At 41.3% G+C, this 288,358-nt stretch overlaps 3 protein-coding genes and 3 long non-coding RNA genes across 17 annotated transcripts in view; 3 read left to right on the top strand and 3 right to left on the bottom strand.

Moving 5' to 3' along the window:
* The window catches only part of MBNL2 (muscleblind like splicing regulator 2), a 155,802-nt gene extending 122,901 nt beyond the window's left edge, over positions 1 to 32,901 (top strand). For 4 of the 8 annotated variants that reach the window (XM_073894380.1, XM_073894381.1, XM_073894384.1 and 1 more), the window contains 3 exons: positions 5,692 to 5,727; positions 7,024 to 7,118; positions 30,129 to 32,901. In XM_073894380.1, the coding sequence (XP_073750481.1) occupies positions 5,692 to 5,727; positions 7,024 to 7,118; positions 30,129 to 30,143 (146 nt within the window). In that variant the 3' untranslated portion in view covers positions 30,144 to 32,901. The remainder of the gene's footprint in view (positions 1 to 5,691; positions 5,728 to 7,023; positions 7,119 to 30,128) is intronic. The other 4 variants (XM_025874770.1, XM_025874769.2, XM_073894383.1 and 1 more) reach the window with 2 other exon arrangements.
* A 33,088-nt stretch (positions 32,902 to 65,989) lies between these two features.
* On the bottom strand, positions 65,990 to 77,902 carry LOC141373098 (uncharacterized). Its single transcript, XR_012378742.1, has 3 exons — positions 77,633 to 77,902; positions 76,324 to 76,387; positions 65,990 to 67,874 (listed from the first exon to the last, which is right to left on the bottom strand). It is a non-coding gene; the product is annotated as an uncharacterized lncRNA (long non-coding RNA).
* A 1,234-nt stretch (positions 77,903 to 79,136) lies between these two features.
* Positions 79,137 to 113,852, top strand: RAP2A (RAP2A, member of RAS oncogene family). The gene is made up of 2 exons (XM_025874796.2): positions 79,137 to 79,603; positions 109,961 to 113,852. The coding sequence occupies exons 1-2, from the start codon at positions 79,290 to 79,292 to the stop codon at positions 110,196 to 110,198; spliced, it is 552 nt and encodes a 183-aa protein (XP_025730581.1). The 5' UTR covers positions 79,137 to 79,289; the 3' UTR covers positions 110,199 to 113,852.
* A 13,064-nt stretch (positions 113,853 to 126,916) lies between these two features.
* Positions 126,917 to 275,136, bottom strand: LOC141373097 (uncharacterized). Of its 4 annotated transcripts, XR_012378738.1 has the most exons (5): positions 275,051 to 275,136; positions 222,918 to 223,022; positions 214,967 to 215,084; positions 140,352 to 140,444; positions 131,128 to 131,259 (listed from the first exon to the last, which is right to left on the bottom strand). It is a non-coding gene; the product is annotated as an uncharacterized lncRNA (long non-coding RNA). The 4 variants fall into 4 exon arrangements; XR_012378741.1 differs by lacking the exons at positions 131,128 to 131,259; positions 140,352 to 140,444 and adding an exon at positions 126,917 to 127,064; XR_012378740.1 differs by lacking the exons at positions 131,128 to 131,259; positions 140,352 to 140,444 and adding an exon at positions 152,666 to 153,113.
* Positions 138,189 to 140,877, top strand: LOC112826936 (uncharacterized). 2 transcript variants are annotated; one of them, XR_003209081.2, is made up of 3 exons: positions 138,198 to 138,712; positions 139,402 to 139,551; positions 140,426 to 140,877. It is a non-coding gene; the product is annotated as an uncharacterized lncRNA (long non-coding RNA). The 2 variants fall into 2 exon arrangements; XR_012378737.1 differs by lacking the exon at positions 140,426 to 140,877 and having other exon boundaries at positions 138,189 to 138,712; positions 139,402 to 139,563.
* Positions 275,137 to 278,993: 3,857 nt separating the features above from the next.
* On the bottom strand, positions 278,994 to 279,946 carry LOC112826508 (ubiquitin-like protein 4A). Its single transcript, XM_025874650.2, has one exon. It carries the CDS (start codon positions 279,866 to 279,868, stop codon positions 279,389 to 279,391), a length of 480 nt encoding a protein of 159 aa, XP_025730435.1. The 5' UTR covers positions 279,869 to 279,946; the 3' UTR covers positions 278,994 to 279,388.
* Positions 279,947 to 288,358: the final 8,412 nt, after the last annotated feature.

The following is a 288,358-nucleotide window of genomic DNA, read 5'->3' as shown; positions in this document are numbered from 1 at the left end:
GAACATAAAAGGACAAGTCTGTTTCTGGAGACTGGGTAACAATTTCACTACCATTTCCTGGCAATGCCTTTGAAACCTTGGACCTAAGCCGTGTGAAAGTCTGAAGGCCGCTAACTCGTATTTAACACCTCAGTCCAATCATGACAGCTCTGTTAAATCACTGCAAGAATCCTTATTTTAAAATATCTCACCTGGAAACCATTTAAAGACTTCCAAAGCAGGAATGGATAACATCCCTTATGCAATGACCCGATCCAGTTGATGAAATGACTGTATGGAGGACCGGGAGGCTGTACGGGCTGCCGTGGTTGTGCACTTCCGCCCCCTGCTGGATTCTTTAAAAACTGTCCCAGAGTGTCCGGCAACCCTCAGTTGTGAGACTTTGGGAGCCCAAAAGTGGGTCCTAGCCCACTTCATTCTGTGAATTACAAATGTTTCCATCTGTAACATGATATCAATATCATAGTGAACAGCTATGTGGCTCTCATGCTCTGAAATGGTATTTCAGCTTCGAGGAAGTTTTCACATGTTTTTCTTAAATGATGAAAGAGGAAATAATTTAATCAAAAGCAAGTTAGCGTAATCGTTCCCCCACTTAAATCCCTAACAGAAATCTCAGTGTTTGTTTTGGCTCTAGTTCTTATTTCAGGCTTTCTTTCTCATAAACCACATTTTCAACTCAAATTTAAAACAGTAATGATGATAATCATTCATGGTCAATCACCGTTGTCTGAAATCTCTGCAAATTAAGTGACGACGTTCAAAAATCATTTTTGTGACTTGGGAGATGGTGGGCCCCTGATTTTTAAACTGACAGGTTTTGATTTTTCTGTAAGTACTTTCTATCAACAATGATCGTATATATGAAACACAGAGCATCTCATGTGCTCCCGGAGGTTACCCTTTACTGAAAGGCCATTCATAGTGAAATTCTGGGGGTTGTTTTTTTTAAGATCCCTAATTTTTCTTTCTTGTTTTTTCACTGAGGTATAATTGGCATATCACATTGTATTAGTTGTAGGCGTATGACATAACGGGTCAATATTTGCAGACACTGTGACATGAGCATTACAATCAATCCACTTGCCATCTGTTCTCCACAGTGAAGTTTTTGATATCTTACGAAAACTCCCCCATTGACACCATGTGAATTTGGATTTTAGGAATTCTGCCTCCAGGGTGTGGAGATAGGAATATAAAACATTGTGCAAAATATGGGATTCTTCTCCCAAACCATGCTCATAGAAATATCACCTTGGCTGATGCCCTAGCACGTTTGGAGCGGGTGAGACTTTTCCTTTTCTCCTTTTTTGATAGGGATTATTTTAATCTAGGAGTTCATACTTGTTCTTCACTACGTTAGGCCAGTGGCAGAAACCATACACACTCTCAAAAACAGCAGGGTCGTAATTCTCGGCATTTCTCTGACCGGTTTATTGTGTTGCTGTAAGTGTTCTTACAGGCATTGTCTCATTACTCTTCGAGAGAGTTCTGCCAGTGGCCGGCATGATTATTTGCATTTTGCAGATGGGAAAACTGAGGCTGTGTGTCTATGCTGCAGAGTGGAATATATAACTCGTGGAATTATCCAGAGAATCCTGACTCACAGATTCTAGCGTTGAAATATTTGTGGCAAACGCAGCAGAGAACAGCTGAGAAGTCCCTGTTGATAGAATTAGTGTCTTAGTGGAATTCTTCAGCCAGTCAGAACAGAACGACCCACCGAGTCCCTCTCTGATTTAATCTCATTATGTTGGATGTACAGAATAAGTAGAACAAGGAAAAGCTCTGGTGTAAATGTTGCCTATTGATCCGAAACCATAAGGTTAGGTAAGGTTATCTGTCACACACCTTGGTGAAAGATTCGTCAGCGTTTAGTGGAAACTCGACCTGTACAACCACAGCCAAACGTATTTGCCCCCCCCTTAATTGGGCAAACAATTCTTGAACGCAGAGTAAGTTCTGGGTTCCAGATCCAGGAATGAGACTATGAAGGAGTTCGGAACTAGGGAGAAGCCAATACAGTGCCGCGCGCTAAGGGCCCACTGGGGCGCGGGCAAAGCTCTGAGAGTGCAGAAAGCCGTAGGGTGCCAGGGCCGTCAGCATGTGCTGGGGGGGTGGGGGCAAAGGAAACTGAGAAAGAAGCGACTGTCCGAAGGAAAAGAAAATTGCTTAGGACTTCGAAAGGAAGATTTTACCAGTGGCCGCAGAGCATCTCAGGCGGGGGGGGGGGGACGTAGCTGGGGAGAGCATAGTTAGGGAGAGCAGAGGTTGGGGAGAGCATAGTTGAGGGATTACAAGTTGTTCATTTTAGCTGCAATGCCAAGTACTTGAAGGGGTAGGCAGAGGGTACAGAGGCAGAAAAGACGAGCGGAATCTGGCACTGAGGTAGACGGCCACGCACAGCCAAAGCTATGCATTTCCAATAGTCATATCACTTTTCGACCACAAAGAGAGAGAGAGAAGCTCATCAGATGAATTTGGTCGAGCATTTCAGCCACATCCTGAACTGACGCTAAACTGATGTTTAGTCCCCGCTCAGTGTGGCTGCAGGAGGTGGTGGTGGTGGGGGTGGTGGTTTGCAACCCAGGGACATTCTCGCAGCCATGACACAGGAAAGAAACACCCCCCCCAACACACACACACACACACACACATACACACACACACACACACACACACACTGGAATGCAAGAGAATAGCAGAATTTGTTTGGGATAACTTTGAATCCAGCCACGTTCGCTTTAAAATAAAGTCATTGACAAAGTGGGTACTTTAATAAATTTTAGGAACCAGCTGCTCCCAATACACTCACTAATGACTGAAAACCCTCATTCAACCGATGGACCACCTACTCTGTGCCCCAGAGACCTAGACAGACGTGAATCCTGCCCTCCCAGAGTTGACAGGAGAGGAGGAGAGATGGATATTCCAATAAATGCCCACATAGGGCGCCTGGGTGGCTCAGTTGGTTAAGCGACTGCCTTCGGCTCAGGTCATGATCCCGGAGTCCCGGGATCGAGTCCCACGTCGGGCTCCCTGCTCGGCGGGAAGTCTGCTTCTCCCTCTGACCCTCTTCCTTCTCGTGCTCTCTATCTCTCATTCTCTCTCTCTCAAATAAATAAATAAAATCTTTAAAAAAAATAAATAAATGCCCACATAAATATATAACTTAAATGCTTTGTAAGGCCGATGAATGAAAAAGTAGAGTTCAATAAACTTGAAAATAATAAACTGATTTAAATGGCAGATGGAGATAGGTCAAAGAACAACTGAACAGTTTTCTAAAGAAGTGACACATAACCTTGAGACCAGGAAGATGAAAAGAGTGGGGCGAAGATTATTCGAGGCAGAGGGGAGGGCTTGTGGGAAGCCCAAAGGTAGGACAAAAGTGTGCTGTGTTCAGTTCAAAGAAATGAGAGGCTAATCTGCCGAGGTCACGGTGCCCGCCCCCGGAGGAGGGTATGGAATGGAGCTGGGGAGAGAGTCAGAGAGTGGACCAGAGGGGGCCTTTATCCTAAAAGCAATGGAAAGACAGTGAATCATTCCAGCAGAGAAGCGAAGAGACCGGTATTTAGAAAGCCGAAGAGTGGAGCAGATTAGGCAGGGGACAGGAAGGCAAACAGGATGACAAGTTAGGACGTCACGCCATGGCCCAGCCTAGAGATGATGGCGATCGGGACCGGCGGAGTGGCGGCAGAGTGGCAGACAGACCAACACAAGATGCATTTTAGAAACAGGATTGCTTTGGCTTATTGGTGAGTTGCAGCAGGGAATTTCAAGAGGGCAGGTAGATGCATAAATTTGGAAGCCTCGAGCTTACAGATAGTATTTAAATCCTGGATTGAATGATACGCCCAGAAAAAGTACAGCGTAGATGAAGAGGAACCAGAACGGAGTCCTGAAAAAACTCCAGCATATAAGCTATAGAGTATGTGTGTGTCTATGCGTGTGTGTGGGGGGGGGGGGGGCGGGGGGTATTAGAAAATCCAAGGGAAAAGAGTGGTTTATTATGGAGGGAGCAGCCAAGTGTTAAATGTTACCAAGACTCACATTAGATGAAGATGGAAGAGTTCCTAATGACTGCAGAAATAGGGAGTTCTTGAGGACATTAGCAGTGGGAGGAGAGACCTGAATATGGAAGTCAACTTGGAGAAGATCGAAGAGCAAGTGGGGTAAAGGAAGTGAAAATTTATGAGCAGGCAACTGTCCAGAAGTTTGTTTACGAAGATTAGAAAGATAGGGCCAGAGAAAGAGAAGGATTTTGAGGTGTGTGTGTGTGTGTGTGTGTGTGTGTGTGTGTGTATGAAGTCAGATTCATTAACATGCGTTTGCTGAAAAATCCAGTAATCAGTTAAACAGCCTCTGTTCCTGACCGGTTAATGTTAGCCTGACCAAAATGTAGATCAGGCAGAAAGTATCCCTCAGGTGTGGACAGTTCAGCAGAGAGAGAACAAAGGTCTACGCATCTCAGATTCTTCACCTGGTGTCTCAGAACGCAGTTCTAAAACCCTAAGCAGGTACACCCATTTGTTAAAGAGACGTTTCATTCATTCATTAAAAATGCATGCTCTGTCACCTCCATGACACACCATCTTCAGGTATATAATCCTTATATTACCTTGATTTTTAGTCTAAGGAACTGAACCAGAAGTAGATAATTCAATTTTTTCAGTACTCTACCACATACATTTCTCTTCAGGGTCAAAGTTTTCGGATTCAAGCATATTAATACGGCCCCCTGCAGGGAAGGTAGCTATTCCCCTGGAGGGATTGAAACCTTCCCTCCCTTTCCTCCCTCTCCCCCATCCTTCCACTTGGGCACCAACCTGAGCTATCCTAGGAGTTTTGCCAAAGATCTCCCTGAGGGATCACCTAAAAGCAGCCATGACACAGTCGCTAGGCCTGGTCCTAAGTCAGCCCCAATTTGGCACTGTTTCGCCTCTACTCCCTTTAGGCTTTATGGCTAGGCACCGCTCCTTTATCATGATGAATCTCATAGCAGAAAACAGGTCACGTACACATCCAGGTCATTCTGTCACAAGAACTTCAGTCTTCCTGTGCTGTAGGGCTTCTAGGCAATCATCTAAAATTCACCTGACCTGCGAGCCTTTGATTTGGAGGATACGGAATCTTAGTTACCGTTTTGATTTTCCCATTGTTTTTGACACGAAACAAACAAACAAGCAAACAGACGTTTAATGCAATAAGGTCAGTGTAATCCAGCGAATACAAGCCCTGACCTGGATTTAGGAGTAGAATTCTATTTCTAGCCTTACCCTCGATTCCCACTGAGCATGACCTTGGAGTAGTTACTATGCCTCAGATTTTTCATCTGTAAAATACCCACTTCCTACCTTGGAGGATTAACCTCGATGATGTCTGTAAAGGTCTTAGAGGAAGGACACTCTCGACATTGTCACATGTCATTCTTTAGAAGAATCATGTCGATGGAGCCGAGTAAAAAGTGTGAAAAGCATTGAAGGAGTGATCTTTGAGTAATATTGGCTTCCAACAAGTCAGAGATATTTGTGTCAGTCCTAAAAACGTAAATAACTCTAAAAGACTGTGTTAACTAACCCTACTGATTTCTGGTTGTGCTTCAATCTCACTTTGAATGTTAACTCTAAACCGCTAACCTGTTTCTTTCCCTTTATTCACTTTTTCCACCTGCCATTGCATGACATGCAGGGTCAGTTTTGTGCATGACTCCCGCTACCAGTATTGGTAGGTTTCAACCTTTTTTTATTTGTCTTTTTCTATTATGTACAGTACCTTCACTTGCTTGAAATTTATTTCAGAGATGGTAGAAATGCTTTAGGAAATGGTAGATCTGAAGGCTTTATTTGGCTTTAGAGTTAATGGATAGGTTTTTAAAGATGTACTTGTATTATTTAAGAAAATGATCGTTTTAATGTGACCAGAATAACCACTGTGCTAGAACAACCACTGCAAGACATAAAACCACAAGTACTGCTTTTTAATGATCTGTATTTTGTTTCTCTTTATAGTTTATATGGTTTAGCATAAGAGGAAAAAAAAGCTGACTTTATCAGAAAGGCAGGCTAATTTCATCAATGTTTTAAAGTTTCATAGTGGTGTGCCTTTATCTCCTTTTTGCTGTGTGTTAGAGTTATCAGAGTTTCCCAGAAGTATTTATTTTTAAAAACTGTAAATGGATGTATTTTGAAAACAAATGTCTGAACTGCCTTGCTTTAGTATCCTTTTTAATTTTAAGTGTCAATTTCTTTGGGGTGATTATTCGGACCGTAGCACTCCCTTAGATGTTAAATTTTAATACTATATCATTATCTCTACACATCCAGTGCCTTGGTACAAAAGTCTGTCTTTAGGACGTATGGATGAGTTCCGTTTAGAATAAAGAGAAGTAACCGTTGGCCAAATTTGCCTGCTGTTTCGCAGTAACTACGTTAGAATTGACATCAAGGCCACGATTTTTGCTCTGCCATTTATGAACCCAGAATAAACCCCAACCTCCAACAATTTCAGCCCCAAAACAGCAGCTCCAGATCGACAAAAATATTCAATTTAACCATAATTGATTCCAAAAAATATCCTACCCCAAATTAGGCCGACATGTCGAGCCTTGGATGTTCTAGAATGACAAAAATGAGTATCACATCTTCTTACTTCATTGGACGTTCCATTTCGCATTTTTGGAGGAAACCTAACCGTACCTACAACCATAGGCTCCACATTGGGAATGATACATTGCCAGAAGTAAAAATGTTGATAAATACATCAACCAAAGTAATCTGCTTTGGCCTTTCTGGGAATCACTGATTATGTTTTAAAACTTCCTTTAATTGTACTTGTAATAAGCTATTTTCCCTTTTTTATTTCTCTCCCATGCTTCCTTGCTTTGCATTGTGATTGCATGCCATCTGCTGGTTTAACCCATGATGGCTTGCTGCTCTGATATTCACCATGCCAAAATACCACTTCTATTACCATAATGCTACACCCTCCTGTTCATTGCTCCCATGGTTCCCCTCCTGAAAGTACCCATGATGCACAGCGCTACGTCAGCCACTGTCTCTGCAGCAACAACTCCTGCAACAAGTGTCCCCTTCGCAGCAACAGCCGCAGCCAATCAGGTTTGCTCCTTTTAAAGCTTTCTTTCACAAATCCCAAACTCTAAATGAGTGCTGATATTTAAAAAAAAAATTCTCAGTGAGAATTTTTTTTTCATGTTTATCCATCAAATTTTATTTTTTTAATTAGTTTATAGCAAGCATTTATGGACAGGTTGCACTTATTTAGAGTTAACATTTACTGCAAATAATGATGTAGCTATGTTTTGTGTTGCACTGTTTGTTTTCGTACCTAATATTGTGTAATTAACCTGACAGGCTTCAGTTCCTCTTAGTACAGCGTTACCTATCCAGTGGTTTGTGAATTGCCGCAGAAAAATCGTAAAAGCTCGCCCACGGGTGCTTGAAAACTGGCTCTATTTCGATTCAGTTCATTCAGACCCTATCACCTCTGTTGGGGAGGGAAGAAAAAAAAATTCTCCTCTTAGAAAAGTCTCCCCCTTTTGCCTTCGTGTCAAATTTGAGGTCTGAATGATGCTTGTCAACATCTCGCCTTGGTCGCTTGTGCTCCCAAAGTCACTGGTCCCCACTTCACAGTTTGTCTAGATACTGGCCTAAGAGCCAGGGTGTACTGGAAGAAGAATGCTGGGCGCTGAGTTCACAAAGGCTGGATATAACCAAGTAGGGATGTTTAACTCGGTTGGTTTAATGCATGTGCCAGTAAGACCATGGATGTTCTATTCTCAGTGAGAACCAGTTGGCCATTTCCCACTCTGTAATCACGGGCTGACTGTACCCCTAACCCCAGCCAACCAGCTCGCAGATTTGTGCTCCTGGCACAGGAGATGCACATGAGGATGGGTGAGCATCAACCCTCAACCTCGCCTAGGGAAACAGGTTTTTGCGCACGCCCTCCCTTCGTACAAGAGAAGTGGTTTTGGCTTTGTTTTTAGCTTAAAATTTTTTAATCAGCTTTACTGATAAAAGATAAAAAGAGACATAGGAGTGAGCTGGGGGGAAGGTTGGAGCTAATGGGAGAAATTTGGAGAAATCATGTCAGGGCATCAATGGCGGATTCCAGACTGCATTCTGCAGGTGGGAAGGGCTGATTCACACTTTCTACGTTCAAGTGAATAAGTGATTCCAGGGCCGTAGGCTTCATCACTGAAAAGACAAGTGTGAGTGCACTTGAATGAAGGAATACAAGTGAAATCCCGATAGTTTCTGACTGCGTCCTCTGAATTGTGACGAAGGAGGAAAGAAGGTGGAGGGGGGAAGGCGAGCCCACATGTGCTCTCGGAGGCAGATATAAACTGTTGCTAATTCTTTAGCTCTTCATTTATCACCTCAAAGATGCCAGCTTACCTCTAAGGAAAGCCAACTCAGCCTCCAAACAGATGTAACAAAGAATAGCAAATAAGTTTCTTAGCTGGGAAGACTCAAAAGAAATGATGGGATGGAAGAGGGAGAGAAAGTTTGCATCCTTCCATTACTAGGTTCAAAGCACTCCTTTCGTTTGCTCGTTTCGTTATGAGGAAGCTAGATATCTGGATATTTATGTCAAAGTCCTGCCTTCTTCTTGAACCATGTTTTTGTGATTTTTGACAGAATTTTTGTGACAAAGTCCTTTTGCAAGAAGGCAAGTATAGTATAGTAGTATTCATTATGATGGCAAGTTAAGCACTTCTTCTTTTATTTATTTATTTTAGAGAGGAAGAGAGAGAGAGCTGTCGAATGCAGGAGCAAGCACAAAGCAGGGAGGGGCAGAGGGAAAGGGAGAGAGAAATTTTAGCAGACTCCGTGCTGAGCGTGAAGCCCGGCATGGGGCTCGATCTCAGGATCCTGAGATCAGGACCTGAGCTGAAACCAAGAGTCGGATGCTTGACCGACTGCGCCACCCAGGCGCCCAGCCAGTTAAGTACTTCTCATACTGAGAGATCTTTCCTAAGAATAGAAAGGAAGTCAAGATAAAGAAATACTTTGGAGTTTGAGGATAAACTCCATTATTATAATAAACACTTAATCACGTATCATAAATATTTTTTCCAGCCTGGTGATTTTTTGGGCTCCCTTTGGGCTCCCCAAAACTTTGAGAGATTGCATGCATATATATGCACAGGTTTGTGTGTAGGGAGGCAGGGGTAGGAAGCATGAGATATGCAGAGGCTAAAATATATCATTTTACAGCAGACTGCAATTGGTAAAGGAACCAACACGTTTAACTTCAATTACATTTAAAGAAATATTATTAAAGAAGTATCTGACAGTAGCTTCGAGTATCCTAGACCCTGCGTTGTGCAGTTAATCGGATGTAACAGTTGCCGGATTGCACTTCAGTGATGAAGAGGAGAAATCCTTTAGCAGCTCTTGGTGGAAACCACAGAAAAAGAAATAATCATAAAATTAAATTATTCAGGCATGATATTTTTTACATATTTTCAACAAGTTTCAAAGAGCGAAGCAGCTACAAAAGAACTTAGAAATCTTTCCAGTGCCCCCGAAGTCAGAGACTGCTGATGGCTGTGGCATGACAAATTATCCCGTTATTAATTTCACCCTTTAAACTCAGATGGAATCATATCCACGTGAACGAGGTGTCATTTAAACGTAGTAGGTCTCAATTTCCTCCTCTGTGAAAGGAAACCTAGCATTAGATCACCTCTGAAGTCCCTTCCAGCCCCAAGATCCAGCAGACCTGTGGTCGTTCAGCTGCTCTGCTGGACCCAGAATCTGGGATGATAGAAAGCTGGACACCAGCAGATTTGGCAAGTAGAGCTAGGGATTTCAGAGCTCAGGGCGTGCTAAGCATCCTGCCTTCTTTTTCCTTCATGGAGTGATCTGTCTTTAACACAAAATGTGCTGCAGTTTTGACAGTCTTTCAGTTCATTGGATCAATTTAGACTGTCAGTTCAAATAGTTCAGACCTCATAGGTATTTGTAATTAGATCCAAGTCATTCATAGAACACAGAAGATAGACCAGAACATCCCATGACAGAGCCTCTGGTCCAGTTTCCTTTACATGTTGGTCCGTGGTGAGCCGAGATGAACAAGCCACAAATCTCTAAATTCTATCCTCAGGGCTTCATCGAGGTGCCGGCAATGAAAGTTTCAACTGAACTTAGCTTGAAATTCAGTGAAGACAAAATCCATAAAACTTTGGGGAAATATAAAACAACTTTTTCTGATTGCTTGGCTCTGGGCATAGATACGGAAACAAAAATACAATAAATAAACACACTAGTACTACTAGCAATGACTTCCTGTTTGAACTAAGGCCTTTAGACCTTAACATACAAATTATATTTAATAATTTTACTATTACCTAATATTATTTACAAACGGCTTGTTATGTACAAGGTACTATTATAAATGGCTTCTCTCTCATGTAATGTACTACATATTACATTATATATCATACCGTACGTTTTATATTATATGAGAGAGGGTACGTATGTATAGACAGACTCACTTAATCCTCACCACAGTCTTAGGAGGACAACTTTGGTCATCTCTATCTTACAGGTGGTAAAACCGAAACAGAGGTTAACTACCTTGGCCAAAGTTAAATAACAGCCAATAAGTGGTTTTGCTGGAACTGAATCCCGGGCAGTTTGGTTCCAGAAGCCCTGTTCTTAACCACCATGCTATACCACCTTTCTCATCATCATAAATACAGGAAAGTCACTTCTTTCCCCATTTGCAACTATCTTGCACGTGAGACCCAATAGCAACACACAGTGACGGAGTCTCAGCTGAAACCAAGGTCACTCCTAAGCCGGGGAGATGAACTGAATTGGAGCCTGGCTTCAAGCCGGAGATGTAATAACCAGCTCACATCTAGAACCATCTAGCGGATATATATTAATTATAATATATAACCATCTGTGAATAGTCTGTGTAATATCATAACCAGTGAGGAGGTTGAAAATTACGAGCAGTATCTATACACACTAGGTGAGAAGGAAGAAACAGAGAAGTAAAAAGAGAACTCGTCATCGGTCCTAATGAAGCAGGCTCATGGGCCTGTTCCGTGTGACTGACTGTCTTAGTTCTGTCCACCAGCCAACAAATGACTTGGTCACGAGGAAAACTGGAAATGAAAATGAGAATACCATATAAATCAGTCAGTTTCAGCCTCACAGAGAGTCGGAATGTGTACGTCTATAGATGCCTACAGTGGGACCCATTTCATCTCAGAAGACAACATTAAAAAACGTACCGGTGCACAGCTCAGTATATGGGATTACCTAGTTTCTTCATATCGTAAGACATTTTATTTAACAAGCGTACAGATTGAAATTCCTATAACTTGAATTATTATAGTAGTCTGTCCAGTCATTGCTTTATTGTTTTTTATTTCAAAACTACATCTGTTTCAAGAGGGGAGAAAATAATCCCCCAATAAATACATTCTAAGTTTTAGCTTCTTCATTTATATACAGAGTTTCTTCAGTTTACCTAATAACATCCTTGAAGGCCCAGTCTATGTGGCGAGTCTTTCCCTGTACCCCTGTAGCTAGACGTGCTTTCTCTGGCCCCTGAGTCCTACAAGGACTCCACCTGTGTGCTCTTCCGAGCATCTTTGCCCACAAGACAGAAGGGCAAGCTCACGCGCACGGGTGGGCAGGGAAGTGTACAATCGAGGTGGAGAGCCAACAGTCTGGTCATAGCCTCCGTGTGCAGGGCTGGCTGCAACCGGGTCTGATTCTTCAATGCCAAGGCGGAGGGTTTTGCCTGATTGGGCCAATGAAGGTCTTCAGGAAGGATAGTGATAGAACAGAACTCTGGGGAGAATGAGCAGATGGATCTGAGGCAGGAGAGTGTGGAGAGCAGTGAGGGGTTTTAACAAGAGCCCGAACTGAGGCAGTGGCCCCTAGCAACGACCTCCTTTGCCTTGCCTTTGCCCCTTACACGGGGAGAGTTACTTTTAACCCAACAGAAACATAAAAACTATTTCATACTATGGCAAAACCCATCCTAATAAACGTCCCAGGGCAGAAAGAGAAATTTGGGCTGACATGAAGGGTTAGCCACAGGAAGTCGCCCCCGAAGGACCTGAACTCAGTCCCTTTAAGGACAGCAGTTGAATGCACTCATCGGTCACATGTGTCCAGCGTGCTTACCCCTAATGTGTGGCTTCCCACTTCCTACCTAAATGAGATTTCAGAGCCACAAAAGCTCAAAGACCTCCCAAGCCTTTGCTCAAAAGAAAGAGTCCCTCTAGGTGTGGCGTGAATGCACGTTGCCCAGGCTTTTACAGTGAGGGCTATGGGAGCAGTGAGGGCAATTATCCATCTAATTCATTCTGGGAAGTGAGCCTGTGCTAAGCATGGAAGAAAAATTCTTTTTTTATTAAAAGATTTTATTTATTTATTTGACACAGAGAGAGAGATACAGCGAAGAGAGGGAACACAGCAGGGGGAGTGGGAGAGGGAGAAGCAGGCTTCCCGTGGAGCAGGGAGCCCGATGCAGGGCTCGATCCCAGGACCCTGGGATCATGACCGTAGCTGAAGGCAGACGCTTAACAACTGAGCCACCCAGGCGCCCCAGGAAGAAAAATTCTTACCCTTGGATATTAGGAAACTTTTTGCGGAGCACCCACCCCACCAGCACCTTTAAAGCTGGTGAAAACAAATTCTATTTCTGGCAAGATGTTAAAAAAAAAAAATCACATCTACAAAAAGTGATGATTCAGGTTTAGAATTCTGACCTCTAGGTCTTATCATATCTTCTGAACACTCCCCCAAAGATTAAATCCATTCAACAGAAAGTTGAACTGAGGAAGAGTTTATTGAAAATTAGTTAATAATATACACACATAACCTTCTATTTATTAGAATATTTGATAAGTCAGAAAATCTCATTTTCCACACCTGCCTTGTATAAATTTATTGCATATGATAATCAACAGCAGCAATGTTGGATCAAAAAAAAATAATTACATGCAACCGGCTTCACAACATTATGCTTTATCTGGCCTGCTACAGATTACTTGAGAGGGAAGAAAAAAGCTTAAAAGCATCAGATTTTACTTCCTTCTCACAAATAAATGTGAACACAGCTTCAAAACTATTTGTATAAAGATTTTCACATATGTAAGTTAGCCTGTACTAACCGAGAAATCTAGAAAGGTAAGGTCATGTTTTACTTAAACTCTCATCTCAAAGAGTTTTATAAAACATCTATTATGCAAAGCCATCTGTCAGGACTATATTCGGATAAATGTGGGAGGCATTAAACATTCCCCACTATTCACCACTTGACCCATTGGGAGCCTGTTATTTTCATAAGAAAAATCTTGGTTCTGCAAAGCCTTGGTGCAGGGGGGGAGGAGGCTTCTGTGAGAGTCCTCTGCGGAACACAGGGTAGTAACTGGCCTCCACGTACAGATACTCAGACTCCTCCTTCCTCCTAGTTTGCTGGTTCCCGGGAACAGATTATGGAAAACAGCTGGGGGCCAGCTGTACTGTGCTCCAGAAAGGCCCAGAGGGCAAATGTCAAAATCCAGCCCTGGTGACTAGTCCTTGGGTGGAGACATCTATCTCAGCATTAGACTTCAGACCACGGAAGCGGCTTAAGCACCTTAAACTTTTTGCTGATGTTCTAACTATAGAAGGAGGTTCCATTTCAGTGATGGATCGGGTTGCTTCAAATGAGGCAGAATTGTCACATCAAATATTTTGTGGAGAATGGCAGCAGTAAGAGAGGGGCGTGTGTGTGTGTGTGTGTGTGTGTGTGTGTGTGTGTGTGTGTAGGGGGGTGGAGACTGGAGCCTGCCATATCTCTTCAAGTAAAAAAAAAAAACCCACTGATTTTTTGAAATTGCAGTATTTGCATTCAGTTAACGCTGTTGGTTACAGCTACTTGGCAATTTGAGTGTAGTGCCATGTGCAATGTGGCTAGGGCATCGGGAACCAGACTTAGCATCAAGCGTGGTCAAAACATTTTTAGAGAGGTGGGTCTTGGATCTCAGAGAGCCATAGAGGCAGATTATGTTTTCTCTTGAAGAAATCAGAAAAGAAGAAGGCAGTAGACCTTTTAGTTTTCTGCCTCGGAAGCAGCTGCTTTGCAGGACTAACTCCCATGAGGTTTAATTAATAAATGTATCTGCAGATTCTCTGAGGAAAGGCTAAGTTACGTAAGTGTTGTCATCTAGTACATTTTCATTGTTCATGAATAATTTATACCTCATGGTGAGAAAGTTGGGTAGAATTCTTTTGTAGATAGCACCTAAAGACATAATATCAGCTCCGATTTTGTGCAGCTGAAGAGAAAATGTCAAGGGTCCTTATGCGGAGCTTGACTGCCTGGTGGATTGTCCTACTTATTATGCCTCAAATCCCATCCTCTTTTGCATTTTGATGGAATTTGGGGGGCAATCTTTTTAGATGGAGAAGTTCTAGTCCCAGGAGTATTTGGGCTTTTGTGGATGGTAACAAAATCATGCCCAACTTTCCTAATTTGGGGCTTTTCTCTTTTGAGCATAATGAATGTACAGTTCATCCCGTATGTGTGTTTATTTCGGCTCTAGATCTGTAAGGAAAGAGAGCTGAGCTACAAGGCAGGAATTCGGATCCATTCTCAAGGGTTGAAAGATGAATGGGGTCTCAGTCTTTTTCAATTTTTTTTTCAAGATTTTATTTATTCATTTGAGAGACAGAGAGAGACAGAGAGAGCGCAAGCAGGGGGAGAGGCAGTGGGAGAGGGAGAAGCAGACCCCCCGCCCTGCTGAGCTGGGATCCGGACCTGGGGCTCGATCCCAGGACCTGGATGTCATGACCTGAGCCGAAGGCAGACGCTTAACCATCTGAGCCACCCAGGCGCCCCAGGGTCTCAGTCTTAATAAAAATCGTTAGGAGCAGAGCACAGTTCTGATTTATGGGCATTTATCTCCCCAAGTTCTGCCACTGCTGCCCTCCCCCGCGCGCGGCTCCCTGCGTGTTTGGGGACTTGCCAGGCTTTCTGTGAGGGCAGATGGAGAGGAGACATCCTCACGGCTTCCTGATGAGAAGGAGGGATAGCCAGCTACCCTGACTGTTCCTTCACTGACTGGAGATGACACCACCGTGTGTCACAGACGGTTGGCATTAGGTCTGGCCTCTCAGCCTCTGCTAGCATTTTCTCCGGGCCACATTGCTTGAGGCCACGGCTCCAAGGCTAGACCTGGCTGAGCCTGCTGATCATTCTGGAGGCCGCCAGGGTGGAGAGGTGCTAGTAGCTACCTGGAGTTTACCGCCTCGTCTGAGAAACATGCATCGGGGAATGTCACAAAGCGAAATAGCCAAAGACTCCAACAATACTACGTGGGAGGATAAGGCCCTCCATGGCAGGGCCTTATCCCTAAAGGGGCTGAGGAGGTAGGTCTTGAGGGATGCATGGGAATTTGACAGAGAAGAACCAGCGTGAAGTGTAAGGGCTGGAGATGGGCGTGGGATAAGGGGAAAACGGAACCCACAGGCCCGAGTGCACCACCACCCTGCTTCACGTGCATTCTCGTGTTTAACCTTGTCGGGTGCGTCCTCTTCTCCCCCTTTTACTTGTGACAGAATCAAGGCTTAGGCTCTAATCAGTACTAGAGCTGCATTTGACCTCAAGTCTAGCTGACCCTGAAGTCTGTCTATGCCTGCCCCTGACCCCAGCCTCTTCTCCAGTAGCCTGTGTGGTTCTGACGGGAGTTTCAGAATCAGTCCTGGACTTTATCCCTCAGCAGAGGCAGAGAGAACAGCTATGATTTTGTCAGATCTATAGGAGGGGGGTGGACAGTAGCTCAGGGGGGCAAACGACCAGCTGTAGGCCATGCTGTGGCAAGTGGGAGTGAGGGGGGGTGCGTTTGGGCAGGACTGGAAAGCTCAGTTGTACAGGCGAGGAGGGATTAGTTGCCGAGGGCCTGGGAGGGCAGGATGAGAGCTAGACAGTGACATGGTAAATGAGAGACTTGGAAACACTGATCTATGGCAAGTGAGCAGGTAGAAACTCGCTGAGACAGGCCAAGGTCAGGTTCACGGGGGAGGAAGCTACTTCATCGCCGCAGAGATGACATTGGGACAGAGAGAAAACAGCAAATATGAGTAGGGTTAGATAATTAAGAATCAGAGAAATTCAGGGCTCCCTAAGGGTCTTCTCCAGCTTCTGTAATACCTTTACCAACTTCCTTGTCCCTGCCACACCCGCCTTCTACAAGACCTCTCTCCAATGACTAACATAGAAAGAATGGTTCTTGTTGACACATCTTCCATTTTATTTGTACTATGAAGGACCAATTTGTTCACTGGTGTTTTCTGACGTTGGGAAAACTATAGCTGTTCTAGCATTTAGAATCTGTCACGCCTCAGCTTCAGGTATAATATGCTGGCGCTTTTGGTCTGTTTTACTTTCAGTGACCTAATTGTATTATTCTTATCATCATGCCCTTCGCTCAGGAGTTTTCAGAGATCTTCAGAGCTTATGTCAATGAGCTTCCCGTGACCAAATACAGATACTCTTCACTGGTCACCACAATGCCCTTCTGGGAGCGGCATCAGTAAGCTGGTCATTGTAAATGTCACCCATTTTCCCAGAGTCATGGCTACATGAGGCACGGCAGGGCTGACCCAAGACCGCCATCGACTCATCCGAGTCCTGAAAGGCAGTAAGTTGTAGGAGCGAATTTACCGCAATCCTGCCACACCGCCACAGTAATACACAAAAGGAAACTATGATGCAGGTTACATATTGGAAGAAGGGCCCAGGTCAGCAGGGCCGCTTATCCAAGTCACACAAATATCAAGACAGCAGGACTAGAACCCAGTTATCTGCGTCCTTCCTGGAGTACTGCTTTTTCCTTCACCACACTGCCTTCCTGAGAACGTGCTTTAAATTGTCATCCAAGGGGCCACAAAGTGGAGAGCCCATAGACAACACCCAGACAACTCAATAGCTCTCCTTTATGGAGCGCTTTCCAAGAGCCAGGCGTGGTGCTAATAAGCCTTTCACAGGAATTATTAGAACCTAAAATGGCCCTGGGAGGGACTGTTCTTATCCCCAATATGCAGATGAGGAAACTGCAGTTTCGTGAAGCCGAGAAGCTTGTCCAAGATCTTCAATCCAGCGGCAGAACCAGAGTCAGAACATCCCCAAGCTCCTAACCTTCCATTGCACAGTAAGAAGGACGTAGAATGGTTAAGTGACTCACTCAAGGTTACTTAAGGGTTAGAAACTCATCTCCTAACACCACACTTAGTCCTCTGTCAAACCACAGTGCAGCGAGAGTATGTTAACTACACATTTGTTTTTGAGTGATCAATAGCTTTGCTTCCGCCATAGAATTTAGAAAGGTTTTTGAGGAACCAAAAAGATAGCCAGGGATGTTAAACTTGATTCCTTCTTTTTCTCCAAATATTTTTTCCAGTAATAATTTCGTAGTTCTTCCACCAGTCATTCTTTCAATATTTGTCATTGTTACACCAAAATATTTGAAGAGGCCAGAGAACCACCTTAGTTATGAGAATTCGGGAGAAGAGGAATTATTTGAATCGATTCCTATTGTTCACCTTTTCTTTGCTCTTCTCTGACCCCTGCAACATGAAGGATGGCCTTGAATAAGAAGTTAAAAAAGGGAAATCTAAGGAGTGTATCAAGAATGAAAAGAAAACCCCATTATATTTCTTTGCCTTGGAAAAGGGTATTTAAGAGTTGCCTTTTTTTTTTTTTTAACATAAGCTCATAACATAAGTTCCCTGGCTCTGTCTGTGGTGTATGTGAGATCCAGGAGAGGAGAGGTGAAGGTCTTGAAGCTAGAAGTGTAGACATGTGGTGGACGAGACCGGTGTGCACAAGTGTCCATAAATCATGGTTTGCTCTAAGCACAGTGATCTACAAGTATTTAGTAAATGCCACGTACACCTTGACAAAATATTCATGTTTTGTGGCTTAGCCTAGGAAGTTAAAATAGGTGAAATATTACCAAATAAAACAGTGGTCTTATATGCTTCCTACCCCCAGGTACTCACTAAATACCTGATCTAATCCTCTCAGCTCATGAGTTAGGGACAGTGTTTGATTCCCACTGTAGAGGTGAGGACTACTGAGACGAAGCCACAGTAACACACGGAGTGGGCCTAGACACTGGACTTGCACAGGATCTAACTGTAAATTGTGGGAGGTCCGCGGGGCGCCTGGGCGGCTCAGTCGGTTAAGCGACTGCCTTCGGCTCAGGTCGTGATCCGGGAGTCCCGGGATCGAGTCCCGCATCGGGCTCCCTGCTCCGCGGGGAGTCTGCTTCTCCCTCGGACCCTCCCCCCCTCTCATGTGCTCTCTCTCTCTCTCTCTCTCAAATAAATAAATAAAATCTTAAAAAAAATAAAAATTAAAAAAAATAAATTGTGGGAGGTCCCGCCTCTTATACGATGTTAACTTTCTAGGCAGTGGACACTGATCATCAGACGCTGATGGCTACTGATGCTTTTGTAATAAAGGATTTTAGTTTGGAAAATGACAAATATGAGCGACAGTCAAGACTTTCAGGAATAGAGAAATTCGGCCTATCTTTAGTTAGTTGTCAGTGACAGGCCAGGATATGCAAAAATATAGAAAGGAAAGCAAGTGTGTTTGACATTTTTCATATTTTAATCTCATCAAACTCAGGTTAATTACCAACATAGATGGAGTGCCATACAGATCATATCATATTTAAGTGCATGGTATTGCTATTTGAATACCCACTTAAATAGAAGCTGAAGCCAAATTTTATTTATCCCCTTCACTTTTAAGGGAAAGGAACCAACGTTTACCAATAAGCACTGTTACATACCAGACACTTGCTATACATTATTTCATTTACTACTCAACAGAACCCTGTGAAGCGTTTTGTCCGTCTTCCGGAGGAGAGCAAATCTTAAAGAATAATTTAAGATTCAAGCAGGCAGGAAGTGACTGGACAGTCTTAGAATTCAGGTTTGCCTGCCTCTAAATCCCGTTCTCCTGTGTCTCCACCATATTTGAATGAGATTGGAGCTTGTGGTCAATGGAGGATCCGGCTGAACCTCTTTATATGGTTCCCTTAAAAACTTCTCACTGTTGAGTTTCACTATTAGTTTCTAAAGTTTTAACCATTTAAGGAGAAAGTTCTAATAGAAGCAAGCCTTTTTGAAAGCCAAGTTCAATATCATAAATAGTCTGAAAATACCGTTGCTTGATGAAACCACAAGGAAATTCAAATTTCAGTCCGGTAAACAAGAGCTAGAAAGCAGATGGACAAGGGCACCATCTCACCCTTTCCCAGGTTGCTAAAGTGGCAAATAACTTCTGGCTGGAAAGAGTCTACCAAGAGGAGTCCTCTCAACCAGGACTTTTTCAAACAATGCTAATTTAGAAAGAGAGATACTGTTTTTCTCCACGGTCTCCACAGAACCTTACCTTCATGCCAGTCTCAGACTGATTGAACGTCACTACTTGGGAATGGTTGTTTGGGACGGCCTGGAGGAGGCAACCCAGAGGAGCCGCTGCGAGGTTGTTTGGTTGTAAGCAAAGTGAATTACATATAAGACCACTGTTTTATTTGGTAATATTTCACCTATTTTAACTTCCTAGGCTAAGCCACAAAACATGAATATTTTGACAAGGTGTACGTGGCATTTACTAAATACTTGTAGATCACTGTGCTTAGAGCAAACCATGATTTACGGACACTTGTGCACACCGGTCTCGTCCACCACATGTCAGGGAGTGAATTAGAACGCAAACCTCGCAGGTTGCTGATGACCCGGGTGTGACCCAGAGAGCCAGGGATCCCATTTGGAAGCCAAACATGGGAAGGAGAGAGGGAAGAAGGAAATAATCCCTGGGGTAAAGGGGGAATAGGGAGTTACTGTTTACTGGGTACGGAGGTCTGTTTTGGAAGGCTGCAGAGTTCTGGAGATGGCTGGTGGTGGTGGTTGCTCATGGGCGAGTGTATTAACGCCGCTGAACGGTACATTTAGAAATGGTTAAAAGGGCAAATATTAAGCTATGCCTGTTTTACCACAATTTTTTAAATTGGACAAGAGATCTGAGTAGACGTTTCTCCAAAGAAGCAGGGAGTAGGATTGGAAAGAAAATGTCTGATTGTACTTCTCTTAAATCCATAGCACAGAGTTATTCTTTTTACATTAAAAATTCTCTTGCTGCTGTGTTTTCCTCTAAGAGTTTTCATTAGGCAGGTAGCTGAGTGCAAATGCAAATCCTTCCTCAGTGAGCCATCCTTGGTGGACGCTGGGTCTATCCTGAGATGCCAGGCCACAACAAAAACCCACTGTTGACTCAGCAGCAACGCACCTTCATACGTTTTCTCAGCAGACATTTATTAAGTGCCTACCATGTGTAATTCAGAATTCTGGGAATACAGAATCGAACAAAACAGTCCCTGTTCTCCTGAGTCTAACCTAATAAGGGAGACAGGCAGTAAACCCAGATGCAAAGAATTCCTGTCAAAGTGATTATCAACTAATAAGGATCATCCCCAAAAGCAGAAATGCCAAAAGGATGGTCTTAGCTGCTGAGTTTTGACAGAGGACAGCAATAAGGAAATAAAAGAGAATATAGGTGCTTTCTTTATATTTTTTCTTTTTTGGGGGGTCTCCATTTTGCCATCTATTATACCATGATATTTTGGCTCCTCGCAGTTGTTAGGGAAGACAGATGGTAACCGGGTGCAGCTCCCCACCAGAGGTGCCCGTGTGGTACAGGCAAAGTAAGAAACTAAGGCTCAAGAGGGTCACCAAGCTTGTTGGTGGCACAGACAAGCCTCCTGAAATTCCGCTCCGGGACTCTGATTTTTCCTTTGCACCGTGATTTTACACACCATTAAGTAGTTTTCTTAACCAACCTCTCTCTCTCTCTCTCTGACACACATACACAAACATACAGGCCAAGAACTAAAATAGAAAAAGACCGCTGGTTTTGCTGGAAATTTTGTTAGATGGCAGTGTCATCCTACCGGTTCCCAAGATGTACAAGATGATTACGACACACAGAGACATGCTTCATGTGTCATACTAATCTCACTGTTCCTTTTGCTGAATCTTCGCATTTACTTCCTTTCCTGCCTGTAGTGTCCTAAAAGCCAGTTGTCAACAGGCTGAATGACACATTCTGCTCCACAGTTAAAATGAGTACTACAGCCAAAATGTGCTCAGGATGCTAAGTCCAACACAATGGTGGTGGATACAAAAGCAGGGTATTGAGCGCGATTGAGGACTTGATGTTGAATCCAACAGGATCTTGTTTCTGTGATTTTTCTGGGCCCAAATCCTCAATTTATTACTGGGAGTAAAACCCCATATTGAAAAGAGCAGGTAGAAATGACTGCTCTTGAAATTTCATTTCCATTGCTGCATAAACTGTTTTTTAAAGGTATAAAAAAGTTTTCTTAGATTCCACTTTCATGCCCAGAGGTCACCTTCAGTGAAAGAGCCTCTGATATGGGTGGCCTGTTTAATCCCAGATAGCTTCCCATGCCACGCATTTCAGGGAAAATACTCTAAATGTGATATTTTTAGAGAAATGTTGTATAATTTTTCTTATAATGGTTTAGAGTATTTCTTAAATAGTGTGGCCCAAATATTACCTATTGTTTCTTGATACAGTAGAGGAATTTAGCCTCCTTTAATATGTAGACAGTCCCTAATTTTAAAAATGTTTGTTCAGAATTCCCTTTGTCATTTGGTTTAAGACTCAAATAATTTTCCTATAGAGACAGTGATGAACTTGATGGTAAGGTCTCCGGGTTGGCCTATCAGAGTTTACTTCACTAGTGACATCGCTCAAGGATAATACTTTATTAACAGCACGGAACAGGCCACATACCACGTGCACAGATGTTTCCACATCTTTGAGATTCAAGACAGAGGCCAAAAGCACATGCCTCACTCAAAGCCCCAGACAGCTATGTGATGGAAAAGTCCTTCACCTTCTCCACCTGCCGGAGTAGAGGAACCATCACCCCCGTGAATTCCAGGACTCGGATGTTTGCTGGGGAAGGTTGGTGGGGTGGGGATGAGATGTACGGTGTGGAGTCAGGAACGCTGGGCAGGAATAGGAAGAGAAGATCTGGGACTTGTCCCTGCCGGGCAACCAGGGACTTTCATCCACCCTCCTGCCCATTTCCCACGGACGCCATGTTTGATCTGCCTCCTTTTTTCCTGGCTGTTGTGGGGCCCTTCCAGTCTAGGATTTGGTTTCGTTTTCCTGTTGTTCTGACCTCCTCTGGCACTTGCAGAGCAAACACGGTTCCATAGCTCCTCTCTTCCTGAACAAGCACACGACACTCCCAAATGTGTTTTTGTTTTAAACACTTCTAGAGCACTGGGGGAAGCACGAGGAACAAGAAGTCTCCCCTATGCCTTTTCCTGCTTCCTCATTTATTATCCTACAAGAGAAAGAATCACCCTGTGTATCACCTGTGGGTGATACACAGATTTTTAGACAATTTAAGGGCTAGATTTCTGTCTCACTGTAAAAGCAGCAGAAATGCGCCTCAGAATTCCCTCCAGGGAATTGGACTGGTTGAGGCTGGGTGTGGGGTAGAGAAGGGAATCATGATTGAAGTCTCACCCCATTCTCACAAGAGTCTAGATTTTTCCACGTGTGACATGGACTCATGCAAGGAGTGCAGTCTTATTCAAATCAAAAATTTCCCTGCACCTATTTTGTCCAGAATAATATAAATTGTCAGTGTAGACCGTGGTCAGTAATCTTCAGTGAGGCCATCGTTATCGCCTTTTGTGCAGAAACTCAATTATTAATATTTTTAAGTGATAGTTTTTCATACATTGGAAGGTATATCTGAAAAATCTTTTCGTTCACCTAATTGGAAAATATTAGAAGTGAGTCTTCAACAAAATGATGTCATTAAAAACAAGGGAATTAGAACTTTGAATGTAAACTTTCCGTTAATGACAGAGGAAAAACAATAATCCTGACTATACTGCCCTTTTAAGGTCTGCTAAATACTGGGGGGGGTCGGACCAGCCTCAAGTTGCCCTTCTCAAGAGTGAAACCCATTGTCATGTGTGAGAATTTTCTCCCACCACCCAAAATGTGCCCTTACTATATTCATAAAAATCCATTTTGAAAACAAGTCAAATATGGCATATGACGCTGCCTTCTCTCAGAACAATACTCCCCCCAGATAATGAATAGGACTATTTTCCAAAGTGTCTTTTTATATACTGCTCATTACCTTTGAATTGTTTATGCACTTCAAGTTTATGCATAGTCTTAAAATCGGCCAAAGTGCTTAAAAGTGTTCATTTATTAACACGTGTCGTGAGACTTGCTCTGATAATGTTATGTTCACCGAAACCAAAGACATTTGCTTTTGACTTCGGTAATCCATACTGGGATGAAGTCCAGGATTATTTTGTAGCCAAAACTGTACAAATGTCCCTCCGCCTTTGTACCGTTTACGTCAATCAAGATGCTTCACAAGTTTGGCCTCTCAGACAAAATCAGGAAATTTCAGACAGTAACAACTGTCATAGGGAAGCGGTGTGGAGTACTAGGAAAAGATGGAGAGAATATTAAGCAGTGGAGAGATTGGGGGGCGTGGGGGGATGCCAGTAGATAGCAGTGAAGAGAAACATGCATGACAGAATAAAAAGAAAATAAGTGTAAAAAAAACAAAGGGTGTTAGGATGACGAGCAACAGGCAAGCCTCCTTAGCTTGGCCATAGTTTTAGGAAATTCCATTCGGTTTTCAGTTTTAAAATTAATAATTAGTTCTGTTTAAGGAGATAGTGAAACATCCTCTTAAAAATTACCTTCCAAGGAAACAGGGCCTTGTAACTGTGGAAGAAGACTTCTAAGGAATCAACCAAGTCTAGAAGTTTTCTTCAGGTGGCATTTTTTTTATCTGCCATGTTTCCGTATTTGTGAGTGATTCTTCCCCCAGCCTGGAAGATTCTTCCTCTTATTTGTCTATAACAGGGTGTAGGGGAAGGAGAGGCCTGTGTGTTTTCCTTGGATATTTCTGAATCCTTAACTTGCTCTGAAAGACAGCAGAGATAATATATATTGTCCAGAGGGTGCCTCTCCTTGCTGCCATTACTATGTCTCGCTTGTGAGTGGTCTGTTGGCCTTCTGCTGATGCCAGCGTTGTGGTCTTGAGTCCTCAGTAAATACTGACTCAACCCTCCGTGCACCCAGCAGTTAATAAATGCCTCCTACATGCCCAGCCCTATCGCAGACATTAGGGATATAAAGATGAATGAAACAGTGCCTCATTCTTACAAAACTCAGTTTTGCCATGGACCCAGTTAATTCAACAGCCTTGCTTGGAAATGTCCACTTGAGATCCCTTGCGAGTGCTATTCAGATGCCTTCAGATTTTGGCAAAACCACACGAATATTTTATAAGGCATGTTTTATCCACGTCTTCAAACCCCACACTACAAAGACACTATTGGATGGCTCTCCACAGGAGGATTGAAGTAAAATCTTATTCCTCTCTTCTAATTGTTGTGTGGTTTGGATCCATAGGAACAGTTGGGTCTTTTCACTGAAATGATTTTCCTATCAATTAAGCCAAGCAGTAAGTGTTCTGGCATACTTTAATATTGAGCTAACATCGGACGTCCCTGAATCTTTGTAATGAACATATTTATATAAAAAGTGTGAATATTTCTAGAAGTCATCTGGAAGCTCACAATTTCCATAATTATTCATATGCTCAGTTCCTGGATATCCATCACAAGGTAGAAAACTCAGAAAGTGGTAATACTTGGTGCCTCTGAAGCCCAGGAGAAATGCTATGTTGACTTGTCGTCTTTGACCCCGTCTGGCATGAGGGCTAGTCAATTCAGCGGTTGAGTTGATGGGGCCAACGCACCCAAGTTCAGTGTTTCAGCCTCTGCACAGACTATTTGGCTTTCAACCAAGTGCATTTCTCACTCTAGTCAGTTCTTTTTCAAGTGTCCAGCAAGGGTCAGGGCATATAGATGGCTCAGCCAAAATCTATCACCATCTTGGAAGAGACAAGGCAATGTGGGTATTTCATATCTGGGTAAATCAGTAAAGGGAGGGACAGTAGTTTTTTCTTACAGGGAGCCTGTTGGTTCAAGTACCCTGTTCATTTGGGTGAAAGTCAGATGTCTGCAAGTTGCAGAATTAACTCCCCATTAGACCCCCTCCCCCGATCCCGCCCAGCAGCGGTGACTGCTGGCTCCCTCCGTGTTGCCTACAGCCCTGGCCTCTGCCGGGCTCAGGAAGCTAGCGATCCGGGCTTAGTGGATAGCTACCCCCAGTAGGTAAGGCTCAAAGAGGACACAGCCTAAAGAGATATTTGGACCACACAGTTATTTTCTGTAATGAAAACCAGTTGCTGAATTTCCAGCTGCTTTTAGAAAATGGAAAGGTCAAGCAGTGTAGAGCCCGGGTTTCTGCACGTAACAACTGGCTGGAGCTGATTAGCTGCTCCTCCATTCCTTGTAGGCACGGGGCCTTCTCTCTGTCACACTCCCTACCTGCCCCACTCACTTACGTGCACTTTCTGCTGGGGCCCCCCGGTCAGTAGGTTTACCATACAGGGACCCAGTCTTCTTTTTAATAAACTTGACTGCCATTGCACCACGAGTCAGTGGTAGGCACTTCACCAAGGATGCAGAGATTATTAAATGACTGCCCACCCACACATTACATGGGAAAGCAACCCATTTGATGTTCCTTGGGGCCATTCACGCTCTGCAGTAAATAAATATCAGGCTACTTGTGTACTGGGTTCGTATGGGAACAATTTAAGGATGTGGATGAAGCAGAGTCGTCAGAATCTGAAATCCGACCACCTGAAGGACATGCTAATTAGTAAGTAGATTCCACTGCAGCCACCTGATATTTCTGCATCACAGATACTTTTGTTCCAACCAGAGGGTCCACCGAAGATTCACGCATGCACTAGTGCTTTGAGCTCAAGCCTGTCTTTGTTTTAAAAATAGAATTGCCGATTTCGTCGGCATCAGCTAGTCCCATTTTTTGTGTGTTCTCCTTTTAGCGGAAAAAGGAATGAAAAGTAATCCCTTCCAAAGTTCAGAATTTTGATTTACCATACCAGATTGACTAAAATCTTATGTTAGCCATTTATCCCCCCTGTTCATCATGGTTCTCCTTATATGAGAAGATCCTTAAATTTAAGAGGCGAGTCTGTCAGAAAGATGAACAGACGTACATCCTGTTCAATGCATTTGATTTCTGCCCTGTCATATATGGTGCCAGGGTCCTCACAAGCTGAAACAGCGGACCTGTGCCTGGGGCGGGGCTTCTGCTGCCCTGAGCAGATGTGTGTGCAGCATCCGTTTGGGGGAGGCCCCGGGGTAGGATGTGGTTGGCCACGCAGGCAAGGACTTCCTGGGGAGGGGCCCAGCAGCCCCACGGTCCCTCGGCAGTTTCTACCCACCCGCACAGTCGCTGCTCGCTGTTTGCTCTAGACCCCACCCTATGGCCTCCCCTTTCCCTGGTTCCCAGGCTCCCACGGCGGTTCTTCTGAGCACTGATCTCCACTGGCGCCACGAGAGGTAGAGACACGGCCTTTGGAACCACCGTTTCCCCTGGTCAGTGCAGACTGTCACTACACCCTGGAGGGGACTCCCACGCCAGCAGGAAGAGTGAGCGCACATCTCGAACTCATGCTGGCTTGCACAAGCGCTTTTACATCGTGCGAACTTGCGCTGCCTTTTCTATGTCTACAACAGTACGACTGGCAATACTAACCTAGCTCTCAGGGTTCTGGCAAAAACCACTCAGAGCCCCCTGGAAAATCAAGGGGGCATCTATCGAAATTAAAACAAAACCCAAAATGATGCTTCAGAGAAGGGGATTTCTGGGGGACCCAACGTGGTAGCAGTCTCTCGGACTTATACTCGCTCTGGCAGACCCCAGGAGAATTTTCCATTGCCCCTTCCAAGAAAACACAGGCTGCAGGGCCTGGAGGCTGAGGAAGGAACTTTGGTCTCAGTTTTGGTGAGCGCAGGGCAGGAAGGATGCCACAGACGGCCAGTCTGTCGAGGTCACTGTGGTCAACTGTGATTTAATTAACTGTACTTTAAAATGGGCAGGCTCAGGATCAGGACTTGTCAACATCAGATTCATAGCCCATGTTTCAGGGCCACATATAAAGACAGCAGAGGCAGGGAGGGGTGGGGGGAGAGGGAGAGAGAGAGAGAATCTTAAGCAGGCTCCACGCCGGGCGCGGAGCCTGATGAAGGGCTCCATCTCACAGCCCTGAGATCATGACCTGAGCCAAAATCGAGTGGGACTCTGAGCCAACTGAGCCACCCAGGCGCCCCCAGCCTGCTCTTTTAAGAATGCACGTTTCGTACCTATATTGAAGTACTCAAACACCCTCTAAAGGTTTTGATCCTGCTGCCCACTAAAATTACAATGGAGATTGAAGACATTTTTATGTATAGAACATAGTTCATATATCCATGTAAAGTTGGAGAGGCAACAGGGAAGCACACAAATGGACCTAATTCATCTGACTTTAAATTATGTGTCTTTGGTGCAAATTACAAATATAATCTGACTAAAGAAAACCCATATTTAAAACTAGACAGAAGAGCCCTCTTTCCCTCGAAATGGCTTCTTCTACACCCTTCCCCCGTACACCTAACCCCCCGCCCCCCACACGGCTCTTCTCTTCCCTCCAGGGCTATCCCCCAGCTGGAAACTGCCCTCTCCCCCTGGGCCCTCCGGCCTGTAGTGTCGCACGTCGCACGCGTCTCCTGACACCAGAAACAGCAAGCACATGGGCTGCAGGTTGTTTCAGAGACACTCATAGGGTAGCTGCTTCTCATCTGGACTCCTGTCTGTGTTTCCAGACTGTGCCCCCCCGCCCCCCCGCAGAGAACACTTAATTCAGATTGTACCAGTGAGCTCTATTTCTCAGAAAAAAAATTAATAAATTATATTTTCCAGAAAAATGCTACCACCCCAAAAATGAAACACTCACAGCTTTTTTACCTTCTAAAATCAAATCTCTTGGACCTCTTGAAGCTTGCAGCTGCCAGGAGAGTCATTCTTTTTTTTTTTTTTTAATACCACAGAAGATAGTGCATAAGGTAGCCGAGGATAGAGACCAGGGCAGAGCCAGAGTTTCCTGGCCTAGACGCCAGGCCGCTGTGATAGCGGAGAGCTTGATAATGGATCTGCTATTTATATTTAGTCTTTATCCATGTGATGGATCCGATGTAGGCGGGGGCAGAGGGGAAGGATCAGCTGGGTGAGTCCAGGTAATGCTCCCAGTGAACTCCAAGGTTAATTTACAATTCACTTAAACCCAGCTGGTTGTACACGTCTCTCTGTTAGGGACGAGTCCAAAGCACTGCTGTAACTAAGTTCTATAATAGCCCGTTGCTAGGCTTTCTGTAGAATACTTTTCTTTCCGGGTGCTTAAGAATATCATTCTCTATGGCCCTTTAGTGTCACTTAATAAGCACGGATGTGAATATATTCCAAAATAGATATTATTTAAGAATTTGCAAGATTTTGTGCCATAAATATTTTAGAGAGAGGCTTGCTAAAGTAAAAGGCAAGAAAAGGACACGATTCGGTGTCCCGGGGAGTGTTCTTAATTTGGAAACGGTACAGATCGTATTGAAGCTACGGGATGAAATAGGACAATTCCTATTTAATAATCAAATATCTAAACCCAAAGGTGAAGTTGTAATACAACCATCTGAAGAATTTGATATTGGAAATTTGCAGTGACTATTCAAAGATACTATGATAAAATTTACATGTCAAATCATTACATCTCATTTTTATTTGTCTATCATTATACGAGACAATGTGCTTTTTCCCAATTAATTTTAAATTCTCAGGAACTTTGAAGTTTTGAGTTTCCATTTAGTATAATAAATATTTAATATAAATGAGTTCTTCCTCTACTTTTATCACTTCCATATAAATCCGTACATTCCAGTAAATTAAAGGATACTCCTATTTATTTCATGGGAGGAATTATTTGAGTTGGTACCATTTGAGTATATACTAAAGCTGTTCTTTGCAAACTGCGGGAGCACCCACTTAAAAGGAAAAATATCTACATACGTGAATTCTAACATAACAGGATAAGAAATTATACATAGAAATGAGGCATTTATTAGGAATTGGATCCCAGTGTGCAGGAATATTAGCTTGATCATAAAGAATTTTCACTGTTTTTTTTTTCCTAAATGTAGACTCTCGGCAGTTTAACAAGTAAATATTTCATTAATTGCACAAAGTTTGGTTGAAGCATTGAACAAAGAATAAATATTTTTGTTAGAACTTGTTAAAAGGTTGGCTTTTTAAAAGCTTGTCATTTAGAGGACTGGGTCACACAGGGCAACCTCCCTGTCTTTTGCAAAGGTATGGAGTTGGAAATGAACTTGGAAATCAGGCTCCTGGGACCACGATTTGCATTTGATAGTTTAGCTTTGTGCTTTTGGATTTATTTAGAATGTTGTAACTGCTTTATTAGAAGGTTGCCCCTTTTCCCCTTTAATATGGAACATTCAGATGTTCCCTGAATTTGAAACTGGTGGTTATTATACTTTGGGAACAAAATTACTTTTGATGGGAACACATCTCTGAATTTTATATGCAAGTTAACAAATATAAATAACACTTTATTATACATTTAAAAATATTTATATTTAAACTTTTCCCACAACTTTCCATGTACAAACGAATTCTCTGATTAGACTCCCTGATCACCTTAGCAAAGAGTAATTGGATGATAATGGGAACATATCAGAAAGAGACATGAAGCAGAAACTAGAAAAGGAGATCAGGGCCTAAGCACACTGCATGCCCACATAGACGCTGTCAGAGTGTCACAGAAAATACAGTAGCGTGCATTCGAATCACCATTTGTTACAGCAGCTACATGGCAGGAGAACTTATGTGTAAGATTTTTCAGCATGAAGGGTGGGGATTGCTCAAAATTACGATTGCCTCAAAAGATGAAAATATATCAAAATGAGAAATTGAAGAAAATTCCTATTTGCAAAGAGTAAAACTTAAACTCGTTATTTTCCCTCACAGAAGGGTGTCTAAAGCACACTTGTCTTTTTCTTTAACAGATAATTCTGAAATAATCAGCAGACACGGAATGGAATGCCAAGAATCTGCATTGAGAATAACTAAACATTGTTACTGTACATACTATCCTGTTTCCTCCTCAATAGAATTGCCACAAACTGCATGCTAAATAAAGAATTAGTTCTTCCGGACAGACCACAACTGTAAGAAGCTAGTGCTGCTATATCATATATGAGTATTAAATATGGTATGCTTAGTATATTCCAACCTAAGATAGTTAACTACCTGCGACCAGCTGTGACGTTTAAAGACATAAAGGATAAAGTTTACTTTTCAAGGGTTTCTAAACATAGTTTCTGTCCTAGGAATATTGTCTTATCTCCATAACTATAGCTGATGCAGAAAAGCCCAACCAATGTACTCATTTCGATTGTGAATATTTCCAAGTTAGCAATAAACAATTAGCATTAGTTAAGAAATCTATTCCGAGGGCAGGTTCGATTCTAACGCCAATTACTGTCATTTCCTTTACCCACTGGATCAAAGAGTATGTTTCGCTTCTTCACGACATGAATGCTGCAGCAAAGGTGAGAAGTGAAGTAAAACTCACGCCTGTCCTACAGGCCTAAAATTTGAATGGAAATTCAAGCACAAGTACGGGGGACACATCACAGTGTGGTATTTGGTTTGCCCGGAGATGCCGCATTGAATCGTGTGATTCTAGAATAACATTAACTAGATTGAAAAAGAAACTTTGCACGGTATGAGCTTCATACCCCACCAAACAAAGTCTTGAAGGTATTATTTTACAAGTATATTTTTAAAGTTGTTTTATAAGAGAGACTTTGTAGAAGTGCCTAGATTTTGCCAGACTTCATCCAGCTTGACAAGAATGAGGCCCATGCCAACAGTCTAATCTAAGGGATTAGTTGGAAAAACTAATTCACCATCCGGTTGCCTGTTACAGAATAACTTCTAAACTAAAAACCTAGTCAAACAACGAAGCTGTAGGTGAGGAGATCTGTATAATATTCTAATTTAAGTAAGTTTGAGTTTAGTCACTGAAAATTTGACTGTGACTTTAATCTAAATTACTATGTAAACAAAAAGTAGATAGTTTCACTTTTTAAAAAATCCATTACTGTTTTGCATTTCAAAAGTTGGATTAAAGGGTTGTAACTGACTACAGCATGGAAAAAAATAGTTCTTTTAATTCTTTCACCTTAAAGCATATTTTATGTCTCAAAAGTATAAAAAACTTTAATACAAGTACATACATATTATATATACACATACATATATATACTATATATGGATGAAACATATTTTAATGTTGTTTACTTTTTTAAATACTTGGTTGATCTTCAAGGTAATAGCGATACAATTAAATTTTGTTCAGAAAGTTTGTTTTAAAGTTTATTTTAAGCACTATCGTACCAAATATTTCATATTTCACATTTTATATGTTGCACATAGCCTATACAGTACCTACATAGTTTTTAAATTATTGTTTAAAAAACAAAACAGCTGTTATAAATGAATATTATGTGTAATTGTTTAAAACATCCATTTTCTTTGTGAACATACTAGTGATTGAAGTATTTTGACTTTTGAGATTGAATGTAAAATATTTTAAATTTTGGCATCACCGCCTGTTCTGAAAACTAGATGCACCAACCATATCATTTTTGTTGGAGAAAAAAAAGAAATCCACCATTTTAATTCATGTCAGTCGACGTCTAATGACCATCTTATATTGTAGATTTGATAACCCCATCGAAAGAAAATCACATTCTAAGTGTGATCTTACGTAGTGCTTGTATTGTGGCATTTGTTTTAATTTGTGGGAAAGTATTGTATCTAACTTGTATTTCTTTGGTAGTTTCATCTTTATGTATTATTGATATTTGTAATTTTCTCAACTATAACAATGTAGTTATGCTACAACTTAACCTAAAACATTCAAACTTGTTTTCCTCTTTTCTTTTTTCTTTCTTTGTTATTTCACTTAAACTCATTGAAAACATAGTATACATTACTAAGAGGTAAATTACAGGAATCACTGAAATATTTTTGTAGACTAATTGTTGTCACGTTGTCTTTCGTTTCATGATTTTGATTTTTAAAATTATTAGCACACAGCTATTTTCAGCCCTTTAATAATGGAGCATCAAAAACATCACCTGTATCCCCAAATATAGAAGACTGTATTTTTACTATGATATCCATTTTCCAGAATTGTGATTATAATATGCAAAGAGTCATAAATATGCCATTTACAATAAGGAGGAGGCAAGGCAAATGCATAGATGTACAAATATATGTACAACAGATTTTGCTTTTTATTTATTTATAATGTAATTTTATAGAATAATTCTGGGATTTGAGAGGATCTAAAACTATTTTTCTGTATAAATATTATTTGCCAAAAGTTTGTTTATATTCAGAAGTCTGACTATGATGAATAAATCTTAAATGCTTTGTTTAATTACAAAAATAAAATCACCAATATCCAAGACATGAAGATAGCAATTCAACAAATACTGTAGTTAAGAGATGAACTCGCCACTTGTACGGGAACTACATTTCACTCTTGGTTTTCAGGATATAACAGCACTTCACAGAAATATTCTTTCAGCCATACCACTGGTAACATTCTACTAAATCTTTCTGTAACACTTAAAGAATTCCCTCATTCATTACCTTACAGTGTAAACAGGAGTCTAATTTGTATCAACTCTTATGTTTTGGTTGTAATATTCAGTTCACTCACCCAATGTACAACCAATGAAATAAAAGAAGCATTTAAAAGGATTTCTAGTCTTCCTCCTTTTTGTGTGGAGACGGATGGATAATTAGCCGAACGAAACAGTCTTCACATTCGCGTAGAAAACCTTTGGTGACTTCAAAGGAGAGCAAGCTCTGGTCTTCAAATGGGAGACTGATGGGTTTTGCTTTTAGGTTTGGCTTTTTAACAGTAAGAAAAGCAATTTAAAGGGATCATTTTAGAAGTTCTTCTGAAATTAGAAATAAAGATAAATCCCACCACTCGGCCCTCCTCTTCAGGATTCTGCCTGATAATGAAGAGAACATTAGTAACCAAATGGGAACAAAATATCCGTTTCATTAAGACAAGAAAGCGCCAACTAACCCACAGGACTGGCAGGCTTCTGACAAGAGCCTGACCAGATGACACGACACGGCTTACAGCTGTGGCTGCAGAAAGAGGCAGAATGGTGAGTCCTGTTCCCTGCAGACAGTCATGGCCAGGTGGGCTAAGGAGACAACAAGAGCTGAGCATGGCACCTGAGGGCAGGTGTTCGGCAAAGAGACCTCCCCCGCAAGGTGGTGCGCACCTTCTCTTCTTTCTCCTTCCTCAGCCCATTGGGCCCCACAGTATTTCCCAAGGAGGGTGGTATTAGCTGTTGGCTTGGAACGGTCCTTGTCATGCAGAGGTTGGCAGAAATCACCTCCTCTACAGGCCAAGGTAGGAACGGGGCTGGGGGGGGTGGGCGGTGGGGGCAGGAAGGTTTTTTTCAGGGCAGGTTTAAAGCCTCAGCCTTCTGAGTGGTTATGATACCCCATTAACAAGGGACAGTAGGAAACACAAACATCCAACAGATCAGGCAGATGCAAAATAAAGGCGCTTGTATTAAACTGTGCCATCGGGATTCGCATCTTTGTGGATGTTTGAAAAACTGGCTATCTCTCTGGATGAGCAATGTTTTTACTGTAATGCAGAAAAAAAGCTGCTTTCACATCAGATGCTCATGACAAGAAAACATTCTCTGTTAATAGTTAAGTTCAAGGTATCAACTTTGGGGAACAAGTTATCTTAAGGGAAAGATCTAAGACAAACTGTACTTAAAATTTTCACATCTGGTTTTATGAAGTGTCATTTCAATCAGTAGACTGACTTGTCATGGAACCACATCAGAATCGAAAGTGAAACTTAAACCCGAGCGAGTAAAACTAGTTCGCCTCTTCAGCATAGAAAATAGTTAAATATAAAATATCAGTTATTCTACAATTACCTGCCAATAGAGAAGGGCTATGTCAATTTTGGGGGGCTCAAATTAAAAATAATGCTTCAAACCCAGAAATATACTCTTCCGCTATTAATCCGAGTTCTTTTGTAACAGTTTAAAGATTTTAGGGCAGCCAGGCAAACCAAAATATAGTTCAATATTCTAATATTTGTAGGAATAAAATCCTGGCTTGCTAAAGAATGATTTCTTCCCCCCCAAAACACCCTAGTGTATCTAAAATAGTAGGCTTTTATTGCTGTTGGACTGCTCCATCTCCACAGAAATGACTGAGTCATGATGACTAAGTATGATTTATACAAAATGAAACATAATAATGATTTCCGTACATGCTCTTGGTGGGGGAGTTGGATGGCAGGAATGAGGATGGGGTGCAATTGAGAATATTCACCGGGGACCCACTTATGTGCCAAGTCCTAAGCTAAACGGTCTATGGAGGCTTTCAACAAGCCCATCCTGTGTCACTGACGAGAATTACTAACAACTGATAAGTAAATTCTCACTACTACAAAGATTCCTACTCAAGGCGTACAGAGATTCTGCTGTGAGAAGTAGCCTCATTCTGGATCAACACTACCTTTCAGGGTCTGCCCACGGGATGACCAAAAACCTCGGCCTGGCTCGTTCCAACTGCACGTGGCCTCACCATCTCCCTCTCATTCAGCTATTTTGAAAAACAACTGCCCACCCATTGGAGGCATCCCTTTAGCCACCACTCTCTCCCACAGTGTAAATGTCCTATGCGCTACTTGGCCTGTATTGTAATCAAACCCTTAAGATAGCCCCTCCAAATTTGGTGAAAACCCATCTAGATGTTTTCATGATAGGGTATGACCAGACAGTAACTTTGGTTCATATATGCTTGACATAATCCTTAGCATTACGAGGGAGCTATTACACCCATCAAGCAGACAAGAAACCAAGACTCAAAAATTAAGTAACTCTTCCAAGATGACTTAGAGTGGCAGAACTCTGAAACCCTGGCTCGTCTTAATTCAGGTTGACCCGAGTTGTATGTGTAGCATCCTCCGTGTCAAAATTTCAGAAAAGAATTCAGAGTAAAGCCTCCAACCAGGTTTAAGGTAAAGCTATAAGAACCCCTTACAAGGTTATATAAACAAGTTTTCTTCCCTATCACCAAAATATGATTTATGAAATGTTTTGAAGCTATGGCTACAAAGTACTCTTCTAGATTTAGGATGGAGCCCAATTCTTTATATTAGGACCAGAGGGGACTGGAAGGAAACTTACATTCTATCATCTCTCCAGTGTTACCGTTTTTTGTTTTGTGGTTTTTTTTTCATCAAGCTTTCATATGGTTCTCTTGAAATCAAAAATAACGAAAGCCATTGTGATTTTCTCAATAAGGACATGCCATTAAGTCAAGATGAAGCAGCCCCTGGAAAGAAAGGACTTCTGGATAAAGATCACACATGGGTCACATAAGCTCTAAAATCCAACTGTGTCCAGAGAGTCCGCCATGTTAGGTTTTAGTGGTGTTCCTTTCTCTGATAACTTGACTAGGGTTTTCCCAGGACTTTGGTTTATATAAACACAGGAAGAAGTTTACTTATCAGTCTTCATGTGTAAACTAAAATAGTCTAAATTAGGGAAGTTTACTAACTCTCCCTTTGCTAGAGAAGCCCTCCTTCAAATAGAGGTTACCCCACAGAAGCACCCTGGCGAAACAGAAGCTAGGTGCCCTAATTATTAGGGGCTCTCAGCTCCTGAGCTGCAGCTTCCAATAAGCTGTGCAGTGCAGAGCTGGGAAGCCATTCACTTAAAACCTGGGGTTTCTGACAGGGAGAAAAGTATGCTCCAAGTAGCACGACAGCTTAGGAAAGACCTTCTTCTGCTCTACATAGGTCCCAGCAAACTGATAGGATATACACAGAAATAACAAACACACTACAGATTAAATATCTGTTCAGAACTCTCAGACACACACATGGCACACGGTTACAGGGAGAGCAGCCTACCACATTATCATCCATAAACAGAATTGAGGCTCTTTCGCTTCTGCAGAAAGGGAAGATCAGGGTCGGCGCTTCACAACAGTCATTTGGTCAAGAGCAAAGTTTCCAGTCAGACTGGACTCTCCACTCTGCTTTCTGCAGCTTCTAAGTTTCAGTGTTTTTTCATCAGGAAGCTGGGGCTGACAATAGGATCTACCTCACCAGGATGTTATAAGGATTAAATAAAAGAAGATACACCGACCACAGAACAGAGCCTGACACGTGGCACGCTCTCGGTGAATAGGAGTTACCATTCTTAAAATAATATTAAAATAAGCTCTTGTGTTTCCCTGTAAATATTTATTTCTTCTTTCTAACCAAACATCTCTTGGCCACCTAGAGGCACCTCTTCTATTTCCTCGATGACAATTCATGTCAAAAGCTGACAGGCAAATTATAGGGAATTTATAATCACAAATAATGAGCCACATTATTGCTGTGGAAGCCTACAATTACTTCAACAAATGCTCACTGAGCTCTGACTGAGCACTGCTAAGCTGCTCAAGGGATGTGAACATGAGCAAAGTCCAATCCCTACCCTCAAGAAGCTTTCCATGAGGCAGAAAAGGAAGAATAAAGCTCGGGGCAACAGAGAAAGGATGAAGCCCGCTGTATGAGTCTCCGATGACAAAGCCCCATAGAGGGTAGCTTACGACAGAAATGTATTCTCTCACAGTTCTGGAAGCTAGCAGTCTGGAATTGAGGTGCTCACAGCACCCCGCTCCCACTGAGACTCTGGATAGAATCCTTCTGTGTCTCTTCCTAGCCTCTACTGGTGGCCATCAGTCCTTGATGTTCCTTGACCCACAATAGATTGCTCCAATGTCTACCTCTGTCATCACGTGGCCCTCTCCGTGCGCGTCTCTGTCTTAAAGCTATCTTCTTATAAGGTTACCAGTCCTATGGGATTAGGGCCCACCCTCATGACCTCATCTTAACTTGATTATAAATTACAAAGACCTTTTTTCCAAATAAGGTCACATTCACAGGTGTGAGGGGCTGGGAGGTCAGTAAATCATCCCGAGGGACACAATTCCACCTCCAACAACTAATAGGAGGCTGAATTAAGACTGGTTTCTATAGATCTCAAAGTATCAACAAAAGGGTGTGTGTGTTGCCTTTTCAGTAAAGAGATTCCACCTACATGATGTAACGTGATCAGTCAGGACCCCCAGGCCTCTTTTCTTTGTTTGCTTTGTTTTGTTATTGTCTGCAGAATGAAGCCTTTGGACTACAAGATCTCTAACTTCTAGATGCAATATTCTGTGAGGTAGTCAGCAACCTAACAGGTTCTTGACTAACCTCAATATTTATGTTACTTGGTAATGTTGATTTGCAAATCTATGTCATTGTCTGTAAGTTTTTGGTGATTGGATTAGTTTTTCTTAGCCCACACTGTGGGGACAGGCTCTTCCTTTCTTTCCACAGGCATGAGGAATTTCAGGAGCCTGGCACAAGAAGTCGCAGCCAGGCTTAGCTAGGAAGGCCAAGTGTTCTATCTGCAACAAGAACAATGATATCGAATATTTTCTATGTCCTTATATTGTGACAACCTCTTAGTATGACTCATCTCATTTAATATTTACAGGCCTCTATGGTTGATTCTATTGTTAGCATCCCAATTTACAGATGAGAAAACTAAGGACTGGAGAGATTAGATAACTTAACCAAAGTCACAAAGTCTGTAGGAAAATGGGCATTGAAACCAGGCAGTCTGGCTCTGGATCCACAGTGCTTTACTACCCCACTACCCTAAATGTGGGCCTTGAACCTGCCTCGGGAGAACCTGGGCACTTGCTAGAAATGCAGAATCCCAGGCCCCACCCCAGACCTACTGAGGCTGAATCTGCATTTTAGTCACATCTTTGGTGATTCACATGCACATTAAAATCTGAGAAGTGGCACTGTGCTAACCAGGGCCAACCGCCCTCTAGAAGCTCTGTGGACTCTACAAAGCAGCCCAATAGAAAACTAATACCAACACCTGACTGTTCTCATGTCCCTCTTCAATAACTACATTCAAAAGAATTGTGATTAATTGGATGCAAACTGTGGTCTCTCTGATTTTACTCCTGTCTTTTCTTCGTGTAACACCTAGTAACTTCATAAAATAGAAATCAGATCTCAGCATCATCCGAATCAGAAGTGGGTCCATGCCAGGTTTTGTGGGGTCTGAAGGTTATAAAATTGTGGGCAGAGGAGTCTTTAAAAATCCCCCCAAAATATAGAATTAAATATGAAAATAAATATACAGAAAAACATAAACAGCATGCCATTTTTATGAATTAACCATTTGACACACCTCTATAATATTTTACTTAAATTTTTAATGTATCTCTTTTTGATTACATCCTCCTAGGACAACACTTTTGTAATACCATTTTCTATATAGAGAACAGAAAGGTAATTCAATCTTCAAGCATGGTTGGCTACATTTTTTCTTAGTATTAAAGTTTTTGTATTGATAATCTAACATTCAAGTTCATACACACACACAGAGCTTATTGGACACTTACAGATTTGTACCCTACCAACACAAAAATTTTAGTAAGTTCTACTTTTCATATTTCTGATCTAAAAGAAAGAAAAATTATTGGGCATTTATAATTGCTTATATTTTGTTATCCTGACAGATAAGCATCAATAAAGACCAAATCCCCTGCTTAGAACCATATGCATCTGATGTCTAGAAGAGTTGTCCGTGAACTGTATACATATTCAGGATTTCATATACATCACATATACAAGACTTCAAATCATTTTTTCTCTTCCACTACCCATCACTTTGAGACCTGGGTGCTATAGGATACACTCTCACTGCAATGCAAACCTCTGGCCCTGAACCTTAATGTCATTATACCAGGTCAGGTGGTACTTATACCAAGATGGCTAGCAACAACATAACCACGTACAGAAATGCTATGGACCATATAATTATATTTCACAAAACCCAAGCTAGAAGTATCTCTGCTCAAAGTCCTCAGAGCCAGATCCCAAAAATGACTACAGCCACTCCAAACCCACCCCACAAAAGGCAGTGTGACAGAAGGGAAGTTAATTTGGAAAAAGACAGTGGCCCTCAACAACTAGAACTATGACCATATAAACGTAATGCTAGGCCCACTGCTAGGGATCCTCCCAGGTTCTGGAAAGGACTCATGCAAATAAGAGGTCCTAAAGCTTAAGCTTCATTAGTTTCATGGTATATCTGCCTCTATCCTCTACGTAAAAACCAAAACAAGGGGCGCCTGGGTGGCTCAGTAGGTTAAGCGTGTGCCTTCAGCTCAGGTCAGATCTGAGTCCGAGGATTGAGCCTGGTATAGGGCTCCCTCCTCAGTGGGGAGTCTGCTTCTCTCTCTCTCTCTGCCCCTCCATCTGCTTGTTCTCTTGCTCTCTCTCTTTCTCAAATAAATGAATAAAATCTTTAAAAACAAACAAGCTCCAATATTCAATGGTTTTCCACTGCTGTTATGATAAAAGAAAAAAAATCAAAGATGACAGAGTTAATAGAAAGATATTCCATGCTCATGGATTGGAAGAACCAGTATTGCTAAATTATCTAAATATCTAAAATATCTATACTACCCAAAGCAATCTACAGATTTAATGCAGTCCCTATAAAAGTGCCAACAACATTTTTCACAGAACTAGAAAGAATACTACTAAAATTTGTATGGAACCACAAAAGACCCCAGAGAGCCAAAGCAATCTTGAGAAAGAAGAACAAAGCTAGAGGCATCACAGTCCCAGATTTATGAGAAAGATGTAATAATCAAAACAAGATGATACTGGCACAAAAATAGATACATAGACCAATGGAAAAGAACAGAGATCCCAGAAATATGGTCACATTAATGGTCATACTTACATGGTCAATTAATCTACAACAGTGGAGGCAAGAATATACAATGGAGAAAAGACAGTCTAGTTAACAAATGGTGCTAGGAAAACTGGACAGCTACATGCAAAAGAATGAAATTGGACCACTTTCTTATACCATACACAAAAATAAACTCAAAATGGATTAAAGACCTAAATGTGAGACCTGAAACCATAAAAATCCTAGAAAAAAACAAAGGCAGTAATTTCTTGGACATTAGCTGCAGAAATATTTTTCTAGATACGTCTCCTCAGGTAAGAGAAACAAAAACAAAATTAAACTATTGGGACTACACTGAAATAAAAAGCTCTGCACACCAAAGGAAACCATCAACAAAACAAAAAGGCAACCAACTGAATGGGAGAAGATATTTGCAAATGATATGTCCAATAAGGGGTTAATATCCAAAATATATAAAGAACATCTACAACACAACACCAAAGAAATAAATAATCCAATTAAAAATGGGCAGAGGACCTGAATAGACATTTTTCCAAAGATGACATACAGATGGCCAACAGACACATGAAAAGATGCTCAGCGTCACTAACCATCAAGGGAATGCAAATGAAAACCACAATGAGATATCACCTCACAGCTGTCAGAATGGCTAAAATCAAAAACACAAGAAATAAGTGTTAGTGAGGATGTGGAGAAAAAAGAACCCTTATGCACTGTTGGTAGTAATGCAAATTAGTGCCATCACTGTGGAAAACAGTATGGAGGTTCCTCAAAAAATTAAAAATAAAAATAACATGTGATCCAGTAATTCCACCACTGAGCATTTACCCAAAGAAAACAAAAACACAAGTTTGAAAAGACATATGCACCCATATATTTACTGAAGCATTAAGTAACAACAATTAATATATGGAAGCAACCTAAATGTCCATCCATAGATGGCTACAGAAGATGTGGCATATACATTGGAATATTACTCAACCATAAAAAAAAATGAAATCTTGCCATTTACAACAACATGGATGGAGCTAGAGGGTATAATGTCAAGTGAAATAAATCAGCCTGAGAAAGACAAATATCGTATGATTTCACTCATATGTGGAACTTAAGAAACCAAACAAATAAAGAAGAAAGACAAACAAAAAAAAGTGACTCTTAAACACAGAGAACGGTGGTTGCCAGACGGCAAGTGGTAGGGGCTGTGAAATAAAGGGGATTAAGAGCACATTTACCTTGATGAGCAATGGGCATATACAGAATTATTGAATCATTCTATCACATACCCAAAACGAATATAACATTATATGTTAATTATGCTTCAATTTTTAAAAAGTGGGGGAAAAGGAAAAATAGGAACCAAAACAAAACAGGATCCAATATTCAAGGGTTTTCCCCTGCTCTTACGGTAGAATCCAAACCCTTTACCCTGGCCAACAATATCTCCAACCTCATCTGATATCATAGTCCACTGTGCTAACGACTGTCCAATCTCTCAGACCTCTTTTCTGTTTCTCAAATATCCAGAGTCCTTTCTGCTTCATGAATTCCTGTTCCTTTGCATGAAATGTTCGTCTTCTCCCTCTGGGCATGGCAGCATCATCAACCAACTAGAATTTCACTGGCTACAAGAGCTGCTTTGTCCAATGTCACCTCCTTCCCCCAGCATGGCCTTTGTCCAGTTGATTGAGAGAGGTGTGTACAGACCCAACTTTGCCCAACTGGAGGCAACACTGAAGGGTCATCTCTCACTCCCCATAGGGTAGGCTGAGGCCTTTGTTGAGACTCACAGCCCAACTTCTCCCTCTGCCCAATCCTTCTTCCTTCCCCTCCAAACGGCTTGGAATCTCTACCTCAGACTCTGCTACTCAGGGAATCCAAATTTTGATAGAGAGGCAAATCTACCATTGATTAGTTCCATTGTTCAAGCATTTGATTTCCTTTTAAATTGATGCAAGAAATATATTTAAAGCCACAATTTGATTCTTTTTGACAAAGAAAATTGTTTGCTTATAAAAACGTCTTGCCTGAGAGAGCACTAAATTAATCATAGAAGAAAATGGAGAATGATAAGAAAGAAGTCAAAACTGAAGTATTTTTTATTATATATCCCAAAATATGGCAACATCCCACCTACTGTAAGGGGAGATACAGCTTTTATTTTAAAAAGACACTAGTGAAAGTCATGTTTAACTTGGTCCAAATTTTTACTCTCCGTCTTTTATATTCCTGAGCCCTATGTCAATTCTTATTTGAAAAGAAACCAGAAAAATGATGAAATTGGTTCTTATGAAAGCCGAGTATCTTCACATAAGGTTAAAGCGAAGGTTGCACTTGGTAAATACAATCCTGGAGCCAGATTCAGTTACAGAACACAAGGAATATAAAACTCCAGAAGGTAGCCTGCTCGACTTGTCACAGCCATGTCAAAACTATCTGAAGTGATTCTATATCATTCACAGTGTTTGCAAGCTGAAGCAGGTCACACCTGGGAATTAATGCAGTGGGTATATGCACTCTTCATGATAAAAGCCTCCATTAAGACAGCAAGGAATAATTAAGGAAACATATGCACATAATCAATACTGAAATTATCCCAATTCCTCCAAGAGTCATCAATATGTTTCGAATAAAAACCACATATTTGGTGGTTCTGCTCTGGCAAATACCTTTACAGAGATCAAATAACATATTTAGTGCCCCACTGGCTAAAAACGTGGAGACTATAACTCATGTATTCCACCCACAGGAGCCGCTGGGGCAGACGGGAAGCCCTCTGCTGAGCACTGTGCAGGCTGACACCAACCTCGCGGCATTCTGTGACATTACGAGGCAGCAGAGCATTGTGGTTAGGAGCACGGCATTGGTAGCCAAGCTAGCTGTGATCGAATCCCGGCTCCCCACCTTCTGTCAAGTACACCAACCCCTACCCTGTTTTCCTTCTCTGTGAAAAGGAGCTGATGATAAGCGTATCTGCCACAGAAGGGGACTTCGAGAATTAAGTGAGTTAATAGACACAAAACCCTTAGAACTGTGCCTGGTACATGAAAGCATGAGCTGTCTTCAAAAAACACATCGAACTTGAAAAAGTTTGTCCTTTGAAAGGAGTTTCTCTGTCACTTCTGTGGCAGGACAGCCTCTGTGCTACTCCTAGGAGGCAAAGTGAACTGGGAAGGCTTGGTGGTCTCACAGCGGAGTGAAGTAAACCAGTGTGGCCAGTCCTCAGACACTGACTGAGCTCCTCTTTTCCTATCTCACGGTAATGAACCTTCCAGATTTCCATTTCTGGGGGCACAACAGGGTAAATGCAACGAATGAGTCTCTGGTGGAAAACAATGAAGACAGCTGATTCTAATATTAAAAACATCTCTTTGAAGGCACTGAGGAGCTATCAAGAAAGTAAGAAATGCTTAAAGGTCAATTTAAAAACAAGTGGGGGGAACTACTTTCATGTGAGCTAGCACCAAATCTACCTTTTGCCTGGTAGCACGTGTCCACCTGCAATAACCTGGGGTCTCCCCGTGGCCCGGGAGGCCAAAAGCAAGGCTGGACCTGGCCTGGCAGAGAGTGGGCCGACCATCAGCTGGGCTGGGGGAGTGTTCACACCCCCGCCTCAGGCGCCAAAATACCCAGTAACCAAGATAAAAGATATTGTTAATGTAATATCTTTAAAAATCCAAACAACCGGAAAAATCCATGGTGAACAAAATCTCAAACTTGTGAACAAAGCCTGGATGTTGCTGTTTGTTCACCTTGCTACCCGCGTAACTGTGCAGGGGAAACTGTCCCTTCTAATCCAGGCGCACGTCCCCCACCCCCACCCCACCCCCGCCCCACTCCAAAGTGGGTTTGTGAGAGTAGAGGGGGACCTGACGTCAGATGGGGCCACATGGGGCTCTGTTATAGTCATTTTTTTTAATTGTTGAAGTTCCATTCGCTTTTTTCCCTTGGTCCACACTATGAGAGGATATTCTGAAAAGTGTATATATTTTGCATAGGAGAGGATATCTTGGGAAGTGCACACATTTTTCCTTTTGCTTTAGGCTCCAATACGGCTCTCTAGGGCCCTGTAGTCCGGCTATGTTTGAATAATTGACAATAAAACCCATAGACTTAGGAGGCAGTAATAATAAGCCCTATTCTAAGACAGAGAAACAACATTGTCATGAAAACAAGATTCTCCCTAATTATACATTTACTATTCTATTAACTATTCTCTTCTAATAGAAATTTAAGTCCTGATCAATCCCCCATGGGAACTGATTTTACCACCCACAGTCTGAAAGACACTGTTCTAGGGTTACTCTTAGTAGTTACTTTTCCATTTGGAAGTATAACTTCCAAATGGAAAAAAAGTTCAGAAAAATAGAATCAACCAATCCAAAAGAAGGTGAGAAAGGAGAAATAAAAAGAAAGAAACTGAAAAAAGAAAACACATAGAAATCATAAAATAAGATAGTAGAAATAATTATAAATGTCATTAATGACAATAACTATAAGAAGACTGAACTCTCTAATACATTATTGCCAGATTTGGATTATTTTTAAATCTAGGTATGTGATATCTACAGTAAGCACCTCAAAAACAGAAACACACACAGAAAGCTGGAAAATCCAAAAATGAAAGAGAAGCTAAGAAAAACTAACCAAAATAAAGCTGGTATAACTACATTAATGTCAGACAAAATAAATTTTAAGTCCAAAAGCAATGCTAGAGATTTTAAAAGGCCACTTTCTAATGATCAAATGATCAATTCACCAGGAAAATCAATTCTATACTGGTATGCACATAATAACATACATGCAAAATATATAAGCAATAATTGATAAAACTATGAGTGATCATCATAGTAGGAAATTTAATATATCTGCTTAGTAATGAACTGATCAAACAGTATCAAGTACATGAGGAAATATTTTAAATATTTAAAGAACATTATCAACATGTTTGTTCTAATGAACACAAAACTCAAACATAAAGTAATATGCATGATTATCTTGCACATAGGGGCCACTTACAGAAACTCACTCTGTGCCAGGCTATTAATAAATCACAAATATCGCATATCCAATCACATTTTTTTCTGATAAAAAAGGCAACTCTTAGAAATTAATGATAAAATAACTAGAAATTCCCTTTGTTTAGTAATTTAAAGTCTTCTGAGTGAAAGCATAGTGGAAATTAGAAAACACTGAATGGAACAATAATGAGATATATGTACACTTTAAAGATACAAATGAAATGATAATGGAAAATGTATAGCCTCCGATAGTTACATCAGGAAAGAAAGGCCCCAAATTAATAAATCAACATCCAAATTAAGAAGTCATAAAAAAGCAGTGTAAGTCCCAAAAAAAGTATAAAGAAGAGAATAATAAATGTAAAAGAAATTTTTCCTAAAACAGAAAATAAAGGTATAATGTAGAGACTCAAGAAATCAAGTATGTAGTTACCAGAGAAGCATAAATCAACAGACAAACCTTTGAAAAGGTCAGTCAAGCAAACAGAGGGAGAAAGCATCAATAAGGAATATACTGGATTGACATATTTTACAATGACCAATAACTTAAGACATAGCTCAGATTAACAGGATAGGAAATAGAATATATGCACAATTTATGGCAATACCATCCCTGGAGAGCATAAGTTACCAAAACTACTCCAAAAAGAAATAGAAAATAAAAGTAGATTCTACACTCTACTCATCAATCAAACTGAATCAGTGGTTAAAAATTAATCACTCGTACACACACATGCATGCACACACATCAGCAGGCACGGCCAACTTTATGGGTCATTTTTACCAAACAATCAATAAACAGAAAATTGAATTTTATACAAGCTTTTCTAAATGATAGGGAAAAAGAAGCCTGCCCCAACTCATGTTAATACCAAAGTATTGACAAAATCAGTGAAGGACAGTAAAAGAAAGCTAGAATTATGGGTAATTTCACTCATGAAAATAGATCTATCAGCACATTATCTGTTTTTTTTTTTCTTTAAGGTTTTATTTATTTATTTGACAGAGAGAGATACAGCAAGAGAAGGAACACAAGCAGGGGGAGTGGGAGAGGGAGAAGCAGGCTTCCTGCCGAGCAGGGAGCCCGATGCGGGGCTCGATCCCAGGACCCTGGGATCAGGACCTGAGCTGAAGGCAGATGCTTAACGACTGAGCCACCCAGGCGCCCCAGCACATTATCAGTTTAATGGAGAAAAAAGCATGATTCTTCCAAAGTGCAACTATATCATTAAATAAGATAACATCTATTTGTAATGAAAAAATCAGTGGACAAATTAGTAATAAAAAGGGAATTTCAATGTCCTGATAAAGGACATATACAAAATTACACAGGAAATAAGAGTTAATGGTAAAATGTTCAAAGATGCCCTTTACTAGCAGGAGCAAGGTAACTTGCAAATCATTGTTGCTTTTTTTCAACATTGTATAGGAGGTCTTAGCTAGTACTGCAGCGCAAGAAAGACACAAAGCCTGTAGAAACTCGGAAAGAAAACAAAGCTCATTATTTACAGATGGTATAATTTTTTATGCAGAAAACACCAAAGAATCAACAGATAGTTAGATTAATAAATGTGCTTATAGAATTGCTGGGATTAAAATTGATATGCATTAATTAGGATAATCTTATTTGTTGTAATAGATATATCTCAGCAGCTTAACAAAATAAAAATGCATTTCTCATCATGTAAAGCTAATTCAATGGGAGCAGATGAGAAATGGTGTTCTGCTCTGCCCAGTCACTTGCGGATCTAGCTCATAGAGATGCCACCCTAGTCGGTATGTGGCTTCCCAAGCCTTGCTGGCATCAACGTCCAACAACATACAAGAAGAAGTGGGGGCTGAAGAAGTTTTTATGGGTCAGACCTCAACTGGATAGACATCACAGTTGCCCACGTCCCATTTGTCAGCAACCAGTCATATGGCCACACCTAATTGGAAGGACGGCCAGGAAGAAAAATGTGTGTCCAGGAAGAAAGGGAAAACTCTTCAGAGTAAAGCAAGGTTGTCTCTGCCACATAATAAATACAAATTGCATAACTGTACCCGACAACAGTTTAAAAATTAGCTTTTAAATAAGATATCAGGGACAATAGCAAAAAAAAAAAAAAACCTATAAAATACCTAGGAATATAATCTAACCAAAGGTATATAAAACCTTTTTGAGAAAGGTTTTCAAATTTTTGAAAAACCTTAATAAGCAGAGCGATATCCCATGTACTATAAATGAGAAATAAAACAATATTATTAAGATATCACCTCTTCTCATATTAATCTATAGCTTTAATGCAATCAAATCAAAATACTAACGAAGTTGTTTATGGTACCTGACAAACTAATTCTAAAATGGATATGGAAATGCAAACAAACAAAAAACTAAGAATGCCAAAACACCTCACAGGAGAATATGGTAAAGGATTCCCCAGCCCACATCAGAACTAAAGAACTAATTATCAAACTATAGTAACTAAGAATGTGGAACGGATATAGTGTTAGACAGGCGGACTAAAGGAACAAAATAGAAAAGCCAAAAACAGTCCACCCTTATCAGAAAGATTCACTCATGACGGAGAGACAAAGGGACACGGGAGATCAGTGGGAGCAGGGAAACTACATGATAAATGGTAATGGGACATTTGGTTACCTGGCGGGTAAAAAAAAGTATTTTTAATTGGATACCTACCCCACACCATACATGAAAATCATCAGTGCCCATTAGATGAAAGGCTTAAATGTGAAGGGCAAAACCGTAAGTTTTTGAAAAGATAATACATAAGAATTTCTTTACCTTCTTAGGAGTAGGGTAAGATACATTAAATGTTTGGTTTTTTTTTTTTAAGCTCAAAATCATAAAGAGAAAAGATTGATAAATTTAACTCCTTTAAGATTAAGAACTTCTATTTATCAAGAGGATTTAAAGGAAGACAACAAGACCCAAACTACAGGAAGGTATTTGGTACATATGTACGAGATAAAAGATTAGTATCTGGCATATGTAAAAGGCTCTTACAAATCAATAAGAAAAAAGACAAAACAACCCAATATAAAAACGGGCAAGAGGCATGATCAGACATTTCACAGAAGAGGAAAAACATATGGCCTAAAAACCTGTGAGAAATATTCCATTGTATCAATAATCAAGGAAATGCAATTTAAAACCACAGGGAGATACCATTGCACACCTATCAGATCAGCAAACACTTTAAATGCAGAACAAGACGCACTTTCATACAGTGTTACAGTGTTGTTGGGAGTTTCAACGGGTATGATCTTTTTAGAAAACTATTTAGCATTATTACCTAGTAGCATATTGCACAGGTCAGGAGCTGGGGGTAAAGATCTAAGCCCCAACTTACCTGTGATAACGGCCGCCAGGAGTGATAACAGAAACTGTGATAGAATCTACTTAGATCAGTAACTCACACCAGTGCCTTGGTTTAATGTCTTCAAATACAGCAAGAGGTATAGTGGTGGTGAAGTGAGTGTCTTGAAAATCATATTTCCTGAGTTTAAACTTGACTCTGGCCACTTACTAGCTGTGGGCCTTTGCAAGACACTTGGCCTCTCTGTCCCTCAGTTTTACCGTCTCTAAATGGGGACAGTAAGATTGAACATTTAGTAAATGCTATTATGGTTACTAATTCTTTTAAAATTTCACTGGAAATGAGGATAAAAATATCAGGGGGTTGGGATGGCCTAGACTGGGACAGCACCTGCTGAGAACATTGAGAGTTTACTTATCTTCTGGGTTCGCTGCCTTCCCAAGACTTCTCTGAAGTTGCTGTCTCAAGTGAAGGCCAAGTTTGGTATATCTTTGTTTCCCAGCTAGAACATAGCGTGTTCCTAACAATTTAATGCAAGTCAGAAAAAACCCCCACAGATTCCATGTGTGGCTTCCAAGCATAAATGAAGAATATGAAGCCTCTGCTATTTTAAAAGCTAATTACTAGTAAAATACTTTCAGATTCACATTTCCTGTGAAATCAAATTCTGCCTTTGAAATAAAGGTCTCTGGCAGAGCTATTCAGCAATACCTTTGTTCCAGGCAGGGGTTCTCTTTCGGTACAGAACACAGTGTACTCTACTCAGAGGATGACTGATTCCGTTTTAAAGAGGAGACAATTAAAGCATACAATTTTTAACACACATTTATAAATATCTACCCCAAGTCTACTGAAGAGATATGGATGCTGTTGGTGAGTTCTTTCATTTTGGCAAGTTTTATGGCAAATATCTGAAATAAGATATGTAAAGATACCCAGCTTAGTGCATGGAATTGACAACAATAAACAAAAAAATTCAACCACAAACAATCTATCTTTGGATGACAGGTTTTCAGACCTTTGTATCATCAAATTTCAGCTTCTTTGGAAGAATATGTTTTATAAATACCTTCAGTGATTCCATATGTTTAATTTTTTCAATATGTTTAATTTTTATCTTCTTTCTGTATGTATCCTTTCAGTTCTTCTCAAAAAGCTAGGTTAGTTAGAGAAGAAGAAAGAATATAAAGGAAAAAATCATGTAGGGCTTTATGTTTCCTAATAATTCAGTATCATTCCAAGTTGTGTATATCATGATTCAGAGTTTGTACCTGGCACCATCCAAATAATAAAAAGTACTTCACAAAGTTGAATAGGTTGGCTTTGAGCTCATCATTTTGCAGTTTCATGGGTCAGTTTCTCTACCCAACTGTGCAAACTTTCAAATTCCTCCAGATTGTTTCGTGTCAAGAAACAGAACACGTTCTCTTCTCTTCTTCCCTTCCCCGTAAAAAAGAAAAAAAAAAAAAGGTGGAAAGAATAGTCCTCACTTGGCATCTCCATTCCCTCAGCTGTGATTTACTCTTTTCATTTCAGAAAAGCAGAATGCGTTAGTTGAGACCTGGAAAGGTATACAGAATAAAACAACAGATGTCCATTGCCTACCTCCCAGCATAATAAATAACATGTACAGCACAGGGGAGACCCCTGTGAATGCCTCTAGATCACATAGCTCTCCCTCCTGAATTTGAACGACACCATTGCCATGCCTCTCTTCACAATTTTATCATGTATGTATCCTCAGACCACATGAAATCTTGTTTTGAATTTTTAACTTTATATAAATGATGTCATATGATATAGATTCTCCTGCAACCTGGTTTACTCACTCAGCATTATGTGTGAGAATTACCCAGGCACAGGTACATAGTCCATGGTCCTTCTTTTTCACTGCTGTATAGCATTCCACTGTGTGAATATACTGTAACTTATGTCCTGATCAGTAAATATTGTAAATATCCATTTACTATGATGAGTGGACGTTAGTTGTTTCCAGTTTTTTATGCCAAATCCTCCCCAACCTTTGATATTGTCCATTTATATGTTTTGCCAGTTGGCTATCCCATTGTGACTTAATTTGCATTTCTCCCATTACCAGTACCATTACTAGTACTTCTAAGTTCCTGGCCATTTGAGTTTTCTGAAAATTATTCTGCATACGAACCTTTTTTTTTTTTTTGAGGGGGGAGTATTTTTTTTTATTTTTTAACAGTCGAATTTATCAAGACTTCTCGTTACAGTTTAATAAATTCTTCCTTACTCTGAGGTGATAAAGATATCTTCCTAAATTTTCATCTGTAATAATTTGCCTTGCAAATTATTCCACTGAGCATTGATTTTTGTATATAGAGTGAAGCAGGGATCCAATTTCATTTTGTTTTTCCCTTGAGAATAATGGAATGCTACACACCACTTACTCACTCATGTTATCTTTTCCCCACTGGCCTGCAGTGCCCGCTCAGACATCAATTTTCTGTATGTACTGGCTTCCTAATCCTTCCTTCTGGGTTCAGTTTCTTTTTATTTGATGTGAATCCCTTAGCAGTTCCCTCTAGAAGAGTCAGTGAGGAATAACGTTCCTTAGAAATGTATGAAACTATTTGCTTTTTTCTTGCATGACCTATAGGTGGATACACAGCTTAATTATCCCCCAGCATTTTGAAAATATTTCATTGTCTTCTGTTTCTATGAACTGAGAGGTTACACGTGAGAAGTCAACTGCGCGTTTGATTTGTTCCTTTATATATAATCTGTCCTTACCTCTTGTAGCTTTATATTGTTTCCACTTTATCTTTGAAGTTTTGTAATTTTGATATAATGTTTCTAGATGTTGTATTATCTTGTTTGGGATCCTATGTGCCTCTCAAACTTAGCTCTAAAATACTCCCGATAATTCTTTTTACTATTGTTTCTCCACCATGCTCTTTACTTCCTGCTTCTGAACTTCTATTAGCTGTGTACTGAAGCTTCTCATCTTATCCTCCATCTTTCTTCATATTTTCCAGCTCTTTTATTTCTCTGGTCTGCATTCTGTGGGTTTCATCAGGTATATTTTACAATTCACTAATTTTCTTTTCATCTGCATCCACTTTACTGTTTATCTACCAATCCTTATTTTAATGACAACATCTTTCACTGTTTAAAACATTCGCATGCTGGGGCAGTTGGGTGGCACAGTCAGTTAAGCTCCTCACATTTGGTTTCTGCTTAGGTCACGATCTCAGGGTTGTGGAATCGAGCCCCCTGTCAGGCTCCAAGCTCAGAATGGAATCTGCTTGAGACTCTCTCTCCCTCTCCCTTTGCCCCTCCCACTCCTAAAATAAATAAATAAATTGTTAAAAAATATAAACCTAAAAATAAAATAAAATGTTTGCATGCTTCTTTTTTTCAAATCTCCATGCTCTTTTTCCAACAATGTCCAGTTCCTAAAGTAGGGACCCGGTTCTTTGTTTTATCCCCTTGAACATTCTGAACATTTATTTCCAAGTCTGAGAGATTGCATCATGTAGTGTTAAAGTGTGTTCCCATGTTGTTGAGTCTCCTCAGTGCTATAAACCTTTTCTTCTGAGCCTGTCCTCAGGACCACTGTCTTCTGGGGGAAGTCTCTGTGCTGTTCTGCACTCAGTAATTCCAGCTTCCTTATGAGGCCAGTGGGTGGAGTTGTTCAGGACCACGGCAAGACAGTCCCTTCTCTGGGTCCTGGCTCCCCACTAGACAGGGAGATTACAGACACGACCCCCACCCCCAGGGGGCTTTGTAAACCCATTTACCAAGGTATGTTTCCTGCCCTGGAACCTGAATCGATTGTAGCATCCTTGACCTCGTATATTCATAGTCTACATGCTCACCCTTGGGAAATTCACTCACTTCCTTGGGATAAATAGCAAAGCTAATGTGTCAATTTCTGTTCACTACTTTAGCTGAGTTCCCTCCCAGTAAGCAGAGAATATCCCTTAGAGTTTGGCCAACTAGTTGGCAAATTGTGTATTTTAGCCACCATTTCCACGTGTGTAAATGGAGGGTGGGTATTTCCCAATCCAGCTCGTTCAACCATTCCTGAATGGGAACTCTCCTTTCTTCCTTCCTCAGCTCTCCCAGTCTCCAGGTTGTCCTTCCGTCTCATGCTCATGGGCCTTCCCTCTCACATCCTGGTATTCTCCTCTTTTTCTGCTCATACTACACATCATGCTCTTAAAGCTTTTGACCTTGGCCCTCTTATCTGCATAATCTACATGCTCACCCCTGGGAAATACATTCAATTCCTTGGCATAAAGAGTAACATACTAGGGGCGCCTGGGTGATGCAGTTGGTTAAGTGTCTGACTCTTGGTTTTGGTTCAGGTGGTGATCTTGGAGTCGTGAGACAGAGCCCTGCATCAGACTGCACGCTCAGCCAGGAGTTTGCTTGAGAGTCTCTCTCTGCCTCTCCCTGTGCCTCCCCACCCAAAATAAATGAATAACTTGTCAAACAAACAAACAAACAAACAAACAAAAAAGAGTAACATAATAATGACGAGCAAACCTGAACCAGATGTGTCTCCCAAGATCTACTGCATACATTTTCCATCCACTGCTTATATATGCACCTGAAAACTTAACAGGCACTTCAGTCCCAACACATCCAAAACAAACTCATGGTTGGTCTCATGGAAAGCTTTATTTACTCTCACACTTATTCATCCTCTTGATGTGGCATGTTCATCTGTCTGCTCAGGCATTGAAGCCTGAAACCTGGTAATATTGTAAATTTGCCCTTTCTCTCAGCAGCTACATCCAATCAACAATAAACCCTTACATGTTCCACCCATCTGGCAACCCTCCTGTCCATCCTCTCTGCCTCATTTCCACGATGGTGGCCTGGGTTCTGGCCCTGAGTCTTTCCCCTCTGGACTGCTATAACAGCGGCCCAGATGATCCTCCAACCCCCTTGGTCTTCTCTGATTTTTGTAAATAATTACAGACAAGAAATATATCATGATATTTTCTTATTATTTCTATTATTGTGGAACAATGAAATCACCAAAAGGAACTTGAAAATAATGTGCTCATTTCTGGTCTAATATGACTTCTGGAGAGCAGCCCAAGATTCAGCCTTCCTCAACTTTATACTGAAATATAAATGACACTCAGAAAGAAACAAAGAATGAAAACAAAGACTGTCAGGTGTCCTATTGCCAGACTGTGGGAGGAAATTCCATTAGCAAAATCTACAAAACTGAAAGGAACATCAAACTCTATGGACAACGTTGAGTCATGTTGTAAGTCTTAAAAAAGCACAGGCAGACTTGCAAGGCAACAGAGAGAGGCATTGTTACTCTTCTATTGCTTTCCTGGGGCTCAAGGGTCCAGTCATTACCAACCAGGACACTGGGCAGCCAGCCACTTTTGAAGATAACACATATTGAAGCAATCTGAGTATCATTTATCCCCTTCCCAACACAGCCATGTACCTGCCCCAAGCAGAGTAATGCCAAAAACCATAGCGAATAACTACACAGACATAAGATGGCCACTAAAAACTGGGCTAGCCCCCTGCTAATCTCTCACTAACTCATCAGAATAGGATTCCACCTATCTTATTAAACCATACTGCTTTTACATACTCAAATTTACTAAGATTCTGATAATGGTAACCTTTCCTGAACAGATACTATCTATGGAATCAAGTCTCAACTGTCTTGCATAGCATTCAAGGTCTATTCTGTAGATTCAATGTACATTTATAAACTTATCTCTTGTTTTATCTCCAAACATTGGGAACTCTAGCTACACAATATTATTATATATTTCTAAAGCATTTTCTGTGTTCTCCTATCTTCTTGTCTAGGTGTCCCTTATTCCTTCTGCCTAGAAGACCCTCTTCCTTTTTTTTTTTTTAAGATTTATTGATTTATTTGAGAGAGAGAGAGCGAGCAGGGGGAGGGGCAGAGAAAGAGAGAGAAAGAATCCTCAAGCAGACTCTCACTGAGTGCAGAGCCCAACGCTGGGCTCCATCGCTAGCCAACACATACCACAGAGCCTTCTGTACCAAAGACACGCAACAAACATGTGTTGAATTAATAGAAGATGAGGTGAAAAGGAACCACAGAGAGCTTCTTCTTCATCTCAATTTTTACCACTCAATGTTATATTTATCTTGAAAACAATAGCTGGGTTTTGTCACTAAGCCAAGTGGCAAGCTGAAAAGGAACTAAATTATGAATTTCCTTTGCAGTTTTGAAGAGGAAACCCATAGGTGACACCTTCCCTGACAAAGGAAAAAGGAACTAAAGGCCACAATGAGGATAGGGAGGGGAGGTCATGGAACAAAAGGAAGTCTCATACCCTAATCTCCACAAGATGGTCCAATTGCTGATCTCTCTGTTTGCTTGAGAGCAATGAAATATGTCATGGAAGGTCAGCAGATACAACAATGGTGGAAAAAGCAGGAATGATGCAATTATAAATAACCAAGGTGCTCAATGGGTCCATCTCAATTCTCTCCTCTCCTTCTTTCAACCAAATGACAGAAAATTGCTGTCAATTTTAAAGTCAGTTATGTATTCATTGCACAATAATGAATCACCCGTGAAAACACCTTTCACAGTCCTTTCCAAACCAGCCAGACACTCTTCTTGTGAAGTTGCTGTTCATTTACATGGTCATCCCAGAGCTAAAATACCACAGAGAACTGGTCCCCTTGCGTTGGCTACAAGCATACTCCTTCCATCCTGCTTTTGAAAGGCACAAAAGTTGTGTTTTGCATTCCTCTTCTCACCAAATTCAAGAGCAAATTTGCTCTTGCTTTTCAGCCATTTATTTAACAAATATTAGTTGAGTTCTTGTTATGCTCCAAGCACTGTGCTAAGAGCTAGAGGCAAAATGATGAGAAAAATCAAGCATGGCCCCCTGACCTCTTGGAGTTGACTTTCCCTTAGAAAAGACAGATACCAAAAAAATAATTTCCTCGATAAACATAAATGTAACTGCTATGGAAGAAGGTCTTGTGGAAAATATAGACTCTATACGATAAAGGAATTTGGGTTAGTCTGGAGAACTAGAAAGCTCTCCCAGAAAAGACATGCCCCATGACATTTGAAGGTTGAGTCAGAGTTAAATGGGCAGGCTACAGGGAGGATGAGGAAAGGGAATGTTCCAGGCAGAGGGAAGTAGTGCACACAGAGGCTTTCTTGCCTCAGAAGAGATGTTTATCACCACTGAGGAAAAAGCAGCTCTAAAAGCCTATCTTTTGGATCACAGCACCCTCTCCTCTCTCTATCTGCAAGATATTTAGTGGCCAAGTTCCCGGACTTCTTCATACTATTCTATATAATAAAAGTTAATTATTTAGCAGTTTAGAAACCTTACAATTGCAGACTGTTTTAAGAAGTGGGGTGATAGGGGCGCCCGGGTGGCTCAGTAGGTTAAGTGTCTGCCTTCGGCTCAGGTCATGATCCCGGGGTCCTGGGATGGAGCCCCCGCGTCGGGCTCCCTGCTCAGTGGGGAGTCTGCTTCTTCCTCTCCCTCTGTGCTCTTTCTCACTCTCTCTCAAGTAAATAAATAAAATCTTAAAAAATAAGAAGAAGGAGAAGAAGGTGGGTGATAAATGTAAGTCATAATATGAGGAAGGGAGGAAAAAAAAAAAGATGTGAACACATGAGTGCGTCCTGAAATTTTTTTAATTCAGTTTCTGTTTTTGTAACTCCTCCTCCACCCTCCCCCCCGGAACTCAGATGTCTGGTCACAGGGTCAAAATCTTCCCTTCCTTTATTCTGCACTCTTCCCTTCAAATGAAAGGCAGCCATGCAAAAGCCAACTCAGAAAGGATTTCATTTCTGAGTTTTTTTGGGCAGTCTGTCACTGGACCTACTAACTCAGCTAATGAGGCATTCTGATACATTTTGCTTGAGGATCCTGTGGTGGAAAACAGCATTATTAATATATATATATATATATATCAGATAACAGGTAGCTGGTGGGTTTTGCACATTTCTTAACGTTTCCAGTGTGTTTTGCTGACTCAGAATGACTTTTGAAACCATTATTTAATTCAATGTTTTTACCTGCCGGCCAGCATATTCTGATTTCTGCCCTGGCACGGGCGATGCATTAATCTCCCCACACGATCCTGACATGCACGATTGGCATAGCACGTATTAATTCACCTTTCACTTAAATTGCTTTTCTTCTTACCTTCACTGCATCCAACATCTTGGGCTAACCATATCTATGTTTTTAGCATAATGTAAAATGGGGTCAAACCTCTACTTCTTGAGTTGGGTTCAATAAATAAAACAAATAGCTGAGATTGATTACCCATTTAGAGAACAAACTACAAAACCTAAGATGGATTGTGTAATTTGCAGCTCTATGACATGTATTAAATTTCCAGACGTAAGATAAATAATTCACGCAAATAACCAAGAGAAGACACCCAAGAATGAAGTTGTGTGGTTATCCTTTTACAGCAGATGAAATAAATGACAAATTTCATTAACTCTTGACTTAGGATGTCCTATAAACACATTTTAACAAACCATTACCTAACTGAAACTGGTGTACAGACCAAGGAAATTCTGTTATCTGTCCTTATCTAGAGATTTTCTAAATATCTAGACCCTTCAAAAAGTAATCTCTGTGAGTACAGGTTTTTTTACACTAAAGTCTATCTACTACCTTGTGATTTCAGGAATTAAAGTCCTTCAGATAACTAGAGAAGGGGGAAAAAAACAAGCATGAAGGATATAAGCACTAAATTCTTCTCCTCCAGTTCCAGGAGAGCAGAACCCAGTGAATAAAATATGGAGTAGGTGTTGAACTTTGTTTATACCTTCCCAGGCTTAAATTAGTAAGCATAATCACTTAACCCTTCAGCTTCCATAACTTGCAAGGTAGGCATAAAAAGTCCACTCCATAGGGTGGTTTCATGGTTCAATTAGATTTGAGGAAACCAGGATAATCCTGAGATCCTCCCAGGGATATATATACATAAGGGATGATGTGATTGTTTCTCAGGGCCTCTGGTGAAGAACTGTGCCCATTGGCCCTGCCACAGGGACATTTCAGCCCGGAACTAGAGAGTGGTTAGGCCACTAAACCATCAAGAACAGGCTCCGTGACCAGGCAGTGTGGATCTCTAGGCCCCAGGGATGAAAAGATGAGTCCAGCCTGGCCTCAGCAGCTCAGAGCGTGCTTGAGTGGGGGCTGAATGCTCAGCATGGGACTCTTTTGTGGTTGGTGAAGTCCCCTCTGAGTGTCTACAAGGCAGCAGAGTAGGTTTTTCTGGAATATTCTAAAAATGAGGAGAGTCTCTACCTTCCAAGAGTTCACAGGAGTTGTTTATAACGGACTTGTAAGCAACTAACCTGACTTTTTTGAATCTTTAGAAGAATCTTTATTGTTATCATTCCCATTTTACAGATTAGAAAACAAAAGCCCAGAGAAGAGAGTTTAGTGATTTGTCCAATGCAGCAAAGATAGTGAGGGGCAATGAAACTCAACCTCCGGACTTTATCCCACTCTCTATCTTAGTTCTTTTTATTTTCCCCAAAGATCTTATTTATTTATCTGACAGAGAGCACAAGCAGGGAGAGTGGCAGGGAGAGGCAGAGGGAGAAGCCGGCTCCCCGCGGAGCAGGGAGCCCGATGCGGGGCTCGATCCCAGGGCCCCGGGACCGTGACCTGAGCCGAAGGCAGACGCCCAACGATGGAGCCACCCAGGCGCCCCTCTAACCTATTTCTTTATGGAGAAGTATAAAGTTTCCTTGTAGTTGCTAAACTTGTAAACTTTGTTCTTCTCATAGGGTTAAAAGTTAACTGATCTTTACCAGAGATGATGGATTGAATTTTAGGAATTCCTGGGTTCTGGTTTAAAAGTGCCGTGATACTGATGGTTCTGGGTATAAATTCTCCCCAGTAACCATATGTACTTTGGATATAGTGACCTGAGATCTCTGGGTCTCTACAAGCATTGTACTGAGCTACAATAACCAAGTCCCTCACTACATATGGTATCAAACCCGTCTTTGGAAATCTTCTGGAAAGATTGGAAAAGAGTGAAGATTTAGATGAAAGCAAAGGCTTTGCACTGTCTGAGTAAGAGGGGGTCTGAGACTCTTTGAGCAGGTTCTGCAGCCACACCAATCCCAGGGGCTGCTCTCGAGGCCTAGAGACTGAGTTGCCCTGTTGTCAGCCCCAGTCCCACCCCTCCCCAATCAAATTTGGCACCAGCACCATGAAAGCCAAGCCAACTTTTCTTAAGGCTTTAAAAAATTTTTTTGCCTGCAACTGTTGGTGTTTCCAGAAGCCAGTCTGGGGTACATGAGGCAGAAAGAAAACCCAAGGAACTCACCACCAGATCATCCATTGGGTCTCAAGACCCCTGGTAGGTTTGCCTTCTCTCCACCTTCCAGAGTCTTCTTAAGTTTGATATGTCATATCCAGAGTTTTTGCTATACTTGGTGGGAGAAATAGAAAAAGTATTCCACTCCATCTTTCCAGAGGTAACAGCCTCCTTAACTCCCCTGTGTGTGTGTGTGAGTGTGTGTGTGTGTGTTAAAATATAGCCTAACACTTGTCAAGTTAATCACTTCTACATGACAATTCAGGGGCATTAATGATACTCACAGTGTCATACAATCATTGTCAATATCCATCTCCAAAATGTTTTCAGACCCCAAACAGAATCTCTGTACCTATTAAACAATGACTCCCCAGCCCCTCCTACCAGCCCCTGGTAACCTCTGGTCTACTTTCTATGTCTATGAATTTGCCAAGTCTACATATTTCATATAAGTAGAATGACAACATATTTCTGCCCTTCTGTGACTGGCTTATTTCACTGAGCATAGTGTTTTCAAGGTTCATCCACATTGTAGCACATGTCAGAAGTGCATTCCTTTTCATGGCTGAGTAATATTCCATTGTATGGCTAGACCATATTGGTCATCTGTTGAAGGACACTTGGGTTGTCTCCTCACTTGCCTTTTTCACAGGAAGTGCTGAGGGTGGAGGGGCAGGGGGCAGTGGAAGTACGTGAACATTTCACTTTGGTTTAAGTACCTTACTCCCTTCTCTCATTCTAGAACACAGGGAGGCCCGACTCTTGGTCCCGTCATCCTGAAACAATCCTCAGCTAGCTTTTACTCTGGGAAGCCTGTGAATTTATGGGGTTGGCAGAGCAGTGCTCACTCACTTTAATAACCTTCCAATATGGATTTATTTACAATGTAATCTGACACATTTTAAACACCAGGACGGAAAAAAGAAAAAAGAAAAGAATATTATTAGTCTGTGCACATCCCTGCTGCTCCAGGTCTCATCAGTCCCTGTCAGAGCTCAGCCCTACTCAGACCGCCCAGTGCTGTCACCGAGCCCTGGAGAGCCAGCCAACTCAACCTGCAGGGAAAACAGAAACAGGAAAACCCTGTGTGAATGTGAATGTTTGTGTTTAAGGAAACAAGATGCTTAGAAGTTCACATTTTGTCAGAAGACAGTTAAGGTACTAAGTAGTATAATTAAGGGTACAAATAAAAAATATTTAAAAACTATAGAACTTGAGGGGCTCCTGGGTGGCTCAGTCAGTTAAGCGTCGGACTCTTGGTTTCGCATCAGGCCACGATCTCATGGGTCGTGAGACCGAGCCCTGCATCAGGCTCCGCACTCAGCAGGGAGTCTGCTTGAAGATTCTCTCCATCTGCCCCTCCGCCCACTTGCACACACTCTCACTGTCTCTCACTCCCTCTCACTCCCTCAAATAAATAAGTCTTTACAAAAAAAAAAAAAAGACTGTAGAACTTGAGAAATCAAGAACAGTGTGACATACTGGTAAGAACCCTGATACTACAAAGGTAAGCATACATCTCTATCCTAACTACACTCCACGGGCCAAGATCGTTTGATGTTGGCATATCTTCCTGGGATGACCACCACCCCACCCACCACTCCTACTCAAAAGTGAACATTCCACAAATACTACCTGACCTTTTGCACTTATCCTTAGTTAGGCAACTAATCCCTGTTACTCCCCAAAGTTTAAAATTTACAGTCTCACTGCCATCCAAGGTTAAAGTTTATGGCTTTTATTCCAGATATTAAATATTTTAGGATAGAAAGAAAACTGCTTTGTTTTCCCAAATGACCTATCATATTGTGATGGACTCTGTGATTTTAGATATTGGCTCTGGTTTCTTCATGCCAATTCTGTTCATGATGAATATCAGACACAGCAGTCTGGGAGATTTGAAGATCAGGAGAAGTCAAATCCTCACTTATACCAATATCTGAAGACTAAACAGATGGGCCCTTGGTCCCATCCCAAACATATATATGTTGGATAAAATACTTCAAATATAATTACACCAATGCCAACATTGGAAGATGGAATAGGAAATCACTGGATACAGAAACAGAGAAGAAATTCAAGCCTAGAGTGGAAAATAGGAACAGAGGCTTAGGCTGTCCACCAGGCAAACTGATACAAGTTCAGGTCCCGGGGAACAGAGGCAGGTTGGGGTTTTAGCATCCACATGGTTCCCATAGTTTCCACCTCAGCCAAGGACCTGAGGAACTGCTGAATTCATGAAGTAGAGACCAGAAGTTAACCAAAAATATACTAAATCTAGATCTTTCCCCTTAAAAAGAATTGTACAGTAAACTTAAGACTCAGTTGAAAAGGCCTGGGGAAAAGGCCAGAAAATTCAGACTCTTAACTAAACAATGATACGTTTGACCATTGCCTAAGTCATGTTTTCTTTTAAGACGGGTATTAACTGAGACAGTGCAGATAAAGTCAAGTTGCTAATTCTGTTTCTTATGCACATTTAATGAATCATCATCATCATCATCCACATTGCCTGTCCTAATTAATATCCCAGTTATAATTCTCTAAATGTGATCATCAAAACTGCACACAGATTTCTTAACAAACTGTAGAACTGAATTCCCCCAAAAGAACACTTAGAAGAGAAGCAAGCAGGGCTCAGGCAAAATTGGTTTATTATTAATCAGGCTGCTCTGCTTCATCAATAAAATGATTAAGAGCAACTTAGCACTGTTTACAGAGTTCATTGATCAAAGCCTTTGATTTCATTGTCAGGGACCTTGTGTGGGGAAACATAACTGCAACCCTCCTGTAAATCTCAAGCTGTTGGGATTTTTTGGAGTCACAGCATCATGGCCCGTCGTGACAAATGGTTCAAGAATGACCATGAACGAGAGTCTGCTCAGTGGGAACAACACAGTTCTAATGACACGCCCATGGGTTTGTTCTCTCCACTGCCATTCTTCACTTACAGACACTTTTGTAGTGTGTGTGTACTATACAAAGCTTTTCTTAGGGAAACATCTTTCTGTTCCCCACTTCAAATGGACAGCTTGACTTCTATTCTCCAATCTTAACTGTAATAATAGTAGTGATCATGTATATTATTGACTGTAAACTATGACCTGGGCCATGTGATTAATATACATTACTCATTCATTGTTTGAAAAGGAGGAAACAGAGACTAAGTAACCTTCCCAAGGTCATCTGGGGAAGGTGAGAGAAGCATCTGGGCCCAGGTATGTTTGACTCTGATAGCATATATTATCAGAGATATGCTTTTATCTAGTGTAATTACTGTCTCTAACAGTAAAAGTCAATATTGGGAAGAGAGACGTCCATTGGAAATATTTAGTTTAATTATAAGAAGATGTAGCATATATTTATGATATAAATATTCAGTAAAGATGCTAACATTCTGGAAATGATAGGAAAAAAGACTATTTCTTGATTGCATACATCTACTTATATGTTGTATCTTTGGATACTTCATACACTATATACTGCTTAATCCTCATATGATCACTAAAAAAAACAATTCTTATTCTCATTTTACAGTTAGGTAACTTTTGCAAATTCACAGAGAAAGTGAGTAGCTGAATTCTAGTCCAGGTGCTGGATGCTACACCATATGCTCCCGGTGTGACTTTATAAATGCATCACTAAGATTGCTTTCCTACTAAGTATTTGTGTACAAAACAGATTTGTAATATATTCTTTCACCAACATGCATATTCTCTATTTTGTATTAAGGACTGGAGTCAAAATAATCAAAACTTCTCCAAAAAAGTAAAATCTTCAAAGGATCTATCACTGATTATAGAGTGTTAATAGCTGGAACATTAGGGTTTATGGAGTACAACCCACTTAATCTTAATGGTGAGGAAACGGATGCCCCCAGAGAAGTCTCAGTTATACCACCTCTGACTAGTGGTGAGACTATGAACAATTCTCCAAAATGGCAGCTAAAATTAGATTTGTCCAAAAACCATGCCAATTGTGAATATAAAATAAATAAAACAAATAGCACTCTGTGTAGCATAATATTAGCTAAATTATTACCATTGGTACCAACATGACTACATTAAAATTGGGGGATTGAATCTAATGGCCCACTAAATTAGCCAATCTTATACCCACACACACACATGGTCTTTGTGCTCACTGTACAACAATGACATAGAACATGACATTCTCCACTTGCTGAGTAGAGTTCTCTGATCACAATCACCATTTATTCACCTACTGTATAAGTTCTCATCTGGTTTCGAATGAACACATAATTAAAACGTTTCTTAATTAAAAAAAATTATACCAAGAAACTTTGGACTTCACAATACGTAAGTTACTCAGAAAGTGAACATAAAGCGTGGAGTTGGGTGACAATTGTATCTGGTTTGCCTCTGGCGAACCCAATTTATGCTTGGTGACTTTACTATCAATAGCATCCCATTTTACTCTCAAAAGTGTCCAAACTTGGATGATGAATTGTATGGTCTGAGCGCTTCATTTCCAAATTGATTAAAAATTTTAAAATAAATCTATTTTAGAGATGATGGCAAATTTACAAATCTGATACAGGCTACAATCCAGAAGCCCTGCATGCCCTTCACTGTAGATAGGACAATAAAGAATTCCTTGTGTTCACAGGAGAAAATCTGACTCTTTTCTGGGTAAGCTAGGTGCTGTCTTCCAGAGGAACTAGATGATTTAATATTAATTTTTAGTTTCTCCAGAGGACAGGAACATTACTTACATAACAACAAAAATGGTAAGTTGAAGCAAAACACCTCCTTCTATATGAAAGGCTGCAGGAAACACTCAAACCCTCCTGGACAATCCACCCTCGGAGGCCCATATGCCTGGGTCTGTGAGATAAGCTGCATCCCAGGCCTCACAACGCATGACTTGGCTATTGCCTGGAGCTTTTGTATTGCATTTGTTATTAATGCAAATAATAACATACATGAAAGACAATATTTCCATCATTACAGAAAGGACACGTTATGTCCTCCAGAGAATATAGCAGGACCCTCTAACTAACCGTCAGGCAACAACTCCAAAAGTCATTGTCATAATCATAGGTTCTGAACAATGCTTGGGCTATAACATATAACTAATGTGACAAACTGACAGCAGGATGCTATTCATTTCCAATGTAAGCCTAACAGAGGTTTAAGGGAACACATCCTAATGGAATAACCTTGTCTTTGTCAGGAATATTCTGGTTGTAAATAATAGAAATCAACTGGTGTTAGCTTAAAGTAAACTTTAGTATAAGGTTGAAGTGGGAGAAGCATGGCACATGTCAATGGCGACATACGCAATTGGATCTCCTCATAACATGGAAAACTCTCAGGCACTAAGCTACCACCCCTGGGACAGAGTGGGCCATTACTGCTTTTCTCCTCCTCTCTACATAAATCTGCTTGATTCTATGGTTTTCCTCTGTATATTAGTATTCTCTGCTGATTTATTTGTATACAGAGCCCCCCAAAAGGCATCCTTATTGTAGATTCCTAGTTCAAGTACCTAGTTCAAGAGCCCAGCCCTCTGGATTCCAATTCTAAATTCCCAGGAGGAAGCAAATCTGACTGGCCCATGAGGTGGGCATGATGTGTCATGAGCTATGACCAAAGAGAACTTAAACAAATAAATGTAAACATGGGTCCTCAAGAGCCCGACTTGAACAAACATTCCCAAAGGAACCTACATATGGGTATAAAATGGTTGGGTGCATTTTTACTATCTTTCTCTAGGAATTTCTCAAGGAAGCCTATTTCCTGTTTTTCCCAAATACATTTGGAAATAAGTTGGGCATAAATGGGCACGGGGAAGCATCATGTTCTGAATAGAAAGTACTGCCATTTTAGCACACTCAACTGTGCCTCTGAAACTTTTTTTTTTTAAAGATTTTATTTATTTATTTGAGAGAGAGAGAATGAGAGACAGAGAGCATGAGAGGGAAGAGGGTCAGAGGGAGAAGCAGACCCCCCACTGAGCAGGGAGCCCGATGCGGGACTCGATCCCAGGACTCCAGGATCATGACCTGAGCTGAAGGCAGTCGCTTAACCAACTGAGCCACCCAGGCGCCCTCAACTGTGCCTCTGAAATTTCTGTACAGAAGATCAGATCACGTAATTCATGAGAGTCGTGCTGAGGAGTGTCAGCCAAGGCACCCAGTGTGGACTCACAGGGAGGAGGCTGGTGTTCATCACTCTTTACCCTGTCTGCTGTCATCTGGCTATTCTTCCCTAAGCCCTGTGCCTCTCACCATCTCTAAGTTTTCCTAGCCTGTCTATGCCAGACCTTAGGTTGGAAAGAGAGGGTCTTTTTGATAAAGGGATTAAAGACTTAATAAATATATCCTTAGGCAGTCTGTCCAATCTTGTCATTCAGACATCCTTGACTTCTAAGTAACACGAAAAGCTCCTGAAATTTTAAGGGGACACAGACAAAACTATACCAAAGGCTTAAGTTTTTATAAATTATCCTAATTTTTTAAAACTTGATGGCTCATATCATTTAAAACCCATCTGTCTTTGTGATTTGTTTTATAATCGTTTGTGTTTTGGGGCACCTTGGTGGCTCAGTCAGTCGAGTATCCAACTCTTGATTTAAGTTCAGGTCATGATCTCAGGGTGGTGGAAACAAGCCCCGTGTCTGGCTCCCTGCTCAACGGGGAGTCTACCTCTCTCCCTCTCCTTCTGCCCCTCCCTCTTGCTTGCACACATGCGCTCTCTCTCTCTCTCTCTCTCTCAAATAAATCTTTAAATAATAAAAATTGTGTTTTTATCTAATTATAATTGTCTTATTGGTGATTTTTTTAATTGAAACAGAGCTTAATGTGATTCTTTTTTTTTTAATGTTTCAAGTTTTTATTTAAATTCTAGTGTGTTAACAGATAGTGTAATATTAGTTTCAGGAGTAGAATTTAGTGATTCATCACTTACATATAACACCCAGTGCTCATCAGGATAGTGCCCTCCTTAATGCCCATCACCTATTTATTTATTTATTTATTTATTTTTGATTCCTTTTGAGAATGAATTTACACACAGAGAGATAGCAAATGGGAACTTTTCTGTATTTTCTATTATTTTGTCAAATTCAGAGTTTGTGTTTTAATATAAGATTTGGCTTGAAAATTAACAAATAATTACCTAAAGGATGTGACCCAGTTGTGGTTCTTGTGAATTAAGCCTATGTTACTGCTTTTTGAAGAATTATATTCTGTTACAATTTTAGTTGGCTTTGTTCAGTTTTAAAACACCACTGATTTTAAGTACTATGAAAGTAGAAATAACATCTTTTAATAGGATAATACAATAATTCAATAATTTTAATACCATTTCATATTTAATTTAATTCAATCAACATGTTTTGAACACATACTATTGATTAGCCAAAGCATTACAGGGATTAGAAAGATGGGGGGAAAATGTACCTTCTCCATTCTTCTCGCCTGCTGCCCAAACATCCATGAGTCCACATGACAGATGGAGATAAAATAAGCATAACACCAGAGAAACTGCAGTAAATATGAAAAGTGTGGAGTGTTTGGGGAATAAGGAATGAGAGATTAATTCTAGTTTGAGGGACACAAGAAGAAATGGAATTTAAACTAGGTTCTGGATTTGAGGTAAGTAATCTGGTTATTCAATATCCTCAGTAGTAATTTTCAGGATCATCACTTTAAGTATGATTTCTTTCTTCAGAAAATACAGGGACATGTCCCAGTCATCTAGAAGATTTTGTTAAATATACACATTCTCAATAAACACAAGCCCACCCCTGTGTCCTCCCAGATTCTTAACTGGTGAGACTTGGGTGGGGCTTGGGCACACCCCTCCCCTTACACATACATATACACAGAAAGCAAGACAAAGTGTGAACGCCATGGGGAAAGCTTTAACATGTACTTCAAAGTGAAATACTGTTTCTATACATACTTTTTTTTTGGATAGATAATGTTCAAGTTTCTTGAGAAGACCTAACTCTTAAAATTAGAAAATTTATCATTATATGTATTTATGAAATGTACTTCTGTCCTTTCTGGAACCCTGTAGAATAAAAACAAACAAACAAACAAACAAAAACCAAAAAACCAGAAAAAAAAAAAACAACACAAAACACAAAATACGTTGATGATAGATATCTGGATGGATAGCTAGTGACCTGAATGACTTGGTAGTCTTTATTTCTGCTTTTGGAGAGCCAGGGTTTGAGGAGTCCTATAAACAGGCCCAATCCCACGCAAAGGTAATTCCCCAAGCCAGGGTTAAACATCTTACTGAGCCTCAGCCCTACCCCCACTCCATTAGTCACAGATCCAGTTAGAAAAACCCCAGGCTTCAGACGATCTACAGCCCTAATACAGACAGCATTGAGCCCCTGGAGCTTTGCTTTTTCAGTATAAAAACCTCAGCAACATATGCTATTGATTGGTCTCCTTTCTCAATAATTTTACTTGGGTTGCTTTCTTTTGAGCACCATAATCATAACCTTAGAATGCCGTAAACTGCCCATTTTAGCTTCTTTCATTTTGTCAGCATATAGTGCAGAACTGACATACTCAATTTTATTCTTGGAGCTCATTCTTGTTCATATAACCTAATTATGTCGACAGATTAATATTTTTTAGATAATTTTCATACGTTGTAGCATCTTTTCGTTGGAAAGTTTGCATGGGAAATAGCCAAAAATCTTCATTAAAAAAAAAACAAACAAAAACACAACTAATAAATACCAAAGACCAATCCCCAACAGAATCAAGTCAAGGCAACTTGCATGATGGAATAGTTTAACTCTGTTCAACTACCTGGCATGCCAAGGAAAATAAAAAGGCTAAAATATCCCTGAAATGTGTCCCTCAGCTTCTCTCATTCAGATGTAAACTGGAATCAATTTTGCCACCAGTGCCACTTGCACTGAGGTAGTACCTTGATTAAGCAAACAAGATTTCTCTTTCTCAACTAGTGCAGCCATTTCAACGTGGCTAATCACTCATTAAGTGCTCGTATTGTGAAGCTGTGTGAGAAGCATTAACTAGGACGATAATAAAAGAGGATGTACTGTTCTGTAAGAGTGAGAAGCTGGGTTTTGAGGAGATGACCCTGAAAAAGTAGGATGGATCACTTTCCTTGACAAAATAACCAGCTGGCTGCTGAGAAGGACGACTGGATGGGTCTTCCACTAGGACTGTTCCGTCTTCCCCAGTGCACCCCAAACCACTGTCGAGCGTAATCCTGTGAGAAGCAGATGAAATCGATGGAAACAGATGAGGGATGGAGCTCCCAAGTCTGGAAAATTCTTGTAATCACTTGAAAATAAGATATTATTTGAATCTAATTTAAGAATCTAGTAACTGTGAAGGCTGTTATTAGTCATGTTATACCGGGTGAAGAGATTAACCCTAGCATTAAAAAAAAAATTACTGTATGACACAAAATATGATGGATCCTCATGGCCTGTTCATGCTCACTCTGGGCACATACTTGGGCCATTTAACTTCTTTTCTTCTATTTTATTTTCCTTATTTTCTTTTCCCACCAAGTGAGCATAGCTGAATGCCACCATGTTTATAGAAAGATAGTACAGTTTAACTGCCTTTCTCCCATTTATATTTTAACTGGAAAAAAAAAAAAAGCTTTCACATCAAAAGACTAAAACCCTAGGTGTAAAATTTCAGGCAGCAGTCAGTAGATAGAAAAGTTGATTTTCCAAATCATTCTTGGCACTTCTAAAGTCCAAGCCCATAGACTGACCTTACCTTGCCTACTGAAGACCTACAATGTTTGAGCTGGGAGTTTCTTTGGGGATAAAGCCAGTTTTAGAGGAAATATCTATATCTCCTCCTCAATGTTGAGAAACTCCCCATTCTTTCCCCTTGTTTTCATCTTCTCTGTTTTACAGGATTTTTAGAAGCAAAGTTATAGTCCATTCAATTGTTCATTCATTTGCAAACGTTTTATGAGTTCCCACAATGTTTTATGCAATGTGCCAAGTGCTGCTAAAACTCACATGAACCAAACACTGTTCCTATCCTCAGTTAGTAGAGGAGATGGTGCAACAATGTGCTACTGGTGTTAAGACAGAAGTCTGCTCAGGGTTACACCAGGGGTCACAAGAAGTAAGTAGTAAATTCTATCTCCAGTACATGCTACCATACGAACTGAAAAACAGACATTTCTCCCACTGTGTAAAAAGACAGAATAGTGTCAACCCAGCAAGACTTGCCCTTACTTCAAATGGGAAAAGCTATTTTGGAAAATTATGTTCTTATTCAAAATCATTAGGTTAACCAAAGAAGTATGATAAGAATTGTGAAACTTACAACTTAAACATAAACCAGGAAAAAAAGAGATTATAGACCATACATAGAGATGTATCCTAAATAATGCTGCACCTACACTTCTGTAAGCCACTTTTTCAAAGCAAAACCTAGTTTTTAACAAAATGCCTGGTCATCTACCTACATATTAATCTATATACCTATCTGATGAGGAGGAAGTCTCCTTTTATTCCTAGCATAGTGCCTTGCACATTGTCGGTGGTCTAGAATTATTCCTTGAATGCTGATGTTAGAAACCAAATAGCATGATGTGAGTTGTGTAAGAATTTGCTTTTTCTCCAACACAGGTGTCTTCTTAATTCTCTTTTGACTTTCGACATGTTTGATATTCAAATAGTCTTGTCAACATGACCTATAAAACAGTATCTCAAACCTCATCTCCATTGCTCCCCTGAACAATCCACTGTCTATCACCAATATAGTAGCAACATTGCTCATTTGAAATGTGTCCAGTCTGGACGCTGTAAGTGTAAAATATACACCAGATTTCAAAGGCTTTGTATGAAAAAAGGTAGAATATCTTAATAATTTTTGTCCTGATTATACATTGAAATGATAATATAGTGGATTAAGTAAAATACATTTTAAACATTAATTTTACCTGTTTCTTTTGACTTTTTTCTGCTATATATTATATTTTATTTTGGAATGTGATTTTTAAAAACCCAAGGGTTTTCTTTTTGTTATATGTTGTTATTAACTAAAGTCCATAGTTTATTTAGATTACCTTAGTTTTTACCTAATGTCCTTATTTCATTTCAGAACCCCATCAAGGATTTTACATTACATTTAGTTCTCATGTGTCTTTAGGTTCATCTTGGCTATGAGAGTTTTTTAGGCTTTTCTTATTTTTGAGAAGCACTGGTTGGGTAAATTGTAGGATGCCCCTCTTTTTAAAAAAAAAAATTCAGTTTATTTAAACTAAAACAAAAGCAGTTTACCCATATTTCCTACCTCTCAACTCCCCACCTCTAGCACTGACCAATCTATTCTTTGAATCTGTGAGCTTGTTTTTAAAAAAATTTTGTCTTAATTCCACAAATGGGGGATGGTATGGTATTTTTCTTCCTCTGTCTGGCTTATTTCACTTAGCATAATACCCTCAAAGTCCATTCATGTCATCACAAATGGTAAGATTTCATTCTTTTTAATGGCTAATATATATATATGCATATGTTATATATATAATGTTATATATATATATATATACAATTTTTTTATCCATTCATCCATTGATGCACATTTAAGTTGTTTCCATATCTTGGCTATTGGCTATTGTAATACAGCCAATGCCGCAATGAACATGGGGGTGCATAGATCTTTTCGAATTAGTGTTTCCTTTTCTGATGTGGGGTTCAAACCCTTCACTACTGAGGAAGAAGCGCTAGAGTTTGGGTTCCCTCCTCGTTGTGGGATACTGTGCCAGGGATGGGGCTTATAGAGGGATTATGTTCCAGCCTCTCTTACCCATTTCGGCGTGGTTTTCTTCTCATTTGTCCAATGTGTAGTCATCACTCAGTTGGCCTTTAGATGTTTCTTAAGAGAGAATTTTCCCATATGTAGGTACAGACTCAGTGTGACCATGGGAGGAGGTAAGATCAGGATTTTCCTGTATCTTCTTTTCCAATATACACATTGTCTATAAATTTCCATCAAAGAACCACTTTGCTGTATCTCACAAGTTTTGATAGATAGTATTTTCATTATCACTAGGTTCCAAGTGTTTTCACATTTCTTCTTTACCCCAGGAGTTATTTAGCATTATAAGCATTTTTAATTTCCATATGTATGGTTCTTCATTTGTCTTTTTGTTGTTTTTAAAGTTCTAATGTAATTATGAATTCACAATCTGAATGATAGCTATTCTTTGAAGCGTATTGAGATTTTCTTTATGGTCCACTTTACGATCAATTTTTGCCAATGTTCTGTATGTGCTCGGAAAAAAAATATGTATGCTCTAATCATCGGTTATAGAATTCTCTATGTCTGCCAGTCCAGTTTTGTTAATGGGCTATTCAAATCTTCAGTATCCCTGTAGTTTTTGTCTGCTTGAGTTATCAGTAACTGAGAGAAAAAGATGCACCGTGAGAGTGGAATTATCCATTGTTGTCAGTGTGGGTCTCTGTGTTAGCAATATTCTGGGATTCTGAGGCCTTCTATGCCTATGAATATTTGTATCTCATTCTCATACCTGAATGTCACTCTGGCTGAATATTAAATTTCTGTTTCTAGTTCTTCTTCCTTCAGGATTTTAAAACTCTTACTCCATTGTCTTTCTGGCTTCTAATGCTGCTATTAAGAAATCTGATGTTTAATCTGATCTTAATTTTTCATATGTAAACTTTTAAAACTTTTAGTCTCAGATATCCCAAATTTCTCTATGTCTGTAAGTGTAGGTTTTCCAAATCACTTTTCTTTGAGGCTCCATGGGCCCTCCCCCCGAGGTCTTTTACTTTTTATCCGTCCATTCATTCATGGGAAATTTCACATTATCATTTCTCTAAGAAGTCATTTTCTTATAGGGATTCCCATTATCTGTATGCTGCCACTTCTTCTCTTCTCCATTATCTCTTGATTTTTCCTTTTTCTATTTCTTTGAACTTCCCTTCCTCTTTCTGTGACGTGACCTCAATCTGGTCTTCCAGTTCCCTCATGTGGTCCTTAACAGTGTCCCTTCTGCCATCTTATTCTCCTTTGTTCATTGTTTCAACTACTATACATTCCATTTGTAGTATGTCCACTTGGTTCCTTTTGTTTTTCTTGGTTTTCATATGTCTAACATTATCCCTTATCTTTTTTAGCATGTTTATTGGGGGCTAAATTTAAATGCTTGGTCCATTCTAATGTTTATGCTTCTGATGAACTCTATAATCTTTTTTTTCTTCTGAAATAGTTGTATTTCTCAAAATATCTTGTCATGTGCATTCATTTTTTTCCTCCAGAAATGCATATGAGAACAGATGTAGGGTGATCCACTAGGGCTGAGGGGAGTTTGGGGGATGCTGTACTAAAACCATGACAGTTCTGGGGCGCCTGGGTGGCTCAGTCATTAAGCGTCTGCCTTTGGCTCAGGTCATGATCCCAGAGTTCTGGGATCGAGCCCCGCATCGGGCTCCCTGCTCCGCGGGAAGCCTGCTTCTCCCTCTCCCACTCCCCCTGCTTGTGTTCCCTCTCTTGCTGTGTGTCTCTCTCTCTGTCAAATAAATAAATAAAATCTTTAAAAAAATAAAATAAAATAAAACCATGACAGTCCCAGGCAAGCCAAATGGTTGATCACCTTTCTAGACCCCATTTTGAGTCACACCAAGGTGCTCAGGGATGAGAATAAATGAGCTCGAGAGCAGAGAACCCCAAGTCCAGGAAAATCACAGGCAATGATTCTTTAGGTGTAGAGTTCATCTTCTGCTTCCCCCAAGAGGAGAGAAGCAACATCAGAAGGAACAGGCCTTAGGTTGAAATTCACGAGCCCAGGGAAGTAAGAGTAGGAGGTGTGGGTGGGCAAATGCCCTAAGCTGGTTAGAACCTAAGGATTTTCTTGGCTCCTTACAAGCACCTCACAAGCTCCTTATAAGGTCCTGTGTGGCCCTGATTGTCCTCTTGAGTCCACTTAGACTAGAGCTCTGCATCACCACATGTGTAGGGGCAGGCACTGATTTTCCCAAGGCAATAGTGAGTGAGAAGCATGAGCACATGTGTAATGGTTCTTTTCCTATTTTATTATTCTTCGGCAGTGTGGCTGGCTGCTTCTTGCCCAAGACCTAAACTACCACCACCTTCCTCTCCCAGTCCCCTTACTGAACAGTTCCCTTAAATCCTCTCATTACCAGGGTTTTCTCATAATTTTCTTCATTTGATGGCGTTGTACCCTCTACATTGCTTCCATGACCTTGGAGGAAGGAGCAGTAATAATGCTAGTTCAGCATCTTCATATCACCTATTTGTATGGTGGTTCCTAATTATTTTTACATTTTTTATTAAAAAAACTACAAGCTTCTCAGACATGTAGCAAAAGGGCTCTGGAAATGGCAAAGCACAATAAATATTAATGACATTATTATAAACAATATCAAGATATGTTCATATGCCTATGGTGGCCTAATTTTTAAGACATATTCTTACATAAAATAGCATTAGAAAAATACTACAACCATATTTGACCAGAAACCACATAAAATCTGACAAACTTCTGACTTTTGTTATAAGTATTTATTATTGTTGCTATACCATTACATTTGGCACATCTACGGGTTTTTTTTTTTAATTTTCAAAATATGTCACTAATCTGTAACTTATTATTCCTTAGAACTTCTTTATTGAAAAAACTTTTCTATGGCAAGGTACAAAAGGCATTCTAAGAAAAACATTCTAAAGTACATTATTTACCTAAAAGACTATCTTTATATATTACTGGTCTATTGAAATTTTTTTTCAATCAAATTCCATTCGTTTTTACATAATGCATGTCAGGAACAGCTACCGTGAAAAAATAACCATAAGCAAAAACGGTTTTGCTGCCTGTCTTCATTTTTTGCTACCCCTCATTTTTCTACTTCTGTTTGTGAAAGTTTGAATTCTACCTTCTTGATGCCCTCAAGTCCATAATTACTTCTTATAACAATTCTTTCATGATGCCCACGTTATAAATTATTCATCATTTTTAATAATACCTTAACTTCTTCAAATGTACCCTTGTACTCTTTCTACTTTTTCTTGTTATTGTTTTTTCCCAGATTATTTCTATACCTTTTGTTCTTGCCTTGACACTTCTAGCCTCTGATTTTTTTTTCCCTGATAGCTGTCCCTAGAATGGCACTGCTATAGAGAATTAAAGAATCAAGTGATTCTGTCTTTTCCATATTTCACTCCTACTTCATTCCTGCTGTCTCCCCTTGCTCTCTCAATTCCTTGCACCTAGAGTGTTCCTTTCTGCCCCATCTAGTCTATTCTTTGGCCACTGCCTTCAAAACCTGGCTCCATATTCATTTCCTTCAGACAGCTTTCCTTTATTAAACCCACTTCAGTTTATTCTGTTTCTCTTAACCTCTTAAGAATTCATGTATAAACTATACATAATATTATCATGTCCTTGAAAGTGCTTGTTTTTATAATTTTCTTCAGTTATGTGGTTATATATTTTGTAATATTTTACTATTTATATTACATCCTTGTAATCTCTAATTTTTTCTTGTTAGCATGAATTATAAGCTGTTATTACATAATGTAAATGTGCAATCAGTTGTTTAACGTCAGTCTCTTCTGTTTATAATGTCTATAACTACAAGCTCTTCTGGCTAATTGTGTATTTTTGTATCCCCAGAGCCTAGAATAATATACATAGTAAGTGCTCAATTAATACCATAATGTCTTTGAAATGCCATTCGGGATATCAGTAGGCTATCCATCAGAATATCACAAATGCTCACTGATCTTTTAAAATACCATTTTGTCTCGAATCTCTTATACTTTCTATGGTAGTTGGGATGTATTTGAGTCCAAGACACAGAAAACCTCATGGACTTAAACTAACACAGACTTCAAAGGAGGCTAGCTGTTTACTGAGTAAGTCCAAAGGTGGGCATTTCCGCTATCAGCATGACAGTTCAATACTGTTTTCCAGGACTTGGATTCTTCTCCTCCTCCTTAGCCACCTGAAGCTCGATGGTTTGCAACCTCAGCCATAATGCATCACAGCCCAAAGATGGTGGCCACAGTCTCTTATTTCAATGTGCAAAGCAGGAAGCAAGGGGAGGGGCACCAAAACAATGGGGTATCTACTCATTCTTGTCAGACTCCCAGGAATCCCCCAGTCCCAGTGGCTTCTTCCAGTTCCAGTGATGAGAACTGAGTCACGTGCCTACTGCTGGTCTAACTGGGCAGAGAGGAGAGGGCTGCCCTTAATGATCAATCCTGACTCATCCCTATATTTTTCAGCTAGAAGAGAGGGGAACTGCTAGGAATGCAGCAACACTGTGTTTACTCTTCAGCCGTGTTAAACAAACCATACTGGAGCTCTATTTTCCTCTGAACATTCAAGCCTTTAAGATTCTTCAGGCTTTTTTCTTTTTATTTCCTATATCTTAATCATTAAGCCTTTTCCTTCAATAACATTTACTTTTTCAACAGAAGGTTTCTTTCATTGACTTGTTTACATAGTCACTTCATTGCTGCATTCTTTTTTTCAAAAGTGCTGAGACATATTGCATTTTCAAAAAAGAAACAAGTTTATTTTGCCCCTTCCTTTCCACTGTTTATACATACTTCCATTTCTCAACTATATCAGGAGCCTCAGAGGCCAAGGAAATGTCTTCTGCTCTAAATGTACTTGACTTGCCCTTCCCCTTTATGGCTAATCACACACATGTAGGCTTTAATAGGAAGCAATAGGAATCAGGGTTTCATAGACAAGTAGCACTGCTAATATTACAAACATCCTCTTCTAACTTGTTTGTATTCAATTCTTTGCATACTTGCCTCTTGCTCTAGTCAGAAAGTCCCCAAACACAATGTATTTCCCACTTCATCCCACCTTTTCCAACATCTTTCACAGAAGCAAAGGAGCTGGGTTTCCACAGTAACACAAGTGTAAAGTTGAAGGTATCTGGGTATAGGTGAGATAACTCTCAGATTTAGTGGGGAGAGGAGAAATGAAGCTTTTCTTTCTTTTTTTTTTTTTTGTTCTTCCAGTAATGCCCTTCTGAAGCTAAACAGAGCCTAAAGTGTCAGTGCACAGTGTTAGGTTTTCACTATCATAGAGATTTACAGCCCTTAGAGAAAATTCAATTTCATTTTATCTCATTTTTATTTTGTCTTTCCCACAAACAAATGGAGACATAAGTTTTTATTTCTAAAATCACTCTCAGAATAGATAGTTCATGCTGGCATAAAAATGAACATGATTAAGGAATCAGGAGACAGACACCCATCTCGCAACCAAATCTTCAAAATTCTCTACACGTTCTGACATCCTTTCTTACAGAAGCTAATCCTTCAACCAGTATTTCACATAAAGTCTCAAATTAGGTAAGTACCATCATATAATACAGAACAGGAAAGAAAATATGCCCTACTTATCATGTTTCTTTTGCTTATTAGTGGTTAAAAATCTACCCTTATGGCAACATTGAGAATGAATATCAAATGAATATGAATTCATTGAGAATGAATATCGAATAGCAAGATGAGAAATATAAATGAGGTGCAACTACCCTAAGGGCAGCAGTCTGTATACTTCTCCTTATCAAGAAAAGTCAGCAGTAATGAAAGGTCAGAGAAAGCCTGAAAAATGTCAAAAAACTCTCCTATTCTTTATTATGCTAAATGGAGTGACTAGGGAGCCCACTCACTATTTTTTGTGTGACAACTTCTATCAGATGCACTGCAATCCAGAGCTTCTCAACTTCTGGGGACCTAGGAAATGAAAAGTTGCTTAAGGTTACATTGTGGATTCACAATCCCAAAGCAAATTTCCAAAAAAAAAACCCAAAACAAAACAAAACAAAAAACAAAAACAAAAAGCCACTGGACCTTTATTTGCTTCCAAAATAAATGATTTTTCAGCTCCATTGCAATGCAACATACTACACAGATTGTAATGATCTATACAAAGAGAGAAAGTTTGATGCTTCTCAAAAAGCCTAGGAATTTTATCACCATGATGCACAATTTGGATCTTAAAGAGACAGTCTGTCTTTCTTCTGAAAAGAAGTGTGACTGTTACAAAGCTAAAGTAACCTCAAATCAGCATATATAAGTTTCACACAAAATACGAGACTTGTAAAAAGCTAGGTGAACACTGCACTCATCTACGACATCTTCTTGAAATAGCCCTGCCCAAAAAGCTCAGATGTGATTTCCTTTCATTTTAATTCACTTTTTCACATTACTAGTTTAGATATCAGATCCTCTATGGTTTCCATGATCTTAAAAGATTCTTCTGATTCGATTTTTTTTGCAGTCTGCCTTCACTGCTGATTCCAGAGGCTCAGATATTAAGTCTCATACTTTGACAATATTTAATCAAGAAATGAAGACTCAGTTATATATATTACACATTTTGCCATGACACTTGCCCTCAATTAGTTTAAGCAAAAACTTGGTATGTGCTATACTATAGCAAGGTAATGCAAACATAAATTCTCCATTCTAATATAATGGACTAACAGAGGAATGGAACACTGGGAGATCTAAGTACACCTTTGTAGTAGTTTGATAATTGACGGAAGAGATGGCAAAGGAACACCTGGTTTTTCCAGAAACTCAGACCAACGTCCTCTCTACATGATGACCTTGTGGGGAAGAGAAAGGGCGAAGAGGTATGCCATGATCAAACAGAACTGCAGAAACTTATTATTCCCAAGAAATGTGATTTAGTAACAGATGGGTGTAGACTAGTCTGAGAAGGACAGAGTTTAAGTAAGGTAAATCCAATAACCAGTTATTACAAAACATAATCCAGGAATACTTGGAAATATAACTTCTATATTTGACGGTGTGGGTACGAGAGAGTGCAACTAACATATCATGTACAGAGACCGAACGGTTAAGTTTAAAAAACTAAGTAGTTTAAAAAAAAAAAATGTTTCCGGAGGCACGCATGGAAGACCCGTGCCAAGTGCTGCAGTATGTCTCCTTAAGTACCGGAAAATTTCTCACCCTAAAGACAAAAGTCCCTGTTTTCTCGATTCATCCCACGATTCAGCCCACATTCCCCCAGCACCATTTCCATGCCCATCATTTAGGCAGCACGCCAAGGGGACGACGTTAAACGCAGAATTCATCACTCTCGCCTGCAAAACACCTTGCTCCTTGCCAGCATAGGACACAGCGACCGGCCCCTCATTCTCCGACCCCTCCCGGACCCCACGAGCCTCCCTGTCTCCATACCACCGGCCCTAGGTGGCAAGGGAATCGCGCGTCCTGGTTGGCTCACATCGAACCGCCGTCATTCGCCAGCTCACCTACGATTGGTTGGCAGAGAGTGCGCAGGGGCAAACGCCCTGCCTGGCCGGGCAAAGGGAGGTGCGTTGGTTGATCCCGCGACCAGAGTTTTCCCCATTGGCTGACGGGTGGGTGTCACGTGGCATGAAGTGGCTCTCTATTGGCCGAGAACGATACCATGGGGGTACAGAAACGTGAACTGGTTGGTTGGACTGAATCCCAGCTTCCTACTAGGTGCCCCCGCTAGCTGTTGCTATGAGGTGTCCCTGGGCCTTCTGCTGCGGGTGGGAGCTCCGTTCTCCCGGTTTTCCAGGCGCCCGTAGCTGAGAGGGCGTGGGAAGAGCTCGACACCAGGCCGGCGCTGGAGCAGGGCGGGACCCCCAGCGACGTCAGCGGGCGTGCGCCTGGCTTCCGCGGACTCGCCTTCGCCACGTCGGGCAGCGGGCAGAAGGGGCCCTGCAGCCCCTCCCTCAGGGTTCGCTTCGTTGTGTTTATGTTCGTCCCCTCAAACAGGCTTCTCGTTACGTTGATGCAAGATAAAAACCAAAGCTCTCAGGAGTACTGAGAGACTGGGTGGTGTCAAGCAAAATCCCTCACCAAGACCTCCTTTTGGGCCTTGTCCGTTTCTTCTTTTCACTCTCCGCCTCACGTTAAAGCCTGCAGATTGCTCTGCCCCGCTAACATCTCGTCTCCCCCAAATGCCGAGCGTGGGATTCTCCAGTAGACCAGGTTCCCGGTTCAGGCAAACGAACTACGCATGCTCAGGACGCAGGCCCCGGGGTTCGACGGGGCGTGCGGGATAGAGTGGTGTGGGGCGGCAGAGGAGGTTGTTTATCTAACCGCGAGCGGAGGCTTCCGCACGGCGCAGTCTCCCGGGAGCGCGCGCGGTCGGTCGCCTAGGCGACAGGGAGCAGGGGCGGGGCTGCGCCGCCGAGCCCCGCCTCGTGCCGCCGAGCCCCGCCCCCGGCAGCGCTGCGGCTCCCCCTCGGGCGCGCGCTCCGGCAGCCGAGGAAGCTGCGGTGGCGGCGGCGGCGGCAGCGGGCGGGGAGCTGGGCGTGGAGGCGCGAGGGGCGGGGCGGGCGGGTGGCACTGCGGGCCCGCGGCTCGGGCGGCTCCGGTGGCTCCGGCGGCTCTCGCTCGCTGCTCGTGCTCAGTGCCTGCCGGCGCCCGCGAGCCGCATTGCCGCCCGGCTCGGCCCATGCCCAGGGCTGCTGCTCCCTCCGCCGGCGCCCGGGGGGTCGCGGCGGCCGTGAGGTGGGGGCGGCCGCGGGTGGCGGCGGGGCCGGCCGCCGGCGCAGGGTCCGGGGGCACAGCGCGGCGGGCGTAGGTCTATGTCGCGGGCGGCGGCGGCGGCGGCGGCCGCGGAGGGACGATGCGCGAGTACAAAGTGGTGGTGCTGGGCTCGGGCGGGGTCGGCAAATCCGCCCTGACCGTGCAGTTCGTGACCGGCACCTTTATCGAGAAATACGACCCCACCATCGAGGACTTCTACCGCAAAGAGATCGAGGTGGACTCGTCGCCGTCGGTGCTGGAGATCCTGGACACGGCGGGCACCGAGCAGTTCGCGTCCATGCGGGACCTGTACATCAAGAACGGCCAGGGCTTCATCCTCGTCTACAGCCTCGTCAACCAGCAGAGCTTCCAGGACATCAAGCCCATGCGGGACCAGATCATCCGAGTGAAGCGGTGAGAGGGCCGGGGGGAGCGGGCAGGGGGCTTCGCGGTGCTGCTGGCAGCCGACGTCCCGGGGCCAGAACTCCCCCGTGCTCTGGGTGGCCGTGGACAGGGGGAGCTGTCTGGGGAGATGGCTCTGGGGGTCTCATGCTCTATTATATATATATGTATATATATATATATATATTTTTTTTTTTTTTTTTTTTGCCAGCATCACCACCACCATCATCTTGAATCTCAAATTTGAGTGCTTTGTTTCACAACTCAAATTTGGCATCCCGTGAACCTACAGCACAGCTCTTTGTCTCTTGGATATTATTAGTAGCACTTGTGCAGAACCCCAAAGGAAACAAAGTTTAAAACTTGCAGTGGGGGAAAGAGTTGGGTAGGTTTGTGTTGGGAAGAGGGGAGCTCTGCAGGCATAGTGGAGACATTTTCAGATTGAACAACAACAACAAAAAATCTACCTTGGCAATATTTGACAGCGAAATTGCTCACACATATATGGTAAAAATGTCAGGTCCAGAGGAAAGAGACCTTTCTCCTCTCTTAAAAGATTGGTGCCAAGGCGTTTTACAAAAATGAACTGTGCAATTAAGACGAAACTTTAAAGACATTAAATTATTTGAAGACATCCTAACAGTTCAGTGAGATTGAGAAAGTTATTAGCATAGAGGAGCACAGATATGCCATTTACATTAAAGAATGCGACTTAACTTTTTTTTTTAATCCAACTGCCTTATCCCCTAAAAAAAAAAAAAAGAAAGAAAGAAAGAAAGAAAGTAAGGGAAAAAAGCATTCCTGGAAACAAAACTGAAGTTTCTTCAAAGGTGTAACTCAAGTATTAGCTAATTTAAAGTTAATGCAAACAAGCTCTTTCCTGATATAAACTTTTTTTTTACAGTGTGCATTTTGAAAATATGGCTCGTAGCTTAAATGGCTTAAGATACTCATTTTCTCTTAAATATGAGTGTATATTTTCCTATAATTTCAAGCAGCAGAAATGTAATAATATCTCAGTTCAAAGTTTTAGCAAATTTTTCTAATTATTAGTTACACATTGTTTTCTGTGATTCTTTTTTTTTAAAGATTATTTATTTATTTATTTATTTGAGACAGAATGAGAGAGAGAGAGAGAGAGAGAGCACATGAGAGGGGGGAGGGTCAGAGGGAGAAGCAGACTCTCTGCCGAGCAGGGAGCCCGATGCGGGACTTGATCCAGGGACTCCTGGATCATGACCTGAGCCGAAGGCAGTCGCTTAACCAACTAAGCCACCCAGGCGCCCCTCTGTGATTCTTACTATTAGCTAATAATTGTTAATAATTTTGATGTGTAATTTTTTTTTCCTACCTAATTAGCTTTAGAGTTTGAAGACATTTACTGAAACATAGTTGTAAGTGAACTGTAGACACAATCACGTTGTAGGTCAGAGTCACTTATTTTGAAAGAGCAAAGACCAAGTCATGTGTCCTCAGTGGGTACTCAAAAATTCATTACAAGAGGTGGATTTTTAATGCAACATATGATCAAAGGGGATGCCTTGTCCCCATCCCCGTTTAACTCATTGCATATGCACTTTAATAGCGAAAATAAAATTTTGTATATTATTTCTTGTTAAAACTCAAACTAGAATAAAGTGAATATTTTCATGGTCTCTGTTTCCATTCTCACTCAGATCTGTAAATCTGATAGCTTTTTACTTCTCCCATCTCGTTTTCTTAAAGTTAATTGCTGTAGATAACAAATGAGCAGTTTTGGTGCTAAATTTAATAAATGTATACTTAAGGGGCTACACTGAAGTGACTGAAATCCTTAATTAGTACGCCCCCCCATACTACTAAAAAAAAAAATACAGAACAGGGCAGTCTAATACATTGTCACGTGTTGATCTTAAGCCATATACATACATCAAATAATAAAGTGAATGCCCCGCTGCTCCAAACTTTACATTTAAATGTATACATATAATTCAAACATTGATAAAAGGGCAAACTTCTTGACAAAAGCCTAGGGGACAGAATATGGCAAAATATCCTCAGATAGTTTAGTCCACATGATTTTGTAGTTTCTTATGATTTCGTGGAGATTACTAATAGTGGGCTAATCTAAACTTGGTATGCTGAAACAATTTGCACCACAACCAAGGGAGAAAAAAAAAAAAGTAAAATTCTATTTGCCCAGGTGTCATTTTACTCACTAGTCTCAGTTCTTGATGTAAAAAAACCATGGGTCTGCTGACATCAAGTTCATAAACTCTTTTCACTGGAATTCATCCATTGTATCCATAAGGACCCCTTGGGCCCTTCTGTGTTCTGACATTATGTACCTCACCCTAATTTTATCATCTAGCCTCCCAGCCTATAACATATTATAAATAACTTACATAGAAAGAAAGGATCTGTGTATATTATGTATATTTGAAGATAATAGATAATGCATATATGATGCTAAAGTAAGCATTAAATGTGCTAGTGAGTTAACTCCTCCCACTTAAGGAGAATAAAACATGATTTTCAAATAAGTAAATTTTCTGTTCTTTTTGGGAATCAGTTTTTAAATTAAGCAGTTGCTATAGGAAGTATTCAGTAATTATTCCCTCCTCTCTGCCCACTAGCTGCTTTACATATTACAACAGTTGTTTGGGGATATTTAATATCACCATAATGCCAGTGACAAAAGCAAAGTGCAGAGAGGTTTGGTATTTTACCCAAGACCAGTCACTGATGGAAGGATATAAACCAAGATCTGTTACAATCCATGTACTCTTCTTCTATACCAGGCTGGCTTTGAACTTGTTATTTACTGGCAAATTCAATACCCAGCTTTTGGTCTAGGGTGGCATTGTTCCATACAAGTATAATGTGAGCCACATATGTAATTTAAAAATTTCTAGTAGCTTATTTTTTTTAATTATAACAGATAATAAGGCATTTTTTTGATGTACTATTTGCCATATTAACATGTAACCAATATTCAAAAACTGAGATATCTTACTTTCCTTTTTATTCTAAATTTTCCAAAATCTGGTGTGTAATTTACACTCACAGCACATTTTAATTCAGACATATTTCAGGTGCTCAGAAAGCACATGTGGCTGCAGGCTACCGTATTGGGCAGTACGGGTTTAAGATGTACATATTGCAGGGAAGTAGTAAGCCTCAGTTTCCTTATCTGTGAATGAGATGCACCCTTCAAAGTCTTTATTAGGATTAAATGAGATAATTTGTTTTAAGGAGTCCAACACAATACCTTGAACACAGAAATTGCTCCAAAATTCCAGCTGTTCTTTTATTAATAACCTTGTCACCCTACCTTCTTTAAATTTTATCCTTGCTATAAATGTAATTTTAGGGGAAATAAATTTGTGACTGCCTTTTGAAATTCATTACCTGATGTAGACAAGATGAGAATAAAAAGCAACTGGGATTAAAACAACCCTTGGAAAAATTTTGCTCATATATTCTCAAAATATTTTCCCTTATGGGAAAGGGGAGGAGACTGAGGATTTAACTTCAAGAATAGCACCAATTCATGGCCAGTGACAGTGAAATGGAGCTTTTTATTGGATTGTTCTTGTATGGAATGTTGTGCTCTTAGAAAATGTAGAACAAGCCCATACTCCCTCAAGTGTTTACAGGTGCAGAGGCATTCATATACTTACACTACCTCCTGTCCAAGCCAAGTGGCCCAACTAAAAAGGCTGTATTTGTTAATTCACATACTTTCCTTTTTCAGCTTGACTTCAGATGAGAACACACACTCAAGAAAGTGTGATAGGGATACAGAATATGTTTCAGTTGAAATAAAACTAGAATTTTTTTCTGATTCCATAATTGCTTCTCCCATTCCTCCCAGGGTAGGCCATGGTCCTGCCTTAAAGTATCTTGGAACATGCCGTTCAAGCCCCGTTGTTCTCAGAATAAAGCCCAGAAATCTTCTACATGACCTTCCGAGGCACGGCACGCTCCTGCCCCTGTCTGCCTTTCCGGCCTCACCTTTTCAATCTTGCTCTCCCTTAGGTTCCAGCATCCACACCTGCTTTTAGTTCCTTGAAAGTACCTGTCTGGGCTTTCCTTGCATTAACTCCAAAAGCATTTACCTTTTGCAGTTAATTCCTACTCATTTTCACCCCTATTTAAAAGATTTCCTCCTCAGGGAAGCCTTCTTCCTCTTCCCAAGCTGAGTTAACTCCTTCCTGTGTTCCCACACTAGGGGAAATGTCATGCCTCACTCCTTCCCTGAACCACGCCTACCTCAGACATCTCTGGTACCCTGAACTTCCCTCTTGTAGCACTCACCAAAGTTGAACTATTTGTGTGATGATAGATGTGCAGTCGGTCTTTCTCATTAAACTTTAGTCCTGTGTGGCTAGCACAGCTCCCGGCAGAGAGGAAACGCTCAAGGAAAAAAGTGTTGAAAGAAAACCAGTGTTTGGAAAGAAAACGATTTTTATTGTCCTTGGTATCCCTGAACATTTTAATTTTATAGATGGGGGAGGTGATTCTTCAAAGTCCGTTTTGCACGGGGAGTAGATGGTCTCCCTTCAGCTCTAACATTCTGTCACAGTTTTTGTACCTACTTGAGGTGACAAGGGAAGGGGTGAAGTTTAATAAGAATCTTGAAGCATCAGGAGCTCCAAAGCCTTCCAGATGGAAGTGGCATGGGAAATTCCTACAGTGTGTTTGTTGGCTGTTAAATAGACCAGATTGGCTAAACTAGGAATTCATATAGAAGTGTGAAAGGAGGGAGGTAAGGCTAAAAAATGTAAAGCTAAGTTACAGAAGGTTAAACAGTTTGGACTTGATCTTGTAGTAAAGGACCATGATCAAAATTGGTATAGAAATGATAACATGGAGATGATGTGATAGAAGGTTTGGTGACAATAGACCAGAGTTAGGGGGAATAATCCTGCAATATTGTGATCATCTATCCTAGTTTCTGTGTGAAGTAGAAAGATTCTGAATTAGCATGGTGTCTGTAGGAACAGAAAGGAAAGAAGGGATGCGAATAATATTGTAAAGAATTTAAATTTAGTTGCGGGGGGAGGGTCAAATGTAACCTTGGACACTTTGAACATGAGTGAACAGGATTACGGAGGAATAGCGGGGGGCGGGGACATTATTTCTGCGTTGGAGATGGTAATCATCCATATAGATGCACCTAATAAGTAATTAGAATATTTGAATAAAGCCTGAAAGATCACTTTACATATGAATGTAAGGACTCAGGATCTTCCCTGTAGTTCAGATATGGAGAGTAGATGAGACCTCCTGGGTAGAATAGAGAGAGAAATGAATGGATATGGCCAGAAATAGAAATTGTAAATGAATATGGCCAAGCATAGCACTTGAGAGTTGTTAAGATATATAGAGGAGACTTCACACATTACTAAATAGGCTAGAAGGCATGGGGGGCATTTTAAGATTGGGAAAAAGAGAATGGGAAGAGGCAGCTGATTTGCACTACCCAAAGCGAAATTCGTTACAATTTTTTTTTACTTTCATTACTATTTCTATGTCATTTTAAGCGATCACTTTTAAGTGACCAAACTGATGGTTTGCACTTTTTCTCCTCACAATAAGTAGCCATAAAAACCTTCTCTAAAATAGAGGCAGGTGGCCAATTGCTAACACATAGATCTTGACCCATGACAGATTGGCGCTGTGGAGCCGAAACCAGGGAATACATCAAATGTTTGTCCCAAGTAAGTGGAATTTCTAGAGTCTCCCACCACTCCTTCCTCCACAAACACCTTCTTCCCGAGTTTGATACCTCTACTGACCAAAATTGTCATTGGAAGCTGGGCCTCCAAAGTACAGAGCGCCTAGAAGCCATGAGTCACTTTTTATAGCCCCAGGTGTTGTCTTCCTGAAGGGGAAACTTGTATTTGCCGCATTATGAAATTAGAACATTACAGTATTATGCTTTTCTCTTTGCTATCCCGAGATTGGAATTGTTTAAGTTCACTTTGCAGATGGAGCAGATGACCTCCCTTTGGCTCTAACATGCTGTCAGTACTTCTCTTTAGTGGGCGCCATGAGGGAAGAGGTAGGGTTCAATATGAGCCTTAACAAATGAGCAGCCTGTGACCCGCAAATCTTGTCTAGTTAAGATTTGGTGGTAATTGTGTCAATGAAATCTATAATCAGAGGGATCATTCCTGTAATTTTTTTTTAAAAGGGAGAGGGGGCAAAAGTAATTTAAGTAGCCAACCGTTCTACTACTGCACACAGACAAAAGATAACGCCTGTCCCTGCATATTGATATAACTCCTCCGGCAGGAACAAATGGATGATTTGAAGGTGACCTCACTGACCACCCAATGAGAAATATTCAGGTCGCCAGGCAAGTGGTTGATGTTGACTCTTTAGCGCTCCTTTAGGAAAAGGTTAAGTGAGGAATAGGTAAACTTATTAAGGAGAAGGTGGAGGAACTGATAAAATGTCTCTAGATGACTCAGCCAACAGGAAGACCCAACAAAGTTGGAATCCTTTTATTTGTTAAAGTTTTCCAGTTGGTAATACATTTGAGTGTTTTCTCTGGGTCCTCTTCCAGTAAATTATATATGGCACACTAAAATGCATAGATTATACATTTATGTATATTTCTAAGCAACGAACTTTACATAAAAGCATGTACACCATACTTAATTCATGAGGTTTTTTTTTTGGTTGTTGTTTTTTTTTTTTTTTTATCAAGGGTAATTTTGGCTACACAGTTTTTTCCTTAGCCATTGTCTTCAAACCTAAGCCCCTGGGGAAGGATGTGTGATTCTACTTTAGGGTTTTTGTTTTGTTTTGTTTTGTTTTTTGCTTCTGTTTTCACTTTTCCTTGTTACCTGTTTCTCTCTCTCTCTCTGTTCTTACCCACTATTTTCTTATGTACTTATATTTTTCTGGCTTATGGAATAAAAAGAATTGTTAAGTACTCTGCAGTTTTTTTGGAAAAATATCTGGGTTTGGATATGAGTAGACTCCAATATGAGATAAAACTGATGGAGATAGTATAATTACAAAAGTATAAATGTAGACATACTATTTCCACAGGAAATGCATCATGAAATTTTAAGAGTGTGCAGAAATACTTTTTATTTCTTACTTTCACAGTTGTGGTTAATTATATTAAAAATTATTCCCAGCCTGGCAGAGAAAAGTTAAGTTTCTTAAACATACCGTTATGCTTTACCAGATCAAACTGTGCCCGTCAGTAGAATAATACCAATAATGGTAATGCTATGATTTTAGACATCTACATTTCCATAAAGTGTGTAAGTAAAATGTAGATATGTTGGTAAAGTTTAAGGTTATCAAAATATCTAAAAATAGCATATCTCTAATTGTGAAGATTTTAACATGATATATACCGAATACTCTTTCAATAGATTTAACTTTATACTTCCAGAAGATTGAAATCTCTTTGGAACTATTGGCACCAATATTCCAACTATTTCACCTTTTATTCTTGTAGGAAAACCCTAATAAAACACCTACATTAGCCTGATTTTTAATACATTTCAGTTTATATTAAAGGTCACAACTGTGAAAAAAAAATTTTTTAGGCCTGTGAGTCAAAATAAAATTATTGGGTATCTGAATCAAATATCAGCAGCATATTGTATTGAAATCATGTTTTGGTAAGTCCAGTAACAAAGCAACATTGGGAGTCTTGGAATCTGATTCATTTTATTACTTAATGTTGAAGATACTGCACATTGCTGAAAACTCTTATCTGAATAAGCTACTTAAAATAGATGACAGTGTGTAAATTAAGTACACTTGTAAAGTATACATTCTTTTTACTCAAAATGCTCAAATACATTCACTGTCAGAATTGGCTAGATTATTGTTTTCGCTTGGTTCTGTTTTTTACTTTCTCTAATAATCTTTCTTAATATGTTTAAGGTTTAAAAACATACCAAAATTGATATTTTAAGGGCAAGTATAATGATCTATAATTTTTGTGTTTTTAAAAAATTTATTTTTATTGAGATATAATTGACATACAACGTAGTTTTTTTCACTTAGTAGAATTATGCAAGAGAAACATTGTAAACTTTTATTTAAAACATTTAGAAGTGTCACTCCCCATAAAACATGATAATTTGATATGTATATACATTGCAAAATGATCACTACAGTATGTTTAGTTAACATCCATCACCATTCATCGTTGCAATTTTGTGTGTGTGTGTGTGATGACAATTTTTACAATTTTCTCTTACCAGGTTTCAGATATACAGTACAGTATTGTGACTGTAGTCACCATGCTGTGCATTAAACCTCCAGGACTTACTTATCTTGTAACTGGAAATCTGTACTTTTTTACTACCTTCACCCATTTCTCTCTCTCTCTCTCTCTCTCTCTCTCTCTCTCTGACACACACACACAAACACACATGCACACGTGCACGTGTTCACGTACACACCCACACATCCTGCCAGCCACTTATCTGTTCTCTGTATTTGTGAGTTCAGGTTTTTGTTTTCTTTTGTTTTAAGATTCCACGTGTACATGAGCTCATACAGTATTTGTCTTTCTCTGACTTATTTCACTTAGCATAATGTCCTCAGGGTCTATCCATTTTGTCTCAAATGGCAGGATTTCCTTCTTTTTTATGGCTGAATAATATTCTGTTTGTGTGTCTGTGTGGATATATGTGTAGACAGACAGACCACATTTTCTTTATCCATTCCTCCATCAGTGGACACTTAGGTGGTTTCCATGTCTTGGCTGCTGTAAGTAATGCTTCAGTGAACAAGGGGTGCAGATATCTCTTCGAGATAATGATTTTGTTTGAATAAATACCCAGAGGTAGAATTGCTAGGTCATATGTAGTTCTACTTTTAACTTTTTGAGGAACCTCCATACTGTTTTGCATGGCGGCTATACCAGTTTACATTCGCACCAACAATGCCCAAGAATTCCTTTTCTCCACATCCTTGTCAACACTTGTTGTTTCTTGCCATTTTGATAATTACCATTCTGATAGGTGTGAGGTGATATCTCATTGTGGTTTTGATACGCATTTCCTTGATGATTAAATTACCATTTCATGTATTTGTTGGCCATCCATATGTCCTCTTTAGAAAAATGGCTTTTCAGATCCTCTGCCCATTTTTTAATTGGGTTTTTGTTGTTTTGTTTCTGTTGAGTTGTATGAGTTCTTTATATACTTAGGATACTAATCAGATCTATGTTTGAAAATATTTTCTCCCATTTCATAGATTGTCTTTTCATTTTGTTGATGGTTTCCTTTGCTTTGTAGAAGCTTTTTAGTTTGATATAGTCCCACTTATTTATTTTTCTTTTGTTACCTTTGTTTTGGTATCACATCCAGAAAATCATTGCCAAGACCAGTGTCAGGGAGTTTACCCCCTATATTTTCTTCAGAGTTTTGTGGTTTCAGATCTTATGTTCAAGTCTTTAATCCATTTGAGTCGATTTTTGTGTATGGTGGAGATATTGATCCAGGGTCATTCTTCTGCATGTAGCCGTCCAGTTTTTCCAGTACTATTTACTGAAGAGACTCTCCTTTCCCGATTGCATAGTCTTGGCTTTGTTGTTGTGAATTTGTTGACCATGTATGCATAAGTTTATTTCTGGGTGTTCTAGTGTGTTCCATTGATCTGTGTGTCTGGTTTTATGTCAGTGCCATACTGTTTTGGTTGCTGTAGCTTTGTAATATAGTTTGAAATCAGAAGTGTGATGCCTCCAGCTTGGTTCTTCTTTCTCAGAGTTGCTTTGGCTATTCAGGGTCTTTTGAGGTTCCACACAAATTTGAGATTTGTTCTATTTCTGTGAAAAATGCCCTTGGGATTTTGGTAGGGATTGCATTGAATCTGTAGATTGCTTTGAGTGGTATGGATATTTTAACAGTATTCTTTCAGTCACGAGCACAGAATATCATTCTATTTATTTGTGTCTTTTTCAGTTTCTTTCATCCGTATCTCACAATTTTTTTAAATTGTTATTTCTGTCAAAAAACAAAGTATTGAAAAAAATAACACATCTCCCTGTCTACTTCTGTGTATTCTCTCAGCAGTGGCTTTCACATTTTCTTAATCATGGCCCTCAGTAAGAAATACATTTTACATTGTGACTGTACACACAGCATAAATACAAGTTTCATGAAATAATAGTTAAACTTGTTATGTTCCTTGTATTATATTTTCTATTTTATTCTTTTAATTTTATTTCATTGTTTTTAAATGTTCCTCTTGATCCACTAAATTGATCTCATCACACACAATTTGACAACTGCTATCCTAGAATATTTGTACTCTAAGAAAAATAAATAGAACTATCTCTGTAATTGTTGGAAACAGGATTTATCTTTTCCTGCTTTTCCAGTTTCCAGCAACCCTATATAAATGCTACGAAAATGAAGTGCTTCCTAACATGAGTTAGTGAATGCGCTCTCCATTACAAAGAAAGATAACATTTAGTCATTAAACAAAAAGACACGTAAAGTCTGTCTTTGAAGAAGCATTTATTTCTGTTGGTTGTGCATATTAGAAATATGGGGGCCTATTTCTCATTTGTCGTGGAATTTTATTCATTCTGGTAAGGCAGGAGAGGTCCTGCCTTGTGAAGACTTTAAACAGAAAGAGATGTAGTAGGGTTCAGCCTGGGATGTGTGCTTGTTACAAGAAATATCCATCACTAGAACAGGTTGCTGAGGAGGTTTGGGAAAGTGATCTTTCTTAGAGCTTTGGTGCATCTGTCCAGGATGTCATTGATTCAGCTCTCCCTTTAACAGTAAAAATAGATGAAGATGACCATAATTATATATATCTTAATATCACTTAGTAGAATTACCCAAGAGAAAGATCATAAACCTCTACTTAAAGCATTTAGGAGTGTTATTTCTCATTCTTTTCTAGGAGCAACCCTTAAAAATTAATAATTCAGATGTGGAAATACTACATCATATTAATAATTCAGTACATATTAGTATTTTCTGCTTTAGGTGTCTTTACAGCTTTCTGTCAATGAAATCTTAGAGAGTGTTTTTCTCTATTCTGGGATGGAGAATTCTGTTGTTTTATTCTAAGTTCTAAATACATCCATCGTTAGGTTTCCAGTGATTACAACAAATACTGCATATATGATAATTGCTCTAACTTATTATTTTATTTTACCACACATACTGATCTTATTTATGAAGACAGTGTTAATCCGGTTAAAGCTGAGTCGCAGTACTTATTAGTCACATGATTTGGGGCAAGTTAACGTTATCTGCACCTCAACTTCCTCAACTTCTGTAATATGGGTATAATACGAGATAATGAATGTAGTGTTTCTTTACGTAGTAACCCTGAAATATCCGTAGTAAAGTTTCCCCAAAAATCTCACACACAGGAATGCAACTCCAGCATTTATCTGACTTGGTAAAACAGTGTACTGCCACATGATTTCTTAAGAATTGGACTCAATTGCGATTGCCTTACCATATCTAGGTAAACTATATAGCCGATCTGGTAGTGTTTTTCCATTTTTTCCCCCACTGCCTTCTCGCCTGTGTCTGAGTTGCTAGTACAGTATGTTACAGAAATTTAGCATAGACCCTGAGTGTTCTGTCTTTGCCTTCCAGTAGAGACTCTGTTGGCTATAAATGGTAACAGTATGTTTTTGTGACTCACAAAGAATTGTGATGAGTTTTAGTACATATATTTTAAGCATAAGGAATACTTTATAAAAAGTGATGAGACATATAATAAGTATTTGTTAAATAACACGTCTTTAAGTTGATAATGATAATAGACCTTTTTATGAATACCAGAAACTATATAGGGGATGAAGACAATTTTAACACTCTATATGGCCAGTTTAGATAGGTAGATAGAAGAAGGATGGCTAGTGTAGAGAGAGAAATATGTTGACAGCTTTTTAATAAATTGATTACAGAAGCTTTATCTCTGTATAAAAGTCATCACTGTCAACATTAAATACTATAGTTTAACCCACTTCATTTGCATAACATTGCTCTGGGCGTTATGTAAAATCAGTACAAGGTGGTATCTGTCCTTCTGGTACGCCAAAATGTTCTGTAAATGAATATATATTTGACAGTGTTGAGTTAATGGTATATAGAGAGAGGGACAAAATGCATTCTCTAAAACAATTTGATTTCTAAGTTTCAAAATATTTTTCCACCAGAAAACATTGCTTTTACTAGGCCACCTTTTTTTTTTTTAAAGATTTTATTTATTTATCTGACAGAGACACAGCGAGAGAGGGAACACAAGCAGAGGGAGTGTGAGAGGGAGAAGCAGGCTTCCCACGGAGCAGGGAGCCCATTGTGGGGCTCAATCCCAGGACCCCGGGATCATGACCTGAGCTGAAGGCAGACGCTTAATGACTGAGCCACCCAGGCGCCCCTAGGCCACCTTTTCTAAGGACTTTTTCATGCATTGAAACTTGTAGAAATGAAAAATTTGTCTATAAGAGTAGTGCCAACAATGATACATTCACTTTGTTATGTTTAGTATATTTTGATCCTCCCTGGAAATGAAATCTTAGTTTCTGTTTGTATTTGGTTATAGAATGGTTTGAGCAGAATTGTTATTTTAGAAAGCATTAGAAAAGTAAACTGATTTCTGGAAAATTGAGGAAAAAACAATAGCTAGTCGTCAGGGAAGTTAGCTGGGAGCCTAGCTAAAGATAAAAGTTGATTATCAAGGATAATCTAATATAGATTAAGAAACGAAAAATAAGCTTTATCTTTATATCATTTTTTGTTTTTGCATTTAGCAAAGTAAATATCCAACTGTAGTGTATATAAAATTATACTGTCCAAAATATCATTCCCCCTCCACCCAGATGATCAACATACACTCAAGACTATTCTTTACCTGCTTTTGAACCAACACTTCAAACAAACTTTGGCCACCAGTGATGTTGGTACAGTGAAGTGCTGGATGCCCGTGGTGAGACAAATAGTTAAATACATTTATGCACACATACATGAAAGCTAACTGGAAATTAAGATAACTTTTTTTAGTTTATTTTGAAGAGCAAGAGATGAGAAAAGAATTTCTCCATGGTTAATTCAGTTCGTGCATACTGACTAATATAATACTACTAATGAGACAGAACTTTTTTTCCCAATGGTCTTGCATTGAGGAGCAGTAATGTTTGCATAAAAAAAAAAATGTTCTTGCTCTCAAATGGCCATTAACCAATTTCAGCGTGCTGGTTCCTTAGTGAGGAAGGCTCTAAACAGAGGGTTCATCTCATTGATGGAGCTGCCCTGCCGAGTGCTGGGTGGGAAGGACCCTCCGGCAGCGTGCGGGCTCAGCAGGGTGAACGCTGTGCCCACCAGCAGCAGTTACCCTGAGGGAAGCAGCCCGTGTGGCCTGTTCCCATCCATGCCTAACATGTCAGCACCCTGATTATGGGAGGATACCTCCCAGAGGTACATACATTTGAAAGGCTGCCCTTGATGACAGACAGTGTTTATTCCTGAGGCCTTTCTGAACAGATCATCTGTTTTTGAGAGAAACACTTGGATGTTGATGGAAGGAAACAGTTGTTTGGGGGAAGGAGATTTGGTCCATGGCTCTCATCAACTCATCCTATTAAAATAACAAGTCTGGAAGCTTGTCTTTTTGGCCATACCGATTGGCTCCAAACAATCCTATGTATCTGTTCCTTTGATTAAGTATCACTGCTTTGATCGCGTCCCTTTTTTCCAGCAGTGACCACGTGTCTCTGTTTACCTGGGACAGTTCAGATGTCTGTTGCCGTGGCACATTTTTGTACAGTGCCCATTTTCATCTCAAGAGTATCTCTGGGCAATAGATTATATGGTCATTCTAGACACTTACCTCAAATGCCCTGTTTTTAGAATCCATCACCATTTAAATCCCATTTTTACATATATTTTTGTGATACCTAGTCTCTATAGAGTCTGTTTCTTTGACCAACATCCTTTTGTATTGCATTTGTTGATGTGGGTCAACAAATCCTGACAAACTGGGACTTTCTGTTTTTAAAGACAACATCATTTTTTTCTAAACACGCTGGATTAAAGATGGCTGCAGAATCTTTACACAACTCCCATCAAGAGGAGGCTCTGTCTCCCCTCCCCTTGAGTTTGGGCTGGCCGGTGACTACTTTGACCAACAGAGGATGGCCGAAGTGATGCTAAGCAAGTTTTGGGCCTTGTCACTAAGAGGACTAAGCAGCTTCCACTGTGGTCTTTTGGAGCCCTGAGCTGCCATGAAAGAAGTCCAGCCAACTTGCTGGCGATCCCATGAAGAGGGCTGAGACTACGTTGGAGAGGAGCCAGCCCACCAGCATTCCAGGCCTGTGGTGAGGCCATCTTCAACCTTCTGTTCATCCCAGCCCTAATTGACCACTGACTGCACCCAGTCAGTGCCATGGGGAGCAGCAGAATCGCCCAGCTGAGCTCTGCCTAAATCCCTGGCCCATATCATCATGAAATACAGTAAAATGGGGGCGCCTGGGAGGCTCAGTCGGTTGAGCGTCTGCCTTCGGCTCAGGTCATGATCCCAGGCTCCTAGGATCGAGCCCTGTGTCGGGGTCCCTGCTCAGTGGGGAGCACGCTTCTCCCTCTCCTGCTCTCCCTGCTTGTGCTCTCTCTCTCTCTCTAATAAATAAATAAAATCTTTAAAAAAAAAAAGAAAAACAGTAAAATGATTATGTTAAGCCATTAAGTTTTGGGGGTGGTTTTTTATGCAGCAGTAGTTTCTGAAACAACAAAACATTTATAGGTACACATGTTATTTTAGAAGTTATTTTGATAAAAGTACTATTGATCTTTTGGATTTCTCTGTGAAGATCTTTAAAAAATATTAAAGGTAAATGATAAGTGAATCAATGAGTTGATGTATCTTAACTCTTAAGAGGTGGCAAATTGATGTAAGCACCTACCACCTGCCCTCACATTTATCTGCCCTCACAATTTATCTGCCCTGTGTCATTTTACTCTCCCCACCCACACATAATTAACTTTGAAGATCACATTTGATTTTATTGAGAATGTAACGTATTAGGGGTGCCTGGGTGGCACAGTCGGTTAAGCTTCTGACTCTTTATTTCGGCTCAGGTCCTGATCTCGTGAGATCCAGCCCCACGTCAGGCTCTGCGCTGGGAGTGGAGCCTCCTTGGGATTCTCTCTCTCTCTCTCTCTCTCTCTCTCTCTCTCTCCCCCTCTTCCTCTCTCTCCCTCTGCCCCTCCCCCACCAACCTCTTCTCCTCCCTCTCTAAAAAGAAAAGAAGAAAAGAATATAACATATTAAAGTTTAGTTTCAGCAGAAAATCTTAAGTATATTTGACATATGCTGCCATCTAATTTAACAAAAAAAATTCCTTCCATGTATTTATTTGGTGGTAGACTGCTTTGATTTTGATTATCAGGCATCTGGCACATATGAATTAATGAATAGAGGTCCCTTCAGGTCATTACATTCTGCATTTTGGCCGTTTTCCTCCCAAATATCTGGAGACACCCTCCCCTCCCCCCTTACCACAAATCAGGCATTTCAGTATCTAATGCAAGGTATAATAAAGAATAAAAAATAAAATATTCTAAATAGTGTTCATCCAAAAATGCTTTTCTCAGACTGGTGACCAGGGATATTGTTTCTGTGACATTTCCACTGTGGTCTACACGCAAAAACTGTTGTATTTGAAGATCTTCATTTTATGTATTGCTCTGTTCTGTACGTCTATAAAAGAATTGATTCCAGCATTGGCGATAGAGGTACATAGATACAAAACATTCCTAGCCCTTGTTTTCCTGAGGGTCCAGATCTGACTTCAGAGGTAGCCCCCCTGGTGTAAAGCAGACACCAGACTTTACCCCAGAGCTCCTACCTCTCTTTGGAGTTTTGTTTTGTGTTGTTTTCTATTTTCTTTCATTATCTCACTAGGGCTGAGCCATGGCTCCTATCTAATGACTTAGCAGTGTTTGGAGTGAGAAGATGACTGGAATAAGAAAAGATACTTCTGTTTGGAGAAGATGGGAAATTGTCAGCCTTCGATAGTAGAAGGAATCATATTTATCCTGTTTTTTCTAAAATCGAATGGTCTTCCATAGACGGTTAGATTTACTCATCCTTGCCAGACCAACGGGAGCCAGAGATAGAAGATTCTATGTAACATTTTTTGTACGTTTTTTACAGATCTATCACCATAATTAAGATTCTAGAACTGACTTAACTAACAGATGGTTTGAGCGAACTTCGAAAAGAATAATTAGCATTTCTGTAGTATTTTACAGTATCCATAATACTTTCAGGGCTAATTCATGTAAACTGCCTAGCGCCGTGTCTGGCACCTCCTAAGCTGTCTACAGATGCCAGCTATTATTAGGAAAATCCCCACCATCGTGTTCCTCAACATAGTAATGCCTAAGTATCATTAATATTTCTGTGTCACAAACAAGGAACCTGCGGCTCAGAAAGGTCACCTGACATCCAGGGAAGCAGAGCTGGGCGTTTTCTAGGTCCCCTAAATCCAAATGCAGTTCTCTCTCCCTTATAATAATGCACACCATCAGGATTTTAGCCAGCGGCCAAATTGTGGTTGACCTTCACTCTTAGCCTAGGGATAAGCTTTATCTAGTCATTGCAGAGCCACTACATTTTTTTTTTTTTTCCTGAGGGAGCGGGTTCAGGGGGATGGGGAGAAAACTGTGTGCACTGTTTTAAGATAAGTATTGTGGAAGTAGCATAAAGGATAGAATACAGAGGTGAGAAATTGGAGGTGGGATCAGCTAGGAGACTGTTGCATAGTTCAAGGGTTTCTGTAGCAGGAATGAAAATGAAGGGACAGATTTTCTCACATCCAATGATCCTTGCTCTCCCCATCCTGTGTACTCACTGTACTAGACCTGTTACAGCCCCTCATCCCAAACCTGATTACTATTAAAGGCTACTGAAGACTTTGCTTACCAGCCATTCTTCCTTGCTGGCTCCCACAGAGACTTCTTACAACTGTTTCTAATTTCTTTTACTTCTGTTTCTGTTGGTTTCAATCAGTATCTGTAGCTCATCCTTCTCCATTGGCTGCTGTTGGACACCCTAACCTCTGCCAATAGTGATAGTTTACAGCTCTTTCATTGTGCATTTGTTTGGTTTTGCATTTTCCATCTGTCACCTGTTATTCTCCTGGTTCAAAAAAAAAAAAACCTTTTTAATCGATATCACCAGGCGGTCTTACGCTGGTTGAACCAACCAATTACAGCATCATGTGTACCTGATGTGTTCTTCCCCCAAGGTCTTTATTGCTGGAGAGAAGAAATCCTAATTGTATTGTCTAGAAACCAAGCTTGCTAGACATCCGATGTGTTGGGTTTTGGGGTTAGCTTTCTTTCAGATTTATTTGGTGCTGTTTGTATTGTAACTTGGAAAGTAAGAAATATTTTGATATCCTTTGGTGCTGTTTGTATTGTAACTTGGAAAATAAGAAATGTTTTGATATCCTACTACAATCGTAGAGCAATCTCCCAGGACAAATACTACCCTATTCATCATTTAAAAGTTCCTAAAAAGCTTTAGCTCTTCATAGCTTTGCTGCATCTTTAAATCTTCTTCATTCAAAAGTGGCTTTTAAACAGTATTCGTAATTGAGCTTTAACTGTGTACCAGAGACATAGGAGTTTTCATTCATAAACATTTTTGTCAGAAATTCTGAAATGAAGAGGTGTCAAGGAGCTGTATTCTATAACCTAACCTGGTAAAAATGTATGTAACAGTTCAGAAAACTTGCTGTTCCTGAGCAATTGACTCAGTGTAGTCTCTTCAAGTACAATAGTTAGACCTGTTTTTAAATGCACAGGTTTCAGATTGCAACTGTCACTAAAGGTAAAACGCATGTTTTATGTCTGAACACATTTGTTCCTTTGATAGATGAAAGCTGTGTGTTCTTCATATATGCATCCAACCTTGAATTTTCCCTGCTATTTAAATTATGTAGGAAGACCCATACTTTGCTGACAGATTTTTAAAATGATATATTTTGATTTGGTGACTGAATATATATTAAAATACAGATCGAAATTTAGCTACACAGTAAAGTATCAAAGATAGACCAATCACTGCTTTCTACCTTATTTTGGGTATCGTGAATATTGCGCTTTAAGAAAAAAAAAAAGAATCAACTGGTTTATTCAGATAATTTTTTGCATTTGGTTTTTTTTTAAAGATTTTATTTATTTATTTGAGAGAGAGAGAGAACGAGAGAGAGAGAACGAGAGACAGAGAGCACGAGAGTGAAGAGGGTCAGAGGGAGAAGCAGACTCCCTGCTGAGCAGGGAGCCCGATGCGGGACTCGATCCCGGGACTCCAGGATCATGACCTGAGCCGAAGGCAGTCGCTTAACCAACTGAGCCACCCAGGCGCCCTTGCATTTGGTTTTTAAGTGACAAGATTTTAGGCCTCTAGTTGTAAACACTTCCTTACAAATAACACATTACTTGGGTAGAAAATCTCCATTTCTAATAAATAAAAAGCCAAATTAAATGTGGAGTCATCCCTGTATTTTTTCTTTTTAATAGAGGTATTTGAAGTGCTGTGGTTATCTCGATAATCCTGAAAAGAACTGTGGTCAGATGAATCCAATTTATAGATCGGAGAGTGAAGAAAATGTTCAAAATTATTATCATTTGTATTTCCAATGACATGTACTTTAGTATTAGTATTCCTTACGCTTTCAGTCTTCAGCCAGTTTTGAATATAAATTAAACAGCATAGAACCTGGACAGAAATTTAAAATTGATTACCAGCGTTCAGCTGAGTAATAAACTTAACTGATCGACTGAATCATGCACTTTATGTGCCTTAAACCCCATAGCCAACATGCATGCTCACTCAGTTTGTCTTGAAGGTTATTTTCTGTTCCTATTTTAATGAGGAAATCATTTAGATAATTATTTATTGATCTTTTTTTGCAGTTTCATTTTTTTTTTAATTGAGGTATCACTTCTGTGCAGTAATGTGCATCCATCTTAGGGGTCCAGCTGGACAAATCCCAGATGAAGATGCAGGACAGACATTTCAAGGAACAGTAGTTTCCCTCACGTTCCGTCCCTGTCACTTCCATGCTCAGAGACCAACACAGATTATTTGTGTCTACTCCCGAGCTGCTGACTTCTGTCCTTCAGCATCCTCTTTGTGAGAGTCATCCATGTTACATAGAGCAGCAGTTAATTCCTCCCTGAGCTGCAGTAATCCCCTTGTATGTATACACCATGGTATTATTCTCTCTCCTGCGCATGGGCATTTGGGTAGTTTCTAGATGGGGGCTATTATGATTAATGCCTCTTTGAAGATTCTGCGTACATGGACACTTTCTCATGGTATATACCTACGAGTGGAATTATTGGGTTGTAGATGCATATGTTCAGCAGTAGTAAATACTGCCAAGTGATTTTACAAAGTAGCTGTACCAGTTTCCTCTTTCACGGGTCCTGTCAGTCTTTAATTTTAGCTAATCTGGTAAGATTCTGTTGGTACCTCATTGTGGTTTTAGTTTTTGTTTCCCTGGTGTGTGATGATGTTGAGCACCTTTTCACATGCTTAATGATCATGGGTGTCTTCTTAAAAGAAATACCTACAAGTGTTTTGTCCATTTAAAAATTGCATTGTTGTTTTCTTTTGTAGAAATTCTTTATACGTTCTGGATAGAAGTCCTTTTAGATACATGTGTTGCAAATACCTTTTCCCAGTTTTTGGCTTACCTTTTCACTTGCTTAACAGTTTCTTTTAATGACCGTAAATTCTTAATTTTAATGAAGCCCAGTTCATTAACCTTTCCTTTTATGGTGAGTTCTTTTTTGTGTCCTATTTCATATATTTTATTTTATTAGATATAATTATAAAATTATATATAATTTTATAAATAAAATTATTTATTATTTTATTACTTTAATAAAGTAATAATTTAAAAAGAGCTAAAAAATGTACATTTATACTGTTGCATAATTATCATTCACAAACTTGGAGAAATAAAATGTCCAAGTGTTTGGTAAGAGTTGAAAGCTGAAATATCAGTCTCTTTTTATTAATAGTAATTTAAGAACATATAGGAAGACCTTCGAAGACCGATTTGAGTGGCAAATGATTTTTATCTTAAACAGTAAAAGAAAAGTTCGTATCTGGAGACAACATACGTCTTTTAAAGAGACTCACAGGTATAGTCAGTAAATGATAGGTGGAAATCCAGAAAATATTAAGGTAAACATGAAGTGAATAACCTGAGTAGGATATTTTAAAAATAAAACTTTTAGAGGAAAAAGAAGTAGCTAATTCTACAGGAAAATCATCATTTTGTAAACTTGAAGCTAAGAGGAGGTGATCTTTAATGCTTATTAAGAACTCCATGATAAACCAAAATCTTCTTAGTAAGAAGCAGTGATTTGATAACCAAGATCATTTTAAACATGGTCACAGTGAAAGTGTATTAGAAACAGGGTAATAGAAGGCATATGGTAGTTCCCTTTGGGGTCCTGTGTTCTTAGTCATGACATAAAACTATACTTGTAAAAACAGTAGTTTACCTGTGAATCATTTCTGATTTCTCTTTGCCAAAACCACTGCCTGCTCTGTGTCTTTCAACCAGTCTATTAGCATATCTTGTTGGTACAAACTCCAAATATATTTTACGTCTCATTTCTTTACCTGGTCATCGCCATCATCTCAGTTCAAGTCCTTGTTGTCTCGTGCCTAGAACACTGCAGGTGTCTCCTGTCGTGCCCCCCAGATCCATTCTCTGCATGTTAGCCACACTGATCTCTTAACACATACGCCTTGTAACTTTCCCGCTGAATGGCCTTCAGTGGTTTTCTCCTGTTCTTAGAATAGTGGCCTTCGGTCCTTTTTATGCCTCATATTCTCTCCTCGTGCTCTTTATGATGTAACCATGCCAGTCTCCTTTTTGTTCCTGAATAAGCCTTTTTTCCTACTGCCTTTTATATTCTCTTCTAAAATGTTTAATTCCAGGTTTTTCCCATGGTTCATTCAACTTTCTACCTTCAAGCTTGTGCTTCAGTTTCATCTTCCCCGAAATGCCTTCTTTCATCACCCCGTGTAATTAATATTGGCTTGCCCAAGTTAACTATATAATAATCACGATTGGTTTTCTTCATAACAGCCATCCACGATCTTTATATTGTCCGTTTTATAGTGTTTCCTCCCACTTGAATGTAAACTTCAGGGACCTCATTTGTCTTATATCCCTAGTCCCTCACACAATGCCTAATGGATACTCAAGAGATACATTAATGACAATCTGTGGATCCCAAATTCTTAATGATATAAAATGTAAATGAGAGTTCAGACAAATGAGCTAATTTGTTACAAAAGGAAGGGAAGATATTTATTAAAAGAGATGAAATTTGACCTGAGCTTTGAGTGGTAGTTAGAATTTGATTGGTGGGAAGTGATGAACTGCTGAATTCTGCACCTGAAACTAGTATTGCCCTGTATTTTGACTAACTGGAATTTAAATAAAAACTTGAAAAAAATCAAAAGATAATAAAAATAACAATTTGATTGATGAGGGCCACTACAGTTAAATGACTGCCGTGAACAAGGAAACAATTTAGAGCAGAAGATTCTCTTTGGAAAGTTGTAGGAAGTAAGGTTGAATTAGATATGAAGGGCAAGAGTTTGGCTAGCTGAAGAACTAAACAGAAAGGTTTAGGTATAATGTGGTTAACAGTGGAGAGCTAATGCCAGCCCCTGAGGAGGGGCTATGATTTTTCTCTGTGACATGCTTTAACTGTATCCCACAAATTTTGGTGTGTTATATTTTCATTTTCTTTCTCTTAAATCTTTTCCAGTTTTCCTTGTGATGTCTTCTTTGACCCATGGGTTATTTAGAAGTGTATGGTTTCCAAATATTTGTAGATTTTCTAATATCTTTCTGTTACTGATTTTAATTTAATTCTGTTATGGTCTGAGAACATATCTTGTATCATTTCAGTTCTTTGACATTTGTTACAGTTTTTATTAGCTCAAATATGGCCTACCCTAGTGACTGTTCCCTACACTTCAGGAGGAATGTATTCTGCTTTTAGTGAGTGGAGTATTCTATAAATGTTAATTAGATAAAGTTGGCTAATAGCCTTTTGCACTGCCACACAGTTCTCACAGTTGTGGTCATCTTCCTGGTAAAGTAAGCAAAGAGAAAAGAGAAGGAAAGACCAAGATTTCCCATATAACCCCTGACCCCACACATGCATAGCCTCCCCCATTATCACCAACCCCCACCAGAGTGGTACATTTGTTAGAACTGATGAACCTACATTGATACATCATAATCACCCAAAGTCCGTAGCATTTACTCTTACCTTAGAGTTTACTCGGTGTTATACATTCTGTGGATTTAGACAGATGTGTAATAACTTGTATCCATCATTATGGTATCCTACAGAGTATTTTCACTGCCCTATAAATACTCTGTTCCACCTATTTATCCCTTCCCTCCCCCATCCCAATTCCTGGCAACCACTGATCTTTTAACTGTCTGTATAGTTTTGCATTTTCCAGAATGTCATATAGTTGAAATCATACAGTATGTAGCCTTTTCAGATTGGTTTCTTTCACTTAGTAATGTGCATTTAGTATTCCTCTCTTTCTTTTCATGGCTTGATACCTCATTTCTTTTTAATACCGAATGAAATCCCATTGTCTGGATAGACCACAATTTATCCATTCATCTACTGAAGGACATTTTGGTTGCTTCCAAGTTTTGGCAATTATGAATAAAGTTGCTGTAAACATCCATGTGCAGGTTTTTGTGTGGCGGTAAGTTTTCAGCTCCTTTGGGTAAATACTAAGGATTGCTGGGTTGTATGGTAAGAGTATTGTGGTTTTGTAGGAAACCACCAAAGTGGTTTTAACATTTTACATTTCCACCAGAAATGAGAGTTCCTGTTCCTTCACATTCTCACCAGCATATTTGGTGGTGTCAGTGTTCTGGATTTTGGCCTCTCTAGTCGGTGTGTAGTAATATTTCATTGTTTTAATTTGCATTTCCCTGATGACGTATGATGGTGGAACATCTTTTTATATGCTTATTTGCCATCTGTATATCTTCTTTGATGACGTGTCTGTTAAGGTCTTTGGCTTGTTTTTTTCTTGGGTTGTTTTCCTATTGTTGAGTTTCAAGACTTCTTTGTATATTTTGGATTATAATCCTTTATCAGATGTAAAAGTATTTTCTCCCTCAAATGGCTATTTAATACATTTAAAATGCCTGAATAGCATTGTAATGATCAATTGGTCCCTCACAAACTATTAGGAATCCATTCTTCTGATACAGTGTCAGCTCTTAATTTCTTGGAAAGCAGATTATCTTTATTAACCTTGGTATGGAGTATCCCTGATAGCTTTGAATATCTTTTTAGTGTCATTACTCTCCTTGCTTAATTTTTATATTACATTTACAAATTTCTCTCTGTTCTTCTTCAGTATGCATTCTGAAACCAAGAGAAAGTCAGAGTGGAGGATTGTGGTTTCCTTTCATTATTCAAACTAAATTACCAGAAATGCCCTTTTAGGATGAAATATTCAGTCACTTCAAAACAAGTCAGTGTAGAGGAAGAGAGCAGCCTTACTTAGCTCACGTTTTCCATCCTTACAAGAAGTATTGATGTTTCATGCTAGCAAGCTGTGGTAGGGGCTGTCACGTCCTAGCCAAAACAATCTTTTTTCTTCAGTACTTTATTGAAAGATTAAAAATATCAACCCCAAGGGTGGGGAAACGGGCACTCTTAATTTAAGCACTATGGGTTGAAGTGTATATTTTGGGGTGTCAGTTAAGTCTGTGTGTGTGTACACAACAATCTGATGCACTAACTTAGAAATACGATTTTTCTGGTTCAGGGGTTATGTCGTACACACACAGACACACATGTATACCATTGAGACGGAAATCACACTTCTAGGTGTAGTTCATCAGATTGCTGTTTATGTTAGTAAAAAAAAAAATGAGGGGATGGGAGCCCTTCATATGTACTAATAGGGAAGGAATAATTAAAAAATTATGGTACAGCTGTAGTGTAGAACCTATAAAATGTAATACTGCTTGGCCCTTAAAACGTATATCATTTATTGTAATAGAAATTTCCATGATACCAAGTGAACATTGAAGCTACTGAATATAATTGGTATAATCGCCTTTTCAAGAATTTATATCTATGTTTATATAGATTCATATGGGAAAATAGTCTGGAAGGCTATATACCAAAATAGTTAGATTGTTCTCACGGTGATGCGACTAAAAACGTTTTTCATTTTCCTCTTTACCTATTTAAATATTGCTGGGGATTTTTATCATTATGTATTACGGTTGACCCTTAAACAACACAGGTTTGAACTGTGCGGGTCCACTTACATGCAGATTTTTTTCAGTAAATACAGTATAGTACTGTAAATGTATTTTTTATGATTTTCTTAACATTTTCTTTTCTCTGGCTTTATTGTAAGAATACAGTATGTAATACATACAACATACAAAATACATGTTAAACAACTGTTTATGTTATCGGTAAGGCTTCCAGGAATAGTAGGCTACTACCAGCTGTTTTGGAGGAGTCAGAAGTTATATTGGAAAAAAAAAAAGAAGTTATATGCAGTCAGGGGCCCACTTCCCACATTGTTTGGGGTCACCTGTACTTACTTCATCTGACCAGGGAGAGGGGAAAGCAAACCTGTTTTCATTTTGGAGAAAAGAAAAGATTTCTATATTTAAAAGGGTAAAAGAACTAAAACCTTTGGGAAGGGCCAAGTTGTTACAAATGACAGCTCATGAGATTGGGATAAAGTTTTTAACATTGACTTTTTAACACTAATGTTTCACAGAACTGACAGGACAGAGCGGGTTGTTGGAGATAGGATAGGAGTTCCGCATCACTAATGAGGTGCAAATAGAACCATTTGGTAAGGTTGTCATGGAAGTGATTGGAGCATCGAGGGGTTTGACATTTTGCCTTGAGACTCTCTTGGTAGATGAGATTTTTAACACGGGTAGAAGGTTGAATAAGGGGACCTATAAAAGTCTTTCTGATGTTCATTCCTGAATTCAGAGAGAATTGTAGTCTAACCTGCTTGTGAAAAAGTGACTTAAGAAGAAAGCAGCACGATAAAATTTACGTGAAACATGGCCTTTTTAAAAATATGCTACAATGTAACACCTTCCAAAGGCAGTTAAAGGGGCTGACAGTAGGGGTTTCTGTCTACAACTTATCACTGGTGAAGAAATGAGGGGAAGGAGGAATTGATTCTGGACTTGCCGCAGTGGTAAACCAAGAACTATATAAATACGATATTATCTGGGGTCACGAAGTAGTAGATGAGGCCAGTGATTTCTAAGCCCTGCTGAATCTCACAGTTAGTCTTCAGAGCTTCCACATATAGATACATATTTTAGTAGGCTCTTTGTGGGTCCTGACCCCACAGATTCAGATTCAGTAGCTCCGGAGTAGGGCCTGGGGATCAGTATGTTTTAATTCTCAAGTAATTTTGCCGATCGGCCAAGTTTAGACACAACCACAAATAAGATACACATACATACACGTATGCACATATCAGGACCATTACCAAAAAAGGAGAAAACAACATAAAGATCATTGGAAAGCATCACATGTTTTGAACTATCTACAAAGCTGCCTCACTGCGAAGCCTATCCACATTCCCCCTTTGGGTGATGCTGGAGCCTGTATTGCTGATGTTCCATTCAGTGCATTAAGCAGACCTACTTAAAAGAATGAGTTTTATTTATCAATACATTATGTAATCATGCTCGTGAATACACGATAAGCAATATGAAAATGCATGTTGATAAAACATGCGTTTGTCTGCAGACTCTAAACTGATTTGAGCTACGTAACCATAACCCCTGTTCATGCCCTTAAAGGAAATGTCAAGGAAGATACGCTAAAGTTGAAGAGAAACCAGCTGATGTTTAAGATATGGACAAGGGGGTATCCTGCTTGTGATCAGGTTAACAATAATACGTCAACTGAATATTTTTTGGAATTTTGCATCTTCAGTGAGTTTCACTCCCAGATGATGTTAGTTAGGGGGGACTTGAAGGCAACTGGTAAAACTATTAACAGATCTAGAACATAAAAGGAACTGCCATCACCTACTATCCAAGTGCCTAGGCTTCCTAAATAAGAGAGTTGACCCTGTCATAACTGTCACATTTGTCTTCTGAGGTCACTTCTGCCACCCAGATTCCCAAGTTCTGTTTAGCCTCCAGTGAGCTAGTTCCCTGCACCAGAGGGTTTCGGGCCACGGCAGCTGTGGCATGTGACACAGATGGACCCCACAAGGCCGTGGGCTATTCCCTGAACCACCGCACGTGTTCCCCCCGCTCCCGGCTTCCACATTGTCCGCTCCGGGTCCTGCTGGAATGCTTTTTCCCGGGCACCCACTCGGCAAACACCCTACTCCTGTTGTGTCTTTGCTCACACACCACCTTCCCGAGGCCCACCCTGATCATCTAATTTAAAATTGCACCTGTGCCCCAGTCCCCGCCCAGACCTACATTTTCTTTTCTCCAGTGCACTTAACCCCTTTCAGTAATTATTTACTCGTGTTTATTGTCAGATGTCTGTCTCCTCTGCTAGATTGTCATCACTGTGAGGGCAAAGATCTTTGTTGGCGTTCATCGATGTATCTTAAGTGTCTTGAATAGCATCTGACACATAGTAGGCTCTTATCAAATAATCATGTGTTAAGTGGATGCATAAATATATGACGCCTTGGTTGTTTATCGCTAATTCTTTACGTATTCCCACAGCTAGAGCCATCCCACAGCTGAGGTCCCGAGTCCCAGCTCGCTGGCAGGAGCCGCTCCACGGGTAGAGTTGGAAGCCTCTACCGCTTGGTGTCTTGTCCCCACGAGATGTGGGATTTCCCCTACATTTTGGCCTTCGTCCTGCTCTATACTTTAACATCCCTTGTAGACATCAGCCTGTTGGCGTTGTGCTGAGATCAGCGCTCAGCAATCACTCGGTAAATGATATGATTATGAGAGTGGCCCACTATGTTCTGATTTTTAGCATAAGAGTGCCTTAGAAATGGTCTAGTCCAGCTCATGTTATACTTCAGGACACTGGAGAACCAAGAGATTAATTTTCCAAATTCACAGAACTAGCTGGAAGCAGTTCTGGGACTGGAGTCCTGGTCTGGCATTGTTTGCTGGCTTTTAAGGACACCGTTTTGCTACAGCAGGGAGGAAGGTTTCCCCAGGCCCTCCTCTGTTCCGTCTACACAAGGCTTTGCTTCGTTCCCTTTGCCTTCGTTCCATGACTCCGGGTCAGTCTCTTCTGCCCGTCTGTCCTCAGGAGCTCCTCGCCTCCACCAGCATCTCTTGCTTCTGACCCTCGGGAGAGGCAGTGCGGAGGGGAGAGAAGTGCCGCCCGGCTTTGATCGAGTCCTCGGGGATTTCTGGGTTATCTCGTGAGCTTTACAGCATCCCCATGTGGTGAGTGGGAGCAGACACTCTTACTCCTTCCTTTACTGACAAGGAAGTGAAATACAGGTGAATAGGGTTTGCTCAGTCTCGCAGTCTCCGTGGCGGGGCTGGAAGCTGAGCCTCCAAATCCTAGTTTAGAATCTTTTCTTCTGTGTCATATTTTAATGTTAACAGAAAGAGACAAAAATTTCTCACCGTCTGCTCTTCTGAAATGTACATAATACCTTTTTTTTTTTTTTTTCCTGAAGACCTTATTCAGTCTTTGAAAGTCTTCTGAGGATATCAGTCTGGATTTCTCTAGCATTTTTAGCGTGTTGGTCTTAGAAAAACCACTGACAATTCGAATAACGATATAATGGACAGGCTCCCTGATAACTAACTAAATTGTCATCTGCATTTGACAGTCATTAAATGCTGTTACATACGGACCTATGTTCGTGGTGTTCTGGTTGCCCTTTTGAGACTCTCTTGGTGACATTTATTCAGATTCTTGATTCAAACAGTGTATCATACAACTGTTAATGATTTGATATTTTTACAAGTTTTGAAAACCCACATATATGTGGTTTTTATTTAGGAGTGTAAGAAATATTTCTTTACATGTAAAACACGATATATTACTGTATTTAAACTAAAAAATATTCTCTAAAATATGTCTCGCTTAACTCCTACTAGAAAGTGGTGTCTTATCACTGTCCTTGTCGTTAAGTCTTGTGAACAGATTGAAATTAATTTTTTAACCTAATTAAATTCAACCAATACAGTGACTGAATTGTATTAGTGTTTATGTTACCTCACTGCCAAACAAAGTGTTTTCAAACACGCCGTGGCGTATATACTCTCATAAGAAAAATGAAGTGCATTATATGTTTGCGAGGCGCATAAGGAAGGGACATCGTCCCGATGTGACTGGCACTGGTAGCCCCTGCCAGGCTTCCCTGCACAGCAGGTTGCATGCAGAGCACCTGATACACAGTGTCTGTAATGCGCCTTCATCTTGAGGCCTTTTGTCCTTCCCGAGGCCACAGGCTACACAGAGTTGGTGGTGGGTAAGGGTCCTGGAAGATACGAAAGGCTCTCGTGTCCTGTGTTCAGGGTCCTCAGTAGGACGAGGCCAGAAGGCGTAAGGCAGAGTTGAGGTACAGTAAGTTCATACAAAGTCACTGATAGAAGTTGGAGTTGTCTGAATCCATTTCCTGCAGAAATGATACCCAGGTTCTAGACTGACCGTTGATATTGTTACCCCTACACATTTTGAAGTTGTTTTTGTTTCAGATTGCCACGTGGCATGCTGCCTGGAGCGTGCCCTCTGCTCTCCATTTGATCTAGTGCCAGAGAAAAAAGCAAGCTTCTGTCGAGAATATAGTTTGCTTTACAGGTTAGAGTGAGGGGAGAACCCCGTTTTACCAGGATGATGAGATTGTGGAAGTATTCTCGCTAATCGTAACCATTGGCCCTCACTCAGTTTCCTGATTGATAGAAAACTCTGTACGAGCCCCGCCCCGGTGAAGTCTCCACCACGTGACAGTTTTCTGGCAGATGAGCTGTGTCCAGTCACATTTGTTATTGCTTGTGTGCAATTTTGCAGTTTGCTTTGTTTATAAATTGGAGAGGCACTCTGCTTAGGGGACAGTACAAACACACACACACATTGATTTATACTATGAAATCACAAGAAGCTTTCAAATGGTGTCTAGAGTAAAAATGATAGCCTTATGAAAATATATGCGCAACATTTCTTACAACAAAAGTAGTAAATAAACGTGCAGAGTAACACCATGTAGTTTTACATGGGGAGTAAGCATCGTAAAGAGAATCATCTTTAGGTACCAAAATGATGTAGGGCCTTTCTTCTTTCTTCCCTTCATATCATTTGTTATCTTTATTAGTCGAGCCTTTTCCTAATGTCATAACTCACAGTCACCTGGTGTTATTCTGTCTGGCTCCATAACAAAAATACCATAAGACCGTGTGGTTTAAACAACAGGAATTCGTTTCTCACAGTTCTGGAGGCTGGAAGTCCGAGATCAAGCCTCTGGCAGATTCCAAGTCTGATGAGGGCCCGCTTCCCTAGTTCATAGACTCATCTTTATGTTGTGTCCTCACATAGCAGGAGGGGCAAGGGAGTACTCTCCTATCTCCTTTATATACAAAATGGCACCAGTCCCATTCATGACTTAATCACCTCCCAGAGGCCCAACCTGGGATTAGGTTTCAGCGTCTGACAAGGAGGAAGGACACTATGACACACCTGTTCTGTTTTGGAAGGAAAAGGAGAGACAGCGTCAAATAAAGCTAATGATCAAAAGGTTTAATCCATGCCAGGCTGAAAAGAACCATGATTGTCTTTCAACTGGCCAATCTAGAACAGTTTTGTAAAGGGATAGAGTGTAGTTCTATTTGATAGTTTCCCTCCTAATGATCTCTCCTATCTTTTTTCATATTCGGGAACTGTTCGCACATGACCAGTGTGTGTATTTATGGAACAGAGTAAAAATGCTGACAATTACAAATTGATTGTTTTTTTCAGTAGAGCTATTACCTCATCAACTGATACTTTGAGTAAGCATCTCTTAAAGTGAAAAAAATTTAAATTAATCCACCTAACAAGACTTATTCTGAGATTCTGAGAATAATTTTCCAAATATATCTGGAAAAGTAAATTGATTTTCAAAGATGTATAATGGATGAATTAACCTCATTTTCAAAAAACCCATTTACGATCCACTGTGAGAGCAGCTTCTAAATGCCCTCAGGTAGGCGTCAAGTCAAGTGGAGCAAAGAATTTCTCACGCAACTGAAGAGAATATTCGGAGTAGAATAGAAGGACAAAAGAAGAAAAGTGCGTTTTAGCCATTGAACTTTGTGCTAACTTCTACAATTCATGTGTGTCGTTTACTCTCTTGTAGGTATGAGAAAGTGCCAGTCATCTTGGTTGGGAACAAAGTGGACCTGGAAAGTGAGAGAGAGGTGTCCTCCAATGAAGGCAGGGCCCTTGCGGAAGAGTGGGGCTGCCCCTTTATGGAGACTTCCGCTAAGAGCAAAACAATGGTGGACGAACTGTTTGCGGAAATCGTGAGGCAGATGAACTATGCCGCGCAGCCCGACAAAGATGACCCGTGCTGTTCTGCGTGTAACATACAATAGCGTTCAAGTACGGCTGTCCTGGACAGGACCCGCCCACCACCGTAGGCGACACACACCTCGTCCGCCCGACTGCGGAGCTTGCAGGCTGTGTGGTGTGAATCCACAGTGAAGTAGCAGCCCTTATTCAGCATTGAGCAGTGACTGTCAGTTGCTATCTCTGAGTAACATTTGGGTTCAGTAACTCCAGTTTCCACCACGGGCCTCGGTCTCCTCTGTGCACCTGCAACTTGAAGGCATAGCCAGTCGATCTACAGGGTGATCTCCTCCAAAAGCTATGATGGCCTTGTCGCTGCGTTGACAGAAGCACCTACTGTATAAATTAAAAATAACCATGAGAGAGAATCCAGAAGAATCCCTATGACCACTTACAGTTAAAGTATTTTGTCTTCTTTAAAAAAATAAATAAATAAGTAAAGGAGAAATATTTTCCTAGGAGAGTACTGAATTTCAGGACTTGAGATAGTGCTTCTAACCAATGTATCCTGTCAAGTAAGATAACAACAACTGACCTGCCGACGGCATTACAGGGAGCAAATCTTCCCTCAGCTGACGTATTCCTGTTTCTCAAAATTGATGCTTAATTGTAGATGTTATCCCAGTCTGTGACGCGGAACTAACTCGTGCATCAGACCTTGATAGAGCAGAAGTCAGAACAGGTTGTGGTAGGAATACAGTCTGGCTTTAGAGTGTGTTAAAATCACCTGCTTTGCCACAGAAGATGGAGGCTCTCACAAGGGTTTGATCCACATTAAAACCCCAAGCCCACCCTCTGTTAACAAAGCAGGGATGGTCTTAATTACTTTACTGAACAAGAAGGAAGCAACTGTAATGGGAAGATTGCCTAGCCTTACTCACAAGACGCGTTCTGGTAGATTAACTAGTACCATCGTGTAAGGAAAATGAAGCCATGCTGCATCCACATGTTCCCATTTGCAGAAACCTCACAGGACAGTACAGATATCTTGCATTTTTATGTTCGTTAAAGCAGCAAATTCCTTCTTGCCTTTAAGGGCTATGGTTGAGGTGTGATTCTTGGCTAACCTGCTTTCAAAATCAAGTTTGCTATAGCGAGCTTAATTGCAGGCATCTAAAAATTGAATAACCATGTGAAATAATTTGGGCTTAAAAGTAGAACATAAATTATAGAGTGGAAGGCAAGGGACAAAAAAAAACCCCACAAAACCTTTTATCTTTAATTTTCCTGGGGAATTATATAAAGATTTTCTTATAACAATTTTGCCCTGATTACTGAAGTGGCAAAGCTAGAGTGAATATTTTGTTTTGAAAAGGTGCTCAAGCTCTGACATTTTTGGTTTTCATAGCCGTGAAGTATTTATCATTTGCATGACTAATGGCACAGGAAAAAACCTATTCATAAGTTTTTACAATCAAGCGTAGAAGGGTTTTCAACGAACTTCAGAGTTATAAATGCTGAAGAGAGTATCTTGAGCTAATCCTCTGGAGATAAATCTGGCCTTCAGAACTGCACTATCACTGAGCCTGCGATTTGCGTACTTGCCTCACACTTTGTTGGCTTCACACACTTGTGCAAGTAACCTCTGGTCTTACGTGTGTACCTGAGAGAAGAGTGTGTGTTTGTGTGTGCATGTGTGTTAACTGTTCCTAAGAATTTGGCACAAGTCAGAGATAATTGCCTATACTGAGAATCCGTACTGCAGAATATCGTGTATCAAAAAGCATTTTTTTTCTTTTAAATTATTTGCGTGGGCTTTTTTTACACGTTATGGAAATCATTGCTGGCCCCCAAATGTTTAGTAAACTGGCATTGAGCTTAGAGGTTAGCAAAAAGGTGGCTAGTACTTTTCACGGATGAGAAAACAGATATGTGGGTACAGGTCGTGATTGTGAAAAATCTTTGAATTGTGAATATTTGCATTCTTCAACATATTTTTTTCTTACAAACCCCAATTGGGAAGCACCTTGTTTACAGGACAGAAAGTTCTAACCCGTTTTCTTGAAACCAGTTTCGGTATGTCGCAGTTGATTCAACTGAAAACATTTACAGAAATCGGAGATTCAAGAAGTATGATTTGTCTACAGAAATAGAAATATTTGCTATTTGCTAGTGAATCGGCTGAGATTTGAAGCCTCTAACTTCTCAGAATGATTGTTGTTTTTGTTTTTAGAATTCCATATTTAACAGCAATTTATGACAACTAAGATTACATATTAAAAACATCTGTAAAGACTCCAAGTTTTACGTTATGGATTGCTATGCAGACCAGAAAAAGAAGTTAAATAATAGGAAAGGTATGGCAAAAACGTAAGGTGGAAAAGATTATTATCTGCCCATTCGGATTTTCGTTGGGAAGTGTTTGTGTCAGACAAGAAGGCGGGCTTTTACTGTACAGACGTTGCCGAGAACCGATCTGGCTGCCTGATCAGTGTTCCCCCATCTCCCTCCGTGATGAGTGATAAAGCATCAGAGATCCCCAGAAACATGGGCACCCTCTTGTGCCCTTCCTGTTGGTGTTTCATCTGGTAGGAATATAACTGGGTTTGAATGAATGGGTTTGTGGAGATGTTACTAACAAGCTGAAGAACAGGATGGAATGACACGACGTCACAGTGGCTACAAGAGAAAAGGCGGCGACCTTGCGTCGCTGTTGGTTTTATGCCCTGATCAGACTAGCAACTAGTTAAGTGAAAGTTTTTCTAACATGCCTTAAAAAATGTTATGGTTTGATCCAAAGACCCACTTTTTCTTTAGCTGTTTGTGATAAGCTTTTCTTTTGTTTTCATTTTGCCTCATTTTACTTTCAACAAAGGCGGTGTTTTTTTAGAAGTTTGTTTTTTTTTTTCTTTTTTGTTGCAGCTTTTTTGGGGGGGAGGGCAGGGTTGTTTTTTTAAGCTGTGATAGTGATGGTAACTGATGCCTTTCGTTTTGTTCAATTTACACCAAACAAGCCAGCATCTGATCAAAAGCATTACATAAAATCTTCCTTAAACTATTGAAAGGTGCTTCGACGATTTTCTCCTTTGGTTTGTAAGAATTAGAACTGAACTTTTGACTAAGCGCTTAGAGTTGCCATCACTTCTGTGGTAAAACTACTGATATTTGCTTTTTCTTTATAAGGAAATGTTGCCTAAGGATGTCTGCTGTTTGTTTTCAGGAGTTTTCCAGGGGGAATGTTGTCTGCGTATGTCTGAATGTGAAAAGTACGTATTTTGTTTGTTGCCATTGGTTTTTTGGTTGGTTTGTTTTGTTTTTCAGTTGTTCTTCTCACTAGTCTTGTGTTCACACTGGTAAGCTTTACTTGTCTCCTTGGCCAATCAAATGTTAAAGACTATGGGGGTCTTTTTATTTTATTTTTTTTAATTAACGTGTCATTGTGCATCTATTAAATCTTGATCAGGGTTTCAAGAATGACTGCAGTGGGTTTTGGAAACAGACTTATCATTATTGATTTGGGGTTTCCCAGAGATATAGTTCACAGTTAATTGTTGAGCTCTAATACAACTGACCATTTAAAATTGAACAACAGTTTATTGTTTTGTAACAATGTCAGTTGTTAAACCTTGACATTTCGATTAAAACATGAATTGTAGTTATAACTCAATGCAAATTCAACAGTTGTATTTGGAGTTAAATTATTTTAACAAATAAATTTATTTAATGAAACTTCCTCTGGATTTGTTTGGTTCGGTGTGGTTTTGTACATGTTCGTGAGGGAAATGTGTTCAAAATGTAGGAAAACAACTAAAAATTGCCATAGAACAAGTTTAATACACTTGATACAGAAATATTCAAGCTGAATTAAATCGACAGTGCATCAGATAAAAAGAGAGGTTAATCGACCATGTTCATACCCCTTAAAAATAATAACACGAGAGACTTTAAAATCAGTAATTATAAATATAACCATCTCTCTGTAAATAGTATTTTATATTTTTTTATGATAGCTAATTTGAAGTCTCAGTGCTAATGTGAACAGAATTGTTCTAGATAATTAACATTAATTAGCGGTTGCTCTGCGGTCCTGCTCGTATCACTAAAATGTATCAGTGTCCTTCTAGTGATGGGTTGGGGCTGTCTTTTTGTTGAGGTCTGGTGGATTTTAAGGTGCCAGAAGCTGGAGGTTGCTGATCTGCAGGGCTGCAGGGCCTGCCTGTTCTATATGGGGCCCTGTGAATGTTGACAGATGCTGTTAATTATGTACAGCCTTCAGCTGCTCTGATAAGGAGCCCATTCATTCCCTAAGCCAATTTAAACTATGCCTTTTGGTTATGTTGCCTTCAAACTCTGTTGAAATTCTCTGGCAACATTCCACCGGTTTAGAGGCTTCATTGTTTTAGAATATAAGAATAATTTGAATGAATATAACAGAGGCACTGTAGATAGAATCTCACATATTTAAAGGAAAATGTGCCTAAACTTCAGTGTAATAAATATCTGCTGGTTAGCTTCATAATCTCATTTGAAGCATTTGTGAAGTATTTAAACCTACTGAATTCTAATTTCAATTGGGAGAATTTCTTTATGGCCGAAAAGCGGTATTTTGAGCAAGTACTTGGGAGAAAGTGGCCTTTTATTGATTGTTAGAGGTCCGTGAATGGAAATATAGGTAGCTGGAGGAATAAAGCGCCACCCAGTTTGGAACCCATATTGATCCCGCAGGACCTGCGAAGCAGAGAAAATGGTCACAAACTCCCTAAAAAAGCTGCTAACTTATTTCCTAATTTTCAAAATATAGGTTACATGTAAATACTAATAAAACAGGGGCTCCTGGGTGGCTCAGTCAGTTAAGCATCCGACTCTTGATTTCAGCTCAGGTCATGATCTCAGGGTGGGGAGATCAAGCCCCATGTCAGACTCCGTTCTGAGTGTGCAGCCTGCTTACAATTCTCTCTCCCTCTCTCTCTCCGCCCTTCCCTCCACGCCCCTCCCCCCATGTGTGCCACACGTGCTGTATCTCAGAAAAAAACAAAAACAAAAAACTAATAAAACATAGGGACACTTCATTTGTTAAATAGATAAACTAGTTTCACATTGTTTAATCTTAACTTTTTTCCTGGTTTTGGTGTTTGTTTGTTTGTTTTTCCTTTGCAGTATTAGGTTTTTGAAAGAGTTGCTGCTCTTCCAGGTCAGGTGATGTGTTATTTCTTTGGATATTTTCTTAGAATAGTCGTCTTCATGTTACTGTCTACAGATTCCTCCAAGACTTAGTAGTAAAGAAAAAGCACGCAGAAGACTATGTGCTTGAAAGATTAAATACAAAGATCTATTTAGTACACACAAATTTCCTTAGGAAGAAAGAAAACTGAAGGAATGATTATTTGGTTTGGTTTATGGGAATTTTTTTTTTTTTACAAAATCTTTCCACTTCAAAGACTCCGAAGTATGAAAGGTTTCATTGTTTTATCATATGATTGCAAGTTTACATGGACAGTGTTTAGGGTATGGTTTACATTTTTATCTTTAAAAAATCAGATATTAGTAAAAAATACAAAGAAGAAAGGGAAAAGCCACCCAATTTCCAAATCTCCAAAACAACCACATTGACATTTGGTGTAAATGCATATGTACATGTGCACGCACACACACACACACACACACGTAGAGGGATAAATGACTCCACGTTACTTTGGGAAACTGGCTCTAAGTACTAAAAATGAATCACCCAAGGTTATGCTAATAAAGTGGCAGAGCTGAGGTGCAGACCCAAGTTCTAACTGTAGATCCTTTTTTTCTGCACTGTTAATTCCTTCTCTTGAATGGTGTCCACTCATTTCAGGTTCACTCAGCTATTTTTTTTTAAGATTTTATTTATTTATTTGCGAGAGAATGAACAGGGGAAGGGGCAGAGGGAGAAGCAGACTTCCCACCGAGCAGGGAGCCCGATGCAGGGCTTGATCCCAGGACCCTGGAATCATGACCTGAGCTGAAGGCAGACACTTAACTGACTGAGCCACCCAGGCGCCCGGATCACTCAGCCATTATTCATCAGGGGTTACTCTTACATCAGGCATGGTGCAGCAATACACAGACAGGCATTGACATCTAATCCCCGATATCCAAGACGTCGGAAATGTCTTACCCCATTCAGGCTGCTATAACAAAATGTCATAAACTGGGTGCTAGTATAACAAACGTTCATTCCTCCCAGTTCCGGAGGCTGGGGAATCCAAGATTGAGATGGGTAGGTTTGGTGTCTGGCGAGGGCCAACTTCCGGCTGACTGCTGATTCCTCACTGTGGCCTCCCAAGGCAGAAGGGAGAAGGTGGCTCTCTGAGGTCTCTTTCCTAAGGGCACTAATCCCATTCATGAGGGCTCCACCATCATGCCCTCATCCCCTCCGGAAGGCCTCACCTCCTAATACTATATCTTCGGGGATTAGGTTTCAACATATGATTTTGCAGGGACACTAACATTCAGTCTACTATACCAGTCTTGTCTTCTGGCTTTTCCCTTTCCATCAAGGCAGATACAAATTAGCTCCCTGGCAAGAAATAATTTATTTCCGTACTTTTATATACCGGAACTCCGGTAACCCAGGCCACGCCAAAGTCCTGGGCACAGCCCACAGAGTCCATAGCTGGCTCCTTTTTTCCCAAGGCCTCAGGGACCAGCCCGAATTATTCCCTCCTGGGAACTTTGAGGAGTCTGTGTGATGGATGAGGGCGGATGACAGTAGGCAGGGCTCCAGGGCTCGGCTGTTATACAGCGTGTCTACTTCCTAAGGAAGCACTCAGGCTAACAATAGGATCTGCAAGGGGCTGGATCCTCGATGGTGGGCATTGGGGGGCACTGTGCTAGTTTGGGGACACCAGCAAAGCTGAGAGGGGCAGAGGGAGCTGTATTTCAGATAGTACATTGAAAAATGCTGACTCATCTGTGTCCTTGACCTTGGCCCATCTCAGGAAATGATGAGTTAGGGGTGTCATTGAGAGAACACTGTCCAAAATATCCAGGAATCCCTGAATCCTCTCTGCAGTCCTCACCACGTCATCCCTGAGGGAGGCATAAGCTCGTGTGAAACCACCCTCACACAATGGCACATGCACACAAATGCACACATGTATGCGTGCACACGCACCCACCCTAAAACACCAGGGTGAGGGAATGACAATTACTTGCTGGAGCCTTCCTTTTAAAGCCTAAGTGCAGAACTCTGGTACACTGCGTGGACCCCAACAGACTCAGGTCTGCTAGAGGAGCCTAGAAGGAGAAGCAGACCAAAGGCCTCTGTCTACATCTATCTTGAAGCCTGAATCCAAATCCTGAATCTTGCCTCTGCAATGAAATGGCGAGAACACCTCTGCCAGCGAGAAGAACCGAAAGGGGAAAAGCGAGCTTGGTCCCGCACCTAGCGCGGTGCTCCCGTGCTAGGTGCAGGACCATCCTCCCCAGGGCCTGACTGGGAGAAGGGAAGGCAGCTCGCAGGAGGATGACACCCCAGGGGGAGCTGCCTCCAGACTCATTTCACTTCACAGGGGAGAAGAGGGAAGAGCAGGGAGGCCCTGGCCTTTATCCTGGAGGCGCCATCTGGGCAGCCTGCTACACGGCTAAAGGGAGCTTGATCTGACTGTCCTCCAGCAGCCGTCCTTCTTTTGAGAGTAGAACAGAGATGGAGGTGAAAACCAACACACGTTAGGGGGCAGCTTTTTCTCCACCAGAGCCCAATGACACCTTTCTTGTAAGTAGAGTTTGAATATGTTTTCCCTCAATTTATTTCATTTGCTTCATTATTCACTACCTTTCAGTTCATTTACACTCTGTATCAATTACCTATCACTGTGTGACAAATGACCCCAAAACTTAGCGGCTTACAACAACAAACATTTATTATCTCACAGTTTCTGTGGGGTGGGAGTCTAGGCATGGCTCTGGTCACTCACAAGCCTGCAATCAAGCTGTGGGCTGGGCATTCAGTCATCTGAAGGTTTCACTCAAGGTAGATCAACCACTAAGATCCTTCAGTGGTTGTTGGCAGGGTTCAGTTTCTGTAGGGACATTACCATGAGGCCCTTACTTCCTCATTGGCGTCAGCGGAGGCTGCCCATATGGGCCTCGCCATTGGTCAGCTTACAACATGGCGGCTGGCCTTCTCTTAACCAGCAGGTTAGAGCAAGAGAGGCATATGAGCAAAACAGAATCACACGGAGTCTTGTGTGTTTATCTCAGAAGGTATACCTCACCACTTTTGCCCTACTCGCTTAGTTAAAAGCAAGTCATTGTGTTCAGCCCACACTCAAGAAAAGGACATCACACAAGAGTCTCAGGATGGTTGAGGCCCCTGGGTGGCTCAGGCGTTAAGCATCTGCCTTCGGCTCAGGTCATGATCCCTGGGTCCTGGGATGAAGCCCTGCAACAGGCTCCCTGCTCTGCGGGAAGCCTGCTTCTCCCTCACCCACTCGCCCTGTTTGTGTTCTCTCTCTTGCTGTCTCTCTCTCTGTCAAATAAATAAATAAAATCTTAAAAAAAAAAAAAAAGTCTCAGGATGGTTAATTTTATGTGTCACAATGACTGGGCCATGGGGTGCCCAGATATTTTATGTGTCACAGAGACTGGGCCATGGGGTGCCCAGATATTTGGCCAAACATTCTGGGTATTTCTGTGAGGGTGTCTTTGGATGAGATTAACATTTAAGTTGGTACACTGAGTAAAGCAAGATTGTCCTCCCTAATGGGGGTGGGCTTCTTCCAATCCACTGAAGACCTGAAGAGTACAAAAAAGCTGACCTTCCTCCAAATAAAAGTGAATTCTTCCTGCCTAACAGCCTTTGCACTAGAATATTGACTTTTTCCTGCATTTAAACTCAAACTGAAACATTGGCTCTTCCTAGGCCTTGAGTCTGCCAGCCTACAGACTGGGATCATACCATTGGCTCTCTTGGTTCTCGGGCCTTCAAATTCAGACTGGCACTGCATTCTTGATTGGCTCTGCTGGGTCTCCAGCTTGCTGACTCAACTGCAGGTCTTGGGATTTACCAGTCCCCATAATCTCATGAACCAATTCCATGTAATCGATTTCTATATAAATAGGTGATACATACATACATACATACATACACATACACACACACACACATACATACATCCTATTGGTCTGTTTCTTTGGAGAACTATGACTAACACAGGTGTGAATATCAGGAGGCAAGGATCATTGGGTGCCACCTTAGAAGGCCACCTACCACATAGTATTATGAATTTTATTACATATTATTGCCCTACTTAGAGAATTAGGTCCCACAATCCTAAGGATTTCAGTGTGTGCTCTTTTTTTCCATTCATCTTGATTTCAATTCCTCCCCTACCATCATGTATACCTCTATATCTAGAAAAAATGTCCAGTGCACCACAGACATATAGGAAGTCCTTATCAACTATAATGCTAACTGGAAGGGCAGAAGCCAATTATGTTTAAGTATGGAATATTACATAGGGATGAGTTAAATTTAGCTTTCCCGATTCAAGTAAAATAATTTCCCAAATACCCATTTGGGATATTTCCCAAATTTTATTCCCAAATCAATTCCCAAATACATTTCCCAAGTGTACCATACCAGAACAGTTTTCAAAGGAAATTGATTGGCCTTCATTAAGTGATAAACTAGCATTTCAACAGAGTAGTCTTCCATTGGTGGACTTTAGAAACAATTTTGCTATTTGCAGTGAGGGGATGGGAGGGTTGAGTTTTATTTATTTATTTATTTATTTTAAGATTTTATTTATTCGACAGAGAGAGACACAGTGAGAGAGGGAACACAAGCAGGGGGAGTGGGAGAGGGAGAAGCAGGCTTCCCGCGGAGCAGGGAGCCCGATGCGGGGCTCGATCCCAGGACTCCAGGACCATGACCTGAGCCCAAGGCAGACGCTTAACGACTGAGCCACCCAGGCACCCCCAAGGGTTGAGTTTTAACTTGTTACCTTTAACCTCTCTCACTCAAGACTGACCAGACAAATTAATAAAATTAATTTTAAGAATTGTAAATATCTGATTTCTTTTTTTTTTTTTCTTTGTAAATTTGGTTCATAATTGTCAGTAACAAAGCAGGTTAAGTCTCTGGTGACAGTTGATTTAACTGTCAGTTCATTGCATTTACCTAGTTGCAGATTAACTGGTTTGGTTTATGGACTATCCTAACAGGCCCATGAAATGAGATTATTTTCTTCCCTACAGAGATTCTCTCTCAGAGAGCCTTGGTAATTAAAAAGCAGCTGATAAGATCTGGTGGTAGATATCTGAGTGGGAGGAACTGTTCTGATTAAATCAGGAGCATGAGACCTGGGTGGGGGGGTCCCTCTCTTGCCCCACTAGACCACAAGCCCCAAAGTTTGTTTTTTTTCTGCTGCAGAGGAGCTAGGCAATGCACTAATCAGGACTACTTCATTATCAACCCCACTCCCACCCCCACTATTTCCAGGAGATGACATCACAGGTCACCATGCGACCTTAACCAAACCAAATAGTCTACAAAACAGTTTCTGCAATTGGCTAATAAAGAATTTACTATAGTTTGAGGTGTGTTTGTTTTTTAACTGACCCATAACCCACCTACAGTAAAATGCCCCAAACTTGTGCATTTACCTCCACGGACTTTTACATATGTAACCACCAACCACATCAAGATATAGAACATTTCTGTCCCTCCAGAGGGCTTCTTTGTGCTCCTCTCAGTCAATACCTACAGCCCAGAGGTAAATACTGTTCTGACTTCTTTCACCTTTGGCTATTTTTGCCTTCTTGAACTTGATATAAATTAAATCATACAGTATGTATTCTTCTGTGTCTAGATTCTTTTGCTCAGCATTGTGTCTGTGAGAGTCAATCTTGCTGTTCATGTAGCGGTAGTCTGTCCTTTCTTACCATTGTATAATGTTCTTGTTTATGAACACACTTTATCGATACAATCTGCAGTTAATGGACATTGGGATTTTTTCCTAGTTTGGGTCTGTTATGAATAAAGCTGCTACGAACATTCTTATATGTAATTTTGGTGGACAGGCACAGTGCTTATTTCTCCCAGGTAATATCTAGGAGTGGAACTCCTGGATCCCAGATAGGCTTGTTATTTGGCTTGGGTAGACAGTTTTCTCAAGTAGTTGTACCAGTTGACACATTAATAAGCAATGGGTGACAACTTCAGTTGCACATGTCACAAGATGGGCTCCCTGGGATGCAGGTTCTGCGACAGAGCTTAGGGTGCAGGGTCTTTATTACGAAGTGCCGTTGGGATCTCTCACTTCTGTGGGAGAAAGTAAGATTGGACAAAGAGGCTGAGCTGCCATGCAGGGCTAACAACAACCTGGGAGAAGGGTGGGGAATTAGAATGGCCCCTCAGAATTATCCCAGGTTGGGTCAAGTTGGCTAATCGTTTATGCCCTCCATCCACCAGACAGTGACCTTGGGGGAGATGCAGCCTAGACAGTCTCTGAAGGACTGGAGATGGAGGCCTTCAGCCATGTCAGCAGCTGGGGCAACAATCGCCTTATTGAAAGGAGAACCAGGCGGTGCCTCACAACATCTACCAACTCCACACACCCGCACACATACCTATTGCTGTCAGTGTTTTTCATTTGAGTCATTCCGGTGGGTGTGTAGTGGTCTGTCATTGTGGCCTTCACTTTGCTTTTCTCAAAGGCTGATAATATTCATACGCTTATTGGCCATTGGTTATCATTTTCTGTGAAGTACTTGTTCAGGTCTTTTGCCCATCATTTAAATGTGCTGTTTGTCTTTTCCTTGTATATTTGTAGTTCTTTCTATTTCCTGGATGTGTATTTGCAGATATATCATCCTTGTCTGAAGCTTGCCTTTTTACACTCTTGTTGGAGTCTCTTGACAGAAATCCTTAATTTGAATGAAGTCAATATACCAATCTTTTCTTTTATAGTTATTTTTATTCTTTTGGAGACATCTTTCTTTACTTTGGGGTTGTTCTTGACCTCAGTTTCCTCAATGGTATGCTAAGTTGACCTTATGCATAGAATCATTGTAGAATAATTACTTTTTCTTTTTAAATAGGCTCCACACCCAGGGTGGAACCCAACATGGGGCTCGAACTCATGACCCTGAGATCAAGACCTGAGCTGAGATCAAGAGCCGGACACCATCCAGGTGTCCCTAGAATAATTGCTTTAGTCACACAGTTTGCTGAATAAAGATGGATCTGCCATCATTAATTAGTCTTCGTTTCATATTCCTGATGAAATATTGCAACATTTAATTGGCAGTTTTGGTTCTTGGCCAGTGTACCCCCAACTGTATTTTACCAAGTTTGTGTTAGATAGGAAAAAGAATTTAACGATCAAATAAGTTTGAGAAACACCTGGTTAAACAAAGTTAAGCAGGTTTTCTACGATAGAACTCCTTGGAGTCTTCAACATCCTAATCTACATTATATAACTTCAAGAGAGATGTGAGATTCATTCTGTCTCTAAATTATTTGACCACAGAATGCTTTTTTTCCTCAGAACATTTCACAGGACTAGTGGTTCTCAGGTCACTAGATTGGTAAGTATATCTAAGATGAGTGGTATTATATCCAACAAAAAAGAGGTCAAAAAAACTGAATCCAAGAATCCATAGTGATATACTAAAATGTCACTAAAAATGAGGGGGAGTAGCCATTTTTTTAATAGAAGGATCTAGTTAGTAAATATAGAAAGACAGAATTAAGAAGTCATCATTTTGCAATTTTTCACATAAAAGTGGAATCAGGCAAGGACCAACAATGCTAAGACCATTGGGTAAAAATGTTATAGGGAAATGGGACTTTCACATGGTCTCAATGTATTATTCCACAAAGCACTTCTTAATTGTTAAGAGAAAGAGCTTTTCAATGGAAAGATCTAGCTGACACGAACTGAACCAAGAGATCAAACTTCGCACCCCCCACAGTGGGATGAAACCCCTCATGGGCCCTTGCTGTGAGGCAACAAAAGCACCCCATGTCACCTGCATGGTGTTCTTGCCACAAACATCCTGAACCTAATCATGGGAAAGCAATCAGACAAAGCCACATTGTGAGACATTCCACAAGAATAGGTCTGGATGTTTCAAAAACATTTGTCTCAAAAGACAAAAATAGTAGAGTGAGGATGAGGTGCTGTTCTACATTTAAGGAGACTAGAGAGACATTTTTAAGAAGAAAAGAATGGAAACAATGCCTCAACATCTTCCCTGACTCCTTGTTCTTCACAGGTACAATGTGGTCCCATTAGCAAAAATTGATTGCATATAGGAAGTCTCAAAAAAAAAAAGGGGGGGGAATATGGGGCTCCACCCCCAAGGGAATGCATCAAAATCTATGTGTGGGTATGTGTAGAAAAAACTGGTCTTTCCCCTGATCTGGAAATTCAGAAATCTCCTTCCATTGCAGATTGTACTCTACCCCTTTCCTGCTGAGAATCACTGAATTGGGTCGGGGCTTTTCCTTTAAGGTAAGTGATGCTCATAACACTCGCTGCTCAAATTGTTCAACTTTCGCCACCCTTATGGCTGACCAGTACAAACTAAATAGGGCCCGGGGTACTGCTGCCCAGTGGTAAAAGAGAGAGCAAATACGGAATTATGGAGTTTACCCTGTGAACCCCAATGAAAGATTTAAGATAGACATCAACTGTCCTCTTAAACCAACTCAAAATTTCATTATCCTTCCTCCCTCCCTTCCCTCCCTCCTTCCCTTCTTCCCTCTCCCACTTCCTTTTGTCTCATTTGCCACTGATGTGGGAAACAAAGGCAGAAGAAAAATTATTAAACGTCCTTACAACCTACAGCCCGTTGACAAGGCCTTGAAACAGGCAGAGTGACCTTCCTCTAGGGACTCAATTGCCTGGATGTTAATACTTTGCTAAGGGCAAAAGACAATCCTAGCCTGAGCCCGCACCCCCCCCCCCCCCCCCACCCCCCCCCCCCCCACCCCCCCCCCCAGGATCCTGTAAGTCTACTCTAATGTATAAGAATTCCTTTGGAAACGTCCTTTATCTCTAAACCCCCCCCAAGATACATGTTGGCCATCATCCCCAAGCATACGACCCCCCGATATACATCTGAAGGGTCTCATGACTGGGTTTCTACTAAACAGTAATAAGTGACCTTTCCTAACAACAGCTAGCCCCCTCAGGATCCTGGAAACCTTGTTTCCAAAATACCTGGAAGGCTTACACTATTCCCAACCCCTTCCCGACTTGAAAGTATATAGTATATAACGGGCCACTCCTCATGACCCCGTTGCAGCTCTTCCTGCCCATGGGTCTTGTCCCCATGCTTTAATAAAGTCACCTTTTTGCACCAAAGACATCTCAGGAATTCTCTCTTGGCCCAACGGCTTTGAACCCTAATGTCTTTCCTACATCACCACCAGGATCTTCCATGGACCCACACAGCTGGATTTGCTCCATATCCTAAATCCAGACAATTGCCATTTAAGTCATTAACAGTATTTTCTTTTGAGAACGATTTTGGGCCGGTGGTTGCTCTGGTTGTTTTTTCTAGTAATAAATTAGTTCACTTTAGCATATCCGGGAGTTCTCATTCACCACTCAGGGACATGTGATTTACAACTAAAACAAAACAAACTAAAAATCTTCTACACTCCTTTCATTCACTCATACAGCTAGTATTTCATTGTATAATTGTGTTAAATGACAAACTTTTGTTGTTGTTGTTGTCGCAAATATCATGGGCAACAAAACCGATTTCTCGTCATTAACTTTAAACCAGGACCAGTAATTAATGTTTGTCCTGGTGTCTGTCGGGACTTCTCTGTCTGTGTCTCCTGAAGCTGCCATGTCATGGTCCGGGGGGAGGTAGGAAAGAGGTCCCCATCCCATAGGCAGGATTGGCTGGAGTGCTAGAAACTGGCTGGGGAAGCAGGGCAGATGCTTCTGGGGATTCAAGGGTGGGGCTTTGGATGATAAGGCCTGGTACGAGTGCTCGATGGGAAATGACATACTAAAAAGTGGGAAACCCTAACAGAGCGGCCAGCCTTCTCATCACTCCTGGAAGGAACTCCAAAGAGTAGCGAAAGAATACATCTTTTCTTCTTGTTTTATTGTCATCTGCAGAATTCCTAATGCTCCTCCAAGATGACTATGTCCTCTTTTCTTTCTTCCCACAATGACTTATCAGCCTTGGTCCTGAACAAATACCGTCTGACATTTTAGCACATCAGTGGCTTAGAAAAATATAATTAAAGGTAAAATGTACTAGAACTGAACAATATAGCTACCCTAGTTACTCACTTGTAATTACATTTGGATGGATCCCCTGTTGCCATGGAAACTCTCTCCTTGGGAAATTTTGGAGGCAGGGATCTGCTCCAAGTTTCACAGTTCTGGATCTTAAAGAAATTTCTTGTTCTGTTTAGAAGTTTTGAAGCTATGCTGCCCACCTTCCACTGCGATACCATGCAAAGTTAGCTGTTGTAGTTGCTCAATGGCACTGTTTGTTTTTCAGTTACAAGTTGTTACGAATTCTTTCTATATGGAACTGTTTTCTTTATTGTGTAGGGGTTGGTAGATTCATTAAACTTCTATGTCCAATATGGCAGCCATTAGCCACACCTGCATGTAGCTATTTAAATTTATGTTAAGTAAAATTAAATAAAGTCAAAGTACAATTCTTTAAAGTACAAGTAGAACTACTTGAACTTCAAGTCGCGTTGGCCACATTTTAAGTGCTCAATAGTCATGGGTAGTCAATGGCTATGTATTAGGCTGGATAGATAGAGACCATTTCCATCATAGCAGAAAGTTCTATTCAACGACCCTACAGTACAATAACAATCGTTTGTACCAGACCTGTTCAGTTTTCTTTGCTCAGCAACAGTAAGAGTCTAAGAACACATATGCAAGGCTCATTTCATGGACTTGCAATCTGTGTGGTCATAAAGGGACTTGCACTTAAGAAGGACTCCATGCTTGATTTAATGCTCTGTTGCCACAATCTTGCAACTCTTAATAATCCTTTTGAACAAGGGACTCGGCACTTACCCACCAGGCTTCTCAACTACGTAGCCAGTCCTGCATATATGAGATGGAGCTTGGATATTGAATTGTTTCCCTTCCCTGGAGATTGGTTCATTTTCAGCCTCCTCTCCTACAGTCCTTAGAGAGTGAGGGGGATCAGCTGGCCCATCAGGTAAAAGTCAGGTGCCCGCAAACGTTTAAGGCATCTCATCAGAGACCCTAAGAGGGGATTCAGCTTTTTTTTTAAAAGATTTTATTTTTAAGTTATCTCTATACCCAACACGGGACTTGAACGGGCAATCCCCAGATCAAGAGTTGCATGCAGTACTGACTGCGCCAACCAGGTGCCCCTGGGATTCAGCTTTAAATATATCTCTTCACAGGAATGCTAGAAGCCGAAAGCTGTGTCCCAGGACCTCCAACATTAAGAGAAAGCTGAGTTCTCTTTTGAACAGGTGTTTCCTAATATGGATTCTGAGTTGCCCACAGTGGAATTTCCTTCCCTTCAACAGCCTTGCCAACGCTCCTGTTAAAGCTTGAGCCTGGTTACTTTCACTCCTCAGCCACTCATTCCTTTATTCTCACAATCATTCATCCAACAACTATGAAGCATCTATTATATATGAGACACTGTTACAGATCTGAATAAAAAATTATAGGACATAGACCTACTGTTGCCATCTGGTAAATTATGTGCTGTAATTAACCCAACACTAACAGCAGATACTGGACGACAGTAAAATCAAATGCAGCCTGAGTATCATCAAAGATTTATTAGCTGCTCTCCATGTTTCCATGGTCACATTAAAACAAAAACAGTAAAAACAGGATGAATGTAGCAACATTCTGACTGATTCATATACTGTGTTATGAAGTTTTCCTCCAAACGAAATCTTGGTTGGATTTTTTTTTTGTCTCAAAAATACGTACCTACCGGAAAAAGAAAGAATAGCACAGGTAATAATAGTGTTAGTAATCAGACAGTAAATACCCAAGGCATTCTCACTTGCTTCTGGAATTCACTGTATGACATGCTTTTCTGAAAACTTTGATTCCTAATTATGCTTGAGTTAAACTAACATTGCACTGGAGTTGCATTTCGGGAGCTTATATGATCCAGGTATGTACCAAAAGGCAGAGGGAAGACAGTATGTAATTAAACTGGCCAAAAAAAATTTGCAAAGCCAGAGACATTCATGCTGAGAATTGAACTGTCATTTTAAAAAGTATTATACTCTCCTTTGATGTCTTGGGGGGGGCTTGCAAGAATTCATACCACATAAATTGACTAGGAAACAAGAGCAAAGGGAATATAAAGTAAAAAAAAATTAGAAAACAAGGGTACACTTATTATTCATAATGCGTGCCAGATGGTCCTATGTTTCTAAAAGCTGAGCTCTTCATACTTGATTCTGAGTTCCCTGGAAGCCAAAGTCAAGAGGAAAACAAAACCATAGGATTTGAAATGTCCTATAGGTGTTGAAAGAAAACCAGCTCTAGAGATTTGTTCCAGATATTTCTGTGGATCCCCATACAGGGCACACTGTATGTTGTTGCAAATGATACCATCAACTACATAGTGGGGACTATTCTGTTGTTAGTCTTGTGATCCCTGCCACTCATTTATTCTTTTCGATAATTTTCTGGGTTTTCAGTAAAGGGGCAGGTTTTGAAATAATTCTATTCAGAGTATTACAGAAAGATGAGGGTTTGTGTTACTTTTAGGCACAGCAATATTACCAATTGATGGCAAGTGAACTGTTTAAAATGAGATGCCTGGGGGCACCTGGGTGGCTCGGCCATTAAGCGTCTGCTTTCGGCTCAGGTCAGGATCCCGGGGTCCTGGGATCGAGCCCCGCATCGGGCTCCCTGCTCCGCGGGAAGCCTGCTTCCCCCTCTCCCACCTCCCCTGCTTGTGTTCCCTCTCTCACTGTGTCTCTCTCTGTCAAATAAATAAAATCTTAAAAAAAAATAAAATAAAATGAGATGCCTGAAGAAAGGACCTTCATGAGGTGCCTCAGAATGTAGAGGTCAGCCTCGTTAATAGAAAGACCCTTCTCAGATCTCTCATTATAGGGAAAATGTGTGTGCTAAAAGTGTAGGAATAGAAGAAACAGGAAAGGCAGCAAGACAGATGAGGGAGCAGAGAATTGTCCTGAGGAATTAACCCTGTTGGATTCAGAATCCTACGCCATGACACGGAGGATGTCCCTTAGAAGATGCTAGACATTCAGCAGAGGCAGAGCTGGAGGTCATGGGCTCTCTGGGCATGGCGGGAGACATGTCTGGGGTTATTAAGTCTATACAGACCATGTGTGTGTTTGCTTGCTTTATTATTTAGACATAATTGACATATAACATCATACGTTTCATACATTTTGGTAAGAGACATAATTTTTAGAGCAGTTTTAGGTTCACAGAATAAAGAAGCAGAAGTATAGAGAGTTCCCATATACTCCTTGCCCCCAACACGTGCACGGTCTCCCCCAGTGTCAACATCCCACAGCAGAGTGGTGCATTTGTTACAATCTATGAACCTATGTTAACATGTCATTATCACCTAGAACCCATAGTTTACAATAGGGTTCACCCTTGATATTGTACATCCTGTGGTTTTGATAAATGTATAATGACATGTATCCACCACTATAAGCTCATATTTTTCAACTGAGGTATAACTGGCATATAACAGTCTATTAGTCTCAGGTGTATAACAATGATTTGATATTTGCATCTATTGCAAAGGGATCATTACAAAAACTCTAGTTCACATTTTCACCATACAGAGCTACAAATTCTTTTCTCTTGTGGTGAGAACTTTCAAAATCGACTCTCTTAGTAACATTCAAATATGTAACATGGTATCATTAACTGCAATCAAATGCCGTACATTACATCCCTGACTTACTTATTTTATAACTGGGAGTTGGTATCCTTTAGCCGCCTTCACCCATTTCATCACCTCCACCCCTAGCCTCTGTCTGGCGACCGACAATCTGTTCTCTGTATTTATCGGCTTTTTTTAAGACTCCACATATAAGTGATAGCACATGGTATTTGTCTTTCTCTGATTGATCTCACTTAGCATAATGCCCTCAAAGTCCACCCGTGTTGTCACAAATGGCAAGATTTCATTCTTTTTATGGCTGAATAATAGTCCATTATATATATATTCCATAATATTCCATTATATATATTCCATATATATACATATTCCATAAATATGTATATATATGTTATACACACACACATATACCTACATCACATTTTCTTTATCCATTCATCCATTGGTAGAGAAGCCTATATATTTTTATCTTCAGAAAATCACAGTTCCTGGGATGCCCGGGTGGCTCAGTTGGTTAAACGTCTGCCTTTGACTTAGGTCATGATCTCAGAATCCTGGGATCGAGCCCCACATCCGCTTCCCTGCTCAGCGGGGAGTCTGCTTCTCCCTCTCCCTACTTGTGCTCTCTCTCTCTATCTGGCAAATATTATATATATATATGAAAATCACAGTTCCTTATAGTCCTGTGGCTAGACTTGACCATGATGTCATCAAGAGCTCCAGATACAAAAACAACCAGAACCAAGTCCTCTTGCTGTACAGCAGAAATCTGTGGGTTCTAAGGCCCTGGAGTGAGATAGATGGTGGGCTTTCAGTTCAAGAGATTTTTTCCTAATTAATTCCAAGTTTGACTTTCTCTAGTCTGGGTCTGGAAAACTATACATTCTAGTGGGAGGTGAAAATAGCATGTATAATGAAAAATAATGGAGTATGGGATAAGTTTAATTAGGAAAAGCCAATTATAATTTTACCTCAGAAGACTGAGATGCTTAGGGAAGTGAATTGAATCTTAAAGTTAATTAGGCAATAATATATTGTACCATTTGTTGAAAATCTTTCTAAAATTTATGTGTTCAATTTCAGAATTACAATAGCAACAAGTTTTTAGATCCATATACCTGTTTCCAATTCCTTATTAAATTGGCCATGAAAATACTGAAAACTAAAAACTGACAAAGTGCCAAAGTCAAATAAATAAAATCAAAAATTAAAAAAGTAAATAAAAGTGCCAAAGTCAAGGTGGGATTTCTACTAACTGCATTATCCCCATATTTTACCACAGTTTAACACACACACACACACTCATCCCCACATTAACCTGAAGGCAAGATACTAGAAATAATTCCATGACAGTAAAGGAAAAAAAAAAAAAGATGTTTCTTATAATTACAGTCTCATCAATATTTAACACTATTCTAGAAGTTTTATTCAATGACATAGAAAAAGATAGATAAAAAACAGATATTAGGAGGAGCACCTGGGTTGCTCTATCGGTTAAGCCTCTGACTCTTGATTTCAGCTCAGGTCATGATCTCAGGGTCGTGAGATCGAGCCCCGCAACGAGCTCTGCACTCAGCTTGGCGGCTGCTTGAAATTCTCTCTCCCTCTCCCTCTCCCTCTGCCCCTCCCCCCTCAAAATAAATAAATTTTAAAAATCCTAAAAAAAAAAAACAACAGAAACTAGAAAAAAAATGTCACAGGTACACAATTGTCTATTTGGAAAACCTTAGAAAATTAGTTAGAAAACTATTATAATAATTATAATAAAAAGGAACACAAATATACACAATTCAATGTTAATTATACTCAATCAAAATATAATAAAAAGAAGAGCCCATTCATTAAAAAAAAAAGCAAGAGGGGCGCCTGGGTGGCTCAGTCGTTAAGCGTCTGCCTTCAGCTCAGGTCATGATCCCGGGGTCCTGGGATCGAGCCCCGCATCGGGCTCCCTGCTCCGCGGGAAGCCGGCTTCTCCCTCTCCCACTCCCCCTGCCTGTGTTCTCTCTCGCGCTGTGTCGCTCTCTTTCAAATAAATAAATAAAATCTTTAAAAAAAAAAAAAAAGCAAGCAAAGCAAAGCCCCTGAACAGGGTTGGTGATGAAGCTGTGCCGAAGGAAACCACAAAACTAAATGAGGTACCTGAGAAGTCTTGCTGTGATGTTGCTGAAAAATCCAGTACTATGAATACATCACATTTCTTAAATGCAGTGTACACCCTTAATGCAACATCAGTCAAAATGCCAATTTTGAGGGAATTGATAAAATGATTATATAGCTCATCTGGAAAACAAATGGAAAGGAAGAGATCAGAACCTTTTAACAATGTAGAGAAATGTTGAGGGGCAGCGAATCTTGGGTGCCTGATCTTAAAGTATCTGCTGAAAAATAAATAAATAAAATGTTATATGTTTTGGACTCAGACCTGGTTGAAACTGTACCAACTACAAGCTGGGTTATCTTGGGTGAGTGGCTAAACTTTTCTGAGATAATTTTTTTCATCTTGAAAATTATTATATACATATATATGTAAACAAAGGGTGGTTAGAATTAAGGGATCATTTTATCTCTTAGCACAATAGCTACCACATGTTTTCTGTTATTACCTTAGACAACAGAACCTTTAGGGAAACATATGAACATGAACCAAAAGAGAATCACTTTTCAAACCTGATAAAGCAAATCATTTACAATGAAGTCATACTGTGCCTCTTCACAGGCTATGATAATACCCATTGCCAGTAATGGTGTGGAGAGGTAGATCCTGGAGTGAAAAATGGTGCAACATTACTGGAGAGTAATTGAAAAATATCTCTCAGGAACCTCAAAAATGTTTCCGTCTTTGACTTGGTAGTTTTACTCCTAAGAATCTAACCTAGAAAAAAATAATAGGAATGAATAACTTAATTGTTATGTTATATATAACAACTCAAATATTCAAAAAAGAAACTATTAAGTAAAATATACCCACATGAGGATTTTTAGGCCATCTATATTCATGCAAGTAAAGAATTACAAATGACTTGATAAAATAATCACAGCAGAATGAAGAATATATATACTGTATAATCTCAATTTTGTAAGTTAAAATCATGTAGATACCTGTATCTATTTATGACAGGAAGAAAATATAAAAGTATCTCTGGTTTGTTGAATTTCTGTTTTTCTATGTTCTCTAAATATTCTACAATAAATAATTATTTGTTTACAATAGAAAATATGTTATTTAAAGTAACATATGTGAAAACAATTAGGCTTCTATAAATCAAGAAATTAAAGAAAAGCATGAAATCTAAACATTCTTTAAATGAAATAGAGAAGACTACTTCCCTGTATTAGTATTATTTAGCTTAATTAATGTTTTGGCATTGATTTGAATTATTTAAAAGGCTTGGGGCTATCTCCGAAAATATTAATCATTCTGTAATATTTATAAATATTAGAGAATAGAATGTTAGACCTAATATGTTTCAGGGGAATGACAGAATATTCCCTGGAATTGTATATATACATGTTTATGTTTTAATTGCTATTAATAAAGTTACCACTCCTGTAATTTTTCTGTCTCTCTTAAAAAAGAAATTCAATTAAAAAAATAATTGCGAGTCACAGTTATCTGGATTCTTGTTAATGAAAATTCTATCAAATGAAAATTAGAGAGTACCTGTATATAATAATTTCCTATGCTACTGAGGCATTGAGCATGGCCCTCAGCACATATCAGATCTTGGGGAAAATTCCAATTTACTCGCTTGCTAAGTGTAGATCTTGACTTTGTCCACATTATTGCACTTCTACCAACCTCGGCTATCTCAACCAAGCAATGGAGACAATCGTTAAGTGTTGTTTTGGGTAATTCCTGGCATACCTGCGGCTAGCACTAGAAAACCCAGGCTTTGCCCCCAGAGAACTAAATTTTAGGGACAAAATTTTAAATGGAAAGATAGCACTGTGCAATTTAAAGAAGTGTAGTATTTAGAAGATAAAATATACTCTCACAGGAGCACAGAAAAAATTAGGTTTATGACAGAGTTTGCGAAAAAACAAATGGCTAAAATTGGAATTAGCAGACCAGAGGGTGTGTTCAAAGCTTGACTTGCTAGTTTGGCTTCTTTGGGGTTTTCCTGCTCTGCCCTACCTGCGCCACCACATTCCTCCTTTCTCCCCAGCGGAGTGAGAAATTGAGTTTTCTGGTAAACTGGTTATTCTGATTCACCAGTGTGTCCACCAAAGACTGTGGACACATTCCCAAATAACTCAAATCTTTTAATAAAATGTTCCTTATCTGAAAGTGCTCCAAACATAATCTTAGATTGTGAATCACAGATTGTATCTGAATCTCTGTAGATTCGAACAGTAGCTCAAGATCGTACAGGGTCTCAGGTTGTCCATTTGAACATTGCTGGCATTGAACAGTAAATGAAACCCTGGTCATTTTCATTTTATGGCTCTCTGTGTCCTTTTGGAGTAAGAGTTTGTGACAAAAATGTTATAATGACAGCTATTGAAAAAAGAGGGGCGCCTGGGTGGCTCGGTCGGTCGGGCGTCTGCCTTCGGCTCAGGTCAGGATCCCGGGGTCCTGGGATTGAGCCCCGCATCGGGCTCCCTGCTCATCGAGGAACCTGCCTCTCCCTCTCCCTCTGCCTGCCGCTCCCCCTGCTTGTGCTCTCTTTCTCTCTCTGTCAAATAAATAAATATAAATCTTTAAAAAAAAAAACAAAAACAAATTACAATACTTTGGGAATCTTCTGTACTGGTCAAAAACAAATTGGGGCAGATTTTGCTGGGCGCGGTGACTATGTGAATATACATAGAGGACTTAGATATTTTAAATGACCCTGTTTTGGACAGTTGCCTCGAAAAGTGAATAAAAATCAAATACTGTGGTATTTTTATTTTGGGTATTTGTGTTGTAAATGTACACACTGACCTTTAGAAAGTCAGAAATCTCCAGGACTTGGGCAAATAAATAGGACAGAGCAGAACAAATCTTAAATCCACGCCCCTTGACTTTACAGTGTTAGAGAAGATAGAAAGTAGTTAGGGAGCTCAAGAGGAAGAAAAAAAGGAGACAATACAAATAAAATATTCAGAAGTCGGTAAAGAAATTAATTTTAAGAAGGAGAATCAATATGAAAAGCTCAGTGTTATTTGGCACTGATCTTTCTGACTTTTTTTTAGCCCTGGGCAGAGGGACAATGTTGATAGAAGAGGAGCTAAAGCATTCACTGCTGGCGTCTAGATGTATATTTTGGTCCAAGATTGTGGGAGTTAATCGTCCAGGGGGAGAAAAAAGATAGCATTTGGTTTTGGCAGAAAGAGCTGTAGAGCTTGCAAAGTGGTGGGCCTGGACGATGGAAACATTGGCTCCAAGGTGGAAGGTAGAAACTAAAACCAAAGAATCCAAGGGTTGAAAGAGATTTGAGAGATCTTGTTGATCTGTAAGAGGTAAATGGGGTAATCAACCCACCAGGCCTGCCCTAGTTGAAAAATTTCTCGGAAGTCATTCCCAATCTCTCTTAGAATCCAGCTACAGATATTAAAAGAATAACGTCCAGCTAAGTTTCACAATATGTTGGACGAGAATCTCAAGAACAGTCTGCTAACGATAGATCAATTTATTCACTTTAATTTAAGCATAAATGGCACACATCATTTTGTAGAGTGGAAGAAGGCATCAGAAAACTGGATATTTTAATATATCAACACACAGTTGTCTCCTCACTGATGACTTAGCATTCCCACATTTTAAACTTTGTTAGACCTTGGTGAATTCTAGTCAGCTTCATCCTTAATCATTATACTTAGTATCATAGAACTTGAAGGTAACCTGGAGATCACCTAGTCCAAACCCTCAGTTTTATCCATGAGCCCAGAAGTTTACAACTGCCCAAGACTCATAGACGTTCCCCTGAGCCACAAATGCTTTATGTCCTAAACAGAGCTCATTTTGGTACAGAAAATGTGTTCCTTTTCTTATACCCTTTATTGCAAATAATAGTGAAAGCATTCTCCTAGTTGTCTTAACTCCTTTCCTTAATCCCAAATTTTTTAAATGAAAATTAAAGAAATTTTGAGCTTTTTCTCTAAATTCCTGTAACATATTGCATACATCAGTGTCTTTCAGATTTTTATTATTGAAGTATAGTTGACATACATTGTTATATTAGTTTCAGATGTTCAACATAGTCATTTGACAATTCTCTACATTACTCAATGTTCACCGTAATAAGTGTAGTCACCTTACAACATTATTATAATATTATTGACTCTATTCCCTATGCTGTACTTTTCACCTCTGTATCTTACCTGTTTTGCAACTGGAAGTTTATGCCTCCTTCATCCCAAATTTTATCATCTTCACTCGTTCATCCACCCATTTCTCCATCACAGTTTATTCGGCAATGACTATGTAAAGACATTATGCATGGCTCTCTGGACATCAAGATTAAGTAGAATAGAGTCTCTGCTTTTCAGACCTCAGACAGAAAAAAAAGGCTGATCTGGGAGATCCAGGTAAACCAAGCATTACCCTCCATTGATCCTTTTGGTAGAAGCAGGGACCTTCTCTCCTGCTAGAGAACAAGAGGGGAAGGGGGATGGATGAGTTTAGTTAGATTTTAAGTGTTGACTTCAACTTTCTACAACCAAGCAAGTGAAGAAATGTTGTTGTACTATTTTAAATGCATTTTTTTGAAGATCTTATGGTTTGGTTTATGGTCAAAGTAGTTTTGTTGGCATCTTCAGCTCGCTTCTACATGTTCTTACTTCTTACCTGCGCCTGCCCGAATGACCTTCAACTGTCTACCCATTCATCCTGGGGCTCTCGGTTCTCAAAGTTGAAAAAGAAAGCATGAACAGAAAGGGCTGGTATCCAAGATCTATAAAGAACTTCTCAAACTCAACACCCAAAAAACAAATAATCAAGTCAAAAAATGGGCAGAAGACATGAAAAGACACTTCTCTGAAGAAGACATACAAATGGCTGACAGACACATGAAAAAAATGTTCACCATCATTAGCCATCAGGGAAATTCAAATCAAAGCCACACTGAGATACCACCTTATACCAGTTAGAATGGCAAAAATGGACAGGGAAAGAAACAACAAATGTTGGAGAGGTTGTGGAGAAAGGGGAACCCTCTTACACGGTTGGTGGGAATGCAAGTTGGTACAGCCACTTTGGAAAACAGTGTGGAGGTGCCTCAAAAAATTGCATATGACCCAGCAAATGCACTCCTGGGTATTTACCCCAAAGACACAGATGTCGTGAAAAGAAGGGCCATATGCACCCCAGTGTTCATAGCAGCAATGTCCGCAATAGCCAAACTGTGGAAAGAGCCGAGATGCCCTTCAACAGACGAATGGATAAAGAAGATGCGGTCCATAGATACAATGGAATATGACTCAGCCATCAGAAAGGATGAATACCCAACTTTTACATCAGCATGGATGGGACTGGAGGAGATGATGCTAAGTGAAATAAGTCAAGCAGAGAAAGTCAATTATCATATGGTTTCACTTATTTGTGGAACATAAGGAAGAGTGTGGAGGACATTAGGAGAAGGCAGGGAAAAATGAAGGGGGGGAAATCGGAGGAAGAGATGAACCATGAGAGACGATGGACTCTGAGAAACAAACAGGGTTTTAGAGGGGACCCGGGTGGGGGGATGGGTTAGCCCGGTGATGGGTATTAAGGAGGGCAGGTACTGCATGGAGCACTGGGTGGTATACGAAAACAATGGATCGTGGATCACCACATCAAAAACTAATGATGTACTGTATGGTGACTAACATAACATAATAAAATAAAAATAAATAAATAAAATAACTGGAAAAAATAAAATTAAAATAAAAAATTTTTTAAATGTAAAAAAATAAAAAAGAAAGCATGAACACTTCAGAATTTTCCCACTTGGGCGCCTGGGTGGCTCAGTTGGTTAAGCGACTGCCTTCCGCTCAGGTCATGATCCTGGAGTCCCGGGATGGAGTCCCGCATCGAGCTCCCTGCTCAGCAGAGAGTCTGCTTCTCCCTTGGACCCTCCCCCCTCTCGTGCTCTCTCTCTCTCTTTCTCTCTCTCAAATAAGTAAATAAATAAAATCTTAAAAAAAAGAATTTTCCCACTTGTTTTTAGATACATTATTTGAGTGTGATTAGTGTCTCCTTGTGATGTGTCTTATTTCTGATGTGCTTTCCGAGACTTTAAGAAGGACACTCTCTATTGCAACTGTAAACTTTTTTTAATTGAAAAATCTTTAGTTCTCCAAAGAAAACCAGTATATGTTCATCATAGAAAAAGTAATCAAAAGTCTTTTTCTCCTGATTTTAAGCACTTTAAACTGAAAACCCATTCATGCTTCTAGAAGACTCTTCCAGAGTAGAGGTGCTAAGGTCCTGTGATAGTCTATTTACTCCTGTATCAAGGGAATCTACAGAGAGAACATAAGGGTCTTGATGGGAAAAGTCTGAGTTAGTCACAGCTTGATTGCAGCTCAGGTTGATGAGAGAAGGCCAAGCTTACAGCTGAATTTTCTCAAGTGGCTTGTTTTAAATTAAATGTAGTTGTGAAGACATTTGACTCCCAGCCCTAGCTGTGTTTTTTCACTCTCATGAAGGTCAGCACTGGGCCTTTCTTGTTCACGGCTGCCTTCTCTAGCGTAAGACACAGAGTAAGGATGGGCATGTTCTACCTTTGCTGACTGAGAGTTGAATTAAACCAGGAAATTATGACCCAATATGAAAATTTCTGCAGAGCACACCAGGTCATTGTGCCTTAAAGGACCTAGTGGTCCTTTAATTAAAAAAAAAAAAAAAGAGGGTACACCTGGGGGGTGTACCAAAGCCTAACCAACCAAATCCGCTTGGTTAGGCTTGGAAGACCTCTCAAGGAAGTCTTCCAAGCCTAACCAAGCGGATTTCAACACAAATGATGGTAAGGGAAGTTTCTACTTCAATAACAGTAACAGTTAATGTCTATTGTACTTAACTATGTATTAGGTACTGTTCTAAATATTTTACAAATATTAACCAGTTAAATTCTCACAGCAGCCCCCCTATTTCAGAAATGAGGAAACAGACTGATGACAGTGAAGCCATTTTGCTTAAGGTCATATCACTGGTATGTTCTGAAGGTCACAAAGCTGGGATCACACAAAGCTGGGATGGAACATACAGCTGGCTCCAGAATCTGTCCTTAACCACCACCCAAATCACTTCTTTAAGGGGCCCTTGATGGTGAGATCTTCCAGCTAAACTAAACTCTGCAAGTTGTTTCTAGAAACTGTTCTAGGGTCTACCTTCTCCTTTGGGATCTACAAAGCTGCTTGAGAACTGTGCTTGGCTTGAGATTCAGTAGTGTTGAGTTGCTAAGGCTATGTGAGTTCTGCCTCAGGAGTGGGAACTCCTGGGACTGTTTGGTTTATGGTCATACTAAGGGCCCTGTAGACTGGCCACCATGTGTCACACCCTGCAGATCAACATGACATCTATTTGAGGCTTATGCGTGTCTACTCTTGTCGGGAGAACACTGTATTCAGGGGGATTCAACGTTTGGATGACTTAACAATTAGAGATGCTTTTGTAAGAAACTTCTAGAAGTCTCTCCAAGACTCTGGGCTCTCTGCCAGAGGGCACGGTAACGGTGCAGTCAACAGTCCACATCTGTTTCATCAATCAGTGTCTGCACAGGAACAGATGGTACCACCGTCCAGGAAGATTTATTTATAAAGTGATAAGGTACAAAGCTGTGGGTGGAGTGAAGGGGAAGCGTAGGGAGAGGGTAGGTACCTGCACTAGTAGCAGTAGCCCTGTGCTGGCCCCTAGACCTGGGGCAGAGATGGGGGTGGGGGGTGGCTACAGCACCCAGAAGGTTCAAGGCTCTTGGTTGTTTTGAGAGGAGCATCCATCTTCAATCAAGAAATGGGGTCCTCCCAAGGTGACCTTACAGGGAGAGAATTGGGGGAATAAATACCCCATCCTCACTCTCTTTCCCTCCCCAGATCTCTTGTTAGGAATCCTTTTTGGCTGGACCCAAAAGTGAGCAAGAAAGATTGAGATGGCTTTGATGTAGTCCAGAACAGTCAGGCTTCCAGGGTGGAGAACAGTGGGAGAAGAGGGAGAGTGGATCTGGAGAGGGATATTTGGAGACAAATAGCCAACACAGGAGTCAGCTAGACTACTAATAGATTGAAGCTAAGGGAGAGCTCACACCAGTGGGAAAGAGATGGAGCATGGGCGATGGGGATGTCAGAACAATGACCCCTGAACAAAGAACCAACACAAGATAGTCTTGTTCTCTTTATGCCATAAGCAGGGCAAGCTGGGGGTCATAAGATAGCCTTATAGCCTCCAGGTATAAAGAGAACCTGTGGTTAGGGGCCAGGAGGTCATTTTGTTCCCTGGTTATTGCACTAAATGGTGTGTAGGAAACATCTGGAGACAGAATGAAGCCATCTCCACTGGGACCCAGGGACAATCCCATAGATGTGACAGTTACGGTCACAGAGACGAAGTTGCAGTATAACCTGAATCCTTCATCCTGACAGAAATGCCTGCTGAAAAGCTGTAAATAAACAGTGAGTGCCTTTATAAGCCTGTACTTTCTTTTCTTTTTTAAAAGATGTTTTAGTAACTTTTAGTAGACTGACCTTCCCACAGACAATACCTATAAACTCTGAAAACAAATATTTAATTTTCTTGATTTTATTTCAGCGTTTAGTGCCATGTAATTGACATATGATATTGTGTAAGGTTAAAGTGTGCAACGTGTTGACTTGATATTCTTATATGTCGCAAAAACGATCGCCACCATAGCCTTGGCTAACACCTTCATCATCTCACATGACTACCATGTCATTTTTGTGGTGAGAACATTTTTAAGATCTACTCTCTTAACAATGTTCAAGTACATACTACAGTGTTATTAACTATAATCACCATGCTATACAGTAGATCCCCAGAACTTATCCATCTTAAAACTGGGAGTCGGTCGTCTTTGACCAACCCGTACTTTCCTAAATCTTTGTATACTAACGGCATGGGAATTTGAAACCAAAACAATAGTTTTATCTGAATCACATCTCTAGGATCTGACTATATGGCAACAATGCAGTGAGCAGGACCCAGCAAACGACAGCCTAAGAGTCCCATCCAGCCTATGTCCATTTTTGTAAATAAAGTTTTTTTGGGGTGCTGCCATGGTCATTCATTAACATATATATCATTTGCTTTCATGCTACAACAGCAGAGTTGACTAGTTGTGACAGAAACCATATGTTTGTGTGCAAAGCATATATCCACCTAGGGAAGGACTTAGACCCAACACCATCGTTCTGCAAAAAATTTCCCCTTAAAGAAACACAAAATGTTTACTTACTGTGGAATTGTACAGTGTTTGTCCATAACTGGCTTTGTTTGGGATTTTGTTCTTTATCTTTCTCCTTCACTTAGCTGAAAATCCTGATCTGAACTGTCCGAGGAAGAGAAGAAGGAAAGGCACTTGGCATTTGTGCCTGGCGAACATGAAATTTCATATCACACTGTTCTCCACATCTATTTCCCAGATCCGGGATATTGATTTGGTAGATGAAGACTGACCCCAGAGTTGCCCAAAGGTCTCTCAGTGCTTCTGAGCCTCAGGCTTCACTGTGTCCCTGAGCTATTTGCCGGGCCTCTCTCAGACTTTGCTCTGTGAAGGGTGAGACCTCACTGCAAGGCAGGTGACCTGGCTTCCAGGTGTGCAGGCTGAGAGAGAAGGTAAACATTTTCACTGCAGAGGAAACACTATCTTCCAAGACTTTCATTCGTTCAACAATTATTTATTAAGCGGCTATTCTGTGATAAGCATTCTTCTGGGTACAGGAGATGTGGCAGTGAACAAAACAGACAAAAATGAAATAAAATTCTTGCCCTCATGAACATTACGGTTGTGTGTGTGTGTGTGTGTGTGTGTGTAAGAGAGAAAGGGAGGCAAAAGTTTTTGTTTATGTTAACATGTAGTTGGCCAGATAATGCTAAGTTCTATAGAGAAAATGAAGGAAGGAAAGGTGAGAGAGAGCACTAAGCTGAGCAGGGCAGGGGGAGGGGGATCTTCGAGCAGAATCTCTCTTGAGGCGTTTGAAATATCTATTGATACCTGAAAACTGATGGGGGAAAACGGTGGGAAACTGGTGGGAAAATGAGCTCTTTCCTTAACATTCAACATTATCAGAAGAAACATTGCCAAGGCACTAGAAAAGTCGTTAGCTATTTGACCCTCACCTCAGGGAGGAAAGGAAAAGAAGTCATTTATTGAAAACTCAGCTTTGCTGGGGCTTGAAATGGTTAGCACTGTGCTGGTAGCAATCCATCCCCTGCCTTCTTGTGTGCACCTTTGCTATATTACACAGGGCCAAGTGGAGGTGGTGACGTGGTCCGCCCATAAACGCAAGAGACCGCACACAGAAGGTGACTGATGCTGGCCACTTGGAGACGGGCTGGCCAAACGGCTATCGACATTTTCTCAGCAGGTCCAGAAACGTGTGAGCCAGGCAACGATCCTCTCACCCTCCCTTACTCCCCTGGGCGTTTTCATAACAGACAGAAGGACCCAGGGCTTCAGAAATTCTGATCAGAGCACTCAGTGGTCCCACATGAAAATACTCCTTTGCACTTGCCAAGGCCGACCCAGTGGCGCAAAACTCTGCAAGAAAGCCGGGCCTGGGGTCAGGACTTGAGTTTGAGGCATACACTGAACACACTGAGAATCATGACAAATTAAGTTTCCCACACACTTAACTGGTTTGGCCAAGCAGCTTGGATCATTCGCAAAACCACTCCAGGGGCATGGTACCGAGACTGAGAACTTAGCATTGACACCTAGCCACCATCTCTCCTGCCCTGAACAAAGTGCTGGCCAGAGCAAAACCTCTACTGCCATCTCTCAGAGGTGTGAAGGAGCTAAAGGAGCGCTGTGATCTACTCTCCAAGCCAAGAACCCCAGGTACCATGTGAACTGAGGGGCAGTGGTGAGATTAGAGAAGGGTTATCGAGCCTCCGTGGTGGTCTGGGGGGCACGTTTCAGCAGCACTGAGGATGACTTGGTCCCGCAGCTCCACAGGGGGCTGGATGAACATTTGGTTCCTACAGCCTGAAGTGGATACACCCCTTCTCCACCTTCCTCATTCGCCAGGGAGCCAACAAGTCTCTGCGGCGTGGGCCTGGGAACTAGGGTTTCCCAGGCCTGGGATGCAGTCCAGAGTTAACACGAGCAAAGTTCAGGATTTCCTGCAGCCTCTGCACTCCGGGTTCCTCAAGCTCGGCTGGTACTGAGCGGCCCTCGGAACCCCCCAGATACACATCGTGGCCCCCGCTGTTTTCCTTTGGATTGTTGCCCTTTCCCACACTGGAGGCAGCAGAAGAATCTTCTTAGCCCTAGCTTCTTGCCTTCCTCCTTCCTTCTTATTCTTGCTCCAAATTTAAATACTAGTAAACTAAAATTGTTTTCAAGATTTTTAAAGATACAAATCAGCAACATCATCACTTTTGTTCTCCCCATGAGTGAGTTTGGATGTGATTGGCTGCCTGAGTTGACCTTTTGGGCCACATTTACCCTGTGTGGGGGTAGTAATAACTCTGGCCCCCTTCTTGTACCTACGCCAAGACATACTGCATTTAAGAGAGGCTGACATTCCCTAGGGCATTTTCTTTCTGATGTTTTAAATATTTGCTTATTTTTCCCACAGGAAACTTTACAGTTAGTATGCATTCCTAAGTTGATCATCTGCCCCCTGTGTTTCCCTCTTGAGCAAATCCTTGGGCAGCTCATTACGGACGTTTCTCCTAGTCTGACACCCCATAGTGGTGCAAGACACTTCCCTTTGTGCTGTATGACCAATGGCAGCCAGCCCTTGTATTTGCTCAGTAAAGCTTAGCTATTGCCTTGTTCAGGACTCCTCTTCATACAGAAGCAGCATCTCCAAAAAAAGCCAATGGAACCCCATTATTTGTTCAACTTTCCTAGGTTCAAACTCATCATTTTCTCTTGATGGCAGCTCTAAGGGTGGGGCTAGCCATGTAACACAAACCCCACCAAACACTCAAAGGCAAGATTTTGTCTTCCAGTTACACGTGACGCACCACGGCAAAAGGAAATAGGGACTCAATGAAGATAAACCAGAAGTGGCTCATGCCCACAGGAAAAGGTTCCAGTTAGAACATTCCAGGGAGTCAATTCACAGCATTTATTCTTTATTTTGAAGGAAGAGAGTACCCATCAGAAAATATAACCAATTAGTTCGTATCTTGCCTGTCAGCCTTCAGAATAAGCCAGTGAAACATATTTCTGCTGAAATTCTTAGCTTCACGTTGTCAATCATAGGCAGTCCTGGGAGCCAGAAAATGGTGCCGTGCATCCACAGGACTGATAACCACTACACAGTACAGCAGCAGGGAAGCCCTTTGTTCTGAGGAGCCAAAGGCTGGGGATGTGCCCTAAATCTTGGGCAGATTGTTAACAGACCCTGCTGTTGTTCCAAGGCTTGCTGAACTGGGCGGAGATATTGTCCTCAGCATCTGTTCCCCAGATTGTCTGCTTCCATTTAAGATCAGGGTGTAAGTCCAGGTTAGAAGGTGAGAGATTGGGCGCCTGGGTGGCTCAGTTGGTTAAGCGACTGCCTTCGGCCCAGGTCATGATCCTGGAGTCCCGGGATCAAGTCCCACATCGGGCTTCCTGCTCAGCAGGGAGTCTGCTTCTCCCTCTGACCCTCTTCCCTCTCGTGCTCTCTATCTCTCATTCTCTCTCTCTCAGATGAATAAATAAAATCTTTAAAAAAAAAAAAAGAAGGTGAGAGATTTTAGTGCTGCAGAAACACTTTTCATGGCTGAATCTCAATTTAGATTCAACTGAATTGAGCACCCATGGAGAATCTGCTCTGTGTGTGTGACTGTGCTAAACACGGCCATCTCTTTACGGGACTCCTGGGGAACCATTCACCGCCATCTCAGAATAGCCACCCCCGGATTGTGCTGTCCAAAGCCTGCACGGCCATATATATGACCCATCATACTAGACGCTGCAGGTGTTTGGGGGTTCAAAGTCGGAGGGAGGGTTCCCTCTGCCTTCAAAGAGCTTGTGGTCTGGGGCAGGAAAAGATTGCTACAGAAGCAACTATAATACCAGGCAAAGCAAGCTCAGTAGCAAAATGGAAGTAAGTAACCAAAAAATGAACTCAGAATTAACTCGCGATGTAAGCAGTGCTCAAAGGAAGAGGGACCGAGGGGAGAAGCAGCAGCTGGTGTGTCTTGTGAACTTCCCATGCCTGGTCTTGACAGGCCATCGAGCATCATGCTTATGGAAGGTAACACTGACAACAAGGAAAACTGGCAAATTTTTCAGGAGACTGGAAGCCAGGTAGGAAGACACTTCAAAAGGTCAAGGTAAAGGATAAGGGGGCTTGAATTCGTATAGTAACAGTCAAACGGAAGAAGACAATGGAGCTATTCGGAAGTTCGTAAAAATTCATTTTGACTAACCATAAAGTTAAAAGTGAGGAAATCAGTAAGAAACAAAGTCCCGATGAACCCCAATTTTAGTAACAAGAAACAATGTAGTTAAAGATTTGGATTATACAGGATGGAACTAGAAGGTATTAGGCTAAGCAAAATAAGTCAATCAGAGAAAGACAATAATCATATGATTTTACTCATATGTGGAATTTAAGAAACAAAACAGAGGAGCATAGGGGAAGGGAGGGTAAAATAAAGCAAGATGAAATCAGAGAGGGAAACAAACCGTAAGAGACTCTTAATCATACTAAACAAACTGAGGTTTGGTGGAGGGGGGGGGGTGGGGGGATGAGTAACCGGGTGATGGGCATCAAGGAGGGCACGTGATGTGATGAGCACTGGGTGTTATGTGCAAATGATGAATCACTGAACTCTACCTCTGAAACTAATAATACACTATATGCTAATTAACTGAATTTAAATACAAAATAGAAAAAAGAAAATATGCCCCCCTCCCCGGCAACCCTCAGTTTGTTTCCCATAGTTAAGAGTCTCTCATGGTTTGTCTCCCTCTCTGATTTCTTCCCATTCCATTTTCCCTCCCTTCCCCTATGATCCTCTGCACTGGTTCTTATATTTCTCATATGAGTGAAACCATATTTTAAAGAGCAGACATAATTCTTAAAGGAGATTGCCTAGTGGAGAATCTCCCATGGCTTTCAGCCTAAGGCAAGACTCCAGAAAAAAGTGGTTAGGTCAGTGAAAGCCCAATACTTGTTTTGAAAGTAAAGGAGGGCATTGTAACTCATTTCAATTTACAACCTCCGATACATCTCCCCTTGGGGGTTTTCTTAACAGATTTGTCCTGGAGTTCTCGGCAAAGATGAAGAATGCTTCCCTGAAATTTTCCCTGAGTTCATTTTCTCTAAGTGTGGTCCCTTCACCATAATACATACTGAAGACAGAGAGGAGGAATAGAGAAATCTTAATGAGAAAACTTAACTCTGTTAAGCAAAACCTTAACTCACTACATGAGGATATCATGAGATCACCTAGGAAGTGTTCGAGATCACCCAAGAGTGAACTCTGTGAATTCCGTTCAGAATGACTCAGGTTGTAGAACATCCATTATTTCACTTCCAAATTCAGATCAACATCCATGTGCTTGCCAGGCTTTGTTCCCACTGGTTACTTTTTCTAGAAGTCTCTCTCTCCTTCCCAGTTCTTTGCTGCTTGAGGAATGCTAACTCACGCTTCAAGTCCTGACCTGGGCCCACTTGCTAGGAACTTGTAAATTCTCAGTTCATGCTTTTACTTCCGTTGTACTGAGTTCAGTTGTCTACCAATCTAAGTTTGGTTTTCACTCTTAATCAGGAAAGGTAAGCAAAAAGGTAAGCAAAAATGCATGCTCTTGGGTTAACAAGTAAAGCAAAGGAAAATAAATTTCCAGCTTGTCTGCTGATAATATGCTGCATTTGTGTCAATGAAATAATGCCAAAAAACTCATTGCAAGAGTATGCAAATACTTTCATTTGTATATAAAAGTATACATGAATTATGTATAATAGAAATATGTTCGTAGAGGCTGAAAAAACATTGGAAGGGATACCCATCAATTTCCCCTAGGAAATAGAATTGTGGATAATGAGAAGATTAGGGACTTTCACAATAGCATTTAATCATCTCTCCCCTGCTTGACTTTATTTTAAAAAGAATCCTTTTATTTAAAAAACAAAACAAAACAAAAAAAAACCCCACAGAGTTCTCTCATACTGGATCTCGGAAAATTATGGTTCATTCAAGCTCAGCACTAAAGGGGGTATCGCCCAGGAGCCCACAACACCCATTTCTCAAATTAGACATGGCTCCAAGCATGTTTCTGAGTGCTTCCATTAGAAAGTGTTCATCATACTACAGGGTGACCTCTCGGAGGCCAAACACAACCACACTAATTAGTTCAGAGGCTGCACCCCATAGCCCCGTGTAGTGATCATTTGGGGTAAATGAGGAAGCTCTTTAGTGCTATAGTGACAGAAAAGGATTGTTGCCCAAGAGAAACCAAGGACCAGCAAAAATTTTAAATGCAGTATTTGACATCATTGTACTAAGAATTAGACAGCCATTTCCCAAAATGGGATGTTCTTCCCTGGCCACAGAATCCCTCGGGCTGAGCCTAGTGCCGTCTGCTTGCCTCTGGCTTTTTCCAATATCTCCTCTCCCAGCTGCCGGTCTGCAACCATCAAATTCTGATTCCTTTGATATGTTAAATTTTCTAACCCCTCAAATGAGGCTTCAGATTTACCTTTAAAGATCCGTAAGAGTCAAAAACGGTATTGAGGAGACCCTGCTTCATAAAGGACCTTGTATCCAGGGTTTCTTTCTCTAGCAACCAATAAAGAATCGAGTGAATCAGCATGGTATTCTTAGGAGGCACTCCTTAACCAGACTTAGAGCCCATTCAAAGTTGGGAGTGAAGAGAGTATTGTTCCAGAAACAACCACCTGACCATGAGCATTAATCAAGCACTTTCTATCCATCAGCCACTGGACTAAGGCATCTTTCTTTCCTGTACCATCTCGTTTGGTCTTCACAACAACTCTGAGGTTATAAATAGAAAAAAAATTGTCCCAAACCTGGTCTGCATGACGCAGTTCATAGCCTCCTTCCAAAAAGATACTGGGATTTTACTGATCAAATGTTTAAGTAGTCCCCTGATTAGCGCTTTTTTAAAAATTTTTTATTGTTATGTCAATCACCATATATTACATCATTAGTTTTTGATGTAGTATTCCATGATTCATTGTTTGTGCATAACACCCAGTGCTCCACGCAGAACGTGCCCTTTTTAATACCCATCACCAGGCTAACCCAACCCCTTACCCTCCTCCCCTCTAGAACCCTCAGTTTGTTTTTCAGAGTCCATCGTCTCTCATGGTTCGTCTCCCCCTCTGACTTACTCCCCTTCATTCTTCCCCTCCTGCTATCTTCTTCTTTCTCTTTTTTCTTAACATATGTTGCATTATTTGTTTCAGAAGTACAGATCTGTGATTCCACAGTCTTGCACAATTCACAGTGCTCACCATAGCACATACCCTCCCCAATGTCTATCACCCAGCCACCCCATCCCTCCCACCCCCCACCACTCCAGCAACCCTCAGTTTGTTTCCTGAGATTAAGAATTCCTCATATCAGTGAGGTCATATGATACATGTCTCTCTCTGATTGACTTATTTCACTCAGCATAACACCCTCCAGTTCCATCCACGTTGTTGCAAATGGCAAGATCTCATTCCTTTTGAGTAGTCCCCTGATTAGCTTTAATGGAATTAAGACTTGCCCGAGGAAATCATCACCCACCCCACAGCTGACTAATCAGTCAACAGTCTGGCGGCTGTTTCTAATGACTTATTTTCTTTTCAATAATCAGCCGAACAAGGATAATCTGCTTATTGTCTTTTCCTGTGAAATATCTTTACCAAAAGCGAATCCTCCTTGGCCTGTAAGAGGATTACCGCCCCCCCCCCACCTCATTGCAAGGTTTTCATAAAATTTTGACACACGCTCACAACCCAATTGCCTGAACATTTTTTAACTAAGTGGACACTATTATATTCACCATTTAACACATACTATGCAGTCCTAGATGGAGCCAGAGCATGAAGATTGATCCGGCTAATCTGAAACCCAGGCTTTTAGTGACTGTTTTTCCTCCTTCCCAAGCAAATTGACTTCTCATTTCTTCAGTTCTCCTACCACAACATTTGTGACCATCAATCCCACTTGCCCACTGAAACCTTTCAAAGTCTTGTCAGTCAGGATGTCAAGCACGCCCTTGGGAAAAGCCAAACTCAGATTGTCCAATTTGGACTCGGGTGAGAAAAATCTCCAAATGGGGAGAGAGGACTGGATGTGCAGACTTACTCTGTGTCTTCTGTGGCTTACCCTTCAGGTAGAGGTTCTCCTTTACCTCCCTAACTGCCATCACACAGGCCTTAGAGGGCAGGCTCCCTTTAATCTCCTGGCTTCCACAGAGACCAAGACTCTGACGCTTTTATCATAGCTGTGACCTGCCCTGAACACTTCAACCAAGGTTCGCTTGAGCCTGGCACATAAGTAGAAGTTGCCTCTGTCAAGCCAGAGACCAGTTCGAAGCAAACTCTTACTGATGGGGAATATTAAAATTATAAAGTCTCCTGCATGTGGGTCAAGTTCCGATCAGCTTAGCTTTTGAAGGTTAACAGTGACTTTGAGTAGGACAACAGCAGTGGCACTTTGGTTCAGGAGAAGTCAAATCATGCCGCTTATCATCTTCTGCAGAATGCTCTTAACCCTGAGTGGAATGTGGGAAGAAATGTGGAGTACCTTTGTAAGTAAGTCTATTCTGGCCTGGAAATGTCAGCTCTCTTTAAAGAAAACAAGCGCAACAGTTGAGAGCTGGGTTTTTTTTTTTGGAGAGAAGTGGCCATTCCCCCTGACACAGAAAAAGGAGGGTGATTTCTTCTTTCTTTCCATTCTCCCTTCAATTTCTAATCTATTAATATTAAAGGACTTGGATGCTGTTTTGACTAACCATGAGTTCTTTATCTATGGGAACATGATTCCAATGGGTTTCTTTTATGGGAAAATGAACTCCTAACTCTCATACAGAGAAGCTGCAGAATGATGAATTGGATGACACGAAAGTCTTCTGGAAAAACACCTCTGCGGACCTTACACGTGCCCGGCAAGCTCTGTGATGGAAGACAGCCCTTCGAAACTTCACAGCATTTAGCAACATCACGCTGGTAGTCTGAACTGGTCAGAGTGAGCTATACATACGATTTGGCCCAGATTCTAAGCAGGAAGTGGCTCTTGTAACCACAAAAAAAAAAAAAAAAGTAACCTCCCCCTCCCGTGAGCTCAGGGCAGGATGCTGACCCCAAGGACAGAGCAACTGGTGGAGAGGATGCAGGCAGGACTTTGTGCTCATATGAAAGAGAAACTTGCAAGGTCAAGGAGCCAAAGGTTACCCTCTTAACTAGTTTAGAAAGAAGCACCAGCGCTTGGCAGAGCATACGGAGGGGAGTGAAGACTGCATGATGACTGTGTTCGAGGTGGGTTTTGTTTTGGATCAGCTCTGACTGAAGATCACTTTGGAGATATAGCAATGTTTTCAAGGTCCTGTCTAGTGCAGAATGACACGAAATAAGACATCATGGGACACGTGGAAAGAATTGGTGGAACGTAGACAATGCAAGAGGAGAAGGTCCAAGGCTCCACCAGAATAAAGACCTTTCCCAAAACATACTGGTTAAGGCTTTTCCTCAGAGTCTTTGTAAGAACTGAAAGTTTATATAAGAATCTAACTGTATATAACATTCAAAGATGTATAGGTTTATATATACATATATGTGTATGTATATCATATATATGTGTGTAAATATTGTGTATATATGTGTGTGCATGTATGCCTAATAGAAAATAATTCTCATTCCAACCATTCTCAAAAAAGTACTTCGATATTTTCACAAAGTATTAAGTTTAAAAAATCCTCCTAAATGTTGCATATATAGGCATTGCACAGGATAGCACCTATCTGCTTATTATACTCAGGATTTTATTACCCAGAGTCGATTAAACAGCTAAACGGCCTCCCTTTCAAAGCCCTATATTACTATAACTTTCATTTCTTTGGGCTGATAGCATGTTCCATGTATGATAGACACTACATACATACACGCACAGTGACATAGTGACTGACAGAGAGCTGAAATAAAAAATATACATATTTTTATTTCAGATCCATGTCAGTTAAAATTTAGCAGCTACTTGCTCTCCTTCTAAAAAGGCAAAAACAATCCCTCTGAAGCCCATAAGCTCTCTGCTCTTGTAGATGGTGTCCTCCAAAAAGTCCTAACTCCTGGCACCTGTGAAGTGATCTTAGTTACAGATGTAATCACATTAAGATGAAATCATACTGGCTTAGGGTGGGCCCTAAATCCAATGACTGGTGTCCTTGTAAAGGAGAAATTTGGAACTCGAGGCACCCAGGGGGACGACGACCCACATGATGAGGGAGGCATAAACTAGAGAGAGGCAGCTTCGAGCCAAGGAATGCGAGGGTGGCTGGCAACAGTAGAAGCTGGAAGAGGTGAGGAAAGATCCTCCTCTGGAGGCTTCAGAGGGAGAGTAGCTCTGCCATCGCCTTGTTTTGGATTTCTGTCTCTAGAACTGTCCGAAAATAAATTGCTATGTTTGCAATCTAGTTGTGGTAATGTTATGGCAACCCTGGGAAACAAATACAGCCCCCTGTACTTGATATTCCACCACGACCTATATGGGTAAAAGCACAAATCCTACAGAACAGAAGCTGCTGAACATACACGTGGGCAGCAAAGAACACGGCACCTTGCAGAACACTCCTCCCAGGAAGAGGCTTGGTACAGTGACTGTCTAATCGGTTCTCTGCTCACCAGTGATCTGATTTGCAAATGGAAATTCTTCTCTAGACCTTCCAAGTCAACATCATATTCTGACTTCTTGCTTTTGTACACTGAAATATAGGGCGTGGGGTACACTCTGTGTTACACCTTTCAACGGGTTGCCATGAAGCTCAGACAAAGACTGAAATAAGACGGAACATTATGCCTTGGATCTGAGAAGAAAATACAGGATGGATACACAGGGAAAGGTTTACTCCTCATGAGCATTAAAACTTTGTCTTCTGTGGTTCAAGGAAGAACTGGGAGGAATATAGAACTGGGCTGAGTTATAGAATTTTCTGCGTCGATAATCTACACCATCCAGTACGAGAGCCAGGAGCTACATGTAGCTAACTGAGCATATGAAAATGTGGCTGGCATGGCCCAAGACTCGAATTTCAAATGTAATTAATTTAAATTTAATTTAAATTAGATCTAGAGTCTAAATAACATGGGAAAGAGAGACTAGGAACGGGGAAACCCAAATAGCGGACTCAAAATGAAACAAAACAAAAACCCATTCAAATCAACTCTAGTAAAAATTAATAGAAAACAACAGTTTGGGTAGACTAAACAATGAAGTTAACAGATAATTACCTCTCTACTCTCTCTATGATCATGTTTGCCCAATATAAAGCAACTGGCCAATTAAGCTAAGTGAATAATAATTTTAAAAAGACTGCCTGTCTATAATCACTAATCAGATTAGCCAAAACAGTTGATCTTGTAAACTCAAGGGCTGCAGGCTAACTGGATTAAAAAATAAAATTAGAAAGAATCTTTCTCATGTACAAAAAATAATTTAAAGACGTGAGGGTGTAAGATAAAAATTCAGTGGAAGAAAAAGAGAAGATGAAATCCTCCAAGAATAACCCCCAAAAAGTCATTAGCTCTTTAATAGTGACCGGAACACAAGGACAAGAAGGGAGGGGAGAACAGGAGGAAGGGAGAGGTTGGAAGAGAGAGGGAAGCAAAAGAAGGAAAACACACACATGAATCCTCATCTGTACGTTCGAAAGATGCTGGCGTTTGGAGGATGCATTTGGGAGGGCCTTTAAGAGCGAAGCTGTGGTAGGAAGGGACAAAAGGGAAATCGGAGGGGGAGATGAACCGTGAGAGACTGGGGACTCTGAGAAACAAACTGAGGGTTCTAGAGGGGAGGGGCTGGGGGGATGGGTTAGCCTGGTGATGGGTATTAAAGAGGGCGCATACTGCGCGGAGCGCTGGGTGTTAGACGCAAACAATGAATCATGGAACACTGCATCAAAAAAAAAAAAAAAAAAAGTGAAGCTCTGTTACTGTTTTGAAAAGAAAATCCCAAGACAGATTGCATGAGGAAAGGTCACGGGTGGAGATATATGAACAGAAAGATGCCAAGGCCTACAGGCCAGCTAAATTTAACCTGGAAATCACCAAAGTCTGAGACACTCTATAACTGAATTTGGGATCCAGTATCAGCTGAGCTTACCATCAAAACTGGGAGTTCCACTTCTGGGATCATTTGAACACCAGAACACATTGGATGTGGGCAAAAATATTCCATTAACATTGCTAAAAACAATACAGTGACATCCATTTGCTGGGGGAAGTTTGTAATATTGCTTGAGTCTAAAGCAGAGGGGAAATAAGATCAGTATTCTCTCTCAGGTGTGGGATGGTGAAAATACCCCCTATTTTGGAAAATGAAATCAAAAGATTGCATGAAATCTTGTAACAAATTTAGTCCCTCTTATATATTGAGAAATGATTTAAATTGTGTCAAATTTTATTGCATTTTTAAAAGCTTGGAATCCATGACATGGGTGATTAATTAACCGAGGCTGTGAACTGGCTGTTTTTTTCCCATAGTTCTGCTAATTCAGAAAATTCATCGGATATTCACTAAGTGTCCAGAGCTGGGAGTGCTATGGGCACTTATTAAATGATTGCTGAATAAAATAATAAAGCACTTATTTAGAGGCAGATATTATGAACACTTGTCAATCATAAAGCAAGTGCACGCTTTTTCATAACCTGTAGATGGATTCACCCCAGGGCCTTCCTCTGGGAATTGCAGGTTCCCTAGCAACAACTGTCATCCTGAGAGATGCAGGTTGGCTCTGCCTTAGCTCCATCCATTGCCCACTCTTGTGGGTTTCTAGAATTTTCCACAGCAGCAGCCCCCATGTCCATACTGTATTATCTTCTTGTTCCTGGGAATTTGAAGAAATAACAATGGGTTAAATACTCAGTTTAACTAGTTTCCATTTAAAACAACTAAAAACGATTGGGGCACCTGGGTGGCACATCAGTTAAGCACCCAACTCTTGATTTCAGCTCAGGTCATGATATCAGGGTTGTGAGATCGAGGCCCATGTCAGGCTCTGCACTCGGCATGGAGTCTGCTTGAGATTCTCTCTCTCCCTCTCCTTCTACCTCTCCTCTGCTCTTGCACGTGCACACACACACTCTCTCTCTCAAATAAAATAAATTTGTATAAAAAAACAACTAAAAATGATGAGATAAAAACAAACAAAAATTATATTAAATGCATCCACAAGGGACACCTGGGTGGCTCAGTCGGTGAAGCGTCTGCCTTCGGCTCAGGTGGTGATCCCAGGGTCCTGGGATGGAGTCCCACATCAGGCTCCTTGCTGAGCAGGGAGCCTGCTTCTCCCTCTGCCTGCCTCTGTCTCTCTCTCTCTGATAAATAAATAAAAAAATCTTTAAAATAAATAAATAAATAAATAAACGCATCCACAAGATGGCAAAAAAGTAAGGAATCCTCAGAATAAAAACTAAGTAAAGACAAGCAGCCAGAAACAAAAGCAGAGTCAGTTTTCATGTTGCGCATGTTTCCTGTGAACTTGAGCTTCGGGGTTCAAGGTCTTGCAAGGCTTAGAAAAGAGGAGGCAAGGACCAGACTCTATCTAAGATGTGATTTAGCAGGAAGCTCCTTCATTATCCCTGGACCCCCAAAGGCTATTCTCGAAAGGTGTGCCCTAGAAATAAACTCACTGCCCCTCTCCCCTGGGGACAGTGAGGACGTGCATTGTCTAGTACCTTGTCACTTAGTAGAAGAGGAAAGTCTCCCCTAAAAATTTGTGACCACATGCTGGCCTTCACATGGTTTACAGCCCTAATTCACACAACATTATGTTGTCCAAAATACATCAAGTCAAAAATGTAGTGTAGGGACACCTGGGTGGCTCAGTCGGTTAAGCGTCCAGCTCTTGATTTCGGCTCAGGTCATGATTTGGGGTCGTGAGATCCCCCCCACCCCCATCATCTTTGCTCTGGGCGTGGAGTCTGCTTAAGATTCTCTCTCTCCCTCTGCTCCCCACACTTGCATGCAGGGGCGCTCTCTCTAAAAAAAAAAAAAAAAAAAAAAGTAGTTTAAAGTGATCCCAGAATGGCAGTAGTGCAAGTTCCCCAGCAGAACCAAATACAGTTTTATTCTGAAAGAACTACTTTCATTCCCAGAAAAGGAAGGTAAAATATGACCTAAGGGAGAATAGCAAATTGGAAGACAGAGCTGAATAAACTACACAGAATGAAACGTAGAGAGATAAAGAGATGGGAAACATGGAAGAGAGTTTAAGCGTCCTGGAAGACAGAACAAGAAAGGCTAACAGAGGTCTAAGGTGAGTGCCGGCAGGAGAGAGAAACATTCAGGTAGTATTGGTACTTGAAGAGAGAGTAGCTGAGCGTATCCATGCGACTATAAATATGAAGCAGGACAAATATAAAGAAATCCACTTTGGGACAGCAAAATAAAAACTGAATAACCGTGAGAAGATGTTAAATGCCTCCGTCTTGAAAAGACACAGCCTTCCCAGGGCTAGTGCTTAATTGGACAGCTCACTTCTTAGTGGCAACCATGGGAACCCAAGAACAGATATGGACAACGGACTGGGAGAAAATAAACACCCATGTAGAAGTCAAAGCCAATCACAACAGTTCTCAAGAAGGAGGGCAACAGGGGCGCCTGGGTGGCTCAGTCGTTAGGCGTCTGCCTTCGGCTCGGGTCATGGTCCCGGGGTCCTGGGATCGAGCCCCACATCGGGCTCTCTGCTCAGCGGGAAGCCTGCTTCTCCCTCTCCCACTCCCCCCTGCTTGTGTTCCCTCTCTCTCTGTGTCTCTGTCAAATAAATAAAATCTTTAAAAAAAAAAAAAAGGAGGGCAACAAAGATATTGTCAAAAAAAAAAACATGAAAACTGAGAGTTTGCAACATTTAGATGGTGAGGAAAATTCTGGAGGCTATCCTTCAGGCAGAACAAAATGATCCCAGATGGAGAGTCTGAGATAAAAGAAGGATTAAAAGAACAAGGGATATGGCAAATGAGGTTAACCCAACACTAATATTGGCTTAATTAAATTAATTAAAATATCTTGTGGTGCTAGAAAATATGATACATGACGATAACATAGAAGGTGGGAGTGGATAATCACCTCAGTGTCCGGGGTTTTGGGAGGAGGATAAAAATACTGGTTGACTTTAGAATATAGTGTATATAACTTCTAAAATACAAGAGGAAGGGACGCATGGGTGGCTCAGTGGGTCAAGCGACTGACTCTTGATTTAGGCTCAGGTCATGATCTCGGGGTCATGAGATCAAGCCCTCAGTGGGCTCCCGGCTCAGCAGGGCGTCTTTCCTTTCCCTTTGCCCCTCCCCTTGCTCGCACGATGTCCCTCAAATAAATAAATGAAATCTTAAAAAGATAAGATAAAATAAAATACAAGAGGAAGAAGGCCGAATGAGAAAGTAATAATGAACCTAAAAGAAGGTGACAAAAGAGAAGAAATGAAGCCCGGCATAAGGAAGACAAACACAAGCACAAAATAACCTGGTAAAAATAAAACTAATTTATAAATTCAGTAGCTATACTAAACCTTAACAGACCTATCTTTAGTTACGAGGCAAAAGATGATCAGGCTGGATTTATAAAATGTAGTCATATGCTTTTTACAGAGGTGCTCTGAAATACTTAAATCATTAAGATTGAACACAGGCAGATGGGAAAAGATGTGCCAGATAAACATTATCTGAAAGAAAGCTAGTATAGTTATATTAATTTCAGCCAAAATAGGCTTTCTATTGAGGCAAAGATTAGTGTGTTGACAATGTGTGCTTCCTTTTTCTCATAGGGAAAGGTCAGTAGAAATCTTCCCATCCGTGCCATGTGCTAAATATCTTTTTCTCCATTCTTTGACAAATTCAGGCAACATTTTTCCTTCGGAAAACCCTAACATCTCTCTCTTAAGAATTACCTCAAGTTCTTTTTCTTTTCTTTTCTTTAAACAGATTTTTTTAGCATTCGCTCTGAAGAAAAGTCCTTTATGCTGAAAACAAGTTGTCCTACCTCCTCCATATATTGCTTAAATCTGTGATCACCTGGCCTTGCGGCTTCGAAGTATCATCTCTTTATTCCATTCCCATGCCTGATTTATTCTAACAGCACCACCCATGCCTTGTCCTTGATTTCTACAACTTTGGCTTAGATTCCACGGATTTCCCCCTAAATTGAGTCTTCATTGTTTGGATTCACGGTGTTCACTCATGGTCCAGCTCTCTCATTAGGTTGTAATACATTTTCAGGTGAAATCAATTAACTTTTGATGCGTTCCTAATGGTTTCATGGTATTTTAAATTACAACCATGGCTTCAGTTAAAGTTTTCATTTTTGGGGGGGGTACATACTATTCACCTGAAACCCTGGGTCCATTAAGTTAGCTGAGTTTGACCTTTATTTCATCTAAAGTTCATCTCGTTTTTCTGTTGTAGCTTGGAGTAATCTGTTTGAGCTTCTTACTCCTTTTGTTTTACTCTGGTTCCTCAAAGGTCAAGTATATTCAATTGTTTGATCAGATAACAGGTTCTTCCTTCTGATTTTTATGTCCTATATGTCATGAGGTTGGTGGCCCCATTCTAAGCTTTCCCCAAGAGTGTATTATGCACATAGCTGACTGCCTTTTTGCTGCAGTCATCATAACCAGCTCAGGCTTATTAAGCATGTAGTAACTATATCAACACGGTGTTTATGAGTCAGAGTCTCGGTTCTCAGTTACCATCAGTCGGCTGGCATTGAGTCAAGGGTCAGGAAAGAATGAGACCAACCACGGCAAACAACTGTACCTATGAGGGAGCCCGTCTCTTCCTGTTGGTGTTCCTAAGCCCTGTAGAAAGAGCATGAGTTTGATCATGACTGGTGTTTGGATTCTGTCACAGAGCAGCTAAGCGAGCTTGGGAAGATCATTTAACTTCTTTGAGCTTCAGTTTTCTCTTCTGTGATATGGAGGTCATTATGAGCATATCCACTGTTGTGCAAACTAAATGTAACAGTGTATGGAAAGTGCCTCACAAGCTCTAATCTGATTAATTAAAAGCATTCTGATTGAGTGATCTCAAGTCACCTTAAAACCGAAATTTCCCTCCAAGTTAAGACCCATCATACTGGGCTTCTAGGAGACCAATCCTACTGACCCTTTCAATTCAATGATTAATAATTAGATTTGGGTGCTGGCAATCCCCTGGTCCTTGAATCCAGTGAAAGAATTCGGGCAAACTATTCAACCTTCTGCCTTGGTGTTTGAGGTATTTTAATAGATGCTTTTAAATAAAAAAGAAATATATTATCTCTTCATAAATCAATTAAGAAAATAAGGTACACTGTGAGAAATGCGCCGGAAATAAAAGCATTCTAAACTGTCGTTTCCTATTGATTTTGGTCAAATCATTTAACCTCTATGGACCCCAGTATTTACTGTTCTAATCTCCAGTTTCCCCACCCACTCAGGAGGATATGATGAGGGTCATAATTAGTCCAGCATACAGTGGGCATTCCCCCCTTACTACTGTCATTGTATATCACGTATTGTCTTAGTTGGCTCAGGCTACCATAACAAAAACCCTAAACTGAGTGGCTGAAACAACAGAAATTTATTTTCTCACAGTTCTGAAGGCTGGGAAGTCCAAGATTAAGGTGCCAATCAATGGAGTTCCTAGTGAGAGCTCTCTCCTTAGCTTGCAGATAGCTGGTTTCTTCCCTTGTCATCACGTGGCCTTTCCTCAGCTGACTGCAAGGGGGAGAAAAATATCTCTCTCTTTCTCTTCTTGTAAGACCACTCACTCCATCATGAGGGTCCCACCCTCATGATCTAATCTAACCTTAATTGCTGCCCAAAGTCCCCATCACCAAACACCCTCCCAATGGGACTTAGAGCTTCAACATAGGAATTTCAGGGGGAATACATTCAGTCCCTAACAGGGATAGGACTTCTTTTGTTACTGTCACATTTGTCATGTCAGATATATATACAAATATATATATATATATATGAATATTGAGAAGAATCTGTTTTCAGTATAAGAGCAGGTCTAGGAAATTTTTGGTAACATATACAGTAAGAAGAATCTAATTTAAATATTTGGAAGTTTCACATACAAGATCTCAACAAATATGACACTGTGTTTTTGCTCTGTATTGCAGACGGTTCCCTGCACTCAGTCTTTCAGGTGATCAATTTTATTGTCCTGATGTTCACCTCCTAACTTTCAGTGTGGACTTGGGGTGGGGGCTTTTTAAAAATTTCCCAGACATCTTTTTTACATTCTCTTATCTCCTTAAGACTTCTCATGACATTTTCATCAAATCTCTAGTCTGTTTTTCCATGAATTCTGCCTCAATACGATCCATGTAATCCAGTCGTTCAAGCTGTTATGTCCATGGAGAGGATTTGTTATTTTCTTTTCTCACTCAGGTCAGTGAGTGTGAGTTTCGCCAGCAGCAAAGATGCAAGTCCAGCCCCTGGGTATCTGGGGGGGTGGAGAACTGACAGGCAGTGAAAGACTTGGAAGATGTACCTGCTTTTTCTCCTTGAGTGGGTCAGTAGTGATTAAGTGCATAGGCTGGGACCTTCGGGCCAATATGTAAAATCCCCTAGTCTGAAGAACCCCCCCAGGCACAGGGGGAAGGGCGGTCCTCAGGTCAATCTTTCTTCTCCCTTCCAGATGTGCCAGCAACCACCAGCTCAGCCTCTAAACAGGAGGTGCAATACTCCTACACTCTGACCAGCCAACTGGTCCAGGTGCATCCCCGTGGCTATGTTTACCCAAAGATATGAAGACTCTGTAGAACTTATGATAATTTATAACCTTTCCGTGACACCCAAAGACTAGAAGCAAATTTTGTTTATAAGGAGTTGAGAGAAAAAAAAAAAAGGCCGGTTGAAGGTGTTTATCATCTTTCTCTGCCAAGAAGCTGCTACAATGTAAGGGGAAAACTGCAAAGGTGTAGCCAGCAAAAGCAAAGAATAGGGCAGGTAACATCAAGGGGATAAAATGGTTTTTCCACAGTAGGCAAATTACTTAACCTCTCTGGGCTTCGGTTTGATCTGGGAAATTGGAATAATAATAATAATAATATTACCTATTCTGATTGGTTGTGAGGTGCAGGAAATTAGTTGCTATATGTGAAGTGCTTAGCCTAGTACATGGCACATGGTAAAATCTTTGTAAAATGTTAGCTATTTTTATCATTATGATTAATTCAGACAAGGCATTTAAAAACATATTTAATTTCTCTTCTTTCTGCTTTACTTACCATGGTGATACTGTTTGTCCCCTGGTCTTCTAAACCAAAAACATGAAGGCCACCCTCTACTCCTCTCTTTACATTCATTAACAACAGTTGATTTTACTTCCTATGCATTTCTCGAATCAGCCTGCCCTACCATGCTTCCTGTCAGCTTTATCATCTCACATCTGGACTACTGCAATAGGTCTGTAACTGATTATCTTTCCTATTTTCCCTTCTCCCTTTAAAATAATCCTCAGCCTTGAAACCAAAGCGGTAATAGAAATATGATGATGGTAGTGGTGGTGATGATGATGGTGATGATGGTGATGATGATGGTGATGATGATGATGGTGATAGTGAGGAGGATGATGATGGTGATGATGGTGATGATGATGGTGATGGTGATGGTGGTGATGATGATGATGGTCATGATGGTGATGATGATGGTGATGATGGTGGTGATGATGATGGTCATGATGGTGATGATGGTGATGGTGATGATGACGATTATGGTGATGATGGTGATGATGATGATGGTGATGGTGATGATGGTGGTGATAGTGATGATGGTGATGATGGTGGTGATACACTGTATTTTCAGGCATTTTCTCATTTAATCCTCACAATGAATTGATGAAGCAGATACACTTATTACATTGCTTTATAAAACTGAGAAAACAGCATTTGACAGGCCAAGGAACTTGCCCAAGGCTCCGAGGGGAGACCTGACAGTTCCAGAATATCAGTGCCAGGTGTCTGATCAGGGCCTGCACTCCCAGCCTCTGCCACCCACGGGTCCATTGCTTAGGACCCTTCACCAGCTCCTGATTTCCTGCAGGTAAAAGTGTCTTTCCACAAGGCTTACAAGGCCCTTTATCAGTCCATCTGGGGAAACTTCCCCAGCATCCTACCCTACTCAGATTTTAATAATCCACAGTGCATTTACTCTTCAGCAATGCCACACTGCGTATAGCTCCCAAATAACTCATGGTGTGTTATTCCTCTATGCTTTTGTAAAAGCTCCTTTCCCCCACTTCCTCATTTGATGACCTAGAAAATAACTATTGAGAAAACCTGGCTTCCCTGGCCCTCTGTGACAGACAAACATTCCCACCTTCTGGTTACTTCCCTGCCTGTGTATTAATGCATTCTATTTTGATTGGCTTATAATTTATCTCCCTTAGGAAACTATGAGCTCTCTGAGGGGCAGTGCTGTATTCTCATCATATTCTTAGCACAGTCTTGACACTCAGAAAAAATATTTATTGAATTGAATTGACTTTATTTCAAAATAATTGGCCTGGTATAGACATAAACCGTGTTCAGATGGGTTCCATATTAGCCCTTCTCTTTCTAACCTTGTTGTCACTGACATAGTTCGGAGCCTGCTCATCCTCCTCCGGGAGAACACGCACCTTGACTGTTCCCATTGTTTACTCTCTAGTCATTATTTCTGTCTAAATAACCACTCTATGCACCGTCCCCTCCCCACCAACCTCCCCTGTGTATTTGACCATCTCCATCCTCCTCTCTTCCTGCAGATGATGAGGCTGGAACTCACAAATAAGCCAATGAGACACTTAGTCTGCAGCCCCCATTACACAACAGAAGGGCCTGTGAGGCCTAGCTGGGTCAGGGCACCCAGGGCAAATGACTAGCTGTTGGATCAGCTGAATGGTTACTCAAAAGAGACATCCCATTTGAACAAAGAGAACCAAATCAATAGTCAAAAACTTGGGGGAGCATGCATTTCTCGCCACATCAATATTATGCCTTAATGTCTCTCAACATTCTAACACTGCCAGTGATGAGGGCTATTGTGACTCATAACAAATGACCCAACAAAGAGATATTGGCTTTTTATAATTGGTCCAAGAAACACTATCACTCTAGTGACAGTGAAATTACTCCAAAGAAGTCTTTTTCTGCTTTATCTATACATTGCATCATAACCTTTAACATTCATTATTAACCATCAATATTACATGTTGAGCTCCCTGAAAAGGAAACGAACAAAGACTAAAATTTAAAAATCCTTAGGCCCTGTAGTTGGCCCTTTGAAACCACCTAGCTGGTAGATTGCACTATCTGTGCAGAGCCTTTTGAATGGCCTTTCTTTTTTCTTTATTTTTCTTTTTAAGGCCTGCAAGATTCCAGCTCCTCAACACCTCAACATTCAGGCAATGTTCTTAGAGAAGGAAAATGATAGGTTCAGACAGCCCTTGCAGTGCTTTTTTAGATGTGTATTCATGCTATATAAAGGTTTAAAAGACAATCTGTAAAATACTCACAAAACTGGGAATTTTAATTGTGCAATAATTTTGGAAAACAACCTGATAATGCATGTTGACATCTTTAAAATTATCATACCTTTCATGATGAGCACTGGGTGTTATATGCAACTGATAAATTATTGAACACTACATCTGAAACTAATGATGTACTACATGTTGGCTAATTGAATTTAAATAAAAAATTTAAAATTATCATGCCTTTTGCCTGAGTAACTCTAGTTTTAGGACTCTAACCTATGTAAAGAGTCTGAAACAATAGAAATAAGATTTAATAACAACAATCTTCATCAAAGCTTTATTCAGTGATATAAATAGTAAACAACAACAAAACTCTAAATGTCTAAAAATAGGAGAATGACTATGTAAGTTATAGTAAAGAATAGCCATGTAAATAATGTACTATTTTGGAGTCATACCCAATTTTATTTCCAGTCAGTGCAGTTCAACAAGTATGTATTGATTGCTTCAAATTTCCAGCATTACTCCCAACAGCTTGTGATCTAGTGGACAGATAGATATGTATAAAAGAATATTTGGGGCACCTGGGTGGCTCAGTCGTTGGGCGTCTGCCTTCAGCTCAGGTCCTGATCCCAGGGTCCTGAGGTCGAGCCCCGCGTCTGGCTCCCTGCTCGGTGGGAAGCCTGCTTCTCCCTCTGCCACTCCCCCTGCTTGTGTTCCCTCTCTCGCTGTGTCTCTCTCTGTCAAATAAATAAATAAAATCTTTAAAAAAAAATATTTGAAATAGAGGCCAGCAAGTGCCACAAAAGGGTAGAGGGAAGAATGGCAGGTAGAGAAGTAAGTAAGAAGGAGAACCAGGGAACGCTTGGTTTGTAACTGTTGGTAGTACCCTAACGTGGTTATTTCGTTTGATACAGTAAATAGTTGATTAGGGGGAAGTTCGGTGTATACTGGAGAGGCTTCTCATTGGCTTCTGGAAGGATGAGGAAGAAGAGACCTAAAGGATGAGGAGGAGTTAGCAACTGAACAGGGTAGCTTGGGGAAAGTGTTGCAGGTGTGAGGACTGGCCTGGGCAAAGGCACAGAAATGGAAGAGGGCATGTGGTTGGAGGCACCTCAGTCAAAACAGCTGGAGTGTAGAGCATCAGGGTCCCGAGCCTGAAGTAGTAGGTCCACGAGACCTGAAGGTTCTTGGAAAAGCATACAGAGCCTTGATTTCATTTCAAGGGTGATGGGAAAGCACTGGAAGTGTTCGTGAACAAATTTCAGGAAATAGATGCTGAGTGCGGTTTTAGGTATGTTGGGTAGGGACCACCAGAGAGTTAGATGTGGAGGATTGGGGGTCCAAGGAGAGAGCTGGACTAGACACAGAGGTTTGGGAGTCACATACAACATTCAGATGGTAACTGAGGCCAAGGGGGTGGGCAAGTTGAGGGGGGGTCGCGGTGGGTATAAAGGGCTTAAGAGAGGGACAGGTGGGGGGATGGGATCCTCAAAGGATACCGAGACGGGCTGGCCAAGAAGAGTGTAGTGTTACAAAATCCAAGGAAAAGTATGTTTTACAAAGTGAGTGCAAGTGTCAAAAATTGCTGAGCATCAAGTGAGATAAGAGCTTGAAATAGTCTAAGGAAATTAGCAGCAAGAGCATCAGTGACCCAAGCCAGAACAGTGTTAGCGGAGCCACGCAGGAGAGCACCGTGCAGGTGGCACAGAAGCAGGGACAAGAAAAGAAGCAACGCTTTCAAAAATTTGGCGAGAAGAAGTGGGAGAGCTAAGGTGGCAGCTACAGGGAACTGCTCTGCCGGGGGAGGGGGGTGATTTTACTTTGTTTGTACTATGAGACGGAAGATGCTAGTATTCAACAACTGGATGCTGGTGGGAATGATCTATTAAGGAGAGTGGAAGTTAAGGACAAAGGTGAGAGGATTGATGCATAATGGACATAATGAGGTTCGTTGGGGAGGCGAGCAGGAGCGGGATACAGAAACTTCGACTGGACAAAGGAGAGCTTTTTACTGGATTTATTTATTACAAGAGGGAAGGGATGAGGTGGGTGTAGGAGAGTTTGTAGGATTGGAATTCAGAAGTTGGAGGGGGGGCTTTGTCTGATGGCTTCTATTTTCAGTAATGGGAAGGGGGTAGGCACCTGCGGAGGATGGGGAAGAGGAAGTGGGGAAGTGTGAGGAGAAAGAAGAGCTAAGTTACTTAACTTAGTACCTGCTGTGACAATTGGGAGGGTTGGTTAGGGAAAGAGGAGAAGGTGGGGTGGCCCAGATGATAACCGATCAGCCTAATTGGTTAGGGAAAGAGGAGAAGGTGGGGTGGCCCAGATGATAACCGATCAGCCTAATTGCGTAATTTTCTTCCAGCAGAGTCATCAAACATCTTTCTTCTTATTTTTTTTTATCTCCAGCGACTTGCGAAGAAAATTCAACTACTTTCATTCTGCCTACCAAAACCCTCAGAGGATTTACCGTAGGGAGATCTGAGTTAGCCAGGGAACCATTCTCCATTTTCCCGGATGTTTGGAGAAGCATGATAAAAACCCTGGTGGGGAAAGGAGGTGACAGAGAAAAGTCCAATCGGCATTTGCTATGATACATATTGGCAATCTGTTGATAAGCCTTCAACAATTGTATAGTGTTTTCTCAGTTAAAAGGGTATTTTTACAAATATTAATTCACCTCTTCCTTCCAATAATTTGCTCAAAATCATAGAGCAGGTGGGACTATGTCAAGACCAGCCCCAGGTTTTCTGAACTCCGAGCACTCTCATTTCAATATCCCAGGAGCATTTTGGACCCCACTAGAGGGCTGCTGAAATGGCATCTTCATCAGACCCAAGTGAGGATCTAGGGTCTTCTCTCACTGATGCCCTCGGACCCATTCTAAACACACCCACACATTGCTCTGCAATGGACTTGCAGACACAACTGCTGGACTCAGTGTCAAGAAGAGAAATGAAATTGTCTCTTGCCTTCTCTGGACTAAGCGATTTTTTGACCTAGAGAATAACAGTAAGGACAATCCACATGTTACAAATAGTAATCTTCTCTATTCTCTCTCTCTCTCTCTCTCTCTCTCTCCTGTCCCCTCACATGTCCTTGGGCTACTTGGTCATAAGTGGTGTAGTGGAATAGTGCCCTTGAGGAGGAAAGCAGCAGGATCTTGTATTCCAAGATCTTCTATCTCCCAGTTTTTCTATCAGTTAGAAGTACAGCACCCCAGCCAAGTCCCTTTGGAGGGGGAGCTCCCTTAACCATCAGTATCTCTTTGAATTTTATCACAAGATACTCATTTTTATCAAGTCATTGGGATATCTTGTACCACCATGTGGACATTGAGGCTTCCAAACCAATATGAGGTCATCGGTTGACTGTTGTCTTCCATGGTGGTCCTCGTCATTGTCATCAGATCCCCTGCCGTGATCACTGTCAAAATGCAGAGACCGTGGCGAAGCAAGATCTCTATCTTGCATGAAGAAAAATCAAACATTATTTTTATCTGAACCTCACAAGCATTTAATATTTGGTTCCTGGTGACTACATAAAAGAGATTAAAATATAAGTACTTTGGGGGTGCCTGGGTGGCTCAGTTGTTGGCCGTCTGCCTTTGGCTCAGGTCATGATCCCAAGGTCCTGGGATCCAGCCCCACATCGGGCTCCCTGCCCCGCGGGAAGCCTGCTTCTCCCTCTCCCACTCCCCCTGCCTGTGTTCCCTCTCTCTCTGTCAAATAAATAAATAAAATCTTGGAAAATGTGTGTGTGTGTATATATATATATATATATACATATATATATATATATGTACTTTGTTCCCATTAAAATCGAACAGATTTTGATATGGGCACGGGTGTGAGGGTTAGGCAGGTGTATTCCAATTCTGTAACTCATTGATTGTATGAACTTGGTTAAGTTACCTAACCTCTTTGAGTCTCAGTGTTCTTTTGTAAAATGGTGGAAATATCTCCTTCACAGAAATTTGGGAGGATTAAAAGAGACACTACAGGTAAAGCGCACACAGATGTTCAGAGAGTGGTCTCCCACCCCCTTCTCCAGCCCCCTCCCACGTGCTGGAATCAGAAATACTCCATTACAAAATATCACTTTAAAAATGGAACTATTTGGTAAGAAAAATAACTTTGCAGGTGCCCATGTTATTTTTGTCCTGCTCTATGAAGACATGACAGGACCGGACCATCTTTTCCCAAAGCCTAGCTAGAGTTTTCCCATTACTGTATTTGTGTTTGTTTTTGCTTCTTTTGTTCAAGTTCGGTTTTCAGGCGACCAAAATGAAACGCTCGCCAGAGTTGTCCTTTGTAGCAGGTGATGACACAAATTATATTGTTCTCCAGGGTTTAAAACACCCAGCCATTAAATTTAACTACGTGAGCTTGGCAAATCTTTTCAAAAACAAAGCAGCTGTTTCCCTTTTGTTCATTTCTTTAAAGCCTTGCTCGGGCTTAAAGATGTACACACTCCCACTGTACGCCCAGGAGGATACTGGGAAGTGGGCAAATGCACTTACTGGTGGGAAGGCTTACACTGATGGAAAGAGAATGAGGCACTGAATTTTATTTTCAAATGATTCAAAATTTTCTATCTGTTAAGCAATGTAAGGCTTATGGTGTGTGAGGCACTATTGCAAGTCTTTATGGGTAATCAGTTGTTTAATCTCCATAAGGTAGGTACTATTACTCTTCCCACTTTACAGTGGGGGAGACTGCAGCATAGAGAATTTGACAATTGGGCCAAGATCTGCAAGAAACAGAGCTGGGGTTCTGGACCCAGGCCACCTGGCTCCACAGTCCATATTTTAACTAGGTTCTTCCCGTTCTCATTTACTATCTGTTCTGTTTGTTTCAGTTAATCTTTATCACTTATGTAATGGCCCTCCCCTGTTTCCTGCTCATGACGGTATGCTGAGTCCTTCCTGCCCGTGACACTCTCAGCAACCAGATCTGTTCAGTGTGTAGATGAGGGATTACGTCACTTTTGCCACTGGCCAAGACAGGGCCTTCGAGTGAATTAGAGAGGAACACCCCCATGGCAGATGGCTGGCGAGGGTGTCTGGGCCAAGAGCATTCTCACTTTGGGTCATGAATAGCTTCAGAGATCACCTGCTGTGGTCCTGGCCCAAACACTAGTTCCTCGAAGTGCAACAGTTGAAGCCAACCAAACGCTGCTTGAGCTTCCACTGACAACCAGGAACTATGCCAGATGCAGGGCAAACAAAGAGAACTATGGCAGCCTCCTTGGCCCCTAAGGTCAATGTCAACAGCAAACGTCAACATAGCATTATACATCAATGAAGGAGTTATATCTGGTACATCAGAGAGCAGAGAGGAGGGCCACCCATCTCAGTGGAGGCTTTTTTAGAGAAGGTGCCTGAGCACAGTGCTTGGCATATGTAGTTAATAATACATAGAGAATGAACACATGCGTGGATAAATGAACAAATGACATGTATGCATGTCTTACAGAAAGCGTAGGTCTTGTAAGACAATAAGAAAAAAGGAGAACCAGGTCCCAGGCAAAGAGAATAGCATGGGAGAAACCCAGAGACAGGAAACAACTTCGTGTGTCCAGGGGATGTCAGTTCAAATCCTAAGGAGGAGAGTGGCAGGAGTAGAAGTAAAAGGGCCAGGAGCAAGATCATATTTTATGATAAGGAAGGGGAACCTGATCCAGTGGGTCAGTGCTTCTCAAACTTTAGCACGTATACAAATTACACCGAGATCTGACTCCAATTCAGGAAGTCTGGCTGGGGCCTGAGACCTCTGGTCCTAACAAGCTTCCAGGTGTTACTGCTGCTGCTAGTCCGTGGACCACACTTTGAGTAGCAACGCATTAGGCGGGGCTAGCAAGCACTGACGGATTTGGAGAAGTAGAATGACATGTGATTGACCCCTGGGTACGTAGTCCACGCATGTTGGGTGAATAAGAATATTGAAGTATGTGAACAATGATTAATTAAAACTTACTTGATTTCACAAAGGGGATGGAATAAGCAGGTACTGAGTAGCTTCGATATACCAGTCTGCTGCGCTAAGTACCTGACATTCTCTCCTCTAATAATAGAAAGGAAAGTCCTGGTTCGAACTGTCTCTCCTTTGACTAAATGACTAGTATAATTGCACAAAAGTTTTAAGTAACTTCTAAGTAGAAATAACCATATTTAAATGAACTCTAAACCAGAAATTTTTAGCATTGTGTAAACTATATATGCTACATATTTTCATAATATAATAGCATTTTCTTTTGAGTCCTAAGTCCAGGCACATTTTAAAAGTCGGCTAAGCCACTACTCACATCTTTAATGCTTGTTATTTGGGGGGAGAATCAGCTTAAGCTTGAGCCCTTGGCCACCGACCCACAACTACCAACTCTTAAAATCAGTCCAGATCTCGAATTTTACATTCAGAATTACACTAGGATCTCTAGCTAGCTAGCCGTGGGTGTTCTGGGTTAAGGACATCACCTAAAGCTCGGTTGTTTGGAACTATTATTGCCAGAGAGGGAAAAACAGCTACCGCAAATTGTCCTTTTCTGTTCACTTCCTCCTGCGCTGGTCAGACACAGTGATGTTTGACTCCTTCCTATTCAAACCACACCTTTCGCCAGAAGACATCAGAAGGTCTTACAAACATAGGCCTGTGGATCTTCCGGGGTACGGATGTCAACCCTTATGCTATCGTGCTCAGTAGCATAGAGAGGACTTGGCAGAGGGAAGGAGGAGGAGCAGAGCAGATGCCTGGGTATTAGACCACTGTGAGTTCAAATCTCAGTTGTCGCCGAGACACATGCTGTGGTATCTAAGTAAACATACTTGACCTCATTCCTCAACTTTAAAATTATGAGAATATTATAGAAGATACTTTGGATCTTGGCCTTCAGGGCATCCCTTCTTGTTCGTTTGGTAACAACCTCCCTCCCATCCCATTGTGGAGAGAAGCCTACCCCATTCCCTGTCAATCAGATTACCCTAAGGGAAAGCAAGAGACTCAAGCCAGGGCGATCAGACACACCACCACCACCACCATCATTCGTAGGCCTTGAGCCAGGGGCCAGAGACATCAGAGGCTGCCAGGACAAACTATCATTATTCCCTGCTCCCAAAACCCCCAGATTGTCTGTGTTCTTGTTCTTCCTGAAGCCTGATGTTTAGCTGTTCCCATGGTTCCATGAGCCGAACAAATTCCTTTTTCAATCACATTTACCAGTGTTGGTTTCTGTTGCTTGCCACAAGGAGCCCTAAATGATGGAGATACTTAATGCTGTGAGGATTAGCAATAACATCAGCAGTTCCTGGTTCAAAGGCTCAATGTCTGGTCCCAAGAACTCATATTAAGGAATAATTTAAGGTTACACCACAAGCAATCAATCCTAGGAAGATTTGCAAACTCGTGAGTCCCCTAAGGAGACTCGGGGTGTTAAGGCACAGGAGTGTCCCCTTGGCAGTTCTGTCTATGGTTTAATTAACTGAGAGTCAGAGAAAATTTCCCAGATCAAAAGCACTTTTCCCTACTAGCCTCCATCGCTCCTGAAATTCCCACCATTCATGCCATGTCTCAAGCTTAATCATAAAGAAACACTTGCTTAAAGCACATATGTATGGTGCTTCCCTGACCTACTTAAAGGTGTATTGTTGGTATATACGTAGTAAGGGCTTATGTGTCCTGTCCCCTAACTGCAAAGGGACAAATGTTTGACCAATCTGGAGAGAGGCTTAAACTCACCATGCCTGGTATGTCATTTGCGGTCAAGGTTTGTAATCATAAACATTTACTTTGTTAAGAGATTTTGTGTCATTTTAAAGAGACTTTATTTTTAGAGCACTTTCAGGATAGAGAATTTGTGTGTGTTTTAAGATATTTTATTAAGACTTCAGTTTTTCCATTATGATAAAACATAATTATACAGCCCTATGAAATTTTTAATTCATTATATTCCACTGACAATAAGAGAAAATATCAGGATGTTTTCATAATAGAAGATGACACTTCCCTCAACATTTAGAAACCTATAGCCCACCCCTGCAAAGCCCTGGATGTTCCCTCTGAGGGAAGCCGGAAGTTTTATGTCGCTTGCTCCAAACATTGCCTATTTATTATTTATTTGTTATATTTCAGAGGCACACTTCCTCTAGAGAGCTCAAGGCCATGTGCCAAGGACTTTCGTCTTCTTAGTTATAAACATCCTTCTAACCTTCTAATAGCCAGAGCGGCAGAATGTCAAGGGCAACAGAAAAGCAAGAGGGAGTGAAAAATATGTTCAAGGAGCATCTCAATGTTCTGTCTGGATGCTACTTAGGAGAACACCAGAGTGGTTTTCAGTTTAACGAGGAGGCCTTTTGGTTTTCCTTCCATAAGAAAATTGAAATGATTTTATACCGAAATCAGGGGTGATAAAATAACAGAGAAAATAAAGTGGAATTTTTAGGCTCCTGTTCTAAACTAAAAGTCACTGGAGAGCAGGTACTTAGTAAATACGGTATCTCCATATCAACAACAGTATCTCTGAAATTTATTGAGTGCTTACCATATGCCAAGTTTATGGGTCCCTTCACATTGTCTTCTCCAATGAGGTAAATCTTATTCTTATTCTCACATTACAGCTGAGAAAACTGAGGCTTAGAAATTTGCAGAATCTCATCTGATAAATGGGGACCTACTATCCGAACCTCAGAGCTCATACCCTCTATCATTATGATATGCTGCCTCCTTTATGTTTATTCATTTGTCTAAGTCATTAAGCTGTCAACGTAGGATAAGAGCAAGGCGAGAGAAGGAAATGTTGTGACCGTTTGCCAAAACTGCTTCTCCTCAAATAAATAACAGCGGAAGAAAATTTTAAGAATACTGAACTGGAACTCATAGAACAAGACTAGGGCTAAATTCTGTCTGACCGAGGGCAGCCAGCCTCCTAAGATGGCCCTCATGCTCCCACCACCTTGTGCGTGCAGCTCGGTAATGCCCTCCCCTTGAATAGGGGCCAGACCTAGTGACGCACTTCTGGTGGACAGCCATGGGACAACACTTCTGAGGAAGTCCTAAAAGACAGTGCCCTCCATCTCGGGCACCCTCTTTCACACTTGTCCATTCTGAGGGAGGTCACCTGCCAAGTGGCGAGCTGCCTTATGGAGAGACCCCCATGGCCACCCACTGACGTCTTCAATCTCTCCTGGACAGGGCCTGAAACCTGCCAAGAGCCATGTGAGCAAGTCCACCCATTCTGTACCTTCTTTCCCACTTTCTGCTCAAAAGAGCTTGTGAACATCCTATTTCTGCCCATGAGCCAGTTGAACAGGAAAGCTGGTTTGTGAAGGTTGGTGCATCAGCACACGCCATCATACAATAACAAAAACATCACAGGGATGATGTCATTTAGGTCTGCTAACCCATTCCCCGACAGGTGCTCTGATTTTCATTTTATGGATGCCAAATCTGCGTCTCGGGGAGGTTAGGACACCAGATAAACACTTCGATGATTTCCCCAGAAAACCCAAGGCCAAAAATTGAAACGGAAAGCAGGTCTTTTGACTCCAAATCCCGTGATCTGTAGAGCACATCTGGAGCCTATATTTTTTCCTCCGGGACACCGACTCCTCACAACCAAGATACCCAGGCTGAGTCAAGCGACGTCCAACACTGAGGTGACGAGTAGTGCCACGGTGGACTAGAAACAGGTCTGCTTGGCCAGACTGAGCTCCATGTCTTAGAAATGCCCTTCCTCTCTAGTTTGGGTGGGCCGAGGGAGACATTCATGTGGGAGATTTGGGGGCAGAAGGGAAGCGACAGCCCTGGTTTAGCTTGCACACATTGTGGTTTATCTGCTGAGCCACCTCGTTGCTCTGAGGAACAGCTGGGCCTGCAGATACTCCACCTAAGATGAAGCTCTTAAAGGCTCACTGATAGCACACATCTGTGTCAGGCATAAGGAAGACAGAAAGTCAAGAGACAGAATGGGCACGCACTTGCTCCCTCTCTCCCTCTCTCTCTCTCTCTCTGAATGTGATTCTTTTTTTTTAAGTAGACGACCCTGAGATCAAGACCTGAGCTGAGATCAAGAGTCTGACACTTAACCAACTGAGCCACCCAGGTGCCCCCCTTCTGAATATGATTGAAACAGAAGGAGAGGGAAGGTCTGAAAGTCATCCCACGGAAGGAGTTTTGCTCTAAGTAGGCTTGGAGAGGAAGCTTCAGGAACACTAGAAAGACTTGGCCCAGAGACTCTGGGTCTCTGCCACCTCGCTCCCTCAGCCCAGCAAGCCATGACAAAGGGAGGCAGGAGGACAGAGGGGGAGATCTAAATCAGCTTTGTTCCAGGCTTTGCTTCTAGACTATTCCCTATACATTGTGCGGACGCCACGGGGATGGAGCGGGGTGAAGGAAGAGGAGGACTAAGGGAGACCCTCTGAGCATTTGTTACAGACCTGACCTACCACTCTGGGGTAGGGCCTTCACTGAGCCCCCGCTAATGCCCAGCCTGGCACTCAGTTCTGTGGGCATCCAGAAGATTGATACTACCCCTTAGGGTCCTTGTCTTCGGAGCACTTACCGTCCAGCCAGCAGGAATGGCCTGCTTGTTTGGTATAGGGGTGCAGTCAAGTGCTAAACCAGTGGGGTAACCGGATGGATGGTTTGGGAAGAAACTGATCAGTAGGCGTCCTGTGACTCACTAAAACAGTAGCCAAAAAAATAGAAGACAAGAATGGGAACGAGAAATCTAACACCAACTCTGCTGCACGTTCTCAAATACCTTGTAGTAAATGGCTTTCTTTCAGCACCGACTCTGCTACCAGACCACTGGGCTTCCAAATCTGGCTCCACTACTTATGATTGATGTAACCATAGGCATTAAGTTATTTAACCTCTCTATGCTTCCTTTCTTATGTGCACTACGGGCCTTATAACAGCACCTACCCCTGACACTGTAAGGATTACAGGAGTTAATACAAGAAAATCCCTTAGAACAGTGCCTGGCACTGTGCATGTATAAATGTATTATTTTATTATTATGCCTCCTTCTAGTTCCCTATCTCCAAATTGGGTCCAGGATTTATTAACCTCCTTTGAATGAACCAAGGTCTTGCTCTGATCTTCCTTTAAATAACCTACAAGTTGCCATATTACACAAATGTTTTGTTAGTGCTGTGGGGTTTGGGTTTCAGTTAAAAATTCTCTGTCCCCAAGGACACAAATCCTGTTCTAATAACATTGAAGATTAAAGAGAGTTTGAAGCTAAAGCACAGTTGGTTTGTATAATTGAAAATAGCCTGAGAGAGTATGGATGCATTTTTAAAAAATCTAAGTGCATTGTCATTGAAAGGTTATTTTTTGTTTGGAAAAGAATAAAAAAAAAAATCATTGTCACACCATAGCAACCAGACTGGTAAGCGATACAGAACAGGCTGAACTGATAAAAATATCTGTGAAAATGTCCAGATTGATGAAATGTTCTAAAAATAAGTTTAACAAAATAGTGAACGAAATAAAATGGGCCTAATTTTTCATACATGCCTTTTCATGTTTTATTTTTTAAAAGCTAAAATATTCACTTTGAAAATCATTTTAACATTGCCATCTGGTTAAAAAAAAAAAAAAAGAAGAAGAAGAAGAAGAAGAAGAAGTTAAAAGCCCTAGACTTTGGACAACAGAAAAAGGTATTTGTGGAACTAAGGAGTACAACTTCAGCATTCTAAAGGAAAACAAATACATATGTAAGCCAAAGTTGAGAGTTTATACTTCTGCATGCTAAGTCTTCAAAGCAATAACTTTTAAAATACCCACATGCTTTCCAGTAAACTAATTTATTTTTCCCACTATTATTATTTATTTCTGTTTTCAGGATTTTGAAAGCAGATGGACACTGTTGCTTTGCCAGCCTTAAGAGAAAACAGAATTTTCAATTATAAATTCTAACATTAGAGGAGTGAAACCCTATCCAACTCCAACAAGGAAATTAAGGGTCTAAAATAGGAGTGTTTCAGAAGAAGAATTGCCAGCGTTTGTTAGACTAGATTTAGGAGGGAACTTGCTTCAAGTCTGGAGTTGATCAAGGGCTCTTTGTGTTTCCAGAGTAGACCCACAACACTGAGAAATGAGCTGAGCTACTCCAAAAGATATTTGGGTTTTTCTACATTTTTATGAGCAGGAAGGGCAAAGCAGTGTTCTATCGTGGCAAGGATATGCTGGGTAACATTTTACAAACCACATCTTCATTCATTCCATTCATTCAACAAGTATTAATGGAGTTGGACAGAGAGGAGATGTGCCAAAGCCCTGCGCTAAGACCTAGAGATGTGAGAATGAATAATGCACAACTCCTGTCTATAAGGAGTTTGGAATTTTAGGGAAGAAATTTGGAAATGTAAGCAAACACATTATTTCGATGGATTTATGCTATAAATATGTAAGATAATCTTAGGAATCCAAAAAGGAGAATGGTTAATTCTCCTGAAAGAACCTAGGAAGGCTTCATACAGGAGTGATAATTTTGCTGACATTTCAAGAGTGCTATATTTTATTGGCTTAGGGTGAGAGTATCGTTCCAGACCCAAGGCATGCTAGTAGGCAGGTCATGGAGACATGAAATGAAGCATGACACCATGGCTGAAGTGAGGGGTCCAGGGGTGGGTTTTCAGGGGCTAAGAGATAGGGGCCAGGTTGCAGGGGTAGGCAAGAACCTCATTGTGTAGGGCTTTGTGTGACATGTGCAGGAATGTGGCTCTTGTCCTATACAAAAAGAACCTCAATTCATGGGGGTTAAGCCAAGGAGTTAAATGCTCACACCTGTACAGGTACAGGTGGAATTGAATCTAAGTGGAAAGCAGTAGTGAAGGCATTCAGGAGGCTACAAACAGTAATTCAGTTGGCAGGTGAAGAGGGCATGAAAGAAGGCACTGGAAATAGAGATATGCGGGGTGGGGCATTGGAATTGGGAGGATTTAGCAGCCGCTCACTTGCTCTGATGGAGATATAAGGGGGGGTGTGGGTTCAGATATATTGAACTATCCAGACAATAGGGCAGAGTGCCATGACTTGTGTGTCATTTGACGCTCATCACCTAGGACAAAAACTATAGTAGTTTTTAATAAACATTTAATTAATAGGTGATGGATAAACAAATGAATGAAACCACACCTGAGGGACATCCGGTAAGCCACTGGCCACACCTGAGGGACATCATCCGGTAAGCCACTGGCCATTCAGGCTAAACACATAGATTTGGGAAATTGAGCAAGTAGGTGAGAAGCATGCCATGAATAAAACCCCAGGGAAATACCAGAGTATAAGGTAGAGCAGAGAAAAGAGAGCAGAGGAGCCTGAAAATTAACAGGTTGAAAAATGAGAAAAAAAAATTCTCTAAGTCCCTCTGTGAATATACATTGTGCCAATGGAGTTGGCTGATTCCTATTCTCTGCTGCTTATCTGCCTTGGAAGATGTATCTAGTGACAAAGCATGGGCTTTGAGGCTCCGGAGAACTAGATTCAAATCTTATTACTGTCCCTTTCTAGCTGAGACTCTGAAAAAGTAACCTCTGAAAATCAATTGCCTCATCAGTAAGATAAAGGTAATAATAATGCCTACTGTATAGAGTTCTGTTGAAGATTAAAGTTAATACCATATGTCAATGTATATAACTCATACTGAGGGTTCGATAATATTGCACCCTTCACCCTCTCAAAATACAATATACACAATATCGCCTTAAGAGTTCCTGGATTTAACAGTCATGCCTTCAACTTTTTGTAAGCATCCCAGAATTCCCATGACCTGCTGTGGAAGTCAGTCTTTTAGCCAAGACACCAACTTGAATGCTGATGTTAGGAAGTGAATGTGTGCAGACCAATCACCCAGCCTTCAAATGTTCAGCATTCTTAGTGTTTTCTGCTTCTCCGGACATCTTTGTTAATGCTTGTCCAATACTATAATAGCATTTTAAAAATTGAGTATTTGCATATATTTTAGGCTGTAAAAATGGTTACTATAAAACAAAGAGGAAATAATTTTATAGATAGACCCTCTATGCTAAGTAGCACACTGCAAAATTGACATAGGTAATGTGCACTAAAATTGCTGGGAGGAAAGAAGAGTCTATCCTTATTTAAATTTATTACTCTTGTTCAGTAATTTATGAATGACTGTTTGAACTTGAATCCCACTTATTTTACGGGTTCAATTTCCTTCTTGCTGAAGCACATTTTTTAGTAGTTCATTCAACAGATCTTAAGAGTGGCAAAATCTCTCTGTCTTTGCTTGTCTCAAAATGTCTTTATTTTGTCCTCAGCTTGAATGACAGATTAACTGGATACTGAGTTCCCATTTGATATTCACTTTCTGTCAGTGCTTTGAAGATGCTATTCTATTGTCACTGTCATTGATTGTCACTGATGAGATCTTTGCCAGTCTAATTGTTGTTCTTTTGTAACCTCCTTTTTTCTTAGGTGGCTTTTAAGGTTTTCTTTTTCTCTTTGATATTCTGAAATTCCATTATGATGTGTCTAGTGTTTATTTATTATTAATTGCTATTTCACTTGCACAGAGCCTAGATTTTTATAGTTATAGGTTGGTTTCTCTGAAAATAGATACTGGGATGGAGTATGGAAAGCACCGTGCTTATTGGGGTGCCAACACCGGACCTCTATTTTGGCGGGTACCATCATCATCATTGCCATCGTCAAACCAAGTTGTACTCTAGCCTCTCTCACTGTCAGCCCTGGTCTGCAGAGAGCCACCATGGGATGTTCAGTGATGCTCACACTCCTCATTAGCACATCCCATGTAACTTTGGTAAATGGCATTTCATCTAGGTTTTTCTGTAGAACATAACCATCTGGTTATCCATCTAACCATACATAGAATACCTATTCCTGATTGCTTACTTCCTTGAGCCTTTTAATCCTTTCTTTCTTGACAATTCTGCCTTGGCACTGCCTACTTTGGCAATTCTGGCTTTTCAACTTCACTTAGCACGGGCTATAACTTTCTCCATGCTTCTAGGAGCCATCCCAGTAGCAATTTCAAGCCATTTCTTGGGGGTCCTTGTCAGTGTTGATCCCATCGATTCTTTATCTCAGGAGAGCACTCCCAAGTAGATAAACTTACCTATCCAATTTTATGTTTTGGCCCTCTTGATCCGGTACCCTCAGAATCCAATCCCACACATGCTATCTGTCTCCTACCAGTATATGCTGGGTAGGTCTTGCAACACCTTTGGGGTATGGTCCGGTTATTCCCTTACCAGGCCCAGCACACCACCAGATGGTTTAAGCTGTTCCTTAATGCCAATGATTGGCCTAGTATCCAAGAGGAGATATGGAGGCAGGTCCTGGGAAGAGAAGGAGGACATGTCACCTTGGGAGAAAGAGTCCTCAACACTAATTCCTGAGCACTGGGGAGCTGGACATGGAGAGTGGGATGCTTACTCTTATGGGGAAGATTGGCAACATCTGCAGGCTCAGAAGGTTGGAGAAGACTTAAGAAGTCAAAATCTTCAAGGGCATCTTCCTAGATGTCCCCATGTTGTGTGTCCAGGTACCAGGTTTTTCTCAACTTAGTGTAACAGACCTGGCCCTGTTGGACACTTGACTGTCTTTGAAGTCTAGTCATCATATTCTTAAGGTCTAGGCTTGGTCCTCATTTTTCCTTACCCTCCTGCTAGAGGAGATGAGAGCTTTTTTGTAAGGAACCAAAAGAGAACCCCCTGGTTTTCCCACCTGGTTTCCCTGTACCTCTGTCTCATCCTTAGCTGCTCTTCATATTTCTGGAAAGCATCAGTGCTACTCAGCAAAAAATGGCCACTCCAAATAACTACCATTTTGTCTATGATCTTAAGTGCTTGAGACATCCCACCCATGAGAGCATCCCTTCCCATTGATAGGCCCTCTCACTTCACCATCGGTGAGAGATTTCAGAATATGCCACCTTGTGCCAGGAGCTATAGAAAACAAGAACAGGAGAGCAGGTTCTAATCCTTGCTCTGATTCTTGCTGTGGTACATCTGAGACAGTCTGCTGACATTCCATCAGTAAGCACTGACTACTGATGTGTGGGCTTTTCCAAGAAGCTAGAACTGGAATTATTTTTTTTTTATCCTTAAATTCATTTACATTGAGCAGAACAATTTTAGCTTCCTGGAGTTTATATAAAGAGTTCAAGATAGTCTTGTAATAATTCATACACACCATAACCTCTGCCAACAATAATCCCATGTGCCTTCAAAATGAGGAAATTAGTGTTGGCGTGTGTTGTATTATACACTGTATTGTAAATGGCTAAGTAAGCACTTATTAAGACACTTAGATGAATAAAAAGAAAAATATCCTTTTAAATGGGCAACATATATAAGTCTCTTGACCTTCAACAACTTAAAAAAAAAAAACAACTCAGTTCCTAAATCATATCATATTGGCAAAGGTTGTGATTATTTAAGTTAAATTACCTATGAGACAAAGGTATGCTTTTCACCGTAAGGCAGAACTTTCTAACAATGGCACAGGCAATGTAGCTCTCTGCTTTAACGAACAGTACTCTACAAACTCTACCTTCTACTCTGTGAAGGTAGAGGGAGCAGCTGCAAGGTGGCTTCAAGGACTTGAATAAAGAGCACACTTGTGTAGCCAGTAGAAGCTGAGTGTATGGCAAATGATCCAGACCTCTCTCCAAGGGAAGATTTCAAGTAGGGTATTTTCAATTACCTACTGTCTGTTCAACCTTTGCAAGGAATTTAATTGGAACAGACAGAGTATTTAAGGGGAATAACTAATGATATAATAGATTAGTAATGATCAATAGGCAGGGAATCACTGCATTAGCTGAAGCATGGTACTTTCTGAGCATGGTATTTTCACTCCTGGGGGAACAAAATTCTAATTATAATTCTCCAGCATTCAACACTCTGGAGCTTTTAAAGAGATTTGCATTCTTTTAGAGAGAGAACAGAGTCTGCAGTTTTATAATTGTATATTAGCAAATGTTGACAGCACTGGAAATCAATAGCCTGATTACTCTGCTCCTGTTGATTGGTATTAACATAAATAGCCCTTATGCTAGATTAACTCTCCAATTTGTCTGAAAGCATATTTTCCTCCTTCCTATAGTAATAGAGTCAAAACAATGGCCTGAGTATGTTGTATCAACATGAGGAATGTCCTATAAGGACACGTTCTGGGTCTCCTTACATAAGGGAATATTGATTATAATTATGAACTTTCAACACAGAAGATCCTGTGTTGCCTACCTAGTAAATGTGAAAGCCCAACATCCATCCACCATTAGTCTGAAGAAGGATAGATTATAGTAGCCTCATATATAACTTGAGGTTCCTTCTAGGAAAGATGTCATATCAAAGAAAAATATCCTCAGCCACTAAAATGTCACTGAGTTATAAATTATCACATTATATGTAAATTAACCCATCTGCTCACACATTTTGACATAGTTTTCAAGACTACTGTTTATTTCTTAATGTATATACGTTGTAACGGAATAAGGATCAAAATTATTTTTTCTCATTTTTTCACAGATGTTCTTTATTATTTTCTTTTTAATAAGCCATTCCATGCAAGTACACTCTCAAGCCACAATCCACAGGTTAATTTCATACCCAAACTTTTCAAACTTTCTAAGCTTGCCTCTATAATTTAAAGTCATCCTTTGAGTGGCTAAGTAAGGATGGAGTGAAAAGGAAAGAGAGAAAAGAGACATCAAGAAGAAGAAGGTGGGAGAAATAAAGGCAAACCATGGACTAGCCTTTGTAAGGCTAATATGCGGGGGGAAAGGAATGATAGGAAAATAGTAGAAAGGAAGAGAGAAGGAAGCACAGGCAAGAAGAACTGAACAAATTAAACTTTTCTTTCTTGGACTGGGGGTTACAAGTCCTCTGGCGTTTTGTCACTGTCCTTGGAAATGCTCGGTCAATCACCTGTTTTCAGTTCTTCACCTGGCCTTTATTCTTCAGACACTTCTACGAATGTGGTAGTCATTATGGCCCCAGGAGAGAAATGAGTCTTCATTCAGAACTCTGTCCACAGAACGGTAGTTTGACAAAAGCTTCTGAAATCCATTTACCTTACAGATAAGTAAGGTTGGAACCAGAGAGATGAACCAACATGAATTCAAATGCTGGAGAATATAAACTATGGAATCCAAGAGCCTGGAAATTGGAGCTGCCTCTGCCACCTACCAGCTGTGTGAGCCACCTACCAGCTGTGTGATCTTGACTGGGGAAGTCTCTTAGCCTCATACAACTTCTATATCTTAGTTTGTAAAATGGCGCTGCAATTCCTACTTCAAAGGATAAAATGAACTCTGTGATAGAAAATGCCCAGAATTCGAATGCAGTGGGTAGTCAACGAAAGGTGTCTGTTATTATGATCATCCAAGCCTCTTAGCCCTCTGTCCACTGCTCTTCCCACCCTATGACTTAATATACAAATCATAAATTAAATGAGTGCTCAATTTGTAAAAAGAGTTCACCACAGAATTACTTCAAGAGTTATGTTCCTCCATTATGTTGAATGGTCTGTTTATAGTCTACTGAGCTCTTGACAGAGATGTGAGGGGACATGAGGAAAGGAGAATGTCAAGTTTTTTGAGCTACCACCGACTCACTATTAATCTGGAAGTGAAATAGCCCTGAAAGTGTCACGAAGACATAGAGAAATATAATCTCAGATGATTTACTGGGAATTCATTTAGTATGTAATGAGGTACACGTATGTGTTAGTCTCAGAGGATTGCCATCACAGATGACCACAAGCTGGGTGGCTTAAAACAACAGAACTTTGTGGACTCACAGCTCTGGAGCCTACTCTGAAATCGAGGGCACACTCCCTTCAGAGGGTCTCATGGAGAATCCTTCTTTGCCTCTTCCTAGCTTCTGGTGCTTGCCAGCAATGCTTGGCTTTCCTTGACTTGGAGCCACATCACTTGATTTCTTCTGTCTTCCCTCTGGTTTTGTCTGTGTACCAGAATCTCCCTCTCTCCTTTCTTTTATAAACTCCCCAGTCATTGGATTTAGGGCTCACTTTATTCCAGTATAACCTCATTATAACTTGATTACTTCTGTAAAGGCCCTACTTCCAAATAAGGTCACATTCACATATTCTGGGGCTTGGGACTTGAGCATATCTTTTAGGAGGACACAATTCAACCCACTAAAAATGTATAAGTTAAAATGTGCTTAGATCCAGGCCAATTTTGACGTGGGCTAGTGGAATCTGACTTGATACCTCATAGTTACAGTCAATCATAATAGTAAGATACATTAGGCGTGTAGTAACATTAAAAATATTTTTAAAGCATTCATCTTATAAATATTTATTTTGGCCCTCAAAGCATTTACTGATCTAGATCAGTAAATGGGAGATACAGCAAAGACCATGCAACCTGGGTGAGTGTCTTGGGTCTACTGCTTACTACAGACCTCATTAATTATGTCTACAATTTATCAGACCCTCGTAGAACTTCACACATTATGCTAAGCATTTTACAAACATGATATTTAATTCTCACTTGAACCCCATGAGGAAGATAGTATTATTCCCACTTTATAAACTAGGACTCAGAAACTTTAGAGAAGTCAATTATCTTGTCTAAGACCAAACAGCTAGTAAGTTCGGGAGCAGAGATTTGGGCCCTCTGTCCATCAGATTGCAGTGCCTGTGCATTTAACCATAATGCTCTTTTCACTTGGAGCAAAAATTGTACTTAGCTCCTCTGAGATTTAATTTCCTCCCAGGCAATCTGTGATGGTTTGGCTCCTGATGTGCCTTCCTATAACACAGAGGCTGGAAAGACTAAAGCTATCTTCTATACATGCTCTTGCAGGTGGAGTGCTGAATGTCCGGCCCCATCATTTAGATGTCCTCCTGTCGATCTAGAAGCCCCAAGTGAAGCAGAAGCCATCTCCTTTCTGCCAGCGAGCAAGATTAGCGCGATAGTTTTCCAGTGCCCATTCTCCAGGTGCCTGAGGATTAAAGGGAAGCCTTAGTGAAGATGGTGGATGCCCTCTGCCTTCTGGTGGCCAGTCCCCAGCTCTGTGAGTGTAGAGAGCAAGAACAGAAGGCAACTTCCTGCCCTTACTTTTTGATCCTTGGATTGCTGCTTTGGTGGTATGTCTGTGAGCTCCAAAGCTCCGGGGGCAGCCTCCAAGGTTGTAGCTTCTTTGATGGTTGCTTCTGCATTATTTGGGGAGTTGTTCTTAAAGGCGGGGCCTAGAACCCATTCCCCTAGCCCTTCCAATTCTATAAGCATCTAATATCCTTAAATGATTTCTCTTGAAACTTCCTAGAATGGATTCTATTTTGTGCACTGAATCCTCCTTGGTTAATGTATGAATCAAGATTAATAATAATTGCTCATAGGGCCTTTTTTTTTTTTTCCAGAAAACTGAATGGAGGGACACCTGGGTGGCTCAGTCGGTTAAGCGTCTGCCTTCAGCTCAGGTCATGATCCCAGAGTCCTGGGATTGAGCTCCACGTCCGGCTTCTGCTCAGTGGAGAGTCTGCTTCTCCCTCTTCCTCTGCTCCTCCCCCTTCTCATGCTCTCTCACTCACTCGCTCTCTCTCTAATAAATAAATAAAATCTTAAAGAAAATGGAACAGAAAAATGTATATAAAGATATATCACAGTGGATATTTGTGAATATTCTTATATACTTCCCTCTCTGCTCTCATTATAAAACCAAAAAAATGGACATTGTCAGTCTATGTGAAATATACTCAGCATTTTCCAACAAACACATATCCCCATAAAAACCACACCAAGAGGGTATGAACTTGAGAGACAGAATATTTCTGTCCAGTTTCTTCCATTCTACTATTTGGTTTTCCTTTGGTCTATGTTCTTCACTTACTTAACATTTATAGAGAGCTCATTATATGCCAAACATTATGTTACCCTTATTTATACAGTAAGATGGTTTTCTTGCCAAAAAGAAGGCATTTCCTATGAGACTGAATTCCCACTGGGCATGAACCTCAGGCTCATGAATGAACTCTTGACAACCCAGAAATATTCTGAGACCATGACATGATGGTGACTTTGTGACCTGATCTCAGCAAAGATCTTCTCTGAGAAGTCAGTTCTGCTGGGAAATGTTACTCATTCAAGGTCTTCACTGGGATGAGACCGAATGGCCAAAATACTACAGTAATGCCTTTTAGGAAGGACCGTGTCCATGTCCAGGTTGAAAATGGGTTTTAGCTCAGTCCTCAGCCCACTGGCTCACTCTGCAGGCTTGGTACCAGCTCTAACCCCCATGTGCCCTGAAAGGCCAGTCATATCCCAGAAGCAGGGAAAGGCAGAACACAAAAGGGAAAGAAGCACTTTCCCAAACTAAAAACTGCCTAGGCCACCAAGGACAGCAAATGTCTTTGAGGTTCATGAAAGACGTAGGCATCTGATACGTCCACTAAAGAAAGCTTGACTTCTGCCTCTCCCCATTGGAAATGAGGTCTGAAGCAGGAAGTTACTGGAGCATCCCTCTCTAGCTATGACTAGCTGGATCTCGGGGATCAAACTCAGGGTCTAAAAAGCACAGCCCTGGTTTTTCCCTAGTGAAGTCTAAGACAGAGAACCTACAGATTGGTTCTCCCTTCTCTGAGTCCCTTTCTGCATGCCGTTCGTATCACATGGATTCGCTATTCCAAGAAGACATCACGTTTTTCAGACAACAGGTTTTTCCGGTGACCTATTTCTAGTGACTAATGGGAGCATAAAAGCTTCAAAAACCTCAAACACAACCCGCTCCCCCACCCCCTCCATACACACATGCTGTGATTTTGCAACAACATGATTCACTGAATTTTGTTGATTGTTTATTTACTGAACAAAGGCTGCTCTCCGCTTCCTTGTGTGATGGGTGTAATTACCAACATTCTCCAAGCCCGCACATGCTATTTTCCTTCCACTTGCTACAACACTGGGAGAAATGAGAGGCACAGAAGCGGAAGTCACCCGGGCCCCCACGCTGCTTTCCCAGCCTCTCTGGCTGCCATATAACACATGGTATTGTAGATTCTGACCTTCCCCATCCTCTGCTCCAAGGTTCACCATTTCTCAACTATCGTAGCAGGCATTGGTAGGGAGACAGACTGAGATAAAAGTAAGTTTTGAAGGAAAAGCTAGTGCCCTTCCTTGAATTAAGAATTTGAACATCAGGCTAACCGCCAAGGAATAAGCCAGTGAGGATGCTTCGGCAGCCAGGATCCTGGGAGATGTGGGACTCCTCTGACCTCCAGCTTTAGCCTGAAGACTCTCTAAGGTCCTGACAAACCCTCCTTAAACTGCAGGGGCGTGTCTGATGCTTTCACACAATCTTCCTTCCCTTTTCTTTTCACTGGAGTCCAATTTACATGATGAGCCAATGTTCTCCAGCCTTTCCCAACATTCTTTTCCATTTTCTCTCACACCGGATGTCCCCTACTGAAATCCTTGCATGTCTGATCCTATTTGGATGTCTGCTTCCTCTAGAAATGAGACCAACACACGGAATTCAGTATGAGAGTCGATATCCCCCAGAACTATCTACCCTACTGACAAAGAAAAAATTACACTGGACTCAGACCCAAGTTCAAAACACGAGAGACGACCTTCTTCAGCCATTAAATCTCTTGACCATCACCTTAGAAGCAAAGGAGCTAAAAGTCTTCTTACAAAGGTTGGGGGGGGTGCATTTAAAAATACCATCTGAGAGCAGAATATTTAACTCCAAAAACAACTAGATTCCACTGAAATAGCAAACAGGAGCCAGAATTGCTAAATTCATCTCTACTTAGAGAAGGAAAGTGCATATATGCTCTTGCTCTAGAGTTTTTTGTTTGTTTTTTTTTTAATACAATGGGTAATAGAAAGGCTGAGTTCATTATGGCAGTCAAGTCCCAAGGCAGCCAGAGAGCCCACGATTTCACTCTGTATCTCATCCAACCCTCTGATCACCCTCCTTTGGCCATTATGCCTCATATAATGCATTCTAATGGCTTAAAATGACAGCGTTTTGTTTACAAAATGACTCCATTCCTCAGGAAACCAAAAAGCCTGTGCACCATAACACAGCTATTGATAGAAAATAAAATGCACAGTGTGACAGAAGCTGGTCCCCACCTTGCTGCCCTGTTACCCATTTTCGGGTCAAATTTGCTCATTCATCAGCTCGGAAGGAGGGCCTGAGGGGCACAGCCTAATAGGACCTACAAGAACTAAGCAAAGAGCTCAGTAAAGGTAAAATGAGTTCCAACCCCGCACAAATACAAAGGAGAAGGTTTTGACCCAAGTTTTTGCTAAACACTCTGACCTCGAGAGGCAAGTCTTGCGACACTGTGGATTTGCTATCTTTGCTGAATATGAAAATGTCTGCCAATATTAGAACATTAGCCAGAGCCTCAGTAGCCTCTCCCCTTTATGCTTTTAAAATAAGAAAAATATGCAAACCACAAATATTATCTAAAACCCATGGAAGAGGGTCTGCTTTCTGTAAGAGAGAGAATTTACAACCTAAACAAGAAGCCAAATATCAGTCCTAAATTACCAAATGCCAAGACCACTCTGGTCTTCCATGAGCTAGAGGAAGACTTTTGTAGGAGAGAGCCCTAAGGAATTTTTAGAAATAGGTTCTGAAGGAGGGTCAAGTTAAGGTGATGTGTCTTACTTTGTTACTTCAACGTATTACTCAAATGACCCATCTGCCTTGGATTATAGCATCTCCCCCACTCTGAGAACTTCTAGGGCAGTGGGGCTATCTCAATCAGTCATGTGTTTTAGCAGTCGGTTATACAGCAGGCAACCTCAATAAACGAAAGAGAAGGAGGAGGGGAGGGAAGAAGAAAACAAAAGAAAGAAAGAGTGTAAGCTCTTTTAGGGTTAAAACAATGGATTTTTTTAAATTTCCTATCTAACTAAGCCTTTTGAATGTTAGAATTCCTTCCTGGACATACAATGAAATATTATTCAGTCTTCGAAAGGAAGGAGAATTGTGACACCTGCTACAACACGGGTGAAACTTGAGGACATTACCCACAGTGAAATAAGCCAGACCAAGATGCCTGCTGTAGGAGTCCATTTGTAGGAAGTATCTGCAGCAGTGAAACTCACGGAAACAGAGAGTAGGGTTGTGGTCGGCAGGGCTCAGGGAGGGGAATAGGGAGTTACAGTTTAATGGCTCTAGAGTTTCAATCTGGCAAGATGGAAAAGGTCTGGAGGTTGGCTTGCACAACAATCTACTGACCTATACACTTGGAAGGGGCTAAGATGGCAAATTTTATGTTCCGATAATTTTACCCCAATTTTTTAAATTCTTTAACAGGTTAAAGAGTTTACTGAGGAAGTGCATGCTCCTTCAGAGACTCAGCAACGCCACAAACATTCCTGAAACAACTGATACTCACATGGCCCAGGCATTGCACTTGCTCATATGCAGTGGGGAAAAAAAAAATCTCAGCAAGAACTAAACTTGACCTCGGCAGCTCTTGTTCTTAACTCCAAGTGTTCTGAGCCAAGCAAAGGCTTTCTGAAGGAGAAGAAAATGTCAGGAAGATGTCAGCCAGCATGCTCCAGAGCAATGCTTACTGAGTATCTCCCTGATTTCTTTTTCAACTTGCCCACCCACCATGCACAAGTGGCTCTCTACCTGATCATCTTGAGAGACAAAGGATTTCCTCCTCTTAAGTCTTAGCCAAATGGTCCATTGATGGGCTGATAATATCCATATTTGCAACACATAATAAGTGTTTCCCTGACTAAAAAGGATTAGTAACTCTGACATCATGAACAAAGGACCACGTTTGGGATTCATCTGGAATTTGGTTAATCACTACTTGGAAGGAGTGACATTAATTCCAGGGCTTATTTGAGGCTTAATGTCCAAAAACGACTAACCTATTTATTAGAGGAATCTGGGATGCTTTTATACAATACATTTGAAGTCTGGTGTGTACGATGGTCTGGTTTGTGTGTTGGTCCCTCAGGACTACAGGGGCTCCCATCTTAAAGACCACCATGATTGGCAAGTCAGCCATGGTGAATATCACAATTACAAAGAAAATTGGGGATAAAGAGGGAGTAAAGAATAAAAATGGTATCAAATATATTTTTAAAGCACAGAAAAATTTGAGAAAGCAGCAAGGTTTTTTCTTTCATTTATTTTACAAAATTCTTTATGTACCAAAACAATGCATGCTTGTAACAAGTCAAGAACAATGGAGCTATGTAAAGATAATTAACAATCTTCCTCTATATGCTTTAATCCCATCATCCTGAGATAAGCAATATTAACAGTTTTATAAGTATCCTCCCACAACTTTCTTTATGTCTATGCATACAGATAAGTAAGTATATTTAAGATATAAAAAAGTACTGTATATAGGTTACAGGATTTTGCTTTAACAAAACTACTGTAATCATTCCTCAACAGATTATTTCATCTAAAAATAATATTTTGGATTTCCCTACAGATGTAATGCAACCTTTTTTAACAGCTGTGTAATTGTCAATTGTATGAATGAACCATCATTCATTCAACCATTTAGATTATTTTCAGATTATTGTTTCTCCACTACAAACCATGCTGGAATAACATACATATCCTTACTCCCTGGTGGTTTGTTTTCCATAGACTACATTCTCCCAAAAATGGAATTGCTAGGTCAAAGGGTATGTACCCATTAAATGTTAACAGACACTACTAGATTACTTTCCAAAAAGGCTGTAACAATTTTAAACCTCTGTCAGCAATGAGGAGCTTGTCCACATCCCCCGCTTTTGCTGGTACTGGATGCTATAAATCTTCTAAATGTTTGCTGATCTGAGAGGCAGAAATTGAAATCTCCATCATTTGATTTCCATTTGCTTGACTACTAGGGAGTTGAGCATCTTTTCATATTTTATTGACCGTTTATATCTCCTTTTCTGTGAATTGTCTGTTCATAGCTTTATCTAATCTATCAGGTTGTTTGTCTTTTCCATATTAGTGTGTACGCTCAGTTTATTAAGGTTATAACTCTTTACCTGTCTTGTGTATGGCAAATAGCTTTCCCCACACTATCATCTTTTTTGTTTTTTTACTCTGTGCATGGTGTTTAGGGCCACACAGAAATCTTTATTTCTATGTAGTTACACCTATAAATCTTTTTTTATGGCTTTTGAACTTTTCTTTCACATGAACTTTAGAGTCAATTTAACACATTCTCTTTAAATAAACTTTGATGGTGCTGATTGGGATTGCATTGAATTTAAAGATTAATTAAAGAAAAATGACCTCTTCACGATCATGAGCAGCCCCCACCCAGCCAGGAGTGGTATGATTTTTATCTACACTTAGATTCTTTCCTGTCTTTCAGTAATATCTAGTACTTGTCTTCATTTAGGCCTGACATACCTTGCGTGGTTTATTCCTGGGCGTTTATGATTTTGTCTCACAATCGTAAATACTATCTTTTTTCCACTCCAGTTTCTGGTGGAGGAGACTGGAGGTACTGGAGGTCAGTGATGAAGGTCAGGGACTTTAGGCTTGGTTGCCTGGATTCAAAGCTCAGATCTTGCACTCACCAGCTTAGGGAAGTGAGCTACCATCTGAGCATGTTTCCTCACTTGTGAAGTGGGGACAATGGGTTTGTTGTGAGGATTAAATGAGATAATAACATCACATCTTCAGCACAGACTCTAGACCCCCGTTGTCCATCAAATGATAAAAAAGACAATGACGGAATACTTTTATCCAGACACCTTCACTCTCTTTAGTTTTGGTACTCTGGGTTTTTCTAGGTAGAAAATCATATACCCTTCTGATAGTGATGATCCATCTTTATCTTTCCAACATTTGCATAGGTTGATTTCTTTTTGTCTAATGACACTAGCTGAGGCCCATTGCAGTGCTGATGGCAGTGGTGAGAGCCCGCATCCATGCCTTTGCCCTGACTCTAATGTCAATACTTCTACTTTTTCTGTGTATGGTGGCTACTATGTATTTCCGATAGATAGTCATCGTAACTCCTTGGCATAAAATTATTGATAATATTCCCTTATTATTTTTATTTCTGTTCTATCTGTAGCTGTCCTTTTTTTTTCATATTAGTTATAAGTTCCCTCTGTCATTATTGACAGAGGTTTTTGTATTCTCTTAGTCTCTGAGAACCAACTATTGACTTTTTTTTTAAAGATTTTTATTTATTTATTTGAGAGAGAGCGAATGAGAGATAGAGAGCGCGAGAGGGAGGAGGGTCAGAGGGTCAGAGGGAGAAGCAGACTCCCTGCTGAGCAGGGAGCCCGATGCGGGACTCGATCCCGGGACTCCGGGATCATGACCTGAGCCGAAGGCAGTCGCCCAACCAACTGAGCCACCCAGGTGCCCCCCAACCATTGACTTTGAGGACTGTCTTTTTGTGCATTTGTTTCCTGCTTTTTATTTTTATTTTTTTTAAAGATTTCTATTTATTTGACAGAGAGAGACAGCAAGAGAGGGAACACAAGCAGGGGGAGTGGGAGAGGGAGAAGCAGGCTTCCTGCTGAGCAGGGAGCCCAATGCGGGGCTCGATCCCAGGACCCTGGGATCACGACCTGAGCCGAAGGCAGACGCCTAACGACTGAGCCACCCCAGCGCCCCTGCTTCCTGCTTTTTATTATTTCTTTCTTTCTACTTTGTTTGGGTTTGTTCTTCTGTGACTCTTGAGTTGCATCCTTAGCTCACTAATTAATCAATCTGATTTTCTTTTGTATTGATCATATGACTTATTCCCTTCTGATCCTTGTATTAGTTTAAACTCGTATATGGATACTTAAATAGAGTCTGAGGTTAATAATGATTTCTACCTTGTCCACCCTTCCACTTTAAAAGTCCACTTTTTTCATTTTTAGTTTCAGTTTTTAGCAAGTATATTTGCTTATCCACGTATTTACGTTTCTTTGATTACTATTCATTCTTTTTCCTTTCCTTTCTTCTTATTGAGATATAATTCACATTTCATACAATTCAACTATTTAAAGTGTACAATCCACTGGTTCTTAGCATTATTCCCAGAGTTGTGCAATCCTATGATCAACTTTAGGATATTTCATCACCCCAGAAAGAAATCATATACACATTAGCGCTCATTCCCCCCAAACCTGTCAGCCCTAAGCAACCACTAATTTCTGTCTCTAGATTTGCCTGTTCTAGACATTTCATATAAATGGAATTATGCAACATGTGGTCTTTGTGACTGATTTCCTTAACTCCACATAATGTTTTCAAGGTCCATCTATTCTGTAACGTGTCAGCAACACTCTCATAATATTCCGTTGTACTGACAGACCACATTTTATTTACCCACCCATCAGTCAATGGGCATTGGGTTGTTTCCATATTTTGGCTATTCTAAATAATGTTGCTATGAACTTACATGTACGAGCTTCTGTGTGGACATATTTTTTGTTTTCTTAGGTAGAGGAGTAGAACTGCTGGGTCATATACTAACTTTATATATCTTCTGAGGAACCACTGTTCCATGTTGTCCAACATGGCCGCACCATCTGATATGCCCACTAGCATCATATGAGAGTTTCAATTTCTCCACATCCTCACCAACATTGGTTATTATTTATCTTGTTTGCAGTCATCTTTGTGGATATGAAGTGGTACCTTATTGTGTCACTATGCATTCTTGCTTCACAGTTCTTCCAGAAGTACATTATGTAAAACACCACTGAGGAAGATCTGTTAATGGTACGCTCTTCCAGTTTTTGATGGTCTAGATTGTTTCCGTTTTGCCATGGTTCAGGTAGAACTTAGCTGGGTGTGAAGGTTTACTTTGATTTATTCCACTGTGTTTCTGGCTTCCATTATTGCCATTGGGAAGTGTGCTATATATTATTCCTTTGAAGATATCCTGGATTCTCTCTGATTAATTTTTCTTTCCCTTTGGTTTCTGCAGTGTATCAAAATTCCCCACATATTTACTTTAATTTAACATGCTTATTAGGATCTGTGCTGCCTACATCTAAGATATCATATCTGTCACCAATTCTAGGAAATTCTCAACCATATTCCTTGTATTATCACCTCTACTTCACTGTTTCTCTTCTCTTCTCCAGAACTGCTACGACACGTATGTTCATCTTTCTCATCTTTTGTCCTCTTTTAAACCTTCCACCTCTCTATACCACTTACCATGCTTTCAGGTTCACTTCCTTGGGTTTTTTTTTCCTTCCAGTTTACCAGTTCAGCTGTGTTTGATCTGTATTTCATCTGTCATTGAAATGTTTTATATCAATGACTATTATTTTCCTTTCCTAAGAGTTCTGTTTGGCTCTTTTTCAAATATGCCTAGACTTTTTTTTTTTTTTGCATTTTCTCATGGTTTTCTCATGTCTTAATCCCTTTTTAATAGTTTTGCTTATCTTAAATGTACATAAAATGTTCTTCTGCTAATTCCATGATCTGAATTCTTTAGAGGTCTAATTCAGCAATGTTTATTTCCTGTATTAATCATTCATTTTTCCCCTCCTATGTTTTGTAATACTGGACTGAGAGTTCTTGAATGACCACAGCTGAAAAAACTAACCTGAAAAAAGTGGTCATAATTGGGTAATACCTCTGGGGCCCCTGGCAAAATAAACACCAGGAAAGACACTCTGAATGTGGAGTGTGAAGAAATGACACAGATAAAGCACGTTGCCCTTGATTTCTTTCTTCTTTCTCACCTCCCATACCCAACCCCTGCCGAGACCTGAGGGACCACTATACGCACCTCTTTACTTGTCTCCCTGCTTCTGGGCTGACCCTCCTCCAAACCATGCTGTACTCACAATCAGAGTGATCTTTTAAAACTGTGTGTCACATCACATTACTTCCTTGACTCAACATCTTTTTTTTTATTTATTTGAGAGAGAGCAAGCGAGAGAGAGAGAGAGGACAAACCAGAGGAGAGGCAGAGAGAGAGGGAGAAGCAGACTCCCTACTGAGCAGGGAGCCCGATGTGGGACTTGATCCAAGGAATCTGGGATCCTGACCCGAGCCAAAGGCAGACGCCCAACCGACTGAGCCACCCAAGCATCCCATCCCTTGATTCAAAATCTTTAGAGACCTTCCTCTGCTCCTAATACAAAATTCAAACTCTGTGCCTGGTGTGCAAAGCTATGTATGTTCTTCCTCTTGCCCATTCTCTACCGACTTCTTCTCCTGCATGTCTTCCCATCATTCACAAAGCTGTAGCCACACTGACCACCTTTAGCTTCCATGCAGCGCCCAAGTGGGAGATCTCACTTGGGATGAACCAGCAGGGAGGAAGGGAGAGTGGAGAAATGAGGACATCCACCCGATAGCAGGAGACCCTGAACCAAATCTTTCTTGAAGTTGGATTTATCCCCGGACTTCGCAATAATGTCTCCTTTTTTTCTCTTGATCCTTCCTTTCCAGCAAACACCCTCACGCCCAGCCTTTTTTTTTTTTTTTTTTTGTAAGTTGGGTCCTCGATCTATGAGGAAATGCTATATTACTTTATTAGCCATATCTGGGAGACTTTCAGAGAAATGTTACAGCCAAAACCTGATGTTACAGTTAAGCTGCCTTTACGGAGATCTTGATGCTATCCCAGGGTCCAGCAAAAGTTGAAGGAGAGTTACTCTTAATATATCCTTGGAGAATTCGCATTTCTTGATATTTAAGGAACAATCAAATATACTTCTAGAATCTAATGTGCCAGTGCTTCTCACACGCAGTACATCATGCCTTCGGATAGGCTGGATATCGCTTTTAATTAATTCAATGACATTTAACCAACACAAAGCCCACACCCTTCAGACTTCCACTCCACATTACTTCGCACAACTACTCCGCGGCCAAAACAAGTGGAGAGACCTTTTCTTTTTCCTGACCTACCAAACATTCTGGCAAATTTAAGTACTTGCCACATTCTCTTAATTCAAAACATGGCAAAACAAATCAGAGAAAAGAATGACGTTTGTCATATTTAATAACAAAGACCTTCTAGATTATACAGTCGCTTAAGCATGCGTGATTGCATTCAACCCTAACATCCATGCTGTCGTCTTGCAATGTCTGTAATATGAAGAATCATCCTGGTTTTACAGCCAGGGGGATGCAAGGGAGAAAAAGAAAAACAGCTACTGAGCAACGACCCTGTGCAAAGCATCGTTGCCTAAGGAGCTTAAATATGTCATTGGCTCTGATCATTAACGTTAAGTGTCTTTGCCAAATCACACACACATAGTAGTTGCCAGAAACAGGACACAGACATGGTGTTTAGCGCTCTGTCTGCTGCGAATTGCTTCTTCAGCTCGACACCCACGAAGCCTCTCCTCTACACAAGGCTACGGTGGACGGAAAATGATTTATTCCTCGGGAGCTCATTACCGCCTGCTTTTCTTGATAGCTGCCCACAGACTTCCCTGACTTGTGTCACTGCCTTAACATAATTGGTCTTGAGATTGGCACTTCATTATTTTCAAATGACAGAACGACCAGCTTTTAAGACAATGCAGTTTGGATAAAGTGAGCAGTTCTTACAATGAAATGACTCATTAATAGTAGGTCTTCCCATTAGAACTCTTTAATACTGTAGCCTTGAGCACAGGTCCTTATTGTAGTTACCTCTTCTGTGGGACGGAAGTATTTTTCTGGTGATGCTAATACCGTACCTCATGTTAAACCAAAACTTCTCCTAAGAGATCTAGCGCTTGTCTAATGTAAGCCTGATCCAAGAGCCTTCAGATGGAGCTTGAGATCCAAAGTGAGATTTATTAATTACAAGGGAAATCACTCACATACTGCTTGTTTTTCAGGCAGTGTGTGCTTTACAAATAGTTAAGTCACTTATATCATGAGGATTCCGGTTTAGGGACCGTTATCTTAGTCGGTGTCCTCAGCTGCAAGCCACAAAAGTAATCCTGTAGTAAGAGCTTATTAAAGGACTAGTGAGCGCTCACGGCTGTGTGGGGAGGGCTGGAGGACCAGGCGGATGGTTAAGCATCCTGCAGACTGCCCAAAGCCACACCAAGAACTGAAGACGGAGCACTGCCCTTGATGCTGTCCCTCTCGTTTCCGCACACCCACACGCTGGCGCCCCAGTACCTCCTCTGGGCCCGGAGCTCAGTCCCACAGCCACTAGGAAACCAGATCCGCTACAGTGTTGCTGCCTCTTGGGGGAGGGGGAAGGTGCAGGCACAAAAGCCCGGATGCAGGGCCTGTTTCCCGACACCGCTCACTGTCCGCTGTATCCAGCAAGTGCAGGTGCGTCTGACTGGCCGCAGCCGGTCGCTTGCTTGTGCCCCAGCAGCAAAGCAGGCGGAACACTTGAGTTCTGGTTTCTAAGCCTGGGAGTTCCTCCCCTATTCAGTGATGAAGGACAGCCATGAGCGGGACAGATGCCCCCCCGCACACGTATCAGTGACTTTAAAAGAAGCTGTACTTCATCGAACTTCCAGAAAGTCGTCTATTTCACAGGAAAGCGTGACTGTGGCATGACTTAATTTGTAATATCAATTAATTAAAGAGTATTTAATTCCCCCCTGTTTGGATCATTTGCTCAAGTATCTCCAAGCTTGAAAGGGCCCTAGGGCTCAGACTCCCTTTTTTTACCCACATGCACGGGCAATCTTAATCAGTCTCACGACTTTTAATACTATCTCTATACCAATGACTCATAATTTATACTGCCAACCCCCACCCCTCCCTGGAAGGCCAGCCTCATATTTATTAACTACCTCCTTGATGTCAAACTCCAAAAGTCCCAAACCAGGGGTACCTTGGTGGCTCAGTCAGTTAAGCATCCAACTCTTGATTTAGGCTCAGGTCATGATATCATGGGTCGAGAGATTGAGCCCCGGGTGGGGCTCCCCTCTGGGGATGGAGCCTGCTTGGGATTCTCTCTCTCTTCCTCTGCCCCTCTCCTCTCCCCCTCTAAAAAAAAAAGTCCCAAAGTACTGATTTTTTTCTCCCCAAGTCAGCTCTTGACTCAGTCCTCCTCTCTGCAGATGGCACTTCCTTCCTTCCAGACCTCAAGCCAGAAGCTCTGGAGGGAGGCTCAACTTCAGTCTTTTTCTCACTCCCCATATTTATCCAACAGGAAAACGTATTGATTCTCCCCTCAAAGTATATCCCAGATTCTCCCCTTCTTCCCAGGTCCCCTGCTGTCACCTGGCCCAAGTCACCACCCTCCCTCTTCCAGATGACTGTTTTTGCATCCTGTCTGCTCACCCGATGAGGGCCGGCTGCACAGGTGGGTGTGTGACCAGTGCAGTGGCATGGGGCTCTATGCTTAAGGACCCCATGCTTGATATTCTACTGCTCTGTGGAAGTGACCTTGGAATTCTTAATAAGTTTACCTCGACTTTGTGCTTCCTAAGGGAAGTCCAATGGGACAAAGCAGCATGCACCTGGGGTCTGGAGTCTCATGTGTGGTCCTTTCTCTTGCTATCTCATGGGATTTTCTTGGCTATCCCCCTCCCAGCCACTGCCCATACAGGAACAGGACAAAAGGGACACCACAGAAGAGAGGAAATGCTTTCTTCCCCCTTTTTTTTTTTTTAAGATTTTATTTATTTGAGAGAGAGTGAGAGCGAGAGACATCACAGAGGGAGGGGGAGAAGCAGACTCGCTGCTGAGCAGGGAGACCAATGCAGGGCTCCATCCCAGGACCCAAGTCAAAGGCAGAGCTTAACTGACAGAGCCACCCAGGCGCCCCTCCCTATTTTTTGAATAAGATCTCTTCATTTTCATTTCACCCTGGGCCCACATTATCTAGCTGGTCCTGCTATTTTCTTTGCCTCAAATCCCAGGTATTCTCAGCCAGAGTGGTTCTTAAGGAGGGCACGGGATGTAATGAGCACTGGCTGTTATATGCAACGGATGAATCACTGAACTCTACCTCTGAAACTAATGATACACTGTATGTTAATCAATTGAATTAAAAAAATAAAATTTAAAAAATATGTAAGTCATATCTCATCATTTATCTGCTCAAAACCCTTCAATGCCTTCCCAACTCATTCAGAGCACAAGTCAGTTTCCTTTTGGGGCCCATGGGGGCCTGCTCCATCACTCCATCTGCCCCCCTATTATCTCCAATCTCAAACCCAACCGCTCCCCACCTTGCTCTCTCTCCCTCCCTCTCGGGGAGTCTGCCCTTCCTTCTCCCTGCAAAATCCTCTTGGCTTGCTCTTTTGCCTCCTTCATGCCTTGATGTCAGTCACCTTCTCTAGGAGTCCTTCCTTCCCCAGCCTCCCTTCTGAAAATAGCAGCTCCAGTCTGCCATATTCCCAATTCCCTTACCCTGCTTTATTTTTCTCCACAATGCTCATTACCATCTGACATACTCTATTTCATCTTCTGTGTCCCTCACGAGAACATAAGCTCCCCGAGGCCAGGGACTTTGTCTTTTTCACTGCTCCCTCCCCAGCACCAAGAATGGCATCCAGCACATGGTAGACGTGGGGCAGATCCAGCTTCCGTGGGACCTGAAGCTTATCATACTTGGGGGACGAGGAGCTCCTTAGGAAAAAGACACAAAACCGCATATATAAAAATTACACATGGACCGTATCAGTGTCCACATCCTGGTTTTGATACTATACTACAAAAGTTTTGCAAGATGTTACCATGGGGGTAACAGGTCAAGGAAACATAGAATCTCTCTCTTGTATTTCTCACAACCGCATATGAATCTACAATGATTTCAAAATTAAAAGTGTAATTAAAAATTAGATACATAAGTGAATATTTATTGAGTGAGAAAAGACATCACAATAAATTAAAGTAATAAAAACCTGACAAATGCCACATGCATCAGCACAGCCACAAAAATATTTCTGTTAACTCCCTGCCAAACCTCCATAATACTTTTCCCTACATTTTTGTCTCCATATACTTTGATCGCCTCTTCATATAATAATACTTTGTAACACAGTAGTCCCCTCTTATCTGTGGCTTCACTTTCCATGGTTTCAGTAATCAAAGGGGTGATCCTCATGATGACATATGGCTGAAAGGTCAATAGTAGTCCAATGCTGGTCGCAAGCCCTACGTCTTTCCCCTCACTTCCTCTCATCCTGCAGGCATTCCATCGCCTCACATCATCGTAACAAGGAGGGTGAGTAGAAGCAGACACTATTACTTGCGTTTGGCAGAGATTCAAAGGTAAGCAGAGGATGGGAGAGCTTCACAGAGGAAAGGGGCAGGCTCGGGGAGGAGGGGGTGCCCTGATCAGAGGCTGCTGGCCTGGGGGGGGGCTGGAGGAGGGCTAACTAGAACCCAGCGTCCTCTGTGATTGGTTAGGGTGCATATGTGGCTTTCTCTGGTTGGTCCTAAGTTGGAAGCAGAGCACGAATTAGAAAGGCTGGCCATTTGGGATAGATTGTGACATAGTTATTATTTAGCTTCCTGGATTGTCCCTAGAGATAGCCCTCTGGCTTGCCAAAAGGCTGACTTGTAGCCAGCTGGCTTCCTGGGCTGTTTATTATAGATAGGGGGCGGGTTTCCTGGACCGGTTGCTATGGCTTGTGGGTCAGAGTCTATTCGTATATATGGCCCAGCCATCAATCTGTTCATATATTCAGTCTCTCACACACCATTTGGTATCAGACGAAGAAGTTTTCTGAATGGGTATATATCTGCAGGTAGAGGAAAATGCAAGAGGGTGTGTGCATTGGTATTGGTTGTTTTTCTTAGAAAACAACTGTTAATAGCTCCATGACGGGAAAACTTGCTAAATTAAAGGGTAAATAGAAGTGCAGGGGCCAAGCTGCATGAATCTCATCAGTGGTAATAGGACGCATGTGGTTAAGTGCCCACACACCGGGCTGGAAATTTCCCCTTAAGTCTTCTGAAAATACAAAAGCATGAAGAGGATTCAGTTCATGCTGAGCCTCCTCCACCTGCCCTGATCTCATCCCATCAGTAAAAAAAAAAAAAAAAAAAAAAGGTCTGTTACTGCAATAGAGTCTGAAGGGTCATTATTCTGAGCTTGACTTCATAACAATAACCAGGTAACAGTCCCAGAAGTGACTCCAGATTGTTGCTTGCAGAGGAGTGCTCTCATTTTTTTTTCATTTGAACCAGTTATTTAAGGCAAAACCATCTTTCTCATTAAAAGCCCAGTGGGCAACTTGTAAACATCGAATGCATTGCCCTGGGACCCATTTTCAGGCTATACTCTATAAAACTGCCAAATTACTTACTCCTCTAGTTATGGAGGAAAATAAGTTTGCATGATTCTGTATTTCACACACACACACATACACAACTGAAGCTCAAAGGCATTTTAAAAATACAGTCTTGCCTTTTTGGCCATTGCAGCTTCTGTGGGCTCTAGAAACAGAGGAGGTGGGCTGGACACACTAGGTTAGCCCCAGACCCTGCAGTATGTATGTCTCCCCAAACCAGCCAGGGCACGGTAGGCAGGAAGATTCCCCTTCCAGCAGGAGCGACAGACCATTTCCTCTCCTTCCAGAGAGGGCCAATCGATTAACTACATCCTTGGCTCCCATGAGAAGAGCAGCCACTATGGGAGCGAAGGCAAGATTAAGTCTGAAGGACACAGAACCCCTGGGCTGCGCAGCAGCAGACCTGAAGCAGAGAGAAACGGCCCACTTCAGCTCCACGGCCTCCGTGTCCAAAATTGCATTAGCACGGCCCTTGGCTACATGATGAAGGAAACCCTTTAGGCTGAGTGCCCTGTGCTCAAATACCCCATCACGATGAGCTAGGTCTTCAATTTCCTTATTTGTTTTCAAATATCTGAACCTCTCCTTTCCAGAGAGGAAGAAAATAACCAGAGCCAGGGGCACCATTTCCTTAAGCTTCCATCGCCTGCCCCATATTGTGCTTTTCTGTCAGGCAAGAGCCTGGGGCGCTGATTAGCCTGGGCAGCTTCCAGAAGTCACCCCTTGGAGAAGGCACACTGGGAGGCGTGAATGCCCTGTTAAGTCTCGATGTCGTTTATTTCACATGAGGTCAGAGCCAGAGCCAGTCATGTCCGCTGTGGGAGTGAGAAAGTTAGCAAATGAACCACATTTATACAGTCCTGAATGTCATGCTTTTTGATTCTCTAAAGTACCCAAAAAACTACACGGCACACCAAATCCCAAGGATTTACCTGTAACTGAGGAGAAAAAAAACATTCACCATGAAATATAGTAATGCAAATCATTTTCCAGATAGTTCCTGAATCCCCATGATGTGCCCAGCACTGGGATTTCAGGGATGTGAACGTTCCTGCCCCAGCCTTCAAGTAGCTAATGGTCTAGAAATTCAACACCCAACCCACAGTCAGTCCATTCTCAAATCCTTCTGACTTTACCTTCTAACTATGTCTTACCATCACCCACGTCTCTCTGACTCTACCCCCACCAGGGTGTAGAAGCCTCCACCATCTTCTCTCACCTGAACTGTGACTGTGTCATCCTAACTGCTCCTCCGTGTCCACTCTTCTTCTTTCTGGTCCATTTTCCAAAGCCAGAATGATCTCTGCCAAGGTAAAGTCCACCTTAATTTAAATCTTTGAGTGGTTGCCCAATACCCACAAAATAACAGTAAAATGCCTTAAAATGTCCATAAGATCCTGCCTGCTATGGCCCCAACCCACCTGCAGTTGATTGCAAAAATGGTCCCAATTTTCCACCCCTCCCTGTACCCATGGCTTGGCCATGGGAAGCCATCGCTTCCTGAGAAAAACCCCTACTGACTTCCTAGATTAGTTCATTTTTATTTCTTCTCTATTACACAGTCCCACAATATATGTGATAGTATAGTATAATGTTGAGAGACCAGATTCCAAGGCTGGACTGCGTGGTTTAGAATCCTAGGTGCCCCACTAGCTAGTTATGCAGCCGTGGAAAGACATGTAGCTTCCCTGTGCTTCAGTTTCCTCACTGGCAAAACAGGGATCATGGTGTGACCTACCTCACAGCACTGTTCTGAGGACTTGATGGGTTAGTGACATACTTAAACCAGTGCTTGGCATGAATCAACCGCAATATAAGAATTAGCTCTTATTAAAGCACCATGTACCTTTCTCTTAGAGCACATTATACTTTTATTTGTATCATTCTTTGATTAATGCCTATAGACCAGATTTTGGCACACTTTTTCTGTGAGCTACCAGATAGTAAATATTTTAAGCTTTGTGGGCTATATGGTCTCTGTCACAACTACTTCATTCTACTGTGGTAGCACAAAAGCAGTCATAGACATGATAAAAACAAGTGGATATAGCTGTGTACCAATAAAACTTTATTGTCAACAGGCAGTGGGCCAGATTTGGCCCACCACTTGCAACCCTTGCTATAAACCATCATGAGAATAGAGTGAGTGACTATTTTTTTCCAATCCCAGTTTCTTAATACTATGCTTTACAGCCAGTTTCAAAATATATTTATAAGATAAATTGTAGAAGTGTTGAATTCCAGCCCAAAAATTCAAATGTGAATCCATTTCTTTCTAATCTTTAAATCAAAGTAAATATGACTCCAGACCTTAGTCCACTAGGCTGATAGGTATTCAGTATTATGGTCCCTTCCCTCCCAGGATCACAAGAATTGAGGAAGATTCCACGGTGCCTAGAAAATGAGAGACAGACAACTAATCTTTAGACCATCCTGCTTTTTGCTCTACCCCTCATTGTCTGTACCATGGTTTTTGTTTGGGGTCCAGTATCCCTCTGTTTTCCTGCTACGCTCTGATGGAAATCTCTGCTAAGTATAAAGACCTGGTTCTTGGGGCCCAGGGCTGAGGTCTTGTCACTTTCCCACTGCTCTGGAACCACATGGGCCTCATGCCTGCCTCATCTTGTTCTTTGTCTTCACAGGAAATGTCCTCTTTGGATACCCTACTGAACACCCAGGATAAGCAATTTTGCTGTTTCTTTTCTTTTTTTTTTTTTTAAGATTTTATTTTTTTATTTGAGAGAGAGAGTGAGTGAGAAAGAGTACGAGCCAGGGGGAGAGGCAGAGGGAGAGAGAGAAGCAGACTCCCCACTGAGCAGGGAGCCCAATGCAGGGCTCAATCCCAGGACCCTGGGATCATGACCTGAGCTGAAGGCAGACGCTTAACCAACTGAGGGACCCAGGCGCCCCAATTCTGCTGTTTCAGAAGACAGGAAGGGCCAAAGCTTCTAGTTGATGCTTGGTAAAAATACTGGAAGTAAGGGGAAAAAAAGCTTGCTTATAGCTTTGAAATAGAAAGTCAAGTGGAAAGTAAGGAAATTATAATAAAAACATAAAGAAATTAATAATTTAACCAACCAAAATACTAATAAGCTCTAAATGTTAACAAACCCTTAGCCAGCAACCTATAACAACTAACGGGTGAGGGAGGATGATGCAGGCAAGAAAAGGTCGAAGTACTAAGGCTTTCACCACTCCTGTGCACTTCCCTAAACTAAAATCAAGAATGGAAGCTCCCTTAACACTGGGTTATCTCAGCAAGACATGGCCTTCCGGTATTTAGAGTCTCCTCCAGGGTGTTCTTACAAGGACACTTCAGACTTTGAAGGAATAGAAAGTATTACAACCTGTGGTTTAAGAGGGGGGTGCGGGGATGGGTTAGCCTGGTGATGGGTATTAAAGAGGGCACATTCTGCGTGGAGCACTGGGTGTTATGCACAAACAATGAATCATGGAACCCTACATCAAAAACTGATGATGTAATGTATGGTGATTAACATAACAATAAAAAAATTTAAAGGAAAAAAAGATATCTCGGAGAAAAGCTAAAGATTGTGTACCTACTTACAAATCAGAAGAGAAAAAATAGAAATTCAGTTGGAATCAAAGGGACTAAGGTCAAAGGGACAATTTACACACACACACACACACACACACACACACACACACACACTTTTGTCACTCAGCTGAAACCCCCTTTTGCCTCATTAAAATACCAACTACTCACTCATCTTGCTTATCTACTTAACATCATCCAGGCAGAGTGCAAAGATCTGTACAGATGCTCCCTTAACCTTTACCTAACCAACTGGCGAGATAACCCCCCCCTCCAAGTTCAACTCTGAGTGAAACACACTGACTCATACCCGACTCCTTAAATGTTCCAATCTACTATGGTTCTCCCAGGTATGCATAAACACTTCTGCTGTCACCCAGCTAATTATACGTTGAGATATGTAGCTTTTATTTCCCAGCCTGTTTATGTACCTGTTATTGCAATTATATGATGTAATAAAATATTACAAAAATCAATAAAAGATGTAGAAAAAGTGTACAAAACAATGAATTGTTTCTATAAATTCTGAGTTGAATGCTGTAGAAAAAATCTGAGTTGAAAAGAAGCTTGCTATTAAATTCGGTGTGGGGGAAAGAGAGTAGTGGACTAAGAATAATCCTTCAGTCTGGAAGATTAATATACTCAGATTGATTTCTAAGTATTTTTCACTCTTGCTTCTACTTTAAAGAAACTGAACTAGAAAATACAGGCCATGCAAGATGAATTTAATTCACAACAAGAAACTCCAGTATATAGAGTCAAACTTAAAGAAAGATTCATGGTCCTACATGAAGAGATTGGGAAAAGAAACCACACTTATTTATTTCAAATGAAAATAAAATTAATGGAAATTTTACTTCTGGCTAAGATGGATGAACGGGAACTTTAAGAATTTCCCATTGGAGCACTGAACAAAGTATATGGAACAAAGGATTTCCAGACACTGGGCATGAAGAAAACCAAAGGAATCATCTCGAAGAGGTGGGAAACAAGATAGGTGCCCTGTGGCGTTGTACCAGCTGATTGCGTTGCGAGAGATTCCAGACCGTGGTATAAGAAGCGGATCCCAGGGAGAGCCACAGGGCTCCCTGAATTGAGGAAATAGAGCTGAAAATTCAGGGAGATCGAGATGACAAGAGTTTGCAGGTCAGAATTTAGAGAGGAGAGAGATACACGGAGAGAACTCTGAGGATCTGTGAAGAGCACCACAAGAATTCATCGGCGTATAGAGCAGTACACACATGTAAAGGGAAAACCTACCCAAGATGGGGGGAAAGCCACTGGAAAGAATCGAGTGCCTGTTTCTACCAGTCGGACTGGTTACCTTTGGCTGTTACAGTGGGAGGTGAAGCCAACTCTCACGAAGGGGCCTTTCCCCAGATAGGATGGTGCTTTATTTGCAAGGCAGCTAAACAAAGACAAATGTCCACTACAATGATTGACTATGTGTTACTTTCCAGTCTTCAAGTCTAATCTTAATCTGCTATCTCTTTTTATGGTTCACAGAAACTCTGAGAAGGATTCAAACTCTTCTTTCTTGCCCATGTATTTATTTCATTTATTTTTCTAAGACACTGGGGGTTTTTTTTTGCATTTTTTACAAAATTTGTAAAAATTTTACAATGCATTTTTACATGAAAATGTTACGTATTACAACCAATGAAAATTATGGATCAATCCATTAAAATGGATGTCTCACAATCAATTAAAATTAAAATTGCCAACTTTTTTTCCCTTAGAGATGCATAAAAAGGATAGATCTTAGAAATGATGGCATCTTAGGGTCAATGAAATTTGGCAATATCTTTTCTCCCCTATCGTAAAACTTAGCACACTGAATTGTCTTTATCCCTCATTAGACATAAGCCCCACATATGCCCTGTTCACGGTTGTATGCCCACTGACTAACTCAGTACTTTAGCATATAAAAGATCCAAACATCACAGAAATAAAAGACACAGCATAAGGAACATAGTTAACGATATTCTAATAGTGATGTATGGGGACAGATGGTAGCTATACTTGTGGTAAACGTAGCATAATGTATAAACTTGTTGAAGCACTGTGTTATACACCTGAAACTAATGTAACATTGTGTGTCAACTCTACTCAAATAAAAACAAACAACAAAAAGCAAAACAAAACAAAAAAGACATATTTATTGAATAAATAGGTAACTTATTAAATGAGAACGAACCTACTAAGTGAATCTCTGCCTTCCACGTTTCTGGTTCCATTTGTCTCTGCGGTTGAAATACATCCAGAAAATGTGTTCTTCCAATGCTTCCGATCCCTGGTGTCTGACTCATTCATCCAACAGTTATTGAACTCGAACTAGATCCCAAGCCTTGTGCTAAGTGCCTTACATGAATTATCTCATTTGATAATCACAACTGTCCTCAATGGTACACTGAGATTCGAGGAAGTTTAACAAATTACCAAAATCATACCCAGCTACAAGTAGGGGGCGCCATGATTTGAACATAGTCTAACGCTAGTTTATGCTCCTCACTGTTCTACTATTGTCAAGCTGAATTCTATAAACACTCTATAATTAACAGACTCTCTTCAGACTTAAATGCAGCAGGACTCCCAACCTGAGTCTAAGCTGTGTCCATCTTTGGATTCTGGTGTCTTTGGAAGGCTGGTTGGACAGGTCCATCAGGAGTTCTGTTTTATTTCACTGAGAGGTCGTTGATCCACCCCCTCAGGGCATGCTTCCTTACCAACCTCAGGAGAAGGCTGGGGCAGATGGATGAGTGATCCCTGCCATTGGTCTAGCTCACAAATGCTGTGATTCTACAAACACTGGTTTGTACATTCTGATACTCACCTGGCCTTTAAAATAGCCTTGCAGGGAGCTCAGCCAGAATGGGTCCTTTGTAACAATAGCAGACCTGTGTAGCTGTCTGGACTCTGGAAATCATGGTGGCAAAGCAACAGGAAAACTGAATGTGCAATGCACATAGACACAACTGGGGGTCCACCAGCCGGTTTAGGCAGGGTGAGAAGGCTCCGCTTTTGGAAGTTAACAAGTGCCTCTGGCTGAGCGTGTTTTTGATCAAGCTAATTGCACATCTGGGAAAATCATCAGAGAATGTGCATTTCTTAGCTCATATTCCTGCAGAGGGTTTACAGATGGATTTAGTAGCCACAGGTAAAAGAACAGCAAGAGCACCATTTCACAGCTTAGTGCCTGAGTTACATCTGGCTAAACTTCCAGTGTGTCTCCAACTTTTCTTACATGAATCCACTGCACCATTACTTTTACAAAGCTGGATGGGAAGCTGTTTTTCATTCAGGACTCCAGAGTTGGCACAAGGCTTCTCTATGCATTCACTTTACATTTAATGGCCAAGGTGCCTCCCAGGACTCTGTCCACATCTCCCTCCTAGTATCCATCACTTGCCAGTCAAACTAGACCATTCCATGTACCAAACACACCTGGTATTTTCCTGCCTCATGGTTTTCCTCTGCCCTGACTCCCTCCTTACCCCTCAGCCTATCAAACTTACCCACATTTTAGTACCATAAACCCTTTAATACTCCCCAAAATCATCTAGACGATTAATGCAATTCTGATAAAAATCTTGACAGTGTTCCTTATGGATCTTGATTCTGAAATTTAGATGAAGAATATAAATAACCAAGACCATTATAAAGAAGAATAAGATGGTAGAACTGCCATACCAGATATAAAGACATCATATAAAGGACATATAAACAGTTAACGATCGGTTGAGGGATAGATGAACAAACCAATGGAAGAGAAAATGAAGTCTAGAAACAGGCTCATGCTTATATGGAAACGTGATGTATGATTGAAATGGCACAGCTGACCAAAGGACTTTTTGTTTTAATAAATGATGGAGAGATAATAGGGTACCCACACTGGAAAAATAAAATTAGGTGCCTATCTCATCCTGTATGCAAAATTCTACATCAATTAAGGCATAAACATGAAACATAAACATTGCAATAAAAACCCACATGTTGTCTTCTAATTCTCAAAACAACCATAAGAAGTGGGTATCAGTAGCCCTACTCTTGGTGAAGAGTAAAGCTCAGGGGCGCCTGGGTGGTTCAATCAGTTAAGCGTCTGCCTTCGGCTCAGGTCATGATCTCAGGGTCCTGGGATGGAGCCCCACCTCGGGCTCTCTGCCTCTCACTTATGCTCTCTCTCTCTCAAATAAATAAAATCTTAAAAAAAAAAAGAGAGTAAAGCTCAAATAAATTAATTTACCCATAATCAGACAGCCAGTAAGTGACTGGGTGACAATTTCCAATTGTCTTCCCAAAGCTTTAATTTTGCCACCTTGCCTCTCCCTCTTCTAAATATTCTTTCAATTATTTGATTTTAAGAAGTGGGGGTGCCTGGGTGGCTCAGTCAGTTAAGCATCCAACTCTTGATTTCGGCTCAGGTCATGATCTCAGGGTCATGGGATGGAGCCCTGAGTGGGGCTCTGCACTCAGCGGCAAGTCTGCTGGAGATTATCTCTCTCCCTCTGCCCCTCCCCCCTCAAATAAATAAATAAATCTTTTTTTAAAAAGTGGATTTGAGTAAGCAATATGCTAGCTAGCTACCTACCCACTTTTGTCTTCCGTTTGTATATTTTTTGTCTGTTTACCTCAGTGAAGTCAGAGAGCATGTCTTGCTTTGTGGCATTTCTGCCTGACATGGGATCTTAGTAATAGATCTTTCTGGCATCTTGATGATCTGGCATCATTATCCAAAAGCCAGATCTAAAGAGCAGAAAAAGGAGAACAAAATGGCTTTCTGGTCTTTTTTTTTTTCCATTCCTACTTCTTATTCTATCACATGAGTAATACCTTAGAGAAATATCTGAAGAAACTATATTGGAAAATGCTGATCCAGAGAAGCGTCTGTAGCAAAAAGTGGCCCACATGTCCACACTGATGTAGCCAGAGGGGCTATGTTCCTGTGTCTGCTCAGCTCTCCCACACCCAACCACCCACCAGACTTCTAGCCAAGTCACACTATAAAAGGGCTAGTTCCCCTCTAACACCTTTTCTTTCTCATATTAATTGAGTTAACTTTTGGCCATGGCAATAAAATTCAAATTAACAGTGATTTAAATGAAACAGAAGCTTATTTCTCTCACACAAAGCAGTCTAAACATGAACAATCCAGGAATGCTCTATTGACCATAAGCTGGGGATCCATGCTCCTTCTCCCTTGTGAATCTGCCATCCTCAACATCAGCTTCTACCTCAAAGTCAAAGATGGGCTGCTCCAATTCCTGCCACCATGTTCATAGTCCAACACCAGCACCAAAGCAAAAAAAAAAAAAAAAGGTAGACAGCATGTAGCCATGTGCCCATTGAATTCGTGAGGTTCTATTAGTACTGTAAGGGTAGGGAAATTGATATTTGGGAAAGCAACAAATGCCTCATCACATATATTTTTGGAATTCACTCAGATTTAGGTGACTATGATTTTTTTCAAGTGTGCTTGTGGCCATGGTTTCCTTCTCCATCTCTCGGAAGAAAGGTATCTCTTTGTTTAGCACTTGAAGCACTCTTAATTTAAGGGAAACACAGACATGTAAATTAGAAATGACAATACCACACGGCAAGTGTTATCAACATACGAAGGAAGAAACAGCTCATGTGGCCTGGGTGGCTGTGGAATGGAGTGATCGGAAAGGCATCACAGAGGAGGGACATCTGTACCGGGAGCAGACAGCAGTCCTGGTGAAGGGAACAACTGATTCCAAATGCCTGGAGGCATGGAAACATGGGGCATGATTCCTGAAATGCAAGGGGTGCCTCTAAACCTGGAGGGAAGGGGCAGAAGGGTAAGGAGGTAGAGAGCAGGAGGTGAGGCTGGAAATGGAGGCTTGGAGTCAGACTGTGAGGCAATATAGACCACACTGCAAAATTTGGACTTCCTCTTTTGTGGGGAGTGAGAGCGGTTATTCAAGGGGAAGGGAGTTGGTAGAATGTGAGCTTTTCTTTGAGGCTGAATGCATAGGACATAATAATTAGGGAGACTGGACACAGACGAACAGTGAATGGATATATGTGTCATTGGCTTTTATCACCCAGACCCTGAATCCTCTTTCTACAGCTGGGGACTCCTTATGAATCGAAGCCCCACTCCCATTAGAGAAGTTGAAAAATGCTGGATCCTTTGTCATCCTCCCTGCTAATATATGTGGGCACCTGATCTGTGCTCAATCCATTCCACCTGCCTCAGACTTTGACTTGAAAGATAGTAAGATGGAGGCAACCAACTGTCCCAGTTTGCTTGGGAATGTTCTGTTTTAAAACCAAAAGTCCTACTTCCCAAGAAACCTCTCCATCCTGGTCAAACTGGGATGATTGGTCACTCTAGCAGGTACCACACAGAGAAGATAATAAGAACTTTTAGAGGTACACAAGCTACAAAGTCATTGCAAGAGCAAAGCTGAGAATACACAAGGCTTGATCAACGGTAACAGCAGCAGACTGGGGTTAGGGGCAGCTTCTGCTGCTAGGTACAAGGAATCAGCCCAACCAAATGATGCAGGATTGTATTGGGGAGAGATGAATGGTGGAGGGCCAAGAGTCGAGCATAGCTGTGAAAAGTGCCATTTAACAGAGATAAGGTTCATTTACTCTTGGCCATGCTAAATTGAGTCTGTGGACAACATCTAAGGGAAGATTTTCACAGGCATTTGTCAAGATTCCTCTGGAGTCCAGAAGATAAGAGGAGAAACAGAACATCTAACACAGTAATTGGTACACAGTCTATGAACGTTGTGTTGAGTTCTATTGACTCTTGGGTTCCTCTCATCAGCATAGACAGAACGCACAATTCTCTGCATGCAACAGACACTCAAGAAGGATATGGTGAGTGATTGATTCATTCCTTAGCTCAGCACAGCAGAGATATTTGATTCATTTTTTACTCATTGATTCATTTATTAGTTGTTAAATACAGAAACCTTTTTAAAAGGGAAAATGTTCTTCTGTTCAACTGGTCCTGCTTTAATTTCTGACTATTAGGATGTTGTGTCCATTTCTTGAATCAAGTAAATGTGGGTAGCTTTACAATCTTGTATAAATTCTAATTCAAATCAAAATTCCTATATTTTTACATCCTTAAAAACATTACTGTCCCTAAAAACAGAAAAATTACGCTATAAAAAACTATGTTGAAACAACATAATTTCTAAAACTCAGCCAAGAAGAGAAGAAATCAGAGTAAAGAAAGCCAAGTTTTTTCATCATTAATTATTATGATTATGGTTATTTGCATGGGTAGTTTGGGAGAAATTGCTCAGAGGACAACAAAGGTAAGAAGAGAATTGGGCGTAAGAAATATTTTCTCTTTTTTACTCCATTTTTATAAGTAAAGACCAATGGGGAGAAAAACTTGTCAATTATTGGTATGGGAAAAAAGTGAATAAAATAAATGGAGGGTTTTTTTTAAAGCAGTAAATTTGATAGTTGGCATTTACTACATAGCATGTATCATATATTATTATTGCGATCCAGGCACCTCAAACTTGTTATAGTTTTAAGTGTTATTATTATACTATTTCTTGATTGTTATAAAATGTCAGTAAATGCAAACATATAGCAATGACAAAGACAATAATAATTAAGGCAAAAAGGGGCAGAACGAGCAGATGAAAATTTCTAGTACCCTTCCCCACACCTTGACCCTGGATGATGGTGCTAAAGATGATGATGGTGATGGTGGGGATGGTGGTGATAATGATGGTGATGATGACGGTGGTGGGGATGGTGATGATGGTGATGAAGACTTCAGAAATGAACCTAGGAGGAGAAGCATAAGGGGTAGGACATAGGTCTTAGTCCTACGTCCCTAATACCCTATGTCTCTCCTTTCAGAAGTAACCCATATAGGGGCTGCCTGGGTGGTTCAGTTGGTTAAGCCTCTGCCTTCAGCTTAGGTCATGATCCCAGGGCCCTAGGATGAATGGAGCCCTAAGTCAGGCTCCCTGCTCAGCCGGGAGCCTGCTTCTCCCTCTGCCCCTCCCCTTGCTCACGTTTTATCTCTCTCTCTCTCTCTCTCAAATAAATAAATAAAATATTTTAAAAAGAAGTAACCCATATAATTGGTAATTTAGAAAATGAGTTCTCCCCCCACCCCCTCCGCCAAGGAGCCCAAAAGGGTAGGAGAGCATGGATATGTCTTCCTTCCCTCTGCAGGTTTCCTCCAAAAGCAGACCTAGAAATATCCACAGAGTTCGAAGAAGTTCTCCACTTTCTTTGGGGATAAAGAAAGTAACTGAGAACAAAAGACAATGGAGAACTTTGCCAGTGAAAGGTTTTCTCCCTCCAGCTTTCTGAAGGCAGCAGGTGCCTGGCCACCAAACCCCCGGCTGCAGAGGTGGGCTCGGGGACCTTGCAGAAGCCTTAGCCTCCTGTGCACACTCAGGAGGAGTTGCAGGCGCCCCAGCGAGCCGAGAAGGTGCAGGCTGGACTGGTGAAGGGGCCTCGGCCAGGAGAAGGAGAGGCACTCCACTCGTGCGGGTCCCTGGCGGGCAAGCATCGCGGCACCTGCGGACCCCCCCATTCAGTGCCCCCCAAGCATCGCGGGCCCTGCAGCGAGCAGCAGCCCCACGCTGGGCATAACCGCTGGGACTTGGGACTTGATGGCCCCGAATATTTGCACACAAAAGGATCTATACTGGGACATTATTGTGAAGGAGAAAGAATCCTGAGGGATCCCCAGCGAGAAAGGAAGGATGGGGGTAGAAATGGAAGATAAAGAAAACTATGCTGTAAGACAGGGAGAAGAAGCATAAGAACAGGGTTGCACACGGGGAGCAAATTAAAAGAGGAAAAAGGAAGGGAGACTAAGTCTGGGGCTCAGGAAAGAGGGGAAAGTGGAGAGGATGATGGACAGATAAGGCGGTCTGTCCCTTTGCCCTGTCCCTTGCATCCTGCTCGCGAAACCCTTACTCCGCATCTTGATGGACAAAGGCGAACGTGCAACATTGAAATGTGGCGGAATGATACCTCTAGCAATTTCTTTTTCTTAAGAATTGCTATTTTTTTCTCTGTAGGCCATCAGAATCCTCTGAACAAAAGTAAGAAAAAACCAAGAGGATGTCGGGAGCCCCCAAACAGCCCCTGAGCATTCTTAGAGGTTTAATGCTGGGGATTGCTGATTGCCGCACCCAATACCGAATGGGCGTGCAGGTGGAGCAGGCTAGTCCCGGTTCACGCGGAGCCCGCTGGTATTCGCCAGCACAAGCCCACCTGCTCTCCCCTGCAGACGCCATAAAGCCCGACAGTCCAGTGGTCCAGTGGTCCTACTGAACCGAGCCACAGAAATCTCCGCGGGCTCCCAACCTGCTGATTCCGCAGCGACCACAGTGATGCAAATGACATTGCTATTTTCAGCAGCATGCTAATGAATTATATTTAACTACATTAAAAAATAATGATTTGGAAAGGCTACAATTATGGTATTTAAAACATAAATGGATATTAAATGTGGGCTTTGCATTTTCCCGTGCATTAGGAGCCTACCAAATATTCTTTTATCCTCTGAAAGTAAATGGGCAAACAGACTGATCAAATAGCTTCCTCCAAGCAATTAAAACTTTCCATTACCATATGGAAGGATGTATGAATTGTTCCAAAACACTTGTCTCTAATAAGGATGTGTTAACATTTGCCAACAGGGATAGAGGAGTTAAATGAGATGGCAATGGAGGCATTAAGAAGTAATGGAAAAATGTTTTTCCAAGAAGGCAGAAAATGCCTCATTTATCCTGGAAAAGAAAGTCATGAATATATATATATACACACACACACACACACTGTATGTATGTATATGTATATATGTATGTGTGTGTGTATATTTTTATGTGTGTGCATGTGTGTACATACATGTGTGTGCAATATCCCCCATCTCATCTCAACAAACAGGGAGACCACAGGTTTACCATCAAGGTAATTGTCTTAGCTTGGGTTGCAATAAAATGCCACAAATTGGGTGCCTTAAACAACAGAAATTTATTTTTCCCAGTTTTGGAAACTGGGAAGTCCAAGATCAAGGTGCTGGCCAATTTGGTTACTGGTGAGTGCTCTCATCCGCGGCTTGTGAATAGCTACCTTCTCATTCTGTTCTGGGAGGTATGGGGAGGGAGGCAGAGAGAAAGAGATTTTCCTCTTAATATAAGGTCAACAGTCCTATTGGATTAGGAACTTGCCTTCTGATCTCACTTAACCTTAATTACCTCCTAAAGGCTCCTCCCCAAATACAGTCACATTGGGGGTTAGGGCTTCAGCGTATGAATTCTGAGGGGACACAGTTCAGTCTGTGCAATAATGAAGCTTAAACTCCAAAGCTCTTTCTTACATACTTCCTTTTTAAGTCTCTGACCTATATTTGTGTTTGTAGTTCTAGATGTTTTTCCATAAGCATCAGGCCCCACAAATCCCAGAACCACTCTAAAGCTCAGATCACAAAGTATTTAAGGATGTTCCAGATATATATAAGAGATAAATAAACCATGTACTGGGATTATGTTATCATATGCAATATTCAGAATATGCCAAGATACTGAGCAGGGCTTTTCCTGTTATCTTTAAGCTGTTACTAAGGACCAAACCTGAGAACCAAGTACCCCACATGCTAAGCAAGATGGCAGCAAATCTCCTCAGCAGGGACTAGCCCCCAGGCCAAAGGAAAAGCACCAATTCACATACAGCTTCTCCCACCACCCCCTCCCCCAGGCAGCAAAGAGAGAAGACAGAGAGGAAGGGAGCAAGTGCACCTCTACGTTATTTCCTCCCATAAGGAGAAGGGGCTGTTTTCCTTCTCTAGTGTTGAGGGTTATATATTTCATTTCCCAGTTGGATTTTCTGGTGGTTAATTTTGTGTCAACATGGCTAGATTGTGGTGCCCAGTTGTTTGGACAAACACCAGTCTGGTTGCTGCTATGAAGGTTTAGATGTGATTAACATTCAAATCAGTTGACTCTGAGTAAAGGAGATCACACTTCATAGTGTGGTGGGCCTCATCTAATCAGTTGAAAGCATCATGAGCCCAGACTGACATCTCTGAACAGGAAGGAATTCTGCCTCCAGACCACCTTTAGACTCAAGACTACAACATCACCTCTTTCCTGGCTCTCTAACCTGCTGGCCTGCCCTACAGATTTCAGATTTGCCAGCCTCTACATAAGCCAATTCCTTAAAATAAATCTCTATCTCTCTTTCTCTCTTTCTCTCTCTCTATATATATAAAACAAATATATAATTATATTCAGATATATTCATATGAATTATATTTGTATAATTCATATATATAATCCATATATAATTATATATAATATAGAATTCACATATATTATAATATAATTTTATTCATATGTGAATATAATTATATATAATATAGCCTATATACAGGATATATGTATATATACACACACATCCTATTGGCTCCATTTCTCCAGATGAACTCTAATACAGGTATCTGGTCAGCCAGCACAGATGCTGGTCTGACACCTGAACAAGAGAAAAGAGAAACAGAGGGGGCTGGAGGGGCAAATATGGGGGATTTGGAGGGAACAGTTATTGGGGTACCTTCTATACTCATACCTTCTGCACCTTAGGTATACATTTTGAGTTTCCCTTCAGTCAAACAGGTACTCTAGAAGATACCCGGGCTTCCACCATCTTGCTCAGCCCCACAGAACCTGCACACAGTTGTGCCTCGGGAGGCAGCCAGCATAGGGATGCCTGCCAGACAGAGGGCCAGGTAGCACGAGCTGGGGAAATAGCAGCAACCAACTAAGAAGACCACCACCACTTCGAGTTAAATAAGGACCATTGGTCCTTCCGCGTCCACCTTCCTGCCATATGCCCTGGAAGAGCTAAGGGGAAGTTGAGTGGACCAGCACAACATAGCGCCCCGCCCGAGGCAAGCAGCTGTCCAGCAGAGGTTTTCATCCTGGCTGCCCAGGAGAATCACCCGGAGGTTAGGAAAAATGACTACCACTCAAGCCCCAGCCCTGAATCTCTCGGAATGGGAGAAATTCAAAAGCTCTCAGTTGCAACCAGGGCTGAGAACTATCTTTCTTGTTAGTGCCACAGACAAATTAACCCCTAATAAGATAAAGGGAATGAGGCAGTTTTGAGGTTGGATGTCTTAGAGTGAAAAAGAGTGTCTGAAATCCCAGAATGAGGCTGTTCTAGTAAGTATAGTGGACAGAGAGTTATGGAATCCAGGTAACATGTCGTCACAGGACTCATTACCCAATGTGTCCCAGTAACCTCTAGTGGATGGAAAGTTATGGAATCCACCTAAGATGCTGTCACAGGACTCCTTACCCTATAGAATACTACCTTTGGGTGGAAGTTAGTGATAAAAATTAAACTAAGAAGGGAGGTTTCATGTGCACACCTCAAGGCAGAAGCTGTGTATATGAGTCTGCATTTCAAACAGGATAATATTTAATATTATATAAACGATAGCATGATCCCTTAAGGAGCATTGTTACTTTCATAATAATATGTTCTAATTATTATTATATGTAAAGCCAACAGTAATATTTGGCAACATTTTATTACTTATTTAATACAGTGCCCTGGGGACTATAAGTGCTCTACACACACTAACGGATTTCCTTTTCACAAAAAAAAAAAAAAAATCCCTTGAGGGAAGAGATAATCTTTCCATTTTACAGATAAGAAACTGAGACCCAGGAGAGATGAGTAACTGGCTGGAAAGAGAAGGCAAGAGTAGCAAAGAGAAGACACAGATGAAAACCCGTCTGCTTCTATGAACCAGGGCTTTCACCGATACCTTCATACAAAATAAATATCCATCAGGCATTAGAAGTGTATCTTCAGATGGATTTTGGAGAAGGCAGCTCAGGAAAATCGAAGATAAACCTAGCTAACATGTTCTCGAGTTAGTGTTAGGGCCACATTTGCCTGGAGCAAAGTGTAATCTCAAGGAAATATTCCGGGCAAGATTCATAGAATTTGTCTCTGCCCAGAAATGTAGGAATAATTCCATTAGCTCTCTGACCCTCAGGCAAGCCACACACTGTAGATGGGCAATCCGCTTTTCTAAAGCCCATCAGATGACATCACCCAACTTCTTCTGTTGATCAATTCCAATATTTATCAGCACTCACAATGAGCAATTTTTATGTCTTCATCTGTTTTTTTTTCCACATATTCAGTGTGCACTGAGAAAATGTGGTCACCATCTTTTTTTTAATAATTGCTTTTCATAGATTTGAAGGCAGCCACAAAACCTCGCTTCACTCATGAATAATCTGAATTGTCTTAGTTTTGATTTTAAGCCTTAACATTTTGATTAAGATTAAGCAAGGTTTTGATTAAGATTAAGCAAGGTTTTGATTAAGCCTGTGGCTCTGTTCCCTGAGTCTCCTCCAAGCTTTTTCACATCACTGACAAAGCTATGGAAGCCAGAGCAAGACAGAAGGTCGAGGCTCCACCTCTGCCCATGCGGCTGGCTGCTCGCTGCTCAGGTAGATCCTATCAGGTTTCCTCACTTACCCAGAGCCTTCTGTTGCTGAGTCAGGACAGCCTCGGACACTACTGACATGTCACCTGGAGCCATGTCAAGGTCCTTTCTTCCCCACGTCCTCATCAAATTACAATCTCCAAGCACTTGCTGTCAGAAACCAAAAGGGATATGATGATTAAGACTATGGTTAAAACCCTACAGTGTTAGTGCAAATAAATATATCATTCACAACTGTAATTCAAGGGGTCACATAGCGAGTGTTCCAAATATGTTTGATGACTGAAAAAATTAACAAGTGAGCTCATTTAATTTTATGAGAATAACTTACTTGCACCCTCATTTTGTACTAACTCCACCATGCATTTCTGACCTGCAGGGGTGGGGAGTAACCTGGAATAATCCTGTAGGAACCATTGGGTCGTGTGTAGTGACTATGCAATTCGAGGTTCTTATGTTAAACATATTTTAATTGGAGACAGCCTTCCTGCAGAGGTATCTTAAAATGAAAATGATTTGTCTGGTATTTCTGAAATAATTAAACAGTACACATCCAAATTGGAGCACATACAAGATTTACCTAAGAAGAGGGGCGCCTGAGTGGCTCAGTCGGTTAAGGGTCTTAATCTTGATTTCAGCTCAGATCATGATCTCAGGGTTGTGAGACCGAGACTGGCGTCAGGCTCTGCGCTGGGCGTGGGTGTCGAGTCTGCTTGAGATTCTCTCTCTCCCTCTGTCTCTGCCCCTCCCCCACCCGCATGTGCACTCTCTCTCTCTCTCTCTCAAAAAAAAAAAAAAAAAAAAAGAATAGTCCAGTCCTGCCTTAACACTGGAGTGAGTTACCATCTTCTTCCTCAGTTCTTGGATGGTCTTACCAGCAAACTGCATACAGTTAAGGACTCTGGAGTCAAATACTCTGGATTTAAATCCCAGCTCTGTCGCTCACTGGCTGTGTAGACTTTGGAGAAATTATTTTGTCACTCTGAGTCTCAGTGTTCTCCTCTTAAAGTAGACAGACCCTTAGCACCTTCTTCACAGAGGGGTTGTTGGAAGATCAAATATGCAATTAAAGCACTTAGATGATGATGATGATGATTATCCACTGCCTTAACAAATGGTAAAGGTAAAGAAGCTAAAAGTATTCAAGAATAAGAAAGCCAGAGAGGGGATGAGGTACCCTGTCGGTTACCAGGACACCATCACTACCTCACATTTGGAAGACACATTTGGAGGCCCACTTCAGGTAAAATGCATTGTAGGAAAAAAATGTGAAAACTTTCAAGCAGACAAAAAGCTGGCTGGGTATCTTCAATAGAAAACTTGGTATTGTCTAAGTCCACGCTCTGGGTTTTTTGATTCTATGGGATCTTTTCATTGTTTTTGAACTATTTTACAATGCTATAGGTTGTAAAAGATTTCACAAATATTTCTCGTCCACAGACACATGCAAATGAGTTTTGATTCCCATGAAAGTGCAGCTGATTCCCTGTTCTTGCCTCCCCCTCCACAAGCCAGTTTTGCTCCTCTCTGTAAATTCATTTTGCATTATTTTGTCCATATACATGTGGTTCTTAGAATTCGTCTTTGAACCAGTGGTGACATCTTACAGGTTTCCTCATTTTTTAATGAATTAAGTAAGATCTTTGATGTGTGTTCATTTTACATTTGTTTGACAGTCATGGCTAGACCCTATTTTAAACATTATCCTATAATAATTTATGCCCAATATGCATTCGTCCATTCGTTCATTCACTCATCAAAGTGACGGAGCACCAAAAACAAGGAACTATGTTGGAATGCATGCATGATACAAAGACGAATAAGCATGGTCTTGCCCTCCAGATACTCACAAAGAATTATGAAATAATTATAATTCAAGATAACTGACAAGCATCTTGCAAAAAGAGAATGGGGAAAGGGAGATACTATGTTTGCTCAGAGAAAGATGGAAGGACCCATGAAAGCATTTCTAGTGATTTGTGCCTTAGAGGATTCCAGGTTTCAAGGATTTAGGGAAGATATTGCAGGCCAGTGCCTGCTTCCACCTGGCCAAACCTAAATGTATAGGGCGCCTGGGTGGCTCAGATGGTTAAGCGTCTGCCTTCAGCTCAGGTCATGATCTCCAGGTCCTGGGATCGAGCTCCATGTTGGGTTCCCAGCTCAGCAGGGAGTCTGATTCTAGAAAGTAGAGGAGTAGGAGACAAAGCTGAAAGGTCAAGTCACATAGAGCCATGGAGAACCTTGGACACCGTGCTGAAGGTAGAAGGGAACCACTGAAGTTTCCATAGCAGGGGAGCATCCTGGCCGATCTATAGAATGACACCGGCCCTGTAGATGGAGGGTAGTTCAGAGAAGAAGACACTTGACTCCAGGGAGAACAGTTAGGGTCAACTGCAATATCCAGGAAAAGTTGATAATTCGTCCCTGGACCAAGGTGACCACATAGGGAATAGGAAGAAAGTGACCCAGATGGGTACTGTCTGACCGCCACCGTGACCATCCTGGCATTCCACATGGCAACAGCAAACACCGAAATTTCTGCAAGGCATTTTCTCTCTCCACCGGTGGCTTGCAAACACCAGCAAAGCTGTGTGCTCTTTATGATTCACTCTATTTCCATGCCAACTGTCTGGCCTCCCTGTCCAAAGGGCAAGATCTCCACATTCTCTGTGCTCCTGCAGGGATCTAACGCCCACTGCTTCTCAGTAAATGCTTTTAAATGACATTGAACTCTCTGCGCCAGTGCATCAGTAAAGTGCTCTTACTTGACCTGCAGAGACATCACATCCCAGGTCAGCAGAATGCTCTCCTGTGCTGTTAATGCCTGACTAACGACCTTAATCACGAAAATAAGCTTTTCGTCAGTGGCATTTTACAGGTACAGGTGCAAAGATTTCCACACCGGCCGAGTGCACTCGGGCACCATGGCAACCGGTGCGTCAGCCCTCATGGACTCTCCGCAGCGTGGGAACAGTCAGCTCTCCATCCATTTTAGCTGACAACAAAAACGAGAGACGTTTCGTCCTGCCTCGTCCTCTCAGAAAATGTTTGGCAGGTGCCAGGGTAGCAAGGATGCCGGTCTTTGTGCTTGGGGAAAGTGAGGGTGCAGATGACAGCCCGAATTGGCCCGAATGCTCTCAGTCCATCTTAGAGGCTACCTTCTGCGGGCGCTCTCCACAGGGGCTGGCCGGGCGCTTGTGCTGACTGTTGTTTCACATGTGTTACTTCAACTTGATTTAAAATCGCCTGCCAAAGACTTTGCCCCAGCTCTGCAGCCCCACATTTCATGGGCTTACGAAGTAATGTGCATTTTGTGGTTACTGTTGTAGCCCTTTGTAAGAAATGCCTAAGGTGCCAAGATGTTACTGCTTTCAGGGGTGTTCTGTGAGAGACGGAAACTGAAGGAAAACCATCTGAAGCCAAACTGGGCATGTAAAGGCTTATATATAATAATATGGTTCTATTCTATATAATAATATAGTTCTATTCTCTCTCTAATCTCTCTGTCTCTTCTGTCTCTCTGTCCCTGTCTCTCTCTCTCCATCTCGGTCTGTGTTTCTCTCTCCCTAGCACTTGGCCGGAGTCCCTCCTATTCCTTATGGTATATACAAAGGCAGGGCTTGGCCACAGGCAGTTGTAGACTTAGAGCCCCAGATTGGCAAAGCCATAGCCAAAAGAGAGCATCCCTCTGCCAGTGGGTGCATAGAAAATCCCAGCGAAGGGCTCTGATTGGCCTGTCCTGGGTCACATGTCCACCTCCAGTGGGAACTATGAGGGACCAAGCTAGTCAGTTGCCTACCACTCCAGCTAGAAGAATGGGTACTATGATTAGCAGATCCAAAAAGACCAGAAGGCAGGCTATTACAAGAAGAAGGGAGGAGATGGTAGCCACATCAAAACTACAGACCAAGCCAAGAAATGCAGGAAAAGAAAAAAATTCTCAACTGACTCGCACTTCCGGCTTCGCAGAATTTCCCACTTTCAAGTAGAATGGCTGTAACAGTGCTGGGTTGCCCAAGTCTAGAGTGTGCCGTTAACACTTTATTACAGGGAAGGGCCTGCCAACGATGCCTTTCTTGAGAATACTGTCAGAATTCCCCTCTGGAGTTGCGCAACCTCAGGGCTCTGCCAGTCACCCCCAGAGGAAGAAGAACCCAAGTGGTATCAGGGACGGAGATCAAACAGCTGCAGGCCAATTTTCAGCATAACCAGAGATCTGAGAGAAGAGAAAGGTCTGGAAGATGGGAAGTCACCAGGGTGTATGCAGGTCACACAGACAGGGAGCAACAACAGCAGTAGAATCAATCATGAAAGGCAGGTAGGCTGGCTGGGACAGATACTGTTTGCCCCTGGCTTCCTCTGGGTTTCCGGATGGGCATGAAGATTCTGCGTGTACAGGAGGTAACTCCAGCTAGAGGAATCGTGCCTCCAGAGGGGGCTGGAGTCAGGAGGAGGAGAAGCAGGGGTTCTTGCTCTTGCCACAATGGCTCCCCAGTGGAGGGCACAGCCCTCTGATAGCCACACGTGATTATGTTTGGATTTCTACAATCAATATTCATTTCATTTGCTCACATATATTTCCTTTTCTCTTTTCTTTTTTTTTTTTTTTTTTGTGCATTTGTAGGCTTTCGTCTGGAATCATCTTACTCCTGTCTAAAAACCCGCTTTTAGACTCCTATCTGAAGAACCACTTTCAGAATCTTCTACTGTCTCCCAACTGGTGACAAATTATCTCAGTTTTCGTCTGTTAAAAAATATTTACCTTGTCTTCATTTTAAAAAGCTATTTCATTGATGGGTATTGAGTGGTTCAGTCGGTTAAGCGTCTGACTCTTGATCTTAGCTCAAGTCTTGAACTCAAGATCCTGAGTTCAAGCCCCACGTTGGGCTCCACACTGGGCATGGAGCCTACTTTAAAAAAAAAAAAAAAAGATATTTTGTTGAATATAGAATTCTAGGTTGACAATCATTTCCTTGCATCATTGTGAGTTGCCATTCCACTGTCTTATGGCTTAGTTGTTTCTGTTGAGAAGGTACAAGCAATGTGCCCTTTTTTTCCTCTGGCTGTTTTTAAGGTTATCTCTTTGTCTTTGGTTTCAGCGCTTTGAGTCTGATACACAATGCTGTGGGCTTTTTATTCATTCTCTGAGGTTCACAGCTCTTCCTGATTTAGTATTATCTTTCATCAATTTTGGAAAATTCTTGGCCAGTATTTCTTCCTATTGGCTTCTACCTCTTCTCCTCTCTTTCTGGGATTCCAGTTTCACTTAGATTAGACCTGGTCATCATGCTGCACAGATTTCTTATGCTCTTTTCTATCTTTTCGTTTCTTTCAGTGTTTCAGTCTGAATATTTTCTTCCAATCTTTCTTGCAGTTCACCAAGAACCTCTTAAGCAATGTCTAATTTTCTGCTAAACCCATCCATTGCTCTCTCCTTTTCATGGTAAAAATATACATAACATAAAATTCACTGTTTTAACCTTTTTTAAGTGGGCAATCCATTACTCTTTTAGTTGTACTTTTCAATTCTATAATTTCCACTTGGTTATGTTTAAAATAATTTTAAATTCTCTTCCTCAGTCTTCCTTGAAGCATATTAACCATAGTTATTCTAAAGTCCATAATATCTTCACTAGCTGGAACCACCATAGATCTATTCTATTTCATCTCTTGTTTCTCTGGGGTTTTTGGTCAGTTCTTGTCTTCTTGAATGTCAGATTATCTATGTGTTTCATACTGAGACTATGTATTAAACATTGTAGAGGAGTCAGAGGCTCTGTTTGATATTATCTTCCTCCAAAGATTTACCTTTGCTTCTGGCAGGTAACCAAGAAGTCTGACATTACCAAGAGTTAGTGAAGATATGAAGCAATAGAAAGCCACACATTTGCAAAAATACTTTAGCATTATCCCTAGAAAGGTTTAATTTTGACTTTTTGCAATAATCCATTTTAAAATGGGAAATGAGACCCAAAGAGACCAAATAACTTGCTCAAGATTACATTGCTTTTGAACTCAGGACCCAGAAACACACTTTGACCTATTTGATGCCAGGGTTCATGTTCTTTCCTTTGACATACCTGTCTCCGATGTTCAACTGTAAGCAATCCCACTTAAAGAACATCATGACCTTTTTTCTTTTACAAAGTGATATTTCATCAGACCAGTTCCTTATATCAAAGACTGTATGACTGCTACTCACTACTCCATTCTCATTGTCTAGAATAGGGCCAAAGATGTAACAGGGGCTCCAACATTATCTGTTGAGTGACTTGCCTATGGTCCCCACAATGCACAAGGACCAGAGGCACCTATAAACACCTGTCTGAATCATCTGATCAGACCAGAACCTCAGCACCATTCTCACTGGCCATCCAACTTTGTAGGGATGGGAAGAATTTTTTGCACAGTTCTCCTGAGTCAAAGACAAGGGTTGGCTAGAATGTAGAAAGTATTCGGACAAGTGGGGTGAAATTATCTTCCCCTTGGATATCCCATCCTAGTAGCATGAGGACCGTAGCCTGGGGTTTTGGAAGCCAGGGGAGATGGGCATAGATAGTATACAGATATCTCTAATTTTTTCTTTTCAGTATGGTCTCACAGATCAATGTCACCTTCAACCTTCTCAAATTAGACACCTCCCTCCAATTCATACTAGCAAGGAAGTCCTCATTTTCTAGAAGAAGAAGGAAGAGGAAGGCAGAAAAACAACCTACCTGCAAGCAAGAAATCTCAGAGAGCACTATCCTTCACTCTACCTCTAGGCCAGGCCAAATGGAGCCATTACACATTTTCATCAGCTCCCAAATCGATCCATCTCTCAGTTGACTCTCTGTTGTCCTGTTGGCTCCCATCTTGTCCTGCACTCCTGCCCCTCTTGAACTTCCCTTCATTGACAGCTTGCCCACTTTCTCCCCCAAGCTGTCACTAGCTGACCCAAACCTTAAGGCTCTCATAGGCAGTATGGGAAGTTGGGATATGAAATAGGTGCCCACATGAAATAGGAAACTCAAGTTTTCCTGCATCTGGTCCCCAGACCCAACAACCATTTACCTGAAATGCTGCAAATACATTCCTCCAGCAGGGCTGGACTACCTGACACTCATTTCTGAGTCTATACTCCCAAGACCTCTGTTGCCCCTCAAAGAAGGAATATTCCAGAAGAGCACATAGCTCCCTGGCAAGTCTTCAGTTCTAAATGTGAGTCAAAGATGATTTTGCCAGAATTAATACTAAACATTTTAATTTAATTTAATTTGGTAAGTTGATAAAAGCCAGGAGGACAAGGGCATTATTATTCCACAACCTACTAAGAGGCAAGAGCCATGATGGTGTGACCAATTCTCTATTTCTTACTATGCATTTTCCATACTTGAGATCATTCTGTATACACAATTTGTAATTGCCTTTATTTTTGGTTTAAAAATATTTCCTTAGTATTTTCCAGGTTGTTAAAAAATGGTGTATTCATACCATTTTAATAACTTTATAGTATAGGGGAGGTACTTCTTAAAGGCTCCTAATATCAAATATTTCCATTTTTTTTGACCCTCAAATAATCTTTATCATCTACTTGGCACCTCGTTCTTAAGCCTCAGAATTCAATGACATTTCAAAAACTTTGAAGTGCCAATATCGTCCTTTCAACAGAGCTCAGGAATCTGATTACAGCTCTCTCAGGGAGTGATAGTCTCTCACACATTTTTTTCTCCTTATAGCACATTTTTCCTACTTTACATATTTTCCCTTCTTGCAATTTTTCAAAATCAGCTTTGAACTGATCTTAAATAGATTTCTCTGTGGCAAGGTATTCCTGTGCTATATTCTAATCATCTTTATGGACATTTTGGAATTATATCAGATTTTAAATAAGAGCTATTTAGGAGATTTATGGAGGGCTGGTAGTGCTGCATGGACAACTTTGTTTGGCAATAAGAAGAAGGAATGGCAATATTTGAAAACAAAACAAATGCTCCTTCCCACCTTGACATCCAGGTCTGTCTTACAGCTTCACGTCAAAGTTCAGTGAAAATATACCTTACTGGTGCAGGATCAACTCATGGGTATTGGAGACAGTAAATCAGGCATCTGTCAGGTGAAAGGTACAGGCTCAGAATCTGCTTTCCCTTGCACAGTACAGTGTAGCTCTTATGCGGATTTGGCACAGAGAAATTTGCTGAGAAGGGCTTTCTGGGGATGTAGAAGTCAGCTGCGTGCATTTGCAATGTCTTTCCCTGGCCACTTAGAGACTGCCTCACACAGCTGTGACTGAAATCCCGCTGAGCCCAGCCCGCACCCTCACACACAGGTGCCAGGCTGGGAAGGGGCTAAGCAGCGTGGAAAACCAATCCTAATCATTCCATAAAAGTTAAGTAAGGGTTTACTGTGTGCCAAGGTCTGTGCTGAGTGAAAGCTACCAAGATGACTAAGACATGATCCTTGCCCTCAACAAGTTTACCATCTCATGACAGAGATACGTATGTAAACGCATAACCACAAGGGGCGTAATGATGATGTGAGGGTTAGGTCCTGAGTGTAGGACAGAACAACAGAAGCAGTGACCTCTGTTTCCCAGAGGCAAGTAAACAGTCAACAGAGGAAGTCACACTTGATCTGCATCTTGAAAGGTGAGCAAGAATCAGAGAGATCAAAAAGGGAGGTAAAGGAGTCCAGGAAGAGGGAATTCCAATAATAGAGTATGTTGAGCATCTCGCCATGTGCCAGGCTCTACTCTAAGCCTGTTCTGCATATTATCTCATTTAATCCTCATAGCAAAGGCTTAAGGCAGATTCTAGCCTAGTCCCCATGTCTAAATGAGCCAACGCACAGAGAAGCTAAAGAACTTGCCCAAAATCTTCCTTGTCGAACCTTCAACAACAAGACACATGCAGGTAACTACCCATTATTTCAATACTGCTAGAATATGGGGTCTGGTAGCAATAGGGCCGGAGAAGAGGCTGAAACAGGAGGAGCCCGATCTCAAAGGACCTTAACGTCATGCTAAGAGATTGGATTTTAATTCTACAGGCTATAAAGAACTAAAAAATATATAAAGTTTGGAAAGACAGAACTGATAGCTAAGGACAAAAAAAAAAAAAGTCAGGAATCCAATTAGAGGACTATTAAGATAGTCCTGGGAAGAATGGATGAGCCCTGGAGCCAAGGGTGAGAAAGAGAGCAAACCTAAGAGACATTAGGGCAGTTGGTGGTTCCTGTTTCTTCAGATTATATGGTATCAGTTCCATGGTAGGGTCCATACTCAGCCAATAACATCCACATCTGACCTACTTCCCAAAGGACTGGAAAAGGAAATAGGGAAGAAGGAAGTGTGGGGCCTATAGTAAACTCACTTCCTAACCAGAGCATTGGTCTCCAAGAAGGGCTTTCCACTGCTGAGGAAGGTGGTCCCATTTTCTAAGGACAAACCAGTCAGAAGATCCAGCTCTTGGGCCTGGGGTCCCCATGCCCACGGTCACACAACCTAGCAACATAGAAACTGGTCCAAGAGTGGGATGTGATTATGGAAACACCCTCCTCAATGTTTTTATCCTTCTGTTCCAGATCCGCCAAAAGATAGAAGCATAAAATTGCTTGGGATGAGAAAAAACACATAAATAAAACTCTTGTGAAGATTTTCATCAATATAGAACAATGAATGTATGAGAAAACAGTATTCAGGCTGCTTTGTTTTCTTTTCAGTTGATTACAGGCACTGCATGTGAACTCCGACCTATATTCTGTGGTTGTTCCTTCAATAAACACTAAAACTTCAGCTGTGTTAGAAAATGCGAGGGTGTGTATCATTTGTCTTTCTTTTGCTAAAGTGTAAATACAAGAGAGCTTTATGATTAACTGATTAAAAAGAGGAGAAAGCTTCATAATTAGGTTTCACAGAGCTATAGATTTTGCATTAAGTGGTTTATTACAAAAAGTTGGAAACATTGAGCTGAGACATTAGACCACTCTGATTAAATTTATGGTACATTGGGAATACTTGGGCCAATTATAGGATTAAGGGTCCACTGTGGTGATATAATTCCACCTAAATGGAATTATAATATGGTCTATCTGGGGGCGCCTGGCTGGCTCAATTAGAGGAGCACATGACTTTTGATCTCAGATTTGTGAGTTTGAGCCCCATGTTGGGTGTAGAGATGACTTAAAAATAAAATCTTAAAAAAAAAAAAGTCTATCTGGTGATTACTTTAAAACTCTTGACCCTGTCCCTACTATATTCTCATTTCTTTAAAAATTTTGCCCACTGAGAGGCACCTGGGTGGCTCAGCTGGTTAAGAGTCTGCCTTTGGCTCAGGTCATGATCCCAGGGTCTCAAGATCAAGTCCCGCATCGGGCTCCCTGCTCAGTGGAGAGTCTACTTCTCCCTCTCCTCCTGCCCCTTCCCCCTGCTCATGCTCTCTCTCTCTCTCAAATAAATAAATAAAACCTTTTAAGAAAAATTTTTTGCCCACCAAAAGGAACTGGCACACTTAGCTTTCCATACTAAAGTGAAGTTTAAGTCCTCACGTAAGTTTCAGATCCACTTGGACAAGTTCATATTTGTAATATTTAACTATAAAGTAAAAAGTTTTTAATGTCCTCAATGGGTAGTTTTAGAAAATTATTGAGATATTCATATGATGGAATATTATACAAACACTTTTAATTATGTTTTTTTGAGTCTATTGAATTACTTGTGAAATGCTCATAACACCATGTTAAATGGACAAAACACAGGATATATAACACCATATTCAATGTGATCCCAAACACATGAGCTTGTGTATGTGCGTGTGTAGATATTTGGGGGCTGTAGGTTCTGGAACGAAATCTAAAAGAGTTTGACAGTCGTAATCCTTGGGGAGAGTACGATAGCAAATTTCTACTTATTTATGATTCCCTAACATTTTGGAATTTGCTATATTAAATATGAATATGTCTTTGTTCTAGAAAAAAGCCATTTTGTGAATATTGTCCTTCAAAGGAACTCTCAGGGAGCCCACACAATTCTTGCAGTGATGCTGCCTTTACTCACTTCCATAATTATGCCCAAATCCCGTCTATGGCCACAGATCAAAAACCATGTTTCTACCTTATAACCACATTTTATTTTTTGTCTTATTTTGGAAAAAGTGTTCTTATTCTGTTCCCGCACCCATTTTTATTCGGTATTGCCTTGGCATCAAACAACGTTTGGCTGATTCTAAAAGTCAAATGTGCCTTCTTCAGACAGACTTGCTATCCTAACAATACTGCAAAGACCGTATGAAGGACTCTGTGTGAGTCAGCTCAGGCTGCCATTACAAACTATCATAGACTCGGTGGCTTAAACAATGGACATGATTTCCTCCCAAGTTCTGGAGGCTGGCAACCTGGCCAGTTTCCGGTGACATTGCTGGCTTGCAGGGGGCCCCCTTCTCTGTGTCCTCCCAGGGCAGAGAAAGAGCTCTGGTCTCTCTTTTTATAAGGATGCTAATCCTTTTGGATCAGGACTCCACCCCACTCCTATGACCTCCCTTAACCTTAATTACCTCCTAAAAGCCCTATCTCCAAATACAGTCACATCAGGGGTTTAGGGCATCAAGTTGGGGGGGGAGGGGGGAGACATTTCAGTCCATAGCAGGCTCTGAAAGCCTTTTGAAATGAAAGTTTTCAAACGTTTTGAGCATTGCTTGCCATAAAGCATATTGTCTGCCCACTTTCCTAACTGTGAAGACAACACCATTTGTTTGGATGAACAAGTTTCCAATGCCTTGGTTTTATAAAATGATTCTCCATCTATTCTGTTAGAGCCCCTATTCCTTTAATGCCCATTAGCTCATACCTGACTGAGAAGTAAGAATGATGTTTATATAATCCAGAAGTTGAGTTGCTTCTTCTCTCTGAGTACAGTGTTTTTCACTCAGTCAAGAACAACTTTTCTCAGCATTAAGAAAAAAAGTCTTAGAAATATATGAAGATTGTAAGACAAAAGCTTAAAATCCCATGGAAGTGACTTTAGTGCAATCAGTGGCTAGGTAATGACTTTGTAAACCACAACATTTATTTTAAGCCTATCTGGGGAAGCTACAATTACAGATGAAGATGCTGTAGACATTTTCCCCCTGTTAAGAAAAACTGATGAAGAGAACTGTACCCTGGATTATATGGTTAATGTTGATGAAACCTGGTCAGTATTAGAAACGAGCCATGTGTGAATCCCAGGATTCTAAACTTGCAAAAGACTGATCCTGGGTCCATAGACCCACACACAGGTTGCCCCAGGCTAGTGTGTTATTGGATTATTATTGCTTTTATCTGTCTCTGCTTACAAAATGTTGTTGCTTTTGAAGGACCTATCTGATCTCATTTTCCCCAGAAACCCTGTTATTTTTAACCCTCAATTTTGCAGAAGACAAGATTTGGAGGAACACATTCTATGCCATTGTTGCAAAAATGCCTGTACATAAAATATTTTACATGAATAAAAAACTTATTAATTATAATATTTGATAATCACTCCTCTTCCCTTCTTTACAAAACTCAGCTCTACTGGGGCACCTGGGTGGCACAGTCGATTAAGCATCCGACTCTTGATTTCGGCTCAGGTCATGATCTCAGGGTCGTGGAATCGGACCCCCATGTCGAACTCTGCCCTCAGTACAGAATCTGCTCCAGGTTCTCTCTCTCCCTCTCCCTCCGCCCCTCCCATACACTTGCTCTCACTCTCTCTCTCTCTCTCTCTCAAATAAATAAATAAATCTTTTAAAAAATAAAAATTAAATTTAAAAAAAAGCAACTCAGCTCTTCTGCACAGGCTTCCGTATCACCGCCTCCATCTGCATCCCAACTAGCTTAATTACTACCTCTCCCCTCTCCTTTGCTATATCATGGAGCTCCCACCCCAATTTATTAAATATGTTACTCACAGAACTCTGTGATCCAGGAAAGAAGAAAACATGGATTTATTATGTTAGTCCCCACACTTGATCGTACAGAGCTATTGATGCCACATTATGTGAAATTACCAGACGTATAGGGGCCAAGGGCAGGCTGCTCCAAGATGGGCCACTTTGGCATGAAGATTATTTTAAGTCAAAAAGCAGTCAAAACCCAGCAGATTCAGGAAAAGCTCTTTACCTCCCCCACAACTGCCTAAAAAGAACTTAGATCGAGGACCTGCTCCAGGAAGAGAGCTGTCACCATAGGTAACTACATTACACCGTGACCTAGGTCAGGAACCTACCAAGGCCTGTTTGATCAGAGTCCTCTCTGTCCCGATGTTTCTGAGTGGCTCAGCCAACACTGGTTTACCAAACATGGAGGTTTTTTCATCTTCCTGTGAATTGCATTCCTTCCCTTTGAAGTCCCAGACCTCCCCTCCCTTCTCCTTCATTCAGGGTGACTTACATACCTCATTTTGCCTGACTGTCTTTAGAATCTCGATCTCTGTGTGGATTCTGGGTCTATGTGACATTAAATTTTATTTTCTCCTGTTTAATCTGTTTCGTGTCAAATTTGATTCTTAGTCCAGCTACAAGGACCTAGGAGGGGACAGGAATTCTTGCTCCTTGGCAGATGGGAGAGGCAAACTCTCCAAGGGCAGGGACAGTGATGTCATACCATTCGCCACATAATGATATTCAGCAGACATGTGTCCAGTGAAATGAGTACCATGAATGAAGACATTGACAGCCTTTTCCAGGCTGACAGACCTGCTTCCCACATGTTAACCCAGGATTTTGTAACCACACCCGAGAGCTGGAAAGATCAGGAAATGTTGGATATGAGAAAACTGACCTGTAGACATGCAAACGAGCTAGCAAAGCCCAGGATAAGAGGCTAGGCCTGGGCCAGGTTCTGCCAACTTTCAGGCCATGCTCTTCCATCCAGGCTGAGCTCCTACCTTATCTTTTTAACATCTTTGCATCAGAGATTCCATTTCCTGTTAAACTGTATAATGATTTTTGCAACTGGCACACCCATCTACATACACACCACCCTTCTACGTTCTTCTTGTACTATTTTTAGACCGGATGTCATTTGTATGTGAGATCTATATTTTTACAAAACTGCATAGAAGTTTAAAGAAAGCGTCTACCACACACACACACACACACACACACACACACACACACACACACACTGCCTAGTTTGTAAGTATTAACCAGCAGTTCCTTCCACCTTCCAATGAGCTCCGTCCTGACGCTTGACAGTCTCTCCCATAGACCCAAGACTCCTGGGCTCTTGGCTTTGGCAATCACTCATACTTACCACGTAGTTCCCATCTAAGAGTCTTCACACATACTGTTCCCTCTGCCTGGAAAGCATCCTCACTTTGTTAAGATTCATGCAACCTTTAGTTCTTTCTCAGGCATCTCCTCCTGAGGAAAGTCTTCTCTATGTCCCTGATTAGACCTACACCCCCAATTATAGGTTCTCACGACATGGCATAACTCTCCCTCAGATCCCTCGTCATAGATACAATTTTACGTGAATGTATGTGATTAGTTGATGGGTATCTGCCTGATAGCAGAGACTATGCTAGCTTTTGCTCAGCCGGAACTTGGCACATGACTGCCAGGCGCACATTGGGTTTATCTTCTTATTCACCTCATCCTTGAGGTCTCAAACCACCTGGCTGCCTTTCTGGCAGCCTCTCTACCTGGATCCATTTGGACCAGTCCTCCTTAAATAAACATCTGAGACTCACAGTTTTTTCCTTTGTAATCCCCTGTTATTATCCTGGAACCCTATTGCTGTGGTGGTGAGGTGTGGGGGACAGATGTGTTCTCTGATGTCCTGGGATGAGTCTCTGTGTTTTAAGTGAGCCTGTCCCCTGGGCTGCCTGCGTTCACAAGGGCTTTCTTTCCTGCCGCCACTCCCACCCCTGCTCCGGTTAGGAGAGACAGGAAGGCTAGAGGGGACCAGAGCTGGGATTTCCCTTCCCCTGAAAGTTGGACTTCTGTGAAACCCCAGTAGGTTAGGCTCTGGCGAAATAGTTTCTCTTGAGAGCAGGCCTTGTTAATAAGAACAGAATTTTTTTGGTATATTTCAAAATGGCTCCTTCCCCACCCCCCACCCCGCCCCCACATCCCTCCCAGCCAGAAGCACAGGAGATGGGTTTTTTCTTTCTTATCTTCACAGCGAGAATCTTGTAGGGATCCTTGTAGGAATCGTGAATGTGTGGGGCCTCCCACTAAGACTGGATCCCCTGGAGTTTTTAACTGTTAGACTTGTCTGTGCTGAGCTTTCAGAAATTCATCTATTAGAATTGAGGTTTTTCCTCCCTAGGTACCATTTCCTACAGAATGTTCTGCTCTGGGCTTGTGATCCAGTGGGCTGTGATTCTCTCAGTCCACCTCTATCTCTCCAATTTGGGGGACAGAGGTTTGCCCGGTAACCTCACTTCTCTGTTGGATGTAAACAGAGTTATTGATTTTCAGTTTGCTCAGCATTTTCCTTTCTAAGTTCCTTACATGCTGGACTGGGAACCAAAAGTCCAGTTTTGCCCAACATGGGGAAATAGCTTTTTGCGCAGTCCCTCCTGACTTCCCCTTCCTGCACCTTTACTGAGGCCCCACAATGCTTCACATGCTGTCCCACATGGGTTCCATGGAGGTTGAACTCCAAACAACTCAGGAAAAAAGATCCTGCAGTTGATACATTTCAAAATGGGCTATTTGATTCATACATATTTATACATATATATCTCATATATACAATTATGTATAAATATATATATGCGGTAACTCAAACTTCATATTTTAATAGGCTGAAATTTCTTTTTTTTTTTAAAGATTTTATTTATTTATTTGACAGAGAGAGACACAGCGAGAGAGGGAACACAAGCAGAGGGAGTGTGAGAGGGAGAAGCAGGCTTCCCGAGGAGCAGGGAGCCCGATGCGGGGCTCGATCCCAGGACCCGGGGATCATGACCTGAGCGAAAGGCAGACACTTAACGACTGAGCCACCCAGGTGCCCCTAGGCTGAAATTTCTTATATGGATTTTTTTGTCAGATGCCGTTCGAGTAATTTGAGATAATTATTTATACAGAACTTATTTCGTATAACAAGGACGTCATGTGATAGCAAGAACATGTATAAGAGGCTTTTTTTATTAACGAGAGCGCATAAAAAGAAAATCCAGACAGACAGCGGTATACATGTCTGGCCCTCTGTGACTAAGTTAGTAAACATTTTGTGCAATATTTACTGCCTGAGATCATGGACAGGCACTGTAGGAAATTACTAATGAGTTTATTTTCGAATCAAAAACTGACAGGAACAAGGGCATAGGAGGCATTAATCACACAGAGAATCAGAATGCTCATAGAAAGAGCAAAGATGAAAGATTAAGAACATAAGAAGAACGAGGTACAAGGCTAGGGTCCTACTTGAATCGGGGGGAGAGCAAAGCCAAGTGGAGGTATGAAAGGATGATACCTCTCAAATATTAGCCCACGTTTCCCCTGCACATCTAACCCCGCTGTGGCTTCCCTTATTCCTTCCACCCACATCCCAATAAAGTCCTTCTGTGCTCATTGCCTCAGAGGGAAGTTGTGACTTTGTGGAAAGGAGAGGATAACAAAAGAATCCTTTATCTTTTGTGTTCCAAAGGCAGGTGCCCTTAGAGAAATAGAAAAGCTTGGACAAAATGCCTGTTGGGGGTTAGAGAGGACATTTTCTCCTTCTCAGACTAGAAAGATACCCCAGACTTCTGGAAGATAAAAGAGAGAGACAGATGGTGAGTGCATGTGTCAGCATCTTTGTGTTGAGTGAGTCACTCAGTCAACAAGAGGAAGGGAATATTGGTGGGTCCCAGATGAAAGGGTCTTCTGTCTTTTCTCCTGGTTAGGGTCCCAGGGAGGCCACAAAACCTGTCAGAGGGTTGGTAAGACCCAAAGGGAGAAGGAACTCACACTCTTGGCTCCATAAGGCACCTAGCAGGAAGCAAGACCCTTAAGAGGTAAGGTGTCTGCACATGGATCAACAACCAAGGACCCAGTGAATAACGGTTGTCTCTTTGGATATATGTCATTAAGGACCAGATGTTCTCCATCCCCATCATGCCTTGGCATTACCTAACCCTACATATATACCCATTTGGAAAGGGGATGAATGACTCAAATTAAGCATTTCCAATCATCCCAGGAGAACAGGACCTACATTAAATTAAGGTGAATTAAAGAAAATTACAAAATGTGTTTGTGAACTTGGTCTAGAATCACATCTGCTATCAGGTAATGGGGACCGTTTGGTCCCATCTAAAGTGTACCAAATGCCCATTATGTGTCGGGTATTAATCTAAGCACTTTCCTCTACTTCGTGTTCATCACAACCTATAACATAAAGAAGCCAGGCTTAGGGGATTTAGGTAACTTGCCAAGATCATAAAGTTAGTGTGTAGCAGATCAAGAACTCCAGCCATTGCCAGACAGCAAACTCTACACTGTTAACCTTTTCTCTATTCTGACTCCTCCTGGAGGGCAAACTACAATGGTGAAATACTCCATCCCTGACCTCCTTGAGTCTGCAGTCTAGAATGAATAGGAGGAGGGAGAGGGTTTGCACGGAGCCCAACCCAGTCCTGTTGGGTAAGAAGGCACAGGAACAAAAAGACTGGATCATCTTTTGTCCTCATGAGAAGGGAATCTCAGCTAGAGATTAGAAGACAACCAGGTATAGATTCTCTACTTCAAAAGAAGTACTACCGGTTTTGGGTCAAAGTTTGGTGCAAACCTAGAGTGTGTGGTGCATTAGCTGTGTGGTCTTGGGCAGATAACTAACCTAGATGAACTTCACTTTCTTTAAGACAGAAATAATACTATCCATCTTAGAGGACCATTAAGAAGTGAATGAGATCATATAGATAAAACAGCCTAATAACTGGTTGATGATCAATACACATTAGCTCTTTCCCCCTCCCTCCAGCACAAAGCATCCTCAAGCACTACCACCCCATCCTGAGTCATTCCCAGTTAAAGAATTCCCAGTTTGAGATGCCAGGTGAACCTTCCATGGTGAAGGCAAACCCAAGCTCCTCAGGTCCTCAGTGTCAGAAAAGACATAGCCTGCCTTTGAACCAGAGATCACTTGGATTGTCTAGAATTGTTTGAATTCCCTTCAACTGAACAAGTCACTCCACACTGGACCCACCTAATCGGGTGATTATTGAGTAAACACCTGAGTCCAAAGAACTGGCCATAATCTACCTCCCACAGATACTATTCCCAACATAGCCCTCAGAGGCCAAGTCTCCAACTTCAGTGAGCATGTATTGAGCTTCCCTAGGTGACCACACATGCCAGGAGTGATAGAAAAATAAATAAGACATGCTCTTTGCCTTCTAGCTGTTCAGAATCTGGAGGAAGACAAGGATACATATAAAATAACTGACACAAAGTAGACTGATAAGTTACCCAAGAGAGCATCAGTGTGCAAGAGAACAAAGATTTAGAATGACTGGACTGGACTGAAGTCCCTTAAAAGAACTGAAATTTGAACTAGGCCTGGAAGGATGGCTCTGGCTGTACCCAAAGAATACAGGAGTCTGAGAGAAGACAGCAGAGTAAGAAATTTCAAAGCAGAGGTAACAGCTTAAGCAAAATCAGACGGTTTAGAAAGCCTACACTGGGTCCAGGCACAAGATGTGGCCAAAATTCATGTGTGGTAGAAAATGGCCATGGATGCTCAAAATTTGGAGGGTTTCTAATGCCACTTGAGAGTCTCTATCAAACAGAATGGAGAGTCATCACAGATGGTTTTGTAAAATGGCTTGAACATCACTTGATGAGTAGGGACAAGTATGATGATTATGACATGTCTTAACTAGGGTAAGCACATCTTTCTGAATAATCACATGTTACGAAAGCAGTATCGATGCGATAAAGATTTGGCTTCTGCCTCTAATTTAATATTCTTCCCCACTATTCCAAATCCAGTGGCTGTCAACTCTGAGTACAACATAAGGTCACCTGAAAATGTTACCAAAAAAGGGGGGGTGGGGAGAAAGAAAAAAAGAAAAAAAAAAACAACCTATGTCTGGGTCCTACTCCCATAAATTCTGAGTTATCCAGTCTAGGGTAGAGTGTAGGCATTGGTATTTTTTTAAATTCCCCAGGTGATTCTAATATTGAGGCAGCGTTAACATCCACAAAGTGTGGACCCTACACCAGCAGCAGCAGCATCCCCTGGGAGCTTTTTAGAAATAGAAAACCTTGGGCCCTAACCCAGGCCTACTGGATCAGAATTTGCACTTTTCACAAAAAATCCCCAGGTGGTTTGTAAGCATGAAATCTGAGAAGCCCTGACATACACATTCCTGTCTACCCACTCCCCACCCCTGCCAAACCCATTTTTAGCCTGAAGACGGAAGAAGGAAAAGCCCCAAAGATTGAGATCTGAGATTATTACTAAATCCGGTAACAGAAACATGAGTAAACTTATCTCGAGTTTGCAGGGTCAGGGTTTCACCGCATGGCACTAGATGACTCCAAGTGGAAAAAAGGAAGAGAAAAGCATTTGTTTAAGCAGAAGGATTTCTGACAGAGGGACTAAGTCCTAAAATAGTCCGAGGCAGATGGGGTCAGCAAAAGCCTTTGGTGACTGGAAGGTACCATGATTTAGCACGTGTCTCTGACACAGCAGCCTGGGCTCACAGGAGGGTGAGTCAATGCCCAGGGGCTGCTCCTGGGTCTGCCTGAGCTTCTTTGAGAAGAGCACAGGGTTTTCCCCTCTACCCACAGCCACCCATGGGACTGTGTATCCATTGTCATTTTCACCTGCAATCGTTAAGCTGTGAGCCCTCAGCTGTGCTCAAGTTCAAAGAGAAAAAAGCTCAAGACCAGTAGCCATCAGTTGATGGTAGCCTGAGGCATAGACCATTACACAGATATAAAATCCAACCTCTAACCTTTGAAAACTGCTATGGTCTGAATGTTTGTGCCCCCACCCCCAAATTCACATGTTGAAACCTAACCTTTAAAGGTGATGGAATTAGCAGGTGAGGGTCTTGGGGAGGTGATTAGATCACGAACGCGGAGCCCCCATGAATGGGATTAGTGCCCTAATAGGAAGAGACACCAGAGAGCTTCCGAGTCCCTTCTACCATGTGAGGACACAGCAAGAAATCTGTAAGTGGGAAGAGGACTCTCACCTGACCATGTTGGCACCCCTGATCCCAGACTTCCAGCCTCCAGAATTGTGAGAAACTATAAGGCACCCGGTCTGTGGAATTTTGAGAGAACCGCGAGAACCGCCCAAATGGACTAAGACAGAAGCCATTACTAAGCACCACCTTGGCTTCAGAAAATGATGATGAAATTGCAAAATTGTGCTTTATGTTTAAAGTAGAAGCCTGGAAAAGGAGCCAGAAGTGCTCAAGGCACCGAGAGCTGAGCTGCAAGAGAACTTTGCAGCAAGAAAAATTCATCTCAGAGTGAAACCAAATCAGACTGGCAGAAACATCTACTGCTCCCTCCTTCAATGCCTTCCAAACACATTCTTGGAGACCAGTAGAACCTCAGGCTCCACTTGGGGGGAAAAAATGTCACTTGGTTCTTCAAAGTTAGCCTGTAATCAAATCTTGGTGAATTAAGAAATGACTTTGAAATTTTCAAACTACAGTTTGTAACTGATTTCCTCCTACTTATTGATAATGGTAAATCCCCAGGAGACTCCAACACGAGCTTCCTACAGAGAAAAGGACAGTAATACCAAAGAGTTAACCTCTCTTAGCTGGGGGGAATTCTAAAATGAATTGCTTTCCAGCTTCCTAAAAATGTTACTTTGGAGGCATAACTCTAATTCCTAGCCAAATGTGCAAAGGCATCAACCACAACTGGAGACAGCTTAGAACTGAAGTAGTTTCCTAGGGAAATAAGCCAGGAAGTTCAGCCCTATCACTGGCTGAGTGCCCGTGGTCCTCACACACACCCAGCAGGACCATAAGGGCTCGGTAAATGTTTGCTAGTCTCTTAATCTTTATTGTTAATATTTTAGGTTGAACAATATGAAATTGCCATTTGTGTGGGTCAAAAACAGGTATTGACAAATTTCAGACAGTTCCACCTACCATCAAATTGACCAAAAGATGTTAAATGGTTAATGTTGGGAAAGATTGCAATGAGATAAAGTTGCTCATATTCTTGTGAAGGTAATAAAAATTGATATAATGTTCTTAGAGATAAATTTGATAGTATGTATAAAAAACTTTAAAGTTTTTCATGCTCTCTGACACAAAACCCCAACATCTAGGGATCTAGCATAGAAAGTACAAAGATGTACTTTTCCAACATTATTTAAAATAATTGCTGGGGCACCAGGTGGCTCAGTCGGTTAAGCTCCTGCCTTCAGCTCTGGTCATGATCTCCGGGTCCTGGGATCAAGCCCCGCATCAGGCTCCTAGCTCGGCGGGGAGTTTGCTTCTCCCTTTTCTCCCTCTCCCTCTGCCTCCCCCTGCCCCCCCCACTGCTCATGCTCACTCTTTCTCTCTCTCAAATAAATAAATAAAATCTTTAAAAAAATAAAATAATTGCTTAGATGTCTAATAATAGGGACTATAATATAATGTTGGAGAATATAAAAGTGGGCAAAGATACTTAAAATATAAATTCCAGAAGATATAATCCTGGGTGATTTTTTTCTTTTTCATTTCTTAAAAATCTCCGTGTTTGTAAATACATTTTTATAGTCATAAAAAAGTACTTTAAAATAAATATAATTATAGAAATTTTCAAAAAAGAACCAAAGTCATCTACTCCCCCATACACCTTGAAGACTGAAGACCAGAACAACCTACACGCTCAACTTACTGTATATTAACATGATATTATTATTCTAGAACACTCTTGCCCAGGCAAACACCTTGACTGTTTATTATAGGAATTTCCCTAAAGATCCATCAGCTCTTCCATTAAAAAGCACTAATTGCAAAAAAAAAAAATTTAAAAAAGGCAAAAAAATATTGATTGCACCTTCAGCCTATTTAAATCCCCGCATCAAAAGTCTTCTGCTTCGCTGTTTTCAACAGCCCAGGACTATTGTATCGTGATCCTTAACCAGCCTTCATCAACCCCACACCTCCACACATGTACCGGTGGAAAGACCACCAACTTCCCAATTTTCAACAAATTCTGACCTTGCCCTCCCACTCTGATACACTGCGGAAGCTTTCCCAAGGTGGTTGGTGTCCTCTCCCACGGCGGTGAGCCATGAACTCAGCTTTGTCTTATCAACATGCTGTGTTGTTGGTATTAGGGGAGCCGGCACATGACAGGGTAATACTTATGAAAACCTATCAGGAACCTTCTGTGAGCCAGGCACTGCACCATCCAAGTCATAGGAGGTGTGCTAGCATAAAAATCAAATAAGATAATCAATGCTACAGAGAACCTAAACGGGAAGGTAGGTTAGGAAGCGGTATTCCTCCATGCTCAGTAACATTCAGGCAGTGAGATAAGGCCAAGTGAAGGATCTGCTCAATGTGCTAGGTAGCATCCTAGGATAACCCCACATGCCTTTCACCTTCGTATAATCCCTTCCCCTGTGAGTGTGGGTGTGTACTTTGATAGGATGAGATATCTCCACTGTGATAGGGGATACCTAAGGGATTTTTCAGTTGACTCTGAGTTAATGAGAACAGGAATTACTCCGGTGGACCTCAGGAAATCACAGGAGGCTTTAAGGGCAGAGCATTTTCTCAGGCTGATGGTAGAAGTCAGAAAGATTGCAGGCATGAAGATGGGGGGGGTGTCACATAGCAAGGAATGTGGGTGGCCTCTAAGAACCAAAGGTGATTCCCAGCTGGCAGCCAGCAAGGAAACAAAGATTTCCATCCTATAATCCTCAGGAGTGGCATTCTGCCATCAGCCCAAATGATCCTGAGAGCGGAGTCTCCTACAGAGTCTCCATATGAGAACTCAGCCCAGCCAACACCTTGATTTTGGTCTTGTGAGACTCTAAGCAGAGAAGCTGGCTAAGCGCACCCCGTCTTCTGATGTACGTAACTCTGAGTTAATAAATGCGTGGTGTTTTGAGTCTCTAAGTTGGCAGTTTTTGTTACACAAAAGAGAAAACTAATACACTGAGTCATGGATACAAGTTCAAGGTAAGACAAACGATCACCACAAAGCTCTCAAGGCTCACACTGGATCCCAACACAGCAGTGATGCCCAGAGGGATCTACCTAACAGCCTCCTACAAGGGGGGGCCTGGACAAACCGGAGGGCAATCACTGATGCTGAGAAGATCCTTCAATGGAAGAAGTGACAGGTCACTGAGGGTGGGGGAGGGGGGCGCGTTGCACCGAAAGCTATAAGAGGAAAAGGTAACAGAATTTTTAGTAGGTGCCTAACTCTCCTCTATGCAACCCCACCTAGGGTGGGATTTAGTTGGCAGCAAAAGAAAAATGCCCCAGAGACAAGATGTAGAATTGGCATGAACACACCAAGGACTCCAGCCTGGCACTGAGTTAGACAGTGGGGGCTCAGGTGGGCTACTGGGGTCAAGGGCGCAGACAAAGAAGGGTTAGTGGAGGAGCAAACTAGCCAGACATGTCTCTTCAGTGTCCCTCAAGTGTCCCTTAGATACAGCACAAGGCACATTGCCCAGATCTGGTTTCGCTACTGTGAAGTCTCCTCTGAAGGTCCATCCCTACTCTTCTCTATCACCTTCTCACTCTCCCTCCAAGGTCAGGATAAATCCCATCTCTTCCAGGAAGTCTGCCCTATCACCCTTGCCTGGCGTCACCTTCCTATAGCTGAACGGTCGACTTCCAATGAAAGATCCCTGATTAATGGAAGGCGTTTCCTACTTGATTCATTCCAAGAGCAATGACTTCATTTCTTCAAGCAAAACCTCACCCCCATTTCAAGGCAATTTTAATGAATAAAGACTTTCTCCTCACACTAAGCCAAAATCTATCACTTAATAACTGTGCCACTACTTCTCCGAGACCCACTTTCCTCCTTTGCAAATGGGAATAAAATTAGTACCTCCCTCAGAAGATAGTTGGGATGATTAAATAAAATAGTCCAAATAAAAGACTTGACTGTGTCTGATGCATAGTCAGGGCTTGATAAATGGTGGTGGTTGTTACATCGTTGAAAGAAATGTTGTAAAGCATCTGTTACAATGTCCAGTGTGCTGTGGGCTCTCCATGAATGGCAGCTCCTATCAGCTCTGGCAGCGGAAGCCACCCACTCCTATTTTTTCAGCTGATACCTTCCAAATATATAAAGACAGTTGGGTAAGCTGCCTGAAATACAATATATGGCCAATAAATGTTATTTCCCTTAATCCCCTAGTATTCTCTTGTCCCATACAAGTCCTTCATTGCAGGTCATCTTTTCCAGATGCCCTCTGCTGGAGTTATAAATGCCTTTCTCCACGTGAAGCCCCCTCGCCACACGGAAGAGAGCTCTGCAGGTGCGGGTACAGAAGGGCCGTGACCACCTTCACCTGGAAACAGTAGTCCTCCTAACTTGATGGAATGCTTTTTCAAATATAAACCCAGAACTTTGTGTCAATTACTTACATTTCCATTGCTGGTTCTCTAACTGAATTCTTCAAGATTATCTGAAATTGTAATTCTATCCTCCATCATATTTGCTCTGCTTGGTTTTGTCATCTGCAAATTTGAGAGCCTACTTGGCAAGCTCCTTCATTATTTGGCACTAATTTTGTTGACATATCTCATCTCTTGATGTATTTTAAGATGTTTATGGGTAAAAAAAATTTCTATGCTTTATAATATCCTCTGTAGCAGTAGCTTTTAAACTTTCGTAACTGAAGCCCATAGTGAGAAATACATTTAACATTGCAACCCAGTCCATTCACACACATGCCCCCAAACACACAACATGATATAAGTGTTTAATAAAATTATACACCTGGGTGGCTCAGTTGGTTAAGCGACTGCCTTCGGCTCAGGTCATGATCCTGGAGTCCCGGGATCGAGTCCCACATCGGGCTCCCTGCTCAGCAGGGAGTCTGCTTCTCCCTCTGACCCTCCCTCCTCTCATGCTCTCTCTCTCTCTCTCATTCTCTCTCTAAAATAAATAAATAAAATCTTTAAAAAAATTATACTTATATTCATGAAGCCCTCTGATGTTGCCCATTCTATTGTATATTATTATTATTAATTGTTGGTCAAACCCACGTGATTGATTTCATTGTCCATTAATGGATCCTGGGCCATAGTTTGCAATATGCTGTTCTATAAAAGGGCTTTTAAAATTTCCCACTAAAGTGGCAGAAAAAAGTTGTGCTCACGGACAGGGAATGGTACCAGTACTGCCTAAAGAAATCTCTGCTTCATCTTTAAAACCCTTGAGAATATTGTGCTCCACTGCATAATCTAGCCATGTTTATTTTCGTAGAAAGCTAGTAGGCTTTTCTCCATTTTTTTCCAGTAAAAATTATAATGCATAAAAGTGTTTTATTTTTATCCCATGCTTTGTTTGCCCTTCAGCACACCACCAGAAAGCCACTGACAGATGGGCATCCTGGTTTGAGAAGAAAAGCTCTGCAGCTCCAGAAGCAGGGCTAACCACATAGCCATTCCTCAGCAATAACGGGTTTACTTATTCATAGGCTATTTCCCTAAAGAAGGGAATGTGTACAAGATATTTGAGTTTTCCTTGGGATGGGAAGGAAATATGGGATAAAGGGGTTATTAGCGAAAGACTGACCAGGAAGATGGGGTGTCTTAGGAGACAATTCCCCATGGATCGCCCACATTTCTGTATATCTGGCAAGCAGAGGCTCTGACTGACTTCTTCACTATCTTTTCAGGGAAGTTTTATGCAATCAAGCATCCTTGAAAGACCATGCTTGAACATAGAAAGAGTATCCCCCTTGGGGGCCCCTGGGCGGCACAGTCGGTTGAGCCTCCAACTCTTGGTTTTGGCTCAGGTCATGATCTCAGGGTCATGAGATCGAGCCCCACATCGAGCTCCCCGCATCAGGCTCCATGCTCAGCGCAGTCTGCTTAAGTTTCTCTCTCTCCCTCTCCCTCTGCACCTCCCTCTAAAATAAACAAATTTAAAAAAAAAAAAAAGACAAGAAAGGGAAAAGAAAGTGTATATCCCTCAAAAGCAAACAGCAGGTTAGTTTACTGTCCTATATCATGTAGGTGTCTCCCTCCAGTCTGTGGCCAGCCCATTGTACAAGATTTGGGATCCCTAAGCTCAGGGTTCCTCTCCTGTAATGTACCCCACTGTGTGTGCAGATCCTCAACCTTGCCCTCTTTATGTTTCCCTGTGGAAACTAAGGCTCGGGAAGCTACAGCCAATGTTGATGCTCTGGCTACTGCCATTACTGTGACTAATGAATGGTCCTTTACCTCAGATCTGGGAGTCTCCTGACAGCATACAGGAATGGTGACAGGCTAACTCATGAGTTTGCAGGAGGGTAAAATCTGTAGCTTTTCTCAGTTCTTAGCAGTCTCGTGTTACTGGTTCCAACAGGCAAGTCCATGTCTTGAAGTAATTAAGTGACATTTTTTCTTATTTCATTTAGTCATTCAATAAATAAGCATTTATTGGATGCTTAATCAATGCTGGGACGTTTCCAAGAGACTGAGGATATGGAGACCCAGCATTTGCCAAAACCAAGTCCCATAATAAAAAACAAAAGCCTCTTACATCAAAAACTAATGATGTACTGTATGGTGACTAACATAACATAATAAAATAAAATAAAAAGCCTCATAGTAAAACAAAGTTTAGTGAGAGAAGACAAACAAGTAACGAAATGGGCTGACAGGACCATTTCAAAGAGCGTAAGTGCTAGAAAGAAAATAATGCAGAGTGATACAAGAGAGGGCGTTGGGGTGGATGTGGAGTGAGGCATGACTTGAGGTTGGGTGATCAAGGAAGGCCTCTCAGGGGCAGTGAAACTGGATCTGAGACATCCATGATGAGGTCAACCAGGCAGAAGAAGAAGGTCTTGGGAAAGAGTATTCCAGGAATAGCTGCGGTGGGTGCCCTACGGCCGGAAACAGGATGATGTGCTCAGGAAATGAAAGGCCAAAAAGCCAAGAGAAGAATAATGGTGGATGAGGTTGGAGAGGGGGCAGGGCAGGGCAGGAGCCTCGGGGGTCACGGACCAGCTTTGATTATCATTATTGTCTCTCTTGGCTCCTTCCCTTCATCCCCAGTACCCTCCAGCTCTCCTCCCATCTGGAAGTGTCTCCCTGGGCACCTTCTCCACGGAGCCCCTCCATGGCTTTCTGGACTGGAAAGTGAGTGGTAACTGCCCTAAGGCTTTCATTTATGGCCCACAGAAATATTTGTATGATGTGAATGGAGTTGTAAAGACTGGCAGTGTGTCAGGGCCATCTCCAAAGCCCAAATTTCAGATGCCTGGCAGCACGGAGGAGGGACTTCAGGGCAGGTGCCGCCCTGGGAACTCTTTCCATCACAGCAGCTGTCGGGACAGACTCCTTCTTGTTCAAGTTTAATTCCTGAATGTAGGTGCTCATCTCTGACAGCAAAGGAATGAAGAGTGGCTTCCAGTGGCTTCCAGTGAAGAGTGGCTTCCAGTGCTCATCTCTGACAGCAAAGGAATGAAGAGTGGCTTCCAGTGGCTTATTTAAAAAGCTTCTGATGCTTTGTGAGGAATCTTATTTGGCATTCACCAATTAGTGGCTTCCAGCAAGGGAAAAAGAGGAAATTGACCAACACCTTGTGACAAGGAGAGTCACTAGGTAATCATACCAAATCCTTATTTTTTTGTGTGAAACTCAAGAATAGGGTAAAACTCATTCAGTCAAACTAATCAAATTAGTTAGATCCCCGAATAAAGTAAAACGAATTTTGTGAATCTACTAATTTAAAGAAATTGGGAGACCACAAGTCAAAAGTCTATAATATGGTATGAACGTGAAAAGCAAGACCACCTTTATTCTTTCTAGTAAGTAGAGCAACTCGAAATTACCACTACCTTGGGTTTCCAAAGAGATGCTGAACCTGATACAAGATGGCTACGCCATCTTGTATGGAAGGAAGAGAATGTTCTACATGATACCACTTGACCTATACAGTGGTACAATTCATGCAGTCTGTGATATATATGTATCATATGTACATAATCTTTGCTTCCCTTAATTCCATAGGAATCCCATTATTTCATTGTTAGGGGCTGTTTCCTTAGGAAACAAATCTTTTGTAGATAATTCACAGGTTAACTTGTCAGCCATCACTGTCACAGATCCCATATTATTTGTGTCTCAGTTGGTGAGATGATAAAGTCCTATGATTATCTGGTCATGACTGAGGATATCTTAGGGAGACTGAGAATTGCTGGAGCAGGAGGGTATCGCTGTTTGAATTCTCTGATATGAGCAAGGAAAATGCAGCCATTCTGCTGAGAACTAGGGGCCCGCTTCAGGGAGCTGGTGTGGGCGGGATGGAGCTGAAGGCATCTCCAGCAGGTGCAGTATCTACAGGCGAGGTGGAGTTGGCCGGACAGTGCAAAGGCTACGGAGTCCCCGTGAGGTTCTTCCCCCAGCTCACTGAACACAAAGTCGCAGTTTCCCGAAATGGCTCTGTCACAACATTTATGTTTTTAGGTTTGGAGAATGCATTGCTTTTCAGTCCAGAAAGATCTGAAAAGGCTGGTGCTGGGAATTTCCACAGCATGTGGATTTCCAAATCCAACTTGAGCCCAGGCTCACGGTGCAGGCAAAACCAGACTGCCCTCTACCGACACACAGGAGGGGTGGCCTGGCATTGTGCTGTTGTTAGTATAAGAAAGGTGCAGTTGATTACAAATGGCCCACTGAACCCCACCTGCCACTTTTTTAAAAACACAGTGGGAATGAAGGAGTCATTGATTTGAGACCTGGATTATATTATATATTTTTTAATGGCTGGAAAAAATACTTTGCCTAAATATACATAATATCTGCTGGTGGGGCAAAATAGGAAGCGGAAGTTGGGTATGTTGAGGTTGGGTAGGGTAAATATGCCTTCCTTTCAAACAGCTCCTCCTGCTTCTTCGGTATAAGAAAGGAGAGACAGGAGGCTTGCATCGTTTAACTGAAAACTCGTTGAAGGCAGAAATTATATCTTACCTAGGGTTCTTTTTTCCTGGGTTGGACATCTCTCCTAGCATGTACTAAAGGCCAACAACAGTTTATTAGGTTCTAATAATAATAATAAAAATAACAGGGGCGCCTGGGTGGCTCAGATGGTTAAGCATCTGCCTTCGGCTCAGGTCATGATCCCAGGGTCCTGGGATCGAGTCCCGCATCAGGCTCCCTGCTCAGCAGGGAGTCTGCTTCTCCCTCTGCCTCCCTCTTTCTCTGTCTCTGTCTCTCATGAATAAATAAAAAAAAAAAATCTTTAAAAAAATAAAAATAATAAAAAAAATTAAAACCCAACTCAGAGGCTCACAAAAATGAACCAAGATAACCCTGGGTTTAAATCCTGCCTCTGTGTCCTTTGGGCAGTTTACTTAACCTCTCTGTGTTCAATTATAATCTTTTTTTTTTTTTTTGAGGGAGAGAGAACACGAGAGAGAGAAAGAGAGACTGGGCGCGAGCACGAGCTGGGGGGAGGAGGGTGCAGAGGGAGAAGCAGGTTCCCTGCTGAGCAAGGAGCCTGATGCAAGACTTGATCCCAGGACCAAGGGATCATGACCTGAGCAGAAGCCAGACGCTTAACCGACTGAGCATGTCCTCAGTTATAATCTTTTAAATGAAGATGATGTGACTTCCCTCACTGGGTCAATCTATGAGGATTACATGTCATGATGGATATGACAAACTTATCGCAGTGCTTGGCACACAATAGTTCTTTGATACACACAAGTTTTTTAAAGAGCAAAACAAGCCTAAGGTCCTGTGCACTCTGCCTGTTCTGACCCAGGGAGTTGGTCTCCTGCTTTCATTGGCAGTTTCAAAAAGGTTCTTCCACTGGCCAGCCAGCAAAGCAGGCTGGGGAGGTGGGAGATTAATTGAAGACTTTTATTATTGTTATTTTTAGTTACAAAACTGCAGGGAAACAATTCCTGTCAGAGAGACATCTTTTGCTGGAAGGCAGAAACGCAGGTGGGAGGAGGGTTGACCATTAATCATAAGGAAGCAGGGAAGGAAATTGAGACAGGAAATGTCAACACCAAAATGTTCATACTCTGGGTCAACCTTACAGCACAGGCACGGACCAGCATGCTAAAAGCTGGGGCCCCACTACGAACAAAGGCACCAGAGAGGAAACAGCAAGCAACAGAATGTCAAACCAAAAATAAATCGGCCATGTTTCCCTTCTAAAGCAGAGGGACTAGCTCCTCTTCTACTTGGCTCTCGATTTCTTGCTGAAATTCTGGGAATGTCCTGAAAGAAAAATGCTTTCGTGCAGATAAGAAATAAAGTAGATGCCAAAATAGTGGAGGATAGGTGCATAGCTTCACCTAACTTGCGTGAGCCTCATTTTCTAGCCTGTGAAATGAGGATAAAATCCCCGCCTTCCCCTCCTTACAGAGCTACTGTGGAGACCAAAGGATAACAATGGTGACAGTGGACTCGTCGTGACTCTTAGAGATTTTTTTCACTGCTGTCCTAATAGAAAATGAAAAACCGAAACCTTAACAGGCTCCTCTGCCCTAGTCAACTGAGGTGGGGCCAACCCAGCCCTTGGCAGGGTGGCCTCAAGCTCCGCTGACGGTGGGAAGTCACAAGTTTCCAAAGGGATTTGAGTGTTTTACTTCCCGTTTGATTTCGTTAAAAGTTGGCTTTTCCAGACAAGTACTTCTTTTTTTAAAAGCAACAAATGCTTTTAATATTACAAATTAAGCCCTAAGGGATGAATTAAATAAATATTTATGTTATGGTAGCTTTTATCCCTAAAAAATCTTTTACTCTCAATATCATTTTTATCTTCAGTTATTGCCTTATGTGGGGGAGTGATCAAGAGCAAAGGCTCAGAGTCAAGCAGATTGGAGTTCAATATCCACATGATAAGCACTATTTATGTATGATTTGGCACTTTAACTCCTCTGTGCGTCAGTTTGTTCATCTGTAAAGTTGGGGGGATAATGGTCTTAGGGTTTGCTGTGAAGACTGACACAGAGGCAACTCCTTGATGTCTATAATGCAACTAAACCACAAAGTTTAAAGGTTTTATTTTTAAATGAATTAGCAGCTTCATATTCATTCATTCAGCATTTATTCCAGAGCTGCAAGCCCTGGACACCATATGAAACAAGTAATTTGCCAAAGCGAATAAAGCTGGACCTCTCAACCTAGCTGATGAGAGAAACATGCAAACAAATCATTGCAATCCCATGCAATGAATGCTGTCCTGGAAGAAAGTTTCTGCATTCATCTGGTCTCCAAAGAAGAGAGTGATCAACTCTGCTTGGTTGAACCTGAGATTCCACAGAAGTGGAAACTTGTACTGGATCTCGAAAGATGACAAGGCATTTGCCGGGAGGAAGGGAAGGACATTCCAGGAAGACAAACAGTATACTCTGAAGCAGTCCTAACACAGTATGGCACCTTCAGGCAAGTTGCCAAGTCGGCATGCCCAAGCATAAAGTTCACAGAAGCAGGTTGCAGGAGATGGGTTTTAGGGACGCTGAGGCCATGTCACAGAGAGCATAGGATTCATCTTCTGGGGGGTGGGGGGGGCGTTCTGGATCTGATCTTGTGGGAAATGCGTAGGTTTTGAAAAATTTTAAGGGAAAAAATAATCAGTTTTTTTTTTTTAAATTTGACAGAGAGAGACACAGCGAGAGAGAGAACACAAGCAGGGGGAGTGGGAGAAGAAGCAGGCTTCCCGTGGAGCAGGGAGCCCGATGCGGGGCTCGATCCCAAGACCCTGGGATCATGACCTGAGCCGAAGGCAGACGCTTAACGACTGAGCCACCCAGGTGCCCCAAAAATAATCAGTATTTTTATTTTTTTAAAGATTTTATTTATTTATTTGAGAGAGAGAATGAGAGCATGAGAGGGGGGAGGGTCCGAGGGAGAAGCAGACTCCCTGTTGAGCAGGGAGCCCGATGTGGGACTCGATCCCGGGACTCCAGGATCATGACCTGAGCTGAAGGCAGTCGCTTTACCAACTGAGCCACCCAGGCGCCCCAATAATCAGTATTTTTAAAAGATGAATCCCAGCAGCGTGGCTGGCTTGGAGAGAGACTGGAACAGAGTTATTGGTTAAGAGCCCATTCTGAGCGTTTGGGCCAAACAAAGAGAGTCCACACTCCGGTGAATGACCGCAAGGAGCAGGGGCACAGGTAGGGAAAACGTTCAGCAGGTGTAATCGGTGATACACGGAGGCCCCTTTGAAACTGTTTGAGGACAGTGAGAGGGTGTGGTTAAAGGAAGGGAAAGCAGTAAAAGAAGGAACATTCGAACTGAATGGACCTTTTTAAAACAAAGTTGCTGGTGCCGGAAATGCAGAAGTAAAAGGCAGAGCCCTGGCTTTCGAGAAACGTGCACAGGCCAGTGGGGAACACGCAGCTAAATCAACAATTAGAGAGGGTTTTGAGTACTTTACAGTATATGGGGTCCATCTCCTTCCTCCACCCAATCAGAGGAAACTACATGAACAGCATTGCCCCTGCCAGCACATTCCATGATGGTTTTGGCATACAGTCACGATAGCAAATGCATAGTAAATACATGGGCAGTTAAAACATCTCTTCAAAAAAAAACATGCACATCTTTGTTTATTGTAAATTTTAATAATGGGTATGTCTCATTCAATTTATAAATAATAATACTGTTTACGTACCAATTGCTAGCCAATTTAATTCTCACGGAACGCTTTCGTTGACTTTTGCCAAATCCTTGCCAATTTAATTCTCACGGAATGCTTTCGTTGACTTTTGCCAAATCCTTGCCTCCGTAGCCAAACTATAATTGCAATTCAACATGACTGACAAATGGAGTTGCTTCCCAATCCCGAACTCTTTTCCCGATCGGTGGACTGTCATTAAATCTGATATGTGATGTTTCTTAGTTTTAAACTATTTCTCACTCTTGTCTTAATATTCGTTAAACTGAAATTTTCCCAGCTTCGGCTGTAAATCAAGTCTAATTGATAGCATCTGCTGATTTCCATGGTGTAAAGACAGCACAATGGCCAGTTTCAAGCTACCAACCTATCATCACTGAAGGCAGAGTTGGGGAGAGATGCCCACTAGCACACCGTTATGTAGCATTTCCACCGTACGGAAGCAGTAAACGTAAATAACCTCAAGAGCACAGATAAAGTAAAATGCACTAACATACTGAGGAAGTAAATTTTAAGTATTATTGTCTTTGATTTAGTATAATTTACTTTAGTGTACGTTTAGAGAATTTAGTTTTTTTTTTTTATAATGGCTGTGTTTAACAACTGTGGCTCTCAAAATTCCTGAAAATGTACCATTGGCTCTCGTGGGCTGGTGCAAGCCAGCTCTAGCCCAGCACTGCACACGGCTATTACCAACATTTGGGTTTTCCCATTATGTGAATACAAGCAGTTTCTAAGCTGTGCCCTAAAAAGGAAATAGTTGTACCCAATGCAATATTTCTTTTTTTCTTCTACCACCCCAACCCCAAGATTCAACCCATGGAATTCAGCATTATCCATCATCAGTCATGAATACTTTTTCTATTCTTATAAAGTCCACTAGACTATAAGGTCAGGGCTATGTTGCACAGTCTCACACACATAGTAGTTGTTCAGTCAATATTTGCAAAATTATTACATGGTATTCCAAGTGATCATAAGCTTTCTTAGGGTACATGACGATTTTCCTTTCCTTCACTGTCCCTTTTCTGCCGAATTTATGGACAAAATGGCATAAAACCAAACAGAGAAACTTAACTGGGCCCACTGCAATTCATGTCTCCATGGCCCACTCTTAGTTGCTAAACTGTGGCTGTTTGGCATGGTGGAGCAACTGGGAGACTTGTCTGAATGTAACCCCAGAAGCTCTCTCTGAATGACCTGTACTGCAAGATAGCTGGGATCAGCAGAAGGGGCCACATCCAAGCTTAGCTCCCCATGGGACAAGTAACTCCCTCCTCCTCTAGAAAGAAGCCCCAAGTTTTTTAGGTACTGGACAGCTAATGTACAGAGACAACGCCTACCTATAATTGGCAGCCCAAATGCAGATGACTTGCTGCCAAGCAATCTGTGTATTCTCCACTGGCATGGGTCCTGTCTCTTTTTAATTGTCATGTAAAAAAAATTTAAAAAGAGAGTCCCCTCAAGTGGTGGGGTCCAACCACTGGAAGGAAGAACTACACTGAGGGTTCACCAGTGCCCGGCCCAGCACACCTCTCTGGGATGATGAGAGAATCCATAGACCAGTACCTTCTCTTCCCTCAATGACCTGTGGCCTATGGTAGTTTCTCATTTTCCCAACAAAGCTTGTATTACAACCCAAACTGTGTGTGACATGGTCGAATTTGCATCAGTCCAGATGGGACTCATTCAACAGAACAGGTAGAGTCCTAGCAGGAACCCACCTTCAGAACAGGTGACTCACAGTGTTCCACATTAACTGAGGCTGTATGTGTAGTTCTGAGGGAAAGCCGGAGATAAGGAATCTGGCCAGCTGGAGCCCTGTGGTCTCCAAAATAAATGTGTGATCTGGAGATGAGTTTTCTAGATCCCTATTCTACAAATTGGGTTATCACTAAATTTCCAATGCACACACAAGCTAAAAAACAAATGATAGTCAAACAAAACAAAACTCTAAGTTCCCCTCGACACCATGAAACCCATTGAGCTACCGAACTTGATGTCATATGATCTTTACTGGTGAGTTCTTATTGATGCCTAGGTGGGAACTGAGGGCACAGTGCCAGAACCTGAAGGTGGGACTTTGTTTTGGGGTCCTTTTGATTACAACAAAGGAGGTATAACAGACTCAATTCTGCTAGATGTTGTGGCAAACAAATATGTAACAAACAGTAAAAGGTAGTCTTAGTTCACTGAAGTCTCTACAGATGATCCAATAAAAAGAAGGAAGAGTCCCTAAAAGATGCTAAATATAGATGCTAGCATATTTTGCCTCTGTAAGTCCTTTCTGATCATCGTATAAATGAATATCCAGGGTCATCAGCAAGATGCAATGAACGGCCACCTTAACAAATAAAAGACTCATAGTAACTCTAGACTAGACATCGCTGCTTGACATTTTGAAAAATATTTGGAGATAATTTCTGGGGCACCACATGAGATCAGACCACACGAAAAGAATAAGAAGTTCTTCATTCTCCTATTTCAAGAGTTCAAGGGCTATACAGAAGGGAAATGATCCAAGCCCAAAGAAAATCAGAGTCCATTTTATATTATTCTCTGGGTGCCTAATGCAGGTAGACAGAATGATACGTTGCAGAGAGGCAGGGAAATGAAATCAAGGTTTGCCTCTTGTGCAGTACAAGTCAGCAGTGGTGAGCATAATGGGGCAATTGTCTTCACAGCCCAGCCACCACCCTACAACTCATCCCGTGAGGCCAGGCTGCTCATGGGGTGATTGAGTGTGATGGCGTTTTCAGGGTACATCAGAGAGCAATAGCCATCACTTGGCCAAACTTGGCAGAAGGCCCATGCCCACTTAAAGCACTGAGGTCAAGGTATTTCAGTTCTTGGACGTCATAAGGATGCCACTAAACAAAGAGAACAAAATCCTTGCTTGTTAAGATCTAGGCCTGACTGTTAAGAACCACACAGTCTATGAAAGTTCCTTCCACCCTCAAAGAAGCAAACAAACAAACAAATAAAATCCCAAGTCACTCAGGTTATCCTAAAAGCCACTTGGAAAACACCAAACCGTTTTAGGCAGTAAGCCTATTTCAAGAAGATGTTCCAGGGATCATCGCACTTATCTGTCTGAAGGTCTTCTGAGCCACGCATGGGAGAATCAGCCATTTTCAACATCATTATTTTTATAACCAGCAAAGCAATCCCTTTTGAAATTGCTTAGGGATCATTAGCATTGGAAGGAGAGGAATCTGAGACCTCCGTATCATGATTCCTTCTTTCCACAAATGATATATATATTTTTTTATGTTGGAAATCACACTGTGATTGAGACAATCAAGTAATTACCAGTAACACAGAGGAAGCCAGCACAAACACAGTGTTTGTGCTGCAACCCCCGGCTGCTGACACATGCCCATACTAACACTAGCCCTGTTGGGAAGATCCTTTTTGAACAGGGGGGAAAGGCAGGGGTCATGGCAGCCATAGCCACAGAAGCTGGTTATAATAAATGCTATCAAGAAATTGTATGCAATACTGACATTGATGGCAATTGAAGAGATGTGCCCACTGTTTCTGTCTACAGACTCACAGATGTTTTCTGCGTGCTCCCTGAACCCCAGAGCCCTGTCTGAAAGACGGAAGGTCACTGCAAAATCCAAACATTAAGCACTTGGTTTGGAGGGAGACATCTGACTTCTGTCGATTTTCCATAACCTATTTATTCATTGTACATCTACCTTCTAACCGGCTCTGTTGTTTCTGTATACAATATTACAACATAGACATTCTTACAATATCATGTTATATGAACAAAGAAGGCGCCCTGCATACACACAGGGTTCACCTATGTACAGCTCCCATCCATCCAACAACGCCTACAGCATTTGTATTGAATAATCCCCGTCTTTATTTGGAACATTGGAACTAGGTCGGTTTTTCTCCCTTAAAAAACAAAACAAAAAAAAAAAAAACATGTTTTTTCCAGGCTGGGATAGTGGTTTTTGACCCTTTCATCTATCACATAATAAGTGTGAAAGCTATGCTTATCTTAGGGATAGAAAGCCATTCTTAGAGGGCTCTGCAACCCACCGAGTGTGAAGCATCTGGGATTTTTAAAGGTATTCATGTTGTGGGTTCTTAGTATTCAAACCTAAAGCATAAGTAAATGGTTTCAAGGTGGACAATATAACACTGATTACCAGACTCCAAATTAACATTCATGTCTACTACTAGGATGACACACCTGCTTTTGCCTACTGGTGAGTTTAATTTCTCTAATAACTACAAATTGGCAGATTATGCCTTGCATAGTCATTGAATTTTAGTGTTTTGAAGGCAGTCTACCTGGTTTCAACAAGTTTTTAGATCTAATCATCAAACCATAGTGGCAAATGCAAAAAAGTGCAAAGCATCATGATTTAGCAGTTTATAAACTCTAATAAAACTGATGTACATAAAAAGTTACGTTGCAAGAAATTATTTTTGACATTACTTAACATTTTAAGACAATACTAGAAGAGATGTCAGTAGTTGGTGCATGACTGATTATAAGGATTCAGATTCAGATCTGACTGGCTCCAAACCCTGTCCTCTTTAGTACACAGACACTTCTGGAACGGTCCGCCCAACTCGCCCTATCCACTGACCTTCTCATACCTTGTCTTTTAATAAAATGTCTCCAAAAGGCCCAGGTGTCTTTTACATCAAGGAGCCATAAAGCAATTCTAATGTAGTAAAGACCCTGAAACAAGACTTGGGGCCGGTCTGCTAAAGGGACTCTAGAATGTTCCTTCTAGGGAAGGGGCACCTCATGCCATCTGGTGTTCTGGAATATTAAGGGCACATACTAAATTAATTGGTAATAAAAATGCCTGCATTTTAATGTTTGGAGGACGTTTATGTGAGAAACTGTTCTTTAAAAAGGTCATCTGTCCTGGTTTTGATCTCATACTATTAGGTATGTATGATGGTACCAAATGGGGGAAATTGGGTGAAGGGTACACAGGACCTCTGTCTACTATGTTTGCAACTTATATGAATCTATAATTAGTACAAAATTTAAAATTACCAAAAAACTAAAAACCATAGCCCATGTTCTGTAGGAAGGACACACGTCTTCCAAGGTTGGAGGTAGAAGAGATGCTCCTCAAACTCCTCCCTCCCTGTCTTCCTCCCAATCCTAGAGCCATGGCTCCCAGAGGGGGCTGGAGGCCACTGTCTGTTGTGGAATTTGGAATTCAGAGTCAGGGGGCTCGGTTGTGGCCCGGGCTCTCCCACTAACCAACTCTGTGATCCTGGTCATGCTACTTGGTTTCTGCATCAAATCCTTTATCTGTAAAACATGTCTCCTTCTCAGAAAATGCCACCTCCAGATTCAATGAGAGCAGGACAATTTGCTGAGATGTGAAGGCCCAGGTCACCTGTAAAGTGACATACAAACATTGGTTTTCGTGACAATTATTTCTGTCAGATGTGGCCCAAGGAACCTGTGGGAGACCAGCAGCTCCTCAGGTCTCAGCACAACATGGTAGACAGGCTCCTGGCCTGCCTCTTGGCCTCAACCTCACTACAAGTGTCACCACAGCCTTTGCTCCTCTTCGATATAAACAGAGGCCTACAGTTACCCTCCTCGCACTCCAGAGCCACCTAGCTGTTGAGCTGCCTGCCACAAGTCATGTATGTCCTCACCATCACAGTGGACCTACCATCAGCTGTGATGCAGGGCAACTCCCAGGATGCTTTCCTGGGCCGGTGGTGGGAGGGGCCATCTTGCCCTGGCTTGTCCAGCAGAGCTGGGCAGCGGCAAAGGGTCTGGAGAGCCCAAAGACAAGAGGTCTGGGTATTCTTTCCCCACTGAAAGCTGAAGGCCAGCATGGCTGCATGGGCCTTGCCTTTGACCTTGAAGCCAGCCACATGGGTCCCGGAAGTCTGCTTGGGCCTTCTTGATTTTCGGCTCTGAACAGTAGCATTCTGGAAGGCTCTCCCTTCTGCTCATGCCCAGTGCTCTGGTCCAGTGTACTCAGGAAAACAGGTGCCCTGCTATGTTTCCCACACATAATAAAAATCAAGGGAAGGGAAGGAGTGACACAGTTGTTTGTCTAAAACTGTGGTTCTCTAAGTATGGTGTGGGGACTAGCAGCAGCCAGCTCACGTGGGAAATTCTTAGAAATGAGAATTTGGGGGCCACACCCCAGACCCACTGAGTCATACTTCGGGAGCGGAGCCCAGCAAGCTGCGCTCTAACAAGCACTCCAGATGTTTCTGGTGCAGCTGAAGTTTGAGAACTACAGCCCTCAAGCTTGCTGGAAAGTTCTTACCTCTGCCTACAACTGCTTCCCAAGTCACACATATTGCCTCTCTTTGGCAAATTCTACCCCAGGACCATTCAGGGGAAGGAGATTCTAAGAACCATGATTCCCAGCTTCTCCTCTGCAGAGAACATCTTAGACAGGGGGAGTAGTGGTGCCAAAGAGATAAACCAGCACCCCCAGTAAGCACAGCCTTGTGATAAGGGCACCTCAGGTGGTTCCAGACATATGCACAAGTGCTCAGTCACCAGGTCAGGTACCAGATCCTTGTCCCCAAGCATCTCCCTTTGTAGCCATCCCGAGACAGAGCCTCAAAGCCCACCATTAGAGATCTCTTCTTGGGGGCATTCAGTAGTGTTGGCTTTGAAAGGCTTTATTGTCCAAGACTTTAAAAGGATGGACTATGCGCCCAAGGAACTTCTGTCTACCCCAGGGGTGGCCACAGCCCTCCTTTACTTGAGAGTTTTACGCAAAGAAGTCCTTGAGGTACAAGTGGGTAGTACTCAAGTGGCACCAAAATAGACACGAAGGACAAGACTTGAGCCTGAGTGGTTAACAGAGGACTCACAGCTGTGCCGGGGGTCTTATGACTAGTAAGTAATGGACTGCTAACACTCCAGCTCATCTTTCCTTCTTTTGATTTGGAAAAACAACAACAGTTATGTGCAAATATCCTAGGATTTAAGTGTCACTCACATCTCATGTATGCATTAGTATATTAGGTCAGTTTCCTAACTGACATAGGGCATTTGGACAGCACTGGGCAACAATGGGGAAGTGAGGGGTGAAGGAGAAGCAGATGAGAGGGAGGGTGTCAAAGTATACATCATCGACTGCAGACAATCAAGGGCTAGTAGATTCTATCTATTAAAAACTCCAAATATTTGGGGGCATCCACCATGCATCTGGCACCTGTTAGACCCCAAAGGCATAAGAAGAAAACACAGTCCTTCTTTTCCAAGAGCTTACATTCCAGTAGACAGACATATAAACAAAAGATTTTAAAACAACATAATAAGTGCTGTGTTAAGGTATGGATGACTTGTTATGTGATCACTGGAGAGAGGAAATATTGCTACTTAGGGATGTGCTAGACATCTTCCATCTGCCTTTCTCTATCTGCTTTCAACCCCTGTGCACTCCATAAGTGGGTTGGCTGTGGTAGTCAGACTCCAAGCTGGCCCCCAATGATCTCCATTCCCTGGCTTTTGTGTTCCTGCATAACTTTCTGCCACATTACATTAGGGTTGATGTATGTCAGAAGTCATGGTATATGACTTTCAAGGTTAAGTCATAAAAACATTGCAGCTTCTCCACGGCTCTCTCTCTCTCTCTTTCTCATCACCTGTTCTGGGGGAAACAAGCAGCCATGTCACAAGGACACTCAGGTAACTTTAGGGAGAGGCTCATATGTTAAGGAACTAGGGCCTCCAGCCAACAGCCATATGAGTACACGATCCTGGCAACAAGTCCTCCAGCCTTCAGATAACCACAGCCCCAGCTGACTTCTTAAATGTGACTTCATGACAGACCCAGAGCCAGAATCCAGCTCAGCCTCTCCAGGATTCCTGTTCCACAGAGACTGTAAGACAATGTTTGGTATTTTAGCTACTAAGTTTTGGAGTAATTTGTTACACAGCAACAGATAACTAATACACCACTTATGTGTACGGCATTGGCAGGCTCCCTTGCCCTCTGATTTCTGGTTGGGCTCAACTAGTGGGGGCTATGAAGGGAGAGTTAGGGTAGAAAGTGAAGTGAGGTTAAGAATTTGCTTCCCAGGCTTCCTCCCTAGTGAGTCACTGAGCACTGGCTATGAAGATCTCAGGTCCTATTTTGTGGTTAACCCCCATACAGCTACTGTCACCAGCTCCTAGTGACCACGCTCTGCCCTTGCCCTTTCAGGCCCTGATGTTACAAGCTCCCCCATCCTGCAACCTCTTCCCTGCAGCTCCCATATACCCTGCCCATTCCTTTGTAAAGAGCCCCTTTTTTAAACTCTCCTCAAATTATCCAATTTGAGTATGTACCTGTTTTCTCCTGAAAGCATGACTATTACCAACAGTGAGAATCTGGAATGCTCAAAAGAAGTGCTATTTGATCTGAGTCTGGAAGGATGAGCAGAATCTTGTCAAACAGAAGAAGGAAGAGCAACACGTATCCTCACACCAACAGCTACAGGCAAGGAAAAGATCTTATTCCAATAGCTTTAGCTGGATATATCACACTGTATTCTGTGTGGATGGCCCCTAGAATGGTGTAATGGGGTCCTAACTGTAGGGTTTGATTTCAGTTGACACCCACAGGTGCATATGAAGTCTTCTTTTCTAAATTTTCTACCATTCAATTTCTATCTCTATTTCAAACAACCCATTCAGTAGGTGAAAGAAACTTCTTCATCGATTTGAGATTCCTGCTCTCCTATTTCCTAGGATGGAATGAGGCCATCAGGAGATTAAAGTATTTTTTAGTTAATATTTCAAAAACACCCAGCTACATTCAATAGCACTGTATTTCCTTGTGGTACACTCATTCAGTCTTTGCTATAGTTCGGTGTAGGTTAGACCAGGGTTCAGAGTGGCCTATGAAAAGAGGTTTTCTGGCAAGAAGCTGATTAGGCTACAGGGACACATTTAATCTCTGTAAGAGAGCAAATAATTTTTAAGGACTTTAGCCCATCAACTGTTTGTATGCTAATAGGGATGCTAATTATAAATGAGTTTTATCTACTCAATACAGCAGCTCAGCAGCACTTCTACTTGGAAGTCCTCTGTCAGAACTTTGTGAGAATTGTTGGAGCTGTTGTTTGCATTTAAAATACATTTCTTTAAAAACTGACTCAAATCCAGTGTGGTAGCTAATTTGCATTGACCTTCCACCCAATTAGTGCCCATCAAGCTTAACCACAGCTATGACAGGGGTGATGGCAAAAACAAGCCAACAGCATTAGAATATAATCTCTAGGATCAATGAGGCACAGTGAAATCTTTTCTAATCCAGATTATGAAAAACCCTGGCAATAACTCATTAAAATAAGAAATGACCACCCATTGAACCAGCCGAGCTGAAGAATTTACCTAATAAGGTTATTGGCTATAACACTGCAGACAGGGAAGCAGAATGGAAAAGACCCTGAATCACAAAGGCCCAACTGAAGCCAAAATTAAATATGCTGATCCTTGCTTTTGACCTGAGATAAAATGTAGAAATGCTGGCGCTTACTATTGATTAAGCATCTGCCTGGAATTTCTTTCTTTCTTTTTCTGCTTTCACAGAACACCTGCTGGGGAAGTGCACAAAACTGCAAGATCACTGGAAACTAGGCCATGAACTAATCTCTACATCCTGGTATACTAGCCCCAAATGTCTATCATAAACGCTGAACTGACAGTTGAGCCATAGGAAACAAGACTATGATTTTCTTCCTGGCCAGCTATGCTATGAAAAGCACCCGTACTATGTGCATCCAAGGTACAAGGACAGTTCTGGCTTAATATATTTGTCTCTGTTAGCCTATTCTCTATGGGCTGTGATCTCCCTGCAGCTCCACAGATTGGATGAGAAGAAGCCATCCTCCATTGTCCTTGACAGAACCATCCTTGGCCACTCCATCCATCCAGGTTCTTGGGAGACGACAAAGGTACCATGGAGCGGGTGTACACACACTGACATGATTCACAAACCCTATGTCTCCCGCTTTTGTTTTGGAAAATCGTCTTTATACTATGTGTCAGTCCAGATTAGGCTAGGTTATGCCATGGTAACATCCTCCAAATCTCAGTGGCTTCAAACAAAGATTTCTCTCTCACTTGCATGACATGCTCTTCATTATTGTCTAAGGAGTCTCTTCTAAGTCATCTACACACTGGGACCCAAGCTGATGGAGCAGCCAACCCTCTGGATTGTTGCCTGGCCACTCTGCCAAATAACACACTAATTCTTTAAACTTCTGCTCACATTTCATTCACCAAAGTGTGTCCCTGAAGCAGGACTGAATTCAATCCCACCACGTGCATGAAGGAACAAGAATCAGAACATGTGTGAACAGTCCTATAACCCTTTGGAAAGTTCTGTATGTACCTGCTGGGAGGAGGCAGTCAGAAAGGTAGAGAAGTAAAAGGAAACAGAAGTAAAGAAGCAAGTAAAAACAAAGAACAAATTAGAGATGCAGACAGGAGAAAATGTGCTGAGGAAAGATGGAATTTGTGGAGATGATTTTTCATCACTCATATGACCTATATTTAGATTTTTGACAGTTGCATATGTACCAGCAATCTCTCTTCTCACCTTCTCCTTACTTTGGCTCTTCAACTGGTAAAGAGTGACAGGCAGAGGGGGTGATAAGCTGACAAGACAGAACCGTGTGTTTGCGTGTGCGTGTGTGTGTGTGTGCGTGTGTGTGTGTGTGTGCTGGTGTGGAAGAGTTGTCATATGAGGCAGGTGGTTTTATTAAGCCTACCAGACAATCACCATGGGTGAGGTGTCTGAGAAGCAGGGGTGGCAGCCAATAGCTCCATTCTGGCCCTTTCAGGGGTCCACACCCTGTTCCCACCAGGAGCTCCTTGGCTAAGGAAGTGGGAAACGTCAGCGAGTCTGTAGAATATGTTCAGTACACTGAAATGTGTGAGTCAAAAAATATCTCGGGCCTGAGAATGGATGTTCAGCTTTGGGAAACAAATGGATGCCCCAGACACAGATCCTCGTCCAGAATAAGAACCTAAGATATATTAAATACATTAAAAAAAAAAAAAAACCCAGTGGGTAAAGGATGAGCTATTCCATAAAAAGGGCTGAGATCAGGAAGTTTTTTTGGGAATAAAGATTCATTTAAATACTTGCTTCAGCACTTCATTCACTGATATAAATTCTAGCTGCACTGGGGAGACAAGAATTTCAATTTAATCACTAAAAGAAAAACCTAGAAGAAAATACAGCTAAATATTTATGTAGTGTCTGGATGGGAAGGAGTTTTTAAACATAAAAGCTATAGGAATATAATTGCAGAAGAAAAGATCAATAGATTTGACTACATAAAATTTTAACTTATTTGTCAAGAAATCAAAACTACAAGGTGTGTTGGGGGGGCGGGGGGGGCGGGGGAAGCTGACGCCAAATGTGATAGGCAAGGAGTTCTTACCTTCAATACAGTGACTAGATTGTCTTCCCGTGTAAAGCAACCAGAAAACTGAACAAATTACGTAAAAATGATAGTTTAACCCAATACACTGGATATCAGGAAACAAGGGATACCAGTGATCTCTGAGAGATGGGACACAAGCAAGATAAACCTAATAATTTCCCAAGTTACTGCCCTGGGAGAGTTTCCAGGGAGAGGGGTTACAAAGAGAGTCCAGCAGTCTCCCTAAATTGAGAAGACCAAGTTAGGAGTCTAAGGACACCAAGTAGCTAGAAACTGCAGAACAGAACAGCAGAGTAGAGAGAGCCTCACAGAGAGAGAACCCTGGAGACCTGCAGAGGGTCTCCTGATGTATTCAGCAGAATACTAATCAGCACACAGGCTAAGGAAACCGGCTGAGCCTGGGGAAAGACTCACCGTGAAGGGCTAGAGGGAACAAGTACTCAACACTCACACAGGGCTAGCAAAAATGTGTTTCCACTAGCCAGACTGGAAAGCCTACCAGGGCATTGGATAGAAGATTCAGGAGCATCTTGTTATCCGTGGCGGCACAAAGTTAACCCTGTGGTAACCAGTGGTTCTCAACCATGGGTGGATTTTTTTCCCCCCAGAAAACATTTGGCAAAGTCTGTAGACAGTTTTTGTTGTCACAACTTAATGGGGGGAGGGGTGCTAGTATCTGGTGGGTAAAAGGCAGGGATGCTACTAAATATCCTACAAAAAATAAAAAGAAAAAAGGGTTCTCAGTCTAGAATGGCAATAGTACTAATAATAAGAAATGTCTTGTTGAAATGCTATTCAGGCCCTGCCTAAAAGCAAGACTGAAAGTTTCAGACTATTTCCAAGTAATTTAACTATGTCCCAGAACAAAGCTCATGAATATTGATAGGAATAAAAAAGGTAAAATTCACAATACCTGGCACCCAGTAAAAAATTACCAGGCATGAAAAGAAGTAGAAAAATATAGTCCACAATGAGGAGAAAATCAGTCTCTCACAACTGACCCAGAACTAACATAGATATGCTTAGGAGACAAGAACATTGAACAGGCATTATAACCGTTCTCCATATATTCTAAAGTTAAGTAGAGACAAAAAAGACTCAAACTGAGCTGCTGGAGATGAAAAATGCAATTTCTGAGATGAAAAAACACACCGGATGGGGTTAACAGTGAGACTTTGCAAACAAAAGATTAATAAACTTGAAGAAGTAGCAATAGAAACTATCCAAAATGGAGACACAGGGGAAAAAAAAAACAAAACACCAAACTTTTAAAAATGAGCACAGTATCAGCAAGCTGTGGAACAATTTTAAGTAGCCTAATATGTGTTTAATTAAAGTCTCCAAAGTGGGGAAAAACAGAAAAAAAATATTAGAAGAGGGGTAGCCGGCTGGCTCAGTTGGTAGAGCATGTGACTCTGGATCTCAGGGTTATGAGTTTGAGCCCCACATTGGGCGTGGACCTACTTAAAAATATATATATTAAAAGAAACAGTGGCCAAAATGTTTCCATAGTTGATAAATGCTATAAACCCACATGTCCAAGAAGTTCAATGAATCCCAAGCTAAATAAACATGAAAAAATTACACCAAGGTGCATCCTAATCAAATTGCTTCAAAGAGGCAATAAATAGAAAAGCTTAAAAGCAACCAGAGAAAAGAAGACACGTTAAGGATATATGAACAAAGATACCTATGGCAGAAATTTCTCATCAAAAACAGTGCAAGCAAAAAGATACTGGAGCGACCTGCTTAATGTACTCCACCCACCCCACCCCGAAATCCTATCCACCTAGAATTCTATACCCAAGGAAAACATCTTTTAAACATCCGGGTTAAACAGAGACTCTTTCAGACATACAAAGTCTGAATGAATTTGTCCAGAAGCCCCACACGATGTGAAATGCTAAAGGAAGTCCTTCAGGCAGAAGGGAGATTACCGGTAGAGGATGGAAATAGAGATCTACACAAAGGAATGAGGAGTGCTGAAATACTAAGTGCGTGGTGCTCTGTGCCTTAGTCTGCCAGCTCTTAACTAAAGAGGTTCTCTACGAGCAGCGAAGTCTGTGTTAGGAGCATTGGCCGGGGGTCCTGGAGAAACACGTGTGCCAGTACCATTTGAAGTCGTGCTAATTGCTGACTGTTCCAATGCATTCAAGAAAAAGGAAACATGCGTGCTACAGGGTAATGTGATGGTAGCACCCACTGAAGAGTACATTTTTTCTACAGCAAGAGGAGTAATGGATTTACGCAATGTATCATCCTTGCCTTTGCTCAAGAGATATTTCTGGTAAAGATCAGAATAAAGTTTTGTCCCCTTTTTTTCAATCTTGAGATTGTAACAAGTCAAATATTACATGATTCCTCCATGACCAGCCAATCAAGTTACTCATCTAGGCTGGATAAATTTAAGAGGCACACTGTAATGTGATTCATCATGCCTTGATTTATTCTGCAAATATTTATTCACTTGACAAATATTTATTGAGCACCTGCTATATGCTAGGCATTATGCCAGTGCTGTAGATACAACAGGGAATAAGAAAGACATAGTCCCTGACCTTTTGGTGCTTATTTACCTAATGATTTCTGACCTTCACAGATTTACTACATCTTTAAAATGCACACCAGATGGGCTAACTATATAATGTCTTTTAAATGGCTCCAATAAAGCATCCCCATTTCCTCAAAATTTCTCACCATCTCAACTTCCTCATGCCTGATTGTCCACCCCCCCCCCTTTGTCTTCAGGCTTTGTCCCCTGTGCCAGCAACCACAGAGCGTTGTTGAGGTTAGGGGAGGGAACACAATGTGGGGAAGGAGGAGCATCTCAACCCCAGTCATTTTCACCTTCATCTTTAAGCATGTACCAGTACGTTCTTTGTAGTGATCAGATTCTGACGAGCAGACATCTTAACTGAGAGACCCCCCAAGGACACTGGGATGCTGGAGGTTGGTAGGCAGAGGGGAGGCTAGGACTAAAGAGATCCTCAGTTCTGTCCAGTGCTGGCTCTGTGCCAGGACACACCTGTAAGCATGCCCACATCAGCACCAGGTGTCCACCAGGTAATAGCCAATCTCTCCCATCAGTCTCTCTGCCCCTTGCTCTTCCACAGCAATAGCTGAGTCCACCACCTCCTTACAGTTAGTCACAAATATTCCATGCTTAGCTAACAGTTATTTATCTCACGTCACTTTCTCTTGTTTAGTTTTTGGCTATCCCAATAAATAGCAAGGTGTTCGAGGGTGTGAGCTCTGTTTTCCCACATCTTTATGGAAGGCAGCTTGGCGAAGTGCAGAGAACAATGAATTGATTTAAGGTTGCCCCCCTGCCATTTAATGTGTAACTCTGGTAAGCCTCCATTTCTGTCAAATGGAAATCCTCCTTTGTCAGGTTATTATGGGAATCCAATGACTCGAGAAATGTAAAGTGTTTTATAAGTTCCCAAAAAGCTTACTACTACTTTTTCCATATAATAAGAACAGTAATAATGAGCATTCTGTGTTTGATGCCAGGTACTCTTACAAATGCTTTACATAATAACCCTATAGAGTTGGCAGCATTGTTATCCTCATTTTCAGATGAGAAAACTGAAAAAAAAGGTTGAATATGCTGCCCAACAAAGGTCATACAATGAGTCAACGGCAGAAGAAGGACATCTTTTATTGACTTTTCTTTGATTTGCCTTTGTGCCTAGCTGAGTGTATCACACACAATGCATACAGTAAACACTGATTATGTAATTAAGTCTATTTATACTGTTCATGTAGGGAAACAGAACTGTCTTTCCTTTGGGGGGCTCCCCCCCCCCGCTGTAATAGGGCTTTTACTACGTGTTTACCTTGAAGGAACATAACTTACCCTGGGGTTTACCAGAAGTCCTACAATTCTTTGCTCTGTGTAATGGGGTGTGACCATACTTAAGGCCAAGCAGCATTAACTTTTTTCTTTCAAGCTGCTCACGCTTTTTCACTAGTTGTGAGTAAGTCTCTTCCCTGGCAGCTAGTACTTAAAACCTCTCATCTGATTTTCTATCTCCTGAACATCTCAACCTGGAAATTGTTGGGGGCAGTAGACTCACAGAGGGATGCCTGTATCGACCTCCTGCATCTCACTGTCGGCCAATTCGTGATGGCCCTGAGGCGCTATATTGACTACGATGACAACACTGCTCCTTCCGGCTTTCTCCCCTTCATCCTTGAATACAGATTTGTGGTTTCCAAGTTACGGTATTTACCACAATCCTAAAAGATATTTACTGTTTTTATCTGCAGGTGAAGGCTCTGGAGCAAAGAAGCCAAATATAAAATGTGTTTCTTTGCAGGCTTGACTTCAAAACACAAACCCAGTTTGTTTCTCGTCTTCCTGTGACAGCTCACACAGGTTTAATGCAGCCTTGTGTTCCTCCCTAAAAAAAATGCCCCCCAAAATTAGAACTTCAGAGTTCCTATTTTACATATGAGGAATCAGATGTCCAGGGACGGGATGTGGATTTTCTGGGGATCATAGGCTTGTTGGCAGTAGAGGTTGGTGAGATTCCAGATGTTCTGAATTCCCAGCGCACCATGCTTTTGTTACCCCAAAGATCTCACTTGGTCCTATCTTGGTAACCATGGTCCCCGTGGGTCTAGTGAACCCAGGTCATTAGGGAGCAATCCTAAAATGCCAGTGGAATGGAACATTCCATCCCCCCCAAGCACCCCTCTCCAAGGATTGCAGGTGACCCTGAGGGGACAAAAGGGGGCTTCCCAAAATCCTGCTTCCTGTTTCCCTGACATTTTCAATCATTTCTATGTTTTAAAAATTTGAAAACTACACAGAGTCAAGAGCTTAGCATCTCTACCAGCAAATCAGACCATCTGAGCAGTGAGAATGCTGGAAAAGCAAGGGTGGAACTCTATTCCGTTTGTGTCAAACTGGGGATGTTTTCTCACTCATCATTGGCCAAGGAGGTTTGGTCCCCTCTTGCCTTTCTGGTTCTCATTTTGAAAACATCATATGAGATCAAATTAAAGGCATCACCCGCCTCGTGTTTGGCTGGTCTTTAAAGCTGCCTGGCAGGACCTCTGAACATCACATTGACTAGCTGGACCGTGAGCTTTGCCTGGTTTGATTCCCTGCCCTCTGGTTTCTTGTGAGAAATCATTGTTTGCATGAAGTCTTACAGCATCAGCCCTGGAGGGCCGGCAAGTGCAGCCACACAGAGCCAGGCATACATCTGTCTCACCAGTTCTCATATGCATGCCAAAAAAATTCTCTGCTGTGCCCGAAATTCCAAAGAAGTTTCAGTGTTCTTGGAGCATCTGAAGAGGAGGGAGCAAACAGAAAATGAAAAGCACTGGCGACCAATGAGCCAAGTGAAGAGCATGTGGTTGAGGACGCTGATAAATCTCTCTCTGACACCCTCGGCTATCGCCCTCATCTACACCTGCAGATGCTGCATCCTGCTGATGCCTTTGGTTGAATCTGGGAAGCAGGCAGCCGGCACCGGCTCCATTGTGAAGGGGATGGCAGAAGGGGTGGGAGGAAGGGGGCGAGCCATCAAGAGAAGGAAGAGAGAGACCTTATTTGCTTTCCCAGGCTTTTACCTCCTGGATTTAGAGCCATCTCCTCTGTACTGCTCCACAGGTTTCTGTTTTAAATTAGCACTAAATGAAATAGAATTAAAATATGATGAAGTAGCCTTTGGGTGACTCTGCTTTGCATTTAAATCCTTGAAAAATATTGCAATTCCAAATTCTGGATGACTTTCTCGTTCAAGGAGTAATTTGAGTTTGAGGGTAAGAATGGTTTTTACAGCTTCTTTAAAGGAAAGCAGAAAGGATTGCTAAATTTAAAGAATGTGAAGGGTTGAAGAGAAAAGTCGGCTGTAAGCTACATGGCCGCCGGTACCTTGCCTCTGACTCCATTTATGAAAAGGGAGGAATCTGGAGGGTGGAGGTGACTTTCCCCAGGAGCTAAAGAAGGTTAGCAATATAGTTGTAGCCTTAAGACTGGGCCTATCTGGTACTTGCCAATTCTGCAATAGGTGACCGTAAGACCAGCTCAGATTGGATATGAAACCAAAAGAGTTTTTGGAGGTTAAGAAATCACCCTGCCCCATTCCCTCATCTACCCCTCCAACCATCTTTACCGAAACTCAGAAAAGTTAGGTAGCTTGTCCCAGATTGTCCCGCTGGGTGGCAGTAGACCATCTGCCCCCATGAGCCAGCCCCTGGTGGTTGGGTCCATTCTCTCACACTGTCTGCTACAATGTTCAAGGCTCCCACGTGGAAAACCAAAGCTGCAAAAATAAAACCTCGAGAACCCTAAGAATGGCAGACTCCATGATCTGACTGAGAAAAAGAAGTCTCTTGACTCAGCCCAAGACAGAATTTTTGATAGATTCATGATCAAGTCTCGGGTTTAGAAGCATTCCTTCTCAGGTGATCAGTCTTCTTGAAGATGCATTCTTCTTTGCAGAGGTTGACAAGAAGAAACTTCCTCTGTGCACACAGACACATTACTGGTTACATACCATATGAAGCCTCACTCCTTCTGAAGAGTTATGAAACCATACTCCAAGAGGATGATTACATGAGGAACATCTTCAAATTTTAACAGCACTTTGAAGAGAAATAGAAAGGCCGCTGCTGTAATTCCCTGATAATTACAGTTATTGAGGAATTAAGTCCTGTGTCTGTGAGCAGACGGCGAAGAGTCTCTTGGGCTGGACTCTCACAGAACAGTAGTGGGGGAGGGACTCCCTTCTGCACTGTCTGCATTCAGAAAACAGGCTCTCTCGGGAAGTCCTATTAAGCAGAAACGTTCAGTGTTACTAATGCCAGGGAGGAAGTCAGTGATTTACTACAAACGAAGCACCAGGTCTCAAGCTCAGCTGAACATCTACACAATGGAGAGCATCTGAAAAAGTTTACACCCAAAAGAAAAATAGGTAAGGGGCATGACAGACAATAAAAGAATTAATAAATATAAATGGTAAAAAAATTCTCAGCCTTACATAATATAGTAAAAGATATATTTTTATGTCAAATTGAAAGACAAACTTTTTTTAAAGATTTTATTTATTTATTTGAGGGAGAGAGAGACAGCATGAGTGGCGGGGGGAAGCAGAGAGAGAGGGAGAAGCAGACTCTCCGCCAAGCAGGGAGCCCAACTCGGGGCTCCATCCCAGGGCCCCAAGATCATGACCTGAGCCTAAGGCAGATGCTTAACTGACTGAGCCAACCAGGCACCCCCCAAAACAACTTTTAAATTATAATTCTCAGGGCGCCTGGGTGGCTCAGTTGGTCAGGTGTCCGAGTCTTGATTTCAGCTCAGGTCATGATGATCTCAGGGTCATGGAATCGAGCCCCGTGATGGGCTCTGTGCTCAGCGGGGAGTCTGCTTGAGTATCTGTCTCTATCTCCCTCTGCCCATCCCCCCACTACATGCACACGCATGTGCTAATAAATAAATCTTCTAAAAATTAATAAATAAGTTATAATTCTCCGTCTTTCCAGCTTTTTTTTTTCATTCTGGCAGTTTTCATTATTCAGAGAGTAACTGGAAATATTACAGGCCTTAAACATGTTCATGTTCTTTAATTTGGAGATTTAATCATCTCTGGAAATTTCCCATAATGAAACAGTGAGTGTACACAAAGATTAATATATAAGCATATTATTGATATAAACAGTCCAATAACAGGCAATTATCTAATAAAAGACAATTGGCTAAATATTTAGCAATATCCAGTTGTCTAAGTAAATCATGGTCTCTGGAACCATGAATATCAAGCAACCATTGAAAATGTGTTAACAATAACTACCTTTGGTTGCGCCCTTACTCTGTGATAAATTGGTTTGGAGAATGTGACAAAAGAATCTAGCTGTATTGGGGCACCCGGGTGGCTCAGTTGGTTAAGCATCTGCCTTCAGCTCAGGTCATGATCCCAGGGTCCTGGGATCGAGCCCCACGTTGGACTCCCTGTTCAGCGGGGATGCTGCTTCTCCCTCCCTCTGCTGCTCCCCCGCTTGTGCGCGCATGCTCTCTCTCTGTCAAATAAATAAATAAAATTTTTAAGAAAAAAAAAGAATCTAGCTGTATTATAGATGTGTGGAACAACTTCAGGGAAGGGAGTATGGGAATAAGGTGCTGGCCTAAATAACATTGGAAATGAAGAGTCTGTAAGACAAAGGGCAAAAGAAACTGTACCTAAGCATTGTGGTCTAGTTGATAAAGGTCCTTCCCAAAAGAGTATGGATTGATTAGCAATTCTGAAACCACTACACATGTGCCCAGTAATTTAATAATTAAGTAAATGTCAGATGATGATGGGAATGAGGTTTCTTATTATTGGAGTGAGAGATTACAAATAAGCAAAGGGAGACGTTTAGATTGATCCATGTGGTAATGGATTGAGCTGGAGACAACAGTATAAACTCCTGTCTAGCTTAATAGAGATAAAGATGGTTACATATGGAAATATTTATCTGTTACATAAGAGGATCTAGAAGCTAAGCCATGCCAGTAGCAACAAGCACACCTAACATCCAGTTCATTGTTTCTAGTACCATCTCCAGTAAAAGGAACCAGGGCTCATTGGAGAAATGGCTGATTCTAGAACTGGGGCTGGAAACATACAAGAAGAGCCTGGAGCATCTTGTAGTTCCAGAGAGTAAGGCAAGGCTAAAACAAGTAAACAAACAACAACATTCACAACGATGGGGGACTGTCAAAGGGACACAGGAGCCAACTAAAAGAGCTCGCAATGCTCAAAGCTGGCACAATTAGGGCAACAATATAAACAATATGGTATGGGATTATAAACGAACATATAATATTGATATAGTATCATCAGTATTATAATGTCAACTACTAAATATTGAATCCATACTGATATAAATAAAAACAAATGTGGGACAAGAAACAAATCTCCCATGCAGAAGTATCCCAAATAATTTATGTAGATCTCAGTTCTCAAAGAGGTGAAGCCATTAAATGTGGATTACACAAACTGGCTTCTTTCCAGAGAATACAGTATGCAGAAGGGGAGGAAAAAGGAGTAACTTCACAGCAGAGAAACGTGATAAACACTACTCAGCCAGGTGATGAACATCAACATCAAAAGTTAGGGCATGTTGATAGTATGGACCCTTGATACAATGTGACGAGGATGACACTTTATTTCTGTGGTTATCCAACCCAGAACGCAGAATCACAGTCTAAACATGAGAAAAACATGAGATGACTCCCAACTGAGAGGCATACTACAATATACTTTACAAGTATTTTTGTTCCTCAAAACTGTCAATGTTGTCAAATACAAGGAAAGTCTGAGAAACTGTCAAAACCAATAGCAGCCTAAGGAAACACAACCACTAAATGTAATATAGCATCCTGGATGTGCTCCTGGGTCAGTACAATGACAGTACGATATGATGCAGGAAATAGGAATAAAGTATGGATTTTAGTTAATAATGTATTAATACTGGTTCATTTGTAACAAATGTACATACTAAGGTAAGACGTTAATAATAGAAGAAAGTGGCTGCTGGGCATATGGAAGCTCTCTGTACTATCTATTCAGTAATTCTGTAAATCTAAAACTGTTCTAAAATAAAGAGATTATTGGGGTGCCTGAATGACTCAGTCAGTTAAGCATCTGACTCTTGATTTCAGCTCAGGTCATGATCTCAGGGTCAGGAGATCGAGTTCCGTATCGGGCTCCATGCTCAGCATGGAGTCTGCTTGTCCCTCTCTGTCTGTCCCTCCCCAAGCTTGCATCCTCTCCCTCTCTCAAATAAATAAATAAAATCTTAAAAAAATAGAAAGCTTATTAACAGCAACAACAACAAAAGTTCATTATCAGTGCTAAGTAATGCCCAGGAAGGATAGTTAATGGGCACTTAATCTGCTCTCCTGTTTCACATTTGGTTGGAAGTCATATTCAGTTTGGAACAGGCGCGCTTCATAAATGCAGCAATAACCTTGTCTGCTCTGAATGTTACAGCTTCTCAAGGATTCCTGGAGGCTGAGAAAGTTTGTTCTGACCCCTGCCCTTCTTTATTATAATTTATATTACAATCATATCATGACACTTGAAAATATGAGATACTTCAACTGGCCATTTCTCCACTCTGCTCCCCCATACCTCCAGAGTTTGATTTAGTAATATATTTGAACCACCTCATTACTTCAGTGTAACCAAGAGGAAATTAGCACTGAAGCCAAACTAATTATTAATTGGGGATCTTTTATTAAACAGAAAATGGGAATTACCAGGTATTATCTGTACCTTAACAGAGTAACTTTAACTGCTCAGTGAAAACAGCCTCTGTGAATCTCAGGACTGCCCCTTCCCTGTCCCCCATCCTGCCTTTTCCATTACTGATTCTTCACCACAGGATCTGAATTAAGTAGGTAAGAACAATACTGAGGATGACAATGATAGCATATAACATTTATTGAGCACTTATTATGTGTCAGGTACTGTTCTATTTGTTTTTTTGTTTTTGTTTTAAGTAATCTCTATGTCCAATGTGGGACTTGAACTCATGACCCCAAGAGTCACATGCTCTACCAACTGAGCCAACCAGTGCCCCTGGTTTTGTTTTGTTTTGTTTTTACTAAGAATAAGCTGGATTCAGAAGAGTGCAAGCAGGCAAAGCTACTTTATTTTGCTCCCACCCAGGACTCTCAGTTATGCTACTCCACCACACTCCTAGCCAATTAATTATCAGTCAGATAACAATGTTCAAGTCACTCTCAGGTATGAACAAATATCCCACTTTGATATATTAAAAAGTCCAGTCCAGTTTTAAATCAAAGCTTCAATCTTCTCCTCCTACCGAAGCTCAGGCTTGACTCAGACTGAAGAAACCATTTAGGGCAAGAGGAGAGTGAAGCATGACCTTCTTCCATTCCACCTTCTTCTTCATTCACCATCTGCCTCTAACTGTGGTTGTCCAACAGTCCCAGGGACTGGGAAGGAGCAGATAAGGCTTTACCTGACTAGTGCTGATATAACCTGGTTCTGTGGAGTGGTGGGGGGTGGGGGGGATGGGGTGGCTGGGTGATAGACATTGGGGAGGGTATGTGCTATGGTGAGCGCTGTGAATTGTGCAAGACTGTTGAATCACAGATCTGTACCTCTGAAACAAGTAATGCAATATATGTTAAAAAAAAAAGAAGAAGATAGCAGGAGGGGAAGAATGAAGGGGGGGAATCGGAGGGGGAGACGAACCATGAGAGACAATGGACTCTGAAAAACAAACTGAGGGTTCTAGAGGGGAGGGGGGTGGGAGGATGGGTTAGCCTGGTGGTGGGTATTAAAGAGGGCACGTTGTGCAGGGAGCACTGGGTGTTATACACAATGAATCATGGAACACTAACTCAAAAACTAATGATGTAATGTATGGTGATTAACATAACAATAAAAATTTTAAAAAAAAAACCTGGTTCTGGTGTCCTCTCACGGGTGGCCTAAGCCCAAATGCCCTTTGGGGTCCCTCCACTGGGGACTTAACTATTGACTGGTACCTGACTAGCCTCTTGAAATCCCTCCTGCTTATAGAAGAAGATAATAATTTAGCACCTACTTCCAATAAGACTATGCCATAGGACTCTCTCAATTACAATCACCTAGTCCTACCAGGCAGATCTCTAGAATGGGGCCTTTCAAGATAACTTAAAAAAAACCCTGCTTACTTTCCATGGGGTCCACTGGGAAACACCATCTCACTTCTCACCTTTGGTGGAAGCCACCCTCCTCCACTGCAGCCCGTGCTTCCTTCTTAGCCATCAGGAGCAGTTCTGAGCTCTTCTCCACCCAACCCTCCCTCCCCTGTGTTCAATCCTGGAGGTGAAAAGTGCAGCTACAAAGTGTAGGAGAAAGTAGAAAGACGAGAGAAGGAAGCAAAGGAACCAAATATGTCCTCACTTCCGTCTCACAGATTTCTAAGTCTGTGTCCAGACAGCGCTGAGGTGGGGAATCGAGTAGCATTTATGCTGAATGAGTTCTTGAAGTTTTGACATCAGACAGATTGGGCTCAATATTTTACTATGTGAAAAGAAAACTGAACCAGAAAGAGATACCACCTCACACTTGTTTGGATGATTACTAGTTAAAAAAATAATAATAACAGAAAATACCAGGTGTTGGCAAAGACGTGGAGAAATTGGAACCCCTGTGCACTGCTATTGGGAATGCAAAATGGTGTTGCCCCTATAAAGAACAGAATGGGAGTTCCTCAAAAAACCAATAGAATTATGATATGATTCAGCAATTACACTTCTGGGGATGTACCCAAAAGACCTGGAAGCAGGGTACTGAAGAGAGAGTTGTACACCCATGTTCATAGCAACATTATTCACAATCACCAAAAGCTGGAAGCAACACAAATGTCCATCAACGGATGAATAAACAAAATGTAGTGTATACACACCATGAGATAGTATTCAGCTTTCAGAAAGAAGGAAATTTGGGTCCATGCCACAACGTGGATGAAATAAAGACATGCAAGGTGAAATACATCAATCACAAAAAGACAAATACTGTATGATTCCACTTACACGAGATACCCAGAACAGTCAAGCTAATAGAGACAGAAAATAGAATGGTGGTTGCCAGGGGCCAGAGGGAGGGGGAATGGGGAGTTATTGTTTAATGGGTACAAAGCATCAGTTTTATAAGATTAAAAGAGTTCTGGAGAGAGATGGCAGTGAGAGTCACAGAGCAATATGAATGTACTTAATACTACTGAATTGTACCCTTAAAAATGGTCAAGATGGTGAATTATATATTATGTATATTTTACATTAAAAATTTTTAAGAACCAAAATGTAGCCCTACTAAAGTAATAAAATTGTGATTAACAAAAAAAAAAACCCTGAAAGATTAATACATGAAAATAAAGCTTTTAAGTGACTAGGGAAGCAATGAGATCAGCTCAAAATGTGACTAAAATATAAGGAGACTCAACATTGAGCTGTTGAAACGCAGTAGTAAGAGAGGGAAAAAAGCTTCATGATTTACTCCCACGTTAAGTACAGCTTGTTCCATGAACTAATTACCTGTACTAATTTTTCCCTCACAACAGTTTTATGAGGTAAAGCAGAACAATAAATTTTCTGGAGAAATAAACTGTTTTTAAATGATACATTCTGACCTTCCATCAAAGTAAACCAATTTTACTTGTTATTTAACAATTTTACTTGTTATTTACTTTTGGGGACCGGGCCTCCCTTCTAGTGACTCTTGAAGTGAAATTCAAAATGGTGTGTTTCAAGTGGCGGAGATAATTTGGGGGAGCTCCTATAAGGTACCTAAAAGTAATCAATCAGTTTCAAGGTGGAAATGAGATGGAAAAAATTGATCATTGAACATTCATCACCTGAAACCTACCTCCTTCTGGAGGAAAATGGGTTTAGATGTCAGTTGGCCTATAAATCCATGAAGCTCCAGGTCTAACAGCCTGCTTTAGGTCCTGACACCGGACAGAGTAACCATTAATCTATTGTGCCCTAATTTCGTCATTTATTTTTTGTTTTCCATGTCCACTGTGTCAAATCCTGAGACTGCCCTTGGTCTGCTATATCAAGTTACAGCTATTACCCTAGTCACACCTCTTACGGTCTACATGGAGTACTTTGTAGAATTGAGTCAGCAGGATTCATCGTCATTGTTATTGTTTCTGTTGCTCGTTTCTATTTATTAGCATTTTTAGGAACTGGGGAACTAAAAAGTTTCCATTTCAATCACCCCATTTCTGGAAATTCTTGCCAAAAGCCACTTAGGCTTCTAATATTCCTTATTTGGACAAGAGGTTCACTTCAAATGGCAAAAACAGTCTTTTTCTTCCACTAAGTCCAGAAAATACTAAAGTTTTCCTATTTTTCTTTAGTATTGATTCAACTGTTAAGGAGTTGTAGGGGATACCAAGATCTTTGAAAACAAAACCAGGAAATTGAAATGGAAGCAAACAATTAATGGATATTAAGCTGGTTACTTTGCACTCTATGGAATATAGGTGCAAAGCCTTTGTCAGTCTGTCCTTATAGAGAGAATGAAATTGGTCACATTGAGTATTTTAGCTATCTATTGCTGTGTAACAAATTATCCAAAAATTTACCAGCTCAAAACAACAGGCATTTATTATTGCATAGTTTCTGTGCATCAGGAATTCAAGTGTCGCTTAGCTACATGGTTCTGGCTCAAAGGCTCTCATGAAGTTGCAGTCGAGATATTGGCTAGGGCTGCAGTCATCTCAAGATGCAACAGGGCTGAAAACTCTACTTCCAAGATGGTGCACTCATGGCTGTTGGAAGAAGGCATCAGTTCCTTGCTACTGTCAGAAGAACATGCCACATGAACATTGTCTGGGACAAGTGTCTTCACAATATGGCAGTTGGCTTCCCTCAGAGTGAATGATCCAAGGGAGATCAAGGAAAAAGCCACAATGATTTTTCTTACCTAGACTTGGAATCCAAATACCACCGTTTCCACCACATTATATTCATTAGAAGTAAACCTAAGTGCAGCCCACACTCAAAAGGAAGGAAATTAAGCTCCATCCCTCAAAGGGAGGAGTATCAAGGAATTTATGTACATGTTTTAAAACCACCACATTTAAGATTTGGTGATGCAGTTATTGTTTTGAACGCTGTTTGTCTGTTGCACTTATGCTCACAGTAAGCAGAAGCATCCTCAAGTGAAACAAATACAGATGCCAATTACAGAGAATAATTTTAATAAAATATGTGACACTATTATCAGCCACAAAAAGAAAAAGATTTTTCTCCTTTGATTGGTAAGAAACAGAGAAAGTCCAGAAAACTTGCACACCAAAACTCTAAGTAAGTATCAAAACATTTTAAAATAAAAATTCTTGGGGCACCTGGGTGGCTCAGTCAGTTGAGCGTCCAACTCTTTTTTTTTTCTTTTTTATAATTATTTTTTTTAAAGATTTTATTTATTTATTTGAGAGAATGTGAGAGAGAGAGCACGAACAGGTGGGAGGGCAGACGCAGAGGGAGAAGCAGACTCCCCACTGAGCAGGGAGCCCGATGCGGGACTTGATCCCAGGACCCTGGGATCATGACCTGAGCCGAAGGCAGACACTTAATTGACTGAGCCACCCAGGCGCCCCCCTTTTTTCTTAAAGATTTTATTTTCTGAGCGTCCAACTCTTGATTTCAGCTCAGGTCATGATCTCAGTGCCACATTGGGCTCCCTGCTTAGTGGAGAGTCTGGTTGTTTCCCTCTCCCTTGGCCCCTCCTCCTGCTCACTCTCTCTGTCTCTCTCTCTCTCAAATAAATGTTTCTAAAAATAAAAATAAAATAAGTATTTTTTCAATATTGTTCTTTGTCCAGTACAAAAAGTGGTATTTTAAAAAAACAGCATCAATTAAAGGAAGTGCTTATGTTTATACAGAGTTACATTCCTAGATTCAAAATGACTCAGGTCCAATCTTATTTCCTCCTCAATAACAACAGTTTAATCAAGAAGTAATTCTTGATGATAATTTAATACCTAAATTTCTATAAAAAATTACCACAAACTTCTCACTTAATCAACTAGCATTCATAGTGTAAATTAACATTCATGGTATAAAACTTTGAAGTTCTATCTAAGGTTGATTAAACAAGGCAAACCAAGACCCACTCCCATTAAATTGGTTTCAGTTTACTTCAATAGCATGAAATTCTTTCACGTATTATTTATATTATTTTCCTTTTATATAATGCATTTTAAAAATCACAGAAGGAATGAACATTTGAAGCACTGTTAAGGATGTCAGAAAAACTTTTTTGGGGCTATTCCATATGCAATTTTGAGATTATCTGGTAGTTTTTTGGAAAACACATCCAGAAATGGTTATTTTGATGCCCTTCTTTTTCTCAATAAGATCACAATACTGGTCATTACGCTGCCCTTGAAAATGGTCTTAATCAAAACTAGCATCAACACATTGCAAAAGGTTGTCATAAAGCCCACCTGTCTTTACAATTCCAAAGTTGAACTTCCAGTTTAAAGATGGTGGTTTGAAGTCAGAATGTCTTCTTCTCTTCCGGGGAATCACTGGAAAGCCACAGAAAGAATAAGAAAGAAAAAATGCAGACTCCATTTGTAGTGAAACCAGCCAGAGAAAACTTTACACCACCAAATAGATGGAAAGCAGCCAAAGGCAGAGGCGAGTAGGAATATGTGTTCAAGGATACATAAAGGACCATGAAAATAAAAGAAGAAGAGGAGCAGGTCACCATTTCAATGTTTACTAGGTTGAAAACAAGATAGAACCTGGGGGCAATAAGCACCCACTGAGAATAAGACAGGCAATCGGAACAGAAGACACAGCATTTTTAATATTTATGCACCAAAAAACATAGAACGAATATTCATAGAACATTAACTATAATCCATGTCTCTCAAAAACTTCATGAGTTTTCTAAATATTTGATCCCTGTTATGTTGACAGCCAGACTTATACTTCTTTTTCAGATATGCTTCTCTCCCCAGAATTAATTATATGCACACTGGGAAAAGCAAAGACCGTATCCATAGACTATGGGAACCATTTTATGCAGATGAAAGGATCTACTGAGTCTCCTTTAATGGAATCCCTGGGTTCTGACAAATAATACCTTATCATTTTTTCTAGATATTCTAAAATTTGGTATTGATTTCAAATCTTTGTGCTAGAAGTTCTTTAAGAGGGAATTTTTAAATTTCCAGCTTATAGAGGCCTTTTCATTTCAGTCTTTATTTTAATTATGTACTAGCATTATTACATTGTGATAAGTGTATGTTTCTGTATTCTGTGTCCTTTTTAGAAGTTAATGAATTGCCAAAAGTGCTGCCAGCCAGGATTAAGACTATAACCGTATAAGATATAAGACTTTGTTTTCTCCAACGTTCCACTGGCAGGAAGCAGACTGAGATAACATATTCTTCAATGCCTGCTTCAGAGGTGGCTAAGAAATTTGATGATCAAGAAAGAACCTTCCAGAGAGTAGAGTCAAGAGCCATAGAGAACAATAAAATGGGGATCTATTTCCAGGGAGTAAAGTGCAGGCTAATAAATACAAATGCTCTACTCCCAGGATAAAGGAACCAGGCAATATTGCCCATAGGATTTGAGTATTGCTATGAACCTCCTCTTCATCCCCATTCTGAACACATGTGCTTGTAGAAGTTAACCTGTCTCTGTTCCATCACTGCATGGCGGGTGAATAAGGAAAAATAATTGTCTTTAAATTCACAGTTCTCTCAGTCAAGGGGAACCAAATGCAAAATGAATATAAATGAAATCCCAGATGTCATGACTGGATGAGACTTTGGCATGCCTTATGTAAGAGTAAGTATATTTTGCATTGAAGAGGGATATTTAAAAAATAGATAAAAGAGTGGACTGTGGTAGAATAAATTGTTGTCCTCCATTCTTATGCCCCCTCAGTAATAGAATTATATAGCCACTTACTTTGCCATGTGACTTTATAGTAACATCAACTCTAGTAGGCAGAGCATGTTTTTCCACATCACTGATGCTGGGTTTGGCCATATGACTTGTGCTGGTTGATGAAACATAGGTTTAAAAGACAGCATACAAGTCCTTCACTGAATGACTCAAGAGGCATCATGTGTTTCCATGGGCCCATTGATCTTGTGCAGCATGATCCCAGGAAACCACTGGACCAAAGAGGATGAGAGACACATGGAACGGAATTGAACGAAAACTGGAGCCTGGAGCCTGGAGCCTGGAGACTAAGGTCCAGCCTAGCTTAGCTGAGCTGCAGCTAACCTGTAGATCCATAAGCAAAAAATAAACGCTGTTGTTTTAAGCCACTGGGATTTGAAGTGGTTTGTTACCTAGCAAAAGACTACAGGAAAAGTGGAAGAAACCACAAACACATAAAACTTTTTTAAAAGAATAAGAGCTATAACTACAGAAAGTTATAATAATTGCATACATTTTTTTGACCAACTATGTGCAAATAAATTTGCACGGTGAAATTTGAAAAGTTAGATAAAATGCATAATTCTCTAGCAAAGTACATTTACCTAAACCAGCTCTAAGCAAGACAGTAAGTCTTAACAGATCAGTTTCTATAGAAGAAATAAGAAAACTGTCAAATAGCACTCTCACCAACTTCCCACTAAAAAAGTAATAGACTCAGATGGCTTCACAGGGGAATTCTAAGAATTCTTTAAATAACACATATATCCAACATTATTTGAACTGTTTTAAAGCATGAGAAAGGCAGGAAAACTTCTACTTTTTTAAAGATTTTATTTATTTATTTGAGGGAGAGTGAGTGAGCAAGCGAGAGCACAAGCAGGGGGGAGGAGCAGAGGGAGGAGAAGCAGACATCCTGCTGAGCAGGGAGCCCGACCTGGAGCTCGATCCCAGGACCCTGACATCATGACCTGAGCCGAAGGTAGAACTTAACCAAATGAGCCACCCAGGTGCCCCAGGAAAACTTCTAAATACTTTTTAATGTGGTAATATGGATGCCAAAATCCAGCAAAGATTTAAAAGGAAAAGGCAAGTACCGATCAAACTGATGTATGAATACTAATTAAAAATTCATGAAATATTAGCAAATAATATCTGCTTATAATCATGTAACACATCTGACCTTGTGGAGTTTATTCCATAAATTCAAAATGTATCAACAGAGAAGAAATTGACATGTTTCACCATATCATATTCTAAGAATAAAAATTATATTATTTACGTGAGTGATGCCAGTAATGTATTTGATAAATTTAACATACATTCTTAGGCAAGATTCTTAATCAAACAGAAAGAGATGGATATTCCCTTAACACAATCAAATAAATATGTCTCAATTAAGCCTTCTGCTTAATGAAGAAACATCCTCCAAGTCAGGAATAAGGCGGAAGATGAGAATGTCCATTATCATTCCCTTTCTGTTATTGTTCTTACAAATAGGACATAGAGGAATGCCCTTGTATGTATGTCAGAGTGGGCATGAACACTGAGGTGGTTGCATTTGGGTATATACATAGGACTAGGCTTTCTGGATCAGAGTACATGAAGTTTCCATTTTATAAGACAATGAAAAATTAGTTTTGCCAAGGTATTATACCAAATTACCCTCCCACCAGTATATAGGAGACCTTATTGACCCACATTCTCCCATATATTTGGTATTGTCAAACTTTTTAATATGACTGTAGGCTGCAGTTATTTTAGTCCAGAAGAAACAACATTAATCAGACACTATGTGCCAGGCAGTTTCACTGGCACTCTCATTTTAACCCTATATTATTAGCATCTTCATTTTACAGATGAATTTGTAGCTCCCTCAGTGGGCAGCCCTCCCTCCCAACCTAGTAGAGAAGTCACACCAATTGGTATGGAGCAGCCCACCGAAGCTCACAAAGGGAAGTAAAGAGAGCCTCCCAGTATTCTACCAGGATACACACAAAATGTGTTCTTAGCAGCCTCCAGAATATTTTGAGCAGAGACACCTTTTAGGTAGTAAGGGAAGAATGCAGACTGAGGAAGCCAAAAGGCCTGAGATGGAATCGATGTCCTACTTGTCCTAATATGTCCTATGTCATTACTTCCGTGAAGGAATATTTATGAGGCATCTAGTATGTACCAGGCACTGTGCAAGTCAGTGGAGATTCATTAATAAAGACAGAAGACAAGGACCTTACCTTCAAGAAGCTTATGGTCTACTGGGAGAAAAGATTTTAATCAAATACTGACACAACTATACAAATTGAAATTAGCACCGTAAAGAAAAAGTTGTGTTCATCATACAAGTGTACAACAAGGTTTTTGAGCTAGTTGAAAAGAACATCATGACTGTGCACCACTCTGGTGGCACCGTCCACATAAAATGGAGTTGTGCAACATGGCAGCCCTGGTTGGGACAGTCAGACAAGGCTTGAGTAAGGGATCCTTGAGTTGTGAGCCAAAGGATACATTGGGGTTGACTGGGCTCAGTGCCAATGATCTAAAAGGAAGCACATTCTAGGCCCAGAGAATGTTATGTGCATGGCCTTGAGACAGAAGGAGCTTGGCATGCTCATAGGACTAAAAGGAAGCCATATGACTGCAGTACAGATTAAACATAGTGTCTGATTTCCACCCGTGCCAGTCACCTTACTGTCCCCAACACACCTTGGAACCACCAGCCTCGATTTCTTTGCTCTCACATATTTTATTATCTTCCTCCTTCCTCTCTAAAATTTATTTATTTTTTTCATTTTTTTATTTTTTTTTTGCAACAGGAGAACACATTTAATGCTACATGCAGCTTGTAGCCTGGTCGGGCTCCTCCCCACACTCTGAGAATCCTATTTGGAGAACCCCTTCTCCATAGCTTCAGTCACTTCGGGGTGCAGAAAGCGGTTAGCCAAGCGTTTGATGTCATCCAGCGTCAGGCGGTTCAGGGACCTCTCATAATCCCTCTGTAGTTGATCCAGGACTCTGCTGGCATCTGCAGCACTGAAGTGGTGGGCCAGGACTTTGGAGATCAGCTGCCAGGCTGGTGTGGATGGTGGTGGGACCTCGGCCAGTCTCCGGGCGGTGCTTTCTTCCAGTAACACCTTCTCCAGAGGTTTGACCACTAGGTTGAGCTTGGAATTGGGCCCAACGCTGTAATCGGAGAGTCTTTTCCCATCTGCCAGGGCCTTGCCCTTGAACAGCAGCCGCTGCTGGCGCACGGGGATGTTGAGCTTCTCAGAAACCAGATGTTTCAGCGTGGACACCGGCTCGTCCTCCGACACCTGCAGGCTGCACTCGCGGCCCTGAAGCACTTTCACTGTCAGCTGCATGGCGGCCACGGCGGCCTCCTCTTTAAAATTTAGTTCACAACTCAAAATGGATCATAAACCAAAAACTATAAAAATCCTAAAAAAAAAAAAAATAGGAAAAAGTCTCGGTGACTTTGGGTTAGCCAAAGATTTTTTTGGATCTGCAACCACAAGCATGATCAATAAGATTAAAAACTTCATAAGTCAGACTTCATCAAAATTTAAAAACTTTTGTTCTTCAAAAGATGCTATTAAAAGAATGAAAAGATAAGCCACGAATGGGAGGAAATGTATCTGATGAAGGACTTGAGTCAAGAATATATAAAGAACTCTCAGAACTCAACAATAAAACAAACAACCTGATGAAAAGTGGACAAAATATTTAACCAGACATTTCACCAAAGACAGACTGTAAATAAAGACAGAAAGTGCTCAATATCGTTAGTCATTAGCAAATCAAAACCATAATGACATACCACTGCACATCTATCAGAACAGCTAAAATTAAAAAGACCCACCCATACCAAGTTTGGTGTGAATATGGAACAAGTGGAATTGTCATACAGTGCTGGTGGTGATGTAAAATAAAATAATACCACCATTTTAGAAACGGGAAAATTTGGAACATAGTTTGAAGGTTTCTTAAGCACACACTGATCCTATGACCCAACCATTAACTGCTAGGTGGTTACCTGAGAGAAATATATGCCCATCAAAGACTCATACATGAATGTTCCTAGCATCTTTATCTGTAACAACCAAAACCTGGAAACAATCCAAATGTCTATCAACAGACAGAAGACTAAACACACTGTGCTATATCCATATAATGGGTTATTACTCAACAATAAACAAAAGAGTGAACTAGTGATACATGCAACAACTTGGAGGGATTTCAAAAATAATTGTACTGTGTGAAAGAAGCCAGGTAAAAATTTCTAGCAGAAGCAAACTCCAGGGGCAGACGCAGACCAGTGACCACCTGGAGGTGGAAAGACATGAGAGGGAGGAACCACGGAAGAGTGTGGTGAAACTGGAGGGTGATGAATATGCTCATTATCTTGACTTGATGATGGTTTCATAGGTGTATGCCAAAATAGATCAAATCTTACAATTTAAATATGTATAGTTTTTTATTCCAAGTCTAACTCAATAAAGCTCCTAAAAAATAAAAAATATTCTCACAGTGCAGCTCATAACAAGTCTCCTAAGAGATATCTCTGACACCAAGCCACCATTTTGCTAGTCTCCCTTGATACCAGCGAGTATGCAACACTACCATTCATTTTACTTTTTAAATTCATCATGTTGCTGATTATCCTTTTACTAGGTATGTTTCCAGGTTGCCACCTCATGAACAGAATCAGGACCTCTGTTTTTCCTTCAGCCCCTAGAACAGGTCTATGCATACGGCAGGCCCTCAATAAACATTCTGGTGAATGATTTATGTTACATCTCTAGAGAAAAACGTTTTGTGTTGCTTTTCAGAAGACAAATTATGGGACTTCTTCCAACACTTGATCGAGTTGATAGAAACAAATTCCTAATTTATACTTAAGCAGCACATGGCCAAACACAGCAATTTCCAATGTGAAAGATATTTACTAATCCAAAAGCTGCAATAAATCATGTGTGACAAAATCAGTGTGTTTGGCCAAGAATCAGAGGAATTCACATCATAACCCACAAAATTAACCAACGCTGCCCAAGTCAATGTCTCAAAAGAAGCTAATTTGTAATTGTTCTTATTTGTTCATTCATTTATTTACACCTCACTCATTCCAAAATGTGTATGAGCAGAATAAAGTGAAAAATGATAGGAAAAGTTCATGGGTTCCAGATTAATTTGGTATCTCAGCTTCAGAGAATCCAAGTTTTGTATCAAGGCTTTTATTCTATCCTATACAATATCACTAAGTAATTATTACTACACAAGACAGCAGCATAGATAAGGTGGTACTTTCCAGCAAATTCTGTATATCTAGTTGAAAGCTGGATATTGGCTGTGATCACCACCACTTCCCCTCCAATCTTCAGAGAAAATTGCCATGAACCCTCATTCCTGGTTAAAGTTCAATGCTTTTGCCAAAGTTTTAGCAGATTTCAAAGGAGCTCATATTCTCAGATACACCTCTGGTCTGAGAGCTCTTCATCTGTGAGTTATTCCACTTTGGAATTTCTTGACCTCTTGCTCATGTGCTCTCTCTCTCTCTATCTCTCTCTCCACAAAGAACCAGCCACGGAATGCAGCTCTTAGCTCATTTTCAACAAAATCACCACCCATACGAAGCATTTGAGTGCTTATGCTGGGTTGAAGGAAGCTTTAGAAAGACTCAGCTTGTGCATCTCAGCAATGCAGGCAACTTCAGGTAAAACACTGGACAACCACGTCCTTAACGTCATTAGGCCACTTCACCTCTAGGGACTCTTTTCCACTTTAGGCCATTTAGAGACGCACTCTCCACGATCTAACTGGCTTCTCACTTCCTCTTGGCCCTGTCATCACTCTTCCCCATTAATTCTTCCTTCCCCCAATCTTCTACCTCTACTATGCAGAACAATAAAAGCTCTCCACCTCGATACCCAGACACCACTTCACCCATCTTAGCCTATCCACACTCAGGAAGGTACTCAACAATACATTTCTTTCATGGTAAGAATATCAACCCCCTAAAAATGCAGTCATATTAGTGAAAAGCAGTTTCTGTTTGCCATCTATTTTCCAGGCTTTGATTTCAATCCAAATATTCACTAATTGCATTGGAGGCCATTCCGATACAACATACAATATATTACAACTTTTCAGACGTCAAGCCTCAAATGTGTTTTTCCCTGGCCACCCAGGTAGTTACTTCTCCCTTCTACATTTCTGCAGGACTACATCATCATGGTGTTTATGGTATTTTTCTCTCTCCTACCAGTCTGAGAATGGGAATCATACCTTATTCATCTCTGTAGCTACACCAGCATCCATCAATAGTAGACATTCCATAAACATTTGTCAAATCAATCATTCAATACCAATTATGTCTGGTTAAGACTGGGCGGCAAATCAGACATTTAGTCCCAGACAGGCAAATGTGCAAAATCCCTACAAAAGAGAGGCTGTAGTGCCAAAAGTTAGAAACGGCCTTTTAAACCCATCTACACAACAAAACCGGAGAGCTTTTCGGTGTAGAAAGGTACACCACGTACCTTAGATCATTCAGCTTATTCTAAAGCAGGCTTCCTTCCAAGCTTGGCTTTCTACTTTCATAAATTTTGTTCTCGCCGTGCTGCCTCTGGAATTCACAGTGCCCACTTCACTAGATGATGACTCATGCTCACCATGGAACAAATTAATTCCATTTTGAGATCATTTGGAGGCACTAGACAGAAGACTATCAACCAATCCCTACAACAAAAGATGATTTCTCAGCAAAGCATTTTTGCCCACCTTCTCTCTCAGCTAGTTTTCCAAAGAATTATGGAGCGAATAGTAAGCTTACTGAAAATAACAGCCATGTCTAGCTTTTCTTTGTACAACATCTTACAAAAACTTGAGCTTAGTAGGTACTCAATACATACGGAAGGGCACGGAAATAATTATGAAGCAGATTCGGCACAGCAGTGACTTTAACAAAATATTTATTCGTGTATGCATGTGTATGTATGTACGTATACATATATACAGACACACATTCGCACACAAACACATATATAGAAAGAGAGAACGCCCGCATTATAGACAGCAGTTAAGCAGTGGGGCTGGACCATTTATTGCTGTGTAGACACCACACCAGGCCATATGTTTATTCATTCATTCAGTCGACATTTATAAAGTTACAACCTGCCAGGGAGAACTCTTTAGATGGGAAAAAAAGATTTCTTGTCTCTTTACAGCTGTCTCTGGTTTTTCTCTCCGCTGGAGGAGACAAGAGGAAGAAGTGGTGGGAAGATAACACAGCCTCGCTCTCTAGCCGCGTGGCCATTGGAGAATATGCATGGTATTATTGAAGAGCAGAAAGAATAAACCCCAGGCAGCCCCCCAGCACGGAACAAGTGCCAAAAAGTATCGAATGACTGAATGAACATCAATTCCGTGGGCTTTAGAATAGGCTGTCAGACATCTGATCTCAGTCTGAGAAAAAGTAAGCAACTAAGTAGGAAAGCATCTCTAGAATCTGATTTATAAGGAAGAAACACAAGCACCACACATGCATGGTGTGCACTAACAGCTGAATCCAGTGGACATTGATCAACATATATTTGAGATGGGGGTGCTTATCAACCAAAACATCTAAACCCATAATATTTCAGAGCTAAAAAGCCCTTAAAAATCCTCTGTTCCAACCCTTCTCCGTGTTTTATGCGTCACAGTACATGTAGAAAATGACAATATTTGTGCAGTGTTCTGGGTAAATGAAGGAGGTTGCTTAGGGCAGGAGGCTCCTGACGCAAGGTCCCACCCCACCTCCGCAAGGTTAGAGAGCAGGGGAATCTGTATCTTGGGACCTTAGTTGGGAAGGTCTACGTTAGGCTGGTCTCCTAACTTTACACATGAGGAAATTAGATCCTTACTCAAGATCATCCAGCTGGAGAGTCACAACAGAACCAGGAAAAGAAATTTAAGGGTCTCTTTTTATTCCTATTTCTACTCCTCCAGTGCTTCTCAAAGTGTGGTCCCTAGACCAATGGTACCAAGGCCACCCAGGAGCTTGTTCAGATGTAGATGCTCAGACCCCACCCTGGACCCAACCAGACACTTGAGGGAAGAGGCCAGGCATCCCGCACTTCAACAAGCCTTCCAGAAGATGCCAATGCTCACCGAGGTATGAGAACAACTATGGGAGTCTCTACTAATTCTCAGTGTTTTTATAAGCTAACAGGCTAACGTTTGGGTTGTCTAACTCAGGGGTTGGCAGAGTTATCCCTGGAAAACACCTGATACTAAATATTTTAGGCTTTGCAGACCATCAGGCTCTGTCACAGCTACTTAACTCCGCCACTCTAGCACAAAAGCAGTTATGGGCAGTACTTAAATGAATGAGCATGGCTGTTTCCTAATAAAATTGTGTTTATAAATATAGGCAGTAGGGTGGATGTGGCCCATGGACCACAGTTTGCCTACGCCTGTAACTGATGATTAGAATAGATTCTTTAACCTCATAATTTAAATTCTTAGCAACCGTGATTAATAAAATCTCTTAGCAACTTACAGCATCTGTCAATGTTGGTGTCAATATCTGTCTTTTTCTATTCAATTAACATGTGCAAAATGCCTCCTAAGCACCAGACTCTGGGCATACACCGATGAAAAGATCCAATCCATGCCCTCAAGTATTAGAATTTTGTGCAGTAGGGAAGCAAGAAATCAAATAAAATTATATTGTTTTTGAATGTGGCCTTGTCCAAGAAAATGCCCACTTAAATATATGGATTTTCGCTGCTGAATATGTTAAGATTTCCCATTTATAAATGGACAAAGAGCATGATAATGCATACTCCAAATTTTAAGCCGACAGGGATGGTAACTGTCCTAGCAACCACTGTTTGATTAGCCCCCCAGATTCTGTGGGTCAGGAATTCAGACAGGGCAAATTGGGAATATTTGCCTCTGCTCCACAGAGATCAAAGAGCTCTTACAGAGAAGACTTGAGTGGGTAGGGGATAGGATCTTTAGGAGGCTTCTTCATTCACATGTCCAGTGCCTGGGCTGACATGATTTCAAAACTTGACTAAACTGGAATCATTGGTTAGAAGCCCTGCACATGGCCTCTTGACATAGTCTGGGCACCTCATAGCGTGGTGGCCTCTGAGCAGTCTGACTTTCCATGTGGCAGCTCAGCGCTCCAAGACCATGTGTTCCAACAACCAAAACAAAAGTAGCATGGCCTTTTAGGATCAAACTTTAGAAGCGATACTATATAATTTTTGCCATACTCTACTGATCAAGGCAACACAAGTCTGCCCAGATTCAAGAGATGGAGGCCTACACCTTACCTCTTGATGGCAAGTGAGTCAAGTAACTCATTCATGTTTTTTTTTTTTTAAGATTTTTTAAATTTATTTGACAGAGAGAGAGCACAAGCAGGGGGAGCAGGAGAGGGAGAAGCAGGCTCCCTGCTGAGCATGGGGACCAATGCATCTCTCGATCCCAGGACCCCAGGATCATGACCCAAGCCAAAGGCAGACACTTAACCAACTGAGCCACCCAGGTGCTCCTCATCCATGTTTTAAAACCACCAACCAGAGTAACCAACTGTGAGAAATGCCTTATCCCAGAGTAAGGGAGATTTACGGAATTTTAAAAACTGCAGATAACATACTAAATTAAAACCTACTCTGCTAAAAATCCAAAATGGAAGAATCGGTCTAGAATTCCTTTGATTTCGATGTATGCGTTAAATAATGATCCTCCAAAAGAGGAATTTAGGAAATGTTTCTATCTGTCCATAGAGCAAAAAGGACTACAGATGTTGCATAGAACTGGATGACACAGGGAAGAATAAGGGCCCATCGATTAGCAGTGCCGGGGGGCTGGGTATCATCAAAAGGTAGGCATCCACAGCCCTTTACGAAACAGCCAGAGAATGAGGATGGAATTAAAAGTATTTATTTGTAAATTTTCATGGGCATATCTTTTTTAAAAAAAGAAATAAACTTGAATTTCCCTTCCCTTGTGTCTGTTCTCCATTTAAAATTACTCACTTTTCTGAGAATTCAGCACTAATTTAGAGATAACATTATAATCCTTTGACACAGAAAAGTCAAATAGATGTTTTTCTCAGTGAAAAATGAGTTGTTTGTACATACTGTACATTTTTTCATCATCTGCTAAAAAAGTAGTTAGGACAATAAATGATTAGAATTGTCTTAAATCCTTCCAACTGAAGAACTTGTTTTGAAAAAAGTTTAACCCCTAGAAATACCTTTTTTCTAATTTGTCTGATTTTTTCTAAAAATAAGAAATAGTTTTAATGGTATAAAGAAAAGTGAGAATATTCAGTCTAGTACAATAAAGCAAGTGGGTAAAGATAATGCTAATCTCTTCCTTTTAAAAACAGAGCTCTGGGGGCGCCTGGGTGGCTCAGTTGGTTGGGCGTCTGCCTTCCACGCAGGTGGTGATCCCAGAGTCCTGGGATCGAGTCCCACATCGGACTCCCTGCTCAGCAGGGAGTCTGCTTGCCCCTCACCCCACTCATGTTCTCTCTCATTCTGTCTCTCTCTCAAATAAATAAAATTTGGGGAGGGGGAAACAACAGAGCTCTGTTTAGAGGAGAAGCTTGAATACTTAATCTGGAATCATGGCAGTATGCTTCGTCATAGCCTCCTAGGTCTCTACAGCTATAAAAGGGCCCTTAGGAATTATCTAGTCCAACCCTGTCATTTTGCACATGACTAGACTAAGACTCAAAGACGCCAAGAGTGGTTCAACCCACCAAATATTCCAAATGTTCTCCTACATTTCCCAGTCTCTCCTGAAGTTAGGTTGTGGCCATATCACTATTTCTGGCCCACGCGCTATGGGCAGAAGTGACATGCCACTTCCCAGCTAAAAATCATGAAGAGTTGGTGTGCCCTCTGTCTCTCTTTCCCCTAGGTGGGGCCCCCAGGTTGAGATGGTAGAAACTGTAAAAGCTGCATGGATCTCTGAATCATCCCATGGGAGAAAGTTGTCCTGGAGAGTTGCCCAATGCTCATCAGACTTTGCATCAGCCAAGAAGCTAATTTTTGTGGTGTGAAGCCACAGAGATGTCAGGATTCATTTATTCCTGAAGCACAGTTTACTTAGTCTAACTGATGTGCCAAGCAACTTGCTCAAGTTCAGCCAGCAAGTCAATGGCAAAGCTAGAATGGAGACTCAAGTCTCCTGAATCACCAGCCCACTTTAAAGGACGACACTTTAAAAGCACAGAAGCATCAGTGAGGTACCACCACACCAAGTCATTAAGCAAAGGGACCCATGGATTGAGGTCCAGAACCGGACAGAGTATGGTCAGGTAGGTGGTTCAGCCTTCAGTATAGGACCAGAGAAGCTGATCCCCAGCTGGGAGAATAGATGCTTGGGATTGTGCCCAAATTATACATACGCCTCAAGAGGATGACAGTTGCCTCCTAGACCCTACAGCCCAGTTAGAAAATTAAATACTAAAAAGGAAGCGTTTCCACCTTCTTGTGTGCATACAGCAGCCATTAAACACAAACAGGAAGCGTATGCCTCAGACTCAGATTAATCTAACATGATGTCGAATTTTTAAAAACAACTGGAAAAAAAATAGGTTTTGGTTGCTAGGCAACATCAGTACAAAGCTCTTGCCTTCTCTTCAAGAGCATTCTCTCCATCTTCGTGGACAAAAGTCAAAAAGTACTTAGCGACAGGCATATATTTGGTTGTGACATCAGACACCAAATTGAACTTTTCTTGAAAACAACATCCTGTATTGCATGAAGCACTTCAGGGTTCCGAATTACTACCTTCTGTGCACAGGATGACGTTTCCTGTTCTGAAATACTCATTTTTCTCTGTAC

This window comes from Callorhinus ursinus, unplaced genomic scaffold (assembly GCF_003265705.2).
Source record: "Callorhinus ursinus isolate GAN/ISIS: 27379988/994484 unplaced genomic scaffold, GSC_fseal_2.0 scaffold7, whole genome shotgun sequence".
Classification (NCBI taxonomy): Eukaryota; Metazoa; Chordata; class Mammalia; order Carnivora; family Otariidae; genus Callorhinus; species Callorhinus ursinus.
Note: the sequence above shows the minus strand (reverse complement) of the source record. Positions and strands in the feature narration are given on the sequence as shown.

Coding starts and splice junctions, on each gene's coding strand:
- RAP2A (XM_025874796.2), top strand. CDS start 79,290: ATGCGCGAGTACAAAGTGGTGGTGCTGGGCTCGGGCGGGGTCGGCAAA. Junction 79,604..109,960: donor CAGATCATCCGAGTGAAGCG/GTGAGAGGGCCG, acceptor ACTCTCTTGTAG/GTATGAGAAAGTGCCAGTCA.
- LOC112826508 (XM_025874650.2), bottom strand. CDS start 279,868: ATGCAGCTGACAGTGAAAGTGCTTCAGGGCCGCGAGTGCAGCCTGCAG.